The sequence below is a fragment of the Gobio gobio genome (assembly GCF_949357685.1).
Source record: "Gobio gobio genome assembly, chromosome: 4".
Taxonomy (NCBI): Eukaryota; Metazoa; Chordata; class Actinopteri; order Cypriniformes; family Gobionidae; genus Gobio; species Gobio gobio.
This window is the reverse complement of record NC_137100.1, coordinates 53,405,767-53,649,559: the sequence shown is the minus strand read 5'-3', so window position 1 is coordinate 53,649,559 and position 243,793 is coordinate 53,405,767. Positions and strand designations below refer to the sequence as shown.

Here is a 243,793-nt window from a genome sequence, read left to right as displayed (position 1 = left end):
TCCTGGTGAGACTGTCAGAGAAGCACGAGGGATTTGTTAGTCTGTGATCATCCTGACTCACTGACAAATCAGCGAGTGAATTGGTCAGAAATGCTCGAGGAAGTGCTGCTACTGTTGCAAGATCAGCACGGTTAGTTAGAAAAACCTCTAAAATGAAACAGGTAAAAAGCTGAACAAAATGTGGTTTAAGCTGAGTAGTTTTTATAGGAAATAACCAGCACCAAAACTTCGCTAACAAGCATAAACCATGCTGGGAATTCATTCTGGTCTAAGCTTTGGCCTTTCACAAGGAAGCAGGGGCTGAAGATGAACTGAACAAGCCGATCCCTCTGCGCATGCGCACATCCCCTCCAGCGCACCAATTTGCAAACAAATGGCAAAGAGATTATGCAAAAACTGTTTTCCATAGAAACGACCTGTGGAGATGGAAAATAGCTTTCGTAATATAAGAACTATGCTTCTGCAAAATAGCCATATACAACAAACATGAGAAAATGTAATTTTGACCTGACATTTCTGCCTCTTGGCTGAATCCTTCTCACGTATTATCAGCGAATACAAATCATGTTTAATAGTGTGAACGCAATGGGTTTATGAATAATGTGGTAATCAGTTTCTTGACAAATGACATTGAATGTTTTATTGTTAAAAATGACTGGGAAAATATGTAATTATGCATAAATGTATAGAAAATGTTCAGGAACTGTACCCTAAAGCAATCGTGCGATGTTATAATTATTTTGTCATAGACCAACAGCTACCCCTGCTGGAATATTTGTAGAACTACAGCTGCATCCAAGCGTTACAGTGTGGGGTGGTTGACAAAGAACAGATTTTAGGAGAAATGTATCAACATTTTCTTTATATTTGTTTCATTTAGTTTCGATGCTTTTGTGTCCCACATTTTTTATAAATGTGAACATTAAAACGTTCTTAATTGGTTTTATAAAGCCATCATTTATTCCTTGTTACTTTGTTTTGTTTTGTGTGTGTGTGTGTGTGTGTGTGTGTGTGTGTGTGTGTGTGTGTGTGTGTGTGTGTGTGTGTGTGTGTGTGTGTGTGTGTGTGTGTGTGTGTGTGTGTGTGTGTGTGTGTGTGTGTGTGTGTGTGTGTGTGTGTGTGTGTGTGTGTGTGTGTGTGTGTGTGTGTGTGTGTGTGTGTGTGTGTGTGTGTGTGTGTGTGTGTGTGTGTGTGTGTGTGAGAGAGAATTGTTTGCTTTACCTTGTCCCAGACTTTCAAACACAATATGATTTTTTTTACTCACTATAGAAATGTACTGTTTATTTATTTATTTTTAATCACATTTAAAAAAAATAAATAATTACAATTAATTTTTAATCAAAATGTTTATTTATCTATTTTACTCTATTTAAAACTTTAACATTTCAATCACATTTTTTATAAAAAAAAAATATTTAATCATTTATTTTAATCTTATTTATTATTGATTTTTTTTTTTTTTTTTACAGTTTTCCTCTAAACTTTTCCACGGACTGCCGTCACTCCTTTCTGGCCCCTTGGTGTAAAGGACAGAGATGAAAATATGAATCATCTTCAGAAAAAAGGAATCTGTAATGAATTTATGTCCACAAATTAAACTATAGAGAGAGTTAACGGTTTGTTTTAAGAAAGTGTGTGCTGTAACTGATCATTTTTAAACACTACCTTTTCAATTAATTTAACCAGCACATTTGAAAAATGCATTCTTAAAAATAAAGAAATTCTATATGATTTCATGAAACTTGCATACATGCATGGTAATTAAAGAAAATGGTTTAGATGAAGATAAACTATAAGCTGATAAAATAGGTTTAAAAAAGGTTTAAATGAAGTAGGACATTAGTGTCACAAAATGTGTTGGCAAATGATATCACGTCCACCAAATCACAACGATCATAATAAATGTGCATAAGAACTACTGAAGAAAGAATAAAGCAAGCAAACCCATAATCAGTCAATTTATTAACAGTTAATCTGTTAATAAACTATATAGAGCTGTGCTCTGCTTCAGTTAAGTGAACCTGTCAGGTTAAACTTCCCCATCCTGACAGACAGTGTAATAAACTGCAGGGCTTCATGAGTTGGCACGGACTGGATGTGAACAGACAGGCTCTGACATAAAACTGCCTGACCGCTTATCAGAAGCAGACTGCACAGACACCTTTAGAGCCCTCTGAGACACTCTATTCAATCTAAGAGAGGCTATGAAAAGCTAAGTGAAAGCTGGCCAAAGGACTACTGCCAAAGCAAATGACCACAGTCTTGCACCTTGCACACACTGTGACAGTTTCTCACAACCAGAGAGTGTGTTATCAGCAGCAATCTCTCTCTCTCTCTCTCTCTCTCTCTCTCTCTCTCTCTCTCTCTCTCTCTCTCTCTCTCTCTCTCTCTCTCTCTCTCTCTCTCTCTCTCTCTCTCTCTCTCTCTCTCTCTTCTACTCAAAGACCCCCTCCTTAATGTATCCCCCACATTCCAAATCCTTCTTCTGACCCTGTCTGGCAGGAGATCTGAATAAATCTGTTAGTGTTGATCCCACACTTTACTCATCTGAACCCAATTCATATCATTAAATAAATACACTGAGGTCATCTAAATGGCAGGATATTTGCTTAGACTTTTTTTGTATCATCATCTGTAGATAGAGTTTATACACTCGTTTATGATCCATTTAAGGACACTGTGGGTTCTAGATCAGTGTTTATCATCCGCCTGGTTGGTGTTAGTTGTGGCAGTGGTTTCATTCGAGGTGGCTTTTCTGATGCCACCAAATATAATAATCCTCTTGCAAAAGGGACTACTCATTTTTTTCTAGACAGTGACACTGCCGTTCAAAAGTTTTTGATCTGTCAAATTTTTTATGTTTTTAGAAGAAGTCTCTTATGCTCACCAAGGCTGCATTTATTTGATTAAAAATACAACAATAAAAACATTAATATTGTGAAATATTATTAGAATGTTAAATAATGTTTTCCATTTGAATATATTTTAAAATGTCATTTATTCCTGTGATGAGAAAGCTGAATTTTGAGCAGCTTTGAGTCTTCAGTGTCACATGATCCTTCAGAAATCATTCTAATATGCTGATTTGATGCTCAAGAAACATTTATGATTATTATCAATGTTGAAAACAGTTGTGTAAAACGTTTTTTTTAGGATTCTTTGATGAATAGTAAGTTCAAACTTACCATTCAAAAGCTTTTACAACATTGTACTACCGTTCATACATTTATTCAGCAAGGATGCATTAAATTGATCAAAAGTGACAATAAAGACATTTATAATGTTACAAAAGATTATATTTCAAATAAATACTGTTTGAACTTTCATCAAAGAATCCTGAAAAAAATGTTTTAACACAACTGTTTTCAGCATTGATAATAATCATAAATGTTTCTTGAGCATCAAATCATCATTAGAATGATTTCTGAAGGATCATGTGACACTGAAGACCTTTAACCTTAAACCACTGTAACTTTTTTTGTATTATCATACAGAGATCTATAAAAAGTAATGCAAAGGCTTGAATATTAAATATGTAAATTGAGGCCACTGACAAGTGAACCGTGGCCTATTCACAGATCTGTATAATCGGTGGGCCGATAGCATAATGCTTAGTCTTAAAAGTTAGTCATCTCATTTATTTTCTTCAAGACTGTGGTTGGTTGCATAAGATTAGTCTTACAAGTTAGTCATCAAATATTTTTCTTCAAGACTGGTCCTAACTTTTAAGGTACATAGAAAGGTTTGGTTATATAACTGCAAGTTGGTCAAACTAGTTCTTAAGACACAGTCATCATAGTAGCTAAGTTTATGCAACTGGCCCCAGAGAAGCATGTTAGTACAGTAATTCATCTGTTTTTGAACTTACTTCGTTAATCTGGAACAATGAATAGGCTACTGTAGCTACAGTCACAGAGAGCAGTAAATTAAAATGACTTTACAGACACTTTGATTTTACAAGGCAGCAACTAAACTGAAATAGGTGGAAATGCTGCTGCTGCTGCTGAATTTGACAGTAGCCTAATGCACACTTTGGTCAATTGTATTATTATAATATTATCATTAATTCTACGGACACATACCCCTCCTGTGCAGGCATCAAGGCACTATTTTTGTAATTCTGCCTTCAAACAATATGAATAGTCAGGTGCTATATGAATAAAACTTGACCGAATGTTTAATTCCAAATCATTATTAAATAAATTATGCAAAAATTCCTCATTCACAACAGTCCATATCTCCATCAGTGATGTCTAGCTCTGAAATGTGTATCAGTCTCTTGTCTAGACATCATTCCAGACAGGTTTTTGTTCAGGGCTTTCACATGGGCCAGACAGAAGCAGGGTGACCCCCTGCCAGCTTCATTCCCATAGCCTCCTCTCTCTCTCTCTCTCTCTCTCTCTCTCTCTCTCTCTCTCTCTCTCTCTCTCTCCTCTCTCTCTCTCTCTCTCTCTCTCTCTCTCTCTCTCTCTCTCTCTCTCTCTCTCTCTCTCTCTCTCTCTCTCTCTCTCTCACACACACACACACACACACACACACACACACTCCTCCTCCTCTCTTCTATCAGCTGATGCCTGAAAATACCACTGCTGGCCAGGAAGTGTTCCACAAAATAAAAACGAAAGCACTCAGAGGATTCAAGTCAACATGCGCTAATGCTCCGGATACTCTCGGACGCTGGTTAGGTTAGTACATTGAACACATTACAGGTTGATACAGTTTAGTTCTGTTATTTTGAACTGTTTCAGATGTGATTGTGGGCTAGCGACTCAGAGTTAGCCCTTGGCGTAAACATTGCGCCGTTCACGTTGTTGTTTAGCTTCCCGAAACAAAATTCAACTTGAAAACAGTTAAGTTACTTAAAGAAAGATTTTACACATTCAGCTCGTATCATTTAGTTTACTAGTTACTAGTGGCTTTCGCTTTACACCGAACTCGTTGGCAGCTTCAGTTAGCTGGTTAGCACACTGACTGACTTGTGATCGAATTAGCTGAAAATTATGTTTATCAAGTAATTTAGGTGAGTTCAGAGAGTGTGTAGCATATTTAGCTTGAAAGCGTCTTGTTATTGCGTGAACATTTTCATGTAATATCTAAATGCTTCAGTAGTTTAGATATACATAACTTACCTAAACTTTATAAAATTCATATCAAGTACAAACAGTGTTGTTACACCCTACTACTGTTACATGACATGAAGGTTTTACATTCTGTGTATGAATTTGTTGTAGTAATCAAATTTACAACCGCATCCCCATTTACTTTTAAACATATTAATTCAAAACAAATTCCGAATAAATGTGGAAATAAATGTAGTTCAAGAAGAAGGACATTATTAAAGCTTTTAAACATGAAGAAAAAATTGCTGGTTCAGATTATACCAGTTCTGTCCATTAATAACATAATCTCAAGTTTATGATCTAAAATTATGCAGATTGTTTATAACATATCTTGTCACCTGAGGAGGGTGATTTTCATGTACAGTATGACAGTGATTTCACCCCTATATTTCACCCCCATTTCTAATTGGTTAAACCGCTGGTTACAACTCTTTATTTGTTACAACACTTCCTGGTCTCTCCCTGTGAAGTTTATTTTAGTAAGCATACTATGTGTAGCCTTTCACACTAGTTTTTCAACTCCATATCATGATATAATCAGCATTGTGGGTGAATGCCTTTGCATTCATTTGCCTTTATGACGTGTATGTGTTTTATTCTTTGCCTTATGCTTCTGCAGGTGACGTGATCTGCTGTCTGGCAGGTAAAATAAGGGCGAGGAGAAGATGGCGCATCAGGGCAGTGGTCAGGCCTGGGGGAAACTTGTAAAAGTTGACGCTTCTCCGGGTTCAGAGATATTACTCATAAACAGAGAATGCACTGTGGGGAGAAAAAAAGGTGCGGTGAACATCATCACTAATAAAGTCTTTGATCATGTTAATTGCTCAATGCTCAGTCTTGAGAAATAATAGTTTAATTTTAAAAGGGCTTCTCCATTATTTGCTTTTATCCAAACTTCTTCATAGACTCTCCTATGACTTCAAGATTTACTTATTAACTTTTATTAGTTATTACTTTTTTTCCCCTCAAGATAATCAGTCTGAAGCAGTGTCTGCATGTATTCAGTGAGCCCATGCTTTTAACAATACTCTCTTTAGTTCAGCAAACGAACCCCCACCCCAATAATGACAAAGGCGTCTATTGAAGACATGCTCTTGGAATATTAAGTAGTTTTTTGTGTTGTGCTGGTGTGCAGGGAAAGGTTGTATCCCTTTGACTCGGTCTGTGTCTGTCTGGGTTTGAAGACTGTCTGTTTTCCCGCTTTAATTAATATCAATCCATGTGTCTGTGTGGTTCTGTGTGCTTCACAGTAACACTCGACACTGGTTATTAGCAGAACTGATACGCTTCATTACTATAATAGTCTAATTTTTAACCTCACATCACGCCACACTATACTTCATTTAAGACTTGCATGCCTAATGTGTCTGGGAGAGAAAAGTAATGGGCCAGGTCAGGAAGAGAAAAGACGAATGTGCTTTATTAAAGTCGACATGAAAGTGCTTTCGCAACCCGTTTTACTTTAGTTATGACATATTTTAGATTCAAGCAGGATAAAATCGTAAGGTGTCCCATTTGTCACCGTTATGCACCCTTGTAGACAAAGCTACTTGCATTGAATAGTATATTTATCATTTCATACTTTCCCTGTGAACTGATCCCATGACCTTGGTTTTGATAGAAACATGCACTACTGTAATGTGAAAATACGTAGGTGTTATGATTATTAATAATTACAGTAGTGAGAAATTTGTGAGGAAACTTCACAATGCAAATAATATTAATGATCCTAAAATTAAGCTTTATTTTCTTCATTGAATATATATATATATATATATATATATATATATATATATATATATATATATATATATATATATATATATATATATATATATATATATATATATTTTTTTTTTTTTTTTTTTATTATTTTTTTTTTTTTGTGATTTATTATTGACTTGTCACTATATCATAACCTATAACACACAGATATATTTTGTTTATAGATTGTGACCTCTCATTTCCGGCTAATAAACTGGTCTCAGGGAATCATTGCAAAATCACTCAAGATCAGAACTCAGGAAAGGTGTGGCTGGAGGACATGAGGTAAGACATATAGTTGATGGACATAGATTGTTGAATAATTTCATGCCAATATCATGTTCCAGCCTTTTTCTGTATGTGTATATACACCGATCAGGTCATAACATTATGACCACTGACAGGTGAAGTGAATAACACTGATTATCTCTTCGTCACGGAACATGTTAGTGGGCGGGACATATAAGGCAGCAAGTGAACATTTTGTCCTCAAAGTTGATGTGTTAGAAGCAGGAAAAATGGGCACTCTTAAGAATTTGAGCCAGTTTGACTAGGGCCAAATTGTGATGGCTAGACGACTGGGTCAGAGCATCTCCAAAACTGCAGCTCTTGTGGGTAGTTCCCGGTCTGCAGTGGTCAGTATCTATCAAAAGTGGTCAAAGGAAGGAACAGTGGTGAACCGGCGACAGGGTCATGGGTGGCCAAGGCTTATTGATGCACGCAGGGAACGAAGGCTGGCCCATGTGGTCCGATCAAACAGGTGAGCGACTGTAGCTCAAATTGCTCAAGAAGTTAATGCTGGTTCTGATAGAATGTTGTCAGAATACACAGTGTATCGCAGTTTGTTGCATATGGGGATGCATAGCTGCAGACCAGTCAGGATGCCCATGCTGACCCCTGTCCAAAAGCGCCAAGAGTGGGCATGTGAACAACAGAACTAGACCACAGAGCAATGGAATAAGTTGGCCTGGTCTGATGAATCACGTTTTCTTTTACATCATGTGGATGGCCGGGTGCGTGTGCGTCGCTTACCTGGGGAACACATGGCACCAGGATGCACTATGGGAAGAAGGCAAGTCGGCGGAGGCAGTGTGATGCTTTGGGCAATGTTCTGCTGGGAAACCTTGGGTCCTGCCATCCATCTGGATGTTACTTTTGACACGTACCACTTACCTAAGTGTTGTTGCAGACCATGTACACCCTTTCATGGAAACGGTATTCCCTGGTGGCTGTGGCCTCTTTCAGTAGAATAATGCACCCTGCCACAAAGCAAAAATGGTTCAGGAATTGTTTCAGGAGCACAGCAATGATTTTGAGGTGTTGACTTGGCCTCCAAATTCCCCAGATCTCAATCCAATCGAGCATCTGTGGGATGTGCTGAACAATCAAGTCCAATCCATGGAGACCCCACCTCGCAACTTACAGGACTTAAAGGATCTCCTGCTAACATCTTGGTGCCAGATACCACAGAACACCTTCAGGGGTCTAGTGGAGTCCATGCCTCGATGGGGCAGGGCTGTTTTGGCAGCAAAAGGGGGATCAACCCAATATTTACAATAAGTCATAATGTTATGCCTGATCGGTGTAGATAGTTTTCATTGTACAGTAGAAGCCAAAAGTGATATTTGTTTTTAATGACCCATCAAGTTTGATTAAACCATCAAAATATCAGAAAAATATTTGCGTTGTTAAAATATTTTCAACGTGAGGGAAGAACAAAATAATAAACTTGATTAAAGTATTTATCTGACAATTTATTTGGCCAAAAAAGGCATGTTCATAATTTCTTTGTATACTAAACTTGCCTGCACAATTTGCCATGTTTCATGGCGTTATCACAAATAAAACAGTTGCCTTAAATCACAATTACACAATATGCTTACAAAAACACATTTTCAATTAAATTTGAATAAAGGGTGAAGATTTTCGAATTTTTAACATAATTAACTTGATTTTTGGCCACTACTGTTCATTGATTTCAGCAAAAAAAAAGGGAAGGAGTGTTTTGTAAATGTATAGAACTGATATCATTTGAAAGAATAGTGTATAATGTTAGAGTTTAATGCCCATCCAATACAAATCTTCAATAGTGGCAGTTGGCATTAAGTCTTTTTAGTTCTATTAAGTTTTTGCAAATTATACTGAGTGACTTCTAATTACATTAGTAAGTGAATTCAATTAATGACATGCTTGGCCCTGCGGCAAATATATATCCAATTCCCTCATGACATTTAATCATTGCTTTGGTGAATAATTAATTGTAATTTGGTTAACAGTCAGTGAATGGTTGATACACTAGTTGATCGGTGTCTGTAGAAACCGTATGTCTCATGTATTTAAATGTTTTCTAGCTCACCGCTGCTGCTGTACATTTCCATCTAGCTAATTAAGTGAGTGTGTCTGCTAGACAGTCTATAGAATGTGTGTTTTACTCAATGCTTAGTCAGCGTGATGGGAACTGCAAGTCCTTGGACAGCTTTCTCTTTGCCATTTTTAACAAGAATTTTACTGTCAACTGTTCATTATCTTAAAAGAATGAATCAATATTTAGGTGGATCAGAGGCTATCAGGCATTTATTTTAAACCTATTATATGTATTATAGGTAAGTTCATAAATGGGTAATTTGTCATCTTTGAAGACACTTATCGAATATGTTCCATGTACACCAGAAGACATTGTGGGTATCAGAAATTTGGCCTTGCAGTTAAATGCACGTGCTTGGACATGTTGCTCAGGCATGTAGACTGAGTTTGAATCCAGCTTGTGACGTTTCACGATAACTTTATTTCCTGTTTTTTTGTCCATAGTCCTTAAAAATAAAATTCACAAAAAGGCCATTGGCCTACATCATTTAGCCTCTGAATAGCACTCTATGCTTTCAAAGGAATCCATCATTTGTTAACTTTCTGCTTGATGATGGTCTGTTTGTTTGTATCAGCACCAATGGGACAGTGATCAACATGTCCAAAGTGGTGAAGAAACAGATGCACTTACTCCAGAATGGTGATGTCATTTACTTTGTGTACAGGAAGAATGAGCCAGAACAAAGTACGTTTTCACATTAAAGCATTTTCTGTTTTGGTCAGTTGCTTCCAAACAGATGACACAGATTAGCCACATCACTCATCTATTTTCTGTTTTGCAGACATTGCTTATGTGTATCAGGCCACCAGGCCAGAAGAAAGTGCCTCTCAGGACGTTGAAGGTAAACAGATATTGATTATAACATTCATTCAGATGTTCCTGTTTGTTATACAGATGTCCGTTTTGCTATAGCCTGTCAGCAGAAAGGGAAAGTTGTTTCAGAGGAACAGAGTGTTAAAGCAAGCTGTGTGATGCTCACACTACACAACAAGGGATTTTGTCATGTCATCTTGTCGTAGCAGCGCTACACAACACAACCGACAAGGTGCACAAACTACAAGACCTTTGGTCAAAAGGCAGTCCCGACCAACAGCGAAAAAAATCTTTCCTACATATTTAAGATTAGAGAGATATATAAAAAAAAAAATTCTTTCCATTGGAAGATGATACACAGATTAATCACTCACAATTTGTCCGTTTTGATTTCATCTCCATGCAATTTTTGACAGAATTTTTATTTTTTGAGTGAACTATTTCTGTAAGTTAGTTTTCTCTTTTTGGTCCCCACAGATGCTGGGAGAGAAGAAGATTCTGATCTGACAGAAACCGAGAGTGAACCAGCACCAGTAGAGCCTGTTATTGTGAAGCCTCTACCTCAGTCTGGGCATGAGGACTCCCAGCCATCTACCTCCAGCTCGTCTTTCCACTTCTTCAACATGCCCTTATCTACTTGCTCTGGTAATTACTGGCCACACTGTATGTGCTCTTTCGTGGAAGTTGCTTTGATAAGAAAGTGATTATCATATAAATGTAATGGCTTTTTTGGCTGGTTTTCATTCATGCATTGAGCTTTTCAAATTGACAGTGTTTGACATAAAAATGCTATGCCTATGTGAAAAAATGCCTATTTGTACCATTTAGTAGATGTGTCTGCAAAGAAGAACCCGGTCAGCTCTTCGGTTGTTTGCAAAGGAGAATCAGAGATGATTGCACCAGCAGGCAGCCCTGGGGAGCCGGTCATGAATCACACCCGCCTGAAGTGGACCTACTGGACTGAGGGAGGACAACAGACAGAGCCAGAGGTGGAAATGCAAAGGAAAAGAAGAAAAACTGACAGAGGTGCTGTAACACTCAGTTTTGGAAAAACTAATATATGTGATGCATTTTAAATAATTTATGATTTCTGTCTATTTTGAGCGGTTTGAGCATCTGTATTTAATACTATCAGTTAAACGGGTTAAAGGTTTTTTTTTTTTTTTAGGTATTTTTTTTTTTTTGCTGCATGATTAAAGAAAAATATGCTATATTTGTTAACTCACAGGGCGCGTCGACATGTGCAACCACACGTGCCTACACAGAGATATTTTGCAAAATGAAGCAATAGGAAAGTAGTAGGCCTACTGTGTGGGACCATTTTGACAGAAAGGGCGACGAAGTTACTTGCAAAATATGCTAGCGAGGCGTTATCTCTGTATTCCCGGGGCATCAGTGCCATCTGAGAGGGTGTTTTCTGCTGCAGGTCTAACTGTCAACAGGCTACGCTTCAGACTAACCCCACATCACGTAGACATGTTACTTTAAAAAAAAAAAAAACAGTCAAATGCTATTTTTATTTGACGAAAGAAACATAGTCTGACAGAAAAAAAACTATTCCGGTTCTTCAAACAGATTCAGTGTATTTTCGTTTTATTATCTTAATTTAATTATTTAAGTGAAAAATATTTAGTGTAGGCCTATTTATTTTATGCTTTTTATTTATATAGTTTTTTTATTCAGTGTTTCTCTGTTGTCAAACTCTGCAGGTGCGTGAAAATTTGATAATGTGTGAACCCAGGTTCTGTTGTTGTTGAGCTGTTCTGTATGCTGCTGTTTGCATGGTAAAATAAACTCGTGAAAAGTATTTTTAACAGTTCACAGACACTTGTCAAATGTATTTTTATTTAATGCCAATTCAATATTATGATCTTATAAGTTAACGGTTAATATTTGGATAATGAGCGGCGGTTGTCAGTCTGGAAAATTAAGCGAAGTGAGCATCCCTAAGTGTCATGCATCATATTTTAGTGTAAGAAATACAGGAAGCAATAGAGTGACATGTTGGCAACAGGGTCTGACAGTGTCACAAGCAAGATATGAACCAGTGACACCCTCATAAACACATGCACTAACTGCTAGACTGCAGCTCTGATGGTTTAAGATTGCCATGTACGCTACCGTTCAGAAGTTTCGGGTTGGTTAGGATTTTTTTATTGTTTTTGAAAGAAGTCTCTCTTGCTCACCAAGGCTGCATTTATTTGATCAAACATAAAAGTCGTCACTTTTATTTATTTAGCGCTTTTTACAATACAGATCTGTTTCAAAGCAGCTTTACAGTGATAACAGGAAAATAATGCAACAAAGTTTGTTTTTCGGCTGGACAGCCGCTCTGGAGAAAACAGTGATGTCATTGTCCAGCTCAGTTCAATTCTCATGTGGTGTCAATGCAGGCAGATCCGTAATATTATTGAATATTTAGTGTCCCCAACTAAACAATTCAAAAGCCATAGGTGACAAAGGCGACAGTGGCAAGGAACCAAAACTCAATCAGGTGACAGAATGGAGAAAAAAACCTTGGGAGAAACCAGGCTCAGTCACGGGGCCAGTTCTCCTCTGGCCAATGATCGAACAGTAATACAGTAACACTGTGAAATATTTTTACAGTTTGAAATCACTTTTCTTTTTTAATATATCTTAATATATTCTTGTGATGGCAAAGCTGAATTTTCAGCAGCCATTACTCCAGTCTTCAGTGTCACGTGGTACTCGAGTTACATTTCTTGGAAACCATGATGCAATGCAGCATATTTTTCCAGATTCTTTGATGAATAGTTGAAAAGAACAGATTTTATTTGAAATAAAAACCTATTGTAATGTTATAAAAGTATTAATTTATTTTTTTTAAATCGTTCTGACTTTTGAACAGTAGTGTATATCTGGTATCAAAATGTGTTTCAGATCGGTTCTAGTATATGAACACTGTCAAATGTAACGTTTATGTATCTATCTGTCTTGCAGATGATCAGAAGGGGTTTGGATCTTCTCACAGTGACTCTGCTGTTTCTGCAGAAGCTCCTCAGGTCCCTATCAGAGGAGCAGCGGGTAAAGAGAAGACTGAGGGAGCCACAACAGACAAGATGGAAGAATCCCTCACATGCATCGTCTGCCAAGACCTGCTGCATGACTGTGTCAGGTCAGTCCAGTGTGCACAAATCAACACTCACACCTGAATGGACATGTTGGCAAACATAAATACCTTAGTTGTTTTCTTAAAGGGTTAGTTCACGCAAAAATTGTAATTATCTAATTGATTACTCACCCTCATGTCGTTCCAAACCCGTGAGATCTTCGTTCATCTTCAGAACACAATTTAAGATATTTTTGATGAAATCCGGGAGCTCTCTGACTAGGGCTGTGCCGGTAAACGTGACAACAGCACCACCGCGGTGGCTGAGTAGCACTTGCGGTGGTTGGCCAAAACACTTTTTTTTTTGAATGTGAATGCTGTTTTATGTGAATATTATACATGAGTGAAGAACAAAGCTTTAGTTACAAAATAAATAATAGGTTCGCAATTAAATGTTACATCGCAGCCATGGAAACATGGATTCATGCCGAACGAGAGAGGTAGGCTTTGTTTGTGAGGTGAGCCAAATTTAAGCTTTGCCTGAGAGAAGACATTGTTGAATAAAGTTGTTATTTTTGTTTGTTTTATTGTGCACTAAAAGTATTCTCTTCACTTCATAAAATTAAAGTTGAACGACTGTAGTCACACGGACTAGATGTCTTTACTACCTTTCTGGGCCTTGAAAGTGGTCATTGTGTTGCTTTCTATGGAGGGCTCAGAGATCTCTCAGATTTCATCAAAAATATCTTCATTTGTGTTCCGAAGATGAACAAAGGTCTTACTATACGGTTTTGGACCGACATGAGAGTAATTAATGACATAAATAAAAATTTCGGGTGAACTAACTCTTTAATGTAGACTTTTAAATAAATGATTTAAAGAAGGATTTTAATAAGGTGTGTGGAGGCTGAGTTTGAATGAATTTTCAATAGTTAATGTGTGTGCTTCCATTCAGTCTTCAGCCCTGCATGCATACATTTTGCGCTGCCTGTTATTCTGGCTGGATGGAACGTTCTTCCTTCTGCCCCACCTGTCGATGTCCTGTGGAGAGAATCCGTAAAAACCACATTCTCAACAACCTGGTGGAGGCTTACCTTCTCCAGCACCCAGGTACCTTATCACACAAAACCTAGCCAAAGAGTCAATGTCAAAGAGTTTACAGCGATGTGTTATTTTTTTTAAAGGGGTCATAGAATGACATTTTTGTACAAGTTAATATGATTCTTTAGTGTCTAAATGAAACGTTTGTAATATACTTTAATTAAAAATTCTCATTAGTATTGTAAGAAAACACTAATTTTACCTGGTCAAAACCAACTCAGTTTTCAGCAAGTCATTTCAGTGTATGTGACTTTAAATGATAATGAGCTTTGCTCACCCCGCCCCCTCTGCTCTGTGGGGCGTTCGGTTCGACCCGACACAACACCACAACACACGTGGAGTGTTGCCTTGACAACATTTGAGGGTATATTTTCGAGAAATAATGGCAACGGGAGTCTCTGAGGACACATCTAAGCAACCTTATCATTTTGAACCGGAGTCGGACCAGGAACAGATGACGAACCCATCGAAGTTCGAACAGTTTCTGACGTTCGACGTTTCTGAATGGTTGGTTAACGTCATGTCACTTTGATCTATCTTTGTACTGGCAGAGTAGCGTAGTTGCTATGTGTTTACTGATGTATAGCCTACGTTAGTTCATTGACAGATTGATGTTATGTTATAAGATTTTTTTTTTTACATTACTTCTTAATCAGTAACAGACACCGTTATAAACCATGTACAAAAGTAAGCTTAGTGTAGTGTTACCACGTTAACTTTATCACCCGAGTACACAGTTTGTAATAACAAACATAACGCGTTGTTCATTATAAACGTGGGATTATGAATTATATTGAGAACGTCATACACAGAAAGCATGCTGTAATGTAACTTACCCTGTAAACTTTAGCCTCATTCATCGTGAAGCGTGCAAGCGATTTGCAAAGATTAATATAAAGGTTAATAAAACACAACACCACAATCGCCTAGACGCCATTCTGCTCCAGAGTATCAACAATGGCGGACTGAGGACAGTTCGCTCAGGGCGGGTCTGTGTTGAAACGCTGCTGTCAATCAACAATCGTAGGGGGGGGCGTCCACCGTGTAACGTCACACGATCAGACGGCTCGATTTGAGACAGGGGAAAATATATAAGGATATTAAAAAAAAACACTGGATGTATTTTTATCATTATAGGATGGTTGTGTACAGGCACTGCCAACACACATTTCCGTATAATCAACTTGTAAAAGTGCATGTACCATTCTATGACCCCTTTAAGCATATTTAGTTAAGTTTGCACTTTAAATCCATTAAAACTACTTTGTACAAATAGGATGGTCAAAATTGTGAGGTTTTTTTTTTTTTAAAGCAGTCTAGTATTCTCATCCAGGCAGCAATTATTTTGTCAAAAATACAGTAAGAACAGTAATGTTGTGAAAAAGGATTACAATTTATTGTAATATATTGTAAAATGTAATTTATTCCTGTGATGCCAAAGCTGAATTTTCAGCAGGCATTGGTGTCACATGATCCTTTAGAATTAATTCTAATATGCTGATTTGGTGCTTAAACATTTATTATCAATGTTGAAAACAGTTGTGCTGCTTAATATTTTTGTAGAAACCATTGATGCCCCCCCCCCCCCCCCCCATTGATTCTTTGATGAATAGAAAGTTCAAAAGAACAGCTTTTATTTGAACATTATAAATGTCTTAACGGTCACTTTTATTGCATCCTTGCGGAATAAAAGGAGTAATTTCTTAAATTCACTGGCTCTAAACTTTTGAAAACATTTTAGAATTTCTGTGGCTTTATTTTTTCATTCATTTTTTTTGTTTTCAGAGAAGTGTCGGAGTGAAGATGACTTGTGCAGCATGGATGCCCGGAACAAGATCACGCAGGACATGCTGCAGCCGAAAGTCGAGCGCTCCTTCTCGGATGAGGAGGGCAGTTCAGACTATCTGTTTGAACTCTCAGACAATGACAGCGACATTTCTGACATGAGGTCAGCATCTTTACACTGTTACGCATTCAGAGCCTTGCCTTTTTGTTAAAAGGAGGTGCTTGTCATATATATGTGCAGTATATTTCACTTCAACTTCCAGGAAAATCCAGTTATCTAATTATTGTAGTGTTTTGTATTTGATCTTAAAATAGTAGATGTCCAGTAGGTTCTATATATAGAATCATCCTAATTAACTTTGTTTGTTCACAGTCAGCCCTACATGATGTGTCGGCAGTGTCCGGGTTATCGGAAAGAGCTTAGCTCCGCCCTGTGGATCTGTGAGCCTGCTCAATCAGAGGGGCCAGCTAAAGTGCCTGGAGAAGGCCCCTCCACATCCTCTGATACCTCCACAGGTTATTCATGCTCACACTCACGCCTAAACGATGCGCTCACACACACACCGACAGACAAATCCACGTAATTCTGCATGTGCTTAAATCCGCTGTATTCCCACCGCAGCTTCTCAGGAGTTCAGATGTCCCCCTCAGGGCAGTCACCTCATCTGCACCTGCTGTCTGCAGCCCATGCCTGACCGGCGCTTTGAGTACCTTCCCCCACAGATGTCCCCTCAGCACTGTGAGTGACCCTGACACCTGTCCATCAATGTTCTGGCCTGCTGGAGTCACCTGATGATTTGTTGTCTGCTCCATTGAACAGGTATGGTGTGCCAGAAACCTTTCTGTCATGTGTACTGGGGCTGCCAGCGGATCGGTTGTCACGGCTGCCTAGCGCATTTCAACGGTAGGTTTTTGAAAAATCAAGATTTTTCTGACTGCCTGTGTTATTTTATAATAATGATAATGGTCATTTCTCCTCACAGAACTTAACCTTAATGACAAATGTCTGGATGGAGTTTTTAATGGCAATCAATATGAGTCTGAAGTCCTTCAGGTATGTACGGTTTGTTTGCTCATACTTGACATCACTATTATTTATATCTTACTATAATATTTTTTGACTTTACTGACACTATTGTATAAGAAGTAAACTTGAACTGAATTGAGCTGGGTGATGATGATATCACTGTTTTCGGAAGAGCTACTTTATGGCTGAATTGAACTTTTCATAATTGTTATTGAACTGAACTGAACCAACAGCTATAATAATGACACTTGTCTTTTTTAGAGTTGCTTTACAGCAGGATTAAATTCTGTTTGCATCATTGATCGTTTAAATTTAAGCTGCTTTGAAACTGTATCTATATTGTATAAAGTGCTATATAAATAGAATTATAAATATATAAAGTTGACTTTATTAATGTTTTGAATTATATTTTATGGTTTCCATTTTAGTTTTAGTAAATGTGTTATATACTTTGTCATTAGTTAATTTCTAATTTGTTTCAATGTATTTTTATTTCAGTTTTTGCCATATTATTGATTTCAGATCATTTTTAATTTTCATTTAAGTTTTATATATTTATCTAATATTTATTTTATTTCAGCTTTATTTTTTTATTGTCTGATGAGTGATAAAATGGGCAAAAAAAAAAACATTGTCTGACTTTAAAAACAATGAAGTGTGATTAATATCAAGCTATGTTAAAGGGTTAGTTCAACCAAATATGTTCCCATAATTTACCCACCCTCAACAAGCCATCCTAGGTGTGTATGACTTTCTTCTTTCAGCCGAACACAAATTTTAAATATTAAAAAAATATCCTGGCTCTTCTAAGCTTTATAATTGGAGTGAATGGTACCTTGTTTTTTGAAGATCCACACGGCTCCAAGGGGTTATTTAAGGGCCCTCTGAAGCCAAGCGATGCGGTAAGAAAAATATCCATACTTATAACTTACTAAACAATAATCACTGGCTTCTGGTAACAGATGTACGCGAGTCTAGTTCCGGAAGAGTGATCCCTGACCTGACGCATGGCATATTGGTGGACGCGGAAGCACAGAGGATAGAGCTAAACAAAACACTGATCACGATTTAGAAGTCTAAAATAAGAATTTTTATAGAGAAATGTCGGAGGAGCTTGAGTTTGTTGCTCAGCCCTATTTGTTTGAACCCCAAGAGCTTATACCTAAGCTTACCCTACCATCCTACGTCATGCGTTGGGTCAGAGGTCACTCTTCCATTGGATTTCAACTTGCACACGGCCATAACTGGAAGCCTGTGATTATAGTTTATAAAGTTATAAATATGGATATGTTTCTTCCAAAGACACATCGCTTTGGTTCAGAAGGCCTTTATTAACCCACTGGAGCCGTGTGGATTACTTTTATAATGGATGCTTTTTTGGGGCTTCAAATTCGAAGGTACCATTCACAACCATTATAAAGCTTGGAAGAACTGAAGTCATAAACACCTAGAATGGCTTGAGGGTGAGCAAATTATGGGATTATTTTCATTTTTGGGTGAACTAACCCTTTAACGCAAGGGTCTCCAAACTGTCCTGCAGAGTCTAGCTCCAACCCCAATTAAACACACCTGAACCAGCTAATCAGTGTTTAGGGCCTTGTCAGGTGTGTTTATTTGGGGTTGGGGCTAAATTCTGCAGGACAGTGGCCCTCCAGGACCGAGTTTGGAGACCAATCAACTTGACGCATTTTAAAAAACTTGATTCAGCAGAAAATGCTGATTTGATTTTACTGTGGACTGTTTTCATAACTTAAACTAGCCTATAACTATAAGAACCTCAGTTACTTTTGCATGGAAAAAGCACCACTAACATTTTCTTTAGTTATTTATCAGCATTATCAGGAGGAGATTTTACCACCAGAAATATGAAGTGTTAAATTCAAGTGTTGTTTGAGTTATATACCTGTATAAGATCTGTGTTTATTGATCATTTCTGCTTTCTTTGCGGCAGAACTATTTGACTTCTCGAGGAATGAGCTGGAGGCACATGCTGCAGGAGGCGCTCCAGGCTGTACATCAGGGCCTGTACCATCTCTCTGGTAACTGCCCTTTGCTCATATTGAGAATTGTTGAGGATCAGGCACAGGTTCAAGTAAGGGTGGGTGATAAAAGGAAAACAACACTGCAATATTCTCAAACATTTTGTGGGGGATATATTATATTTATCACAATATGCACGTGATGGTGTAGGGGCGGTTTCACTCAAAGTCCCTTTAAGGCAAGTCAGTTCAATCTGCGGCCATCTTTGAAACGCCTCTCGGGCAGCTATTTCAGTCATGCAAGTACAGCCCCTATTACTTTGAACGGGGAAATATCTAGGGCTGTAATCAACCAAAGAAAATCTTGGTCGACTGAAGTCCTGAAATTTTCGACTAAAAATCGACTAAAATGACGTTAGAAAAAAAAAACGTTAAATGAATAAGCTGCGCACTGTGCGCAGTACTTGGTAGCCTTGTTGTCTGCCTAAATTAATTATAAATAAACATAAAAAACTAGTAGGCTATTTGCAGAATATTAAATAGTTTTTGAGCTGATTATTTTGCACTGAAATGAGTCTGACACACGAGTCTGTCGGCTCTGACAGCGTTGCATCACGTGCACCTGCGCAATATCATAGTACTATATTTTCGGAAGTCAGGCTATGTGTTGTCAACTAGATATCATCACAAGAACTTTTGAGGAATATGCAACATAATTTAGACAATTGTTTTTGTCATATGTATTATAATTGACAGGCAGTATCATTTCAGCCGCTCTGTGCAGCTCGAACAGGAGCTCAGCTTCGCGGCTGAGACACGAATAGACTATTAACTTAAAGCTTTTACTCTTAAACACAAAAGGCACATCCACTTTAATAAAAAAGGAATATTTATTAAACAAGCCAGATCAAGAGCAGAAAAAACGCTCACAATTAAATAAATAATATACAAGAAAACTAGCCTTCTTCAATCTGTCTCTCTTCTCCAGTGGGTTGGGCTAATCCAAAAGAAGTGGAAACAATGGGGGTGTTCTGAAGGCAGACTGTTACCTGTGAAACAGGGTTGCTCTGAAAACACCCCCATTAGCAATTAGTGCTTTCCACCTGATGAAAATGAACGCGGCGCGGCAAAAATGATGAAATGCACGCAGCAAAACTAATGAAATGAACGTGGCAAAACTGACAGTACAGATCCACTTAGCGCGGTGTTGTGACACTGCCCCTCATGTGTATGTTGATGGGCGTTCCTCAAGTTTACCGCTATGGGTGTGCGTTTGAGCCAGCGGGAATGAAAAACAAAGGACCCGCGAGAGACCTCTCTTCGCCAGTTGCCTGGGCTAATCCAAAAGAAGTGGAAACAATGGGGGTGTTCTGAAGGCAGACTGTTACCTGTGAAACAGGGGTGCTCTCAAAACACCGCCATTAGCAATTAGTGCTTTCCACCTGATGAAATGAACGCGGCGCGGCAAAACTGATTAAATGAACGCAGCAAAACTAATGAAATGAACGCGGCAAAAAATCGACCAATCAGAATTTTGGTCGAGCCAGAACGTATCGACTAATAATCGACTAATCGACTGGGAGATTACAGCCCTAGAAATATCAAATTCTCCAAAACTGTTCGCCAAGCTTACGATTCAATTTCATATTTTAAAGAAACAAAATTTATGAGACAGTTGTTGTCAGATTTCTTTGGGGGACCAGCCAATGCACATGTGCAGTCCAATTGGTGATTGTGCGTTACACTTTCTCCCATTCATAGCAATATGAGTCAACTGTCTTTGTATATCTTAAGTCTTTAGTTTTACATCACAAAGATCTTTTATTCTAACAAGTCCTTCATCTTTTTCTCTGAACATAGTGATTTGAATGCGTATTTCCCAACATTACACATTACTGAGTTTATTACACCGGCTGATAAATTTCAGCATATTTGTCATTTTGCTATATCACTCACCTCTACAAACAAGAAATGAAGTCAGTTCAGCTGCTACTATTTCATTGAAAGTGGCTTGAGTAAATGCCCTGTTGTAATTCACAGTTGCTTTTATTTTCATGTATTTCAGATTACCGAATCACTGGCAAGTCTTTCCTGTGCTACTGCTGTGGACTTCGCACTTTTAGAGAGCTCGCATACAAATACAGAGAGCGTATACCTCCATCAGAGCTGCCAGGTAAGACTCTGAAGTAACACAACGCTACACAATCATATTAGCGTCTCAATATTTATATCAAGCCAAATCTATTAAACTACATAATTAACTGGAAATGAGATGGAGGGGGGGAAAAAAGATGTTTTTGTATGCAGTATGTTTGCTTGTTTTTCCACAGATGCTGTGACCTCCAGACCAGACTGTTACTGGGGACGCAACTGTCGGACTCAAGTGAAAGCACACCACGCGTTGTAAGTGAGCGACATGTAAACCCACAGTTGATCATGTCTTATCCATCCTCTGAAGCGCTCCATACTTAAATCCACCAGTAGAGGGCAGCTAATGCACATCTGTGGAGTCTCAGTCTGCAGTGCAACCACATAGACCTGTTTTGTTTGTACATTTACATTTGCAAGAAAGTATGTGAACTGCTTGCAGAATCTGTGAAAATGTGTATAATTTTAACAAAATGCATGTTATTTTTTATTTAGTGTTGTCCTGAATAAGATATTTTACATACAAATGTTTACATGTACTCCACAAGACAAAAAAAGCTGAATTTATAAAAAAAATGACCCCGTTCGAAAGTTTATGAACCATTGATTATTAAGTATTAATTTTGGCCACATACCTATCCAAGTCATTCATCACAGACGGTATCAATGTCAGTAGGCTATATTGTATTTCGGCTAGGGCTGTAACGATTTGACCAACAATAAAAACCTTGATTAATTGAACATTTTACCTCGATTACGATTAATGAGCAATTATTAATTTTTTTTTTAATTTTTTTTTGGCCACATAAGGTTTTTGAGTAAGTTCCTGATAAGGATTCTGTAATTTTTTTTACTGTAAATATTTTCTACTATTAAAGGTGGAATTTTTTTTTCTAATGAAAGTGCATTTCTTTGTAATTTTAAAATACATGAAGGAAAAGTTTAACTTTCAACAGTTATTGTCTATGGGGCAGATTTCTGTTTGTTGTACATCAGATATACAGATACATAAGCACAGTAGGCCTACATTACATTTATTTGAATGCATTAATGAGAGAGTGATTGTGTGTGTGAATTACTCATACCGTCTCTATTCATTATAAAGCTGTGGTTTGTACTTACTTCAAAGGTGTTAAAATATATGCTATAACGGTTGAGTTTCTAAGCTACTTTAGTGACTTTACTTTAGTCACAGGACAGCGTTGACACTGCGTTTCTGCGCTGCTCTCTGCGCGCGATCTTCACGTGATGTGCGAGCTTCTGTCTGAGTGTTCGTTTGTCACAATATATCAGGCATTAGTTCAACATAATACACATTATGGGTCGAAACTCGCTTTAATGTTCAAACTGGCAGGGCTTAAACCACATACAAATGACAAGCTTTGTGAGGACGTAGGTGAAAGAGGTCTCCCTTCAGGGCGTGCGCGCGCGTTGTCAGAGACGCGACACGGCTCGGCTCACTGTGTCAGAAAAAAGTTGAGCACTGAACGGAGAAGTTTTCCGTATTGTTGTTTTTGAATAGTGCACAATCGCTTTAAATATTGGAACTGGCATGCCTTAAACGCATGTACTTGACAAACTTTATGAGCACAAAAGTGAACGCGATCTGGCTTCGAGGCTTGCGCGTGCCGTCTGTGTGTGTGTGTGTGTGTGTCAGTGCGTAGGCTATAAGAACAGCAATTAACTTACCTGTATAAACTGTGTAAAACATGCAGTTACTATAGTGATACTGGGCATCTATAAACACAGATATCTGCTCCTGCATCTGTGTGCCTGCAAACTGCACTTGATGTGACTGACGGGGCGGAGTCACGTGAAAAGTGTTTTTACATTTCTTTGTATATTACATTATTTTTAATTTTGTCAGACTTGGCATTCCATACCGTGTTGTTCCCTGGATGATCCACGGCTGTTTTTTGGTTTGTGATGGTTGTTCATGAGTCCCTAGCCCAATGTTCTTCAGAAAAATCCTTCAGGTCCTGCAAATTCTTCATTTTTCCAGCATCTTTTGGGATTCAAACACAACTATTTTAAAAAAATGTTTAAACGTTCACTGTTGCTTCAGTAGGAAACACGACGCATTAAGTGCTGGGGGATGAACACTTTTGAATAGGATGGGGATTTTGTCCTAATTTTTCTTATTTTAAATGCACTTTTTTTTTTTTCATTTAGTACTGCCCTTCAGAAGCAACAAAAGATATTTTACATATTTCCTGGAAGACAAATTAAGTACACTTTACCTTGATCTTCAAATTCAAGACGTTTTCACCCCCCGGCTCTTAATGTGTCACGTTTCCTTCTGGAGCATCAGTGAATGTTTGAGTCCCTCAATTGTCCTCTGTGTGAGAAGATGGATCTCAAAATCATACAGTCACTGCTAGAAAGGGTTCAAATATGCAAAAGATGCTGGAAAACTGAAGAATGTGCAGGACCTGGAGGATTTTTCTGAAGAACATTGGGCAGTTTAACTGCTCAGGACAAACAAGGGACTTGTGAACAACCATCACTAAACAAAAAAACAGCCGTGGATCATCCAGGGAACTACACACAGTATTAAGAATCAAGGGTTCATAAACTTTTGAACTGGGGGTCCTTTTAATAAATATATATTTTTTTTGTCTTGTGGTCTATATGTAAACATCTTTTATGTAAAATATCTTATTCAGGACAGTACTAAATCAAAAATAACAAGCATTTTGTGTGATCGCTCTTATTTAGTTAACATTTTTCACAGAATCTGCAAGCGTTTCATGTGCTTTTTCTTGCAACTGTATATACGAAGTCTGTTAACGTTCGTGATCCTACATCATGCTAACACACAATGATCAATCTTAATCAGTCATTTTATTTTGTCCTCTTTTAGGAAATTCAACCACGTGTGCGAGCAGACACGTTTTAAGAACTAAAGCTGGTGGAGCGACGCTTGATTTGACAGCAGTGGTTTGGGAGGTAGCTTCATCATTAGCACGCTTCTGGGTAACTGATCTGCTGCGGGCTGGTGTTACACCCGTTTTTCTCCTCTAGATGGCAACTTTACATATGCAAAGTCAATCAGATGATGATAAACCAATCATCCTTGAAGTATGGTGTGAACACATATGGAAACATTTGCTCTGGATCTGCGCTGTGTGTAGAGACAGACACTCATTTTCCATGATGGATAGACCGTCACACTTTCAGTATGCACACTTCATTCCACTATGGGTTCTTGTTGTCGCATCTCTGCTTGCAATTGTAAAACGAGACAACGTTGGCAATCACTTTTTCTTGCAAAAAAGCTTTTTAGCTTAAACATTATACAATATACAAATTATATAACTAACCTTTGGTGCCTAAGAGTTGACTTTAAGTGTTCTTTGTGCGCTTCTTTGCATATGTCACATAGCTCTTCCAAATGTCTGACGTCTCAATGTAATGCTATTATTGTGAACTGCTCAAGACATTTACGTGCTACTGAGAACATTGAAAATGATGTATTTGATAAAAAAAGGGATGATTGTGGTCTAGAGGCGACTATGGTCAAGTGCACTAAAATATTACATGTTAGGTATTCAGCATCGGTAGCTGCATTTTGTTCTTCGTTCTCTTTCTGAGGGCAATAAGCCATGTGAAGTCAGAGCGGACGGTGTGTATTTGTTCTCTCATTTGCAGAGCTGTTCTAAAGGCATATAAGAGATTTTTTTTATAACACAAGACTGAGGGTAATATCGCACTGCTGTGGATAATCAAGTCAAATCTGATTTATAATAAAGACTTCCGCACGTCTTATGATTATGAAGTTTTTGCTGTGGCCTCTGGGGAAATGTTTATGAAATTCATATGCAAACGAGGCCAGTTTTAGCTAGTCGATGATGCTTTTCGCAGTGTTTTCTTAGGTAACTAACATATTTTGGTTTCTCTTTCACTTGTAGGTTTGGTGGGGTTATGTAGGTCGATGGTATGGCCAAATAATTGCAGTTTAAATATTTTCTGACTAGGCTAGAGCTGTATTTCTGGACTAGAAAATAGTTTTTTGTTTTTGTTCCCTTCTGCCCCAAGAAGTTGTGTGTGTTTAACACTCAGCTCTAGTTGTTGTTTAATTCTGTAAACCACATTGGTTTTAGCTAGTTTTTTTTCACAAATATGTACCTTTTTTGAATTGATGAAAGTTTAGTGTACATGCATTCATTGTGATCCATTAAAAAGTAACCATAATCAGTGATTCAAATGTGGCATTAAGCATCAAGCCACATGAAAAAAGTCCCCCCCCAAAATGAGAATTCTGTCTTTAATTACTCACCCTCATGTTGTTCCAAACCCGTTAGACCTTCGTTCATCTTTGGAACACAAATGAAGATATTTTTGATGAAATGTGACTCCAGTGGTTCAACCTTAATTTTATGAAGCGACGAGAATACTTTTTGTGCAAAAAACAAACAAATGACTTTATTCAGCAATTTCTTCTCGTCTGTGCAGAATGAGGCCCTGTCCCAAATGGCACCCCAAACCCTCACGGTCTTCCTCTGAGTAACGACGTAATGCCGCTTTGACTGCCGGGAAGAAATCCGCTGCGTAACCCGCACCAGTGCAGGCTCGGCCGAAGTGCGCATCAAGGGCGCATATCGACCTCAAAGGGGCGCTCGCGAGCACCCTTCTGAGACCTAAAATGACAAATGGGACACCCTACGGTCTCGTGGACGTAACGGACATGCACACGCAGCGGCCATTGTTAGTCCACAAGACCGAGAGTGCACATGAAGTGTGCCATTTGGGACAGGGCCTGACTCGCAATTTGCTTCGCGCATGCGTTGTGGTGCTCACGTGAACAGCGTTGGTCAATGGTAACCCGGCGTTCTGGAAGTGCACGGTTTACACTGCGTCAACAGCGTAACGGTCTGACAGAAATCGTTGAATAAAGTCGTTATTTTTGTTAGTTTTTTTGCACACTAAAGTATTCTTGTCACTTCCAGAATACTTTAAAGGATAAGTTCACTTCAAAATGTACTTCTAGTGTGACGTTTTTGACGTGATTTGCGCAATCACTGGTGAGCGCAGAGCAGCCCAAGATGAGCAATTTAGGTTAAAAAGTATATTCATTTAAAAAAAAAAAATGACAATGACAATTTTGCTAGATAAGACCCTTTTCGTAGTCTGGGATCGCGCAGAGCCTCTGCAGTTTCGAAAGACTTCATTGATTCGGACCTTCAACAGTTTGGTTGCAATGGCAGTCTATGATGGGGAGAAAAATCCTGGAATGTTTTCCTCAAAAAACATAATTACTTTTCGACTGAAGAAAGAAAGACGTGAACATCTTGGATGAGATGGGGGTGAGTAAAATATTAGGAAATTTTCATTTTGATGTGAACTAATCCTTTAAGGTTGAACCAGTCACATGGGCTATTAAAGATGTCTTTCTGGGCCTTGAAAGTGTTCATTAAATAGTGGTCTCCGGGGGGTCAGAGAGCTCTTGATTTCATCAAAAAAATTATGCTTTTTTTTATTTTTTAGGTGAACAAACCCTTTAAGAACATTTTTACCCTTCAACTTTAACTCAGATACTTTTCTTTATGTTCTAGGTTGTTCCTTCTGTTATATAACAGGAGCTATATATATAGTTGTATCTAAAAGTAGGTGCATCTTGTTTTTTTCCAAAAAAAAAGTTCCCTTCAAGGTTTTGCATTACTGTTATATGATATTGCAAAAAAAAAAAAAAAAAGTTGTAATGCCCCCTTTATTTTTTGGCTTGTGCCATGTTTTTCGGGTCTGTGGTCCCTCACACCATGACATTCTTCAGAGGCTCAGATTAGACTTCCTACAACCATATAGAGGTCAATTCTCTACAACCCTCAACTGCTCTTTAATGAAGGTGGACAGAAGGGCTCAGCGCTCTAAAGCCTCACACACTAAACTAATGGCACCTGACAAACAGCCACATTTGGTGAATGTCAAGTTGTGGTTTTATACAGGATAACGCCCCCTACCCTTACTTTGGAAGATTTTGGGAATGTTTGTACAATGAAGTTTAGCGCGTGTTGCAAATAATGCTTGCACCTATTTAATATTTTTTTCATGTATAATTTTGGTAGATGCTTTTTTTTTAAAGTAACTATATAATTGAATGATTTGGCATACCAGTTAATATACAGGGAGATAAAAATCAGATTACACCTTTCTATTTAAACATGAGTGACATTTTAATGTGTGTGTAGATATTAAGTTGTTTTGTTATTTTTTACCATATACAGGCTCTTGTATGCACCTAAAAGGTGGTTTTAGTTTAGTTAAATGGTGTTAAGATGTAAGCTCCAAAGCGGGTCTCATACTACGAACTCTTAAAATCGGCAGGAAGGGTTGAGGGATTTATTCGGGGTTGGTCCTGAGTGTTAGAGAAGCTTTGGAGGCTGCTTTGCATTTGCTGAAAGGGAAATGTACTCCACGGCAAATATTTACTTGCTTGGGTGGGACGTTTTTTTTTCCGTCTTTTATTTCTACCTCATCAAAGTTTAAACTGGGATTTCAAATGGGGAGGAAAAAAACTGTTTATCAGTAACTATAGAGAAGCACATAATAGCACTGTAAGGCCCATAGTTGAATTAGCGCTTGCCGTGCCTCATGTTTTTAATGCCTAGAAATAAAACTGTCTAATTTACTGCACTAATAATAAAAGACTTCATTAAATCACATGACTCTGTCCTTTCTATGCATATTATGAAATGATTGCACAAAAGCCACACAACTTCACTATACAATTTTATTGCATTAAATGTTAGTTACTGCATTTTAAATGTCTGTGATCAGTTCCCTTTATAATCCATCAAAATCAGTACAGTTGACAATATTACTGCATTCAGGAAAACACCATATAACCAAAACAGTTGCATCATATATACACATTACATTTCAGTTATTGCATCAGAGCATATTTAGCAGCATAGATGATTGCCAAAAGGCACACAGGAAGTGAAATCGGTGGAAAAAAAGAATTAACTCAATTGAAATTATGCAGTGGTTATGTCCCTTGAGAATTAAGAATATATGCCAAATGCTTTAATAACTCGGATATTTTTTAACAGTAAAATACGTGTATTGGACCCATTGTGAATTACAAAAACGCCGAAGTCAAGAGAGATTCAAAGCAGCTTTCTACTAGATCTGCTAATTGGTCTTCTACGTGTTGCAAAGGGATTAGGAACAAGCCGTATTGTTCATAGAGCAGATATATGGAATTTCATAACAATGCACCCAGTCTACAAGTCGAACTCTCAGTAGTGAGTGGAATTACGTGATCATGGTTAACAGTTTCTCTTATACACACACATGAGTATTTTCAAAACAATTGCAGGTTATAAAATATACTGTTAGATGGTTTTATACTTAGCAAATTAACTGTGCTGATACAATAACAGGAAGAACAAGTGCTTTCTTTTTTTTTCCATTCATGCCAATATTCATAACAATACCCCATTGAAATTCCAAGGTATATTGTCACACACTAAATACGTGCTTCGTGCCACGTGAAGACACCAGGAGAAGCTCATAAGATGTGAGTTTTCATTCCATCCATTGGCTCAAAACTCCTGCCGCTGGCAAACTGTTTCTGGAGTCACTTAACAAGAGAGCGCTGAAGGATTCTGCGTCTCCAACGCCCCGCCATGGCCTGCCCTCGCTAAAGAGGTCGGGTGGATGCTGGCGACGTGGCTTTTGGATAGCAGTGGCATCTTTGTGCCTTCGAACATCTGTCCATTCATCCTCGAGGGCTTCTCGGGAGGTTCTGCTGACACGAGAGGCTGTCGGTCTTCCTCTTCTGAGATGGCAAACACTGGTATCGTGACGTGGTCCTCCTCCACGCTTGATACTTCACCTCGGTCCTGCGTCTGGCTGGAAGGGGCGCCGCTGGTGTCAGAGAGCGTGTTTGAGGTTGTAATTCCGTTCGCTTGTGGTTTGGAAGACTCGGACGTGCCGGAGAGCAGGCCGAAGCATGGAGTGTTGAAACGGGCACGTCGGAGGTTGCTGGTGGAGTTGAGGCGTCGCTGGCGCTGGCCAGGTTGAGTCAGGGGGTACGAGGCGTTGCTCATGAAGGAGTCGGAGTGGCAGCTGTTGGCAGGACTATGAAGAGGGGCATCAGAAAGGACCTTTCCCCTTCCAGTGTCTGCAGCTGTGCTCGGGAGTCCCTGAGTGCACATTGTCACAGTAAAAAAAGACAAACTTTTAAAAACTTGACTAACATTTTTTTCATTACTATATTCTACAAAAGCGACAAATGGTTTGATGAGCACAATTTTCTTTCCTGCGTTGATATTTCGGTAACACTTTACAATAAGGTTCATTAGTCAACATTAGTTAACATGAACTACTAATGAACAGCACTTATAAAGCATTTATTTATCTTTGTTAAAGGTGTCATGAACTGGCTTTTTTTATTTAGTTATACTGTTGTCTGAGGTCAACTTATGTAGGGCCCTATAAAATCCGTTTTATTTTTTCCCAAATTCCGTTTTTTCCGTTGCCAATTCCTTTTTTTCCGTTTTAATTTTTGGGAATTCATTTTTTTTTTTACCCTTAACTGTTATTTTAGTCGTAAAAAGAGTGTGCTTTTAATGTTAATATAATAGAACATAAAATCTTTAATTTATTGAGGTAACAAACATCATATTTACTCAGTACTTTTCAGGACAAATACGGCACTCTAAATACTTCAAGTTACAACAAAATAGTGCTGTGAACTGATTAAAAACAACTTCATTAATCAATGAAGCATCATGATTAATTGCAATTAAAAAAATTGGAGTTTTTCATATTTTGATATTGTAATAATTTCAGTTACTCTCCAAATTAATTTAGAAACAACTTAAAGACAATGTAATGGCATCTTTTTATGAATGAAGGCCAGTATCACTGATACTAATGTCTCTATGAAACATTAATGACGTATACATTACAGTATTCAACATTTATTAGGCTTTAAAAAATAATTTTTAATTTAATTGAACTTAAAACAATCTTTACATAAACTCATTATAATAAATGTTATATTTACCTGTGGCCTTCCCTGTTAGACATAGCCTACACAGAAATGTAATGAAGTTATCAACACCTTTCTTAACTGCATAAATGATAAGTGAAATATAGATGAATCATCATTAAAGCTACACTTTTCTCTGTTCCCGTTGTTCTTTAATGAACATTAATGACAGACATTATCAGTGCTCCTGTCACTTTAAGATCGGCCGCTTCCAAACATGACGCGGATCAGACGCGCATCTCATTTCCTCTCAAGTTCATTTAAGACATTATTTTCCATACAGTACATTAAAGTGCATTAAAAACAAGGGAAAATACAGCAAGCACTCCCCGTGAGGGAGCTGCTCGGCTCGGTACTGAGGGCTTAGCGTTGAGTTTCTTAACGTTTCCGCCGATGAAAGCAGAGCCGTGGAGAGCCGCTTCGCCATGAAGGGGGAGCTGAAATGACGCAAGGGGTTGTGTCGCCCAGATTTGCTTCCCCCAGTCTGCATTTTCTCCAGACATACGTTCCTCTCCCACACAAAACTGCATTTCATTCCAAATATGTAAAATTCTGGGTTAACACTAGATTCCGCGTTAATATGCCAATTCCGCGATTCCGTGAAAGCAGAAATTATAGGGCCCTACTTATGACGTTTGTGTGGTTTTTACATTGAAAAACATCATAATGAATAAGTAATAGGCTATTTTCTGCCTTGGTTTTGAGGCTCTCTGAAAAACACTCGGATTTGATGGGCGTGCCACATTGAAGACTTGGAAGTAAACGCCCACGGCTAGGATTGGATAAGATTTGCATATTTAATGAGCTTCAGTCCATATCGGAATCGTCTGGAGAAATGCTCAGAGGACTCGCAAAATATCAAACAAACACAATGATTAAATCACACTCACACACACACACACTCTCTCGGACACACACTCACTCGCACGGACACACACACACACACACACACACACACACACACACACACACACACACACACACACGCAGACGTGGAGACACACACACACTCGCGCCTGGCCCATAACGTTAAAGTCAATAACACCTTATCCACCCTGTGACAGCGTGCTAAGGTATGAAATCAATAGATTTCAAACGATCTCTAAGGTTATGCAAAACTAACACAAATAAAAAAAACATGTTTTAGCCTGCTCACATAAGTGTGTGTTCAGATTGAGAAGGAAGCTTATGCAGGGACTGCAACGCCATGTTTATAGCTTGGTAGCGCGATCCTTAGCTCACGGGTCGGTGGGCGGGGCTACAGAAGCATATTTATCTGTAGAGACATATTTATCTTTATCTAGGTCCTGTTACGTAAGAGGTCCGCATATTCTGAGATCTCTCGTTTTCTGGGCCTGGTGTCTATAAAAGCTTTTCTTTGACTAACAAGGAAGTTTTCAGCTCTGAAACTTACAGGATATTCTTATATTACCATGAGCTTTTATATATCAAAAGCTCAAGGGGAAGTTGATTTCTCAGTTCATCACCCCTTTAATGTTAATTTCAACATTTACTAATGCATTATTAAAATCTTGTTAACATTAGTTAATACACTGTGAACTAACATGAACAGCTGGATTTGTATTATGTTCCAAGCTAGTGGTTGCTAGGCTTTGTTAATGATAGATACATAGTGGATGAAGCTGAATACTCTATTATAGTTAGTGCATTAAAGTTTGATAACATGGATTACTATGTTGCTGACATGAATTGGCATGTTGCTAACATGATTTAGCATGTTTTGATAACATGGATTACTATGTTGCTAATATGAATTGGCCTGTTGCTAGCATGATTTAGCATGTTTTGATAACATGGATTACTATTTTGCTAACATGAATTGGCATGTTGCTAGCATGATTTAGCATGTTTTGATAACATGGATTACTATGTTGCTAATATGATTTAGCTTGTTGCAAACATGATTTAACATTTTGATAGCATGTTTTAAAATGAATTAGCATGTTGCTGGCACGTTTTAGCAACACTGCTAGCATGTTCCAAGCTAGTGGTTGCTAGGCTTTGTTAATGATAGATACATAGTGGATGAAGCTGAATACTCTATTATAGTTAGTGCATTAAAGTTTTAACCCCCTCAATGAAGGCGTATGGGACATTTATGGTTTTAATATTCATCTTTAGGAAAACCATAAGTCGGATCAGTTTGAAAAGATATGGCAACCCGAGCCAGAACACTCTGAAGGTCTGACCCGAGTTTGGTGGTTGTAGCTTTAAAGCTCTAAGAGGAGATACAAGTTTATATAGTAGATCAGTAAGTAGGCTTTTTCATGCCAAATTAATAATATTTCTGTATCTTACAGTAGCCTACTTTTGATGATGAACATAAAGAGACTTTAGTATACCTTACTGCATGAAAAAAAACACACACTTGTACCATGAATAACTGAAATAAATAGATTTTTTGCTACCACCTATGCTTGCATACATCAATGAAACAAAAAGTTATAATTTTTTTATACAAATTTTACTAATTTGTACAGTCGATTGATTTGACTAAAAACTAAATTTCTATAAATATATCACTAATTAAATTTTTATAATATTTTTTTTTTAATGTGATAAAAAGGCCTTGTGTGTCATTACTCACAGTGTCCACCAGCTTGGTGAAAGGGCTGTTTGCATTCCAGCTGCACCATTTCTTATGGAGTTGAGGAAGAGGAGGAAGGAGATCCTGGAAGGTTCGGACACTCCACGCTCGTGGTCGTGCGCTGTTTGTCGATCCGGTTTGGCTGCTCTTTGTAACAGTAGGCAGTGCTGGATCTGGAGTCGGCCAGTCGAGGGGGGGGCTGGGTCCTGTGTCACTGTGTCTCAGGAAACGCTCGCGTTGCTACAAAAGAGAGAACAAATTTAGGAGATGAAGATTCTTTGTAATTGACGAACCCAACAAAAAACCCTCTATGGTTGAATGAATACTTGATATGGTAGCACTACTAATTCCTTAGATTACTATTTGCCAGATAGTGTACTAAATGCAAAAAATATATGTACAAATGGTCAGAACCACATGATCTTGGAAATATTATGCATTTGTATTGTTCACTTGTGTAATGATAACTTTCCCATGTCGTGGATGTTCAACTTAACTACACAGAATAATAAGTGTAAATGTAAGCCACTTTCCTGACTATTTAATTGTATTATCAAGATAATTATAGTAGCATTATAGATTATGCTGTATAATCTTAATGGATTTCCGTTTCCTCAAATATTTGGTAATACTGCTTTTGAGAATTCCTTTTTGATGAAAGTGGTAAACACATTTTAACAAGCGTTTTATATTATATTATAATAGATTATTATATTCATTATATCAAAACACAAATATTTTACATTATAACATTTCAAAAGTTTGGGGTCAGTAAGATTTAAAAAAAAAAAGAAAGTTTTTACTTTTATTCAGCAAGGGCAGGTTAAATTTCTATTTTCATTTAAAATAAATAAACTTATAAAAAAAATCACAGTTTTCACAGAAATATTAAGCAGAACAACTTATTATATTATAATATAATAATTATATAATATAATATAAAACACGTGTTAAAATGTTTACCACTTTCCTCAAAAAGGAATTCTCAAAAGCAGTATTACCAAATATTTGAGGAAACGGAAATACATTAAGATTATACAGCATAATCTATAATACTACTATAATTATCTTGATAATACAATTAAATAGTCAGGAAAGTGGCTTACAAAGTTCACACTTCACAATTCTGATACAAGTAATTTGGGCTTCATAAATAGTCAAAATCACTGACTCCAAGTTACTTGAAATTCTATTTTATAATGAATAAACTTTCATTAGTGTAAAGGAACTAATAAACGTGAGACTTTGGCTTTCAGTGGAGTACGAACCTGCTGAAGTCAGTGAAGCTATATCCAACTGTTGCTTTAGGAGTTGCTTTAGTAGGATTACAAAGGATTTCTCCCGTTCTCTTGAACAGTTTCAGATGCCGTGGCAGAGACTGTAATCTAAATAAGGTCCACGACCAGCAAATGCCTCCAAATGTGTCAGTCAGCTGTTAACTGGACATGTGTGTCGCGTGGGTGAGTATTAGAAGGGGTTCTCTCATCAATAAGAGTTTGACAGTCCTCACACATGATCTCTTACAGCTCCCCATGTCTAGACGAGTATTATGCAGGGTTTAATCTTGAGCTGTTCTGGCATTGTTCCATAAATGAACCAAGACAATACCAAATTGTCCGTCTTTGGGGAAAGGCAAAACCAAATAAGGATAAAAAAAACAACAACAACTACAGTGCCAAACATTTAGCAGGAACCCAGCCGGACACCACAGAGACGCAGGTTTCTGATTCTTCTCAAACCTCCTTGGATGAACACACAGCTTGGCAAATTTTGCATGGCACATTTCAGAGCCAAAGCAGCATGGACCACACACTTGCACAGAAACACACAGAGCTGGAGCTGGGAAATTGGCTACAGACGTATAGCATTCATTAGTCAGAGCTATTAGCGGGCCAGCTCCCCCTCCGGCTGCCAGAGCCTCTGCTTCCCAGCAGCCTCTAGTGAAGAGCTACTTCTCTGCCCCTCATCCAGCACATCATCACACACCATGAAGCTTGGCCTCCATCAGCGTACTACAATGAATTGTTTTCAGCATGAATAGCTGGTGCAGTATCATGAAGAATGCTTGAAACTACCAAGCAAAAGTAAACAGAGTATCAAACAATTCCAGTAATAAGAGAGCAATGAAAGCACCATTTCAAAAAATATAAAAGACATCAGAGTGAGCGACCTTCAAAAGTATTCGGACACTTTGCATTAGACAACAAACTATCAAACCAGGTGGCATCTGAAAAAACAATAGCGCAGGTTATTTATTTAAAACATTTTTTTTTTTAACTCACTTTCAATTCAATTTCTATCTTTCAATCAATTCAATTTTTTTGTGTGATTTCAGTGGATATAGAAGGACATTTTCCCTGAAGTTTTTTTGTTGTTTATTGCATTAAGGACAACAAAATGATCTAGGTCATCCGTGGTTTACTGCATTACATTTAAATACAAATGAGAATTTAAATACAAATAAATAAATAAAAATAAGACATACATAAAGTTTAAAATAAAATATTTGTAAACGCAGAAATGTGTTAAAGGGGTGGTAAAACACATTCTTTTGAAGGCTTGACTGTGTTTGTGGGGTGCACTGTAACATGTGTTCATGCTTCGTTTTAAAAAAAATTGCCTTATTTTTCATATATTTGACCTTTATTCTACACTGCTCTGTCCCTCCTTGTAAAACGGTCTGATGCTTTCCGGGTTGTATGAAGCCAGTCCCTCAAAAATACGCGATGGGCTCAGATTGGTTAGCTGGCCCAGTGTGTTGTGATTCGCTAACCGCAGTGCACGTTTGTCGGAAACGTCACACCCCTTACCTTTACCGGAGGCTGTGCTTTGGTCAGTATTAGAAACAACGGCGTCAATAAAACCACATGAGCCCGAATCAGACCCAGAACATTTGAGTGAAGATGATCGAGCAGAACCTGTTCAGTCCTCAAGAGTAAAGACTGCGGATCTATAATGATCGCTACTGAATGGCACTTTAACTTTTGTATTTTTAGAACGATTATAGCCAAATATCTGTCGCAAGAACTAACCCAAAACGAACACTAAGCACTGGCTTTAACTAGTAAGTTAGCCAAATCACACACAGAACCATGTTTAGCATGCCTGTAGATAAACAATACATAAAAGCTCTAATCAAAGAATCATTTACACTAATGCCAGGTTCGCTGTTGAGATTTTAACGTTAGTGTTTGTAATGTTAGGGGTTCGTCGGATAACGTTAAGTATGAATGAGCATTTAACAGACTGGTTTGCAGAACAGCGCTGTCATCTGTTTACTTCCTTGCTACAACCTATTACAGGAAAACACATCGATGAAATATAAATCAGACTTAAAGGTTGTGGCCCGTAAACAGCTTCTGTTTGTAAATCCAGCTTTCAGGACAAGCCGTTGTGCATATCCTGTATTGAACTCGCGAAGTTTGTGGAAGTTGTCCTCCGTGAAATGTGCAGCGCGCGCGTCGTGCATCCACGCACCGGCAGTGCTTTTTTCACGCAGCTGACGTTGTGCAAATCCGGCATTGAAATCGCGAAGACGGTGGATGTTTTCCTCCGTGAGATGTGCTGCAGGGAGCCCCGCGCGCGCCTGTTCCCCGTCTCAAACACACGTGCATATAACATGCTGTATGTTAAACGCTCTGCAACGCACCCCCGTCCCAAGGAAGGCTGAACAGAGCAAGTACCCCAGACCTGCAATCCGGATGAAAATAACAGCGTTTCCTCGGCATCGCGGCAACAACACTCCAGCCTAACTATACCACAACAGCGCTGCGATACAAAATGGCCCCACCCCCCCTTATTTAATATTCTCGGAGGAGGGGTTTATGTAAATATTGAGCCTGTTGATGTCACCAACCCTGGAGGAATGTGTGTAGTCGCCTACTGGCCGTTTGCTGTAGTTCTTAGAAACTGATTTCTTTAAAATCAAATATCTCCCTTTGCTTTAAACTTTGAACGTTGTAACTTTGCAGATGTTGTTTATGCTCAAGCAGCAACATTACACGCTAGCTAAAGTTAGAATAGTGAAATCGTGGTTTACCACCCCTTTAAAATTATAACACATTTTGAATATCGATTGTGCTTTCTTTCATTCAAATAAATGCAATTTGGTTTAATATTTTGTTATCCTACACAATGACATTCATACATTAAGAGGGGACGTGTGAAAAATAAATATATATACACTATCATACAAAAGTAAGATTTCATTTTGTTAAGAAATGTTTCTTGAGCACCCAATCAGCATATTAGAATGATTTCTGAAGGATCATGTGCCACTGAAGACTGGAGTAATGATGCTGAAAATTCACCTTTGCCATCACAGGAAAAAATTACATTTTAAAATATATTAAAACAGAAAACAGTTATTTTAAATGGCAAAAATATTTCACAATATTGCACTTTTTACTGTATTTTTGATCAAATAAATGCAGCTTTGGTGAGCATAAGAGACTTCTTGCAACGACATGAAGGAACTTATCAACCCCAAACTTCTCAACGGTAGTTTATATACAAAATACATCAGAGTTTCTCATGCATTTATGGATGTAGAAACATAGAAGAAGAATCAGATACTCACAGTGTGTGGAGAGAAGGGCAATTGGGCTGAGCTGGGTGCAGAGGCGATGACAAAAACCTCATCTGTCCCCATTTCTAATTCGGTAAGACCACTGGAGAACAGCTGCAGATCACTCTTCTCAGACATGTCACAAGCTTCAGAGCACAACACAGTGAAATGACTGTAAATACTTTAGTTTAACACACACACACACACACATTATATATATATATATTAGGCTTGCTACGATAGTCGGTGTTGCCGGTGTTACCGGTGTCCAGACTCAACACCGGTTACATCACTTGCCCACCGTGGCACCGCCCACCGTCTTTTTGATTTTTTTATAGTAATAAAATAATTTAGTTCAGTTAGAGAACAGACAATACAAATAAAAACTGAACGTATCTGCTTAATAAAGCAGGATCTGACCGTGAGTCTCGGTAGCGGCAGGAGTCATTCATCAGATTTAAGAGTGAGGAGCTGACTGAGATGATCGCGGAAGATTTGGTTTCAAAGCGAAACGTAAAAGCGCCTATTTAAGGGAGTTTGTCATTTGTTTTGTTGTGTTTTTCATTAAAAATAATAGGCTAATGAACCCACAATTCAAGCAACCCGCAGCCGAATTGCCGCTAACTGAAAACCGAAAGTAAAATGTGTACGGCCGCACAGAGCGCGCATTGTTTACTTTCGCCTGGGTCCGCAGTGCGAGCCTCCGCGCTACCCTGACTGCGCGCATTTATTTTTGTCGCGCGCACCCTCGCGCTCGTGCGGGCGCGTCGAGTAGGCTATAAAGGCTTTACGGACGAACTGTTATTCATTCATGGCGTGCATCTCAATCATAGACTGATCAATGCTTGATCAGTGCCCTGACTACTGAACTAGGGAACTGATTGAGACGCACCCATGGTCTCACAGAGCGCGCATTTACAGACGAGCTGTCATTCACGGTGTGTGCGCACTGGCGCGTTTTCAGTTCAGAGCGGTCGTGTGCATGTTACTTTCGGTTTGATAGAATTAGTGATTTAAAAGCCTCCGCCGGTGATACCGGTATTACCGGTGTTGTCACACATCAATTAGCCGGTGGGAAAATGTCCTCACCGTCACATCCCTAATATATATATATATATATATATATATATATATATATATATATATATATATATATATATATATATATATATATATATATATATATATGTAACAGAGTTTAAATAATGTTTGTCAAATTCATGCACAAATTGGGAAAACTCGCCATTGGTTATTACTTCATTTGCGTACGTTGTATTGAGGGGCGGTGCTACGTAATCACCAGCAGTTTCACGATGCTTCGCTGCTGGTAAGCTGCTTTGATGATCGCTCTGTCTTAACTCGAGTTTGGATTGTTTTCAAGTGCATAGCTGAACTTTTATACTACACACAAGTTTACTGTGTTTGTCTGTCAACTCCTAGTTTTGTCATTAGAGTCATGTGTTATTTGTGACGATAAAATGAGTGTGTGTGTGTGTGTGTGTGTGTGTATTAACATGCTTGTGAACTCCGAACTCTGTTTATTTTAAGATCTTACATGCAACGTGGATGCAGTGCTTTAACCAGGCTTTTTGCCGTGTGTTTTTCCCAGGTATGTGTTTTTGTCATGTTCTGTGGATTAATTGTTAGCCGAATTGAGTGTTAGCGATAACCGCACGTGCTGTATGCTCTCGCACGTGCGGAACGTGTAACTGCGCCATTTTAGATATGTGCGTTCTTCCCTTCTGTATATAATTTATACAAAAATATGTAAAATATTGGTCACTTGAGTTTATAGTTTCTTTGCATCAATGTGATGAGAATTGAGAAGAAAAGATACTGTTTTATATTCTATTTTCTTCAATGTATGTCTTATTCAGAATTCTGTCCACTATATGTTTACGATCACCTTGAGAAAATGTAATCACCAGCAGTTTCACGATGCTTCGCTGCTGATCTTACATGCAACGTGGATGCAGTGCTTTAACCAGGCTTTTTGCCGTGTGTTTTTCCCAGGCCAATAAAAGAAGCCTTGAGTGACCAGCCACCTGATTCTCTGCTGATTTATTACATCAACACAGTCACATTGGTGCCGTGACCCGTTGTTTCTTCAATCAAGATGGCTCCTGAAGCGGCCGAGGGTTCATCTTAAAGCTTTCGCTGGAGTCAGGTGGACAGAATTTTGCTCAGAAACAGTTTTTCACAGAAAAAAGACACTATTTCTTTTTCCCTCTTTCTGAGACTGCATTTGAGGAATTTGCTATATTTGCAAAGGACAATTTACATTATAGTCAACAGCACATTTTAGATGTTCTTCTGTCTTTTATATTCATTGCGTACTGATATTCAATATGAGTGGTTTTGAAAACTTTCTCACTCCAGTCTGTGGTGGTAAAGGTAGAGGATGGGGTTTATTGAAAGTGCCAAAGTCATTACAGTTCAGTGGGCCTGATGTACGGAGTGATTCTCATATAGACAGTCATTCTCCAAATTCGAATTCATTAGTTTGTGAGGGCCCGTCCACAAATTATGAATCAGGTGCTTCAAGAGAGCAACAGGGTGTGTTTTCATCTACTCCATGCCCTAACACACAGCCCCCAGATGTTATCACTGCGATGACTGACATAATCAGCCAAGTCGGGCAGCAAATTGCTGATAGTATAGTCACCAGACTAAGCCCAACACATTCAGTTGACGCACAGTCGGTATGTAGTCCCTCCAAAAATATGACAGCAGAGGGAACAACTTCTCAAATGCTGGACTTAATACAAAGCCAGTTGTCAATTTCCAGAAATGTGAAAGCTCCTCCTAGCTTCAGAGGTGAAGTTTCGGATTCTGTCGATTTAAATGAGTGGATAGATGTCATGAGAGACTACATAAAACGGAATAATCTGAGAAAAGAGCAGCAAGCGGAGGAGATTTTAATTCATCTAAGAGGCAAAGCGAGGGATGTGGTCAAGTTTGGCATAAGAAACTGTGGCATTGATATTGTGCATAACCCTGATGCTATCTTTAGTATTCTCAGGAAACACTTTGTAGATGCTCCTTGCTCTCCTCTTCCACTGGCCGACTTTTATACCACCTTACCCAGACCAGACGAGGACGCCTACGAGTACTGGCTCAGGCTAAACCGTGCAGTTGACATCGCTGCAGAGCGCTTGAGGGAACAGGGTAAAGTACTGGATTGTCCAGGAACAGAGGTAACCCGTATGTTCATCAGACACTGCCCTTGTAGAGAGCTTGCCATCACCTTTCGGTCTAAAACAATCGATGCATGGTCTGTGCGGGAAGTTCAAGATATTTTGAATGAATATCACTCTGAGACCAGTCTTGTATCTGCAGTAAGACATGCTGCACCCACTAAAATTCCTGTGAACAGAACTGAAGTGGAACTGTCGACTGCAGCACTACCAACTTCTTCTGATGTCCAGCAGTCCAGGTCTCTGGAAGCTTCTGCATTAGAGCGAGTCATGAGCCTGCTGGAAAAAGTCCTGCTAAAAGAGTCTACCAGCAAAGAGCCAAGTCCACGTGCAAAGCCCAAAGTAAGTCTACCTCGAGTGAAAGGCCTCAATGACCTGCCATGCACTGTCTGTTCGAGCCCTGATCATTCTGGTCTCACGCACTGTCTTGACAAAAAGTTGTGCTTCCAGTGTCACTCTCCTGACCATTCTCGCATTGTCTGTCCTGAAAGAGTGAAATCCCTGTCTTCTCATGGGCTGGGAAACTAGAAGATCTGCGCTCAAGGGAGGACAGTGTAGATCATGAGCATATTCCTCCCAACCAGTGTTGTATGAACGACCCTGCCTCAGTTTATAGTTTTTCTAGTTCTGTAGAGCCAGCAGGGAATACAGTCATTTTTCAGAACACACACAGAGTACAGAGAATTGATAGTCTCTTTTACACACCAGCAACAGTATGGGGCGATCTTCAACTGAAAGCTATGGTTGACAGCGGTTCTATGGCATGCACATTGAGTGAAGCTGCTGAACATCGCTTGTTGCAGCACAAGCCCAATTTACAAAAGTTCCCTGCTAGTGATGTTGTAATTATTGGTTGTGGCGGACAGCGTGTTACCCCAAAAGTGATGTATGAACTTGAGCTCTCAGTTTACGCCTGCAGGATGGTTGTTCCAGTTTTAGTCGTCCCAGGCCAAACCGATGATTTGATCCTGGGCAGCAACGCTATCAAGTGGCTGATTCAGAAAATGAAAGAGACCGATGGATACTGGAGACTTGTGTCCAACCCAGTTAATTCTGATGATATTGACTGTCACCAATTCCTGTCTCTTCTGTCGAATGTGGAGCGATGGACGGGAGGAGACATGCCTGACAAGGTGGGCACAGCTAAGTTGAAGGAGAAGATTACTTTAGAACCGCACCATGAACATCTTGCTTGGGCTCAGCTTCCTGAGTCAACAGCTGTTTCTGTGGGGAGCACAGTCATTGTTGAACCAACCCTCTGTAAATGCCGTCCAAGGAACGTGATCATAGGGAGAGTCATCACACCGATGTGGGGCAGTAGATGGGTGCCGTTCAAGATTATGAACCCTACAGACAAGGTAATCGTTCTTAAGAAGAACTCGAAAATCGTAGATGTTTTCACTTGTATAGCTGTAGAGGAGTTGTCTACACCCGAGTCTCTGAAGAGTAATGTTCAGTCTGCTGCGAGTCCCTTGAGTTATGTGCGGACCAGTGTTGAAAGAAGAAACAGGCTGGACACATTAGAACTGGAGGATCTGGAGCTGGATGCCTGTGAAGTGTCAGAGGAGTGGAAGGATAGACTTTTGGATCTCATTGAGAAATATGAGTCAATCTTTTCTCATGGAAAAATGGATTGTGGAGAAGCCACCGACTTTGTTCACAAAATTCACTTGGTGGACGAGAAACCATTCAGACTGCCTTACCGACGTGTAGCCCCCTGTCACTATGATAAGCTGCGCACTACCTTGGATGAGATGGAAGTTAAAGGTATTATAAGGAAATCTCAGAGTGAATATGCATCCCCGCTAGTTTTGGTGTGGAAAAAGAATGGTGATATTCGTATTTGTACCGATTTTAGATGGCTGAATGCGAAGACGGTGAAGGATGCCCATCCACTCCCGCACCAAGCAGATGCACTCGCAGCTTTAGGAGGCAACGTTTTCTTTTCTACCATGGACTTGACTTCTGGCTTTTATAATGTTCCCTTGTTCGAAGAGCACAAGAAATACACCGCTTTTTCCTCTCCTTTCGGCCTCCATGAGTACAATCGCTTACCTCAGGGATTGACCAACAGCCCAGCAACATTTATGAGGATGATGATGTCCATTTTTGGTGATGAAAATTTCACAAGCCTTCTCTGCTACTTGGACGATCTGATGGTTTTTGCTCCAAGTGAGCAGGTAGCTCTTGACCGACTAGAACTGGTTTTCTCACGCCTGTCTAAGCACAACTTAAAGCTGGCGCCAAAGAAATGCAAGTTCCTCAGGAGATCTGTTAAGTTCTTAGGACACGTCGTCACTGGGAATGGTGTTCAGACTGACCCAGAAAAGGTGAGGGTGATCAGTGACATCCAGACTGCTGACCTCATGGAAGCAGATAGTATAACCCCTTCTCAAAAGAAGATCAGATCTTTCGTGGGTATGATTTTATACTATCAGCATTTCATTAAGGACTGTTCTGCTAAGGCAAAACCTCTTTTCAGTCTCCTTTCAGATCGGTTGCAGAATAAAGCTAAGAGGAAGTGTAGTCGTATGAGGAAGCCACTCAGTGTTGTAAAACTTTCACCTGAGGATTGGACTAGTGAGTGTCGAACAGCTTTTGAAACTTTAAAGCAAGACCTTCTGCACAGTGTGACCCTAGCTCACCCAGATTTCAGCCATGCCTTCATTCTCTCTGTTGATGCTTCATTTGATGGCATAGGAGCCGTGTTATCTCAGGTGCCCCCTGGTGAGAAAATTGCACGCCCGGTTGCTTTTGCAAGCAAAACACTCTCCAAGTCTCAGATGAACTACCCAGCTCATAGACTCGAATTTCTGGCTTTAAAGTGGGCCATTTGTGACAAGTTTAGCCATTGGCTAAAAGGGAGACATTTCACTGCATGGTCGGATAATAATCCCTTGACCTATATTCTGACCAAACCCAAATTAGATGCGTGTGAACAGCGATGGGTGGCGAAACTCGCTGCATATGACTTTGACCTGAAGTATGTGCCAGGCACGAAGAACATTGTTGCAGACGCCTTGAGCAGAGAGCCCTTTGTAAAGTCTTGTGTCAGCCATCGTCTGTTGAAAGAGCCGTATGTGTCTCTTTTGGATGAGGTCAATGGTGTTGTTACCGGTACTGTGCAAGATGCCTTTCGTGTCACTAACAACTGTCAGAATGTGCAGGATACCAGTGACGGTGATACTGAGAACGAACTGCAAGATGTCGTGAATGACTCGTGTCCTGGATCCTTTGATGCTTCTGAAGTTTCTGCTGTCCTGGGTGTTCACTGCAATGGTGGAGTTAGTCCAGTAACTGTGGCCAGTCCGACGTCACTCCAGCTCCCGGCTGAAGATCCATCTGTTGCAATCCCACTTTCCAGACTCTCTAATCTCCAAGAGCAGGACAACATAGTCACTAGAGTCATCAACTATGTTCTGAGACATAAACGTCCTTCAAAGAGTGAGCGAGCAAAGGAACCTAGCTCTGTGAAAAACCTTTTGAAGCACTGGAAAAAACTAAAGATTCGCAATCATGTGCTGTACAGAGTAAAGAAGGACCGTCTGATGAATAAGAAACTCTTTCAATATGTTGTACCTGATTCCCTGAAGCATGAAGTTCTCCGTGGTGTTCATGACGCAGCTGGACATCAGGGTAGTGCAAGAACTCTCTCCCTTGCTGCTGAAAGATTCTTTTGGCCAGGGATGAGTAAGGACATCAAGCTTTATGTGACGAACTGCCAGAGATGTGTTGTCGGGAAAACTCCAGAGCCAGATGCTCGTGCACCCCTTGAGCACATTCGGACATCTGAACCTATGGAACTAATATGCATCGACTTTTGGAGTGCTGAACAGACTTCAGGGAAGGTCGTTGATGTCCTAGTAGTGACAGATCATTTTTCTAAGATGGCACATGCCTTTCCCTGTCAAAACCAGTCCGCTAAACAAGTTGCCCGTCGCCTTTGGAATGACTTCTTTTGCATTTACGGATTTCCAAAGAGAATACATTCGGACCAGGGTGCGAATTTTGAAAGTAAAATCATAAAGAACTTGCTTGAGATGGCTGGTGTTAAAAAATCTCACACTACACCATACCACCCTATGGGTAACGGTTTAGCGGAACGTTTCAATAGGACTCTGGGAAATATGATAAGAGCTCTCCCAGTGAAATCCAAGGCAAGGTGGCCACAGCTTCTACGGACGCTAACCTTCAGTTACAACTGTACAGTGCATGAGACGACCGGGTTTGCTCCCTTTTATCTTATGTTTGGGCGTATCCCGAGGCTGCCGATCGACATCATGTTTCAGCATGTCCTTTGTGATGATAGGGTGGTCAGCCACCATGAGTTTGTCACTGCACTGAGAAGAGACCTTAGCACAGCTGCAGAAATTGCCCGAAAACACAGTCTCAAAGAGCAGAACCGCCATGCCATTCTTTACAATCGGAAGGTCAGAGGTTCACCCTTAGCACTGGGAGATAGAGTTTTGCTGGCTAACCGTGGAGAGAAAGGCATGAGGAAAGTCGCAGATAAGTGGGACTCTGTTCTGTATGAGGTACAATCAGTGAGACCAGAAATCAATGTGTACAGGATTAAGGATGTTCAGACTGGCAAAGAAAAAGTGGTGCACAGAAATCTGTTGCTTCCAGTGAATTTCTTATCCTGGGATGATGATGGTGAGGAGTCAGTTCGATCAGATTCCACTGGTGCTACCCGTGGCAGTGCCTTTGATTCCGCTCTAATGGATGATCCTGATCCTGTTTCAAAGACATCAGAATGGTTACTTCATATGGATGGAACACATGATAGTGATGTTATGCAGGATGCCACTTGTGGTGGAGCTTCAGACATCCCTGATGAGATGAATCCTTCAGAGTGTTTGGATAATGATCAGCACAGTCCAGAAATTGAGCATGTTCCTGAACCTGTTGAGAGTACGGAGAGTTTACCCGCATCTAAGCCAGATGATTCCTCCAGTTGTTTGCAAGAACCTGATAACAGACTTGCCCCTGTCATTTGCGAACAGCCCACAAGCACACAAACAGGCCACATCACTACACGATTAGGGAGATCAGTTAAGCCCCCTGACAGACTTATTTGTGAAATTGATAATCAGAAAATTGTGAAAAGTGACTCACACAGTGATGCCCAGGTTATTTTTCAGGGAACTAACTTTGTTGAGTTGTTAAGGAACATTTTTGCTTAATATGTCTGAGTGATGATTTATATGTATGAGTGAACTGTGATTGTTAGGAGTTTGACTTTAAAGTGAGAATTTTTCTTCTCTGAGAGTCTGAGGAGTTGTTTGCATCAAAAAGAAATTTGAAGAGCAGAGATACATTTGTAACCACTAGGAGTGTGTAGACTGCACCTCCTATAGTCTGTATTGAGTATGGGACCTGGTACCATTCCATTCTTATACACTTCCTGGGAAGAGACTGATTATCTGACGTATTGTATTGTAAAGCTCTTGTACTCACACTTAATTTTTTTTTTTTTTTCTCTCTTTCTGACATCTATGTTCTGTTTGTTACATATGCTGGTTCTTGCCCAATTTAGCAGAATTTAAGGGGGGTGTATGTAACAGAGTTTAAATAATGTTTGTCAAATTCATGCACAAATTGGGAAAACTCGCCATTGGTTATTACTTCATTTGCGTACGTTGTATTGAGGGGCGGTGCTACGTAATCACCAGCAGTTTCACGATGCTTCGCTGCTGGTAAGCTGCTTTGATGATCGCTCTGTCTTAACTCGAGTTTGGATTGTTTTCAAGTGCATAGCTGAACTTTTATACTACACACAAGTTTACTGTGTTTGTCTGTCAACTCCTAGTTTTGTCATTAGAGTCATGTGTTATTTGTGACGATAAAATGAGTGTGTGTGTGTGTGTGTGTGTATTAACATGCTTGTGAACTCCGAACTCTGTTTATTTTAAGATCTTACATGCAACGTGGATGCAGTGCTTTAACCAGGCTTTTTGCCGTGTGTTTTTCCCAGGTATGTGTTTTTGTCATGTTCTGTGGATTAATTGTTAGCCGAATTGAGTGTTAGCGATAACCGCACGTGCTGTATGCTCTCGCACGTGCGGAACGTGTAACTGCGCCATTTTAGATATGTGCGTTCTTCCCTTCTGTATATAATTTATACAAAAATATGTAAAATATTGGTCACTTGAGTTTATAGTTTCTTTGCATCAATGTGATGAGAATTGAGAAGAAAAGATACTGTTTTATATTCTATTTTCTTCAATGTATGTCTTATTCAGAATTCTGTCCACTATATGTTTACGATCACCTTGAGAAAATGTAATCACCAGCAGTTTCACGATGCTTCGCTGCTGATCTTACATGCAACGTGGATGCAGTGCTTTAACCAGGCTTTTTGCCGTGTGTTTTTCCCAGGCCAATAAAAGAAGCCTTGAGTGACCAGCCACCTGATTCTCTGCTGATTTATTACATCAACACAGTCACATATATATATATATATATATATATATATATATATATATATATATATATATATATATATATATATATATATATATATAAATAAACTAAATAACTGTTTGCATTTGTCATGGTGCCAGAAAAAAAAAAAAAGCCTGCAGCTCAGTGACCCAATGCTTATTTGAAGGTTAAATGGAAACAGTTAAGTTCTCTAGCTGGTACGATTGGACCAAACTAAAGAGAGGGGGATTTTCTGATTTAGAGCTTAGTATAAAGCCAATGTAAGTACTGCATTATATATTCTCGACCTCCCATTAAGATAAAGTGACTTCATACATTTGTGTTAAGGAAATATACATGGCTCAGCCTAAAAAAAGAAGAGTTTTTTTCTCATCATCGTTTCATTTGAAAAGGTTACTTCTGAACTTCCACTAAATCATACTGTCCCACCTTAAGTCACACCAGTCATCAACTTCATCATCATTAATACTAATGATACTTATTGCAATTACATTTTTTTTTATATATATATAATTGAATCAAACAGATCAAAATTTATGATCTTTTTCTGATTATATCATGAAAAAGAATGAAATTCACCTTGCTTTTTCTATAGAAACATATAAAACAAATGGCATTGTGTTGCTTCAAATGCAGTTGTTTCCAGGTGGTTTGAATACAGAAGGAAACTCACTTTTCAGCAAGCTACACCCTAATGGGGCTCTGGTAGTCTTGCAGTATTGTTCTTGAATTTCAGTAATTTAGCCTTTTATCTGTTCCTAGAAGATCCAAATTATTCTCAAATGTATAGGGTCAGATAGGGGACAAATGAACTCGGCAGCTTTACCGAAAGGAACCCAGTGACCCTAAAGTTCGCTTCATCTGACAACATCAATGAAGAAAACAATACATCTGGGGGAGAGAGGAGGGGAGGGAGAGAGGGAAAGTGATATCGATTCATGGATTGAGGGAGTGATCTGGAAGGGAAAATAAAATAAGATGGATGTAGAACCATAAAGACATACTAAGCACCTGTATGGGACAGACTGCGGTTGAGGGAAAGGTTGTTGTTGTCATTCACTGTGCCCAGCTGCTGCTCCAAGTGATTAGGAGAAACCATCTGCAGTTCACTCACATCTGCCGCTGAATTTAGCACTCCTTCTGGAACCTACAACACAATACCTCACATTATTTCTACATGAACAGACAGGTTCCAAAATTAACACTCACCGAGCACCAAATGACAGTACAAACTGAATACTTGCCACCAGAAAGGGAACAAAATCCCTGTGTGTATTCATGTTTTTGTGACAGAGATAAAAAATCTAATACTTAAGGAGTAAAAATTGACCTAATTGAAGTGTCACATGTATGCATGCATGTATATATGTATATATTGTATATGTATTTACACCGACAGGTGTAGTGAATAACACAGTGACCTCTTCATCACGCCATCAGTTAGTGGGTGGAATATATTAGGCAGCACGTGAACCAACACAATATTAGGTCATAATGTTGTGCCTGATAGGTGTATATATTATACACACACACACACACACACACACACACACACACACAAGTCTAATATTTTGACTTTACCTCTGAGCTGATGGAAGAGGAAGCATTGGCTCCTTTCGCACATAGTTTCGGTCTGGGAAAACAACAGAATACAAATAACATTATCCTGTTTGTTTTTAATTACTGTTATTGGTCATCAAGCATTCTATTAAATGACTGTTTACTTCTCTCAGCTGAACCACATTCAAATATCTGTATAAATTCTGGCAGGACACATGGGGAGAACTCATTTCTGGAATGTTCACAGTTACCACTGCGATTTGGTAGAAGCAGGGGGAACCAGAAATTTCGAATAACATTTTTGAATGTAATTGCATGATCAGGTCATCAGTAAAGACATTTTATTTGCTGATGAAATTCATAATCAGACCAGTAACCACCAGTAATATTAGCACAATAGAACAGAGGGAACAGTTGAAAATAATTGTTTGTTCATTAGTAAAAATAAAATGTCATTATAAAATGAAATGAATAATAAAAGAGACAAAATAAAAGTAATAAAAGTTCAGTATACATTATACTTATATACTTTTTTATACTGTATACTTGTATACTTTATACTTGTGCATTTACGCTGGGATATATTGGATTATTACAATATACCCATAGGCAATTCTGGTTCGATTGGGCAGAATGAATGGGATATATCTATTCCTTATAATGATCCATAGCAATGGACTGTGGGATGTCAATAGTATTTGGTGTTGCCTTGCACTACACAGTCACAGTGTGAAGTTCATAAAAAGCAAATCCCACTAAATGGCAAATGTGCTTTAAGTCTCTAAACAAACAAGTGATTTTAAAATATCACAATACATTTGTGCATTATTAAAAGCCAAACATTTGTTGGAAAGACTAGATTCTGTAAACAATCAAGCAAACAAATAAATTCTGTTCGTAACAATACAATTTAGAAGTGGCCCTGTTTACACCTGTTGTTCAATGTGACTGGATCACCCAAGAATAGATGCATGTTAATACCAGGTGTAAACAGCATTTGAAAAGATCACTACAGCACAGACAAAAACGCTTTATTCAAGTTTCATAAATCAGTTCTGTGGGTGTCAAAAGTCACGCTGTTATTCCTACTGGGACCTACAAAGAATGAATCTTACATGACGGATTCTTTGAAACATCATGCTTGTGTTTTAACTAACAATTGCAACATCTTTGTAGACAACTGGTCTCTCGTTTTTCTCTATTCTACCTTTTCTTTTGGCTTCTTATATTTCTTCTGCTTGCTTCACTCTATTGTATGACTGCACCTCGCTTTTGTGCATTTAGTTTAATGCCAGGTGCGGCACCATGAACATGCTCAGGTAGCATGTCAATAGTGTTTTACCATCAAAGTGTTTCCGAAAAAGAAGAAGAAAGACTTGATTTAAGCTGCCAACAATGGTGAAAAATACTTCCAGCTGTGTCAACACCAACTCACCTGATTGTCCGTGAAGTTGTCACGGACATGGCACTGTGAAAATAATTGTGATACAGACAGCTAGTTGTTATGGACTGAGAATGAGAATGCGAAAACTTAAATGTAATTTATATTATAAATGTCACATTATTATATATATTATATTATATATATTTCACAAGGCACAGTGAAAACAGTAATATTGTGAAATATTATTACAATTTATATAAATAACAGTTTTTATTTTAATATTTGTTATAAGACGTAATTTATTTATTTATACGTTGAATTTCTTCAGTGTCACATGATCTTTCAGAAATCAGTCTAATATCCTGATTTGGTGTTTAAGAAATATTTCTTATTATCATCAATGTTAAAAACAGTTGCTTAATATTTTTTTTCTGGATTCTGAAGTTCAAAAGAACAGACATAGACATTTTTTGTAAGATTACAAAATGTCTGTGTCACTTTTTTGATAAATGTAATCAGGGCTTGACATTAACTTTTTTTCCCACCAGCCACTGTGGCTAGTGGTTTTCCAAAGTTGCAAGCCACTCAACATTTTCACTGGCCACAATTTTGACATACACACCATGGGGGGGGGGACTGCCATATAGATATTTTTAATATCTATTTGGCAGCAGGTATATTAATATGCTGTCACTTTAAGACCTGACGCACGGATCCATTATACTGTTACACGTTTTCTTTCTAAACTGTTTACGTTCACTTAAAACATAGCTCACTGTGTTAACGTGAATACACGCCAAGACAAGATTATTTTGTGTGTATTTGTCTGTTTGAGCGCAATAAGCAGCGAAAAAAAACTACATTTAGAGAGGCGGCTTTATGTGCGTGCACTTTAGGTGTGTGAGCACAAAACTATGTAAAATGATGCGCACTACAACGTCGAAATTCAAGTCCTGTAACACCAACAATATTCAACTGGAGCAAATGAAAGGAGTGAGCGAGGCGAGGCGGGTTTGTGTGTCAACTCGCAACTCGAGATGAGACAGAGAAAGCACAGCTGGTATCGTGTATCTATTCTGCAGGAAAATTTGTATGGGAAGCTTTTCTATTTATATGTATTTATATATATGTATAAAAAAAATCTATATTTTTGACAACACTATATTGCACATAGTTTATTATTTCCGATGCCTTTTCAAAAGACTACAATTGAAAAATGTATACATTATATATACACAATTCAACCAGACCAAAGTGGCTAGTAGGAGGGACTGTGTTGCACGCCATTGCTAAAATCCACCCGCATTTGGCGGGTGTAAATGTCAAGCCCTGAATGTAATGCATCCTTGCTGAATAAAAAGTGTTAATTTCTTTAAAATAAAATTCTTATCAACACCAAACATTTGAATAGTAGTCTATATAATTATATCTATATAGACATGTCTCTCAATTCATCCAGCAACTCTTAAGTCAGATATGTTTGCATGGCTGCATGGGGATCTCATACAATCGGGATCACATACAAATAAATCTCTCCACCTGTAAAAGCAACCTCCTTACCTGAAAATCACGCAGAGGATGCCAGCAAGGGCCACAGCAAACGCGACTGTTCCACTCACTGCACCAAGCAGTGCACCAATTCTGCTGTCCGAGGTCAATACCGATCTCTGCTGTTCGGCTGTGGATGCCTGTGTTTGATTCTGATAATGGAAGAGGAGAGCGAAACCACGGCCCCAGTGGGTAGTGGTTATCAACTCCATGATGACCTCCACCATGTCATCGTCAGACCCAAACACCAACTGGCTGCTAGAAGGGCGTCTAGAGCCACAGAATCGGGAGGAGAAGGTGATTAGATCAGATATGTAGAGGACATCGTGTGGACAGGCATCAATCAAAGGTGGCTGGGTCTCAGGGCTCACAGCTTCATCCGTTTCTGTGGCTGTACGTGGACTTGAGGAGATCAAGTCACCGGCTGATCTTGATGCCTGAGGTGAAACAGAATTTCTGTCTTCAACTGGCTGCTCTCTGGATAATGGAAGAGACGGTTGTGGAGCCGAGGGGGAATCGGACAGCATTTTGGCAGAATTGGAAACTTTGGTCATCTCCATTTTGGTGGACTGCTCTTGGATAACCACTTGCTTGATCTCCTCTCTGTGTGTGGACTGGGGTTCCTTTGGACTCCCAAGGTTTTTTGATACTAGCACGCCGACATCATTCGGTACCTCATCCACAACAGTGGTGGTGTATCTTGCAGGACTGCTATGGCTCTCAAAGACATCAAAATCAAACATCTCCATGATTAGTTGGTGACCAACAGGCACAAAGAACTGCCACACACAGTGAGTTCCAGATGAATAGTTATATGGAAAGCCAGGTGACAGAATGAGGCCCTGCACATCCACAACATCCACTTTGGCTCCGCAATCAAAGTAAACCTAATGACCAAAGACAAAAAGCATCAGATGCATTTACTGTCACAGCCTGGAATTAAACAGCATTGATACCAAATTAATTATGATTACGAACAGGACCACAAGGCCATGTTTTTAATATAGCTTTCATGTTAAAGGTGATGTAATTGTTTTCAATGATAGAATATTTTCTCCAATCTAACTATAGGGTAGATAACACACACATTTTCTGCATCTCATGTTAATTTTGAGTACCTATAGTATTGCCTCCTTCATATCTCCGAAGAGTCTTTAGTTTCATCATATTTATAAAAGACAGTTACGCTGTGCCGATTCTTTTCGAAAACAGTTGAGCTTGTGCAGTGTGCGGAGCGAGCACATGAGCGCAAACACACAATACATTATCGCATTATCCCTGGATAACTTTCGATTCACTATCCGTTCGTGTTGTTTACATTAAAACAGACATTTGATGCGGTTTCACTCACCGCCCGCGGTTTCGACTCATGAACGGGAACAAACAAACACCCTTGCAGAACTCCGTTGCTGCTCCGGAAAAACAAACTGCATCCAATGCTTCCTTAACACTGGGTTATTTGGGAATCTGAACATGGTTATCTTTCCCTCACAACCAAAAACACACTTCTTTAGTGACATTGTCATTTTGTTTTTAGACCACGAAATCAACAGTGCAGCTGACAGCTTCCGTAACCCGAACGAAGCTCGTTGATGGACGCGGTTTTGCTCTTGCTCTGGTTGATGTGCGCACGCGCTCAGCCAGGAAAAGTGTCCATACAAGCAATTCCGCCCTTTATGAAGTCATACAGGGCAACCATACTAGAAAAAAAACTTTCAGAAACTTGTTTGAATCCTGAAGGAGTGTTTAGCATGAGAATCCAACTTTTAAGTCGGGTGCACACTGTGCGATTTATAATAGTCCTTCACGATTGTTCCTTGTCAGACTGTACGAACCCCGCTGTAAGCCATGTCACAATGTAAGATCCAAGTTGTCATTAATGTCAGACTGTACGCACTGGACTGGACGTGTTTGGTGACAGTGAGCTGCAATACGCGCGGGATTGAAATGGTGGCTACAAAGAAATCTCTAGGCCTCATTTTCGTCATAGTTTGTCTTGAAGTCACACTGCAGGATTGTGCGCCAAATCTTCTGACACTGCCAGAATTTCTTCTGAGGTAAAATTTGATCGCAGCAGTCATTAATCGGCTGCCGGTGAACATGTCAACTAACGATCAAAGACTTCACAAAATGAAAAAAAAAAAAAATTTCGCACAAAATCCACAGTGTGCACCCGGCTTTAGTCAGAATGCATTACATAGCATTAGACACCCCCTTTAAAGATCACATCAAATCAAAATCATACATTCTTCATTTTTGCAGAAAATTCTTGAATTTTTTTACTAAATTGCCCGTTTTTAGTGAGAATAGAGGAGGCCTCTTAAGATGACTTAAAATGATTTAAAAAGACAAAACAAGCTTTAAAATAAGAAAGTAACTAAAAATCTAAAATGTCAAATGTACCACATCAACAACTTTTTGTTCCCACAATCTTAAACGATCTACATATACAGTACTGTATGAGGTAGCCTAATTTGAAAAGTGGGATTAGTATAGCTGGAAAAGTAATGTCAAATAATAAAGTGTTAAAGCGGCGTGAGCATTTTTAAAATGAATTTACATTTCACTAGTTATGCCAAGGTGTAAAACATTTTATTGGGTAGAAATTGAGGTTGAAATATATATTTTTTTAAAGTCCTTATCCAGTAAATCAGGAATGACTGAAAGTGTCCTGTAAATTCATTATCGTGGTTACTTTGTTTATGTATAGAAAGTAGAAGTGCTTATAGATTAAAATATGTTTTGAAAATAGAATTAGGGCTAGAGGGGCTTTGAATATTGTTGGGGGTCCTTGAAGTCAAAAAGGTTGAGAAGCATCAAGCTGTACCTACAACAGTGAAAGAATATGACATTTAGAGACTCATCATCATATTGTACAAATTAGACATTCTTGCACATTAACAAATGGTAAAATCTCCCTTGCGTGACACTATCTGCAATGCTTTTCATGTGGAGGTCAAAGAGTTGCATGCACATTTAAAGATAGCTTTGCATGGTAGCAAAAGAAAGATATGAGAAATGGAAATTTCTGCACCACTTGAATTTAGATTAAGATAAACATGTTTAACATGTAAGAAAATTATAATACACTTAATAGCAGAATCAACAGACTGTTCAAGATAATTTTTCCCAGAACCTGCGCTCCAGGGGTTAACGCTACGGTCCTAAAACATCTTAATAGGCCAGTGGTAGTTCTAGCATCAAAAGTTCAAGAGGATGGCACGAGTTCAACACACCAACGGGAAAGTCTTTGGCACTGCTCCGGTTAGTTCGATGCAACATTAAACATCGGTAAACAATTTTGGCAGCCGTCGTTGTTCTGATGGTTAGTCGTTAGATGCTATAAAACGACATAAAGCATTACCCTATTTTGATCGTTCCAGTGCAATAACAACAGACAGCTGTAGAAGAAACCCACCGAGAAACAAAACTAAATGTCCTGTTCAGAAAATTAGCTTCGGTCTGCCTCTCCCAAACCTGAACTATTCAACCCTCCCTCCTTCATCGGGTATCAAAGCTGGATATGCTGGCTGCTTTGCTAACCCCAGGGAGGTATTCCTTCAGACATGCTGTTTGTAATATCGCACAGGTGTGCAGGATGAGGGGACCTCGGTATAATTAAAGGCAGATGGGAATCAGGGCTAGACCACTCCAAACCAGACCTTGGCAGGGGCCTGTTTGTTTATTGGGCTTCCTGTTGGCACTGGTTCTGGACTGTGGGACGGAATAAAAGAACTGCAAGACCTCAACAACGCCAGACAGGTAACAAGCCTAGCCCCAAGTGACGGCATTGTCCAGGACAAAAAGTTAAATTAAAGTCGAGATGAAAAAAAACAACAAAAGTACTAAAAGTTACTAATACTTTCTAAAAAGACACATTCCTAGTTTTACTGTGCTTAATATATATTATAATCTACCATATATACCATAATCTTTCATCGAAATGTTAAAATGTACTGCCTCTCTGAAACTACTTTCCTTTTCGGCTGATATTGCCAGGCAAAAAAAAAATATGTTAACCAGTAACCAAATATTACCTATTTAGACAATGTTTTAGACTGCTGTTGATTTTTAAAATCTTGCCTAAAATGTATGCAGCATTTTAATGTTGGTTAATATAATAAAAGTTGTAATAATTCTAATGAAAAAGGATAGATTTAAAGGGATAGTTCACCCAAAAACAAAAATTTGATGTTTTTCTGCTTACCCCTAAGTCCAAGATGTAGGTGTCTTCGTTTCTTCAGTAGAACACAAATGAAGATTTTTAACTCCAACCGTTGCTGTGTGTCACTCATATAATGCTTGTCGATGGGGTCTAATTCTATTAGAGTAAAAAAAACATGGATAGACAACTTCAAATTAAACCCCGCGGCTCGTGACGACACATTGATGTCTTAAGACACGAAACGATCGGTTTCTGAGAGAAACCGAGCAGTATTTATGCAAATATATCACCTCATATCAGACGAACAAAATTCTGTCCGGGTCATAGATATATACATAGATACCTCATTAGTGCCTGCGTGGATCATGGCGTGGATCGCTCGAATGAGGTATCTATGTATATATCTATGACCCGGCCAGAATTTTGACCTCACACACGGGAAGTGATGGCAGTCTGCAGAGCTGAAGCGTTCGTCTGATATGAGGTGATATATTTGCATAAATACCATTCGGTTTCTCTCAGAAGACATCAATGTGTCGTCACGAGCCGCGGGGTTTAATTTGAAGTTGTCTGTCCATGTTTTTTTTTACTCTAATAGAATTCGACTCCATTGACAAGCATTATCTGAGTGACACACAGCAACGGTTGGAGTTAAAAATCTTCATTTGTGTTCTACTGAAGAAATGAAGACACCTACATCTTGGATGCCTTAGGGGTAAGAAGAAAAACATCACATTTTCGTTTTTGGGTGAACTATCCCTTTAAAAAAAAATTTAGGAAACATTATCTTTGGGGCATCCAAATTGTAAAACACAGAGAAAAAAAGGGGGACAACAGCTTGTCACTTGTGCAGTACCCTTAAAATTACATCTTTGTACCTTTTTTTTGTACTCCTAAAAGGTGCATATTTGTACCTTAGAGCAGTGGTTGGGAGGATTAGTACCTTAGAAAAGGGGGGATCCCCAGGACAGGGTTGAGAACCACTGCCTTAGAGTACAAATACTAGTGTTGTAGTACTCAAGACCGGTCTTGGTCTTTTTTTGAAGGTCTTGTCTCGGTCTCGACTGCATTTCTCCTCGGTCTTGTCTTGGTCTCAGACTTAGAGGACTCTGGATTTTATCTCAAGACTGGTCAAGACCACAACTGCAAGGATTTCACTAAATTGCCGGTGCATTGTCTGATTTAACATCATTAATGTGATTTGATGTAAAACTTACTGCTTAAAATGCAATCAATAACTTCTTTGTAATGTGATTTCTTGTGTTACTGTGGTGCCGGGTTCAAAATCAATGCAGCATTGTTTCAAAAATGCCCACAATTAATATAAATGGTCAAAAAATTCTTTTTTAACAGAATATAATTAAACAGTATCACAAGAGCAAGAGAGCTGTTTTCATGAATAGAAGCGTGATTGCAAATTATATTGGTTTATACAAATGTTCAATAAACAAGAAGTTAATATAACATTTTAGACTGTGTCTTTGCTAATTTGGCAACGTTTCGTTATTAAATGAATCAGATGCTTTGAACAAATCAGTTGAATAAATTATTCCGTGAATGTTAATGTTTTAATGTTAAATGAATCTGAACATTATTTATGCAGGTGTAATTTTCCCAATTCAGATGCTACTTCTGTGCCATTCATTTTATTGTTAGTGATTTGATTGGTAACAGCGCTATAGTGTCTAAATATTCTAATCGTATTTATTTATTAAATATAAGACATTTCTCAGACAGTAGATATGGATCTTTTAGATGAATTGAAGGAGTGCTGGTCTGGTCTTGGTCTTGACTCTGTCTCGCCCTGCCTTGGTCTCAACCCCTCAAAGTCTTGGTCTTGTCTTGGTCTCGGCACACGCTGGTCTTGGTCTCGACTTGGTCTTTGTTCAGGTGGTCTTGACTACAACACTAACAAATACGTACCTCAAGGTACTACATTGAACCTTTTTGTGGTAAAAAAAAAAGTACAAATATAACCTTTTAAGGGTACCACCCCAGTGACAAGCTGTTGTACCTCTAAAAGGTACAATTTTGACACATTTTTTCTCTGTATTTATCCCAGAAGTTATTGTATCGCCTCCATTGATTGCAAGCTCCAAACTTTTGATTTGTAGTGTATAATCAAAACAAAGTAGGCTGAGGAAACGTTGGCATTTACTTCTTCAAGATTTATTTTAAGATGCAACAGGCTATGAGTTTGAGACCCCACCCAGCCCCACAAAACATGTCTTTTTGGAGAATAAAGCAAAATCATTCAAATGGGTCATTTTAAATGGACAAGGCCACAATAATCAATCTCCGCTTAACAATATCAGTCGTTTTCACCTTCATGCTGCTTTGATTCTTCCGTGTACACTTCTACCCTTGATCCTCAGCCCATGCTTTTCTCCATTCAGGCTGTGTATCAAACTCAGCTAACAGAGATCAGTTGGTCAAAGCCTCATGCTGTCCAGACTCAGAGTTTACCTCAGGTTCATGTACTACTACACTAATAATTGCATGCCTGACATTTGAGCCGGTCAAATGCCACTCGCTGCTGGGATGTAAAGTAAGCCGATTTCAGGTTAGCACAACAGTAAAGCTGAGCAATGCACATGAATATGGGAGGCAGAGAACAAACTAAACTGGAACAAGAGGTGAAAAAAGTTCACGACAAGCATGTAGGGTTATACCAAACAGAAATAGGGGAAATGCAATTGGTTAAGGCCCATGTTTCACTGAAGTGTGCTGAAGAGGTTTGTGATTCAACCAAACCACCCAGCTGCCCTTAGAAAATCATTTGATTCAACTAGTCCAACATGATCGTGTCTAATTCCGAAAGACAACAAAAAAGAAAACATTGGCAGTGATTTGCGAGATTTTTGTAAGTACCTCCCTCTCTATTCGAACAAATAGAATTGGGTCATTACCGTGGCACCACCATAATACTGGACTATCTGCTGGTTAGGGCAGTGTACCATGCATGGTAGACTTCACATGAATGCCGTCCAAAGTACCACAGTGTGGAATAGGAAATAGGACATTCTTATAATGCCAAACATCCCAGCTCTGTTACATCATCATCATCCCGCATTGGCATGGCGTAATTAGTAAAGTTGTCTTTTCTCCCACAGGGGACATTGGAAGGCTTCGCTGTTTGGTTAGATAGCATTTTAATGAAACGAGGGTAATAAGTAGAGGCATTTACATAAGGTCCCGCTGGTTATCGTGGCCCAGTTGTGCTACATCAAAAGTAAAACCAACTATTCATTGCAATTTCAAACTGCACAGCCTGAACTAGGCAAGAAAAATATGAAACACAAATGTAACAATGGAAAAAGAAAATGGCATGGAACCAGTCCACAAGAAATTAGGGCGCCATGAACCCTGGAGCCAGGATTACAGAAACACTATAAAGAGGAAGGTATAAAATAAGACTGTGATATGAGCAATTCTTTACATGTAGCCTTCGCACATGTACGGAAATGACAATACATGATAGCCATGGGGATTTCCCATAGAATCTATTCTAGACACAGATGTTAATGCAATGTAGTAATCAAAATGTACTACTGAGCATGTTTACATGCACACCAGTACTCTGATAAAAATCAGCTTATTGAAATAACCTGTTGTGCAGCTTTGCATGCAAACCGCTAACCCGACAACGCAAGTAATCCGTGTTTATTGATAAACCAGGTTGTTTTTTGGTAGTGATGTCAAATTGTGCTAATTTGCGAATCTGACTCAGAGTATTTCATGTGTTACTGTTGGTTGTGATGTTAAAAAAGCATTAAAAACCAAAGAAGAGTATTGCAACATGTCAGTGGGAAACCTATGGTTAATATATTATCCTCTCATGCATTTACAGATACTGCATTTTGACTGTACCACAATTTGACTGAGAGCACGGCTTTTTTTTGGTTCAAGAAAGAGTCGGAGTTTGCGATATATTTCCTCCTCCCTAACTGCTTAAATCCACAGTAAGGACGCGTTCCATATCACACATGCGCACTTCAATAAGCCGACAGAAAACAGGTTAATGCGTTTACATGCTGGACAAAATCAGTGTAAGGGGCAAAAATCTATTGGTTTATGCTTAAGGCGTTTATGACCTTAAGGCGATAAAGGAAAACGGGTTAACACATTTACCTAACCACATGCATTGTCGGCTTATTACACATGATTGGGTTAAGAATGTGCATGTAAATGTAAGCAACATCTCTTATGCTCACCAAAAATTGTGATATTGTGAAATGTTATTACAATTTAAAATAACTTTTCTATTTAAATATATTTATAAAATATCTATTTTAAAGTGTAATTAATTCTTGTGGTGATAAAGCTGAATTTTATCAGCCATTACTCCAGTCTTCAGTGTAACATGATCCTTCAGAAATCATTTTAATATGCTGATTTGGTGCTTTAAGAAACATTTCTTAATATTATCAATGTTGAAAATAATTGTGTTTCTGAATATTTTTGTGGAAACCTCAATAAATAGTTTTCTTTGATGACAATATTTCAAATAAACATATTTTGTCACATTACTGTCACATTTGATCAATTTAATGCATCTTTTCTGAATAAAAGTATTTATTTCTTTAAACAAAAACCTTACCCTAAACTTTTGAACAGTAGTGTATATATATTTATTATTATCCAACTATATAACCCCTTCGGTGTAGTTTTATTTGAATTACAGAATGTGTTCCTTCTGTAAACTGCTGATGCAATAGCAACTCTTGAACTGAAAAACAAGCCTCCTACACTTTTAACAACAACAAACTGTAGCTGACTCACTGAATGAGTGTGAGTAAAACAGTGCCAGATAAACTCACAGCTGTCGTAGGGAACGGCAGATTTCGCAGTAAGCGCTGCAATGTGAAAAACACCACGCAAAAGCTTCCTCTTGTTTTTGATAGGTTACACACATCTGTCCCTTTACTCCCCCGTACAGTAAACATGTCAGTTCATAACCTCCGTTCTTATTGTCGTTTTTACAATAATTGTCTCACTCACATTTTCTGTACTTAAAGACTCTGAAGAGAATAATGTGACTCAATATGAGACGTTAGAAGTCAAATAAGCTGGTAATCTAAAGGTTTACATATATCTTTTCCTGGTCTCTTTTGTACTGTAGAGTGTTTTCACAACAGAAGTTTCAGAGATAATATGAGCTGACAATATGACTACTGAGAGCTTAAGTAAGCCCCTTTTGCCACACACACACACACACACACACACATTCAAATGCACAAACACCCCTGTGAGTCCCCCATAAACATGCTATGGGCCCCTGTAAGGGGGCTGGGAGAGGAGTACAGCTATTTATTGGTTGTGAAAAGTGAGACTGTTCCAGGCACTATCGAGCCCAGAGCACAGAAAGCCTGTGATGATGTGTTACAACCGGTTACATCAGTCATAGCCTGCCACTGGACACTGAGGCCAGCAGGACAGGAAGACGACAATATTTCACCATAATATTTTGATGAAAACAACAGTGATAGCTGCTGCACATCACTTTACACTGCACACAGAAACAGATTCTTATTAAACACAGAGAAATTCATTAAGTAATAATGTAATTATAACAACACCGATTTGAACACTAACAGTCAATACAATTAATCATGAAAAGAATATAAAAAGTTGGTACAAGTTAACAGTAGTTCACTAAAAGCAAATGGAACCTGCAACCTGTGAAACTGTAATGTACTCAGTGCTCAATATTTATACTTTACATTTTATACTATATTTATACTCTGCTAAACAATTGTATACATGACACAAATATATACCTTCAAAAATAAAAAACCTACAATTAAATTTTCAAACCAAAAATCAATGATTAAATGAGATTTAATTTGAAAACCAAATTAATTATTAGTGTAATTGTATTTCATTTAAATTTTTTATTCTAGGTTATTTTGCTCTTTTTTCTTCTGGAAGGTACGAATGTATAATTATTCATTATATATTTATAGTTCATTAACCACCTTTGTTAATTTTCCAGTTGACTTATTTTGCACATAATGGGATAAAGTTTGCATGCATTATAATCATAAAAAGTCAGTTTAAAATAGTTAAATAAGGAGTACATAATTTCAGGATACTTCTGTGGCATTTTATGCCGATTGCACAAATGTGCCAAATCAGGGGAGGACAAATAAACAGATTTTTTTTATATATAATAGTTGTTTGCTCCCAGGCCATAGCTGTCACTGGAATAATTCCATTGTATTTCTGGTAGTCACTCTCGTCTCCGCAAATCCTTCAGAACAGTTACTCTGAAATTTCCAAATTCACACAGAATGCATCTTGCTGGCCAGGAAATGATCATTAGTGGTTAGCTCCCATTAAAACTGGTGAAAATGTCAGAATTGTGTGGGTGTGATACAGCATTATTGGTGGGGTGAGGTTGAATAATTGAGAGAAATCACTCACAGAGTTGCAAGTGCTTTGCATAGATATGTGAACACAAATACATGCATGCATGCAGGCATTTCTGACCTACACAGTGCTAGTAACCACACTAACTCAGGAAGCAATTAATTTTCCAAAATATTGATGACTACTAGAGCTGCACGAACACTCTCTGTCATTGCTGAGATCAAAACCTATATCTTAGATGACATAATATAATGATGTTTTTTAAATTTATATTTTCATCCGATTGTGAGGGTCATGCAGCAAATTCCAAACTTGATTTGCACAGTTCCGAAAATCAAGTTCAAGAGGACAAAGGAAGCATTTAGAGGGGCCAGATAATTGCAGAGACGTTGAGGTGCACACACTCTGTAACTGAAGCTATGCACATCAACAATGCAATAAAGCCTTTGTTAGCAGCTCAGGAATCTCAGAATTCACAGAGGAAAAGAGTCATGACTGATTCTGACAGGTCGCCACCTCGTCCTTATGTGGCACGGTCGAGATGATGCTGCTCTTTCCCACAAAAAAAAAAAAGTTGTGCTTCTTGTATGGAATATACTGTGTTCATCCCACCTTTATAAGGATCATTCAGATATTTCTAATAAATGATAATTCTGACATAATTTACTCACCCTCATGTTGAAACCTGTATGACTTTCTTGCTTCTGTGGAACATATTTAAGAATGTTGACCTTGCCTGTGTCCGAAATTGCATACTCTCTTGAGTAGGAACTTCTTTTGAATAAGTAATTACTTCTATATAGTATGAATGTGAATTCATGTAATTTGGACGTACAACAGTTGCCATGTTGTCATTATCATGTGACCTACCAGCTTCAGTTGCGTCACTTCACTTCCATTCACAAATCCTCTCCCGTGGCCTCATGGGATAGTGAAGCGTCCTTAATATGCACACTTCAGAATCTCGCCGGAAGAAGTAGGTCATCCGGGTACTTTTTGCCTACTCTTTTATGAGTACTGTGAATTCGGACATACTTGTTTTGTCGAATACTGTTTTGTTTTTTTTAGCCTACTCTATAGTAGGGAAGTATGCGATTTCAGATGCAGCCACTGACTTTCATTATGGACAACAACAAAAAAACACTGAGGGAAAATAATGTTCTTTTGTGTGCCACAGAAAAAATAAATAAAAAGTTTTTTTTTGTTTTAAAGGGGTGTTTACACTGCACAGTTACTAAACTAAAAACGAGAAACTTTTTACGCATAAACAACATTGTTTGGGGGGCCTGAAAACGTAAACTTTTGAAAACGGATCTTAAAATGCACGTTTTTGAAAACGATGCCATTATTGTGTCAATTTGAGAAAATGGTGACATCATGCGTCATTACAGTAGACTTGTAGTATTTCTTTACAAAGTGATATCGCCACCTACTGGCCTGGCAGCATAAAGCGTTTAGCCGTTTTCGTGGATCCACGTGAACAAGGATCGTTTTGACAACGTTGTCGTCTGTATGCAAAACCTTTCAAAAACGCGAAGGAAAAACGTTTCTGTTATAGTACATCTTTGTCTTATAAACATACCCTAAATGAGGGAAAATTACAAGTCGCAAAGATTTAAATAGTCTCATAAAGGGTCTCTCTATTTATCTCACTCAGCACTACAAGAATTAATAAATCATATCCATGCCTGGGAAAGGAATAAGTATTGGTGAAAGACAGCATGTGGAATTGACCCCAGAGCAATGTGTTTAATTGCATGAGTGGAGCACGTTTTCCACAGGAATCTGATAATCACCTCAAAAACACACTAAGCTTCTCCTCAACACATATTTCCCAAACTCACTATTTCCTAGCATTGAGAAGCTACATAAAGAGCGTACAGCCTCTGTGATGAGAGCTGATAGAGTATGCAAAGGAGCTGAAGTGAAGGGAATATGAATGGCACAATATCAAAGGTCCTGCTATACAGTTCTGATCTGTGGCTGTGCATATAGGCAGGTCTAAGAAACCAGTCAAGAATAAACTTCTAGTGACGGCAAGTGCTGTAACACACAACTCAATTCTTTCCTAAACAAAATGGGTATATTATGACAATGAGAGGATGCAACTATATAGCCTGCTATGTATGATGCAGACATGTCACCAAAACTTTAATTTTGTACAAACATTTTGATCTGAGTTTCACATGGTAAGTTTCATGTTGAGCATGCAACGCTGATTTTGATTTGACAGGCAAAGGGTTTCAAATATTGATAATATTGTAAAGTAAAACTCAAATAATAATAATATGAGCTACTTATGCAAATACTAATGTCAACATTTCCAACAAGAATTTCAGCCTTGTAGCACTTTCTTTTTTTGCAATCTCTGTATTTAGGCATCACCTATAAATGTTTCACTTACTTTTTACAAAAAGAGTGAAAGTGTAAAGAACTGAACACATTTTGATCATAGATCTAATTATGTCATTATATTGCATTTTTGATAACTTAATAGATCTGTACAAAAAAAAACTTTGTTCATTTAATTGTCTATTTTTTCATTTATTTATTTATTATTTGAGCTGACGGAACCATCTGAAGCGGAACCGCTGGCCCGTGCTGAACTGACCCCGCACAGCCCAACTCTCTGAACCGACCCGGACCACACAACAAGCTGCTCCACGTTTCATCACAATACCTTTCCCAAACTTCCGAATTAAATTCCTTTCAAACCAAGAGACGTGATCATTTGAAGTTGTTTTGACTGCTACATATAGCCTACTCCATATTAGTGTACTATAGTGCATACTATAATCATTGCTGTAAACATTTTGACAAGCCGAAACAAACCGCAGACAAAAGGGAAAGTGGGCTACTGCCACACACTTGTACTTACTTTTTGCGTAAAGCATCCAGTCACCCACAGAAGGTAGACTGTCATGTACACCCCCGTCCTTGTCAGTCCACGAAGCCCCATTTTAGTCACTTCAGCTCGGCCAGAGACACACACAGGACTCGTCCTCTCCCTCTCTCCATTCACCTGAGGGAACGCGCCTTCATAAAGCGTGGACACGCACGCAGCAACAGCGGAGGTCTGGCGGTGCGCGTTCACGACTACTGCACAGATCAAATAGACATCAGCGGGGAGAGTGAGAGAGAGAATGGGAACACTTAATGCCATTGCACAATGCTTTAGGGAGTGGAATTACCTTTAATCTACGTCCTAAAATGCAAGAGATTTTGTTTTCATTTAGGCTACTTTATTTTTGTGCGGCCAGCTCGAACAGAAAGATGTTTTTCCACCTGACTCCTCTCTGATATGAAACTATGAAGTCTTAGCAGGCAATGGCTCTTTGCATATTTGTTTAAATGTATTTATTGTATGGCAAATGCTATCTATCTATCTATCTATCTATCTATCTATCTATCTATCTATCTATCTATCTATCTATCTATCTATCTATCTATCTATCTATCTATCTATCTATCTATCTATCTATCTATCTATCTATCTATCTATCTATCTATCTATCTATCTATCTATCTATCTATCTATCTATCATTTCCAAGACAATATATGACAAATAAAAGAGACAAAAATGAATGTTCAAGTTACATTTATTCAGCCCCCCCCCCTTTATGAACAAAAATAATAATGTACCTTGATATGAAACTATAATGTCTTCATTTCATCTGAACGAAACACTTCATCACGAAAAAAAGTCCCATAGTTGTTCTTTTTCTTTAACTGTACAACTTGTTTCAATTAAGCAGAAGGTGACACTGTGCCAGACAGTGCCAATGAAGGACAGAGATGACGACACGACCGAGCACAGTGAGACATTCACAGAAATGGAGCCAAGCAAACTGTAAAGACCTTTCCATGACCATATGAGTTATTTACAATTTCAAGGAGCTGTTTGACTGGGAAAAGTATGATTATGACTTTTCACATGCACCAAAATGATGTTTGTTGTACTGTATCGGTGCTTGAGTATCTGTAGTCTGTTAGACCCCTAAGGCAGATCTGTGAGGAAATCACTATGAATTCCTTGGAAAGTCATCTGATAAGAACTGCATTTTCAGTCAGAAAGACATCTGTAAGATCACCCTGTCAGAGATGTCGATATACATAAATCAGCACTTCACTACAAAATGATCCTTATAAAAGTGTTAGGTCTTTGATCGTGAAACAGGCCACAGTGAAGTTTTCAACAGGTAGGTATGAATTTGCCACTTTCACCTGTGGTGTCCATTTAATTTCTTAAATGGAAAATCATTACGTTTAAAACAGATTTATTTTCTATTGTTACTTTTTATTATTTAACATTTTCAATCACCATGTCTTGCACTATACCAGCGACAAATTCGAAGATCTGTTTCTTTCACTCTCAAGCTCTCTTTCTCAAAAAAATAAAATAAAAAATAAATCAATTTATTGGTCTCCCCTTCATTCAAATGTAATTTATAATTTCATAATATATGAGGAGGACATAAACCAAGCAGGGTAAACATTCGAAGTTGGGACATACCATATATGATATAATTGCTTCAAAATTTGTTAATAACCCTTATTGTAACTTTATTTACAAGAACAACCCTTAATAAATTGCCTCATTTTAAATTTGAGCACTTGTCTGTGCAACAACTATACAGATGCCTGCACAATACACACACCTGTGTTTGGACTGTTTTTTGTTTGTTTGTTTTTTTGTACTTGATGTAGAATCAAGAGACTACAACTACTCTTGAAAATGAGAAGGGGGAGGTGAGGCTGAGGTTTTCTGAATTAAACTTCCTAACCAAAATTGATCACAAAGGCAAGTTGGGTATTCTAGAACTGAATGATATGAAAGGGACATACCAAGAAATGTACTTTTAATACTCTACCATTCAACAGTTTGGGGTCAGTAAGATTTTTATGTTTTTGGAAAAAGTATCGCTAACCATTTATTTGATCAAAAATACAGGAAAAACAGTAATATTGTAAAATATTATGCCAGAGCTGAATTTTCAGCAGTCATTTGCTGCGTTCACACCATGTCGTAATTACTGTAAGATGACAACTCATAACGTCACGTTCACGTCCTCTGACTTATGAGTTTTATGGCAAAACTATCAACGGCAATATGAATCTGCAGCAGTCAGGTGGTACAGTGGTTATGCGGTACAAGTCAGAGTTCTCAAAGAATTCCCAGTTTACAAGTTGTAATTCTACGAGGACGTGAATGCTTTTTACAAGTGGTAATCTCCTAATTACAATAATTCCGACATGGCTAAACACATTTATTACTCCAGTCTTCAGTGTCACATGATCCTTCAAAAATCATTCTATGTTGATTTGGAGCTCAAGAAACATTTCTTATTATTATCAATGCTGTCAGTTGTGCTGCTTTCTTTGACCAACAGAAAATAAAAGTATTATTTTGAAATAGATTGCTGTCTGTAACAACATAAAAGTCTTTACTGTCACTTTTGTTCAATTTAATGTCATTGATTAAATGTTTTTTAAATTAAAATTAAAAAAACGTACTGACCCTAAACTTTTGTACGGCAGGGTATAAAGACCATGTGTCATTATGACAGTAAAAAAAAGCCAAAAAAAGAACTCTTTCAAATGGATCCAGCATTCAGAAACAAGCATCTTACCTACATGTGTAACTTTCTTGAACATTTCCTAAGACATCCTATAATAGCATTTTAATTCTCTTTCAACGTTTGTTCATTGAAAGAAAGAAAAAAATCTTAACAGAAAGTGCTACTTTCAACTAATAAAAATGGCAATGCATACTATACAAATAAATTATAAAATATGCAGAAAAAGAAGAAAAATCCACTCAAAAAAATACAAACACCCATTTGAATATCTGTATAAAAAGTAAAATATACCAAACCACTGAAAGTCGGGTTTTAAAAAACACAAAAGTTATAAAAATAAAAGAAATGAAAAATATTTGGGATGTAGCCATGAATTATCATCATGTTTTTCTAATCTATTACAGGTAAAGGGAAATGGTAAAGCAATAAAAAAATTAATAATAAAAAAAAACGTGGCTATTGCGGATCTTAATTTCAGTACAACGGGTTAATTCATTTACAACTCCATAAGTCCTTTATGCAATAAAGGAAAGAGCATTTTTCATATGCACGTTGAAAGATGAAGATCATTACTGTAAAACATGTTAGAATATGGCTTTAACATATGGCCTGGACTGCTTATACACAGTGGTGTTTCTGTTTATATATTCATACATCTTCCACTACAAAATACTTTTGATAAAGAAAAACAAAGTTTGAAAGAAAGTTTTAACACTGGCGCTAATGCCCAGTATCCAACATATGAAACTTTTTTTTTTCTTTCATTTTTTTAAATATTACATATACAAGTGTATGTTTATTTATATGGCAGCTTATAGTTTAACATTAGAAAAAGTGTAAATGACCACCATTTTCGAAAAATAAAACTTCTGTGTAGGCTTTTAAAGTACCCCAGTGCTGTTATGGTTTGTTTGAACCTGATAGCTTAAAGGGATAGTTCACCCAAAAATGAAAATTCAGTCATCATTTACTCACCCTCATGTTGTTTTAAACATGTATTAGTTTCTTTGCTCGGTTGAACGCAAAAGATATTTTAAAGAATGTAGGTAACCAAAACAGTTGCTGGGCCCCATTGACTTCCATTGTATGGGGAAAAAAAATTCCTATGGAAGGCAATAGGGACCAGAACATTCTTCAAAATATCTTTTTTGAAAGAAACTCATACAGGTTTAAAACAACTTGAGGAGGAGTAAATGACAGATTTTTCATTTCTGGGTGAACTTTCCCTTTAACAGAGAAATATATTTGAGATGAAACCCTGATTATTAGATCAGTATAATGACAAAAATATAGTAGTAATTGAGTTACTGGCATGTACATATACACTCACATTCAAGTGTGTGAAAGATCAGCATACTGAGTGAGCATATTTGCATTCAGTAAGTGACCTTTGACCTTTTTTATACAAACAACTGAACTGACACTGTACATATTCAGCCCTTAATGGTATATATTTTAAGCAATTAAACCATTTTTTTTTTATTGTGTGTGATGTATATCCTCTGACGGCTGACACTTTAAAAAAACATCCAACGCTCTTTTGATTAAGCGGCTCCTGTTATATTTTACACTGAGTCACATGGAAAGTCTCTTTAACAAAGAAAAGGCCAACGCAAAATCTCCTCCCAAAAGACCTGCCCCAGGTACTGCGAGTCTCCTTATCGGTTAGTATTATTTCATAAAACTGTGAAAAGAAAGAGAAGCGTGTTCTCTTGAGCACAAGTGGAGGTGGTGTCGCCATGGCAGTGCTTTTCCTCACAGGCAGTGGCTCTTCAAGCTGTCCGTCAAACAGAAATCTCATATGTAGTTCCACCCACTCCTGTGACCTTTTTGACATTGGTGTGTCTGATGGGAGTTCCAGAAGGAGTCCCAAGATGGCAGTCACGTGCTTGGCCCTTTAGTTGCCCGTTGACTTTACCTGGACCGAGGTCCTCTCTAAGTGGAGAAAATATCAAAAATCAGGAAGACATATTTGAGGTGGCTCTTTTCCAACTGTATCCTCAACTGTTATCCACTTTTGAGAGTCAAACATGTACTAAATGGATTGAAATGTTACAAATGAAGATGAGTTAATGAAGAGGAGGACAGTATTGAAGAGTGGTAAAAGGGAATATATATTATTAGCATATTAATACAGGATTCAAAAGTATGAAGTCAGTGCAAAACAGTTTAGGGTCAGATGATAAAACAGCTACATGTCCATAAATTATGCATTGAAAACTTTTTATGTTTTGTTCAAAAGTTAAATGATGAGTCAATACATAATCAATCCTTCTTCCAAAATGTGTTTTTGTCTTACCCTGATTCACAAATCAATTGCGTAAAAAGGAAATTGCGTAAATGTAACTCGCCCGCGCATGTCTCGTCATGTGCATAAACAGAGAAAAGTTGGTCCGGCTACGTGTGCATGGTGTAGGAGTGCCATATAGGTTATCTAAACTGGTTATTATCTCTTAAGCCTTGTAGTGAATGTTTTATGAGCAGTAGGATAACCATATTCATCTTGAAGCACAACCACAACAATGTTCTTCCGCAAATTGCACGCAGTTTTGTATTTTACCCGCTAGAGGGTCAAAAGGTGCATAGTGTACCTTTAAATATTTTTGTTATGCTTTCTTTACCATTTCTTTTCTTCACAATGTGTTAAAAAAATAAATTTGTGAAGAGAATATATGGTGGGGGGGTTGGGGTGGGGTGTAGAGGAAGAATAAAAAAAAATCTAAAATACATTGCTGAAAAAATGGATCATCCTTTTTTGGTGGGGTCTATAAAAATGTTGTCAGGGAAAGTTTAAATTCCTTACTGTTGAGCCCTGTAATAAATCAATATAAAAATGCAATGGCTTAATGGTATGATAGATCAAATCATGCGGTCTGATGTTATCACTTGTCAGTTGGTAAAAATAAGAACAAAAGTCAGTCAAAGAAAAAAGAAAAAAAAAAATTATACACAGAAAATGATAGTGATTAAAAAGCACTACATATGCACAAAAAAGCAACTCAAACAGAACAAAAACACATGAACATATCAAATCATGATTTTTGTATAATACATTGATTTCTGTTTATGAGATTACCATAATGCAATGAAATTTACAGTATGCCAGAAGTAGATACCATGCAAAATGAGTCATGAATATGAATAAACAGACATGCAGAAATGGAAACTGATGATAATGAGGGGGGAGGGGGGAGGCAAAAATAAGACATTTATTTGGCTACCAGATACATAATCATTTCTATCTTTTCTTCTCTGCAGAAAGGTAAAAAAAAATATTCTCAATAACAATAATGACAGAAATAAAAAATGTTAAGTACAAAAACCAGTACTCAAAAATCAACAAATAAACATAGCACAAATGAAATCTCTTTTCAGACCCTTCCGGATCAGTGTACATTTCTCATGAACATCTAGCCTGTGTAGTCTATACATCATGCACCTATCCTCACCCTCTTTACTGATTGGTTAATATGCTATGTGTCATACCTTGTACCCAGACGTGGTGAGTCCGCCCTCTCCAGGGCGCTAATGAAAGCGACCTTCTGATGCGCGTATGATGGAGAACGGGGCACAGCTGTCGGGGAGAAATGTGATTGGTGCACCGGAGAGCGATATTGGTGTTCGGATGTCCTGCTTGCACTGCCTCCGTCTGTGTGGAGGGATGTAGTAGAAGTCCTCGGTGCTCTGGTGAGCGAGGATGCAGAGGAACGCAGAACAGGGGTTCGGGGACCGTATCCCATCAAGTTATCCCGAGAGCTGCACACAGGAGGGGTGGGCTCTCGGGATCCAGGGCCTCTAGGGCCGTCAGGGTAGCACGTCCCAGGTGGGAGTCCATAGGCGGCTCCACTGCAGGTCTCAAACACACCCGAATCGTTGGCGTAGGCCACCGGTGCTTGAGCGTGCCGAAGCATGAGTTTCTCCCTCTCCTCAAGCTCCTTCCTCTCCTGGATGGAGGCCATAATGGTTTTGGAAAGGTTGTCGTAGCGGACGGGTGAGGGATCTCGCTCTCGATCTCTTGAGTGTGGTGACTGCCGCCCGTACATTGCTCCAACGTGCACAGGGCTGTAGGACGGCGGACCGGCGTGTCGTTGAAGCTCAGGCCCTCGTACGTGGCACATTTTAGTGGGCAAGTAGGGTGAATGAAAACCCATAGAGGGCACTCCCGGGTGGGCAGCACATTCGCCCAGAGATGGTGTTATGTTGGAGGTTAGCAAGCTATCGTAGGACAGGCTGCCATTGCGGCCAGATAACGTCCCAGGAGAGAAGACTCCTTTGTGAGAGGTGGAAGTGACCGTTTCTGGTTTGCTGCCACCCAGTGGCACACGGTCAGCTCTGTTCACTCCCTGTTTGAGGCTGAAGGAGCGAGACGTCGTGCTGAAAGAGTCCAGCTGGAAAGGGGAGGACTGGAACGTTCGGTGGAGAGGAGTGCTGCGGTAGTCTGGCAGATCCAGATTCGGCTCTGAGCGGTAATCGTGACCTCGCTCCTCCAAAACTGCAGAGGGCTTCCCATTCTCGGACATTACAATCTGAGGACAGATTAATATATTTGAGAGAATTTATTTTTTAATAATAACATTTTTAGACAGACTTTACAAATATTATATTATTTCAAAAGTATATTATTACATTTATTTATATTCAAGTATAATATATTTATATTATATTATATTTCAAAAGTTTGGAGTCGGTAAGAGTTTTTTTTTTAAATTAATTTGAAAATGAATTCTTTGACTATAATTCCACAAGGATGAATTTAACTGATCGAGTGACAGTAAAGACTTTTACATTGTTACAAAATATTTCTATTTGAAATAAAAGCAGTTCTTTTTAACTTTATTCATTAAAGAATCCCGAGAGATATAAACACGGTATCAACAAAAATATTAAGCCAAACAACCATTTTCAAAAGTGAGTAATAAGAAATATTACTTGAGCACCAAATCAGACACTGAAGACTAGAATAATGGCAGCTAAAAATTCAGCTTTGCCATCACAGAAATAAATTATATATTAAAATATATTAAAAATAAAAAATCGTTATAAATTGTATACATTTTTCACAAAATTATTGTTTTTGTTATATTTTCAAGTAAATGCAGCATTGTGACTATAAGAAGTTTTTTCAGAAACATTTAAAAAAAAAATCTTACAAACCCCAAACGTTTGAACATTACAGTAGTGTGTATTAAACTGCCAGGCCAAAAAAGAAGAAAGAAAAGAAAAATGGATTTAAAATGCTTAAGAGTCTATGACTGGATCATTATTGCAGTGATTATTATGTTTCTAGCATGTTATATGTTTGGCAACAGTTCTTCTAACCCTAACAGATGGAGTGTGTAGCTTTTTACAACCATGTAGGAAGACACATCATGGCCATATACCTGGATGTAAAGATTCATCAGGCTCAAATTGAATGATAAAGAAATAAATGGTGTGATGTTATTTACATCAAGAGGTGCATCAATTTTTGGTCCAGCACTCTGAAAAGTCTCAGCACATCCCAAAGACTTTCAATGAATTTGAGGTCTGGACTCAATGATTCTTCATGCTCCCTCCCAACCATTCTTTCACAACTTGAGCCTGATGAATCTTGACATTGTCATCCTGGTGTGTCTTCCTACAAGGTTGTTTAAGAAATGAAAAGCTACACACTCCATCAGTTAGGGTTAGAAGAACTGTTGCCAAACACATAACATGCTAGAAATATAATAATTACTGCCATAACGCTCCAATCATTTGCCTTTTCAAATCCAAAGAGTGACTTTTTAGGCCAGGCAGTGTGTATTATATTTCTGAAAACATTGTTTTAGTTTGTCTCTCTCACCTTCTCTCCAGTTGCGTGATAGTGCACTTTAGGCATGGTGCCGAAGGAAGGTCGGTATTTGTACATGGCTGGGGTGGATGGATTTGTGGGCTTGCTGGACAAGGAACTCTCTAGAAAATGTGGCACACATTAAATGAATGACTCAACACAGTGCTGCAATATGATGCAACACCAGATGGCAGTAGAAGTGCAGCTTAGAAAAAGAGGATTTGCTAAAAGTGCCCACTGAAGACAAGCAGATTTCAGGCTTTGAATCATTAAGTGAATACACTATTTTTTATGATCACATGGTTTTTAAAAAAATAAAGCCAAATCTCATAAGCCAAATATATGTTGATCACAGTTAAATGTTGGTGCTGACTGCTTTAAAAAACTAGTAAACTACAAACCATTTGACTAAGAGTGACTGTAGTGCTACTTGCCTTCGCTGGAGGTGAGTTGACTCTTGAGCTGGTTGTAGCGATCTGCTTTTGGTGGCAAAGGTGGCTGTTTATCTATACTTTTTTCATCCACACCATCCAGACTGGTCTTAGACTAAAGCACAAAAAATGTATTTATTTCGGGAAGCATGATTTAGGCACAGGCACCACATTCCTAAAACGGTTCCTTTAAAAATGAGGACACCATGCATTTTAATAATTCCAGAAATCTAAATTATGAGCCTGTTTTGAAGCTATTATGAACTGCTGGTGTAGAGGTACTTATTACAATAACAGAAATGATTAAACACCATTGAAATTCCAGGTTGTAGGCAGACAGAATTAAAAGCTTTTGTGGACTCACTTTGCTTCGTAGGACGTTACTATGGATACCATTATCACTGACTTTTACAGTGATGTGTCGGTTAGAGAGGTCAGGGCGGAGGAATGGTGGATTCAAAGCGATGGGAATTTTCTTCCTGGGATCAGCGATATACCTGTAGAACAGATATACATCAGATGACATGATGTGTGTTGAAATGCTTTGCTTCCAAAACCTCACAGATTAGATCTTTTTTGATAAAGCGTGTAAATTCATCATGGGTCTTATATCAGTGTATACCACAATCAGACATCCACATGAAGCTTCTCCAATGCTTAAACGAATAGTTGATAAAAATGACAACTGTTTCATCATTTACTCATGTTCATTCAAGTTATTTCACACCCAAAGCATGACTTACTTTCTTCTTTAGAACATAAAAAGGGTAAATTCTGAGGTTTTGATTCCGTTTAAAAGTCGAAAGTTTTATTTTATTTTATTTTTGTAAAGAAATTAATACTTTTATTCAGTCACAAATTGATCAACAATGTATATTTATGAATAAATACTGCTCTTTTGAACTTTCCATTCATCAAAGAATCCTGAAAAAAATATCTATTATGGTTTCCACAAAAATATGAAGCAGTTTTCAACATTGATAATAACAAGAAATGTTTCTTGAGCACCAAATCAGCATATTAAAATGATTTCTGAAGGACCATGTGACTGGAGTAATGATACACAAAAGAAGATATTATGAAGAATGTTGGTAACCATTGACTTCAATACTAGGGGAAAATAAACATTGAAGTCAATGGTCAACTGTCTGGTTACCAACATTCTTCTAAATATCTTCTTTTGTGTTCAACGTATGAAAGAAAGAAACATAAGGGTGAGTAAATGATGACACTTTTAATATTTGGGTGAACTATCCCTTTAAGAGTCTGATTCATTCACAAAACAGACTGATCTGGTTCTCTAGTTCTTGAGTCAAAATTAATGATTCACTCATGAATCAGATGTTGTTACTTCTCTCATGACTGTGCCAAGGAGAGCTAGAAGAAGTCAAGATTTTCAGTTCATAGCAATTTAAAATTTGGTCCTTTCCTCATGAAAAACTATTCTATGGCATCAGCTGCCTTGTAATAAAGTGCAAGTATAATAGTGCAAAGTATACACAGTGCAGCATATAGGGAGTGCAGAATTATTAGGCACGTTGATTTTCTGATCATATTTTTTTTCCAGGCACATTTGACCAATTCCAAACCACAGTAATCCTAATAACTACTATTAATTTAGTATTTAATAATGTATAAGTGATATATAATTGTTCATGAAGGCTGGAAATGAAAATCACCTTATATTCAGGTGTGCAGAATTATTAGGCATGTTTTCATTTCCAGCCTTCATGAACAATTATATATCACTTATACATTATTAAATACTAAATCAATAGTAGTTATTAGGATTACTGTGGTTTGGAATTGGTCAAATGTGCCTGGAAAAAAAATATGATCAGAAAATCAACGTGCCTAATAATTCTGCACTCCCTGTATAATAAAGGTCACTTTTATGGTGCTTTTGTGTCCTTTTTTTAAACTGGAAAACATCAAACAGTGTTCAGAAGAAATTAAGTCACACTTAAGTGAGTAAATTATGACTAAGTTGATGACTAAGTTTTTCATTTTTGGGTGAACTACTTCTATAATTTCTATTTATGATTAGAGGAACTATTCAAATTTGTCCTGTGGAAAAAAGTAGTAAGTTTATAGCAATATCCCTTTGTTCTGCTTTAACCTCACAAAGGGTGTCCTCTATTGTTTCTGAAGATGCCTTTGCGAGTATTAAGAAGTCATTAACCTTGGCTCTGATCTGTGTTTATACGGCAATCACTTTCTCTCTCCCCATTGTTACATGACCTGCTTCAAGTCTTCAGTGTTATACTCTCATCCTGCTCAGAGTGTCATAATACCAGCAAGAAAAACAGGACACAATCTACCTTCCTATGGACCTCTATTCTTCTGAAACCCCCTCTAGACTGTCTACTATGATAAACAAGCTTTTTTTTCCCATCCCTGTCTTCTGTTTATGTTTATTACACTAATTATTAATGGTGTCACACATATTATAAAGCATATTTCCTTCTTGATGAAGTGTTTTAAATTATACAACATAGTGCCAACACGGTCTTCATTATAGTTATAGCATTGCAATTTTTTTTTAATGGTGTCATTTTCTATTTAATTTTAAAATGTTTTATTTAATTATTTAATTTAATTTATGAACGTGATTCAAGGCCTCGATATACTCAAGGTTCTTTTCCATTCTTCACTTAGAAGTAAAAAGTTGGGGTAACACTTTAGTTTAGGGTCTAATTTTCACTATGAACTAGTTGCTCATTAGCATGCATAATGGCTTTTAATTAGTACTTATAAGGCACATATTAATGCATTATTCTGCATGACCATATTCTACATCCTTAATCATACCCAATTCCTAAACTGAACAACTACCTTACTAACTATTAATAAGCAGTAATTATGAGTTTATTGAGGCAAAAGTCATAGTTAATAGTTAGTTCATGGTGAGAATTGGACCCTAATTTAATTAATGTAATTTAGATGAATATGTAAATATGTGCTGCATGCTTTCCTCTCAATAACAAAATAAACACTCAACAAAAGTGACAGTGGTGAGAAAGCAGTAGTTGAGATAGCCTGTGATCATAGCGACGTGAATACGTTTACACAAGCTCTGCAATTCCCCTGGCATTATGTGGACAGATGAGATAATTAAAATTACAATGTTATGATAGTTTGATTATAAAGTATATTTGAGACGATAGATTATATAGATCTGGCTATGTGAGACTATAGTTTGAATCCCTGTTCTTTACATGGCATGTCATTACAATACAGAATAGATCTTTCGGCATTATCCTGAACATTGCATAATCATTCAATTTCAAATGTCACATCCTTTTGATTTTCCTGGCCAAAAAGGAATTTTTTCTACAGGTTTTCATAGACTACCTAAGATGTCAGAGAAGGTCTCGTTTTTAAGTTTCGATTCATAGATGGAAATTCTTTTTTACATTTTGAGTACACAGTGTACACAGTGAAGTTGATATCTTTTGTAGCATTTGCCAAAAGTGAAATGTTCATTGAATCCTGTCTGTTTTGTAAAATGGAAAATAACAGAACCTAATGTAAATTCACTTAATGTGAAATGAAACACCCTTCTGTCTGTTCCAAATGGCCGTGGAAGCACACTGTGGTCAGTGTCTTTCACACACTTCCGGTATGTGTACGCATGCTTGCGACTCTCACTGATTACGAACATGAATATATGTGTGTGTGGAAGCCAGTTTCTTTTTTACCTAGGAGCAAGCGGACTGCATAAGACGTGTTTCACGTTGCCACAGCAACCCCGAGTGAATGGATTCACTCCTCCTCTGAACTTTCCTGTCACCTGAGAACAGAGAGAGAGAGAGAGAGAGAGAGAGAGAGAGAGGAATTTTACTTTCAGCATACTGTGGAAAGTGGAAAACAACTGTCCTTTGACCCAAAGGACCGTAATGTGCAATAATAACAGGTTTTGTAACAGATGTCATGCACAAATAACAGAAGGCAATCAAGTTGGAAAGACATCAAGGTGATTCTGAGTGGGTATGCAACATGTGACCACGATTCTGCCTCTACATGTGCGTATACTATTACACAGAACAGATAAACATATTTTGTAGAGTGTATTTTGGTTCACCTGTTCGTTTGTGGTCCGTCCTCTGGCTACAAGAACCATGTGAAACCCAGTGAGGCCCATAACAGGGATGAAGAACAGGCCAGTCACACACATAACCACAAGACTAGACAGCAGGAGAGTCAAGGAAAATCACAGACAATTAAGACCTTTTTGATTTTTTACACATAGCTAAATGGAGCAGGATTGTGAGCCAATGAGATCTCACTGTGGGCATGGCCACCCTGTCAGACGAACAGTGTTGTTATTGTTAAATAAAACTAAAACTATCAAAAATCTTTAATAACATTTTAATATTAGGCAAAAAAAAGTAAACTTAATAAACAAAAAATAGTAATGTTGCTTTGGCAACAAACTGAAATAAAATAAGTTTCAGTTGAAGTACTAAAACTAAAACACTGAAAAATAAACTATATAAAAATATTTATAAACCAAACATATTATTATATATTATATATAATATATAAATATTTGTATATATTTTGAAAGAATATATATTGATATAGTTTAATAATTTAGTGTTATTTTGTGTGTGTATGTGTGTACGACGTATATATATATATATATATATATATATATACACACGTCTGGTGCGCTATCCTTCTGGGGACTTTCCATAGGCGTAATGGTTTTTATACTGTATAAACCGTATATTCTATCCCTCTACACTGCCCCTGCCCCTAAACCTACCCATCACAGGAGACATTCTGCATTTTTTACATTTTGTCCCCATAACGTAGGGATTACCAGTCCACACACACACACACACACACTCTCTCTAAAACTAAAACCAAATTATTAAACTAAATACATGACAAACATAAACTTCAAAATGTAACACTAACACTATCCCAAAATATTTTTGGATAAATAGAACATTCAAAAGAACAGCATTTATTTGATATAGATTTATTTTGGAACACTATAATGCCTTTTTTGTCATTCTTAATTAAAAATGTTTTGATTGGTTCACTTTAAAAAAAAAGGTTCTATATGGCACCAAAAATGGTTCTTGGCTCGTAATCATAGGGGAACCTTTTTAAGTGCTATATAGCACCAGTTTTGGTGCTTCAGTGGTTCTTCACCGGCTCTTTGACTATGGTGCTATATAGCACCGCTACCATATACAGAACATGTTAAGATATGGTGCTATATAGCACCAAAAGGGGTTCCTCTATGATTATGACGAAGAACCATTTTTGGTGCCATATAGAACCTTTTTTTTAGAGTGTAGGTAAATTAATTTATTAAATACAACATAATGAGCTTTCATCATAGTTGCTCTTCGTGGAAGGATACGTCACAGTTGTGTGGAGTGCACTCAGCTTCTCAAGGTGGTGTAACACAAACAGCAGGCCAAAGGAAAATACGCCCACCATGTGAACACTTAGAGACAGCAGGAACAAGAAGAAATAACGATAATTCCTCCGACCAATGCAGTTGTTCACCCATGGGCAGTGGTGGTCAAACTCCTACAGTGAGAAGGAAAGTGTGTGAGCGCTAGCATTGTGATCATTTTATATTACGCAGGAATGTTAGTATGCGTGTTCCTATGCGTCTCACCTCCACACAGTTGTCACACACGCTGCAGTGTGAGCAGCGCGGAGGTCTATAGAAGTGGCATGTGGCACACCACTTCATCCGCACCTGAATTCCCTTTATCTCCACGTTTTTATACAGTGGAGCTCGGAAATCATCTTCTTTGTCCTCGTCCTCATCCGCTTGGATTGAGAGAGAACATTCACATCAACATGTGTGTGTCTTGCAGTATTCTAGACATCCTAATTGTGGACCTACTGTTGTATCTAATCTCTGGATATTTGAAACTGAGAATGAATTGGGAAACCTAAATTATGACCGGACACATACATACCTCTGGGAAAGACTCCAGGGTCCATGAAGGTGGCCATGCTGAAGTTGGCCAACACAAAGAGGAAGACGATGCCATTGTAAAGAGGCACGACAGGGGAGATGGCCTTGGTTAACCACGGACACCTGAGAGGGTAAAAGAGAGAGAACAATCCTAAAGATCAAAGTTGGAAGAAGAATGTCTTTAATGATCATTTAATATAGCCTGTGGTTTTTACTTTTTTTATTTGAATTGAATCCCTAGATGATTCATGCAAACCTCAGAAAACGTATTGACAGAATATTATGAAAAAGTAAAATCATAACTGTAAAATCATACAGTTATGTTGACTCTAGTGACAGATTAAATGCTAAGCTGATATTAGGACATATTTTGGCTGATAACTATAACTCATTAATTCCCCCTTGGGTCAGTTAAAAAAGTGAAAATTTTTAATATTATTATTAGATTAATATTGTAATCATTATCATTGTAATAATTCAAACAATAAAACATTGTTTAAAAAATAAAACAACAACAACAATTATTACAATATAATAATACTTGTTTTGAACAAATGAAATGACAACAACAATAATTTAATATTAATAATAATGGTAACACTTTAGTTTAGGGTCCAATTCTCACATATTGGTAGTAAAATAATAATAATAATTATAATATAAAAAAAAAATGACCATAATATTATTTTTATTATTACAATGTATCAATTGAAATTGTTCAATATAAATAAAAATCACCATTATTATTATTAATAACAATAAATAAAATATTTAAATAGCGTATACATATTTACAAATATTAAATAATGCCCAGCATTAATTCAATTATATCAACCATAAACATACAGACATCGTTACTGGCTATTAAAGCTGCACTATGAAACTTTCTTGTGCTCAAAATTGACTAAATTTATATAATGAGCGAGTACATCATGAATCAATTTTCCAAACCGTGTTTTTGTCTTATCCTGAATCACTACTGTACAAATATAATAAGTGTTTATATTCTGACCGGATTTCAGTCCGGTTCGGGTCGCACCGCTGCGGAGTAGCACAGTACCTGCGTGACTCGTCATAGACATAAACAGAGAGAAGTAGATCCGGCTACAATGTTCTTCCGCAAGACGCATGCAGTTTTGTTTATTAAAGCTACACTATGTAACTTTTCCGTCCACTAGAGGTCGCCTGTTCAAAACAAAGGCGTAGTTTGATGACGCCACGTTTGAGCGCAGAATCTTGGGACATGTGGTCTTCACCTCACAGCCGGTGGAAAAGAGTCAGGATAGGACTCGGGTAGGGTTGGGCTATGTCCCCTAAATTGGCAGTTGACGATGTTTACAGTGAAACATTGTGATGGTCGATGATATCGTCGTTTGGGGGGTGGGGGTGGGGGGGAGTTAATTAAATATTAATTAACTAATATTTAATTTTCTTATATTCTTGAGGTAACGATTATTTACTGAAAATCGTTTAAATGTTTTATAGGCTGTGTTGTTTCACTGACGGAAGTGCTAAAATAAACACGCATGCATATGGATGTTTCAGCCTCAAATGATTTAAAAATGTAGGCTATATATATCTGGCATAGACTACAGTATTTAAAATAGCATATATGCAGTAGTTACATTCTCAATTTAATTTACAGAGCAATTCCTGCTAAGTTTTTAGTTTAACTAATACTATAGAAGAGGATTAGTGTGTGTCGCACTCGCAACGGGGGCGTGGCATCACGATGGTCGCGCTCCATCGTGATGTCGGTCAGCCATCACGATGGATGATGATATCGTCCATCGGCACAACCCTAGACTCGGGCAGAAATCATGTTCATGGATGCGATTATTAACATTACTGTAGTCTGAAGCAGAGCAGGGCCGAGTGTTGTGGAGCTGAGCAAGGCCGCAGGAGCGATTGAAGAGCGGGACTGTTATTATGGCATAGCCGCCGGCGGGACTTTTATTTTGACACTGTCGCCGGCGCCACTTCCTCTTTTCCAGTCATGAGTATGAGGTAACGCAACTCTGTTTATCGTATTAGATATATCGGAGTGTGTTGAAAAGGAAGTTATGACGTTCGCTCGGCGGCTGCTATGACACTTGTTCACACTGCAGTGAGAGTACAGCGTTTTTGCTAAATAAAACCGGGTAACGCAGATATGACGCAATCGACAGGCGACTCCCTCAAACGCATAGCTCACACGTCCCGGTTCCAAAGCGTGGAAATGTCTTATGGGTAAACTGAAAAGCAACTACTGGTGCCCAACACATACTATGTAGGACATTTAACAAGATGAAATGTAGTCCACAACTAGCTGTCCTACTATAGCACCTTTCATAATACACCCTCTAACTGGGCTCTACTCAGGTCTCATTTAAGATGGGTTAACAGGCAGAACATATATATTTGAGCACTTCTAAACTTGGACCTGAGTCTATTACATTTCGTTTTCTGGCCAAGAACCGCCCATTCAGACAGGAAGACGCCATTGGATCGACATGTAAAGTGACCAACCACATTTATTTTAGACTGAGGTAGCCTACACAAATCTACAATATATTCATAGTATAACCTCAATGTGAATAAAATCATCCAAAGAAAGATACAGCAGTCTTTGAGATTACATTTATTGCCCATGCTAAGGTTGTGTATGTGTGAGTAATACAGCAGATTAATAATAATGCAACAAGCCACTCAAGGACATTCTTTACAGAGATTTTACCGGATTTATTTGATAAAAACAGCATTGTTCAACACAATTACAGCAATAATTATACTGAACAATATTTCCATTAAGTAATATGGTCCATTAGCCTAACTGCAGACCGTTTATAGTTGCCAAGCAACTGTTACTGTATATTTGCTATTCCACAGCAGCTTCGAACACACCTCATCCAATCAGATATCAAAGCCTGGAACGACCTATAACTCTCTAAAACCTCCTGCTACGTCTATTCTCTCTTTGTAGGCAGTAGATCACAGTGCTTTCCCCTCGGGTTAGAGAGAATAGTACTAACTCGTACTCCGTCTGCACTGGAGGAATGCCAGGCTCTTCACCTTTATCTCACTGATGTGATACGATACACTCATTCCATTCCGTTTTCTATTCAATTCATTTTTTAATCAGAGACCTAACAATGCAGTCCTGAGAATACAAAGCAGTAATGAAGTGTAAGGTAAGAATGATAAAGAGACCAGATTCACCACCCTCAGACACAACAGAGCAAAACAGATGGAATAACAACTCTTTCATGCATAATCTAATCACAAACAGACGACCTCAGAATCAATCCATGCTGTGGGCAAAGAAATAAAACCCTTTTTATCGGCCGCACGAACAGCTCCTTGGGGGTAAACAAGAAAGTCAGGGAAATTATGGAATAAATACACTGCCTGTGAAATGCAATAACCCGTGATCCGCAAGCGTCTTTCTCTATGCAAGACAGAAGGCAGGCTGCGTTCATGAAGTAGTTTACAACAAGGCTTAAAGTGCCCTTCATCTGAAAGACAAGGCAGAGTTTTTTTTTTTAAAGGTGGTCACATTATCTTTTAGTTTACAAATCAAAAACAGGCTTGTGGGCCACATAAACACACATACACTGTAAAAAAAAAGTTGCTGCCTTAAATTTTTTAGTACAATCAACTTTGTTTAAAGCCACAATATGTCATTTTTCGCCGCTAGAGGTTGCTTATTCAAAACAAAGGCGTGGCTTGATGACGCCTTGATTTTGCGGAGCTGTTATGCCGCAGACAACCACTTCCGCTTCTTCTGCTCATGCATATGTGGGGTAACGCAGCGCTGTTTTATCATATTAGAAAGTTGAAAAGTTATATTATAATGGTACTATAATGCTATACCGGAAATCGAGGGTAAAGAGGGTATTGATAGGCGATGCACGACACGGTCCATGTCAAAATTGCTTATTTCTCTGGATTTAAACATTCTAGAAAACATAAGGGATAATGTAAGTACTCAAGTCAACAAAATATATAACATTGTTCTAGTGGTTTTTGGATATTTTAATCCAAAAATCATACATACGTACCTTTTCAAGAGTTAAATCTTAAATAAAAAAAGTTGAAAACTTATTTTGATATTAAAGCAATGTAAAAACATATGTTGTCCTAACTTATAGATCATATTAATAATAATAATAATAATAATATAAATAATAACTTTAGCTTGAGCACCAAATCATAATTTTAGAAGTAATAAATAACATTTGAAAAATGTATTAAAATAAAAAACAGCTATTTAAATTGTAAAAATATTTCACAATATTAATAATAAGAGATCAGTAAAAAAAATCTTATTGACCCCAAAGTTTTGAATGGTATTGAGGTATTGTGTGTCTATATATAATCATTTCATTCAACATTTTCAAGATTACACAGATTACATCTCTAAATTCATCTCCTTTGAATCACCACCACATCACTTTTATAAAAAATATTCACCACTCTCAACAATACCTTTTATAAATTGTTGAACTTAAAATCGTCCCCTGTGAACCATGTTTCCATTACTATGTTAACTACAAAAAAAAAGTTTTTTTTAATATACACTACTCAAGCTAAAGCAACTTGACACCCAATCACCATACACATATCTAGTTGCTACATATTTAATTTAAAAAGTATGGCCTTGAATGCCACCGTTTGCAGCTATAACATCTTAAACTCACATGAACTGTTAAATGTATAGCTTGAATGCACAGTAAATCGCATTGGATTTTCAGTCAGCCAAATGCATAAAGTAAATGTAAACTCTTCTGTGGAAGGCTTTCAGATTTGGCAAATCCTTTCTATTGATCTCGCTTTGTGGAAAAGGAGCATTGTCACATGAAGCCCTCCACAAAGTGTTGCACAGAATGTTGGAAACACAACACAAAATTCTCATATATTGCCAAGACTCTCTCTGGACAAATTAATCAATTCCTCCTATGTATACAGAATTGTAAGTAGTCAAATTGTATATGTATAGTACGCATTTAAACAACATGACTACAAGTGCATTAATTACCTATTGTTAATAATCTATAGTTAATCTCTTTAGCCAGGGCTACAATGGAAACTGACATTTACCATTTCATTGGCCGCCCCTACCAAGGATTAAACCAGCGAACTTTGTGTTAGCAGCCCGGATCCTAAACCTAGGTTTACCTGCAAGCCTCTTGTATACAAGATCCCCCTATTTTAGCATAAATTACAATGGCATTTTAACAACCCAAGGGCTGAGCTGGAAGGGTGTATAAGGTTTAATTTAGGACATTCCCTGCAGTGTGTCGAACGCCTAGCTGCTACAAACATTAGCATATATCTGTGCCATCTATCCGCGAGGATTATAATTTGCAAACAAGATCAATATAGACTAAATGAACAACCCTGTCAACAACAGCTTTAGGGAGCACAAATCTTTTAAACTGGTGCTAGGTAATTCATAACTATAAGAGATAAAAAGAAAAAAAAAACATGAAATATGCTAGAAACTAAAAGAGAGAGAGAGACAGCACAGCCCCAACAAATCTGGTAATTTACTAGATGGAGAAATTATAAATATAACACATGAATGAATGAATGAATGAATGAATGATCCAGCAGAGAAACTATTTATTAGTGGTGCTTGATAAGATAGTTATCACAATTACTATGTTCATACTTACCATGGTAAAAAAAAAAAAAAAAAAATTAAATGATATAAAAACTGACAGAGTGTTGCAGGTGGTATCCAAGGCATTATACAGTTTAGGAATAGGATTTGAATTGTTCAAATCCCTGATCTTAAGTATGAAATATAATAATTGTTATACATGTCTTAACAACCACCAGTAATAAATATCTATAAATATCTGCTTAGATCTGACAGCAAATCATCAAACAGTTTTTCCCCCCTGTATAGGCGTGTGGCATCATTGATATGCAGCATACACACCTCTATGATGCACTGGGATGATAGATGTATTTCAGTGATGTAGATCCCATCTGACTACATAAATAACATATCTAAGTGCCAGAATAGAGGCAAAAGCTTTTGAAGTTCCACCCATCATATCTGCCAGAGTGTTTCTGTGCTGAAAATGCAACATCAATGCTTGGTATGTGTTTGTTTTACGCATTATCTGTATCTTATGCCTGCAGAGATAAGAATTCACAACTGAATTCACACCTCTATTCTCTGTCTTTTTTCTTCTTCACTTCAATCCTCGAGTTATTCCAAAGCACCATGGGCCAATTAGTGAGCCCTAGGAGTCCTGTATCTACAATAAACATTGTTTCATTAATCAACGTGTGAAATCTACATGGTTTATAATGGAGCAGAGGAGCCTAGAAAAAGAGGAAGATGGTGATGGGCTTGAATGCAGGAGATCATTAATCAGTGAGACAGGTGCTTACTGAAGGAATGTTGAGGCGCTAACGTTGTGTGGTGAATAGATCCACCCTGGAGCTTCTGACAACAGAGAAATGAAACACGTTATTCATTAAAAGGACTTCCTGTAGAGTCGCCCTAAAAGAAAAATGTTTGCCCTACATTTCCCTCATTAGAATTTTATGAAAGTAAATGGCCACTCCAGAGAGTAAGGTAGTGTGTGTTTGCATGTAAGAGTACACACACTAGGCTCAAAATTAGCATGGCCATGCTTCAAATACAAGTAAAATGGGCATTTTAATGGTGTTTTTGTAGGATTTGCAATTTAGTAAATTGTTGGTCACCATGAAATCAAAATGGACAATCTTGGTTTTTTGTTTTGTTAATGGAATATTTCAGTATTAAGTATAAATGATTTATCTGTGGACATCAATTTCATGTCCCTCTTGCAACGACATCTCTTCTCTGATGACATGTTTATTGGTGTGACAACCTGTCACAATGGAAAAAATCAAGTCCTGACCTACATTTTTTCTTGTTTGAGAAGCAGTTTCCCTCATTTATGTTACAATAGGGAAGAGAAAACTATCGCAACTTCTGTTTCGTGCCAACTTTACAACGATGCATCGTTCTTCTATTCCGCATTACTTTCTTATGCAAAACTTGACTATAGTGCAAATTGTCTCTCCAGTTACATTTATGTCTTTATCATATATTTAAAAAACAGTTCCAAAATCAAATTGGTTCATAATCAAATTAGTTCATAAATCCCAGGGCGCCGCAGCAATATGGCTGCCCACTGATCTGGGTGTGTGTTCACGGTGTGTGTGTTCACTACTGTGTGTGTGCACTTGGATGGGTTAAATGCAGAGCACAAATTCCAAGTATGGGTCACCACACGTCACTTCACTTCACTTCATAATGCATTTAATAATCGCAACTGAATCAAATCAGTGTCAGATATTGACACCAATAGTGTTGTCATTGTCAGGTGCATAGACTGTAAAAAAAGATGGACTATGCACATTCACCCTCTTCAATTGTAGAAAAGTGAATGGCACTGACATCTTGCGCCGATTCGGGACCCGAGTCTGCGCAGTCCTGAACGCGGGACCAGAGTCTGCGCATTAGTGAGCGTGAAGTGGAGCCGCGGTCTCAAGGCCCCGCTCACACTTCCGCAGAATCGGTTAATATAGACTGCAGAACAACTAATTATGTCGGTGTGAAATAAACAGTTATGGAAATGTAGAAATGAAAGTTAAAGCTCCAATCTCCCCCCAAAAATCCAGAAAAAGTCTATTGCTGCCTCAGTGACTACTTTGCTCAGAGAAGCTGTCAATCTCAGCTGTCAATCATGACTTCACACCCCTTTTTACAGCATCGAATAACTAACTAAAACCAAATTCCTTAAAACCAAACTCTTGAACTTACATCAGCGTGATAAAAAATACCTAAAATGTCCAAAACCATCTTTGGAAAAAATGTATTTGAAGGGTAATTTGACTGTTTAGTTTGTCTCACGTCCCATTAGATTACATGGTGATGGTGGGGGTTATGACCTATACTGGGTCTAGTTACCTGGGGGCGATAGAAGTGTTTTGGCTTCACTTTTTTTCAGGACTTGTGTGGAACACTTGGTCAGGTGTAACACTTTGTCAAGTTAACTTTGGACCCTGCAAACACGCAGAGACTATACGCTCAATTCTAATCTCAGTTGGGGGGTGTTTGTGGTGCGGCACTAACCAGTTTTCACTAATCCTTCCTGGGATGCCAAAGCTTGGTTCCCCCTTATCAGCTTCAGCATGTTTGCCAACTCATTCCCACAGGATCTCACAATATTGCCCCAGACCTCAAGAAGAACACACAGACCAATAAACCAATTAACCTATAATGGAGCTTAAAATTAGCTTAATCAGGTATTTGCTGTATCCCAGTGCTGGCTGACTTACTGTAGCTATGAAAAATCCTCAACAGGTTCTATTGGGTCTCTAAAATCAAGCATAAAAGACATCAAAACATTAAAGGAAATGGTCAGATTTGTGGTGAAGTGGACTGTGCACATGCTCAGGAAATTTAAGAGCTATTGGCTCACAGGGACTCGAAAATGAGTCACGTTTGGGGTCAGTAAGAGTTTTGAATGTTTTTGAAAGAAGTCTCTTATACTTGCGCTGCATTTATTTGATCAAAAATATAACTTCTAAAAACTGTTTTCTATTTTAATATATTTTAAAATGTAATGTATTCCTGTGATGGCAAAGCTGAATGAGAGGGAAAAAAAGACAGAATTGCGAGAAATAAACTTGCAATAGCGAGAACTAAAGTCAGAATTGTGATATATAGTAAACTCACAATTGTGAGAAAAAAATTCTGAATTGTGAGATATAGTAAACTCACAATTGTGAGAAAAAATAGAATTGTGAGATATAAACTCACAATAGCGAGAAAAATATCAGAATTGTAAGATATAGAACTCACAATTGTGAGGAAAAAAATGTCAGAATTGCGAGATATAAACTCATAATTAAGAAAAATAAAATCAGAATTGTAAGATATAGTACACTCACAATTACAAGAAAAAAATGTCAGAATTGCGAGATATAAACTCACAATTAAGAGTAATAAAGTCAGAATTGTAAGATAGAGTAAACTTACAATTGCGAGAGAAAAAATGCCAGAATTGCGAGATATAAACTCACAATTACGAGAAATAAAATCAGAATTGTAAGATATAGTAAACTCACAATTGCAAAAAAAGTCTGAATTGCGAGACATAAACTCACAATTACGAGTAATAAAGTCAGAATTGTAAGATATAGTAAACTCACAATTACAAGAAAAATTTTTCAGAATTGCGAGATATAAACTCACAATTACGAGTAATGAAGTCAGAATTGTAAGATAGAGTAAAACTCACAATTGCAAGACAAAAATGCCAGAATTGCGAAATATAAACTCACATATAAGAGAAATAAAATCAGAATTGTAAGATATAGTAAACTCACAATTACAAGAAATTTTTTTCAGAATTGCGAGATATAAACTCACAATTACGAGTAATGAAGTCAGAATTGTAAGATAGAGTAAACTCACAATTGCGAGTAAAAAAATGCCAGAATTGCAAGATATAAACTAACAATTACGAGAAATAAAATCAGAATTGTAAGATATAGTAAACTCACAATTGCAAAAAAAAGTCAGAATTGCGAGATATAAACTCACCATTACGAGTAATAAAGTCAGAATTGTAAGATAGAGTAAACTCACAATTGCGAGAAAAAAAATGCCAGAATTGCGAGATATAAACTAACAATTACGAGAAATAAAATCAGAATTGTAAGGTATAGTAAACTCACAATTGCAAAAAGAAGTCAGAATTGCGAGATATAAACTCACAATTACGAGTAATAAAGTCAGAATTTTAAGATAGAGTAAACTCACAATTGCAAGAAAAAAATGCCAGAATTGTGATATAAACTCACATTTACGAGAAATAAAATCAGAATTGTAAGATATAGTAAACTCACAATTGCAAGAAAAAAATGGCAGAATTTTTATCTCACAACTGCGAGTTTATATATTGTTCAACTTTGTTTCTCACAATTGCGAAACAAGCTTTCATACAAATCCTCACCTCATGCCTTGATTTTGAAACTTCTCAACAACTAATTTTTAACAGTGCATCTTCTCTGAGAACAAACTTACAAACAAGATGCAGTGAGAAACACAAACACAGATCAATCCCATATTAACCCACCGGCAATCCCGTCTCCCACACACTACGAGATTAAAGCATCAGTCAAAACACAGCCAGAGGGAGTAACGCTCCCACAGATACTGAATAAACAGCAAGTCAAAACCTACAGGAGAACTATTACCAGCATAATCTCACCAGTTTAAAAACAAAGAGCACACTACCACATGGAACACAATGGGCATTATGGGATATGAGCCACATCAAAAGAGATTATCTTCACAGCTAGCCCTTTAAACAATTTAATAATGAGAGGGAAAAGCACCATAATAAGGTCACAAAGCCCCGCCGGTCTATTAATCACGCTCTGAAAGGACAATAGAAAAGATGACATCTGCTCTTTCCTCATATAGATCTGTTTAAAACAGTAGAATACCCCCAACAACAGCAGCTTAAACGGATCTGAGCTAAACAGAGGGCTGAACTTGAACACTAAGCAATCTAGAGCTGGATAAATGTGACCGGGTCAGATTTAGATCTAAGAGAATCTGTCCCCAAACATCTTCACCACTGTTCGCAGAAGCCTCTGTAAATATCTCAACACTGTCATATCCTCGTAGACTCAAAGTAAGTTTATACATACATCCACAGGTGTGCCTCTCTCTCTCACACACTCACACACACACACACACACACATGTTGGGTTTTCATGTTTTATGGGGACTTTCTATAGGCGCAATGGTTTTTATACCGTACATACCATATATTCTATCCCCCTACACTGCCCCTGCCCCTAAATCTACCCATCACAGGAGACATTCTGCATTTTCAAAAAACATCACTTAGTCGGATTTATAAGATGTTTTCCTCATTGGGACCTAAAAATGTCCGGGTGGAAAAATGGATTTCGGATATTGCCATCTTTGTGGGGACATTTTGTCCCCATAACGTAGGGATTACCAGTCCACCCACACACACACACACACACACACACACACACACACACACACACACACACACACACACACACACACACACACACACACACACACACACACACACACACACAGAGCTACATTTAAGTTCTGTCCTGACGGTGCATATCTGAGTGGCAGTTGTTGGCCAATTCCACATCACATTCTTTACCAAGCGTATTTTAAGGCCAGACTGCAGCTGCTGTGGTTAACATGCGTGGCAAATATCGGACAGCCAAAACCAGGCCGAGCATCAAGAGCAGGGCAGATTCATGCAGAAAATGGGAACTAGACATTCTCTCAAATTAATTTATGAGCTGGTGTTTGATCACACTTTCTCCACTGTCTGAGTCTTACACATTTATTTAATGTTAGTTTTGGTTTAAGCATCCCCTTTAAAAACAACATTCAAATGAAAATAGACTTTCCCTTTAATAAATATCTTGGGTCTTAATGTGCACAATTCAAATGGTAACACTTTATTTTAGGGTTCAATTCTCACTATTAATTAGTTGCTTAATAGCATGCATATTACTAGGATATTGGCTGTTTATTAGTACTTATAAAGCACATATTAATGCCTTATTCTACATCCCTTAATCTTAAAGAAGAACTCCGGTGAATTTTTAAGTTAATCTTGATCGTTATACCTTTGTGAGTACTGTCTATAGAACAGTGAACACCCACCTGGACTATTTGCCATTTTCCAGCTACAACTGAGTTTCCACGGGACTTCAGCGCGAGACTACTGCTAGCCGTCTAAAGCACTATTTAGGTGAGTTTAAACAATGGCTAAATGGCTAAAAGCATCTCGTTGTCATGTAAGGGCCCTGTTCATGTTGGACAGACATTTTAATTGCATTTTGTGTCTGTTAAGAGGCACAAAGACACTCTTTATGTATATTATAGCTGCCGTTTTAGCAGAGTGGGAGCTCTGGGCAATAACTGTAACAGCTCCATGTTGCAAGCACCAATCCGGTTTTTTTTTTCTTTTTCTATAGAGTATAGACAGTACTCACAAAGGTATAACGATCAAGATTAACTTAAAAATTCACCGGAGTTCTCCTGTAACCAATACCTAAACTTAATAACTACCTTAAACTTAACAACTTACCTACTAACTATTAATAAGTTTTAAATTAGGCGTTTATTGAGGCTAAAGTCGTATTTAATAGTGAATATGTGTTCCCCATACTAAAGTTATAGATTTGTTTTGATGACAATCTTTGTTGATCACTTCCGTGCACTGACTCATGCCTTTTGTGTACTTTTGCTTGTTTTTCATGTTTGAAGCATGTGATGACTTTGGTAATCTTTATTGCCATTATAGACTCACATCTCATCTGTAAATGAATTTTGTATTAAATTAAATTGATCAGAATTGACACAGTAAAGAGAAATTATTTCTATTACAAAAGAGAAATGCCGGTTTCGATACATCAAAGAATCCTGAAAAAAAATGGTTTCCACCAAAATATTAAGGAGCACCAATTCAGCATAGTATGATTTCTGAATGATCATGTGACACTAAAATAATGATGCTGAAATTTCAGCTTTGAAATCATAGGAATAAAATATATTTTAAAATACATTCAAATAGAAAATGGTTATTTTGAATTGCAATAATAGAATTGTTTCTATATTTATGATCAAATAAAAACAGTTTAATTATAGTTTGATTTAGACTTGTCTTTATTCTAAAACTTGACTAAAGTCAGGTTAGAGTGAGTAGAGCCAACTCAAATTAAACAAATGAGTTAAATCAAGTTAAATAAACTTTTATGAGTATACAGTATGTTAAATGTTCTATATTGCTGTACTCATTCAATAAGTGCTATGCTAATACTATCAAAGCAATGTGTTACCAATTAGCAAGGTAGCATTTATTTAATTAGTTAGTTTAGCCAAGTTTGCACTGCTAAAAATATTTAAGTTGATCATTTTAAATGTTTGAATTAGCTCACTCATATTTGAAGTTAAGAGCAATTAAAATGTATAAGTACAAAATACAAATCTGCAAGTTCTGCTTACTTAAACTTGTTGTAACAATACTGTATAACTGATTGCCAACATTTTTTGGAGTTTTGCCAATGTATTCAGGTTTACAGTGCAGTTGACAAAACCAAAGAAAAAAATATATAGATCTGCTGTTGCAGCCACACATTTTTAATAGTAACAACCTAAAATAACAATTGTTTCCATCATGAACTGCTTTACAGCAAATCATTGGAGTGAACGATTCAGTCACCCACAAAAGATACTCACACTCACACTCACACCAATGGCGTACCTGCCAAAAAAGGTCTCTGAACAAATCAGAACAAATCCCTTTGGTGTACTGATTTTAAAGATTTGAGACACTGGGGTGAATAAAAATCCTTTAGCAGTATATGATGCAGCAGTGATAAGAATAAAACCCCATCCATTCTTCTGACACCTAGGCATTTAGATAGGCTTGGAGAATGACCCAGATGGAGTGGCTGCCAAGTACTGGGACTTAATATCTTCTTTCTCCTTGACCTTAAGAGACACTATTTATTTTGTGTGTCCTCTGCTAAAACTACACACATTTGCACAAATGTGTAGACGCACACATATCCTCAAGCATATCGCTGAACGAATCCAAGTAGCCGGAAAATAGACCTCAACCATTTTCTAGCCGCTTCCTGAACGGAAGTCCAGACAGAATGAGTCTAAATGAGAGAAGGGAAAAAATCTGCACGGTCAACCAATGTTTACTCAACTGCTGCTTAGGTGTCAGACTCCATTCAGCCGAGTGTTTGTTAAGAGAAGATAAGGTCCATGAGACAAATGCTAGCATTTCTATAAACCCGTCCAACAGAATGAGGTCAAAAGTCACTGATCTGAAACCTGCTGTGTGTTCACTGCACCTCGAGAAACATACAGAGTGTGTGAACATATAAGCTATAGCGCTCATGTGGTATGCAGATGCCAGTTCGAATGTGATTTTCATCACATTTCTATTTATTTTCAGATATAATAGGCTACACAAAAAAACTGAGATGTTTGTATACAACTAAATGGCACATATATGGTATTTTTTTTTCATAAGCACTTTATGAAAAATTTATTCAAGCATACTTATATAATTAACAGTACGCTCCTCTCTAGTGTTTCTTTAGTGCTAACTAACAAACTGTGAACATCGGATGACTTTCCTGAGGTAGGCTAAATACAATGTTAAAGGGTTAGTTCACCCAAAAATGAAAATTCTGTCATTAATTACTTACCCTCATGTCGTTCGACACCCGTAAGACCTCCGTTCATCTTCGGAACAGAAATTAAGATATTTTAGTTGAAATCTGATGCCTCTGAAAGTCCTCCATTGGCTCAATGGTACTCTACACTCTCAAGACCCTTAAAAGGTACTAAAGACGTCGTTACAAAGTCCATCTCACTACAGTGGTTCTAAAATAACTTTATGAATCGGCGACAATAGTTTTTAGTTAGTTTAGATGACGATTTCAAAACAAAGCATCATGAAGCTTCGAAGTGTTATGAATCGATTCAGCGGTTTGAATCGCCAAATTTCAGCAGTTTGGCGGTTTGACACGCGATCCGAATCATCATTCGGCTCAGTGATTCATAACGCTTCGAAGCTTCATGATGCTTTGTTTTGAAATCGTCATCACTATGTAAGTCGTTATTTAGGGTTTTTTTGCGCACAAAAACTATTGTCGCCGATTCATAAAGTTATTTTAGAACCACTGTAGTGAGATGGACTTTGTAACGACGTCTTTAGTACCTTTTAAGGGTCTTGAGAGTGTAGAGTACCATTGAGCCAATGGAGGACTTTCAGAGGCATCAGATTTCAACTAAAATATCTTAATTTCTGTTCCGAAGATGAACGGAGGTCTGACGGGTGTCGAACGACATGAGGGTAAGTAATTAATGACAGAATTTTCATTTTTGGGTGAACTAACCCTTTAAGTATATTGTTTACAAGCTGTTTTATTGACGTCTTTCCGGGGAAACACTGATTGAGTGATTACATGAGTCATGATACGCATTTCTGTAAGTTGTAGTGTATCTTTCAACATACTTTTTGATATTCATGCATGATTTTCGAGATATAACTTGTATTAAAGTGGAAGAGATGACGCTTGAACTGAGGCACTACAGCGATCTGTCACGGGACATTTAGGAGCATCAAAACGGCATTTATTGTTTGAATTTCATGATAAAATGGACAGAATTTGGAAGATGACCGACCCTTTGTTTCTTTTTAGAAGTAACAAAGCACAGTGCAATTTTTCAACTGCTAATGAGCTATTGTCGCATTAACATTAACATTTTCAGTTGCAGTGGGACACGTTTTTCCACTCCCTTTTGATTGACAGGATCCCATTAGCCATGATCATCGCCTGTTTTAAAACAAGAATGTCGATAAACAAACAGTTTTGTGTGTGTGTGTGTTAAACCTAGAGATGCACCGATGTATCGGCCAATAATCGGCATCTCTAGATTTAAAGGGGTCATGAATTGAACTTTTCATTCAGCCGTTGATATATAAAAGATAATCGTGATATAAGAATATTCTGTACGTTTCGGAGCTGAAAACTTCCTTGTTAGTCAAAGAAAAGCTTTTATTGACACCAGGCCCAGCAAACGCTCGATCAATGTGATGTGATCTGTGATGTCAGATCAAGCCCGCCCTCAGACTAGTGGAGCTAAACTGATCACGTTACCGACAATAAACATGCTGAAGATGGCAAGATATTGCGCTGTGCCTAAGCTTCCTTCAGATTCTAATATTAGGAATGTGCGGTTGAACTTTATTTTTAATGAAGTTCCAGCTCACGTGCGTAAGACATTGCACGTTTGTTCGCTTCATTTCATCGCGGAATTGTTTGTAAACAACAAGATACAAGTCGAGACTGGATTTGCAGACAGATTGAGATTAAAACACAATGCTGTGCCTTCTATATTGGATCCGACAGGAATGGTGCAACACACTTATGTCAGTAAAACATGTTTTTTATATGTGAAAGTATTGCATTGTTACAGATCGTTTGATTTTGTCTACTGATTATGTTGCGGAAGTTTTGAACATGCTGATTTGTCTGCAGTGAAGTTTTGCTGATGCACGTGCTTGGCTTGTGTGTGTGTGTGTGTTAGTGATGCACGGTTCGCGGATATATCCACCGATCGGGCGGGCCAAGTAATAAAAAATAACATTCATATTAATTGCGGGTGGATGAAAGATTAATAATTGTGTTTGTTTGATTGTTTGATAAAGACATTTTGCGAGCCCTGTGGGTGGATTACGGTTGCTGTTTCTCCACATTGGAAGTTTTCAAAACAATTCCCCACATGTTCTGACGGGGGAGCCGTAACTCATTATTATGCAAAACTGTTATCCAATCATAGCAGTGGCCGTTTGCTTCCAAGTCTTCAGTGCGGCACGTCCATAAAAAACCGAGCGTTCCAGGAGAGAGGCTCAAAACCAGGGTAGAAAATAGTCTATTAGTTATTCATTATGATGTTTTTGAATGTAAAAACCATGTGAATGTAATAAGTTGACCTCAGACAACAATATAAATTTGTTTAAAAAGCCAGTTCATGACACCTTTAACACGCACACAAAAAACTGTTTGGTTACCGACATTCTTCAAATTATCTTCTTTTGTGTTCAGCTGAAGAAGAAAATGTTCACTTTATTTTACAGTACATGTACTTAACAGTGTACTTACCTAAGAAAGTACTGGGTAATACAAGGCAACTACATGGGTTAAGGTTAGGTTTAGTGGTAGGGGTAGGTTAGGTTCAGGGTTAGTACTAGTTATTGTAATTACTATAATAAGTACACAGTATGTATATGGGGCACATGACAGTAAAATAAAGTGCTACCAGAAATTCATACAGGTTTGGAACAACTTGAGGCGAGTAAACGACAGAATTACAATTTTTGGCTGAACTATCCATTTAATGTGTCTAGATTGTGCATACCACTACGCCACAGCTGATGTTAAATGCAGATTGTTCGGCTCTGTTCTCATCGAGTTTTTAGTGCATGAGTAGGTCTGTTCCTGGATCAGTTCCTGCCGAGTTACACAATCAAGTTTTGGTCTAGCAGAACTTCTCGTTTTCCTCTGATTTACTGCTTTCTCTACATAGCTTCACGCATATTAAAAGCACATTAGGCCTGATCGACACACATGCACACACAATGCAAGCACACATAGTGGGGACAGAATCATTGTGAGCATGTAGAACGCAGAGGCCTGATTTACTGTCATGTTTGACGTGGGTCGTTTCGCTGTGGTGGAAAACAGCAAGATATGGCGACACTGACTGAGGTACACTGCATCTGGAACACAAATGTGGCAGAACAGTATATAGTTTGATAAATATAGCTGTAATGTTGACTATACTACCGGTATGTTCATATATTAAAAATGTGCACGAACAGATTATGAATTAAAAAGACGGCAAGGTTAAAACAAACTCATGATGACAGCTCTGCAATATTACCTTCCTTCCTGTCTGTCTGCTCAGATTGATCACAAGCAAACAAAGCCCCTAAATTAAAAAAGACAATCCAGCTGGGTGTGTCTGTATGTAATAAAAACAACTGTAGAAAGATATCGCCTGTCATGACTCACATTATCAAAGTAGAGGGGGCTGAGGGAGGGGAGAGAGAGACCCTCAGAACAATGGGGAGCTTTCACATGCTGAGGGCCGCATAGAGACACAATAACTCGCTTTAGCAATCAGAACTCACAACAGACAATCTATCTATCATGAACTACAGAGGGAGGGAGGGAGGGAGGGAGGGAGAGAGATTGTCGGTGTCTGTAAATATGCCAATGAACAGAGTATCCAACAGATCAAATCACTTTCTTAAAAACGAGGAATACCAAATAAAAAATAAATTAAATTTCATGAATTCACACTGATTTAACATATGCATTTAAAACAATGTTGTGATTTTTAAACCATTGCTTTATTGTAGAAAGGAAAAACTGGGATAATTGATGTAAAGAACGACAGACAGACAGACAGACAGACAGACAGACAGACAGACAGATAGACAGATAGACAGATAGACAGATAGACAGATAGACAGATAGACAGATAGATAGATAGATAGATAGATAGATAGATAGATAGATAGATAGATAGATAGATAGATAGATAGATAGATAGACAGATAGATAGATAGATAGATAGACAGAAAGATAGAGGAGATAGACAGACAGACAGACAGACGGATAAAAAAACACTTGCTTAAATGAAAAAAAAGAAAAACTTAAAATGAAACTTGATCTTATGAGTTCTAAATCATTGGTTTGTTGTTGAAGAAAGGAAACAATGAACAATTTTAATACTCTATTAATACCTAGGAAATTAATCTGGATATATTGAAATAAACAGACATAAAATGTGATAATAGTGACTGAAATACACTATGCCGCAGAGACAGTGAGAGAATGCCATAAAGATGACATCCTTATTAATAAAAAACATTGACCAGAGAGAACAGCTGGATAATATATTTTCTTGTAAAGGGAGAAATAATAAAATATACTTTTGTCAAACAATCAGACAATACAAAGGCAATGTGCTGGCCATGTGCTTGGATAGCTCAACAAAGCTTATGTAAAGTTTTTTTTTTTCTAGGAACATTACTGAAATGACAACCATCTGAAGTTCAAAACTCAATGTCAAATGTAACATATAGTGTAAATAGTATTTTAAGAGCCTGTTGACTGCGTTCCTTATTAAACTGATTACTAAATCCTTGTCCTTGTGGGGACATTTTTTGGTCCCCATGAGGAAAACAGAAACTTATAAATCATACTAAGTGATTTTGATTTTTGAAAATGTAAAAATGCAGAACGTTTTCTGTGATGGCTAGGTTTAGGTGTAGGGTTAGTGCAGTAGGGGGATAGAATATACAGTTTGTACAGTATAAAAATCATTATGTCTATGGAAAGTACCTATAAAACAAGGTGTGTGTGTGTGTGTGTGTGTGTGTGTGTGTGTGTGTGTGTGTGTGTGTGTGTGTGTGTGTGTGTGTGTGTGTGTGTGTGTCTGTGTGTGTGTGTGTGTGTGTGTGTGTGTGTGTGTGTGTGTGTGTGTGTGCACGCGCATGTCTGTACCAGTGTGTGTCTAGGCCAAAACCCACACTAAGCCATCTGGATAGAGACAGAGAGATGGAGTGAGTGGTTAGAAAGAGGGCAAACAGTCTTGTGTGTGTGTGTGTGTGTGTGTGTGTGTGTGTGTGTTCAACCAATCTGATATTCTTAAAGGTGCATACACAATTTTTTTGATTATGTTGTAAATAGTGTCCGGCTGTACATTTAATCTCAATATGCCAGCCTCAATATAATGACTTGCAAGCCTGATTTTATCAAAAGTAGTAATTTTTGTGTGTACAAAACTTTTCTGAGAGAAAAATTACTAAGTGCACCTTTAATGAAACTCTGAGGTGTTGTAAGTGTTGCATCAACTGTCTAGCAATGCATCTAAAAATGCTCAAATAACCATATATTGCAAAACTAAGCAAGGCTGAAGGAAAATGAACCCTGAGTAGGCGTTCCAACTTACTATACAAACGTGTGGCACAACTTAAGCTAGCAAAAAACAGCTAGATGGTTATAAATAGCTCACCACACGTGCCCGTTCAGACACACGCAGTTTTCAAGTCAAGTGTGCCAAACGTAAAGCCAAATAACTTGGCATTTCAGTGCACTACAACAAATGTGTAAATCTCAGAACATCCAAAATAGAAGATAGCATTACCCAAACTGGCATTAGATTTCAAGAATGAATCATTTTTCCATATTCAGGACTGTATCAATGGCATACCCAAACATTTAAACACATGCCCATCATCTGGAGTGAGTAATTGGCCACACTTTATGAAGCTCTTTTAACGTTCAAAAATACCTCCCCATATGTGCGCTCTCGTGTTACTACGAGGACATGCAGTCTCTCTTTCTCTTTCAGCCAATCTGATCTTCTAACCTCCATACTGTTCCAGCACTAGGCAGAACCTACAGCACGCACACACACACACAGGACACCTCCTTATGCCCAGAATAACCCTTTGCTTCCTGTTAATCTCTGCTGAACAGGTGTTGCTATTTACAGCACACAAATCCATCCACTCCAACAGAGGAATGAAGCATAGAGAGACAGAGGCGGTGAGTAAGAGATGAACAATCTGAGAAACAGATGAGAAATCTCTTCATCCAGAATTCTCGTCTCTCCTTGGCATTAACATGTGCACTGCAAACAGAACAGAATCAAGCAGTTTGGCTTACTTTAGCTGAGAATCATGGGTAAAACTGCCTAACCACAGCAGTGAATTTTACACAGGAGATCTTGCCGTGTTTCTAAGCACTAAAGGCTATTATATTCAACAATTCAGAAACCCTTGACCTGAATGACTCATAGAGAGTGTGAATATTATGCAAGATGGATCATCTAAATGCGGGGTCACTCATACAGACTGATGAGGGCAGCTATTTGTAATGTGAACCGTGAAAAACTAAATTATACATTTTATGAAGGAAAAAAAAAGAATGGTGCTCACCCGTTTCAACCCTCTACGCACACCTTGGCAATGGAATCGCCATAGGCTAGTAATATTTTCAGTTTACTCGCCAGACTAACATACAGCATATACATATACACACACATACATATACATATATATATATATATATATATATATATATATATATATATATATATATATATATATATATATATATATATATATATATATATATATATATATATATATATATAAAAAAATGCTTGCTTGACTGATGTAAATATGTACTTTCCGATCGTATCAGAAATTAATGTATCTTAATGTAGAAGATGCTCCATAAGCTGTTTTGGTGGAATCATTCATATATATATATGTATATTTAACTTTTTTTTTTCTGAAATCAGAAAAGGGACGACTATATGTGAGCGCTAGCCAATGAGATTGCCGTTTGCAGATTAGTTCCGCCCACTACAAGAGAAATTGGCAGTGGCTTCTGCTAGTTCTTAAAGGCTGAAAAAAATTCCGAAATAATAATTAGGAAAATACAACAGAGAATATCATTTACATGTAATGCGTCATATCTATGTGGTACGTAATACCAAGACAGTGCACTCATATTACTATGAACGGGAGAAAGTGCAACGCGCATTATGGCGGAATAAGTCCCGTCTTCTAAATAAAAGCCAATCACCGATTGGTAAAGTCATTGCATCACTGCAGCTGCCATTAGATGCTCCGGTTCCTATAGAAACAGTCAGTCAGTGCTCTGGGACGTGCGCTTAATACTGTGCTTGAGCTTTAGCTTGGTCCAGCCCGAAAAATATTATTTTTTGTCATGAATCGAGCATTTAGAAACAAAATGTATAAGACAGTTGTAGTCAGATTTCATTAGTTTGGAGAACAGTTTTGATGAATTTGATGTTTCCCCATTCAAATAGATAGGAGCTGCTCTTGCATGCCAGAGAAGTGTTTCAAAGATGGCCGCCGAGTGAAATGACTTGTCTTAAAGGGACTTTGGTAATACTCTCTTGTGCACGTGTGTGTGTGTGAGAGAAACACTGAAAAACTCAGCTAAGCAACAGCGAGTCAGGCACCTTCACACTAGAGTTTACAGAATGTCAAATACTCTGCGTAGCAATAGAGTTGAATTGAAATAATGCACTTGACAGAGAGCGAAACTCAAAGGCGAGTGAAAATATATCTGTGCTAAACTTATACCGTACTTAGTGTCTAACTCAAACACTGACCAGTGAAATCTAACAATTTATTAGCCAATGGCTAATGATAGACATTATTTGGTCGCCTAGCATGAAACTTTATTTGCATATGCGAGTGATTTACTCACATTGTAGAGGGTTACATTTGCTGGCTTGCTGCTAAATTCTGACTTGAGTGCTAGGTTACAGTCAAAAAGCCTAATACATAACCCCAAGTATGAGCAATTATAAGAGTATGCTCCGCTAATATTATACTGTATATAGGCCATATAAATATGTAAATATCTGCCAGAACATGCTCAGAAATATTTTGTGCAAACATATTAATAATCATATTTAATTAGAAGAACATCTAAGACACAGGAAGTTTCCTTTGAAGATTTTTTTTTGGTTTTAATTTGCATCTAAATCAATGCTGCCAGGATATGATTTTGCATAATAATCCCATATACTCATTAAACAAAGCACAAATGTGTGAGGCGTCCTAACAATGTATAACAAAAGCATAAATAGCACAAAAACGCCCACTGCAATTAGTGCGATAATCGCAGGGCTCTTGAAAGGACAGTGAATAAAACGGAGAGAAGGAACAGATGAGGAATGAACCTAACCGCAGTCTCTCTCTCTCTGTCCAAATTTTCCTCTCCATCTATCTAATCTACTCATTAAGAAGTGTCTGAGACATTTCCCCGCATAAGAATGGAAGGAAATCAGCTTGGCTGCAGCAGTAATGACCGCTCAGTGGAAATCTCTCAAAACTTCAGTCTCAAAGAGGAACTGCCTTTGTTCCAGCAGGAGTTGCTGATTGACGAGAGAGAGAGAAAGGCAGATTGTGTACTTTGGCACTTCTGAAATCACCTCCTCTCTCTCCAGATGAGGATGACTGACATCTCCCAGAGAGCAATGACGACAGCTCAAAAAATGAGTCAAGGAGAACTGAGCACAATAAATTCAATGTGATTGTCTGACACATATAGATACATACATACATACATATATATATATATATATATATATATATATATATATATATATATATATACAGTGAGGAAAATACGTATAATTAAGTAACACCCTGCTATTTTGCAAGTTCTCCCACTTAGAAATCATGGAGGGGTCTGAAATTGTCATCGTAGGTGCATGTCCACTGTTACCCCTTTTCCACCAAGGCAGAGCTAGAGCTAGATCGGAGCCAGAGCCTAGTTTCAAATCGGTTCTTTGTGTTTCCACACCCATAGCCCCAGCTCCGAGCCAGGAAAAGTGGATCTTAAGTAGCACCAAAACATTGCTGGGCTAGAACAGGGCTAGAAGTAGAACCGATTACGTCAGGCGCTGGGGGCGGGATCAAAAAGACCAACACAAACTTGAGATCCGCCATTTTTGAAATCGCAGCTAATGGAGCTAACAGCTGCTGCTCGTTTGTAATCTCCGTCTATACAAATGACGGCGAACTGCATGAATGCGTTGGATCCGCTGTGTTTTCGTTGTGTTTTAATGCCGATGTAGGATCGTAAAGCCATGTGAATCAAAACGCAACGTATGCATTGTTGATGGAAGGCTTGTTCCCAGCGGTGCTGTGCAGAGACCGATCGCCGTATGATAACGAGTCCAGCGAGAGCATATGACTCCTTATGCTTTTGATTAACTCATGCGTTTTTTATCATACGTGGATCGGTGTGCGCAGCGCCGATGCGTCTCGAACAAGCCTGGTGTGTTTATGTTTCCCGCTGCCCAGGGTTGCCAGGTTTTCACAACTAAACCCACCCAATTGCTACTCAAAACAAGCCCGATCACGTTTTAGGGGGGCTTCCCCTGTAAAAATCACATTTAGAGGTAAAATATGTGTTTTTTTGGCATGGTTGCCTACTAAAATTCGCATTCCCGGGGCTAAATATTACATAATTGGGGTCGCTTCAAGCCGCGGACATGAAAAAAAGCCCGCGGCATAACCGCAGACTTGGCAACACTGCCGCTGCCTTGCTAGCGTTGCTGAGAGAGATGAGACGTACAGTGACGTAAGACATGGCTCTGTTGTGGCTCTGAGCCCGTGGAAAAGCAAACGGTTCTTAGAAGGCTCCTCAGTCAAACCAACTATGAACTGGGACTAGCTCTGGCTCTGGACTAGCTCTAGCACTGCCTTGGTGGAAAAGGGGTATGTGAGAGACATAATCTAAAAAAAAGAAAATCCAGAAATCACAATCTATGCTTTTTTAACTATTTATTTGTATGATACAGCTGCAAATACGTATTTGAACACCTGTCTATCAGCTAGAATTCTGACCCTCAAAGACCTGTTAGTCTGCCTTTAAAATGTTCACCTCCACTCCATTTATTATCCTAGATTAGATGCACCTGTTTGAGGTCGTTAGCTGCATAAAGACACCTGTCCACCCCATACAATCAGTAAGAATCCAACTACTAACATGGCCAAGACCAAAGAGCTGTCCAAAGACACTAGAGACAAAATTGTACACCTCCACAAGGCTGGAAAGGGCTACGGGGAAATTGCCAAGCAGCTTGGTGAAAAAATGTCCACTGTTGGAGCAATCATTAGAAAATGGAAGAAGCTAAACATGACTGTCAATCTCCCTCGGACTAGGGCTCCATGCAAGATCTCACCTCGAGGGGTCTCAATGATCCTAAGAAGGGTGAGAAATCAGCCCAGAACTACACGGGAGGAGCTGGTCAATGACCTGAAAAGAGCTGGGACCACCGTTTCCAAGGTTACTGTTGGTAATACACTAAGACGTCATGGTTTGAAATCATGCATGGCACGGAAGGCTCCTCTGCTTAAACCAGCACGTCCAGGCCCTTCTTAAGTTTGCCAATGACCATTTGGATGATCCAGAGGAGTCGGGAGAAAGTCATGTGGTCAGATGAGACCAAAATAGAACTTTTTGGTCATAATTCCACTAGACGTGTTTGGAGGAAGAAGAATGATGAGTACCATCCCAAGAACACCATCCCTACTGTGAAGCATGGGGGTGGTAGCATCATGCTTTGGGGGTGTTTTTCTGCACATGGGACAGGGCGACTGCACTGTATTAAGGAGAGGATGACCGGGGCCATGTATTGCGAGATTTTGGGGAACAACCTCCTTCCCTCAGTTAAAGCATTGAAGATGGGTCGAGGCTGGGTCTTCCAACATGACAATGACCTGAAGCACACAGCCAGGATAACCAAGGAGTGGCTCTGTAAGAAGCATATCAAGGTTCTGGCGTCGCCTAGCCAGTCTCCAGACCTAAACCCAATAGAGAATCTTTGGAGGGAGCTCAAGCTCCGTGTTTCTCAGCGACAGGCCAGAAACCTGACTGATCTAGAGAAGATCTGTGTGGAGGAGTGGGCCAAAATCCCTCCTGCAGTGTGTGCAAACCTGGTGAAAAACTACAGGAAACGTTTGACCTCTGTAATTGCAAACAAAGGCTACTGTACCAAATATTAACATTGATTTTCTCAGGTGTTCAAATACTTATTTGCAGCTGTATCATACAAATAAATAGTTAAAAAATCATACATTGTGATTTCTGGATTTTTTTTTTAGATTATGTCTCTCACAGTGGACATGCACCTACGATGACAATATCAGACCCCTCCATGATTTCTAAGTGGGAGAACTTGCAAAATAGCAGGGTGTTCAAATACTTATTTTCCTCACTGTATATCAGAAACTGTACATTCATAATGAAATGTCATGTGAATATTGCTTCCGGTGCTACAGTAGGCACTGCGAAATCTCCCATAATTGCTCCTTTCCCGTGGCCTCCATCCAATTTGTCTCTATTCTGACATTCTGTAATGTTCGCTGCTGCACAAAGATCAGCCTCAGAGCTGCTCAATAAGACATGATGAAAATGAATACATGCTCTCTGTGAGAGATGAAATAACTGCAGGAAAAATATGCAAAGCTTAAGTTTCCTAGTGACAGTTTTTGGGTCAGAAGTCAAATGGCAATAAAACACATTTCTGAGTGCCACAAGGGAGACATTCTGACACTGTAGTTAAAGGTCTGGCACTTTATTCTGGAGCCCTAGACACACAAAGAGCACATTTTAAATCACAATTTCAGTCCATTCATCTTTCTTTCAAGAGCAGCATATTATCAAATGAGCAACATGAGAGAAACTACTTGAGCAGTATTGAAAATCACTAATCACTGCTGTGCTTTCCCTTAACAAATGAAAATATATTAGCATAATTAAGAGACAGATTTAGCGAAGCTTTTTACCAAGGGATGAGATACAATCTCAGGAATAGAATCACTCTTTTGATGTATTAATACCTCAGACACGTTCTCCTCATGGGTTTGTTTTAGTTCGACAGCTCTGACGGTGCTTTAGTTACAAGTCTCTTAGACACGAGTGAGCAATTTTCCCTGCACACATAAAAGTACGCAAAGACCAACCTATTAAAGTGGCTGTATTTGTAGCATCTAACTTTTGTCCCCTCAAGGACATTTATCTCCTCTTTGGCCAGAGGAGAACTGGCACCCCGACTGAACCTGGTTTCTCCCAAGGTTTATTTTTCTCCATTAGGCCACCTGATGGAGTTTTGGTTTCCTTGCCACTGTAGCCTTTGGCTTGGCTTGCTCAGTTGGGGACACTACATTTTCAACTAAATATTCAAATACAGTAAATCTAATTAGTACACTAAATTAACCATATAAACTAAATTACTGATCTGCCCACATTGTCACTGTATGATAGTTGAAATGAGCTAGATGACATCACCGTTTTCTCCGGAGCGGCTGTACAGCCGAATAAAATTCTGTTGCATTATTTTCCTGTCTAACACTGTGAAGCTGCTTTGAAACAATCTTCATTGTAAAAAGCGCTATATAAATAAAGTTGACTTGACTTGACTATCACCCTGTAGCCCAAGACTGGTTGCCCACTTTAGCTAAGCAGGGTGGAGCCAAGTCAGTAACTGGATGGGAGAACTCCTGGGAAAACTTGGTTGCTGCTGGAAGAAGTGTTAGTGAGGCCAGCAGGCAGTTTTCACCCTGTGGTCTGTGTGGCAAGGCTGTAACCACCATAGACATTGAGGGGGACAAGTCCCCCCGAATAATTAGAAATGGCCAAATTGCCCCCCCAATATTTGATATTCTTAATGCTGCTCTGCTGTAGGGGAGTGCGGGGCACAACCTAACGCTGGGTTAGATGTAACACGCATGGTTTAACACTTTCCACACGTGCCAGAATGACGAAACTCAGTGTATTTACTAGTTGCCATATCAACATTATTTTGAGAAAAAATTGCGCCAAAATTAAAAAATCGTTGGAAGATATTACTGAATGTTTATTTAACCATAGCGAAAGTTTTTATCTTACCTAAGTTAATTTTTCATCTCTATTTTTTGTGTTTATTTAAAATAAGATATATCTGATATTATTATAATCTTATATCTGTTATTTAACAGTTGAGATCGTTCTTTAATGCTGATCTAACCAGCAGAAGACACGAGCAGCGGTTTAAATCCCAGTTGTGCAGGTGGGGTGTGTTATAACACTGCGTTACAATGTGCCCCTATTAGAAATATGCCATTATATTCTATACTTTTATGAATTCTTTTGAGAAACCATGAAAAAAGGGTGAATAATGACTGAGAGTTAACGTTCAAAAATTATTTGTTATTATTATGTTTTAAAATATGCTGTTTAGCTGTATTTAGCGATGTGTTTGTTGTCAAACTCAAAAATGAGTATATTTTTAATTATTTAAAAAAATGCCATTATTTTATTTTAAAAAGTTAATAGTTCTATTTTATGGACAAAATATTTTATTTTGTTTTGGATATTTTTTTGATTATGTCAGGTAACATTTTAAGCTGTCATTTGCTCATGTTACAATGTGCCCCCTAACATGTTACAATGTACCCCACCTATGGGGCATGTTGTCACATTTCACTTCCACTCTTTCAGGGTAAACCAAGAAAAAAGTATACACTGTATTAACGAAACAAAACCACATAATTGTACTAGACATGTGTGACATTAATGTGGGATAAAATAAATACTCTCAACCCCAGTCAAAAAGCGTTCCCGCTCTCCCCTATTCCATTACACACCTCTCTGTTTGTTGCTAGGAAGACAAAAGTAAAAGGTTACATTTTTAGGCTGGTCTGCCTCATCGGCCTATCAGCGCTTGTCACTGTCAGAATGAGTGAGATGGCCGATCAAAGAAGGCAGGGCTTATTGTCCGAATTCCAATGCAACGCTTTAGTTAAAGCAGTGAAAGAGTGTGTTGTAAGATGCAAGTAGCTAAACATGTAATATCTGACAACTGTTTTATGATAAAAACGTTCAGCGACCAACAGTAATATCAAGTCATGCAACCTACTTGACATTTTTTATGAAATTTCCCCATTTTGAATTGAAAATATGACATTATTTATGTAAATCATAACTTAATTTGACGTGACAAGAAACGTTTTGCATTTTTACATATTAGGAAATAAGATTTGAATGTGAGCATGTTTAAAAATATATTTATTTCATCATATTACATAACTACAATAGAACTGGAACTTTTACTGTTCTTCTTTCTTTTTCTTTATTTCCTTAAATCCCTTTTAACTTTGATGGCAAAGCTGAATTTTCAGCATCATTACTCCAGTCTTCAGTGTCACATGATCCTTCAGAAATCATTCTATGCTGATTTGGTGGTCAATAATCATGTACTACTATATTACCAATGTGAAATTGCATTTTTTGTGGGAAGAGTGATATTTTTTTCAGGATTCTTAGAATATAATGTTCAAAAGAACAGCATATATAGATATAAATATTTTAAACATTATGTTTTTTCTGTCATTTTTGATTGATTTAATGCATCCTTGCTGAATAAAATAATATATAAAAAAAAAAATATATATTTTTTTTTTCTTATGTTACTACGTTAATCTAATCAGGGTTGTGACATCACACCCCTGACGATTTGCAGCTTGGTTGCAGTAAGAACAGTCAGTCTTCAATTCTTGACTACATCAAAAACAAAAACTGACCAATCTTGATAAAACTGATGTATTCACAAAAACAAACAAACATAAATGCTTATAAGTTTATCTGATTTTCTAAGAATGCACTTTTAAGCATGTATATCTCACAGAGAGAGAGAGAGAGAGAGAGAGAGAGAGCTTTCAAAGCTAATGCAGAGAGGAAAAACGGATACTCGAGACCCACGACATAATGCAATGAAGCTTAAAACGTGTGCAAAAAGAGGAATGGAGACGCTGAAATAATCCTATGCTGTGAGAGAAAAACGGTAATAAAAGCAGCATGATGGAATGGCAGACGTACTCCTCTGAGAGAAACAGACAGGAGAGAGCGTAATGTCTTCCCATGAGACGAGTTAAAGGGAGTCAAGGAATCATGAGGTGTGTGTCAAAGAGACGCTGTGCTTTCTCTCCCCACAGACGCACACAAAAATAGGCCACCAAATCTGAGCACATTCTCTCCGTTTGGTCGACAGAAATGCTGAGCTCCAGAGACAGAAGAACAGTAGAGTTACTGTACGCGGCAAAATCAGCACAAAATCTGAGGCAGATCGACAGACTGCACTTTCTGTAGCACATTTCAAGAAAGTTTCAGGAGTTAAAAGTTCACTATTCACCTGCAGTAAAACTTGAACAGCCCTCTGATGGAAATTAAATTCTTCCAGTATATTTCTGCAACAATCAATTGCACAATGAGAGAAAATGGGAGGAAATATAAAAATCAGGCAAAGTAGGCTCACGCAGATCCCCATCCCAGCAAAAAAGTGCCACAGCATGACTTCACTGTAGGGATGGTATTGGCCAGGTGATGAGCGATGCCTGGTTTCCTCCAGACATGACGCTTCAAAGAGTTCAATCTTTGTTTCATCAGACCAGATAATTTTGTTTCTCATGGTCTGAGTGTCCTTCAGGTGCTCTTTTGGCAAACTCCAGGCGGGCTGTCATGTGCCTTTTACTAAGGAGTAGTCCGTCTGCCCACTCTACCATACAGGCCTGATTGGTGGAGTGCTGCAGAGATGGTTGTTCTTCTTGAAGGTTCACCTCTCTCCACAGAGAAACGCTGGAGCTCGGTCAGAGTGACATTCGGGTTCTTGGTCACCTCCCTGACTAAGGCCCTTCTCCCCGATCGCTCAGTTTGGCTGGGCGGCCAGCTCTAGGAAGAGTCCTGGTGGTTCCAAACTTCTTCCATTTACAGATGATGGATTTATTATGGGCCTGTTGTGTTTATCTGACTTGCACAGCACTTTGGTCAGTCCTCTGTTTTTGAATGTGCTTTATAAATAAAAGAACTTGAACTATGGAAGACCTTCAATGCTGCAGAAATGTTTCTGTACCCTTCCCCAGAACTGTGCATCGATACAATCCTGTCTCGGAGGTCTAAAGACAATTCCTTGGACTTCATGGCTAGGTTTGTGCTCTGTTAACTGTGGGACCTTATGTAGACAGGTGTGTGCCTTTCCAAATCATGTCCAATCAACTGAATTTACCACAGGTGGACTGGACTCCAATCAAGTTGTAGAAACATCTCAAGGATGATCAGTGGAATCAGGATGCACCTGAGATCAATTTTGAGTGTCATGGCAAAGGCTGTGAATACTTATGGTATGTACGTGTGATTTTTGCTCACTGCGGAAAAGCCCCATCCCCCACGTTGACGAGACTGGTTGCATGTTTGTGACGTTGGGAAACAAGTGCGGTTTCAAACCATGTTTTTGAGACGGTCTTTAGTACACTGCAGTTAAGGAAAAAATACTCAGCAATGGTGTTGACTGTCGAATTTGCATATGATTTGTCAAAGCATATTAAAAACACCCCATAGACATATAAACAAAATTAAAAACTTGATTTTCACCACAGGGGGTCTTTAAGTAGCCTACAAAACAGATGCAAAATAACATGCCCCTATCCTTATTTTAATTTCATACACAGTGAACACACTTTAATATGCAGCACTGGTAATAATCCTCATAGTCATCATCTGAAAATTCTTCCCAGATAACTACACTACTCATGTTGTGAGAACGGGCATAAGGGTCTCATTCTTTTCGGGGAACTCTTACGTTGCAGCTGGAGGACATGATGAAGGGATTTGCGTGAATTGTGGGACTACAGCTCTGAGAACAATCCGTTCTTCTGCATGGACACAATGGGAGGCACAGATTACTGATGCACAATAGAGCTATAACATGCATTGTTTACTGCCAGCACGATTCCCACACTACATGTGGCCTGATCCAACTTCACTTTGTGAAACACATCCCAAACTGCTGATCATCTTATTTTCTCATCAGATAAACAAAAAGAGGCATCTCACATGTGTGCCGTTTATTATGACCTCGTTTTAAGTGTTTAATATAAATTAAAATTTCCCACAGCAGCTCATTCATTCCATTATTTTTAAATGCATTTTTTTCAACGTTCAAGGTTATGCATAATGAACACTAACCTCAACATGTCAGAACTCTGAACTCTCATTATCTCAGCAGAAATGTTTAGTATACACTCAGATGCAGGGACTCCACCCAGAGTCATATAAACAGTACTGTACGAACAGTATCTGTGGGCAAAGCTGGGATACTTGAGACTGTGCAGCAAACAATCAGACATGGGTTCAAATCTTGCTCAGTCATTATGCCCTTGAACAAGACACTTAACTGAACGTACAGAGCAGCTGTTTCTGTGTTGTGACTGCTCTCTGTCTCTGCATGAATGAAGACATGGAGGCTATGCTTTGTTTGGCTATGTGCTCATCCAATGAAATGAGTCAAACTTGCAGCAAGGGCTGAACATGAATGAATAGAGCTGTCTTTGTACTGCCACTGGTATGTTGTGATTATGACTTGAGATGTTTTGGAGGCCGACAGAAATCACCATGTTAGTGAACCTATATTAAAAGAGGAAGAAACACAGCATGTGGATGAGTACAGTGATCAGGGTTTAATTAGGGTTTCAAACGGTTTAATTATCATGTCCAAAAAAGATCCAACGCCAATGGGAGCAATACACTGGCGTATCGATGAACACAAGCACACAATCCAAAGATTGACCAAATTATAATTTAGGCTTTTAGAAATGGAAATACTCCAGTGCACCTGTGAACATAAAACCCAATGAGTGCCTAACATCCGCTCCTTCCCTTCCTTTAGCATCTCTTCTTTCAGCAGGGCTAAATGATTGACCGGGGGCCGGGCACTTAGCGAATTACTCTACTTATTTAGTAAAGATCAGCAGATGTTCTGATGAGTGACAGAAAATAAATCTGTGAGGAGAAGACAGAATGATAGGCAGATATAGATAGACTGAATGACCGGCAGAAAGAATGAAAGACAGACGGTCAGACAGACAGAATAAGACAGAGTAAAACAGACAGACTGAAACAGACAGACAGACACACAGACGACACAGACAGACAGAATGAAAGACAGACAGACCAAATGAAAGACAGACAGACAGACAGACAGACAGACAGACTGACAGATGAAAGACAGACTGACAGATGAAAGACAGACAGACAGACAGACAGACGACAGATAGACAGAATGAGAGACAGACAGAACGAATGAAAGACCTGACAGACAGGCCGAATGAAAGACAGACAGACAGACAGACAGATGAAAGACAGACAGAATAAGAGACAGACAGACAGACCAAATGAAAGACCTGACAGACAGACTGAATGAAAGACAGATGAAAGACAGACAGACCAAATGAAAGACAGACAGACAAAATGAAAGACAGACAGACAGACAGATGAAAGACAGACAGACAGATGAAAGACAGACATACAGACCAAATGAAAGACAGACAGAGCAAATTAAAGACAGACAGACAGACAGACAGATAGACAGATGACAGACAGACAGACCAAATGAAAGACAGACAGAGCAAATAAAAGACCTGACAGACAGGCTGAATGAAAGACAGACAGACAGACAGACAGATGAAAGACAGACAGACCAAATGAAAGACAGAGAAAATGAAAGACAGACAGACAGATGAAAGACAGACAGACAGAGCAAATGAAAGACAGACAGACAGACAGACAGACAGATAGACAGATGACAGACAGACAGACCAAATGAAAGACAGACAGAGCAAATGAAAGACCTGACAGACAGGCTGAATGAAAGACAAACAGACAGACAGATGAAAGACAGACAGACAGACCAAATGAAAGACAGAGAAAATGAAAGACAGACAGACCAAATGAAAGACAGACAAAGCAAATGAAAGACAGACATGAGAGACAGACAGAATGAGAGACAGACTGAGAATGAGAATGAGAGACAGACAGACAGACAGACCGAAAGAAAGACAGACAGACAGACAGGCGACATACAGACAGGATGAAAGACAGACAGACCGAATGAGAGACAGACAGACAGACAGACAGACCGAATGAAAGACAGACAGACAGAATGAATGAAAGACAGACGACAGACAGACAGAATGAGAGACAGACAGACAGACCGAAAGAAAGACAGACAGACAGGCGACATACAGACAGGATGAAAGACAGACAGACCGAATGAGAGACAGACAGACAGACAGACCGAATGAAAGACAGACAGAAAAACAGACAGACAGACAGACAGAATGAAAGACAGAATGAGAGACAGACAGACCGAATGAAAGACAGACAGACAGACAGACAGAATGAAAGACAGAATGAGAGACAGACAGACCGAATGAAAGACAGACAGACAGACAGAATGAAAGACAGACGACAGACAGACAGAATGAGAGACAGACAGACAGACAGACAGACAGACCGAAAGAAAGACAGACAGACAGGCGACATACAGACAGGATGAAAGACAGACAGACCGAATGAGAGACAGACAGACAGACAGACCGAATGAAAGACAGACAGAAAAACAGACAGACAGACAGACAGAATGAAAGACAGAATGAGAGACAGACAGACCGAATGAAAGACAGACAGACAGACAGAATGAAAGACAGAAAAGACAGAGAAAATAAAAGACAGACAGACAGACAGAACAAATGAAAGACAGACAGATGACAGACAGAGAAAATAAAAGTCAGAAAGACAGACAGAACAAATGAAAGACAGACAGACAGACAGACAGAAAGACAGATAGATTGAAAGACAGACAGACAGAATGAGAGACAGACAGACCGAATGAAAGACAGTCAGACAGAATGAGAGACAGACAGACCGAATGAAAGACAGACAGACAGAATGAGAGACAGACAGACCGAATGAAAGACAGACAGACAGACAGAATGAGAGACAGACAGACAGACCGAATGAAAGACAGACAGACAGAATGAGAGACAGACAGACCGAATGAAAGACAGACAGACAGAATGAAAGACAGACAGACAACAGACAGAGCAAATGAAAGACAGACAGACTGAAAGACAGACAGACGACAGACAGAGAAAATGAAAGACAGACAGACAGAACAAATGAAAGACAGACAGACGGAAAGAATGAATGACGGAATGAAATACAGAGATTAGATAGATAGATAGATAGATAGATAGATAGATAGACAGACAGACAGACAGACAGACAGACAGACAGACAGACAGACAGACAGACAGACAGACAGAACGAACAAACCATAGACAAAGAGGTAAAGCAAACGAACGATAGAGAGATCCAGTACATAGAAATACAGATACGATAGACAGATAGAACGAACAAACAATAGACAGGTCAGACGAATGACCAACCGTTCTATCTGTCTAGATGGAAAGATGCTTCACAGACCATTTGCAGCTGAAATACAATGCTGTCTATAATAGAACCTGAAAACATAACTGTTGCTGCTGACCAGATACGTACACCTCTAACTCTAAAATACAACTGTTGAACCCTAAAGGAAATGTATGACCTCTTCATGAAACAATTGCAACAGTTCTTTAGAACTCAGATTTCAATGGGAAAAATGCCCCTTCCCATGAGCATTCAATCGTCCATTTCATCCCACAAAGGGGCCCAAAACTGAGTTTCAACACTCTTCTTATCTACAGGCTTCCTCATCCCTCAAAGTAAAGCCTGAATGGCTAACACAAACTCTCTCTCTATCTCCTTCTCAAAAGGTTTAGCATGAATGGGGCTCTTTTGAGTGAAGCAGCGTTCCTCCCACAGTGGAAACTATGACAGGCAACAGCCAGCAGCAAGGTAGGAGGCTAGAAGCCGTTTAGCCTCGTCCTCTGTGAAAAAAAATAGCCCTAAATAAGACCTGCAGTTTGAACCAACTAGATTTGTGATTAGGACCATATTGGTCAAGATTTATGGCTGCGAGACGCCAGAGGTTATACATTTTGTGTGGTGGGAAATGAGTGCAGAAAAAAATAAACATCATCTAGAATATCTGATGCCATTATAGCGAAAGCAGCAGGGTTGTGAGTAGGTACTTGTTTAAAGCAAGTTTAATTTTTTTTTTTTTTTAAAATATACATCCTGCCTCATCACAGTACACTGTAGAGGCCTGTTTGAAAGGATCGAACAGGAACGGGAGTTAATACCTGAGATTAAGCTTCTCTGAATGCTCACCTATAAAAAATATGACCAGTAATACAGTCATAAGCATGGATTATTATGTTAGCATCATTGAACTGCTGAATTAAATATCCTCTCAAAATCATCACATCTGAAGTCCAGAAAACCTTCAAGATTTGAGGAACAGACTTAAAATTGAACTGGTTACTAACTAATCATGTTCATCTCCACTGTAGCTCTAAAATCATATTAAATCTCATAATAAATATAATTAATATAATATTATATTAGCTATTTATTCGTTAATATTCAAAGGGTCATTAAAACATATTTGAGTAAACGATAACTTCATGATTTGCCAAATCAATAATAAAAAATAAAAAATTAATAAAAAAATAAAATAAATAATAATAAAAACTTCCAATGGAACTCAATGGGGAAAGCACACAATGGCCGAATTACATGTATTTATTTGTACATTCGTGCCACAACGGAGCTCAACTTATTTTTTAAAACATATATTCCTGTCTCTGACATTCTCAAGGGGAAGAAAAGCATCCATAAAAAATTATAAAAATTCTCCCTCGCCTCCATTAAAGTCTGATTTGTGTGGTTCTCAGAGCAGAGCAATATTAAGGCACTACACCCAGTTTTATATTTAAGTTTTGAGTCATGCCTTCCCTCTGCGAACAAAACCGGCCCAATTTTGGGAATGACAAGCACTGAGTACAGAAAAAGCTGAACACCATTCAAGTATATAAAAAGCCTTCATAATACATCACATAGTATATATAATTACACACAATACATGGTCTATTCATACGGACAGTGATGCATTGCTGGAGAATATAACACGTGAAGTTTTCACATCTGCATTTTGTCACCCAAATAGATTGTACATAAACTGTAACTTTCCATAACAAATGTTATGACAGATTACATCCAGACAATTTATCACGCTTCATATTTCATGCTGGTCTCGCTTCTATTTTCATTCCTTGCTTTCTGTCTTTACTCACACACAGATTACTTATCGTCTCACGCACTGTGGTTTGCTTCCAAGGCGGTAAAAGACACTGGTCCTTAACATAATTAATCATCAGCTGAATAAATGAATTGACTTTGGAATGCTCTTAGATTTAGTTTCTTAAAGCTACACTGTGTGATATTTTCCCCCATCTAGCGGTGAAAAGGTATATGACCATCCAGTGAATATTAGTTTCTCTTCCTCTCAATTCCGATTTCGTTTTAACTCCTACGGTGGCCGATTTAGTCCAAGATTAATATGGCTTCCAGTAGGGCTGTGCAATTAATCGAATTTCGATTTCGATTTCGATTTTGCCTCCCAACGATCACCAAAATAGTACAATCGAGAAAAAACGATTATTTTGCCTTGCGTTCTGAATGAAACGCGCACGCGCTCATCCGCCCCTCCCGAAGCCACAATCTCTCTCAGATCGGGAGTCTCGTGTGCATATCATCCGCTGGAATTTAAAAACTCTGCGCGAGTAAAGATGGCAGAAGGAGGGCAGTTACAGCAGCGTTTGGTGAGCAAAATAGGCAAAACCAACTCCGTTGTCTGGGAACAGTTCGGCTTCGAGGAATCAGACGACGAGCAGAAACATGCTACGTGCAAGATTTGCTACAAGTAGTGTCTGCAACGCAAGAGAACACCACGAATTTGTTTAACCACTTGAAAATTAAACAGAGTGACCTATGACAATCTAATAAAGAAACAAAAACTGACGAGAGCAGGGGTGCCGTGTAAACGTCCTTTTTCCCCCTCATATTTTTCAAATAATTCTCTCTTTGTAAACTTTGTGCAATGCATGCGAGTGCTGCCATATGTTAGAATATGACCAGTCGTTTTCACCGTCGTCACCCGGGTTTAGTGCCAGAAGACGCGAATGAGAAGCCGCGCGCTGTGAGAAAATGTATCTATCTGATAATGTATCATCCGAGAGCGCGCACACATCTCTCAGCGCGCAAATATTGAGTTCTCTTTCAAGTCTTGCTCTTGAACGGACAAACTCACACAAAACGTATGTCAACATGTCCATCTTGATGAGTATCCTAGCAGACATAGTCTGTATATGCCTTAAGTGAACTTTATACAGTCGAGAAAGACGACGCATATCCGATCCGGATTGAATAGCTTTTGTAAGTTTAATAGGATTAATCTTTTATTTATGCTCTCAAATATGCAATGTTATTTTACATTTGAGACATTTCTGTACCTGAAAACTAATGTTAGACGTACCTGAAAAGCATATCTAGCCGAACCATATTGTTGATCTTATTTATTTGTGATTATCATTTTTACGTGAATACTTTTATACTTTGATTTGAATATATGTTATATTATTTATTTTAATAGTTCAAAAAGTACAACAAATGTTACAATTTCAATTGAATTGTTGAAAGGTGTATTTTTAATAAATACAACACATTCCCAAAGTCATGTGAAATAATCGTGTTACATAATCGTGATTTCAATATTGACCAAAATAATCGTGATTATGATTTTTTCCATAATCGAGCAGCCCTAGCTTCCAGTTCGACCTCGTCCACATTCGCCACGGTGCCATCGAGTGTTAAAACGCGAAAGGCGAAGCTTGAATTTACGGGTATGTCCCTCTTTGGCTGATGTACTTTCAAGATGGAGGGGCAACATGGCGACCCGCATTCGAACCCATTACCGTATGTATTTTCAATGGCATATTATAAACTTACGAGAATACTTTACTACTTGAAAGAAGTAAATATACATTAATGAGCACATATATTTTTGAAAGAACTAAGTGTTTTTAGCTAAGAATAAACTAAAAAAGTTACACAGTGTAGCTTTAAATGCTCTAGTTACACCGCGAGTTCTCTGCAAAGGTTGAGTCAGCATGTACTGGGCACTTGGCTTTGTTTACACAGAGTGCTTGTGTTTTGTTAACACGCATGATAAGGGTCACAAATGCCCAGAGGTATTTTACATGACTGCTCAGCTGAAACACAAGGACCAATGATGTCAAAAACATTAGGCTGCGTTCGTAATAGAATACTAGCATATTTATTTACTACATGATCTGCAGTACAGAAAAATAATATGTAATATGCAATGATAAACATTTCAAATCTTAATAATTATTTTTTTATTTATTTAAATAATCATGGCATGTTGGCATGCTTGATTTATTTAAATATTTATAAAAGTAAATAAATAACTAAAACATTTTCCCAGTAGATTTTAAAGTCAAGAATAAATTGTATAAATAGTTATAATATTTTTTACTTGTTTGTTTATTATTAAACAATCCCAGTATGTGATTATTTTTATCAAACAATTAATCGCGATTAATCGCATCCAAAATAAAAGTTTGTGTTTACATAATATATGTGTGTAGTGTGTACTATATTAGAATACACACACATCCATTTATATATTTAATAAATATTTGCATATATATATATATATATATATATATATATATATATATATATATATATATATATATATATATATATATATATATATATATATATATATATATATATATATATATATATATATATATATATTTATATATATTAGGGCTGTCAAAAGATTAATCGCGATTAATCACATCCAAATTAAAAGTTTGTGTTTACATAATATATTTGTGTGTACTCTGTATAATTATTATGTATATATAAATACAAACACATTCATGTATATATTTAAGAAATATTTGCATGTATATACTGTATATACATTTATATAATTTATATTATATATAAATATAAATATTTTATATATAAATATAATATTTTTTTCTTAAATATATACATGCTTGTATGCGTTTTTTATATATAAATAATAATTATACACAGTACACACACATATATTATGTAAACACAAACTTTTATTTTGGATGAGATTAATCGCGATTAATCGTTTGACAGCCCTAATATATACATATATATATATATATACACACACACATACATTTTATATATAATTATAAAAAATCTTTAATATATACATGCATCTGTGTGTATTTATAAATACATAATAATTATGCACAGTACACACACATATATTATGTAAACACAAACTTTTATTTTGGATGATTAATCGTTTGACAGCACTACTTTAAACAAACAAACATATAAATAAATATAAGGTTTATTTGTCGAAATGATTACCTACACAGTGTGATGGGCAAATGTACTTTAGGTCATCCGAGTATTTCCTGCATATACAAGAAACTTAGATTCTGTGCACACTGCACAGTATAAGTACTGCATACTATAGTAAATAATAAGCCATAGCCATAGTTCAATGTGTGAGAAGAGTCATGGAGATAAACTGAACCAGTTCTCATGTACAACTCAAATGGCCAATCAAAAGGCCCGAATGTTTTTTTCCTGCGAGATCGGCAGCAAACTCCAGCCAGCTGTTTTCTTTGGAATCCTGTCACCAAGCAACCTCTCTATTTGTGGAAACATGTCATATTCAGTTTCATTCTAACTTCTCGTGTCATTCATTAAACTTCAAAATCATTCATCCAGCTGAAATGAATAATCCAGAGATTTGGCATAATCATTGCTAAACATATAGGCTTCTAAAAACATTCATTAGTGTCTTTGTTACACAGATAAGAACCCTGTCTGCTCATATGTTTTGATGTAGGACTTCTAATAGATCTACTTTTGAACACAGGTCACATTTAAAACCTAGTAGGTAATGGAAAAAGAAGACAGAGAGAGGGTGGAGAAAACATGTCTGATAAACTGCATCTGTTTTTCATTATAGACAAAAAAAAAAAAATTAAAAGACCCCCCCTGCACTCACACACACAAAGTGAGATTTCATGAGATTTCATCCGAGACCATTCATTATCATTTGTAGGAGTTTTGACACCATGATGGATGTCAAGTGTAAGAGTTCCAATGGGCTTTCTGGAGATTTTAATTAGTGACCCAAAGGCCTTGCACTACACTTCCGCTCAGAACCCATCCATCTTCACAAGAGACGAAGAGAGAGAGAGAGAGAGAGAGAGAGAGAGAGAGAGAGAGAGAGAGAGAGAGAGAGAGAGAGAGAGAGAGAGAGAGAGAGAGAGAGAGAGAGAGAGAGAGAGAGAGAGAGAGAGAGAGAGAGAGAGAGAGAGAGAGAGAGGATCTGTATTCACACCAGCTGCACGAGAAGTCAGAAAAAAGGAGACGGGACTTAACTACATGAAAAAGAGAGGACAGAAAAAGAAGGAAATCATTATGGAGTGTCAAGATGCACTCCTGCCTAACATCAATTTATGATTACAGGGTCCAAACTGAGATAATGTGGTCTCTGTTTATTCTCAGTTCCATGTCGAAGTAACCCAGTTCCGTCTAAGCAAACATGATTTAACGACATGACATTGTCTGAATAGAACAGATTGGCTATGAACTAACTACGGGCCAAATCCGCCTGGGGTTAAGTGCTTTACTCAAGGGGAAAATAAGGAGAGCTCACGGCACACTCTTTGAGAAGTGAACCAGCCACCTTCCAGTTACTAGAACTTTAACCACCCAATACTGGGGCTGGGCGATAAAACGATAACGATATGTATCGCGATAGACACGTAATCAATTCCAACAGAAAATGCGTTCGATAAAACGTTCGATTTTTTTTTCTTCGTCGGAAGAAACCAGAGGTTGCGGAGCAAGTTTGGTTGCTTAAACAAAGGCACTCACTCTATGGTAACCAAGCAACGTAGGGAGTGACACGCTAACAGCCAATCATGTAACTGTATCTCCTTTTGGTTGCGCCATCTCGTTGTCTCGTGTTGGATTAATTCTTCAGTAAACAGAATCGGCGTGGAGTGACAAGTGGAAAATGAGTGCCGCAGTGAGCGAGGAAATTGTTGATAAAACAGGAAAACAAGTCAGCTCGCCAGTATGGCAGTTTTTTGGGATTTTATAAGTCTGACCGAAGTCAGTCCAATGTCGTCTGCAAATTATGCAAGACTGTCGTCCCTACCAAGACTGGTAATACCACAAACTTGTTTTACCAGCCTTGTTTATACTTTCGTCTGGCTCCGCAGCGCGAGCCTCCGCTGACAGCGGGCGCACGCCTCGTTCGTTTGGGGATGTGTTTATACTCGACGCGTTCGCCGTTGTGCTATTCTTGACTTTGACTGAATTCGAAATCGCCCCCTAAACCCTCAATCACTATTCCCTACTTTAGTCCACTAATACAGTTAACTTGAAGGAGTGAATGAAAGCAATGAGCGAATTCGGACAGCCGCAGTGTGTACATCAGCTGTACACTCGTTATAGCGGTGCATTGTGGGATTGAATGAGTGCACTCAATAACGTCCCTTATCGTTTTGGACACCACTACAAATGGCTGTGCCCTCAAATTTCAGGGTATAGGGGGCGATTTCAGATTCAGCCTTTGAAACTACTCTGCATCAGTGCCTTATGACAAAGCATCTAAGAAAGAAATAACGGAGGCACTGCACCTTAATGTTAAGAGATAATTGTTAAGTGTTCATTGTGATTTTAGACTTATGTTTATATTTGAATTATTTGAGTGTTTTCCATGGTTGTGTTGACATTTCTGCCTTTATAACTGAGGGGATTATCATCAGAGGAAGGTTACGTTTAAAATAAAAATGTTTAAATGTAAAATATTTTTCTCCTGGTCCTTATTTTAAATAGGTCATAAAAATATCAATAATTCTCGATATCGACCGATATGAAACACATATATTGTGATACAGTTTTCATCCATATCGCCCAGCCCAATACCTTTTATTGATTAAAAATTATGTAGGGAGGCAAGACATCAGCCAATTCTTACTCAGAAATTGCTAATAAATTTCACAATTACAAAAAAAAACGGCAACTAACATATTGAATTAAATGTGACATTTTGAAGTAGAAAAACTGAAATTTCTTGTATTACTTATCTGCTTTACTTACAACTTACAAAAAAAATATGCATTGTAGCAAACAACAAAGTAGAGAATGAAGTGAGATAACGAAAGAGAGAAAAATAAATTATGATAATTAGAAATACTCAACATAGAAACATTAAAATAATCCGTCATACTTCACTCTAAACCCTAACTTTCAAAATTATTAATTGGTTTAAGTACAGCCAACTCAAATTAAACAAATTAGTTCAATCAAATGAACTTTTATGAGTATTTAGAACTTTCTTTTTTTGAGTTAACAAAACATTTTAAGTAATCTGAATTGATTCATTGATTTTATTTTTATGAACTTGTTTCTTTTAATATAGAAACTGGGCTGGGATTTATATTTCCCAGCATACTTTGTTATGAGGAGTAAATGCTAAAATTATGTATTATTTAATGTATTTGTGTAAGATTAATGTTAAGTAGGAGATTTAGTAATGTTTTGCTATTTTAGTTTTGGTTACCATCATGGTGACAAGTGGAGCATGAGCTTAGTTTGAGAACAGATATAAAGTATGCTAAATGTTCTATATTGCTGTACTCGTGTAAGCAAATATTAAATAAAGTAGATCATTTTAATTTAAATGTATGAATTTGCTTACTCAAATATATGAAATTAAGAGTAATTAAAGTACAATAGTGTTAATTTCGTCAGACGAGACGAGACTAAATATGTTCGTTAACGACCTTTTTTTCCGTGACGAAGACGAGACGATGACGAGACTGCACCATTGTCCAAAAACACTGACTAAGACTAAATTAACATGCATTATTGTTGACGAAAAAGGACGAGACTAAAATGTTTTGCATAAAATAAAAACTAAGATAAAATCTCTCTTCATTTTCGTCTACAATCGTGTCTACTTTTTCATTATGAGATGAATATTCAGCTGTTCAAAATATTCCGAAAGAGTTCCCGCTGTTGCTGGAGTACAGGACTCCGTCTGTCATCTCGCGGCCGCGCGCGTGTGGTCACGTGGTTCCCGGAGCGCTCAATACCTCTAGCGCTGTGTCCGTATATTTGAATGGCTTAAGCCGCGTAAGTTACACAACAGCTTCACTTTACAGGTGTTTGCAGCAATTTTTGGTAAACAGTACAGCATAGTGTGCGTCAGCCACATTTACAGTATCATTTTATTATGGAGAGTGGTAGAGATCAACATTGTTAACATTAATATTAATGTTTTTCTTGTATTTAGCCCTCAGGTATTCCTTACTAATTAAGTCACACTTGTACTCATTGATGGTCAAATGTGATCATACACCTTAACTATTTTAAAAATAAATAGCCTATATTTTAATTCAATAATATTTATTGAATATTTTGAGGAGATCTTTTGGTACTAAATACTATTTGTGCAATGCTTATGGTCCATTAATGACCACTTAAAATATTTTTCTTCTAATATTTGTATTATTTATATTACAATTAGTGTATTAATTAAGGTTAAAATAGAGAATTCCACTGCAAAGAGGCAAATTAGAGCCATTTTGTGGCTGGAAAAATAAAAAAATTCACTTGTAATGCCATTCCCCACTGGTGCCCATATGGCTCTTTAATAAATATACATGAAGTCTAGTTGCTCAAAAGATCATAACTGATCATAACTGCTTACTTATTTGGGAAATTTTGAAATGTTAATAATAGTGAATAGTAAAGAATGCAAGCAAATATAATATAACCCCAAAAAAGTGTAAAAAACTTATTTTTCCTTATATGTACAGTAGGCAATATACATATGAATTCATACTGAATCAAGATCAAAATCAATATTTGTGCCCATCGTCTCATAAGCTAATGCTGATTTTAGGCATCTATGGCAGCTGTAAATCAACCAGTTAGCTATGGTGTTGTTGCACATTATGCAGGTTATATGTACTTTATGTAACTTATTTTTCCACAAAATATATTGAGTTTTCCTTTGACTAAAGCTAGACTAAAATGACAAGACTTTTGGTCGACTAAAACTTGACTAAGATACCTTGAGTTGTCGTTTGACTAAAACTAGACTAAAATGACGAGACTTTTAGTCGACTAAAACTTGACTAACAAAAAAAGATATGTGAATGACTAAATATGACTAAAACTAACAAGGAGATTTGGCAGACTAAGACTAAATTAAAAATGGGTGACAAAATTAACACTAAAGTACAAAATAAAATTCTGCAAGTTCTACTTGCTAAAACTTTAAATTTCTTAACTTCTTAAATTTCAACCGATTGCTTCAATGTTTTTTTTTTTTTGTTTTGCCGACTTATTTGGGTTTACAGTGTTTTTTTTGATACAGTCAAGACATTTATAATGCTGAAAATTCAGCTTTGCCATCACAGGAATAAAATGCATTATCAAAGATATTTTAAAAGGTAATACTATTTCAGAATATTACGTTTTTATTTCTATAAACATTTAAAAAATCTTACTAACCCCAAACTTTTGAGCGGTAGTGTAGGCTAAATAGGGACTAATAAAAGCTTGATAACTTGATTGAAAATTCCAGAGGTGGATGAAGTACACAACTCTATTACTTGAATAAAAGTAAAAGTACTACTAGTCAAATATTACTCCGTTACAAGTGAAAGTTCTAAAAACAGATTTTTACTGAAGTAAAAGTACAGAAGTATTTGTTTAAAAGTACTTAAGTATCAAATGTAATTTTTTATGTCAATGCATTATTTTATTATTGTTGCATTGTTGTATAAATGCACATTATGCCATCATGGTGGTTTAAGCCAGTCAGTAATGCTCCATCCGACATAGCATACGACTACCTTAAACTAATTTAAATACTTGTATGAAAGTTACAAAGCTCTTTACAAAGCTTCTGTCACTGTAAGGACAAATGCACGGATCCAATACACTGATACACATCCGATGTTCTCCCAACTGTTCACTCTTCTCTTTCTCCCAGACATTTACATTTTTGAACATATTATGAGACATGCATCAAGTGTATGCCAACTAAACTAATCTTTAATCTTTTGAGAAAACTGAAACATACTTTTTAAGCATGGCCATGGGTGCACACACTGCGCAGAGGAACCGCCTTCTTCCATTTTGCTATAAACTGATCAGTGTTCAAAAAATGTTGGGAAAATTCACAAGACCCATGATTTCACATGATTTTATATAAAAAATAATACTCAAGTAAAGTACAGATAAGTAAAGTGTACTTAAGTAAAGTACTCAAGTAAATGTACTTAGATACTGTCCACCTCTGGAAAATTCTAGACAGCATGAAATCGACCATTAGGCCGGTTTCACACTGCACGCGTTAGCAGATTAGACACCGCACGCAGAGGCGGCCGTTTCGGCGCCGAGTCTATTTTTGCCGCGCTGCACACGCTGAATTAAAGCCACAGTGGATTGTTCTTGATCAAAACTGATTAACATGGAAAATAACAAATTTCACCCTGAAATCATGAAGTGAAGTGTCCCGTGTGTTTCACGATCACCATATGACATCCAGCGCTGTGAAAAAATAAAATAAAATACACAAAAACACATCACTGCCAGAAGTTTTTGCCCAAACTTCAAAGGCCTGTTTAAATGATTAAAACTAGAAGCATATGTTCACTTTAATGTTACATTTATCATGTGAACTACTTATATACAACATGTTATATGCATGTGTGTATGAGACAGAGGGGAACACGGTCGCATTTGCAGCAGATATATGCTGCCCGTCATAAATCAAAGCACGAGACAGACAGGGGTCGGAGGAGAAGACCGGAAAATGTGACCTAATGGACAATATTTGTCTGTATTTGCAATACACGAGCCGCGGTTCACCTGCGCGAGACAAACGCTGTCAGTGTGAATGCACAACGGGCGCGCGCAGCTCCCGCTCTCCATACGCACTGCGCCTGCCCTGCCAACGCACAGCTTGCGCATGCGGTGTGAAACCGGCGTTATTTTGGGTACATAGTGCTTCATAAAAGTCAACTTGAGTTTTAAATGATATCCAACACTGAGAGAGAGGGCATTTTCCTGACCTGAGGAGTATTATCTTACCATAGACAACCAAAACACATTCTCAGAGGTGAATTTTCACAAGTACTGGCCTTTGACCCTGTGAATGGAGGTCAAACACTGTGGCACAAACATTGTAGAACATAAGAATATAAACAATAAAAAACAGGAGAAAGCACTTTCCACTTTCTGCCTGCCATTATTCATAGCTGTGAACTCGAGTCACCTGAGGGCAGAGTCAGTGGCTTGACAGATGCAAGATAAGTCACTCTATGGAAAGTGCTGACACGGATGGTAAATTAAAAAAGGGCAGGAGGCAAAACACATTAAAAACATCCATCATATAAAAAGAAATCTCTAAAATTAAGTACCAATAACACGATGACAACATGGATGAGGTGTCGTCATACTCTGACCGCTGATGTGAAAGGTTTTGAAAGATAAGGAAAGGTTATAAAATCCTCTCATCTAAAATGCCTGCTTAAAAAAAAAAGACTGTAAAAAGGAGATGTTGGTAATTTGTGGGCACCTCATTCAGCTAAAGCTAAGCTTCCCCTTCATTCAGTTGTATAAAAAGAACAACACTCTTTTTTGGGAAGAGAGAGACTTTTGCTGCTGAACTGAAAGCAAATACTTCATATTTACAAGGGGTTTGCCATTTTGAAATGGTGTATTTTTTGAAGTTTCTCAATGCTAAGGGATAGCCACGTCAACACAAGCCTTCATGTTTTCTCTAGGAAGCAGAAATGCTTCACATACAACAACAGGTGTGTTTCTGATGGAGCTGCTAAAAAACCATTCCCATCTGCTTCATTCATTATGCTCATCAGACACATCGAGACGTTTTCAAATGCAGTGTTGCCAGCAGGTGCTGTGACATATGCACCGGGCTGGAAAAATCTGCTGCCATCTCAGTAGGGGGAAGCTGAAGGGGTGTGGCAGCTGCTTCAGAAACACATCCACTTCAAGACACTGTGTGTGAGAGTCATTTCAGTTGATGCAAAGTTTGTATTATGCTTGTGATTTCAAAATGGGCTTTAGTCATCAAATCAGAAATCTTCACATTTCTGATTTGGTGCTCAAGAAACATCTCTTATTATTATCAATATTGAAAACAGTTGTGCTGCTTAAAGGTAGAGCAGGCAATGTTTTTGATAAACAGTCTCTTCACATCCCGATAGCAATTAATAATAATTGCATTTGGCAAACGCTTTTATCCAAAGCGACTTACAGTGTACTTATTACAGATACAATCCCCCTCGAGCAAAAGGTTTACCCTGGAGTAAAGCTCAAGGACACAAATATATATACAGTATATATACAGGCATAAATATATATATATAAATATATATATATATATATATATATATATATATATTATATATATATATATATATATTTATATATTAGGGATGCAACAATACAGTTAGTCCACGGTTCAATAAATACCTTGGTTTTTAAACACGGTTTTCGGTTCGGTTCGATTCGGTTCTGATGGCTTGTCACATCAGTTTTTTGCTATTCCATTCTTAAGCAACAGGAACAGCAAGAGGTTAAGGAGAAAAAATACTATTTTTTAATTGCAATACTCTTTCTTTATTTTACTTAAAAGAATTGAAAAACCTTACTTAAACTTAAAACTTTACTTTAAAAAAAACCTTGTACACATTCCTTGTGTATTGTATAATATATATATATATATAAAGATTTACAGTGGCAGCTCAGAGCTGTACAGCAGCATTTAAGTATGAAATTGAATGAATAAATGTCAAAATAAAACACTACATAGACTTCACTATAAAATATACACTGATTCTTATTAAAGCTACTGTATTAAAGTTTTTCAGTCAAGAGCAGTGAGTGATTTTCTCTTTGTCTTTTGTTGTTGTATTAACATTAAATGGATAGTTCAAAAATAGTTAAATGGATAGTTCAAAAACTCAAAAATGAGAAATGATTGTAAATAGTAAATAATGACATCATTTTAGAGGTGAACTGTCCCTTTAAGGACGGCGTGTTCACTATAGGCTGCCTGCTGTCAATGTAAGACCTGCATGCATCAGACACGCGCCGACTTTACTTTCACTTTAGACATAACCGACTGTGTTTATGTAAACCTTGTGTGTATTTGACAGTATTAGCGCAGTAAGACTACTGAGTCCAGTAATCACGTGTTTGACAGGCGTTTAGTGTGCGCGCTCGTAAAAGCGCATGTTAAAACCGCGCACACGCCGGCAAGGCTTTAAAACGCATGCAAATAATGAACTTTCGTGATTGTGAATTACTATAGTGTTCCGTGAGTATAACTCTACCACTAACGTGTGATGTGAATGTATGTCACGTTGTTCAGTATATTGGGATGGAGGAAATTATAGAATTTGTAGAAAAACACTTAATTAAATGCAAAACCGAAAAACCGCAATTCACTGGCGCGTATTGAACCGTGAATGCCGTACCGAACGGTTCAATATTATATTGAGAATTGTGGCATCCCTAATATATAATATATATATATATAATATATATATATATATATATATATATATTATATATATATATATATATATATATATATATATATATATATATATACACACACATATACATACACACAGTATATATTTTTTTTTTTGTATAAATGTCTTCTGTGGAAGCTTCAGGACCCCAAAAAATTGCACAACCTATTCGATATTCTATAATTAAATCAACTAATCGAATATTCAAAAATCATGACTCATCCCTAATAAGCAGATCATTTCACACCAAACAGGATGTTCACTGCCAAATGGCACTTTCAGAAAATAAGCAACTCAATATGTAAAATACAGATAACTTTGCATAAAAGCCATTCACATGAGTTTGCCAGACCATAAAGTGCACAGCGTCACTGTGATTGACTGAGAGAGAGAGAGAGAGAGAGAGAGAGAGAGAGAGAGAGAGAGAGAGAGAGAGAGAGAGAGAGAGAGAGAAGATCTCTGCCAGGCATGGGTAGGGAGATAAGGTTTGGCACGCTGCTGTCTAGAAAGTAGCTATTACAATCTCCTTTGTACAGAGTCATCTTCACACCACACACACAAACAGAGCATGTGAATGCTAGTGGAAAGCTCTGATAAACTCTACTTTTCAATCAGTATTACTCTCTCATCTAAGACTTCCTTCACACATTTATTAATTTCATACTCTTTCAGTGACAACTGGCTGACGAGATTCCTTCCAAATACACACACACACACACACACACACACACACACACACACACACACACACACACACACACACACACACACACACACACACACACACACACACACACACACACACACACACACACACACACACACACACACACACACACACACACACACACACACACACACACACACACACACACACACACACACACACACACACACACACACACACACACACACACACACACACACACACACACACAGTAATTGTTTAGATTTAGAATGCACATACTGAGGTAAAACGAAAAGTTAATGCCATCTGAACACATGGTATTTCAATATGGCTTAATGTATTGATAAAACGTCAAAAGTGTATGCATGGCCTATTTCAATGTCAGAAATTAAAAATTTCGCAAAGAGCCGATGAATTTGAAGGTATGATATAAACACCATAAAGTAAACACTGTCGTAGTGCATCAACAGTAGATCATAAGCAATCGCTTGGCATAAATTCAACAGCGCCATGTTTATTCTTTGGAATGTGCAGGACTCACATTTCTTTAATTCAGTCATCGCCTTTTGAAGTTGAATCCATATATAAAGCCATATTGTGATTCCTGTTTTTTCATGCCCACATTTAAGACCTCTTTAAATAATAATTAAGGCTTGTCTTTACCATGTAACATATTAAAGACTTTTCATGTTTTGTCAATTTGATCAAAATGACTTAAGACTTATTAAGGGCCCGCAGGGAGCCTGGAAAGAAAGAGACAATGAGAAAAAGAGAGAAGTAAGATTTAGAATTAAAAGTAATTGTTATATTTTATTATACACACTAGTTGATAAAGAAGAGACCTTGCAGACTAAGTGAAGGCAGTTTAACGTGTCCCATGGTTGACTGCCGCCTGAGGGCCTAGCTGCTGCTTTATTTTAAAATGAAACGGTGCCTTGCTCCTGTTCTGAGAGACTTAAAAATAGTGTGAGCTCAACCAGACACCACAGAGAGTTACCGTGCTGTTCCAAAACGAAACTCCTGAATGGCCTCTAAGGGTATGACTGTCCTTGTCAAGCATCCAAAAGAACACTTACATCCAACGCCTCAGTTAGTCCTTGGGTTAAACTCTCGCATGGCATCATGGGAGGCTGCAGTGATGTTTAATCAGGTTTTTTGAGTTAAAACAAGGACACTGTAGGCAGTAAGTGTAAAGAATCATTAGCCGTGTTATTCAGTACCTAGCAAGAACCTCTGAGAATAGGATTTCTTCCTCACTGCAAGAATAAGAATGTCAGAGGTGGGATGTCAAAACCAGAAACTATGTTGTAAATAGACCACAAAATAATAGTGTCTTATATTCTATTGGCTGTGGCTATAGCAGGAAATGACAGATAGTACCTTGGAGAGTATTACCTTAAAAGACCACCGCTGGTGAAAATCAAGTTTGTAATGTTGTGTCTATGTTTTTAAGTCAACACCATCGCTGAGTATTGTCTCCTTAAAACTGCAGTGAACCAAAGACAGTATCAAAAAACGTGGTTTGAAATCGCCGGTTTATAAGAAATAATATATTAGGATGTTATAATGAACTATATGCCTTTCTCCACTGACATTCTAAGTTGTTCAAAGCATTTCTAGGGATTCTGATTTTTACAAGGCAGACTGAGATGGCGAACGGGAACATGCTTTTGTGTAACATTAGCAACACATTATTAGCGTTTTGATAACCTATTCAAGCAAATGGCTAATAATATTAATTACCATTATGTGTCCCACGTTATAAAGAGCGAAACATAAAACGCATTACCATTGACTTTGTAGACGACCCTGTATAATTCATTCTTCCACTACAAATATATATGGCTGAATTAAACCAGTATTTCCACTTGCCATTGTGTGGCGTTTACTACAGTAAAGTTGACTAAGTGGGTCTCCGAGCTAGTGTGAGTGAGTGGAGACGGGGATAATTTGCATATTCATGGTTCTGTGTATACTAAATGAAGCAAGGGTGTAGAGTTACATTCAAGCTATTTTAATGCATGAAGAATTTTTTTCTCAGGAATTTTTTTTTAAATATGTCATTTTGGTGATCAAAGATGAGTTAAGGGACTACAGGGAGAACATATACTCTTAAATACCTCACTGTAGTCAGAAACTATAGGGGAACATATACAACATTTTTAGCACATTTATACGCTAAAGTTTTACATTTAGGGTCAGTATTTTTTCTCTTTTTTAAAGAAAATAATACTTCAGTAAGGATGCATTAAATTATTCAAAAGGGATAGCCTATTAAAAACCTTGATAATGTTGCAAACATTTTTTAATTATACACAAAATTATACAGCAGCACAACTGTTTTCAACATTGATAATAATAATGAATGTTTCTTGAGCAGAATGAGCAGATGAGCATATTAGATTGATTTCTGAAGGATCATGTGGCACTGAAGACTGGAGTAATGATGCTGAAAATTCAGCTTTGCCAACATTTTATAATATAAAATTACATTTTACATTATTTTTATTTACATTTTTATTTATTTTTGTAAAAATCTTTAAAAAGAAAACAATTATTGTAAATTGTAATAACAATAAGAAAACACACACACACACACACACACACACACACACACGCACGCACGCACGCACGCACGCACGCACGCACGCACGCACGCACGCACGCACGCACGCACGCACGCACGCACGCACGCACGCACGCACGCACGCACGCACGCACGCACGCACGCACGCACGCACGCACGCACACCGTTTTTTTTACCAACCCCTAACTTTTGAACAGTAGTGTGTGTCTAAATAAATAAATAAAATATTATATATAAATGTTACGATTTTCTCACAAAAAAAAATACTATCTTGGATACAGCCTGATTGTAGCGCCATTCTGCACCCTTTCTGAAACAATCCTTTATAAAATGATCAAACAACAACAACGTAAACCATTACTGACAAGTTTAAATCAGCAGAATTTTCAACAACATCAAAAACATGTAACTTGTAAATTTTCAAGGTATAAAAAGAAAATGGCCCAAAGCTCTCAACCTAGCCTTTTAATACTCCACTAAGTGTATATATCTCTCCTGGAGTCACTTCCTAAATTAATGTTGGCATTAAAATCTCCAGAGCTATACAGGATCGTGTTTGATTGACGCAATGATGGGTGGCAGTAAAGAGGCCATAAGTTCTCTCTCACTGCCCTGGCAGGCTTGACATTCGCGAGTGGATGTGTTCTTCACGGATCAGAGGAATGTCTCATACACCTGCATACACAACTTGACAGTGTCAAAACTACAGCTGTCTGAAAAGCACAGGGTTTTCATCCAACCATTTTGCTGTCACACATACTTGTGAGCACAGAGGTGCAGAGCAAGAACAACTACTGATATATGCAGATAAACGAGTTATATGTTGTTTCGTTCAAGGGTGAGCCTCATGGTTTATCAGTAATTTGACAAATGTAATAGAAGCAACAAGTAAATAAATAAAACATGCCTAAATGTCAAGGGTCAGGACCTAAACAAAAGCCTTCAAGATTACGCAGTGTGTTAAACAGACTCACAATTAACGCATTTCTGCAAAAATGACACCAACTATTGCATCATAAATCGTTTTGAAAGAATAAAAGCCATTAATTATTTTCAGAAGATTTAAACAGGGTTGTGGTTTTGAGTTTTGTTTGTTTGACTTTGATTCAAGTTCGGCTCTCATGCGATGAGGAAAACTTTCCAAGTCTCTGTCTCCCTCTCACATATCTGAGTTTAATTAGCAAGAGCTTTACACTCCATCCATATCCATAACCTCATTCATAATGATGATTTAAACACTGGTTATGTGCGCGCACAAACACACACGCACAGACAATGCACATACTCCAGCTTTTCCACTCAGAAGAACATAAAACGCTTGGCTTCCACTTTTTATCCTGAGGCTGCCCTCCCACTAAACCTCATTATGACACCAGCATTTGAGCATGAACACTGCAAAGGGCTTTTTCTACATTTACTGACCATAAATGGACAGTAATTGTGCTGAAAAGGCCACTAGAAGATTGCACTTGTGTTAATAAGAAACGGTGTAGCAGCGGACAACGGAAACTCGCCTCACCTTATCATCAAATCTTTGGTCAATCTTCCAAAACATTTTCAAGGCAAGGCTTTGATTACATCAATACCCTCTCGATTAACAATCAAAAGTGTGCACTTTAAAAATCCCTAAATTGTCATTGCTCAAGTGTTGGTGCCAATGTTTCATAGTGGGGCCAATGTAGGCACAATATGAACTTAATGCGCCCTCCATGGGTTCGGGTTCATGTCGGCCATAGTGACATGAACCCCAGTATGGGCCCTAAATGGGTTTGTCCAATGGTTTCATATTGGCTCTATCTGAATTGACTCAATATCTCATAACTTGAGCCCATATTGTGATTGATGACTGGCTGCACCATGAAACGTGTCTGGGTTCACGTCAGAGAGGCAAAGTGAGAGCAGGACGCTTCAATATATCGGAATTGTGAATATATTTTTACTGTTCTGTCAGCAACACTCTAAACGCTTTGCTGATTCAAGTGACAAAACAACAGGACAAGACTGTTGACCCAGTCTATTTCTTTAGCTGTTGTTTCTTGTCCTCCTAACACATTTAGCTAGACACACACAGTCGAGTGGGGTCAGCTGTTCACACTATCCAGATCAGGCCTTTGACCCCCATCTGCCCCCACCTACACACACAGACACTGACACTTTCGAACCACTTTACCTAATAGGGGTGTAATAATATACTGCGTCACAATATAAAAATGCAACAATATGTATCGTGGATAGTGACAATCTATATTGTGTATAGTAAAATTACTGTGTGAGAAAAAAATATCAAGTTTATAGAGTTTTAGTGTCAGTAAAACATTAAACTACTATATATAATGTTGAATATAATGTATTATGCAATGGGGGGATCTTTGTGGGTCCTGATAATGCCAAATGTCTTATGTTACCAGTTAAAGCGGCCTACATTATATTAAATATATCTAGTCAGTGACAGTGCAAGCATATTCGTCTTCAATAATTCTGCATTTTCAGCTTCAGAATCATGAATATTTTTACTTCGGTGTCACTATTGTCCTCCTGTCCTTCCCCATCCCCATTCCCTCCCGCCGTCCCATAAGAAATCTGGTCACCCTAGGAATTGTTGATGAAAGGAAATTAGAGAGAAACATGTGTCACTTAATGACAATGACAGGGATAAGCTCTAAATGTGAGTGCGTGAATGCTAATGTCATGTAAACACTTCATACTAAATATAACAGGAGTGGAACTATATGATCAATTTATGATCGAATTTGTCAAACACACAATAATACTCTAGATTTACCTGATATTAACACAGTCATATAAACACAAACATGCAGATGGAAGATCAATAAAATCAATCAACCCCTCAAGTCATGTATACATACACCCACACAGTATAATATCACTTACAGTGTGCAAAATACTTTTGAACAAATGGGTTTTCTTGTAATATGATCAAAATCATTTTTAGACCATTAAAAAAAACTACAGCAACAATACAGGCTGGAGGTGTCTTAAATGTCAAATGTTCTTCATTCTTTTATCCTGAATTGATCAGAAAAACATCACTGAATGTGTAGTTCAGCTTGGTTCCCCACTGAGATGCCAATGAAAGATCATGGATGTCAGACACAGTGATATCTTCTTCAGCTTATTTTGGCCACAGTAGTGGAACATAAATGAACATGCGTGATCTTGAGAACGAAACGGAGTAAAGGACACGTCCCAACAGGCTGTTTAAAACTGCAGGAGACGGCAAGAAACAAAAGGCCAACAGTGAAGGGATCTGAAAGGGGGGAAAAAAAAGGTCTCCCAGCCATACTCTCTGACAATTATGTCCCGGAGAAGAGGAAAACAAACAAGCCAGCACAGATAAGACAAGATCCTCCTTTTATCTGGTCCTTTCCACCTATACAACCCAATCGAGGCTTACTGTAAAAGCAGAGACAAGCTCTTGAAAACAATAGTCTTTTATATCAAAGCTGCTCTGGAGCAGATAGTAAGATGTTGCCCGAGACCTTTCCTAGAATGTAAATGTATGCCTCTTTCAAATATCTGGATTTTCTGGAACAGAAAACATAATATGCTTGTGGAAAGATGTACACCCTAAAAAATAATGGTTCCTTAGTCCGTGTGTCCAACAAAGTGTTTTTAGCGAGCTGAAAACACTAGGCACTCCGCTGAAAATGCCTTGCTGTGAGCGCTTTAGAGAGAGGGGTTTTTTTTTCAGTTGAGACACTTTGCTTGCTATGATACTGAATATCCGCGGAAGTGTTACTACCATCTCATTTCACAGATAGTCGGTTTCTGTATTATTTCTATATAAAAATGTTGATGCAAAATATGTAAAATTTTTGTCCTTAAATGATTTTGTTCTTTTTTAATGCTTTTTGTTGTCATTTGTTGACATTGTACAAGCAGAATGTGGTGGTTGGTCGGTGTTTTATTTGTCCCACCCCATATCCACTGTGATTGGATGACTAGATAAAAACTGACAGTGATGACCGCTGTGTTTCACTCAAAGCTGAACATTCTTCAACTCTCCGCGAACAGTAAAAAACGCAGGGTGCTCAGCGCTTGAGCGTAAAAAAAAAGACGCTCAGCACCTCATTAAGCCAAAAGTATACTTTATGTGTACACAAGTGTACTGTATGTGCACAGTCAAACGTATACACAGCCTTGCAAAGTATACTTCTTTTGATTCGTACGCGTACACAGGCGTTTGACGCATGCAGTTTTGAGCAATCTCTCGCCACAAGTTACAACCCATGTAAATACTGCAAAAAAAAAAAAGAAATGCGCATGTATAACCTGGCCCGGTTACAAAAATCCAGTAGTGCGCGTTTAGTAAGCGCATAGTCTTCTGATGACGAAATTTGCGTCACGTGCACTGAAAAAGAGAAAACGCAGTGCTCCCATTGAAAACAATTTGAAAAATACCCCAGCCGTGTGAAAAAAATGCTTTGGTGGACACAGCGTTATTGGCATTTGGTTCCATGAAGAACCTTAACATCCATGGAATCTTTCCATTAGATAAAAGGTTCTTTATAGTTGAAAAAATTAAATATTCTTCACACTAAGAAAAAAAATAGTTCTGTTACGAAATGTTCACTGAAAAGTTCCTTTGGGATCCAAAAATGGTTCTTCTATGGAATCGCTGCAAAACAACTTTTTTTGGTGGAAACTTTAGAGCGTAGTATGTAAAAAAATCAGATTTTAGTATGCTAGTATGGATAGAGTGAACCTCAAGATCAACTAAAGGAGGATAAATCTGTCTATGTAAACAACGTTTGCGTTCCTATTTTAGCGAGGACGCTGCGCTTCTTCGCTGCTCTATGAAAACAAAAAAGGTGGCTACCATAAATATAGCCTATTTTAAATATTTCTTAAAAGCATTATACATTTCAGTTCTCAAGTGAAAATGACTTTTGCTTCAAATTGAACCTGAGGCAGCATGCCTCATCTTCTGTCTTGCCTGAAATGCAATCAAAATCTTTCAAAGACTGTTAGAGGATTGTATAATCTTGTTGTGAAAGTAAAGACCAAAGTCTGACTCACAAAGGCATTCAGCACTCTGTTGGTCAGGATAAATCTATAATTGTGGGTGCCTTCCAGAATTTTACAGTCAAATTGAATGGATTTGCATTGGCGATTTCATTCTGTCAGGCTGACAGACGACAGAGCGCTCTACTCTAGGGCTCTAGGGTCACTTCTCATTTTGGTTTTTTTTTGAGTTTCCTTTATTCCTTTGCCTCAAACTGGCTTGATTGAAAATGACATAACCGTGTAAGGTGATGAATACAAATGAGCCGATCACGCCCTCATACTCTCTGTCACAGACAAGACAGTTCTCCAACTAGTGATGAAAGTCAAATTCAATTAAATTCATTCTGCATTATTATAATCTATGCACAAAATCAAGAAGTGAACTCATTTCTGAGCATTGCATAATCAACACCAATTTATTATGACAGCATCTGTTTACTAAATGCATTCACGTCTCTTTTTGGCCACTACAGTACTTCCCATTTGCGTTAGAGTTCAGATGACACACACATTAACTGTCAAAACGTTCAAAAGCTTGAGGTCAGTAAGATTTTCTTGTTAAATTAATACTTTTTTTTTTTTCAGAAAAGATGCATTAAAATGCACAACATGTGCAGTATTTCAGTTAACAATCGACACTACAATTATAAACTGAAAGGAGCTGCATCGTTCCTTGATCTCTAGATAACGGATTCAGTCAGTCAATGAAAAATTCCATAGTGGCCCACCACTGATATAACGCATTTATATATAAATAAAATAACAAACCCAAAGTGGCCATGCTGTCCTTTACATCTCTTACATCAAAGCACCAGAGACCAGTGGCACCTCGGCGATGCTTTTAACAGTTTGAGTGACAGCACCTTCTCTCTGATGTGACAGTCTTCATGTGGATCCATGCGTTTATAATAATAGGATTCGACTGAAAAGACTTTATCCGAAAAAATGCATTAGCATTTAAATTAAAAGTTACGCTTTGAAAACACCAAAAAACCTAAGAGCTCATTACTAATTTTTCATATTTATTGGTTTATTTTATTCTGTTTTGCCCTTTGCAAAATACAGCAAAGGGCAAAAACTATGACATACTTCTCTTTTTAATCAAACACAAGAATGCAATACTGCAAATAGTAGGCGTAAACGGCAGACCGTGCAGAATGGGTGGAAAAGAGTAAGAGAAAGGAGGGTGGAGACAGTTCGGGTGGGCGCAGCTGAGGTGGTTAAATGTGTTCCACATGTTCGTAAAAGAGTCAGAGGCTTTTCCAGCCAGTGGGCAGATGAATGGTTGGAAAGGGGGATGGAGAAAAAGGGAGTAGCCCTACTCACTCAGCTCACTCCCTGCCTGCCACCTCTCTCTCTCTCTCTTTCTCCTGCTCCACTTCCTCCCCTCCTGCTCTGCCCTTTTCACCTCCGAGGTAACATACATCCTCACACACACACACACACACACGGGCGCACACACACACACGCACTGAGAGCTCCAGTTACCCCAGCCGGTCTGCACAGGCAGCCTCTGTGTTTTGGGGAAGATTTCCAAGCAGGCTATGATTACGAAAGCCAACAGAGGCGCGGCAAAAAAGCTGTATTTTTAGCTCTAGTGTGGGGTCAGGAGCCTTTTGTGTACAACCTGGTTTCAATTGAATGAAGCGTCTAAATTCTGAATGTAAATCCCTGCACCCCACCTATAAATTAATTTATGCTGGAGAACGAATGGAAAGTCCTGGCCAAAAAACAGACAGATCTACTGGGGCAGATGAAGCAAACCAAAGCCCAGCAGGACAATTAAGTTCATTATGAGTCTCAGAAGCGTGTACAGCAGGGATTCTCCATCTTTTAATGAGAGGGAAAGAGGGATTTAGTTGCCTGAGATATTCTATGTCTTGTTACCTTCAAATTATCCACACAATAACACAGAAAATTACAGACGTCAAATGCATTATTATTCAATATAATACCAGTATACTTAAGAATAGGGCCGGATTCACAAAAATCTGTTTTAAGTAAGAAGTTAAGACATTTCTTAAACTAAATTAGGAGGTTCGTAAGAATGTTCCTAGGTTGAATTCTTGAAACATTGTTAAGTTCTCAAATCTTTCTTAAGAACATCTTTTTTTAAAGTAGAAAATGACAGGCCATGGCTATCCGATTGTTTAGCGGTTCTTGCAGAAGACTCACTGATCATTTTCAGAGTACTTGTAATGTGCACATCCCTAGAAATAGTAATATGTATTATATGTGGCTACTGTTATGTTGTAATGCTTCATATTGAAACAATTCAAAAAATGTATTAAACCTCTTTCTTTTCAAAATATTCTTAAATGCATTCTTAAGCTAGAAAATCAGAGAAAACAGCAGTTAAGAAAAAACTATTCTCAAGTTGGACGTATGACGGAGTATTTCTGTGCCAAATACCCTCCTTCAGGATTCAATGTATGTATGACGTCATAAATGGCGGAATTCTTTGTATGGGCACTTCTCCCAGATGAGCGTGTGTGCACACCAACCAGAGCGAGATCAAGAGCACGGCCATCCACGAGCTTCATTCGGGTTACGGAAGCCGTCGGCAGTGCTGTAATTTTAGACCTCAAAAACAATGTCACTAAAGAAGTGTGTTTTTGGTTGTGAGGGAAATATAACCTTGTTCAGCTTCCCAAATAACCCAGTGTTAAGGAAACAGTGGATGCAGTTTGTTTTTCCGGAACAGCAACAGAGTTCTGCAAGTGTGTTTGTTTGTCCAGGGATAGTGCCATGATGAGGTGTGTTTGTGTGTGTGTGTGTGTGACTCTTTAGCTCCGCCCACTGCACGCATCCACAAATCCGGCTGTTTGCGAAAAGTACCAAAAGTTGGTACAGTGTACTTGTCTTTTATAAATGTGATAAAACTAAAGACTCTTCGGGGATATGAAGGATGCAATACTACTCTATAGGTATTCAAGATTAACATGAGATTGGCCGAAACTAAGTGTATCTTTTAAGAACTTTATGAATCCGGTCCCTGTTTACCCTAAAATAATCTAAATAAGTATGGTCCTTTTATTTTTAAACAACATATTTAAAAGTAAGCAGGTGATTTTTGACATAAGAATCTGAAACAAATGATTGCATGTCGGCAGGACACACACTTTCATCCTCCTTACAATCTGACTAGAATCCAGGTTATGACACACTTAGCTACTCAGAAATTGGAAGCAGTGTTTTCTGTACTTTGCAACTGCTAAGCTTCCTGGCAAAATAAATTATATTAAACCCAAGAGTTGAATAAGAATTAAATGTGATAAAAAGTTTATCACAAAATAATTCAACAAATCTTTCTACTGGTGTCATTTTTTAAGACAAAAACAGTGCGAACCGGTGAAGTCAGATTCAAATTGACTCATGAGTTTTTTTAAATAAATCATTCCAAAAAAAATCAATTTAGGTCTTAGTTTGAGTCATTCGGCTAAATCCTCCACTGAACGAACTCACTGAATCCATCAGAGCAGTTCCTCAACATCTGACTCACCCAATCATTGCATTCAGTATCTGTCTCGAAATTAAGTGGTGTGCCTAAGGTTAATGAAAAATCAAAAGTTCACATCTCCTTCACAGTATGCCTGTGTTTCAGCTAGCAATAGTTGTAGCTTCATCTCTTGTCACTTCTGCCGTGGCACATTGCAGATGTCAACACCCTGCTGTGCTGTTTTCAGGGGAAACGGTGTCAGAAAATTGTCTTTCACTGAGAAAAGCATCAGAACACAATTCTATTAGAAGAGAACTAGCTGTGCAATAGCCGTAGGGTGCACTGATTTGTCATGCTGGATGAAGAACCATGTGCACACAGATCTCTTTTCAGCACTACATTCTCAGACACACTTGAAAGTCATCACAGTTTTACTAACTGACCAACTGTAAGGAAAAAGCTTCAGTTTTTGCCTGACTCTTTTAAGTCTTTTTTCGCTTCCAGCTATAGATATTTAACAAATGGAGTTTTAACAAAATGGAAATTTCTTAATTTGCAGCACCGATTTGCTCTGTTAAATGTAAGAATCAAATATAATGGTTACATGGCTCTCTGGAATACTGAATCTGATTGGTTAATCACTGCAATCTGCACTCAAATATTACAAATTGTATAATGAAAAAACACCAATAGATCCACTCAAAATGCCTTACATGGATGGCACACTGATCCGTCTGCATTATTTGAACCCGGCAGTGGCATGGTAATGGGGAAATCTGTCTGGAATTAGATTAAATGACCTAGTATTTATTCGTCTGACTCATTCTCAAAGAATATACAGACAGATAATGTTTCTGAGCAATATACAATGGGGCAAAAAAGTATTTAGTCAGCCACCAATTGTGCAAGTTCTCCCACTTAAAAAGATGAGAGAGGCCTGTAATTTTCATCATAGGTACACTTCAACTATGAGAGACAGAATGAGAAAAAAAAAAATCCAGAAAATCATTTTTAAAGAATTTATTTGCAAATTATGGTGGAAAATAAGTATTTGGTCAATAACAAAAGTGAAATCTCAATACTTTGTTATATACCCTTTGTTGGCAATGACAGAGGTCAAACGTTTTCTGTAAGTCTCCACAAGGTTTTTACACACTGTTGCTGGTAGTTTGGCCCTTTCCTCCATGCAGATCTCCTCTAGAGCAGTGATGTTTTGGGGCTGTCGCTGAGCAACACGGATTTTCAACTCCCTCCAAAGATTTGCCCAAGGTAATTTGGGTCCAATGGTTCAGCAATGCTTGCAAAATCAACAGTTTGTGATTGCCAGCCTTATCAGAAAAACAATTAAACTAAATAATAAGCATCACTCAATTGTTGATCATATATTAAGTGCTCTTCCGTGAGCACTTAACCTCATCTTAACAACATTCAAAAGACAGCTGAAAACTCATCTCTTCTGTGATCACTTAAAAAATATATATTCCTTCTATTCCCTCCCTATTCTAGTTTATGCTACTCTAAGCAGTGTCCAAAACTTTGTATTTCAGGAACTTTTGTGAATATTTGCCTTAATGTTTACACAGCGTAAACAACGCATTTGCACCTACTACCGATTTCTCTCAACATGGAGACAGATAGGCTGTCAGTCATGTGGGAAAACAAAGTGCATTACTTATTTGAAAAAGTATTTTTTTTATTTCTTATTTTGTTGTAAATTTTAAAAGTAATAAGTTAATTTTCTAGTTACTTGAAAAAAGTAATCTAATTACATAACTCACGTTACTAATGCATTACCCCCAATGCTGATTATGACTCTGCATGTCTTTCTTGATGGAGCTATACACTGATCCCAAACTTTTTTAATGGTAGTGCAAGTTTTTTTTCTTTTAAAGAAATGAATTATTTTATCCAGCAAGGATGCATTAAATTGATCGAATGGTACAAGACTTTTAAATTGTTACAAAGAAATTATATTTCAAATAAATACCTCTGTTCATCAAAGAAAAAACATTTTCACTGTTTCATGACCTTCAAATCAGCATATCAGAATGATTTCTGAAGGATCATGTGACACTGAAGACTGGAGTAATGATGCTGAAAATTCACCTTTGCCATCACAGGAATAAATTACAATTTAAAAACTATTAAAATAGAATTTGTACATTGTACAAATTATAATATTTCACAATATTACTGTTTTTACTGTATTTTGATCAAATAAATGCAGCCTTGGTGAGAAATAATAGACTACTTCTAAGGGGCTGTTCACACAGAATGCATTTTTCCATCCATTACACAACGCTTCTTTTCCATTGTTTTTCAATGGAAACATGCACAAGACCAGACGGATGTCTTGAACCATTGTGCTTGTGTCTCGCGCATGATAGCATTCTAAAAATACTGTGCTTAAGTTAAAAGAAGTTTTATAAGACTCGTCTCTATTTTTTCCGTGTCTCGCATTTTTAACAAACCAAAATGCGATGAACCAGCTCTTACCATTTCAAAAACATTTAAAAGTCTTGCCAACCTTCTGAATGTTAGGGTATAGGGAAGCAAAAAAGGCCCATGCACATACATTCATCTATCATTTATCTCTCGACTGAGAGCTAACAGCTGCAGGGGTCAAAATGTTACGTTAGAAATGTATGGTCATGCATTGGTGTAACTGATAATATGGTATAATTGTGTTTCTCAGAGGGTGGACAGACAAGCGACAGCAATCTATACCAAATTAACACCATCAACTGGATCAGTCTTCATGAGAACCAGCTTTACTTAATGTCAACTAACTAGGGGAAACAGATTTGATCTCATTACTGTCATATAGCCTCTAGCTAAGAATACATGAGCTATGACGTCCAAAATTAGATTCGCACATCCATTCTAATGTGAGTCCCACATAGGGTGAGAGTGAGTCATAGTTGTCTCTATTGTTTTAAACAGACTTGCAGGACTCTGAAAGGAACAAATATGATTAAATGTTTGTTTTGGAGTGGATGAAAACTGAACAAATACATAAGACACAGATATAAAGGCTAAATAACTTCATAACCAAAAGTATTATCAATAGTCATGGAGAATTAATTCTCATTTTCATTAACTTACACATGAAGAGATATTTGCTTATTTAGCTAATTAAATGCAGTTTTTGCATTCATTACACAGATAATTCCACCATATGATGCATTTAACAGAAACTGCACAGATAACAGCAATGAAAGCATTTCAAACTTTTATCTTCCATAGTTTCCTCTAGGGAATGCAAAAGAAATACAAATCATTTTAAATGAATGAGACTAAGAAAACTGTAGCCAAATCCACAAACTGTTCATGGTTATAATTAAAGTTTATGGCCTGTATTCACAGAGCTTTTATGAACAGTTACAGATCTGAGGTTAAGCTTTTACTTTCTCCATCTTTCTGTGCATATGAAGAGAAACACAATACAGATCAATAACTATCTCTGCCTATCTCTGGCAGTCCTATTGAAAAAAAAATCACACGGAATTATGGGAGCTATACTTCCGAATTCTCTCAGTCCCAGTCTCTTCCTGAATTTAATAAGTTATAATAACAGATTCATGGATATTCACCAACACTGACAGAAGCACAGCACTGTTCAACAGAGAACAAAAATGACCTAGATTGAAATCAAAATTGCTTATCCATATCCAAGCTACTCATATGAATAATGCTGTAGATTTTAGAGAAGATGTGATGTTGAAAGAGTTAGGGATTTGGGACTATGGATTGTTAGTTATATTTGAACGCAATCCTTCTGCGAGACAAAAATGACAAAAAATGTCTAGTCTGACTTTTCAGTTAGAATTTTGTCTTTCAACGAAACATAAAAATGTCATAATTTACTCACCCAATAATTGCAGAACAAAAAAAGAAGACATTTTAAAAGAACAGTTTTTTTTCCATACAATGGAATGAATGAATAAGTGAGTGAGTGAGTGAGTGAGTGAGTGATTCAGCGAGTGAGTGAAAGAATGAATGAGTGATTGAGCGAGTGAGTGAATGAGTGAGTGAGTGAATAAGTGAGTGATTGAGCGAGTGAAAGAATGAATGAGTGAGTGATTGAGCGAGTGATTGAGCGAGTGAATGAAAGTGATTGAGCGAAAGAACGAATGAGTGAGTGATTGAGCAAGTGATTGAGTGAGTGATTGAGTAAAAGAATGAACGAGTAAGTGATTGAGTGTGTGAGTGATTGAGCGAGTGAAAGAATGAATGAGTGATTGAACGGGCGAGCGAGCGAGAGTGAATGAATGAGTGATTGAGTGTGTGAGTAATTGAGCGAGTGATTGAGTGAAAGAACGAATGAATGAGTGATTGAGCAAGTGACTGAGTGAGTGATTGAGTAAAAGAATGAACGATTAAGTGATTGAATGAGTGTGTGAGTGTTTGAGCGAGTGAAAGAATGAATGAGTGATTGAGCGAGCAAGCGAGAGTTAATGAATGAGTGATTGAGTGTGTGAGTAATTGAGCGAAAGAACGAATGAGTGAGTGATTTAGCAAGTGACTGAGTGAGTGATTGAGTAAAAGAATCAATGAGTAAGTGATTGAGTGTGTGAGTGATTGAGCGAGTGAACGAATGAATGAGTGATTGAGCGAGCGAGCGTGAATGAATGAGTGATTGAGTGTGTGAGTAATTGAGTGAGTGATTGAGTAAAATAATCAATGAGTAAGTGATTGAGTGTGTGAGTGATTGAGCGAGTGAAAGAATGAATGAGTAAGTGATTGAGTGTGTGAGTGATTGAGCGAGTGATTGAGTGTGTGAGTAATTGAGCGAGTGATTGAGTGAAAGAATGAATGAGTGAGTGATTGAGCAAGTGACTGAGTGAGTGATTGAGTAGAAGAATCAATGAGTAAGTGATTGAGTGTGTGAGTGTTTGAGCAAGCGAAAGAATGAGTGAGTGAGTGAGTGAGTGAGTATTCTGAAGAATGTCAGGGTCCAAACAGGGACCTCAGGGTTTGTTGCCAACCCTTTTCTGTGACTGTGGGCAATATTTTCATCTCTACCCCTAAAACCACGTTCGTCATTATTTCTGTTTTTCTTATCACACCGTCTCTCTGCAGGTTCTGAATAGCACACTAATAATCGCCACTGTTCTGCTCTGTTTGAGTCCGACCTAACAGATTAATTATCAACAGAATTATGTGCAATTCATCAGCCAAATATTGATCTCTCCCAAACATTTTGCTAAACAAAAGCAGTATCTATGTGTGTTATCACAACTGAAGTCTCTCATTCACATTTTCTAAACCCTGCATCAGAACATTAAAACACTGAATTAACAAGAGTTTGTATTGTATTTGTGTGCGCACACATACTTACAAGGCGCAAGTGTTTATCATGAAATCTAACAGAAGAGCATAAAAATATTACAGGCCCATTAACGAGAAAGCACAGCAGGGAATGAAGATTAATCTAAATGGCGATAAGCGCTTCATTAAAGGCCCTAAATTGAAACTATAGCCCATTGTGTCACCATAATGTTTAGAAATACTACAGACCACAGGACATCTGCACACAGACCGCTGCTAATCTAATCGGTCCCCCATAAGGGAACAAGGGAAAGAGGTTAGATACAAATTAAAAGGGGGTCACTATCTGACAGCTCACACTGACATGCTTTCTTTTCATTGGTTGGAAGGAGAAACTGCTATGTTGAATCCTTTTTTTTTTTTTCAAAGTGCACTAGAAGCAAATTATTATAAAGCAAAAATACCAAACATGCTCACAATGGTGGAATCCTTTTTTTTTTTAATTACTGCTAAAAGCAGTTCTGGTCATATTTACCAAGAGATTGATTCAACAATTTCATTTCCTTTCAACACTTATGTGCTGTTTCTTTATGACACTTCAGCAGTTCATTCTCTTTGAAAATGAGGGACTACAATTGTTTCCTTAGCTCGTTCACCAAGCAAATTTTCAAAACATGATAAAATGTGTTAGAAAGTGGTGAAGCCACTTCAAGAACACGTCTTAAACAGGGGGATAAATGATATGTGGGAAGATCACAAGGTCTACATCACAAGTCTCCTCACTCCACAGTTCACACCAATGCCCTTGACATAAATGCAGTGATGTAGTGAGGCCATATGGGAAAACCAACTGAGAACAACCTTGTTAAGATATGTGTACATGCCAGACAACACCCAGATCCCCCATTACTTCTCACATTCAAGAGAAAGTCACCACACAGCCTTTGATCCCTTGAAGGTCTATCAGATGCTCTCTAGTGAGCAGTCAGCGAACAAGTGTGGCCTTAGGTACTGACATTAGCTTTAATGCTGCACCTGAGTGCCGTTTTAAATACAGATGGCATTGAGGTTTTGAGGTCTGAGGTTGGACACATATCTACCTTCTCAATGGCTACCAGAGGAAACTGAAAAACCAGTCTGTTTCCTAATATTTGCATATGGAATTTAGCATGTAAAGGTCTAACCCCATTTCCAAAACAGTATATTAATCCAGAATAACAAAGAGCAATGGGACGAGCACTTAATCCAGAGATCATCCATCTGCTCAGGGCTCATGCTCCCAAACCAGAACACAACTTTATAGATTTTATAAAAGTTTAAGGGTGGGACAATTTGAAGCAGTAAAACATAAAAGTAACTTATTTTAGACATTACATACAGCGAAATTATTCTCTAAGGCTACGTTCACACTGCAAGTCTCAGTGCTCAATTCCGATTTATTGCTCAGGTCCGATTTTTTTGTATAGTTGTTCACCTTGTTTTAAATGTGGCCAATATCACATTCCAGTGTGAACAGATCATGGTTCTGAACTGACCCGCATGCGCAAAACAACGTTAAAAAGACGTCAAGGCAGCACGCTGTCATGCGGAAGTAAACATGGGGAACATTAAAGGCGCAGAATTGTGACAAATGTTGATCTAGAGTGACGTAAAAATCACATGAATTCCGATATGACTGTTCAGACTGAGGTTGCATTGTGAAACATCTGACCTGTATCAGATTTAGGACCACATATGGAAGTGGCACAATTCGGAATTGAAAAGATCAGATTCCATGTGGTTTGTGCAGATAACACTGTCATAACAAAAACAGATCTGAGTCACATCTGAGCAATGAGGATTTGGATTCAAGCCACATTTACCTTCAGTCTGAACCTAGCCTAGGTGTCTGCATAATCATTTCCAAAATCAAATTCAGCTGGGTATTTGCAGCAGGCATAAAATACTTCTGGGATGTTGACATGTCCAGCAGTCCATGCTAGTCCATACTTTAAACAATAGTTTATGATTATTATTATGCAAGGCAAGTTTATTTATATAGTACATTTCAAACACAATGGGAATTCAAAATGCTTTACATTAACAGGAATTAAAATAATCATATAAAATAACCACAGTTTATGCATAAGTAATATAAAAAGAAAATAAATTAAGATTAAGAAAAAGTCTAAGAGTTTCAGTTTGTGGTTTTACACTCGTAGCAACAAAAGCTCTTCCTAGTGTCTCTTCTTCACCCCTAATGAAGTGTGACACTTGCATGAAGCTTTTTAACCTTTTATTTGTACTTTTAAAAATGCATTCTTGTCACACTGCAGTACTATTCAAAATGATCTAGCTTAGACAAAAAAGGTGTTTAAAACGGTAAAAACCTTAGTGATCTACTGACATAAACCACGATTAATAAAAATGATGACAGTGATCTGCGGGATGTTTACAAAATGTACCAAAAGCAAGTGAGTTTGTGCATGCAAGATGATAAAAAAACAGTGTACTCTGAACTGTAATCTGAATGAGAATAAGTGTAATCGTGTTCTAATTCGATTCTTCAAACAACTGCTAGAGTAAATCAAAGCATGTCACAATCTTCTCTATCACACTCACTGCTGGATGAATGGATTCAACCTAGCAACTTCCTGGCCATCAATACACTTACAAAGATCACTTCATGGTGATCTTTTGTAATGACTTTAGCCTTGCGTTGTAAGAGAAAGCTTTGGAAGTAAAGATCAATGCACCGTACACTGAAGCGCACGCATTTAAGCAATAGCCACAAACATATATTTCTATGATGTTACAGTGTGGATGTCAAAACCTATCACAGTGAAAGCACATCCCTCTTACATTACTACATTCAGAAATCATTGCAATGAATGAACAAGAACAAAAATGTCCACTAAAACAGGCAGTAGCTATATGTTGCAGATCAGCTTAGTCTCTAACTTAGTCAATCATCAATGAGTAACGTTATTTTACAGTATAAATAGACTTTTCATTCATTCACATGTGATGTCTCAACAGAGATGAACGATAGCATTTAAGACCCCCCCAAAATGCACAACTTCGAAATGCACGTTAACTGTCTATGTCTAAATTAAGCAATCTGAGAAATAGTTTGGGTTCACAGTCAAGCCACAGGCCTTGTGGCCATTTAACAGTCATAAAACTTATTCCAGTGAACAGCTTACGAAATGTTTAACGAAATAGTACCCCGTGGGGGGAGAAACACATCCCCGTGAACTTACGTGAAAACGAAGAATAAAGTAGTGGATCCCACCAGAAGAGTGGCGGCAGTGGACACCGGGATGTATTTGGTGGGTTTAAATCTTTTTCCAACGCTGTTGGGCATTCTGTAAATCCCACATTCCTCGTTTATTTGATCCCTATCGTTAGACGCACGCAAACACAAACACAAATCCTGCACCGTTCAGCGCGAGCCGGCTAAACGCTTATTCGCTCCGTCACATACACCGTTAAATCGTGATCCTTGAATACGCGATGAGGAATACGAGCCTGAAAATCCCACCCAGCTCAATTCAGCCACTGCTGAGGTCACTGCAATGCTTGAAAGGTGGAGCCTCCGCTACGCAAATAGAGGAGGCGACACACGCGCGTCGCTCGCGCTCCATCACTGGGGCCTGTCGTGTCTTGAGGTTTGTAAGCGGCGTAAAAAGAGACTTGGGCTTTTAGTAATGATGGAGAAATCACACACTGGGTGGAGTTGACACACAGCAGTTCCAAAGGGAAATCATCCATGTGAAGCCCTTGTTGTTTAAAATCATATTAATGAAACATCAAAACATATGGCAGTTAACTGAAATTTGAAAGATTGAGTTTGGATACAGCAGTGCAGTGCCCAGTGCCCACTGAAAAACCAAACTTTCGACGTGTTTGTGGTTCCCGTCTGACCTCTGGTGGCAAATTTGAAGAATGATCTGGTTGCCCCCTGTAAACATTGTTGCATGGGTGCTGCAAACAGCCAGAATGTGATTGTACACTATTGCTGTTTTATATTTTTTATCTGATCTTTTATAATTATTTTGTATCCAATGATTGTTGTTACTTCATCCTATAATGCATTTAATCAATTAATCAAATAATACATTTATATCATAAAACGTATTCCAGTGAACAGCTTAAAATCACAGAAATAGTCTGCATGAAATATCTAAGATGTTAAAGGGATAGTTCACCCAAAAGTGAAAATGTTGTCATTATTTACTCATTCTCAAGTTGCTCCAATCCTTTGTGAGTTTTGTTCTTCTGTTGAACACAAAAGAAGATATTTTAAAAGAATTTTGGAAACCAGACAGTTGACGACACCCGTTGACTTCCATAGGAGGAACAAAATAGTCAATGGGTGCCGTCAACTGTCTGGTTACCAACATTCTTCAAAATATCTTCTTTTGTGTTCAACAGGTTTGGAACAACATGAGGGTGAGTACATTTTCATTTTGGGGTGAACTATCCCTTTCAGAGCACCAGTAATGGTTAAACATTTTAGTGTGAAATTACAGTATATTCCAGGTTAATAATTGCATTACAATTATTAACCTTTTTAAGCCAATCCAGAGGTTGGCTTAAAAAAAAACATCCATCCTTCATCTATTTATCTATCTGTATATCATTATCTATCTGTGTCTATGGGTTCACTTCCAACCCCATTCGACTCGCAGGGTCCGTCTCAGTCAGCTCCCTGGTTCAGTAGTCAGGGCACTGACCAAGGAATAAGTCAATGGGTTGACACCCTGATCAGTGCCCTGACTACTGAAATATGGAGCTTATTGAGACGCACCCTCAGTCAACTCAGGGACCCCAAAGAGCTGGATTTTCTTGGGAACACAATAACTTTCATTAAGAATATTAACTAATTTTACTACATCATAGGCTACATTACTAGATTTTAATTAATAAAAATGTCATGAAATTTAAGCTCTATGGGGTTACTATATCTGCCCCATTATTTTAAAGACTTTTATTTTGAAATATTGTCCGCAAGAGTACAGTAGACCGGATATCCACGCTGATAGATCTGATGCCTTGAGCTGGAGCTGTTAAACATCTGTTGAAAGATTCAGTCAAGAGGTGACTTTATACAAATTATTTTCATACTGTGCTGTTTAAATGAACAAATCTATTTGTTATATCAGCGCAAGTAAGCTAACTTTCTCTTACTTTCGTTCTTATTTGGGGTTATCTGGCTAATTTTTAGCAAGTCAACAAAATTGTGCCGGTTTTTTATTATTATTAATGTCCATCCACCTTTTACTAAAATCATTAGCATATAATGAAAACTGCTGTTGTTTGGTCGTGTTGTCTTTATTAAAGTTGCTGAGCTCACTATCACGGGCAGCATTAGCCAGCTCGCTAATACTGTAGCCAGCCAGTCATCTCAGTTAGACAGCTGCATGTCTAAAATGAAATAACAAAAACTACAATTAAATGTGTCTGTTGTTTAGACAATCTCTACAGTGACAAAATATGTTTATGGTGTTGATCTCTGGCACATTAGCCTGCCAACGAGGCCGTCTATAGACAGTAAACCTGTCAATCAATATAATAACAACTCTCAATATCTCAATATACAACTCAATATAATAACAAGACTCATCTGGTCTTAGACCAGATGATTAAGGCCTATCTATGAGTATATAACATCTTTTAAACCACCATTTAACTCTTGGCGAATCATTTACACACAATTCAGACTAAGTAAATGAGTATGTGTCTTTATACTGTGTTTAATCAGGAGGTACCTCCATTGGTTATTTTCTTCAGGGCAGGTCTGTTTCTTCCTGGGCAGGTGAAATGGCCTGTGCAAAAGTTCCTTTAGATGAACTGCATGTGACTGAGCCCCTTGGACCACAAGGCAAAGAACGCACTCTACCAGCACTGGTGAGTGAATGTTTCGCTTTACATTTACATCCCGCATAATTAACTAGAGTAGACCTGATCCACCACTATAGTCCGGTTCTTCTATGAACATTTTGAATGATGATGCCACCTGAATCTCTCCCACAAGCACCCTGATCGTAAAGAAGAGAGATGTTTCTTAACCTTTAAGCCCCCACCTGAGGATGGCACACCTGCATTAGTGGAGGAGTTCCTGGAACATGCTCAGTTCATCTCAGAGGATCTGGAGTGGCTGCTGGCTTTACCTCACGACAAGTTCTGGTGTCAGGTTGGAATCTCTTAAATACAAGTTACTTGTCCTGACAAAAATAAAAAGTTAGTAATGAAGGTTCTGGTACAGCCGAATAGAAGACTAATATTGTTGTTTTTGGACACTTACATTATTTAGCCAGGCAGCTTTCATAGTGTTTCTTTTTTATTCTTTCTCCCTTTAGGTGGTATTTGATGAGTCATTACAGAGGTGCTTGGACTCTTATTTGAGGCATGCTCCCCGCAGTTTGGACCCGTCTGGTATCTCGTCCAGTCCAGCTGTAGCCGACATGCAGAGGAACATTCACCGCTCTGTGTTCATGGTCTTCCTCAGGATGGCTACGCACAAAGAGTCTAAGGTAAATAATGTTTTATTACATAAATTATAGTGTGTAACTAACTATATTATTTGTTTAAGATTTATAATTGTTGTACAGTGTGGTTTTGGACAGGCAACACATCCTAGATACACACAAATAGAACTGTAATAATATGAAATATTACAGTATTTAAAAATTCCTGTTTTCTACAATATATTTTAAAATGCGATTCATTCCTGTACTCCAGTCTTCAGTGTCACATGATCCTTCAGAAATCATTCTAATACGCTGGTTTGGCACTCAACTTTCTGCTTTCTTACTATTATTAATGATAAAAACAGTTGTGTAAAAAAAGTGCCATTTAATATTTTTGTGGAAATTTCAGAAATGTGAAAAGTCTCCATTAAATAGTTGTAACTATGATTCTAAATTCAAAATTGCTTCATGTGGCTTTGGATGAAAGATAAATCACCTGTTCATATCAGTAAGCAAGAGTTGTTGTGTAAGTTATCATTCTTTGTCAGTTTTGAGCGGTTAATATATTTTCCATTAAAGTCAGTATAAAAGGGTTTCAGCACTTTACCCCGTTGAACGGTTGCAGTTACAGTTACAGTACACAGCATGAATGATCATACCCCTCTGAAACCCAATTTAGAAATGTTTTAATAATATGTTCAGATGTGGTCAGGTGTACAGTATGAGTACATATTATTATTATTATTATTATTATTATTATTATTATATTTAAAAAAGTTATGTTTCTGAAGTTCTCAGAACTGATATAATTGTGGCTGGGTAAACATAGATACTGTTTAGCGGAAGTTTAGTGGTAATGTAGTAGTGAACTACAGCAAATATAACTCTATTCTCATTTTTACCCAGTAGCTCTAGCTCCATAAAAATAATAAAGTTAATATAGTATCTGGTAAGGACATATTATATTGTTTTGTTTTCTTCCCCAGGAGAACTTCATTACCCCTGCAGTCTTTGGAGAAATTATCTACAACAACTACCTATTTGACATTCCCAAAATTCTGGATCTGTGTGTGCTGTTTGGGAAAGGAAATTCCCAATTGCTACATAAAATGATCGGTACTAGTAACCTTATAGTACATATTTATAATTTGAAAAAGGCATGAACTCACCTGTTTTTTTTAATCACTCATGTTTGTTTGTGTTTCCATGTGTAAAACTAAAATTTCCCAATTCCTCCCTTGTCCAGAGAACATTTTTACTCAACAGCCCAGTTATTATGGAGATCTAGATGAGACTATACCTTCAATTATCCAGGTATTTCATGTGATCATGTGACACAATCAACATTTCTAAATTTGCTCTGATTTGTCTGCTGAACTTCCTAAAATCTGTGCGTGTACCTTCTAGGTGTTTGACTCAATATTACAGAAGTGTGGTATTCAGTCAGAGGACACAGAAGACGGTCAACCCCTCAAACTGAATGCAAACAGATGCCTAACTGCCTTGACCATGTCAGAGGAGGTAACCAAAACACATCTTAACCGTTTTCACAAATACTAACTCTACTTTTAATTCAAAGTGTCCTCAAGGCCAGAAATAATATGCTTATATTTAAATATGTATTATGTTTATGTCTCATAGGAGCTTGCAGACTTGATGTTGTACATGTGTGATACCTGCACTACCATCCACTCTTTCCTGGATATCTTCCCTGAGGCTTGTTCTGCCTTCAAACAACACAACTTTCTTAACAGGTGTCACAAGTACATCCACACAATGAACTATAATTCACACAGGGTCCTCAAAAGCAGAAATTCATACCTGATATTACTGATACAAAAATAATAAACAAAGCATCTCTCAATGCAGATTATCATCATTCTATGAGATGGTGGTTCCAGACCTGGAAAAGGCAGTGAAGAAGAGAAATTTCAATAAAAGGTTAGAATGGCAAACTTGACATGTTCTCTTACAAACCTACAGACACTCTTTTGCAAATTGTATTTATATAACTCTTTTGTATATTGTAACTCAGCTCTTGCCATAAAAATAGCCTCAGCTGCTGGCATGGCATGAAAATCTCTATTACTACTACTCTTTTGCGAATTTTTAAAGATAAAGTTAAAGAAGCTGCAATCTGTCTCAGTTTACAGGAGGACATGTGGAGACAAGTATCTCATTCCAGAAAGAAAATGGTGGAGATTGCTCACCTGCTGCTCCAACATTCGTGTTTACAGCCCATACTGGAGGGGTGAGAAAAAAAAGAAGACGACATGCTTTTAAACCTCCTTATATTAGGCAAACACAAGAATGAGCACTAAATGTCCTTGATCCTGAGCATCAATCATTTTCACAGCTCTGAAAACGTGGCATCCTTTGTAGAAGATCTTCTACAGAACTTCACAGTTTTCCTTCAAGAGAAAAGGTAAATTATGCAGAAAAAGTGTAACAGTTCAAACTACTCACAGTTCGGGTTGTATCACAGTTTTAGGGTCACGGTTTTGGTATGTGCTAAGTTCAGGGAAAAAATGACTACTGTCTAAAAAAAAAAAAAAAAAAAGAGAGAGAGAACAAAATCAAACTACAAGCAACAGCACAAATAAATACAACAGAGCAAAGACACAAATAAAATGAACAGTGCTTTTCAGTTTTTTTGGTAGACCCAACAGTAGATTCCAGGTATAGAAATTTAATAAAGTAATCAAATGTAAAATAACTGCATATTTCAGTGTATAAATTAAAGATTAATCTGTATAGTTACAAAAGCTATTCATTCAAGAGCAGTGAGTGATTTCCTTGTCTTTTGTTGTTTGATTAATATTAAAGCTGCAGTCCGTAACTTTTTGTGTTATAGCGGTTAATAAACAGAACTGCATGCGTCTTGCGGAAGAACATTGCAGCCGGAGCTACTTCTCTCTGTTTATGTCTATGGAGAGTAACGCAGGGACTGTGCTCCTCCGCAGCGGTTCCTACCAGACCGGTCTGAAATAGTCCCAATATAAACAATTATTATAAGTGTACCATAATGATTCAGGGTAAGACAAAAACACGGTTTGGAAAATGGATTCATGTTGTACATTCTCATTATATAAATTTTGTAAATCTTGAACACACAAAAAAAGTTACGGACAGCAGCTTTAAAAACACAGACAGCAGGAAGATTAGGCTGCTGTCACTTTAAGACATAATGCACAGATCAAAAATACACTGAAAATCTACACGTTTTGTCTTTCTCGACTGTTTACATTAACTTAAGACATAAGCTACTATGTTTGCTAGGATACTCGCCAAGACGGGCATGTCAACATATTTTTGTGTGAATCACAAAATTCCGTTCAAGCGCAAGACTTGAAAGAGAACTCAATATTCGTGCGCTGTCTGAGCCGCGGTTTTCCATGTGCGCGCTTCGGATGAGTGCGCACACAAGTTCTCATTTGCATCTTCTTGCTCATGAATGTTTATATTGGCAAGGCTAAAAGCTCGCAAATGAATTTAGTTTAAACACACAATGTGCTATTCAGGTCTCATCTGCTCTCACACGCTGTCAACACCTGGGTAATGGTGGCATGAATGACTGGTCATGTTCGAACATACGGCACTTGCATTGAACAAACTTTACAAAGAGTGACTGTTTTGTCTTCATTTTTTTGATAATCGCTGTTGTAGCGTATTGGGAAGCCAGAATGCGTATCTATCGACAGAAACTATCAATCAACTCTGTTTTACGCTTTGTTAATTTCAACAAACCATAATAAATATGCATCGTCAGATTTGAGATTAACCGCGGGGCAAGTGGGTGGAGAAAGGAATGGTACGGTTCGATTTCTTTCTTTTTTTTCGAGAACCGTTACACACCTATGGGTGTAAATGTAATCTATCACAGCTGACAACTAATTTCAATTGCATTCTCATTGCTGTGTCTCTTTATCTCTCAGATTTCTGGCAGATTACGATGAACAGTTCCCTATAGTGGATGACATCAGTCTCCTTCAGCAGGCCTTCCCTCTTTTGTATCCTTTACTATGGTCGCTGTATAGAACACAGTAAGCTGTGTAATAAAAGGGGAAGCATTCTGTCATCTTTCAGGCTTCTTCTTAAGAGAAGATGACCTCAATGATTCCAGAAATAACCTGTCAATTTCTAATTGTTTTCCTACATGCTTGATAATTATTGATCCTCTGATACCATAGCTAGTGCTCATTTCCTCCAATACCTACCATGTATGTACAAAGTTCACTTCAATAATGTTGCCATGCAAAGAAAAGCTGGCAACATATGCAATAATGACAGTGAGATTATTGCAGCATCAACAATGTCTATGCCATCAACATCGTGCCAGTTTAGCCTGTTGTGCAAGTTGAGAACCACAAATCTCATTCTGTCAGACCTGCCTTTAAATCTTGACTTGACTTTTTTCTGTCACGGTGAATCAGAATAATGCATCTTTCCCTAATTGTTTTATCTCCTTTCCACTATTTTCTGGTATTCTCCTTGATCCACCCATTCAGAGACGAAACCAGGACATCTTACCTGTTGCAGGGTGTAGATTCTGCCTATGAGTCTGTGGGGAAAAAGAGAAGCTTCCCCTCTGCAATCTCGTCAGTCAATCACAGTGCAGGAGCCAAGAGCAAGACCGGCAGAGATTTAGAAGCTTCCCAGATGGAAGGAGCTGGAGTGTTGGGAGTCAGAGAGGAGTTGAGAGGAGCGGAAGCTATGACTGACACTCCTTGTAAGGGCGACAACGTGAGTTCATTGGCTGCTAAAAAATTCTACAGCATTGTTGAAAATACATTTTTAGCACCTGCTGGTGAAATAATACAAAAAAATTATTCCTAAAATTTTTTTTCCTTCTGGGGCCTATAGGGAGCAGTGTGCACAATCAGTGCTGGAGAACTGGAGTCTCTGCTGACCCATATCCGAGAGCTGCTTCCGGACTTGGGAGAGGGATTCATAATGGCATGTTTGGAGGAGTACGGCTACAATTCAGAACTTGTTGTAAACAACATCCTGGAAGATAAACTGTCACCTTCTCTTGACAAACTGGACAGGGCAATGGCAAGGTAAAGTCCAACTGAAGTGTCTTGCATACAAAGATTGGTAACACTTACAATAAGGTCCCATTAGTTAATGCATTAAACTAACAATGAGCAATATATTTGTTGCAGTATTTATTCATCTCTGCTAACGTACAACTGTTAATTAATTCGGTACCACTTTATATTAGGTGGCCTTAACTCCTATGTACTTACATTGAAATTAATCAATTTATACAATGCAATTATTGTGTACATACATGTTTTTACATTGTGCTAAAAAAAAATCTTAATTTCTGTAATTACATTTATAATTACACCTTTGACCCGTCCCTTACCCTTTAAACCATCCTTAAACTTACCCATACCACCAAACCTGACCCTAACTGTACCCTTATCCCACCTCAAAAGCAGCAAAAGTGTTTTTCAATACAATATCAACACAATAAGTACATTGTACTTTTTTTTGATGTAAGTACATAGTAGTTAAGGCCACCTAATATAAAGTGAGACCATTATTTCACATCAGCTCAGGTCCATTAAATAACAGATTACTTGATTTTAAAGAATGTATTAGTAAATGTTGAAATTAGCATTAACTAAGCTCAACGAAGAAAGTGCTTTAAAAGAGTTTTTCATTGTTGGTTCATGTTAACTAATGGAACCTCATTGTAAAGTGTTACCCAAGGATTTATGGTTCAATTCAGATCCACTTCATTGTCGCTAATTGGCTCTGTAATGTTGCCCTGTAGGCCTGTGAAAAAGGAGCTTCCCGCAGTTTTGAGCACAAGATCAAACGTGTTTAACGATGACGAGTTTGACGTGTTCAACCGTGACCGATTGGACATGAGTCGCATATGGAAAGGCCGGAGGTAGGTTCTGTGAACCTATGTTAAAATTCAGTAACAGTTCTTCCCACTTAAAACATTACCCCATCCTGCCCTTCAATACCTTACTCTGTGATTTCAGTCGGTTTAGTCAAACAAGCCACTGAATATTTATGAAAATCCAGTTGGTCAAGAGAAAATAGTTTTGACAAGTACATCGTAAACTGAAAGAGTTTGGCATAAAGTGAACTTATGAAATATTCAGCTCAAGCTGTAAAGGACGGTTTGTGTCAGGTAGAAATTAAAATCTCTGTGTATTTCAGACAGGGGGAGAGTGTACGTGCCACTCTCGATGACAAGCAGCACATAGAAGAGCAGAGAGAGAGATATCAAGCCTACCAGACAGTGGTGGATGAGATTCCTATAGGGAATGAGCCCTCTGGAGAACGTGATGATGCTTTCAGCTTGGATGATTATGAAGACGAATATGACGACACGTATGATGACAACCAAATAGGAGCAAATGATCTGGATGAAGAAGATGAACTGTTGAACCGCAGGTATGAGCTGTGACCAATGTACATATGTACATCAATGTACATGTGCTCTGAGATTGGAGTGCTTATGTGCATTTGGGAACACAGCATGCCAGCCATCTTGCTTGTAATGAGAGGCTGTTGTCAACAAAAGAGAAGCTTTAATGGCTGTGGTTTTTAGCCAAAATAAAAATGTATGGTTTATAGGGCTGTAATCAACCAAAGAAAATCTTGGTCGACTGAAGTCCTGAAATTTTCGACTAAAAATCGACTAAAATAACGAGAGAAAAAAATGAATAAGCTGCACACTGTGCGCAGTACTTGGTAGCCTTGTTGTCTCCCTAAATTAATTATAAATAAACATAAAAAACTAGTAGGCTATTTGCTGTATATTAAATAGTTTTTGAGCTGATTATTTTGCACTGAAATGAGTCTGACACACGAGTCTGTCGGCTCTGACAGCGTCGCATCGCATGCACCTGCGCAATATCATAGCCTATGACTTCCGAAAATATGTTGTCAACTAGATATCATCACAAGAACTTTTGAGGAATATGCAACATAATTTAGACAATTGTTTTTGTCATATGTATTATAATAACTGACAGACACTCATTTCAGCCACTCTGTGCAGCTCAAACATATGAGCTCAGCTGAGCTCAGCTTCGCGGCTGAGACACGAATAGACTTAAAGCTTTTACTCTTAAACACAAAAGGCACGTCCTCTTTAATAAAAAAGGAATATTTATTAAACAAGCCAGATCAAGAGCAGAAAAAACGCTCTCACAATTAAATAAATAATATACAAGAAAACTAGCCTTCTTCAATCTGTCTCTCTCGCCAGCGGGTTGGGCTAATCCAAAATAAGTGAAACAATGGGGGTGTTCTGAAGACAGACTGTTTCCTATGAAACAGGGGTGCTCTGAAAACACCCCCATTAGCAATTAGTGCTTTCCACCTGATGAAATGAACGCGGCGCGGCAAAACTAATGAAATGAACGTGGCTCGGCAAAACTGATGAAATGAACGCGGCAAAATTGACAGTACAGATCCACTAATAGCGCGGTGTTGTGACGCTTCCCCTCATGTGTATGTTGATGGGCGTTCCTCAAGTTTACCACTTTGGGTGTACGTTTGAGCCAGCGGCCCAGCGGGGAATGAAACACAAAGGACCAGTGAGAGACTTCTCTTCCCCAGTGGGTTGGGCTAATCCAAAAGAAGTGAAAACAATGGGGGTGTTCTGAAGACAGACTGTTACCTGTGAAACAGGGGTGCTCTCAAAACACCCCCATTAGCAATTAGTGCTATCCACCTGACGAAATGAACGCGGCGCGGCAAAACTGATGAAATGAACGCGGCAAAAAATCGACCAATCAGAATTTTGGTCGAGCCAGAACGTATCGACCAATTATCGACTAATCGACTGGGAGATTACAGCCCTAATGGTTTAATGTTTGAAAATAAATTAAGACTAAGAATTTATAGTTGTACTTTACAATAAAATATTTTATTATAATATTAGTTTTATTAAATACATTTTTTTTTTGTATTAAATACAATACAATAAATACAAAATACATTATTATTAGTCAGCATTTTCTTCTTTTATATCACAATCACAAGTTACCAGGAAGAAGAAAAAAATCCCAAATTGTGCAGCCCTAATTTATATTGGTATTATTATTTTTTTAATTTACATTTAAGTTAACATCTAAATATTCGCCCTTTAGGCCATTCACTATCCCACTAGTTCTAAGAACAACCAAAAAGACTCAGGAGGAAGAAGACGAGGGGGAAGAAGAGGACAAGGTTGGAATGAATCTTTCTCTTTTATTTTAAATTCATTGTCTCTAAATTCATAAATTCAGGTGTTGATGCGGGTGATAGACCATATGGTGCTTTCAGTACTTGCCTTTTTTCCTTTTTCTCTTTTCATGTTAATAGGAAATAGTCTGATTGGTCATACTTTAAAATTCCTGGCACTCACATAATGCACATATCCATTTTACAATGATCATGTCCTATGTCATTTTGATCAGAATGAGGCCGTGAAGAAGGATTACTTCGTCCAGGACCCAGCAGTCCTCAGAGAGAGAGCTGAGGCCAGGAGAGCTGCTATGCAGAGCAGGAAAGGGTAAGTTTGACAGCAGATTAGAGTGGATAAGTTACATTCATACAGCAACCGATTATGGTTGTCAGACCTGTATTTGAGTCCTTATTTACGTTCACACACAGTTTGTTTGTTTATTTACGGGAGTGACAACTGCATTCTATAATCGAATTTGATTGGGACAATCCAACGCTCTCCATTGACTTTGTATTGCGTGAAGCGGCCTCCTTGTCATTTATGACTTATAACAAAAAACAGAACAATGTCCAAAAGCTGATATGTGACCCAGTGTACAGCAAACAGCTAAACAAAACCCAGAACTAAAAACCAAAAAAGTTTTTATAAGCTGTTGACTCAAAAAAACGAGCTTTTAAGGACAAAAAAGTGGATACAGGCAATTGAGACAGAGCGCGACACTGAGAACTACACCCATTAGAGGGGAACGTAATCAGCGACAGGAAATATAATATATAAAACTGACATTTGGATATTTGACTTAACAGTGACAAAATGTTTACTGCACACATAGGCATATTTGTCAGGATCCCAAAATGTACCCATTCTTCCTGCTGATGCTTCACGTCTTATTGCCTGTATCCACTTTTATCTCCTTAAACGCTTGTTTTTTTGGGTCGACAGCTTATAAAAACTTATTTCTGTGTGTTTTAGCTTGTTTGCTGTACACCCTGTCACATAGCAGCTTTAAGACATTGTTCTGTTTTTTTGTTATAAGACCGAAATGACAAGGAGGCCGCCTCACGCAATGCAAAGTCAATGGAGAGTGTTGGATTGTCTCGTAACTTAAAAAAAAACATTTGTAATACCATACTGTAGCCATTGGATGTCTGTATAGCCTTTTAAATAAATATACAGGGCTGTGCAACCTCTAGTTGGTGAACAAGACACGATTGCTTAGTTTTAATAGTTTTTATTAGTGTTTATTTTAAATTCATAGTTACATAAAAATACTTTGATATTGTTTTTTTATCTGACCTTAAAGAATCCAAAAGTAATCAGATTACATTACTTTCATATTGTGGTGCTTGGATTACGTTACTGATTAAGTAATTTGTAACTGTAATGGAATACATTTTTAAACAGGGTTCCCACTCTTTTCTTGAAATGATTTTCCAGGACATTTTCAAGTCTTTTTCCAGCTGCTACAGTGCGAGTCAAGTTATCACAACTAAGACCGGGGCGATATACCGATATTATCACATCGAGACATATTTTGAAACCGATGTGATATTGTACCTATACCGTTATATCTGTATTATAGTTGTGCAAAGATTGTTGTCTTTCACAATGCCACCTGCTTTCCTCTACTTGCTTACTTACATGTGTTTTTGTTTCTGCTGTCGGACAATAGAATAAGTATGAAATACTGAGTGGAACATGGCCCGGTAAGACTACATGTTACCCGTCGCTATCTCGAAGCTGTCGTCGTGCTCGCTACGGCTCCACTAAAACCAAAAATATATTTCATGCAAAGGTATGAGTGACGACACGCCCACAGCTCTCCACTGCTCCTCTGTCACTCAACAGAGAGAGGGAGAAAAACCTCTCACTCGATATACTACGATACAGCAACACTCTTTAACAGAAAGTCGCTAGCTTTGGCCCTTCTTTGGATAAATAAATCCTTACTTGGGTATGAAAAACCGATAAATCTAGCAACAAAGACAGATGAAAACATCTGGGGAAGCAGAACTGTTCTAAGGAAATGTGCAATTTGATTGGTTGGTAGCGTCACCAGACCTGCCAACTTCGTCAAAATATTTTGAGTACCACTTGTGTTGTGCAGCTTTTTTTTTGCAGACTTTTGCAACTCCATTACTTGGCACGCAGTAATTTCCCCATTCACCGGCTAGAAAATGGTTATAAAAAACAAAACAATAAAACCTATATTTTTGATTACAAAATATAGACATTTTGTACTATACTGGCCACAATCTTTAAATGTTTTTTGCCCTCCACATGGCGTCGACAGTCCGCAAAACACACACACACACACACACACACACACACACACACACACACACACACACACACACACACTTGTTCACTTGTTGTTGTATTAAATTAAAATTGCCAGTAGGTGGTGGTAAGTCACTGTCTTTATGAGTGAGTGAGTGAGTGAGTGAGTCAGTCAACGAGTCTTTCATTCATTCAGTAACGAAGCAAGTGGCTGTATTTATGAACGGATCATTAAATCTCATGATTTGTTCATACTAAGCCACAGATTCGTTCACGAATCACCACTGTGTGCTGCAGTTCTGCTGTGGCTTTCGTTGCAAAATAGAGCGTTTTAAATGTAGTAACGTTACGTCATCACTTAACAAAAGTTACCCTTAGCTTGTTGAACTGTTGTATAAAATCAATGTCACTAGGGCTGTCGCGGTAACCGCAATATTGTAAAACCGCGCTTTTTACAAGCCAACCGCAGAGGAAGGAAAGCAAACGCAGAAACCGCGGCAACCACAGTGTTCAGTTTTTTTGTTTTTGTGGCCTTGTTTTACAATTCGTCATGTGCATTTGATGTTAAATAAATTAATAATGATACAAGAGTACCCAACCCGCGGCTGAGTTTATGGATCTGCTGTCTGGCGAAAGCTATGTTACAGTGTCTTCTGTCAAACCCGTCCTGAAACTCCTAACAGAAGATATGCTTAAACCATCAAGTGAGGATACCACCTTAACATTGGACATAAAGCACAAAATGTGTAGTGTTCTACAGGGGAAGTATGAACCAGCTGCCTTACAAAAACTTTTGGCAAAGGCCAGTTTTTTAGATCCTCGATATAGGGACAATTATATCAATGATACGTTAAAATTATTTGATTTCTTTTATTTTTTTAATGGGAAAAGGCATGTTCTTGTTGCTGTTTTGCATTTAACAATAAACAAAAATGTTTTAAAACGTGTATCTTTGTCAGTTAAAAAGCAACAATTTATGCTACATAATAACTCAACAAAAGAGCTTTTTATGCAGTAAAATCAGGATAAATTAGGTTTGTAAAAACAAAACAAAACGCGGTAATACCGCAGACACCCATAATAACCGCAAGGTAAATTTCATAACCGCGACAGCCCTAAATGTCACGTTTGAAATCGTGGATATTCGGGAAACATTGCATTCTTGCTTGTTTAATATGATCAACATTAAAAACACTGCTGTATCAGCCTGCATTTTGATCGCAGATTTAATTGCACAAACAGCGCAAGCGGCTCGTGACAGAACACAGACCGGCTGAATGACACTTTAATTTAAGTAGAAAATCTCAAATGAAGATCGCTGAACTCCAGCTTACTTGTCTGTGTTTTCTGATCACCCGCGCTTCTTCAACAGTGTAGAGAGGATTCATTATTTAAATCTGGTAAAAACAGAATGTAATGTGTTGTCTCATTTATTCAGCAAAACAAGTGGTTTTGGTCAAGTTTAAAAATTTTTTTATACACATTTCAGTCTCGTCTTATTTTGTCAACGATATTGCATGTGTTATTAGTCACAGTTATCGTTTAATGACGTGGGTGTCGTCTCTCATCGTCTTGTCTTAGTCAGGGAAAAAAAGGTCGTCAATGAACATTTTTCATCATAGTTTTCGTTAACGAAATTAACACTGGTTGTCAGACAGGAGTACCGCACGTGCACATTTGCCACAGAACTCACAATGTCCGTAGTTTAGAGGGGCAAGTCATACCAGCTTACTGAGATGTCAAATTGCGTACTTGCTTGAAAACAGACATTCATGCGTAAAATGTTTAACCCGTTTGTGTTCATCCACAAGGAGAGACAATTAATTTCCAGGACAACGCAAACGTTTCCAGGACATTTTTACTTTTTTTCCCATTTTCCATGTGTTTTCCAGGACTGGAAAATTGGTCTTTCATTTTCCAGGTTTTCCAGGACGCGTGGGAACCCTGTTAAAGTAGCCTTCCCAACCCTGTCTATGCATGACTCAAATGAACTTGCGGCTCTCATAGTGTCATGATATTGCCATCTTTGATATTACTTTGGTCGCTATGGTTAAGAGAATACGGGCTTGTTTCCCGTTGCACGTTCATACACAGACATTGAGACTCCTGTAAGTAAATGCGGTTATCAATCCCAAAATCATAGCCATGGTTACACTGCACATTTGCAATGGTCATTATCTAACTAACCTAGAAAACATAGATCAGTCAGTCATTAATTGATTTTATTTGGTTTTTCCTGATAGCTACAGACCGCCACCGGCAAATCATGTGGTAGGTGGTCCAAAGGGGCGGGGACAAGCGCAGGAGACCGTTTTGGATCGTCGTAGAAAGGAGGCAAACAAGAGCAGAGGAGCCAATCACAGTCGCAGAACGATGGCTGACAGGAAGAGGAACAAAGGCATGATCCCGTCTTAAAACTTTTAAATCAAGAACAGCGCATTACACAGTTCTCAGCGAGCTGAAAAAGTGGAATGAAGTACCCGAGGTGAATTGTAGCTCTTCATTTATATCGAGACTCATCGAGATGACACTCTGGTCTATTACATAGGCCTGTTATTTCTTTCAGATTGAAAATTAGTTCTTGGTGAATTTATTTTATGAAGTATAAATCAATTTAAAAACTGACTGTTTGATTGGAGTGCTTAGTAAAATGCACTGGGATATGTGTCTATAAAGGGATCAAGATAATCTTTTTTTTATTTTATGTTTTTGATAGTGACAGTCAACATACTGTATGACAAGGAAACAAAGTGTTGTAAGGGAAAGGAGCCATGTCTTCTGCCCTGTAACACATGAGTTTATTGAACAGAGGAGAGGTACAAACAGTTATTGCACTGTCGAGTAAAATTCAATAAATAAATAAAGGAACATCAGGTTTGAGAATGTAGCATCTAAAATAAATTGCTACAAAAGATGCAGTACATTACACTATTAAAACAAAAGTGGAGCTCAAAAGATCCTGTTCCAGTTGTCTAAGGGTTCAGAAAGCGATTAAGACTTGACATAAGACCAGTCTTTTGGAAAAACCTTCCCATTTGAGGTTGTACAGACAGGCTGCAAAGTCTGATTTCAAACACATTAATCATACTGTGCCAAAGGCTGTGAGCATTCGTCGCTCTGGAGGAGAGTGATGTCATTTTTCTCACATAGACTTTGAACAGGCAATGTTCTCTTGCCATGTACAGCAGCATATTTCTACTTGCTAAGATAAATTCAAAGCATTTTGTAACAGAAAGCATATTTAAGAATGCTTTTGAAATAAAACATAAACTTTAGGAAGATAAAACATGAATAAATACTGTTCTTAAGACTGTGTCTTTGTTGTTTCTATGTGCAAGTGTGAATTACATTTCTTTTTTGTAATGGTTGTTTACCTGTCTAGCAGAGGCCCTCCTGAGATAGTGTGATAGCTGGGTTGGGGGAAATTCCTCAGATTTTGTCATTGAATGATTGGCTGTCTTGAGATTCCTTATTCCTATATCCTAAAGTACATGCGCAGATATAATTGGGCTACAGTGGGGTTTTTTTGCGTAGTCTAACTACAGTAGTCATCTGTCTGTCCCAAGTATACGTGACACAATGCATACTCCAATATTAAAAGGAATGAATACACGTCTTTTGAGGGATGCGCAAACTGTCAAAGCCAACTGTAGTCCTTTTACCCTGTAAACATACTGGATGAAGCCAAGATAAAATTGCTTTTTTATTATAAGATGGTTTTAATGTTTTTGAAAGACGTTTCCTATCTTCATCAAGGCCATTTATGTGATCAAAAATGCAATAAAACCATAATATTGTGAAGAAATATTACAATATTAATTAATGTTGAAAACAGCTGTGCTGCTAAATATTTTTTTTCAGAAAACAGATTCTTTTTTTTCAGGATTCTTTGATGAATACAATTTTAAAAAAAAAATTGGAACATTCTAAATGTTTAAAGGAGTAGTTCACTTTTAAATGAAAAGAACGTGTAACGGCTCTCACAGTTGTCCACACTATGTCCTAGTGAAATGTCACGCCAGTTGCGCTTTTTCCGTAAGTTGAATACGGAAAGTGGTCTGCTGGAGTCTAGATATTTTATTTAAGTTTTAAATATGAATATTTTTCTTACAAAACCCCATCGATTCGCTTTAGAAGGCCTTCTGAAAGGTACTGTAGGTTTGTTGGTCCAACAAAGCAAAAACCTGACTGGCATTTCAGTCAGACTAAAGCATTTCCTTGAAATTTAAAAAGACAATTTGAAAGTCCAAAATTAATGAATGAAACTGAACTTCTAAAATGCACGAAAATGTACTTATAGTCCCTAATAAATCATCTTTAAAAGTGACTAACATGGTGAAAGTCGCTCTGTGCAGCAACAAGGCACAGGGCATCTCTTTGTATGGAATACAGATAATCCTTTCATGTATCTTTCACTTTACTGGGTAGTTTAGAGTAACATGATTGATGTCAAATTTTTCCACTGAATTGGTGCTAGTGATGGAACAGGGGGTTTAGCCATCAAAGCCAAACAATGGCACAGCTGCATACTTGACATGCATAGAAAAAAAGATTAAATGTATTAAATATTTGTTCACACAAAAAAAATTTCTCTTTGTTTAAGGTAATTATTAGGCAAATCATAAAATATTAGGCTAATTGATAGAGGGTAAATCATAGCCACATTGTACTAAATTTATTCCCTCATTTTAATTTAGTTAAATTATGGCCACAATTGAATTAGAACATAGGAACGAATGAATAAAACTTGGCTGTGATATCTTTTTTCCCTGTGTGTAATGTGTGGGCCTCTGACCTGCATTATGTCTCTGCTTACAATTCTTAACAAAAATATTTTATATGGTCTCATAAGATGTCAAGATGTCAACTTCAAGGTTAGGACCAGCTCCAGACAAGAACCACATCATTTTTTGGTGGAACAGGGCCTGCCCTGATATCATGTCAGAGGAAAAGGTTGAGTGATAATCTACTGATGCATGAATGCTATTTTTTACCTTTTCTTTTTTACTTTATGCCAACCCTTGTTTGAACAAAGATGTGGGGTGTGTATGATTCCTTCTTGATTTGAAGAGATCTGAATCATTACTTCTGTTTTTTGCTGTGCATATTACTTCACAATCTGTGCATCTGTAAACTGGTTCAAATGTAACTAAAGTACTCAGCTGTGCGTAAAAGAACTGATCCCGTGTACAAGGACCTACCTTCAAGGAACTTCTCAAGTGGTCTGACCAAAGATCAGGAACTTGCCCTGACTCTTGGGGTCTATTGAAAGAACTCAAGGTATACAGTTTTTGGAAAGGTCAAAGATCATTACCATGGAGGTATCCTGACCTTCAGTACAAATGAGGGATTTAGTTGCTATGAAAATTCTGAATCAGAAGAGTCAATCCAATTCCACTATTTCCTAGTCCAGAATCCATCCGTCCAATTCAATAAAAATTACCTAGGAGGAATAGAATGAGAGCAGGAAGAGTTTAGTTCAAATACAGTTTGCATGGAGCAAAAATATATAGATAGATGAGCAAGTAATAATGGTTGGTAATATTTGTGTCTTTCTCACCAAACACGCTACGTTTGCAGAGAGGGCATGTCTGCTGGAGGAGTAGCCAGGGATCCACACAATCTCTGTGGAACTCATGGAGGCACGGTAACACCCTCAAACACTAAAACACACGCAAACAGAGCAGTGATGAACTTCTGATAGACTGTCTCTCTTTATTAAAGAATAATAACTCTACAGAGCAAAAGCATAAGACTATGTAGAATATCTGTCACCTGGTTGTTGTTGTATTGCTCCAGACAAACTGCACAACTGTCCGTCTCAACCGTCTGTGTTTGGTCACACCTCACTTTGGGCTGCCGGTATGTCCTCGTCTTCAATGCTGATAATCGCTTTAAAATGTCTTGCTTTAAGTTTGACTGTAAGACAAATAGTATATTTTATTTATATTATAAACTAGGTTCAAAAGTTTGGGGTTGGTAAGATTTTTTTTTTTAATGATTTCCAAAGAAGTCTCAAAAATATAGTAATAGAGTCATATTTTAAAATATTATTACAACTTAAAATAACTTCATATATTTGAGGAAATATAAGGAGGAAATACAGTTCCTTGAATATATCTGAAAGCAGAGTTTGCAGTGTTGTCAGTCCTGTTAAATAGTATTGGGAGCGTTATAAAATAATATGAGATAAAATAAAAATGAATTATTCAAAATGTTATTTGTATGACTTCTGTTTTGGAATAAATAAAGCAGTACTGGTAGTTGGTAACTCTGGAAATGGAAAGAAAAAATAGCCCAGCATTTTTGCTCAGAATGAACCATTTTGTTTTGAATTCCTGATTTGAGAATAAGTCTACATTATTGCTTGATTATAGGTAATAAAAAAAAAAAATAGCACTAAACATCTTTTAATTAACGCAATGAATCAGGAAATGCATAATGAAATGTGTCTACTCAGGCGATAACAGCATAAAGAAAACATGAAAGACAATAATTGTTTAATGTTTCATAAATAAAACTGTTGTCTGTCCACTCAGTGTTGAGTTAGGTTTGTGCTCCTCTCTGACTGTTCTTTTACAGTCTTCAAGTGTGTTGAGCTCTGCCTTAGAATGTTTCAGCTAGTTGTTAAGTGTGTCCCCGGCTTTAGAAAGATTTTGATTTAAAACACTACTGTTACTAACTCTAAAGATGAAGAAATGTTAAGTAGAGGCTGGGAGGAAATCCAGTCATAAATGTATTCTACCATTCAAAAGTTTGGGGTCAGTTTTATTCAGCAAGGATGCATTAATTTGGTCAAAAGTTACAGTAAAAACATTTATAATGTTACAATAGATTTCGGTCTCAAATAAATGCTGTTATTTTGTACTTTCTATTCATCAAAGAACCCTGAAAAAAAAATGCATTATGGTTTCCACAAAAAATAATTAGCACCACATGTGTTTTCAACATTAATAATAAGAAATGTTTCTTGAGTTTGAGCATGGTCAACCAAATGACATTCATAATTGGGCTGACAGTCGTCAAGTCAAGTCAACTTTATATAGCGCTTTTAACAATGCAGATTGTTTCAAAGCAGCTTCACAGTGTTAAACAGGAAAATAATGCAACAGAATTGTATTCAGCCGTATAGCCGTTCTGGAGAAAACGGTGATGTCATCAGTTAATTTCAATTATCATACAGTGACAATGTGGGCTTTAGATCAGTAATTAGATCAGTAATTTAGTTTATATAGTTAATTTAGTTTACAAATTAGATTTATTTGGATATTTAGTTGAAAAATGTAGTGTCCCCAACTGAGCAAGCCAGTCGTGTAGTGTGTTCCCAGATTAACTGTGACAAAAACAGCATTCACCTCTAAATCATCATTAAACTGGTTGTCCTGGTACTGCCAGCGTGCTTGAACTATGACCCCTGTGGAGAGGACAAGGGCCACCAGAACGACAGTGTTCCAGAGCTGCTGGAGATATTTCTGGGCAGATGGATAAAAAAGAAAGATAAAAGAATGATCTTTGCTCACCAATAAAGTGATGTAGTATTAAAGGTTTATTTCACCCAAAAATGAAAATAATGGCATTTATTACTCACCTTCATGCCGTTCCACACCCGTAAGAACTCCGTTCATCTTCGGAACAAAAAAATTAAGATATTGTTGTTGAAATCCGATGGCTCAGTGAGGCCTGTATAGTCAGCAATGACATTTCCTCTCTCAAGATCCATTAATTTACACAAAAAAAAACATATTTAAATCAGTTCATGTAAGTACAGTGGTTCAATATTAATATTATAAAGCGACAAGAATACTTTTGGTGCACCAAAAAAAACTAAATAACGACTTATATAGTAATAACCGATTTCAAAACACTGCTTCATGAAGCTTCGGAGCGTTATGAATCACTGTATCGAATCAGCAGCTCTGAGCGCCAAAGTCACGTGATTTCAGCAGTTTGGCGGTTTGAGACGCGATCCGAATCATGATTCAACACGCTGATTCATAACGCTCCGAACCGTTGATTCGATACAGTGATTCAAAACGCTCCAAAGCTTCATGAAACAGTGTTTTGAAATCAGCCATCACTATATAAGTCGTTATTTCGTTTTCTTTGGCGCACAAAAATATTCTCGTCGCTTTATAATATTAATAATGAACCACTTTACTCACATGAACTGATTTAAATAGATTTTTAGTAAGTTAATGGATATTGAGAGAGGAAATTTCATTGCTGGCTATGCAGGCCTCACTGAGCCATCGGATATCTACAAAAATATCTTCATTTGTGTTTTTTGTGAAGTCTTACGAGTGTGGAACGGCATGAGGGTGAGTAATATATTTTTGGGTGTACTAACCCTTTAAGAAACATAAGATGATTACATGAATAACAGTGCTGAAATATGTTGAGCTGTAAGTAGAGCTGCACGATTCTGGATAAATTGAGAATCACGATTTTGGTAACACTTTATTTTACACTGTCCTTGTCACGTTACATGTAGTTTCTATAGTAATTACTAATTGATGCATAATTACATACAACTAACCCTAATCCTATAGTAAGTACATGTAGTTAATTAATATTACTCAGCACTTAAATGTATAATGACACTGTAACAAGGACACCTTAAAAATAAAGTGTAACCACGATTTTTTTTGTTTAAAATGGAGATCACGATTCTGAATAGAACTAAACAAAATAACATGTAATTTACTAGAGGTTCTGAAAAAATGTCAATTGCTGCAGTCTATTTAAAAATGTTGAATTGATTTGAATGAAGAATAATACAAATTGGTTTGAATGAATGATTCAATGACTCACTCATAAAGACTTCACTTGTTTCATTGCTGGATGAATCAGCGTTTTTGAACAAATCTCTTGAATTAACGATTCAATGACAAAAAAATTATAACACCCACTGGCGTAAAGGTGTAATTGATACAATCTTTATACAAAGGGTAATTTATTATATTTTGATTGCTATCATAGACATCAATATCCGGACTATAAACTTTTATCCCGGTGCTTCTGTGATGATTTGAATTATTGTAAAATTAGAAATAATGATTCATTGTGGTTGAGAATACTGTTTGTGAAGGTGTTTCGTACTTCTACATGACAACTCCTCTCTCTGAGTCAGCGGCAGCACAAACACAGATACTTGTCAAAGGTTGAATAGACATAGCTGAATCGTTGACATTTAGGAAACAGATAGCATGGGTGTATGAATTGAAATCGCAATCTTTTAATGATTAATCATGCAGCTCTAGCTGTAAGGCTGTGTGACAGTACCCTGGATTATATGAATGTCTTTATAACGCTCATACCTGGACCTGAGAGTTGGTCTCTCCGGTGCAGATGACCCCCTGCCATTCCCCGTATAACCCTCCTCTTGAACGGCCACAGCTGGACCACAGGGTCAAGGTGGCCCCCTTTAACACCGCATATAGAAATATCACACTCCTACACTAATGAACCATAACAAGCATGAAACTATGCTGCACAGAAGATCAGTAAAATCTTACCAGGCTATCCTGTAGAAAACTCTTATAAGTGATTTTGGCTGTTGCATGAAGGCCCCTAATTGAATAATAAAAATGGAAAAAAAATTTTTTTTTTTGAAAAAAGACATTTCTAAATCCAATATATTGTTTATTGAGAAGAATACTGATAATTGAATGACTGAAGATTACCTGAGGAGTGCTCCAATGAGCTTAGTGACATTTTCTGATGTCTGAATGACAATGATTGGCTTTGAGAGAACCTGAGAGAGATCCATCTGTAGAAGAAGAGTTTTCATACTTATCTAATAACCATTATCCCATAAAATAAAAGTGTATGGAGCAGAACAGCAAAGCCCTCACCTCTCTGACAGTATTCTGGTTTAAAGCCAGTATGATCAAAGCAGATGCACCAAAAACAAGAGCACGCTTCATCTATAAAGGAGAGAGCTGTCAGTTTGATCAGTACTACCTTGTCATCATCACAATGGCAGTTTTGAATACCTTATTGACCACAGAGGCAGCAAATGACTCCTGGTTGCTGTTGCTGGAAACTGTGCCTTCCTCCATCTGGACAGGAACCACTCCAATCCACGGGTTCTGATCCTTCCCATCACTGCTTTCACTGTTGCTTTCAAGAGCTTCATCTTTTATCTACATAGACAAAAAGAAGCATGTCTCTGATGTTTAAGACATTGGACAAAGCATGCCCCACATCTTAACTTATCATCTGTTTTTTAAATTATCAACATTTACACTTTAATTAAAAAATCATCCTGAAGATGATCATTAAAATGTCCTGTCATTTCGTTTTTTTCTCTCTAAATTTGGTTTGATTTTTTATATTTGGAAAAATGTATATAATTTTAAGCAGTTGTGCCTTAATTTATTCAAAGAACTGAATGCTTTATTGTCAATATTTGTAAAATGTAACACAATATTAATAAAATGACACTCAGACATTCAGATTATATATTTAAAAATTCTGTTTGTCTTTTTAAGTATATACTGACACCATATTGGTTATATTATCTGTATGTTTAATTTATGTATCACTATATTTAATATACCAATGTGCTGACACAGGAAGAGAAAAGTGTTAACATGCAAATACAGTGAGTACTGCATGTTCTATTTTAAAGACAGAAAGCAAGAAACACACATTCAAAACAGTGAAATTAAATTAAATGGTAGTGTATATCATTTGAACAGTTTAGCAAAATAAAAACCAGTTGTTCTTGCATGCTCTCAATTAATCAATGCATCGAACGTCATGCTATATTGCCAATTTTGTCATATTTAATATAACATTTATGTCAATATTTATAATATTTGAGATATAATTGTATATATCACAGTACTGACTCAGCACACACGAGAAAGTGTTCAAATGCAAATATAGTAGATAATGCATGTTCTATTTTACAGCCATTGCAAGAAACAGACATTCAGAAATAACTTGCAATATCCAGTATTTGTTTGCAAGCATTGATAACTTACCAATATGAGGTCTCCTTTGAGGTCATGTTTCTTTTTGCTGTGGTTTTCCATGCCGTCGTTCTCCAGACTCCCCTTGAGCACCTCACCCTGAAAAACATCCTGATGGTCTTCCAGAAGCACCTCTACAAATGCTACCTGTTCACTGGAAACTAGCGGGCAAACCCACAACGAGCACAGGACAGAAAGATAAGCTAATGCGCCCATGGCTTCCTGTCAGTTTATGTTATAAGACATAGCAAGTCATAGACTGAAAGTTTGAGCCATACTGTCAGGACAGGCTCCGTTTTGTCACCTCCTCCTGATGTAAACAAATTGAGTGGAGTTCTTCTTCTGCGGTTCGCTTTTTCCTGCCTGCACTTGTGAATGAGAAACTAGCTAGAATGGCATCGGTTGGTGGTAAACATATTACGTCCTCGAGCGGGCGCTGTGTGGTCCAATCACTCGTCATGACGCAACAAGCTCCGCCTACTTCATATTTTCTTGATTTGGATCCGCATTCTTTGTATTTCGATTTCTATTTCTGTACTTCCTATCTCGCCACCATCTGCCGTTATGAAAAGAAGTGCTCTCGCCACCCAGTGGTAAACTGTAAAGTAGTTTTTTAAAAGATAATTTTGTTGAGCTTTATCATGAGCTATAATGTGGTAATTTCCACTGTCAATAGTTACATTTTGGAGGTTTCTGTAATCGTTAAAGAAGTCTAACGTTATATCTGTTGCGTATTTTGACATGAAATGTAATTTTCCCTTCCTCAAAGAAAATGGCAATCCTTATATATATATATATATATATATATATATATATATATATATATATATATATATATATATATATATATATATATATATATATATATATATATATATATAATTTGGCTGGACAACAAAAACTATGTTTTATTTTTAAGCAATTTCTAATTAAACGTGCCAAATTACGAACTGCATAAACATGTCAGATAGATAGATAGATAGATAGATAGATAGATAGATAGATAGATAGATAGATAGATAGATAGATAGATAGATAGATAGATAGATAGATAGATAGACAGACAGACAATTGGGGTCTAATAAAAAAGTCTATACAAATTTGAATTTTGGCACTAATTATAACATTTTGTCAAGTAACAAAATGTGACATAGCATCGCATTCTTTGAAATAACATTGTGGTCAGATTTTGTGTTCAAAAGAGTTTTTTATAAAACCGCCACAATGTTATTTCAAAGAATGCGATGCTATGTCACATGTCCAAAAAATGGTATCATGGTCCTTTATGGACCTCAGTCTCTGGTTATATTTAAAAAATGTGACGCTGTTGATATTACTAGCTTCTCTAGACGCTTATGTTTGTGTTTTTCCTACTTTATAAATCATATTTTATGACGCTTCTGCGAAATGAATGAATGTAAATAAGGAACAAACACGTCCATTCTTTGTTTCCAAGGGAACTTCGAGGAAGACGGCGAACTTCCGGCGTGACTTCAGTTGCTGCAGCTTCACGCTCAGAGTGATGTGAGAGAGAGAGAGAGACAGACATGGAGTTTAACTGAGCAACAAAGTAACGGATGAGCCGCAGCACTTAAACGGCAGGACGGGCGGGCGGACGCTGGAAACGATTCTCCTCGGAAGCGCAGAGGGAGATCGCGGGTTGCAAACGGTGGTTTTATAATTAATCAGCGTGAAGATGAAGCTCTTGAAGCCGAGTTGGGTCAATCACAATGGTGAGAGCAGCAGCCCGACTGTGTGTATGTGTTTGTGCAAGAATCCGGGGCTTCAACTTGCGCTTTTGTTATGTAGAGAGACGGATCGGGTCTCTTCTGCAGTGCTGTGCTTGCGCTCGGGTTCTTTTCTGCATATTTTAGAGCAATAAGTATCATAGTAATCGGCTGGGTTTTTTTTTTTTAGCTTGGCTGGATTTTAAGAAGCCACCCATGAATATATGATGTGCACACCACCCATTTTGAAGTTGCAAAAGACAGGCAGGCTCTGGCAGACCTATGACATGGGTCGATCAAGCTGGAGCTGATGGCTGTGTTATTGCACTGTTAAAAATTATGTAATTTAAGAGATGATCTGGTCATAATTCTGGTCGTGTTATATGCTAATGTGGCTATATTTGCATTTTAACCTGCTTTGAACTGCATGTATTGTATATAGTACATGTTGTGTTCTATCATTGCATATGTTTGGACTCTTTGGCCATGTTAGACATTTGTGTTGTAAGAGTGTTTTTGTTTTCAGGTAAACCGATATTCTCAGTGGATATCCATCCAGATGGAACTAAGTTTGCTACAGGTGGCCAAGGTGAAAAATCAAACCATCTTACATATATTTTCCTGATATTCTTTGGCTAACTATAGTATAGCATTCAGATTCATTTTTAGTTTAATGTCAGTCCTAATTTAGTAGTTTGTCATCACTAACCAATATTTTATATGTACACTGACAGGTGAGGACTCTGGGAAAGTGGTCATCTGGAATATGGCCCCTGTTCTTCGAGATGAGGATGAGAAGAATGAGAATATTCCCAAATTGCTTTGTCAGATGGACAATCACTTGGGTATTACCTGTTTATCTCTATATTTAAGATTAAAATGTATGAAACACCAGTTAAAAACAAACATTTGTGGAGTGTTGTTCTCTTAATACTTCATTTTTTTGCATTTAGACCACATGTTTTGCTCCCTGCATTCAAAAGAAAAATTCAGAGACTGTCTTGATTATATCTTCTCTTAAATGTATTGTGAACTGCTTAAGATATGAACTGCACTGGCAGAATGTGAGACAGAATGTGTGACACTGATGAAAATTCAGTATCTAATTAAATGTTTTATGTAACTTTGTGCATTTCAGCATGTGTGAATTGTGTGCGCTGGTCAAATAATGGCTTATACCTGGCGTCAGGAGGAGACGACAAACTGGTCATGGTGTGGAAGAGAGCGGCGTGAGTAAAACCGAAATTTTTTCCAACTTTAAAACACTTTACATTGATTGCAGTTATATCACAATTAAAGGTGCCGTAAATTATTTCTAAGAGAAACTTGATATTTGAAATCATCCCAAACACGTCCTTCCCTTCATTGCTCCGCCCCCAAAATGCACAAAAATGCAATGCAAGAGTGGATGTCTCTTTATCATATCTGAAGCGAAGCAAAATAATGTTTTTGCGAAGATGACGAATTAACAAGGAAGAACAAAAAATTAACATACAGTACCGAAGAGTATATACAAGCAAGAGTTGGTTGTTAGTCACCAGCAGCACATCAGCTCCAGGCAAACAAGGACACTCAAAACTGTCCTGTTACTATAGGTACCATTATAACAACAGCATATCTTGATTCTGTGAAACATTGCAAAACCAATGTTTCTCAGGTAGGGCTGTAATCAACCAAAGAAAATCTTGGTCGACTGAAGTCCTGACATTTTCGACTAAAAATCGACTAAAATGACGTTAGAAAAAAAAAACGTTAAATGAATAAGCTGCACACTGTGCGCAGTACTTGGTAGCCTTGTTGTCTGCCTAAATTAATTATAAATAAACATAAAAAACTAGTAGGCTATTTGCAGTATATTAAATAGTTTTTGAGCTGATTATTTTGCACTGAAATGAGTCTGACACACGAGTCTGCCGGCTCTGACAGCGTCGCATCAAGTGCACCTGCGCAATATCATAGCCTATGACTTCCGAGAATATAGTACTATGTGTTGTCAACTAGATATCATCACAAGAACTTTTGAGGAATATGCAACATAATTTAGACAATTGTTTTTGTCATATGTATTATAATAACTGACAGACACTCATTTCAGCCACACTGTGCAGCTCGAACAGGAGCTCAGCTTCGCGGCTGAGACACGAATAGACTATTAACTTAAAGCTTTTACTCTTAAACACAAAAGGCACGTCCACTTTAATAAAAAGGGAATATTTATTAAACAAGCCAGATCAAGAGCAGAAAAAACGCTCTCACAATTAAATAAATAATATACAAGAAAACTAGCCTTCTTCTATCTGTCTCTCTTCTCCAGTGGGTTGGACTAATCCAAAAGAAGTGAAAACAATGGGGGTGTTCTGAAGACAGACTGTTACTTGTGAAACAGTGTTGCTCTGAAAACACCCCCATTAGCAATTAGTGCTTTCCACCTGATGAAAATGAACGCGGCGCGGCAAAACTGATGAAATGAACGCAGCAAAAGTAATGAAATGAACGTGGCTCGGCAAAACTGATTAAATGAACGCGGCAAAACTGACAGTACAGATCCACTTATAGCGCGGTGTTGTGACGCTTCCCCTCATGTGTATGTTGATGGGCGTTCCTCAAGTTTACCGCTATGGGTGTGCGTTTGAGCCAGCGGGAATGAACAAAGGACCCGCGAGAGACTTCTCTTCTCCAGTGGGTTGGGCTAATCCAAAAGAAGTAAAAAGAATGGGGGTGTTCTGAAGGCAGACTGTTACCTGTGAAACAAGGGTGCTCTCAAAACACCCCCATTAGCAATTAGTGCTTTCCACCTGATGAAATGAACACGGCGCGGCAAAACTGATTAAATGAACGCAGCAAAACTAATGAAATGAACTCGGCAAAAAAACGACCAATCAGAATTTTGGTCGAGCCAGAACGTATCGACTAATAATCGACTAATCGACTGGGAGATTACAGCCCTATTCTCAGGTATAGAGCAGAAACCATGCAACCTTAGCATCCATTTTCAGGCCTTCCCGCTTCGGTCTCTTCAGCGCTGGAAAGCTTTCTAATATTAACGTGGGCCCTAAAGCTCTTGCCTGTTCATAACCCTTTTTCCAGTGATATTCCTCTGACCTTTTCTCTTTTGTAATGTCTCTCAGGCATCTCCCTTTCTACACTTGCTAGCTCTCTCTCCCCTCCCCCATCATGAGTGAATACGCCCCCTACTTCTGATTGGCTACAAGTGTGTTGTGGTGCTCAGTCCGATCCACTTTCTATATATATATATTTATTACATTACATTACATTAATATATAAAAAGTTCTTTTAAAAATAAGGTGATTCTAAAAATAATTTTTTATATGTATTCCAGTAGACAGAATGACCAAGATGCCCTACCACTTGCGCAAATGCACTGTTTATTTCCCCACTTTTGAGCGCAGATTGTTGTCTTTCTTTTGTTTATAAAACACAAACAGATGCCACAAATGCCTCCACGCACAGACCTTTGAGGCATTTTGTGCTATTTCTTTTGTTAAACAGTTTCATAGGTCCAAGCACGGTGTTTGGATCCAGCAGTAAACTGGCTAATGTGGAACAGTGGAGGTGCGTCATGATTCTGAGGAACCACACGGGAGGTGAGGAGAAAAACGCTGCTCATGTGATTGCTGGATATTGTTCTCAGGTTTGGCATTGTGTGAAGCACATGTGGTGTTTTCTCTCAATCTGATTCAGATGTAATGGATGTCGCCTGGTCACCTCATGATGTCTGGCTCGCGTCCTGCAGTGTGGATAATACCATTGTTATATGGAACGCTCGAAAATTTCCAGGTGAAAAGTGAATTTAGATCTAAGATAAAAGTCTAGCGTCAGATGACGCTTGGTTTGATATGTTTCTAATGTAATGACATTTAAGGGTTAGTTTACCCAAAAATAAAAATTCTGTCATCAATTACTCACCCTCATGTTGTTCCAAACCCATAAGACTTTTATTCACCTTCGAAACAAATGAAGATATTTGACCCTCTGTTGAAAGTCAATTAATCCAAAACTCTGATGCTTCAAAACATTCGTAAAATAAATCCTAAAATCTAAGTTTTCTAAAGAGATAAACAGATTTAATTTAGATACATGGGGCAGTTAAATATAGTAAAAAGAAGCTCAACTTTTTTGACGTGCAGAAACAAACCTCATTGGTTCTTTCGGAAGCTCAAATGGGCTGACGTGACAACCAAACATGATTGAGCTTCTTTTTACCAAATTTGAGTGCTCTATGTATGTTTGCTGATCAATGTTTATTGTTTACACGTGAATAAAAGCGTAAATTATATCTGTTCATCATATAAAATGATTGTGTCTCTTCATAAGACTTGGATTAAACTGCTCAGTTCATATGGGTTTATTTTACAATCTCTTTATGAACGTTCTGAAGTGTCAGAGTTTTGGGGGAATAGTCTTTCAATGAAGGGACAGAAATCTCTCAGATTCATTAAAAATATCTTCATTTGTGTTTCGAAGATGATTCAACGTCTAATAAGCAGTGTTGCCACAGTTACTTTGAAAAAGTAATCTGATTACTGATTACTCCTTTAAAAAGTAACTTAGTTACTTTACAGATTACTTGATTTTAAAAGTAACTAAATTAGATTACAAGTTACTTTATTAGTTACATTCAGCAGTTGCCGACAACACCCCTGCCGCCTCAACATAAAAATTACAAACATTTTTGCCAACACTCCTTTTATTGGAAGTGCTTTTTTAACAGTAACGTTCAAAACTGTATCTCCTGACATTTTAAGTTGAAATTAAAAAATTTCCTGAAAAAAAAAAAACTTTTTTTTTTTTTATAAAGACAGTCTTTCTTGACTTCACTTAAAATAACTACTCTCCCCGAGATGCAAGAAGAAAGCAAAAATATATATTTTTACTAAGGAAAATGACTAAAATAGTAACTCACAGTTACTTGGATAAATTACTTTAATCTGATTACTGGTTTGGAAATAGTAACGCGTTAGATAACTCGTTACTGGAAAAAAGTAGTCAGATTAGAGTAACTGGCATCTGGCATCACTGCTAATAAGTAAGGTGAGTAATTGATGAAACAATTTGTAGGTGAACTAACCCTTTAAGTGTGGCTTAAGTACCTGGATACTGTTATATGTCAGGGAATTTTATAGAGGTTTTGCTTTTGTATCAAATTCAGTTCTGATTTAAAGCATCAAAGACTGCATTTTTAAACCTGCTTTTGTATGTGTATGCCACAGAGATTGTGATGACTTTAAAGGGACACACAGGGCTGGTGAAAGGCCTGACGTGGGACCCCGTTGGAAAATACATCGCCTCCCAGGCAGATGACCATAGCCTGAAGGTCTGGAGGACCATGGACTGGCAGCTGGAGACAAACATCACCAAACCGTTTAGTGAAGTAAGACTTCAAACTGCTGGCCAGAAATGCCAGTTTGGGATTGTTTTTACTTTTTTGTTTATCCTATTTTCGCTTTGCTTATTTTTTTTTAACTAGTCCCTGCACTCTCTCTTTTTTCCTTGCTTTGAATCAGTGTGGTGGCACCACACACGTCCTGAGGCTGAGCTGGTCTCCAGATGGTCAGTACCTGGTTTCAGCTCACGCCATGAATAATTCTGGGCCCACAGCTCAGATCATTGAACGTGACGGCTGGAAAACCAACATGGATTTTGTGGGTCATCGAAAAGCTGTTACTGTGGTGGTTAGTGTTGGCTCAAATCATTCATATTCCACAGAAAAGCAAGCATTGAAATCTCCATCATGGTTTTTATTGCAGTATATGCTTTTGTTTGGATGAAATCATAAGCTGGCTAAGCTCTATAATTCGATTTTTCTCTCATTGAATGGTTTATGAATTCCTCTCCCTCTCTCTGCAGAAGTTCAATCCTAAGATATTTAAGAAAAAACAGAAGAATGGCAGCACGCCCAAACCCAGTTGCCCATACTGCTGCTGTGCTGTGGGTAGTAAGGACCGCTCACTCTCTGTATGGGTATGCAACTTCTCACTATCACCCCTTATTTTTACCCTTCATCAGCCACATTCTCTGTTTGGTTTTTTGTGATTTATGTGGAGGGCTTTTTTGTACTTGTTATTATGCTAATTAAATTTCACTGTCCCTACTGCAAATATTTTTTTATTTCCTTGTTCCTACGTTCATGGAACATATCAGAGAATGTTAAATTTGTGCAAAATTAAGGGAAACTAATAAAATCCAAAAAGACATGGAAGAGTCATCAACATTTCAGTATAGAATACACTACAGTTCAAAAGATTGTAGTCCGCGTCAGGTGGTTCTTTGCCTCCACGTCATGCATTAAAATGGTTTAATCAACCCTCTACGCACACCTTGGCTATAGAATCGCCTTTGGCTAATACATTTTTTTGTTTAGTCGCCAGACTGATATACTTTATTATATTATACTACAAATGTTATATATATATACCACCAAATGTATCAATATTTTTGTAAAATGGCACAACTTTTTAAATATCTGAATGTACACGCTTAACATCAGTCAGCATTAGACTATGTTATTATATTATGATAATCAAGCACTATTTAATGATAGAACTTTACCAATTAGAACTAAAACTGTTCGAAAGCATGTATTAATGCATATTTGTCATTAAACTGAACTTTGGACTGGTGGTGGTGCTTAAGATATTGTTGGTGTTTCTGTAAAAAAAATAGATAATAGTAATAATATTATATTATTAAAAGATAATAATACTACTACTAATTCTACAACTAATAACAATATACAACGCACTAAGGATTGATGAGCTGCTGGGTTCATGAATATTAATCACGTTGACAGCATTCGCTCAAACTGATTTGCTGAAATCAAAATAGGGACAGGAAAAGATGAGTGCCAGCCAATGAGATTGCCGTTTGCACATTAGTTCCGCCCACTACCGGAAAAAAACTGCATATCTTCTGCTTGTTATTAAAAGCTGAACAATTCCAAATGAACTCCGTTATTTTGACAGGAAAATACAACAAAGAATATGGTTTACATGTAGCGTGTCGATTTTGCTTGGTTTTTAAGACTCTCGTGTGTGTGTGTGAGAAACGTGCTCAGCAAAGCGACAGAGTTCTTCACACTAGAGTTCACGGTACGTTGAGTGTTCAGCGAAATAAAAATATATTTATGCTAAACTTATTCTTAGCATCTAACACACACACACACACACACACTGGCGAGTAAAATCTGAGAATGTATTAGCCAATGGCTAATGATGGATATTATTTAATCGGCCAGAGTGACGTTTTACTCGCATTTTAGAGGGTTGTTTAATGCACAGCTAGCTGTGGATTATCCTGCTTGTACCATGATCATTTGTTAGCACTGACAACTTAAAGCTTTTATTGATGTTTTGCAGCAGAATATTTGAACGTAAGGGTAAGATTGACTGTTATTTTTGTCAGTTACGGCTAGTTAGATCTAGCATTCTGCCTGCTTTGAATCAGTCACAGAGATGAAGTAGTGCATAAGATTACATTTATCTAAATAAATGAACTATATAACTTATTTGAATTAATTGTAGAGAGAGAGTGAGAGAAATTCGTTCCTGTGTCTGTTCAGCGCCTCCCTCAATAACAACGAAGCTGTGTCGAGTTTAATGGTTTAATTATTTCAACAGCGATGGAACGCCCTTGTTGCTGAGAAATATAATGTTGTGAATCAGTAGCGGATACATTTTAGAACTAAAAGTTGCGGGGCAGTGCTGATAACAAGGCTCTGTGCTCCTGAATGTTTCTGTGTGTGCACAGCGCGATCTCCACTCTCTGTTTCTGAGTGACAGGCGTGTGTGTGTGCGCTTCAATGAAAACAGCACATTAATATAGAACGGTGATTAAAATGTCTAGGAACTACCTGTGCATTAAACGTATTGCACACCATCCAGCCAATCAGAATCGAGTATTCAGACATGCCATGGTATAGACAAAATTGTAGTTATGCTGTGCTCAAAAATATTGTTTAATGTTCAATATAAAACAGACAACTGACATGATAAAGCAATAAATCACATCTCATCCATGTTAATGAGTTTGTGTCCTACCCAGCTGCAACCATGACAATACATTTAGTCAGTCCCGCTGGACTGTAGAGTGGCTCCAGCAGTGAAACCTCACTGGTCCAAAGCTCCACATAATATATTATTGTGATTTAATTTAGTTTTTCTTGTTTCAAACAGCATTTTGGTTTCAGTAAGGACAGAAAATGTCACATCTTCCGGCAGCACAAATGTAGGATTTCTGAATGTTAAGAGAACACACCTTGAATCAGTTGTCCTGCTCTTTTTTTTTTTTTTCAGCTCACCTCACTCAAGCGTCCCCTGGTTGTCATCCATGACCTCTTTGATAAATCTATAATGGATATTACTTGGTAAGAAAGCAGCTTTTCCATTTTCCAAGCTTTGTAAAGCATCATAGACATTGTTGTGGGGTAAATATGATCTTGTATGAGACTGAGAGTGTTGTGAACTGATTGTATCTCTCAGGACACTGAATGGGCTGGGACTCCTGGTGTGCTCCATGGATGGGACTGTGGCCTTCCTGGACTTCTCGCAGGATGAACTGGGAGATCCCTTGAATGAAGAGGAAAAGGTAGAGAAAACACACAAACACACCAGTGTTGGAGAAACTACCAATTTAACTAACAAAAGTAGCTAACATTGCAGTTTTTAAGGCAACAACAACTTTTAAATTATATAATTAAGTAAGATTATATTATTGAGGAGAAGAAAAATTTATTTGGCACAAAAAAGTTATATTTATATTGCACACATTTAGTCTCCCAAAGCCAGACCTTCAGACTAACAAACTGGACTTCATAGCTGCTTTCATTGGCAAAGGACCGCCCAGAGGCCGTCTGACTGACGGTAAAGCAACCAATCACAGCTTGCCTTGTTCTGCGTCATGTTTAAGGCTGTGAAAATGTAACGTCGATGTTTCTACAAGAACAGACCTCTGTGTAAAACTCTTTGGTGGACTGCTAAAGAACACGACATGCACGTCTGCTGGAAATCCTGTAGAATTCAAGATGACTACTTTGAAATTTTCCAATTTTGTGTGGCATATGCATCAGATGTTCAGCCAACAGTCCGTGGGCACGTATCACGTATTTAGTTAATTTATTCCTTATTTACTTATTTAAATTAATCGTGTTTTGAACCATTTGTTGAAATAAACAGTCTGATTGAACAAATTTGCTTAAGTGAAGTAAATCTCTACATAAAGAGATACACAAGACATTCTAGGAGAGTGTTTGCTAATTGCCTCGGTTCGCTCAATTCAGTGTGACAAAAACAGCAATGCAGGGTTTTGCTGCGCTACACCGCTCCTAGTTGGGGAAAAAATGGCTTGTTATAGGAAAAGCCACACTTTTTTTTAAATCAGCTGAGCTACTGTCATGTTACTGAAGAATGTAAATGGCCTAATAGCTTCCAAACTTTTAATTAGTTACTCTTTAACACGTCACACATGCACCAACACAAACTAGCAAGGTGTTGGAAAAGACTTGAGTCTCTAAAGTAAGATTTCTGTATATCTTTCTGTAGAATACTATTCATCAGAACATCTATGGAAAGAGTCTGGCCATCACGATGGAGTCGCAGCTTGCCAGCACAATCATTGAGAACCCAGAAATGCTCAAGTATCAGCAGGAACGGCAGGGGAACCCGAACCCTAATGGAGCCCAGGGAACCGGTCCTGAGAACCAGACACCCAAACTCACCAATGTGCTCAATGGAGAGTCCCTGGAGGACATCAGGAAGGTCAGAAGAAAGAATATGCAACAATACACATAGCAAATTATTAAAATGGGTCATATACTAAAAGAATATTTGGTAAATTATTTGGTTACTCATTTTTCCAACTACAGCAATGACTGAAGTGTAGGTTTCTGCTCTCCTTCAGATTTTTAAAAGCATAATTTCTTTGCAGATGCCAATAAGTTTGATATTTATGCTGTCCCCCCCAAAGCCAGCATGTTTTTCCTAAGGCCAGCATATTTTTTCAATTGTTTTCAATGGTAGTGCCACCTATTTAAAAATGCCAGCAGCGTGACGAGGTGCTGAGCATCTTTTTCACACACTTGCTGTTTTTTCAAGACTTTGTGTAAAAAAACACAGCGCTCATCACTGTCACTGTACCCAGCCGTTCAATCACAGTGGAGGAGGGATGGGACAAAATCACACCGACCAACTGTCCTCTTTTTTTTTTATATGTGGTTCAGCCATCTCTTCATCCCTAACAAGGGCCAGAGCAAGAAACAAACTATCTGCGAAATCCGATATTAGTAATACTTCCACGGATATTCCATATCATTGCAGCCAAAGCGTTTTAACTGGGGAAAAAAACAAACAAACAAAAAAATGCAGCACTAACCGCTGTCAAGCACCCGCAGCTAGCCATTTTCACAAGAGCGCCTGGTGTTTTCGGCTGACTAAAACACTTTTGTGGACACGTGGCCTTGGGTATCTAAATATATGAAATTCATATATTTTATATGTGTCTTAAGAGTCCAAAAGTGTGCTTACCTTTTGGGACTACTGTAGGTGTAAATGAAATGGGAGAATCATACTGCCAAGTCTTAATACCTATAATGAGTGGTTTAGAGGGCTTGAATATTTCTCCAAAATAACGTGTTTGCAGGACTTTAGCTTTCAAGTCAAGTAAATGGTTACAGTGACAGGATTGTATATTTCACTTTGTCTGCTTTAACAAATGGCATGTTTGTTTATATTGGGCAGAACCTCTTAAAGAAGCAGGTGGAGACCAGAACCGCAGACGGGAGAAGAAGAATCACACCTCTCTGCATCGCACAGCTTGACACGGGGTAACGAACATGCTCAACAACACTTCTAAAATTATCATTCACCTATACCACTGCATGCGTTCAGTGACTGAATCTCTCTTTTACCCAGGGACTTCTCACCAGCATTGTTTAACAGCACGCCGATCTTGCCGGGGTCGTCCGCATCTACTCAGCTCACCCCTCAGATCTCTTCAGATTCCAGCACGGCCAACTCACTCGGCCTGCGACCCTCCCACGACCCCACCACCACCTCTCCCAACAAAACTGCGGAAGAAAACAAGGACGGGTAAGTGTAGTGTATGTAATGAAGCAGTCACGTCCAGTTTCTGCTCTCTCTAGCCCCATACTTTGTATTAATCTAATTTCTTTTATTGTCTTTTTTTTTTTTTAGTGGAGCTGCACCTGTAAACTCAATCGCTATGAAATCGAATCTGCTGTTGACGTCTGCCTCCAAAATCGAGCCCATGAAAGCACTGGATTCGCGATTTACTGAAAGGTCAAAGGCCACACCAGGGGTCACTAGCATACCCATCACTATTGGCATCACCCCACTTGACAGGTAATGATGTCTCCACGATAACTGGTGTGTTCTTTTAAACTGAACTTAAAAACTGAAGCTGTTTTGTGTTCTTAGGGTTAAAGACAGCAGCTCTGTGAAGGAGCCGAAAGTAAAGGATGAAACCAGCAGTGACAGCGAGGACAAAAACATGGTGAAATCGCTCTCTATGGCCAAGAGGAAGGTAGAGATGGAGGGAGGAGAGGTGGTAGAGAAGAGGAAGAAGGGAAGGCCAAGGAAAGATGCCAAAATGATGGCGCCCATATCACAGCCCATCCCACAGGTGACATTTCCTCTTTCGAGAGATGTTTGTAAAACACATGTTTTGAAATCTACTGATTCAGGGGTCCGTTCTTCGTACATCCCTAACTCAGTCAGCAGGATTTGATTGTTGACGATTTGGCATGATTTTGGATTGTTTGGTTCTTCAAAGCTCATCCTGGACTTGCTCTCATAGCAACAGGTCGATAAGCTGAAACCTGCTCGGGTGCAGGCTTATTTCATCTAAACATCTTTTTAAGCGGCGTTGAAACTTAAAATCTGTCCCAACCGCTGATACTTTATTACAAGAGTTCCTTACTGAACCTGGGGCAATAATAATTTTAAATAATAATATAAAAATTTTATTTGAAAATAATATTTATTTAGATCAGTGGTGGTGACCGATATTATTGGAGTGGCTTGATGCAGTGCATGACATGCAGGTAACTTGATCTTGACCCTTAAGAAACTTTAGTAGATAGATTTATATGTTTTTAGTATATTAATGCTGTCACATAACAAATCTGCTTCAAAAGTAAAATTAAATTAATTGCTAATTACAACATTGAAATAAAAATGTAACGCCTATACAAATACTTTAAAATCGTTAATATAAATGATTGGGAAATGTAAAAAAAAAAGACAGTGAACTTTTATCTATTATAACTTTTATGTCTTTTTAGTTGCTTGGCTGTTATAAAGGTCCAGAAATTCGCCAAGTTTGTTGTCAGGTGTCTTTTTTAATTATATGATGTCATAACTTTGCTGTCTTGCTGATCGTGGTTTCGAGTATTGATGAATCTGCCCTCTACAGGGAACACGAGAACGCGCAGTAATCTCAGACAAATTAATCCAGATATTTTAATATAATCCGCAAATTTGTTTGAAGAACCAAATTAGCAGATCATCTCGGATGTATTAAAGGGTAACTAAACCCTAAGCCAACTTTTTTTAGTTAATGATCTGTAATACTGGGGCTTTATTAATGCTGTTCATTGATTCGAGTAAATGTTTTGACATTTGAGTATAAAGTGTTTTAATTCTATAAAATATGGTGTAAAACCGCCAAAGTGCTGTCCTCTTAAGGTTGAACGGTGGCTACTGCAGTTGAATTTTCCTATTGGACGTTGTGGTACATCGTGACGTAGGATGGTACCTCCAACGGCTCACTATCCGCGCCCCTAGCACGAGCTCACCACGCCCTCAGAAATGTCTCAGAAATGTATTTTATTTGAATAATATTCTTATGCTTTTAATGCTTCTAATATAATTATGCTTATTTATCATAAAAACAGTAACAAGTTATATTTTGAAATCTTATTACAGTTTAAAATTTTCTACCACTCTGGAAAAAATTAAGAGACCACTTAACATTGATTTCTCAATGTTAAGTGGTCTCTTAATTTTTTCCAGAGCTTTATTTAAAAATATTTTAAAATAAAATGTATTCCTCTCATGGCAAAGCTGAATTTTCAGCAGCCATTAGTCCAGTCTCCAGTGTCACATCTTCAGAAATCATTCTAATATGCTGATTTGGTGCTCAACAAATACTGCTTATCAATTATTATTAATAATGAATCAATAATGATCTTTTATGAATCAAGTTCAAAAGAGTAGCATTTATTTGAAATATAAATGTAATCCTTGCTGAATATTACTTAAAAAAATCATCTTACTGACCAGTGCAGTAGTGTACAAATGTATTTGCTTATTTGTATATTTGTTTTGTTCATATTACATATAAAATAAGAAAAAAATCTACACTAGTCACGGCTATAATCTATAATCTCTGTAGTATAGAGAAGAGACCTGAGGGGCTCTTATGTGAGTGGGCATCAATTATTAATTTTGTTTACTGTTTTCTAATTGGTCTCTTCTCTTGTAGACTCCAGCCGCAGTGGAAAAGGAGCCATCTCGATTAGCAACACCTGTAGTGGTGTTAAAACTTCCCACCCCATCCATACAGAAATCATTCAGCACTCAGGTATGGCACAAGCACACACTCGAGATATCAGTCCTGCGTTTACAATTAATGCTCTCGATAGATCCTATTGTGTAAACAGGAAGCTAAAGTACTGTCTATAAGAGTGCTAATGAAATGCAAATGAAGACTCCATGCCAATGCTGGATGAAAAATAACTATCAAAGGATTCCTTAAAGGTGCTGTGTGTACATTTTAGCGGCATCTAGTGGTGAGGTTGCGAATTGCAATCGCCCACATCTCACCCCTAACTTTCGAAGCACATAGAGAAGCTACAGTGGCCGACACCGGACAAAGATGTCGTCGTCTGAGACCGCAGAGAGTAGCTAGTGCTAGAGAAGTTTGTCCGTTTAGGGCTACTGTAGAAACATGGCTGACTTCACTATAAGGGGACCCGCGGTGTATGTAGATAGAAATGGCTCATTCTAAGGTAATAAAAACATAACGGTTCATTATGAAAGGTCTTTATACACCACTGAAAACAGCTTTGCATATTATTACTGCATTTCTGTCAATAGATCCTCATAAATATTACACACTGCACCTTTAAGAGTTAAGAATAAGAATCCTTTTATACTTGCTGCGATTATGTTTTTAAATGACTTATTATAAAATGTGTGTTTATTTGGTATGTGTTGTGTTGCTCTATGTATACATATACAACTGTCTACATAAACAATTGCCTTCAAGGACAATAAAGTTGAAGTCAAATCAGCTAATAATAAAAGCAAAATTTACATGGACTAAAATCCACAATACATAAAAAAATGTAACCTGCATGTTTAGGTGGGCACAGACTCCATCACATATCTAGAGGTGGAGAACGAGGTCTCTGTGGTGTCTGGAGCTCGTCTCAGTCAGCTCAAATGGAGCAGAGAGGGCAGAGAGTGGGACACGCTGCTGCCCAGCCGCATCATCATAGCCACAGGGAGCAGGTGAGCATGTAGCACGTATTATAGCACACTGGCTTACACCCTATTTTGAAATTTCAACTAAAATTACCTTCTCTTTCTATTTTCATAGCGATGTTGTTGCTGTAGCATGCGAGGATCGCACACTTTCTGTCTTCACTGCATGTGGACGGAGACTTATTCCATCCATCATGCTGCCCGCCCCCATGTCAGCACTTCATTGCTCAGGCCACTTCGTCATGGCGCTGACTGCATCAGCCACCCTGTCTGTCTGGTATTGACCCATCATCTCCGTTTCTCAATAGAAAAGTCAAGTCATTTGTTTGTTAAAACATGGCTGTATTTATAACGGCAGTCAGGTTGATTTGTGACTTATTTTTTTAAAGGTCAGTGATTAAAGGGATAGTTCACCCAAAAATGAAAATTATCATAATTTACTCACCCTCAAGTTGTTCCAAACCTGTATGAATTTCTTTCTTCTGCTAAACACCAAAGAAAATATTTTGAAGATTATGGTTAACCAAAAATGTGATGGTCCCCATTGACATTTTTATTCCTACTATGGAAGTCACTGGCTTCAAAAAATCTTCTTTTGTGTTTAGCAGAAGAAAGAAATTCATACAGGTTTGGAATATGTTTTCATTTTTGGCTGAACTATCCCTTTAACTAAAATCTGAAAGATATACACATAATGTTAAATGGCTGGTATTGTCTTTTTTTTCTCTGCAGGGATGTTCAGAAACAGACAGCTTTGGTCAAAAATGAATCTCTGAATCCAATCTTATCAGGTGTGATTTTGTTTTCTTTCTTGAATAAGTTAATGAATTCTTCCTTTTAATCTCTCTATGTCGAGCTTATTAATTGACCATTTGCTAAGCTCTACCCTCTCATTTACTGTAGCAAACTCTTTGCACAACATGCCATAGCAATGAACAGACTCCACCAGTTTTTTTTTTTTTTTACTATTCATAAATGTTCAAAAATCGATTAGATATTATTGTTACATAGGCTGAAAAAAACCCATTATCTACCATTAGTCAAGGCAAACACTTTCCACGGTCAACTGAAAAGAAAGTTATCACAGGTGGTACAGATGAACAGATCTATTCTAAAAAAGTTTCTGAACATTTTCACTATGATGCTGAGAACTCTTCATTTAGGCATTACCTTAGAGCAAATGTAGGTGTTCCTACTCATGTTCTACTGCAGCGTTTTACCATATTTTAGATCATTTCTGTAAAATTGCATTTAGAACCATCAAAATATACTACTTTTTTTTGTAAAGAATGTAATACTTTTATTCAGTAAGACCACATTAAATTGATAAAAAATTACAGTGAAGACATTTTATTTATAAAAATGTTGCATTGCATTGATAAAGCTTTTCATTTCAAACAAATGCTGTTCTTTTGGACTTTCAATTAATCAAATTCTGATCAAAAAAGTGTATCACATGTTCCACAAAAATATTTAGCAAATGTTTCTTGAGCACCAAATCATCATATTAGAATGATTTTTGAAGGATCATGTGACACTGCAATATAATATTTCACAATATTAGTGTTTTTTTATCAAATAAATGCAGCCTTTGCAAGCATAAGATACTTTTTTTTTCTAAAACATTTAAAAAATCTTACCTACCACAAACTTTTGAATGGTAGTGTAGCACAGAAGTGCTGAATTGCATGAGAAAAGAGAAAACGTTTGCCTGTGAAAATGACAGGCATCAACAATTTGACAAATTAATTCTTTATCTTAAATCAATTGAAATATTATACCTTATCTCTCTCTCTCTCTCTCTCCAGGCACAGACGCCACAGTAAGTCAGTCTCTTTTGACCCTGCAAGGTGTAGCTGTGGTGGCGTTGTCAAATGGGAAAACGTACTGCTTCAACTCATCGCTGGAGACCTGGTGAGTGATACACAAACCATGTATTAAGTCAAGTTTAACTAACATGTAACAACCAGAATGTTGTTCATGAGTGAATTGTTTTGTGGTCTACTGTCTAAATATTTTTTGGGCCACTATGATTGTTCTGTCTCTGATATTTTGTGTCTTTTCTCTTCATATCTAACAGGAATTTGATAGCAGATAAGCAGGACTCGCTGGTACAGTGTGCAGACTTCCGCAATTGCTTGTCCTCTCAGGATGCTCTGGGCTCCATGGGGCCACTGGCCCTCACACAGGGCCGTAATCTGAGGTAATAGTGATCACTGTGCTCTGCTCATGCTTCTTTCTGATTGGATGACAATTAGCCTTGTAGAGTAACCGTCTCACTTTTGTCTCTCTCAGTGCCGGGCGGTTGGCATCTCGCTTGTCATCGACTCCTCACCACTTCCAGCTGGGAATAACTCTGGCCTTCTTGGAGAACCAGCTCTCCTCCGCCCTTATCCTCCTCTCAGCAAGCGAGTACAGACACTGGCTTCTCATCTACGCACGTTTCCTCGTAAACGAGGGTGAGTGAGAAGGTGGTCAGGGTCCATTAGGAATTAAAATGCTGCCCACGTTCTGTCTTTGACATTGAGAAATAAATCTGTGTGTTTCTTTGCAGGTTATGAGCAGAGGTTAAGGGAACTATGTCAGGATTTACTAGGACCAGTTCACAAATCCAGTAGCAGCTCCTGGGAGCCGACAGTCCTGGTATTGTTTTTTTCTTGTACTTCATGCTTTTTTTTCTTTTGTGTATAATATTGCTGTTTGAGCAAGTAAGGAAGTCCAAAGGGAGTTATTCTCTATATCAGTAAGCATTGTTTCTGAACTTTCTGAAACACCTCGATTATAATCTTGAGTTTTCTTCTGGGAACGTACACTGTCCTAATTTAAATAATTCCAAATCAAGGTATACGCAAAAAAATGCTTGGTTGAGTTGCGTTAGTAGTGTGTTGAACTTGTGTTTATGGTAAAGGGGCATGACATGTACAAAACACGTTCGAAGTGGTTGACCAATCACAACACACTGGTCCAGCTGACCAATCAGAGCACATTGTGCTTTTCAGAAGGAGGGGCTGGATATAGAGACTGGAAATTAACAGAGCATTACTGACAGACTGGTAGAGAGGTGCTGCAACAATGTAGTGATGGGAAGTTCGGTTCTTTTCCGCGAACTGGTTCTTTCGGACCGTTTGTTTCAATGATCTGGTTAAAAAAAAAAAACGGTTCACCGGTTCTTTTACGTCATCACGTAATGACGTAATTTCTATCATCGCGGCGGATGAAAATACATTAAAACACATGCATATAAAGTAATTTGTAATCATAACTTAGTATAGTAATAATAATAATAATAAGTATCGTCATCATCATCTTTGATAAGGTCTTACATTTACGTTTTGCAAAAGCAATCAATACAGCCACTGTCGTGCAAACGCGGATGTTTACACGGATTGAATAAACTTACAATGACATAACATAAACTTATACAAGTCCTTGGTTCACCCGTGCTCATATTATCAGCACAGCATCAGTTGTCTGAGAGAAACAGTTGGGTTCAGACGGTGCTATGCATGCTCACTTTGCTCAGTCTCTCAGCTCATCGGTTCTCAGGACCGAACATGTCCGATAGAAACGGGTCTCCATTCTGTACTGATGATCCGAGAACCGCTGCAACACGTTCCTGACTCGAGAACCTCTGTATCAGTGTATAAGTGTGCTGGGCTGAGAACTGCTGCAAGCTGAATATGTAGTCTATATCATAATACATTGATTGACATAAGATTTGACATAAGATTTATATCAACTTATTTAGAAATTAAATATGCTGTTCCTGAAAATATCATGCATTATTGATAAAATTACAATCCATGCATTGCGTTTCCAAACCCTAAAATAATACAGCAATTATGCGATGAACATGTTTCAAAAAATTTTCATTTTATACACTTGAAACCTGCATATTGTTCCTCTGAACAAATGACATGCATTATCAGCTCATCGGTTCTCAGTATCGAACGTGTCCAAAAGAAACGGTTCCTGATTCTGTACTGATGATCCTGTAGTACACGCATGCTCAGCTCATCGGATTATCGGTTCTCATTATCGAACGTGTCCAAAAGAAACGGTTCTCGATTCTGTACTGATGATCCGGTAGTACACACATTATCAGCTCATCGGTTCTCAGTATCAAACGTGTCCGAAAGAAACGGTTCCTGATTCTGTACTGATGATCCGGTAGTACACGCATGCTCAGCTCATCGGATCATCGGTTCTCAATATCGAACGTGTCCGAAAGAAACGGTTCTAGATTCTGTACTGATGATCCGGTAGTACACGCATGCTCAGCTCATCGGATCATCGGTTCTCAGTATCGAACGTGTCCGAAAGAAACGGTTCTCGATTCTGTACTGATGATCCGGTAGTACACGCATTATCAGCTCATCGGTTCTCAGTATCAAACGTGTCCGAAAGAAATGGTTCTCGATTCTGTACTGATGATCCGGTAGTACACGCATTATCTGCTCATCGGTTCTCAGTATCAAACGTGTCCGAAAGAAACGGTTCTCGATTCTGTACTGATGATCCGGTAGTACACGCATTATCAGCTCATCGGTTCTCAGTATCGAACGTGTCCGAAAGAAATGGTTCCTGATTCTGTACTGATGATCCGGTAGTACACGCATGCTCAGCTCATCGGATCATTGGTTCTCAGTATCGAACGTGTCCGAAAGAAACGGTTCTCGATTCTTTACTGATGATCTGGTAGTACATGCATGCTCAGCTCATCAGATCATCGGTTCTCAGTATCGAACGTGTCCGAAAGAAACGGTTCTCGATTCTGTACTGATGATCCGGTAGTACACGTATTATCAGCTCATCGGTTCTCAGTATCGAACGTGTCTGAAAAAAACGGTTCCTGATTCTGTACTGGTGATCCGGTAGTACACTCATGCTCAGCTCATCGGTTCTCAGTATCGAACGTGTCCGAAAGAAATGGTTCCTGATTCTGTACTGATGATCCGGTAGTACTCGCATGCTCAGCTCATCGGATCATCAGTTCTCAGTATCGAACGTGTCCGAAAAAAACGGTTCTCGGTTCTGTACTGGTGATCCGGTAGTACACGCATGCTCAGCTCATCGGATCATCGGTTCTCAGTATCGAACGTGTCCGAAAAAAACGGTTCTCGATTCTGTACTGGTGATCCGGTAGTACATGCATGCTCAGCTCATCGGATCATCGGTTCTCAGTATCGAACGTGTCCGAAAGAAACGGTTCGTTCAGATTCGAGAACTGTTTTAACTCGAGAACCGCTGTACGTTCGGTAGTACACACGCATGCTCAGTATCAGCTGCTCGAGCGTTCTCATCAGTTCTCTCAGCACTCGTCTCAGTTCAGTGAACTGTTGTAGTTACTAGTAACATATATACTTCAGGATATTTGTTTATTTCTAGTCGGAGGGACTGTCATTCATGTAAGAAAGTTAGTAACTTTAGTAATTTGTGGATCAGTGCTGACGCGAACCGTTTAGAACGATTCAGTCCGATTTGGTGAACTGGTTCGACCGGTTCACTAAAAAGAACTGGTTCAAAAGAACGATTTGTTCGCGAACCGGACATCACTACAACAATGTAAAATATGTGGGGAAAAAATGCTTTTTGAACATTCAAGCATGTTTACAGAATTAACAAACCTTCACTATCTTCTATTTCAGGGTCTGAGAAAGAGGGATCTGCTGACAGAGGTGCTGCCCGTGATTGGTCAAAATTTGCGGTTCCAGAGACTCTTCACAGAGTACCAGGATCAGCTCGAATTGCTGCGCATCAAATAGCACTTCACTTTTGACCTTTTGATGTTTCACCCCGATCCCCTTCTTGGCCTGTACATGTGCTAACAATCTGCCTTAGCTTTCACTGACAGCACTGTCTATAACGCAGACATGGACACTAATAAAAATGGACAAAAATAATGATGCTTTTTTTAAAGAATTAATTTGTTAAATACATTTATTAATTATGTTTGTAAACTTTGTGCCTGTGGTAAGAAAGAGGAAAGGATGGGATAGCTCGCATTTTGGGAACATTTTGATCAAGCACAAAGTTTGCATGGCAGTCATCTTAAAACTGGACGTTTTTACTTCTCAACTAAAAGTTGATAGTGGTGAACCAACTCTCCCTCCCTCCTTTCTTTTTGTCTTTCTCCTTCAGTTCCTATTTGTACAGCCACTTGTCATTTATTTGTAAATGTTTGTAAAAGGCAATTTTTTTTCCTCCGTTTTCTATAAAATTTAAGAAAATGGTAAACCTTCAATTACTAAGGAATAAACAATTTACCAGTTCTAAAATCGGTTGCTCTGTTATTTTTCTTTCTCATGTGTAATTTAAGCTTATTTGCTGGTGGTACAAAATGATTCAATCAACACATTTTTTACTGGTTCTTATTTAGTACCTTGTTTTGGGCAGGTGGTGGTAGTAGAGATCTGATTGTTCCAAAATTAACAGTCTAAAAGTAGAAATGGGCTTTAGTCTGGGAAAAGAAAAGAAAATAACTGGGTTGGAAAAATTTTCTAGAATCTGCAACATGTTTAAATCGATAGAATTATAATCTGAATATAAGTGACTGCTACTGTTCAAAAGTTATGGGCATGGCAACATTTTATTTGCGTTTAGTTTCAAAATGTTGAAAAAACTAATATTGTGAAATTACAATTTAAGTTAACATTTCTATTTTAAGCCATCTTCTGGACAAATGAGGGCAAAATCTTTTCTTTTTTTTTTTATAAAGTTGAGCGGTACAAGACTTGGCTACTTTTCCTAAGTTTGCCACCTGAACACACACAAAAAAATTGACTCGATTCTACAATGTTAAGGGCTTGAAATAAAAAGAGTCCTTAATCCTGTCTTTAATCTTCGTGGACAAAAGTGGGCACCCATAGGAATGAATGAAAAAAGCTAATTCCGAGCATATTTGTTTTATTTGTCCAATAAAAATAAATAAATCCAACACAATGTAGATCATACATACACACAAATGAAGGAGTGAGCCTATACAACATTCTCAATGTGGCAAACACTCACACGCGCACACACAAACACACATCCACAAAAGCATTGCATTAAAAGCCATTGAATGAGCCTATAACAGAGTGAATTTTATTTTTGTCAAATAAAAAACAGTCACTCACACATTCACAAACAAAGGAAGTAAATGAGCCAATAACTGGGCAATAAAAAGGGGGAAAAAAGAAAAGTTGTTAAAACATTGGTTTACAGAGTTCAGCCCATATGCAGCCGTTGAGTTCTATTGCCATCTAGTGGCTGTTGATATTGTAGCGTTAAAGAAAATTGAAATCACACTTGTGACCTTCGTGCCCAAATGTGTCAAAAAAGAAGGGATTAAGAGCTGTTATGTGAGGCTGGCTTGAGGGTTAATATGTTTGAATAATTTCTGTGAAGGCAAAGCTGAATTGTCAGTAGCCTTCCAGTGTGCTTCAGAAAAGATGATTTGGTGATCAAGAAAAATTCTTAAATCAATGTTGCAAACAGTTACGGTACACTGTCATTTTTTTTAAATGAGTCAATACATTATCAGTCCTTCCAAAATGTGTTTTTGTCTTGATTCATTAGGGTAAGCCTTTTATATTATTTTCACGTGGAATTGCATGTCTCATAAGTAAAAAGTTGCTACTGTATGGTTTAGGAGTGCGATTAGTAACGAGAAAAATAGGTTGACTTATGCTGTGTTCCAGTTTGTTTTTATTATGCCCTTCACTCGCTAACTTCCCTCCATCTCGTTCACTCGGATGTGCGTCTTGCTTACTTTGCATGAGCGCCCACTACTGGGGGAACTCTTTGTAGCCTAGGAGTAGCCTAATTAAACCGAATTAAACGCGATCTGCGGTGATGTCGCAATTGTGTTGCATTGTGGTATATGAAGCTGCCTGAAGTGTACATATGAAGTAGACTCGCTCCCTCAGTCAAAATCTGTCCATATAATTCCCTCATCCACTTCATGAAGGAAGTTCAAAGTGGCGGCAGGGATTTCCCCGAGGGGAAGTGCTTAGGGAAGTTAGCAAGTGCTTGTCTAAAAGTGGAGTAGAGCACAGCCATGGAGCACTATAAAAGTCTCAAACCTCTGTGGAATCACCCATTTTAAAAACGGCCAACAGAGGAGTGTCTGCTGGCAAAAAAGGAATGAGACAGAGCTCATAATAAAACGAGAATCAACATTGGCTTGGCTTTTCGGAGATGGCAAGACTAAGGGATTTGAAATGCTGTAAAAGCAACATGGAGTTTTTATTACTCAAAAGGTGAGTAAGGTATTCTAGAACGGATAAATTGCCACATGTAAGTTAGCTAACAGAGTTGTAACGCATTATCTAGTGTGAAAGACCATTTCATAGTTGCTGTAAAAGTACCATACTATTAATTGTTATAGCTACAGTAATGAGATCTTTTCCATCTAAATTGATTATTATCTCTGAAGAGTTGTAGTGAATGTTTTAAAAGAGGACAAATATTCATCGGCACAGTCATGCAGAGCCGAAGCACAACCAAAACAATGTTCTTCCGTTCTTACATAGTCTGTAGGCTACCTTTAACATTTTTGTGGAAACTATGATCATTTTATTTAGGATTCTGTCATGAACATAAAGTTCAAAATAACAGCATTTATTTCAAATAGAATTGTTTTGTAACAATGTCATTTTTCAATGAATTTAATGCATCCATAATTGGTGAAAAGTACTATTTTCTTTAGAAAACAAATCATACTGAACCTGAACTTTTGAACTGTACAGTACTGTACAAATCTAAAGGAAACATCTCTCTGACAACTTGGTGTATGGCAGCTGGATCCATTAGCCTGCAATTTTTCCTCACATAAATGACTCGCCTAATAATATGTCCTTTTTGTTATATTCATTAAAATGATTGTGAACCAATTATTCTGACTAATGGAATACTGCAGCATCTTAAGGACACATCAAAATCCTACTGAATCGTCCTTCTCTTTTGAACTAGAATAATAAACATGAACTTAAGTTAACTGCCTTGTTTCAAAGTTTGTTTGCTTGTTTGTATATCAAACCCATTTGTGACCTTCATAAATGCCACAGTATCCACAGCATGTGCATACAGAATATTCACATTAATGCAAACGCTTTCAATTCTCTAAATGAGCATAAACATAAATGTAACTCTCATCAAGCATAAACAACTTTCTTTTCAAGTGGCCAAGAGGTATGACCCTACTGGATGGCTTAGCATTTAATGGATGGCTTAGCATTGTGCGAGCGATGGAAATGTCTGTTGAAAGCAGGAACAGCTGCATTTGAACACTGAAGGATAAACACCTGAGATCCACATTAACACACACAAAGTAATTCATAAGGAGACCTCCAGCATGGACAATTTACCTCTTATATAAATCAGACGTGTCTGTGTTCACTTTTCAAAAGCCTTAATTTCTAATTCGCATTTCTCTGCTTACCATATCAGCCCAGAGGCCTTGCCTAAGGGCTGTAAGTGTCAGCTCTCTGGGGCTGTAATGCTTTTTCAGTGCTGTAGTTCGGAGCGATACCATTTTATTTCTGAAATAAACACAGCTGGGATGTCTCCAATCCTGTTGATCTGAACATTTATATAAATGTTAGAAAATGCCATTTTAGTGTGTTGCACAACTTTTTGTTGGGTATTTACTATTTAGAGATTTTTAGATGGAGAAGTAGCTCACACACAAGTACAAATACATATAGGCTACCATTCAAAAGATTGATTGCTTTTTTGTTTTTGTTTTTCAAATTAATGCTTTTTATTTAGCAAGGATGCATTCAATTGATAGAAAGTGACAATAAAGACATTTATAATGTCACAAATATGTCTATTTCAAATAAATGCTGTTTTTCTATTAATCAATCACAGTTTTCTCAAAAATATGAAGCAAACTACTTTTTTTCAATATTGATAATACTAAGAAATGTTACGTGAACACCAAATTGGCATATTAGAATGATTTCTGAAGGATCATGTGACTGAAGACTAGAGTAATGATGCAAAAAGTTTAGCCTTGCCATCACAGGAATAAATTGCATTTTAAAATGTACAAAAAATATTATTTTAAATTGTAAAAATATTTCAAAATATGACTGTTTTCCCTTTATTTTGATGAAATAAATGCAGCCATGGTGAGCATAAAGGCCTGTTCACACCGGGACAATTTTCGCGCGCGTTTATCACCGATGTTTAACGGCCCGTGACTAAACTAAGGGCGCCAATGTGAGTGTGCACACCGACGCGTAAAACGCCAGGCGTAAACCGCCTCGGGTTCGTTTTTTTATTTTGCGCGTTAAAAACATGCCGACCAATGAGATAAGCGCTTTAGTTCACGTGCCTGGAGCTGCTGAAGTGACAGTAAAACACGACTTGGTGGCGCTCAAGCACAAAACGGTCTTGCCGAGCACACATTGATACGACGAAGAAGAAGTAAGTAGACAAAGAAGAAAATGAGCTGATAATGCTGCCTGCCAGTTAGCAAAAAGTGTGTGAATGGTTTTGGCCATAGACATAATATATCTGTGGTTTTGGCAAGCACGTAAATACTGTCTCTCTTCTTCTTCTGTGTGACAAGCGAGTGTCAGAAGCGTAAAGCGCCGCAGCACCACCTTGTGTACCGGGAGCGCTATCTACTGAATGTGCACGTTCACTCGGCGCATCGCCAGTGAAATTCGCTTGGGTGTGAACACTCAAGACGCGCCGAAAAACGTCATGAAAAACGCTGCCGATTAGCGAGCGCGATATTCGTCCCGGTGTGTACAGGCCTTAAGAGACTTAAAAAACCTTGCGCAGGCAAAAATCTTGCTGACCCAAAAACATTTGAACGATAGTGTAGAATGGCCCCAAAAATGCAAGCGTCACTTAAAGGGAAATTTCAATTTTTTTCAGCGTTAGGTTTCTGTCTATTCTTTTCTGCTCAGAAATGCTGAAAATAATACACGGAGCCAGTTTGTTATGGGGTGCCTGAGCCTGAAACTTTTTTTCAATTTGCAGCCGGTTTCTACGTAGGTAGCTAGTTATTTGAATAAGACCACCCACAACTGCTGACGTGTTAGCATAGAACCTGCCCTGAATGAGTTGTACACTGTCCGCCATTTTCTCCAGGTCGGAACAGCTGTAGCGAGTAGCGACATGAATGTCTTGAAAGGAAGTTTTGTTGTTGGATGTAAGAGTGAACATAACATCAGGGCCGCTGAAGACGCAGTGGACTTAGTTTTGTTTTTGAAGGGAATGCGCCCCCTTATACATAAATTTGTTAATGTCTGCGCAAATCATTTTACACCATTTTGACACTGAAGTTGAAAGACTGGATATAGAGCCATAAATATTACTATACTTTTGTATTTTTGCTTTTATGGCCAGTCCTTGTGTACTTCTCCTCGTGAAAAAAGTACACTTTATCATCAAAATACTTAATAATATACTTTAAAAGTGTGTTTTCTGATACTTAATTGCATTGAAATTAAATGAACATGTATCAAGTTTCTTTGTGAACAAGGGTCAATACAAAAGCACTGTACAAAACAAGTTATTACTTGATAGATAAGTAAACTGTTCGTGATCCAGCTTATTAAGCGATACATGGCAGTAATAAATGGACGCACTTTATTACAGTTTATCAGAGTTGTTTTATGGATATTAAGTTTATCAGATTATTAAACACCCCTGAAAAGGCATTAGGTCCATATTTGTTTACTGTTAGTTGTAACAAGTGTTTTTGTGTAATTTGCTATGTATGTTAATGATAATGTAAGAGCGAGAGAGAGAGTTTATGGATAAGACTTTAATGCGCACTTCTTGTACTGTTTTATTCAGCTCTTACGTTGATTTTCTGGAGTGAAAACGAACACTTCATCTTTTGTGTGATGTACAATAAACTTCATAAAACTCATCAGTAAAGTTTTGGCCATCATTTGGACGAGATCCGCTACAACAGGCTTGTAATAATAGTGAATAAAAGCTAAATTTATAACCGTAATTAAACTAAACTGTACCTGTTCTATCTCCATGCAGCATTTAATCTGGTATTGACAGTTTCTAACATTTTAGAGCGTGAGATTGTTAAGTTTTGTTGCCGGAGCATGACAGAGATTGTAGGGGCTTTGAGCATGAGCTCTTGAAGCTCCACCCTCTGTGCCGGGAGCATCAGCTCATTTGCATTTAATGGGACACACAAAAACAACATGTTTTTGCTCACCCCCTTAAAGTGGCAAATTTAGCATGCTATAAAAATTATCTGTGGGGTATTTTGAACTAAAACTCACACACATACACACTCTGGGGACATCAGAGACTTAGATGTAGATGTTGTAAAATGGGCATTCAATGTCATTGCATCAGATAACAAAATGTAATCAAAAGCAGTTTATCAGTAAACAAGATGTTGTTTGAAAATATGAAATCTAAAAAGAAAGCAATTCAGCTCTGAAAGCCATAATCTAACAGTACATAATGAAAAGAATATATAGGCTACTGTGCATTTAGATTGAGGGAGACAGGACAAAAACAGGAGAGGAGAGAGAGAGAGAGAGAGAGAGAGAGAGAGAGAGAGAGAGAGAGAGAGAGGACAGGAGGATGAGTGGAAGTGACACATGTGCTGCCTTCATCTCACAAGGTCTGGCTCTAAGCTAGACACAATTTAAAAGCAGTCCCCCCAAAAACCGCACAGCCTGAAACCTCACACACAGCACATTTCATGATTTACACACTCTCAAACGTTCACCTCTCCGAACAGTGTAAAGACTAATAGCTCACTAGTGTGGCTGACTCTGTGTGTGAAGAGGGGAAATGAGGCTGACAGGGAAAGAAACATGTATTTGATGCCTATTGTTCATTTCTGATATGTTTGTTTTACTCACCCTCATGTCTTTCTTTACTTTCATGTGTGAACACGAAAGATGTTTGGCAGAATTTCTGTTTTTGGGGAACTGGAGCCGTTGACCTCTAAAAATGACAAAACATGTACCATAAAACTAGTATGACTCCTGGTTATATGGTTCAATGTGGTTCTATATAGAACCCTAGCATTCTTGATTAATTTTTAAAGAACCCTTTATGGCAAAAAGGTTCTATATGAGGAGAAATGTCTTAAATGATTGCATAAATCTTTAATTTTCAACAGGTTATTTTTTGCGTGAATTGCGAGCTGTTTAATTCATAAAATGTCATTAAAATTAAAGGTAAATTCAAACAAAAATGTATTAATTAAAACTAAAGCTAAAAGGTTCTATAAATGAAGCACCTGACAGAAGGTTGAGGTTCTATAGAACTTTGGTCACACTTTAGATTAGGGACCAATTCTCACTTTTAAATATCTATTTAGTATGACTTGCCTCAATACATTTATATTTTTTGCTTATTAATAGTTAGTAAGGTGATTAAGTTTAGCTATTAGGATTAAGGAATGTAGAATATGGTCCTGCAGAATAAGGCATAACATGTGCTTTATAAGTACTAATAAACAGGCAATATCCTAGTAATATGCATGCTAATAAGCAACTAGTTCATAGTGATAATTGGAGTTGGCAGAACTTTTTCTTATTAGATTGTTGTCTTTTGGAGTTAGCTTGTAAGGAACAAATCAATATTTATAAGAAAATCTTCTGCCAAATCTTTTTTTCAGTTGCACATTCAAACCTGACACATCAAGGTGTGTCGCTTTTCTCGGCTATGACAGTCTGTTGAGCACAAGGTGACAATATTTAAATTTGGCATGAGAGAAGTTGCGATAGTATTTTCTCCGATATCATGATGTATATCTGAGTGAAACGGCTTCTCGAACAAGAAAAAATGTAGGGCAAGTCTTGATTTTGTCCACTGGGAATTGATTGGATCATTGTGGTTTGCTATTGCTGTGATCTCATGTTTCAAAACTTTGAAAAACTAAGGGTATGTTTATACTAAAACGATATGCTTAAAATGGAGAAGTTGTCCGCGTACAGACGACACCATTGTCAAAATGATCCCCATTCACATGGATCCAAGAAAACGACTAAAAACGCTGTATTCTGCTGCTAGGCCATTAGATGGCGAAGAAACACTTTAGACTGAACATGTGCATGACGTCATCGTTTACACAGATTTTTGTTGTTCACACGGAGACCGTTTTCAAAAACTTGCACTTTGGCAAGATACATTTGAAAACAGCTTTTTCCAAAATTTTCTCGTCCACACTGAGATGTTGGAAAACGCTAAATTTACCTCACATACTCACAAAATCACTTGATACAGACGGAACAAGACATACTAAAGTTATCATGCAATTCTTCTAGCAGGATTATTATATTTGGCAAAATATCTCACCATACACTGATGCATCCAGTTCGCACTCACTTACCATTATACGCTATATTGCCAAAACGTTTTGGGATGCCTGCCTTAACATGCACATGGACTTTAATGACATCCCATTCTTAATCCGTAGGTTTTAATATGGAGTTGGCCCACCCTTTACAGCTATAACAGCTTCAACTCTCCTGGGAAGGCTTTCCACAAGGTTTAGGAGTGTGTTTATGGAAATTTTTGACCATTCTTCTAGAACCGCATTTGTGAGGTCAGGCACTGATGTTGGGCGAGAAGGCCTGGCTCGCAGTCTCCACTCTAATTCATCCCAAATGTGTTCTATCGGGTTGAGGTCAGGACTCTGTGCAGGCCACAGTTCCTCCACACCAAACTTGCTCATCCATGTCTTTATGGACCTTGCTTTGTGCACTGGTGCGCAGTCATGTTGGCACAGGAAGGGGAAGCTTTCAAAAAATCCTAAAAATATTGTACACAACTGTTTTTAACACTGATAATCATACATTTTTGTTGATCATCAAATCATCATATGAGAATGATTAGTGAAGGGTCTTGTGACACTGAAGACTGGAGTAATGATGATAAATTCAGCTTTGATCACAGGAATAAATTACACTTTACTATACTGTATATTCACATAGAAAACAGCTGTTTTACATTATAATATTATTTCACAATATTACTGTTTTTACTGTATTTTTAATCAAATAAACACAGCCTTGCTGAGCAGAAGAGACTTCTTTTAAAAGCAAAAAAAATGTGATTTATTTCAAACATTAAACAGAGCTTTTATTTTGGCAAAAATAAAATGTTATTTTTTGCATTCCATTCGACTGTGTAAAGAACCTTTTAATTTTCTAAATAAAACTTCCAAAATGTAGGCTACACAACTTATAATTCCAAGGGGACGATATAGCACTCGCAGAAAAACATTTACTGAGAAACTGGAAGCTATGCTGTACTCCGTCCAAAACATGCAGCACGTCAGACAAGATATTCGCACCAAACCACAGCGCATTCTCAAATCCATCCATTCATAAAAAGGTTACCGGGCAACTGACGAGCACGTTTTATTTTCGCTTATTTTATAGAGCGCTTATTTTCTCGCACTTTGGACTTTGAACCCTGGCTAACAAGAGAATAGTGTCCGTCCGATGGCGCCGCGAGCTTGTGCAGCGCTGTCAGAATCAATCTGTGCATGTATTAGAAAACTTAACTTTTTGATGTTTATTTAGTAATTGTTTAAAGGGACTATATGCAACTTTTTCCCCAAAATAAACGTAACAATAGCCTTTTTATTTTACCATTTATGACTCAAACATGATGAGCATAGCCTACTGACACCTTGTCCACTCACAGTGGGTGCACCTATAAGCCTGTATCCTATTTTTCCTATCTTCTGTCGGGTCGGATTTTTCCCGCGCTGTCTGCGGATGTGACGTCACCACCGCTGCGAGAGCGAGCAGAAAGGAAGAGCAGTTCTATTTTTTGGCCACAGGTGTCAGTCGCGAGTTTAAATTTCAGAAAAACGCATATAGCCCCTTTAAGGCCATTTCGCGATTTCAATCATCATAAAATAACATATAGGCTACAGCAATAAGTCATTTAATGTGCTCTCGGGGGCCCCCTGGTGGCCAAGGGGGCCCTAAGCAGCCGCTTAGTTCGCTTATGCCTTGGGCCGGCTCTGGGAGGGCCTCCCAATACTTTTAGCAATATAGTGAATGTTTGGTCTTAAACGCAACTCCCCAATGTTTTACAGGACAGCAAATGCGAGTACATTTTCTGTCATCTTTACAGGACTGTGATAGATGAAGAGTGTGCAAAGTAACATATTTTAGCAACTGAGTGAAAATGAATAGTACATAACAGGCGCTGGTATGAATATCTATTGTTTCAATATGCGTCACATGACTAAACATGCTTCATCGTTTTCAATTACCTCCGTTTTCACAGTCCATACTACAACGTGAAAACACATTTTTAAATGTATCCACTTTGTAGAGCTGTTTCAAAAAGCTTTGTTTTCGTTCATAAAAATGCTATCTATGTGTGGACGGAAGGCCAAAACAGAGAGGACATTTTTCAAACGAAAACGTATTAGTCTAGACAAGGCCTTTGGAACCCGTTTTCTAAAGTTTGTGTTTTCAGGCACCCAAAACAGCGTTTTGGTTTTACATTTTTAGTTGAAAACGGTGTCATGTAAACAGCCCCTAATACTTCCTTTATGATAAAAGCCTACCAAAAAGTGAGTTAAAAAGTTTATTTGGGTTTGTATAAATTATGAATGGACAGGTGACATTTGGGCCATGCTGCCTTTAGCAGAAACAGACAGTGGAGGTCAATGAGTGGTCCATCTGTCAGAGAAGAAACCTCACGGGGAATCTCACCACAGAGAGGCTGTCGAGGGGCTGAGTTTTTTACCATCTCAACCAGTCGACAGCTTTGATGGATATGACAGCTGCGCACTGTAGTGAAGCTGGACAGGGTTTCACTGAAATCTATTTGAACACTCACAGGAAAATGAGTTTTGAAGTTATGAATTCCACACTCATTCTTCATCATTTAGACTGCAACTGTAAAACTAGTTCATCTTCATGTGAGGAACAGAAAACAGTATAGTTTTTTTTTTTTAAACAAAGTAATCATACTTTACCCTGGGATGAAGTTGTTTCACACTGATGAATCTACAGAGTTTGCAGTTAGTATACTGAATGTGTTGAGACAAAAAGGCTGTGCATTGAGAAATAACAGTAATGTCCTGTCCTCACAAGCTACACACAACATGACTCCTTTGAATAAGTTCATTTGAATCAAAACATACCGCGCAATCAGCATAGTCCAATTTATAAACATATGATATGACTCTTTAAAATCAGTTCTTTTTAGTGAAAGAAAATATATAGTGAAACCACCCATTCACAATCAAATGACTTTTATTACCGTTTGAATTAGTCTGATGAAACCTTCACCAAATGAACTCAGTAATTCCGTCTGAGCGGTTATTGAATCAACACCACATTATTGCTCAGTGATAAAATATATTGAATGAAATACATAAAAAGGATGTATAGGCCTGTATATAGTAGGCTATACAGTATATTGGTGTTACTATTAACTAAAACGTTTGAAAATCATTTTCGGTAATCTACATAAAGTTGAAATGCTAACCTGGATAGATAGACAGACAGACAGTGTAGACCAGTGTAAGGTGAACCGTCTCTGGGTCAGTTTCTCATTTCTCTGAAGAAGCAGTGGGCAGCAGAGCCACATGATGGCAGTCCATCTACACGTCTCACTCCTCTTATTACGTCCTCTTTTTTTCTGTCCCTCGAGAGAGCTCTGGGAGAGGGACAATGCCGTTGCTCTCAAGGTTGAAGCTTGGAGAGAAGCAACCTCAGTGTCAGGACTGGCTTTAATACAATATAAATCCTGGTGTTGAAAAGGCTTAGAGTAAAATATATTAACGTCGTCCCTCAGACTGGCACACAATGACACTGTGGCCTTTGGCCCCGCTGTCCTCCTTGACTTACTGACAAGAACTACAACTTCCTAGAATTAGGACTTCACACATTCAATGTTGCTTCACGAGTTCACACTTACAAATAAGTCAGATAGATTAAGTTGGTAAACGTATTTGGCGTGCTGTCCGGGGAGAGGGCTCTGAGCTTGGTAACTGGCCCAAATGCAGAGTATTCACCAAACTTTACACATGGCACAATGCAGTCAGGCAAGTACCGTTCTCCTGGCAAAAACCGAGACTCGTCCATTGGATTGCCAGACAGAGAAGCGTGATTCGTCACTCCAGAGAACACATCTCCACTGCTCTAGAGTCCATTGCACTTGGTGATGTAAGGCTTTGATGAGCTGCTCGGCCATGGAAACCCATTCCATGAAGCTCTCTACGCACTGTTCTAATCTTGAGCTAATCTTCTTGAGCTAATCTGAAGGCCACACAAAGTTTGGAGGTCTATAGCTATTGACTCTGCAGAAAGTTGTGCGCATTATGCGCCTCATTATGCCCCGACCCTACTCTGTGATTTGACGTGGCCTACCACTTCGTGGCTGAGTTGCTGTTGTTCCCAATTGCTTCCATTTTGTTATAATACCACAACAGTTGACCGTAGAATATTTAGTAGTGAGGAAATTTCACGAATGGACTTATTACACAACCTCACGGTACCATGCGTGAATTCATTGAGCTCATGAGAGCGACCCATTCTTTCAGAAATGTTTGTAGAAGCAGTCTGCATTCTCAGGTGCTTGATTTTATACACCTTTGGCCATGGAAGTGATTGGAACATCGGAATTCAATGATTTGGAGGGTGTCTATTGATTCGGCTGTACAGTGTATATTAATTTATGGAAAAGTAATTTATTCTGATTATCAACAAAGTCTATACAAAGACGGTGCAGTACTCTTACTTATTAATGGGAGAAACTGCAATAAGCAATATGGCGGAATATGTCCTGCCTTCTAAATAAAAGAGCCAATCACTGTTTGGTAAAGTCATAAGCTGAACCCGAAATCGCCCCCCTGAACCCTCAATCACTATTCCCTATGTTAGTCCACTAATATAGTTCACTTGAAGGAGTGAATGAAAACAAGTGAGCGAATTCGGACAGCCGTTGAGTGTATATTGGCTGTACACCATTATTGCGGTGCAATGTAGTATAGAATGAGTTTACTCGATAACGTCAACTATGGTTTCGGGGACCACTACAAATGGCTGTCCCCTCAAATAATGGCCTATTTGAGGGTATAGGGGTCATTTTGGATTCAGCCCATGTGTCACTGCATGCTGCCGTTAGAACACTGCATGAAAAAAGGTGTATCCGGACCAGGATACTCCTGTATACACTGCTGAAATTCGGAAGAATCCAGGAGTATACTGGCCGGATAGGTCAAATTCCATGGATCCGTATATGTCCGTATTCATCCGAAATGGTACCAAATCGGATGTATGTTGTGGCCGTATACTCCCATGCTACAGCCATTTGTTGCCATGGCAAATAATCCCATCAAGTTTTTCCCAGGAGACATTTTCACACCTCTAAACAGCTTTGCCTTCCACCCCCTATTGGTCCTTCATCTCAAACTGGATTGGTTGTTTTTTTTAAAACCACTCCCAAAACCCAGACTGCTATTGGAGGACAGGACGCATTGAAAACCCAGTCAAGTGACTTTATTGGTTACTTCTAAGGCTAAGGGTGGGCTAGGTTTTGTAGCATAGGGACTTGATTGGTTATAGGCCAGCTATGCAGATTTTGCTAATTAATATATAATATATATATATATATATATAAAAAAAATAATCCCCTCTCCCTCCCAAAAGAAAAATACACAAAAAACAATTTGAGAAAGTCTGAAATATTTATTAAAAAGGTATATATATATAAAAAAAAAAAACACATTCTTAACAGCATTATAAACGAACATTAAAACAATGGTGAAACAAAAACAAGTGAACTAAATGTATTTAAAAGGGATGAAAATGTAAAGGAACAAATGTAAAAATATAAACAGTCCAAAGAACATAAATATACGTTAAATTGAATTGGTAAAGAAACAAAAAGGGAAAAAAAATTTACAAAATGCATTTAAAAGACAGATGTAAAGGAATAAAATACACAGTGAACATAAAAAGGAAAAGAATAAATATACAAATTAAACAATATAAAATGAGAACAATAAATTTATAAGACAAAAAAAAGTGTATATAAAATACACATAAATATTCCAAGTAAACAATATAACCAAATAAAAAGAACAAAGAGCATTATAAACATACATTCAAATGAATGGGGGAAAAGATAAGTGAACAAAATGTTTCTAAAGGAAGGCGACGTAAGAGGAACAACAATACAAAACGTGGAGATCAAAAGCAACATGGACATCTAAAAAGGAACAAACATACAAAGTATACATTATAAAACGAGACAAAGAAATCTATAAATTAAAAAGTGTATATAAAATATATGTAAATGTTCTATATATGGGAACCAATAAAAGTATAAGTATATAAACATAGGAATAAAGAAAATATAAAATGGAACAATTGAATATTAAAATTATAATTATAAAATAATTGTGACCAACTCTAACACAATGTTGTTTGAGCTAGCCAAACCATCCACACTGGCCTTCCATCAACAACAGCATCATCTTCATCTTCATCAGGTCTATAGTTGCAGTCTTCCACAGGTTCTGTTTAGTTTGTGCAACCCTGGACCTGGTCTCCAGCAACTGCAAAACATGACAGTAAATTAACCACTAAAACTCAGAGAGGAGTATAGTAACATTCTGGAGGGAAAAAGCTTAACCGGTTTCTTAACTTACCCCTCTCTTTCTCTGACGGTTCTGTGTGATGTTCTTCATAGTGTTTCTTTTCTGGGCCTTTTCAGACTGAGCCAAAGAATACTTCCTCAGCAAAGTCTCACAAAATAAAATACATCTTGCGACCTGCCAAATAATACATTAATAATATATAGTTAATGCCAATAAAAGTAAGTAAAACAATTCAATTAAAATGTATTTGTATAGCGCTTTTCACAATACATATTCAGGGTTTTTCCTGGGTCAAAAATGGTCTTCGGTGGTGGCTGACAGACATGGTCTCACACACACACACACACACACACACACACACACACACACACACACACACACACACACACACACACACACACACACACACACACACACACACACACACACACACACACACACACACACACACACACACACACACACACACACACACACACACACACACACACACACACACACACACAGTAAAAAAAAAATACCCTACCCACTTGATCTGCAAGCACAAAACTGACAATAAATTTGAAATAAATTCAAAGAAAGTTTGTAACTTTTGCTTATCTTATTTTGATACCTTGATGTTTGTTTTTTTCCCTCATTTTTACACTATTTACTGATAATTGTTTGTTTTGGTAATCATATCAATATTAAAAAAATGAACAAATAGCCTAATTTTCTGCCATATACAATCAGCTAGCTAACAACAACTTTGTTCTGGGTTCACCTCACTCCAGTCTAAACTAAATGATTTTAGGCGATTTATTTTACTACACATTATGAACATAAATAAGCTGAAAGACTGTTGATAATTAAAACTAATTCTTACTATCCACTCTTGCTAAAGTGGGTAAGCACACTTGTGTTCTCATTTCAGGTGTTGCTCTGAGTAAATTAATAAACTGATTCGTGAGTTCAGTGTTGGACAGATCAGTTGTTCTAACCAGTTGTTAAAATGATTCAGTTCAAAGGAGTCATTAGGTGGCGAATCGGACATTAGCAGACGCGTTGTGTGTGAATCCCGTCTTTAGACCATCGCGAAAGATTTGTCAACACACAGAAAACACTTCATAACCGGATAGGATTTGTTTCCTGTTTATTTAAAGTATGCTTTATGTCAGCTGGTCAGAGAATCAGTCAATGTTTTTTGAGCGCATTTCACACCCAGCAGTAATTAAAGGAAGACGTCTGATAGCGCCACGTGCAACATGGATTCGGTCTTCCGACCTTTTGATTTTGATTAACGTAAAATGTGAAACATTAGAAAGCTAAGAATGCTTATTTTGAAGACAGAGAGAGTGCGAGCGAGGGAGGAGCTCACTGGTCGTTCTCTCTGTCACTCAGTTAACGCAAGCGCAGCAGTTATCTAGTACATCACTCATAAATCACAATAACTCAACAAATAAGGCTTTGGCGGTCGGCAAAAAATTTTCAATGTAGGAAAAACAATGATATTGTTTCAAAGCAACGTCACAGAAAATGCATGCGTCTACATTACAGAAAAAAGCAGAGAACATTAAAATAATTTTTAAGATTACCTTTTACACATTCAGGGTCAACATCTGTAAAAGTTCTTCAGGATCATGGATCCAAAACTTCTGGATCATGAGGGGGGAAGAAACATGCACACACAAATGAATATTAATTTGTTTGATAAAACATTAATATTAATTATCAACTTACGGACAAGGACTTGCAAAACATACTCACCAGGCCCATACAAAAACTTCACAGTAGATCCAAAATCCTGGTTTGCCTATAATTTTTCAGAGTCCAAGTATGGTGGATTCCTGTCCTCTCTGTTGAACAAGTGTACATGACAGTGTTCTCTGATTACTCATTCCAAAGCTCTGTTACATTTATGACAAGCTTGATCTTAAAACTAGCTGACAGTAGGGATGGGCATTATGACCATATAATTATACATACATGAGAAATTTTATTTTACAATAACGATATCACAATATATTTATTTTGATGGATATTTTATTAAAATGCTACAGAATAATACTGCTTTAAAAGTCTTCACTGTATGATATTCAATTAATTAATATCACTTGATTCTAAAAGAAGCAGAAGGTCTTCTCTATTCTTTTGTTTTATTAAAATTATGACAAAGCTGCAGCCCCTTTAAGAACGGATGCACAGAATGACACGCATCCGGGTTTCCCCACGTTAACTTGAACTGTTTGACTTTACTTAAGACATAACTGACTGTTTAAATCAAGTGAATACCTCACATGACAGGCTTACTGAGATAACTGTGTGCATTTTACAGAAAGATAATTGATTTCGGGATCGCATGCTGTCTGAGAGAGGCTTATTTAAACACATGCATGTCCCACTCATATTCCACATTCATGCATGTTTCCTTGTCAAAATGTCAAAAAGTTTTAGTACAGTCAGTGCTGCGTTATATACGCTATATTCCCATTCCGCAATATAAAAAGGTAATGTTAACGTTTAACGTTACAGCAAAATCACTAACAATAGTCAGTATCATCAGATCGCCATAACACCCAGCCCTATCTTAACAATATTACAACACAACAAAACACAGAAACAGAATATGTAAGTGAATCACGATTAGCATATGACTTTAATGCACTAACGTTATATCTTGATGAGCAGTAGAAACAATATAAAGGGGTTTACGTTACCTTCTGCCGTCTGCTGTCCGCCATTGAAACCTTAGTCTGTTCGTATTCATGTTTTTTCGTTCTCAGTCGACATCCCACCATCAAAATTCGTCCAAAATAAGATTTTAACAGGTTTAAATGGTCCATGCAATGCCATTAATAGACCGACGTGAAGATTAAAAGCCGCGATCGCGTCGCGTCCCCGCGAGCAACTCCAACGGCAACGGGTGTATAATTCAAACTGAAGGCGCGCACTGTCATTGGCCAGATTTCTGGATGACGTTCAGATTGACCAATCACGCTCAAAAGAACACGGAAAGACAGCAAATAGCCTTGCAAATATAGAAAAAACTTGTTTTAAACAACAGTTAGAAAATGTGTATATTTATTTTTATTTGCTGTTATATTTAATTAATTGGTCAAATGGTGTTTTGTGGTGTGGGCAGAAGTTTCAACCTGGAGAGCAGTGCAGATTTGTACTCTTTAAAAACAATTATTGTTTGATATTTAGTTTGCTATATATTTTGTTATATTTGTATCCAGAATTGAATGTAAAAATACACCTTCACTGTAAAACAGAAAATTAAATTAAAATATCTTAATTTAAATAAGGAAAAATCTGTAAACTAATAGTGTTTTCTCTAAAACGTTTAATGTAAATTTCTGTGAAGTTTTTTAACTTTATTTGACTTAAGATATTTGACTTTAATTTTACGGTTTTTGTTTTGCAGCTGTAGCTGCTGTTTTTTTAGGTTTTTATTTTTACAGTGTAAATATAAAACTAATAAGATTTACTTCAAAATGACAAAGAATAATGTTAAATTGTTAGTATGGACATAAACATAAATCTTTAATATAATGAGCTAAATATTGTATTACAGTTGTTAATTTACAGATATTGTTTGTAATTTTGCATGAATTTGTTATTTATGAAAACAGAAAAATAATACAGTTATGTTCCTGTATAAAAAAATGAGAATTACTGTAGTTTGTCATTAATGATATAATCCTTAAAATAACAGTCAAGTTGTTTATTTAGATATTGTTTGTAATTTTACATCGTTTTAAACATAATTCAAAATGACAAGAAAATACTGTAAATAAACTGACGTTTTTTTCTGTAAAATTAGGATTATTTTTATTGGTTGCCTTATTTTTATTGGTAACCTTATTGGTTGCACCTACATCTATTGTGAGTGGTGGATTTCAAACCTCAAAACGCCCCTCTTTTGCAGCGTGCTAAAGTTAAGAATCTTGGAGTGACACTTTTTGTTAATAGTTGCAGAGCTGAAAGATCTGCTTGTGTTTCTGTGTTTCTTGAGCAAGTGAATCCCTGCTCTTTTTTATTCCATATTTTTATTTTGAGCATATCAGTTTTTGTTGTTTTTAAAACAAACTTTTTCATTTTCCACATTTCATCTCCTCTTTATTTAATTCTATTATTGCCTACAATTTGTAAAACTTTGCAAAAATTGTTTGGGGATAGTCTAAAATGTTTGGTTAATTATCCTTTGTTAATTCCATTACATTTCTTTGTTTTTTTCATTACATATTCTGATTTTTTTGTGAACGTATATGTTCAGACAGGGTTTTTATTTTGTACTGTTTTTATAAAAAATATTTGATTAAGAGACTCTTTTCATGCAGTGGTTTTAAGGCCCTGACACACCATTCTGATGGTTTGGCCCAGACCCAGGCAATGTGAACCAACCCCACAGTCGGCTTTAGTCATTGCTAGTTCAGTTTAGTGTTTCAGGGCCTTAAGAATTATTTTTTTCTGTGCAAAAAGCTTGTTTGCTGTAGCCTACAGTAGACCAGAGATAATTCTCAATCCTGAAGTGCTCCCCTGCCCCCCCTCCTTCTGAGAACAGCCAGCACAAGTGTCAGTCATTAACATATGAAAGGTCTTCTTCACACCTAACAGTCTTCAGTCCTAGCACACCCAGCTGTGTTTCAGCTGTATATGTCCGTGAAATTTCACGGATTCCTGTATACGTCCGCATACGTGAGGTTTCCAGGTTTTTCTGGAAATATACTGTTCCGTGTTAATCTGATCCGCTTTTTCCCACATACATCCGGTAAACATCAAATTACACAGGAGTATACCATGCCCGGATTGTGCCGGATTTCAGTGTTTTCATGCAGTGGAAGCTATGGTTCCAACCTGAGACTCGCATATAGGAAAGCACATGCGCATTGGCTGGTCTAGCATGAAAAAAACTAAACATTTATGGGACAGTTTGTGTCAGATTTTGTTGCTGATTTGAAATATGTTATTTAATTGTGAATTTGGCAAGCAGTTTTGAGATTTCAGTATTCCCCCATTCAAGTAGGACTTGGTCTTGGATGCCAGTAATAGCTGCACAGAGGCATTGCAAATATGTCTGCCAAGTGAACAGATTTTCTTTGAAAGGGACTGTGTTATTGATCATATTTTTAAAAATATCTGTTTTATAAAAAATAAGTCATTCAAGATCATATTTTATAGTGTTTTTATCTCAGTTAAGGGTCAAACCTGTGGTAAACTTTGATGTTATTTCTGACAATAATTAGCTTTATACTTCATTTATTTACATGTTTTGCTTTGTAAGAAATGTTTTTTTTTTAAATTATAAATAGGCTATTTATTTTTTAATTTCTCATCTGAGAGTCAAAGAATTTTTGACCTTTTTAATGACACATTTAATAACTTTCATCATACCACTGTTATAATAAATGCTAGGCTTGGAAAATTCTGACATATCTACATATGATACGATACAGAATGGATTGCTGTCTTATTTAGGCATCAAGGTGTGGCCATACCAATTGGTACGTGTCCAAATCATTCACTTGAAAAAGAACAGCAAAAATCCCCCTGTATTCAACACTATACTGATCTGACGCCAATCTCGCTTATATCCATAATGCTTGCCACAATTAATTTCTTTCATACACAAAATGTTTGTATTGTAATCATATGTAAGAAGTTATCCCTGTGGTGCAAGAGTTTTGGTACTTTTACTCATTCACTTGCTGATTGTAATTAATACCCAAATAAATTATTTTCCAGCCGTTCTGTTCATGTTGTGGCTTTCTTTGAAATGGAACATGATTTGCCGTCTGAGAACTCCAGGAGGTCTTAGAGCCAAACTCTTAAAGTCATCATGAAATCAAAATTGAAGTTCTTTGGCTTTTAGTGGGAATAGGGGGATCATATGCGCGAACCAGAAAACATATCAAACCCATTTGAATTCTGCACAGAATTCTATATTTTAAAGCGATATGGAGGACATTAGGAATAGAAACGGTTAGAAATTAGGAGAAACCGTCTTGGTTAAGTATGTAACCCTCGTTCCCTGAGAGTGGGAATGGAGATGTACATAGGACGTGACAACGAATTGGGATCACTTCTGGGAGCCCTATCAGCTTCGAGTGTATACAGAACGGGTCTGCAGCACGGGTATAAATACTGAAGCGGATGCGGCACACATTTGTTTTTCACTGAGGAGCCGAACTAGTGACTCGGCCGTGCAGTGATGGGACAGCAACCGTAGCGACAGGACGTACGTCTCAGTTTCCTCCTTCAGGAAACGAGGGTTACATAGGTAACCGGGACATTCCCTTTCAGTTGGTCACGTACGTCGGACGTCACCGACGAATTGGGATCCCTGTGGAAAATGCCATGGCTGTTGCCACTTCCAGCACACCCTGCATAAGCCCCTCAGACCCTCGTCTGTTAGGGCGGGAACTTGCGCAAGGAGAGTCACTGGTGCTGTTCCGCAAGACCCACTCAGCAGAGTATTGGATAACGCTTGGAAAGCGTGCCCGTAGGGAGGTATCATGTAGAAGATACACATATGGACTGGCCATCCGGACAGTCCAACATAAGATATGTCTCTGGGGTGGCCCCTGCACACGGAGGCTATAGAATCTAGCAAACATGTTAGGTGTCGCCCAGCCCGCAGCTCTACATATATCTGTCAGCAAGGCGCCATGCGCCAGCGCCCAGGAAGAGGAAACACTCCTAGTGGAGTGGCTTCTCGACCCTGTGGTATGGTACACCAAGGCGATGGCATCCGCTATCCAGTGGGCCATCCTCTGCTTAGCCTTTCCCTTCTGCTGGCCTCTGTAAGAGATGAAGAGCTGTTCTGAGGTCCTGAAGCTTTGCGTTCTGTCCACATATAACCGCTCAAGGGCAGCGCTTGCAGGTTCACCACCTGGTCCCGGAAGGAAGTGGTGGGAACCATGGGCACATATTCGGGCACGATTCGTCGACCGAAAATGCCTGCAGGTCCCCTACCCTCTTAAAGTAAGCCAATGCAGTCAGGAACACTGTCTTCCAAGACAAGATTTTCAACTCTGCTGACAGCAATGGTTCAAAGGGTGCTCTCTGCAGTGCTGTTAGCACCAGAGACAAGTTCCAAGAGGGTATAGAGTGAGAGCGAGGCAGATTTAGTCTCCTCGTTCCCCTCAGGAACCTGACGATCAGATCATGCTTCCCCAAGGACTTACCATCAACTACATCATGATGTGCGGTGATAGCGGCAACATACACTTTGAGGGTGGAGGGAGACAGCCTTCGCTCCAACCCATCTTGCTGGAAGGAAAGCACAGAACTGATCGAACATCTTCAGGGGTTTTGTCGTGGAGAAGAGCACCACTCAACGAACAGGTTCCACTTAAAAGCATAGAGGCGCCTCGTAGAGGGGGCTCTAGCAGCAATGATGGTTTCTACCACTGTTTGTGGCAGATTTCCTAGAACCTCCGTGTCCCATCCAGGGACCAGACATGGAGATTCCAGAGGGTAACTCAGAGGAATGGGCCAAGGAGGTGCTGGTGCAAGGAGCACTAGTTCTGGGAACTAGGTCCGGTTGGGCCAATCCTCATCCTCCCTGCTATTCTGTGTTAGAAGGCTCACTGGGGGAAACGCATACTTGGGTAGGCCCCAGGGCCAGCTGTGTGCCAGTGCATCCGTGCCGAGGGTCCCCTCGGGAGGCCCATGAGAGGGGGGTGCGCATTCTCTCTTTGACTCAATCGGCTGTGGCGCATCAGAGGGCCCACAGAGATTGCCTCGGCAATCTCTAGCTCTATTCTGCTGTCCAGCAGGAATAGCTCTAGACCGGGGTATAGGTAAGGGGACTCCGCCTATGTAGGTGAGTCTCGACCTCAACGGCGAGATATTCATGTTCCCGCAGTGGGTACATGAACTATCCACAAACGCTGCTTAGCAGGCTGAATGCCCAGACATGCAAGACAATGATTGTGACTGTCAGTTGGTGACAGGGAAAAAGACGCAGTGTCACAGGTGTACTCTTTTAGGGGAAAAGTTATTTAACGTGCTGAAGCACACCGGGAGATAGCCGCGGCAAAAACACAGGGAATAGAGCAGCATGTGTTTTGCACTGACTGTAATGGAACGCCCCACCGAACCGACAGAGTTGCTGTAACAACAGCAGTTTTGCTCTCAGTGAGCTTGCGGTCCTCGCTGTTGTGCCTTCACACCAACACTCAAAACTTCTCCTCTCTTTCTTTCTCTTTTTCTCTCTGTACAATAACAGGAACACTCTTCAGCAGCATACAATCGGTTCCGAATGGAATGTCAAATTTGCACTGCTTCCGTATTTATACCCACGCCAATAGCCATTGGCCCGTTCTGTATACACTCGAAGCTGATTTGTCGAACTTGACAGACTGAATGGGAACTGTGGCTTTACTGAGCCCAACGGCTCTGGCCGAGCTGTGGTATAAATGAAATGGTATATGTCCCACCCTGTCCACGGCTAAATTCAATACGAATATCCCACATTTCTGCCACAATCCCATGGTTTCAATTAGTGTTACTACAATAAATCACGGTAAATGTTGGCGACTTTATTAAAAAGCCTTCTTACTGTGTCGCTGTGGCTCTCCTCTGTTTCTCCTGTTTTCTGTGTCAGTGTTGTTGAGGATATCAGTGCTGTTTCATATCGCTTTAATCTAGTTTGAATCACAAGGCATTTGTGGTCTGCACAGCATTATTTGCATAGCACATATACATCATATCAAGCACTTATCGAACATTTGTTATAATTTTATAGAGGAAAATTATATTGCGATATTTATCGTTATCGTTTTATCGCCTAGCCCTACTCACAGTTAGCTAGAAGCACTTGACTTTTGTTATGCTTCAGCGTGTTGAACGCTGCACTAATCTGAAATGTCTATATCTCTTATCTGGACTTAAAGGTGTGTGTATGTCTGTGTGGGCACCGGTCCAACACTTCAGTTTCAGCTGATAAGATCTTGGATCTGAGAGAAGGACAGGGGGAAGGTGGGTGGATGCAGTTCTCGAATCACCCTTATATAAACAGCAGGGAAGTCTGTGAGGACTGAAGGTTTTGCCTAGCACCTGTTTGGCTCCCTTGCAGCTTTCAGTCATGGTTTCCTCCCTGCAGATTCTCCAGGACAAGACTAACACTTGTATTTTGAGAATATTGACGTGGTGTCACTGCCAGAAGACAAAACAAGGAGCAGTCAATCAAATGACTGTTGGACAATTAATCAAAAACACAGTCATCTGGCTGTTAGAAGAGCCAGACTGATCACATTCAAACATACACAAATAAAGTTCTCAATGTAAATCAATCAAACTTGGATTTGTATTATTTAAATAGCTTTAGAATATCCAACCCACATAAGAGCACAAACTGCACTGACAGACAACAAACATTTTACCTCCATCTGGAGTCTTTGTTTAAAAGGAGAAGAAGAAAAAAATGACTTGGATATTTTTACATGAATATAGAGAAGAAAAAAAATATATATATATATATATAGAAAAAACAGAGCAGTAAACTTCATGAAATCAAATAAATTGAGTAAATCGTACTCACCTGTAACATTCCAGGAGATGAGAGTAGCCTACTTGTATAGATTTGTATAGTTGTTAATTAATAATTGCTTTTCTATTGGTCTTACACAGGAGGCCAACAAAATAATGTGACAAAATAACCTTGTCCCTGGAACACAGTTCAACTTTTTATTTAAAATCTACCTGACAACTATTCCCAGTCAGCCCTATTTATTATATATTTTTATTTAAATAAATAAACATGTTATGTTAAGGAATAATTTTATTAGAAAAATAATGCACACCCAAAGCATTACACCTCAGGTATAGCCTACATTATTTTTCTAATAGGCCTAATTGAATGGCCCGGAGTCAATTATTCTGCTTATACTATTGTTATTAATAATAATAATAACTTTATTTTATATAGCGCCTTTAAAGGCAACTTCTCAAAGCGCTGTACATAAGAACATAAAATCACAACAGAATATAACAATATGTGCATATATACATATATATATATATATATACATATATACACATACATATATATATATATATATATACATATATATATATATATATATATATATATATATATATATATATATACATACATACATACATACATATACACACATGCACACATACACATACATGTACATACACATACATACATAAACACACACACATATATATGAAAAATAAATAGTACAAAAAGAAAATATAATACAACTAAAAACAACTTAAAATAAAATTACACAAACGCTTCCCTAAACAAGAATGTTTTTAAGCTGGATTTAAAAATGTGCAAGGAATTTGCATTTCGTAACTCTACAGGCAAGGAATTCCAGAGTTTAGGCGCAAGATTCGAAAAAGCCCTATCTCCCATAGATTTTAGGCGAGTTACAGGGACCGATAAAAGACCTGCATTGATGGATCTAAGATTTCGAACTGGGGTGTATGGTGTCAAAAGGTCAGTCAAATATTGTGGTGCCAAATTGTTTAGTGCTTTGTAGGTCAGAAGTAATACTTTAAAATCAATACGGAATTTAACTGGCAGCCAGTGCAGTGATTTAAGAATAGGTGTAATATGCTCTCTTACACTAGCTCCAGTTAAGATGCGTGCAGCGGAATTTTGTACCAACTGTAATTTGTTGAGATTTGTCTTTGAAATTCCAGCCAGCAAGGAGTTACAATAGTCAATGCGCGAAAAGACAAATGTGTTAATTAGCTTTTCTGCCACAGTAAAAGTTAACATTGGGCGCAATCTGGCGATATTTCTGAGGTGAAAGAAAGATACTTTAATAGTGTTTCTAACCTGTAAGTCGAACGTTAGGTTGGGATCAAGTATCACCCCCAGATTTTTTAATTTGTCTTTAAACTGTACAATGGAGTCATCCACCTGTAAGGATGGCAGCTCCATTCTACGTAACTGATGTGGTGAACCAATCAGCATGACTTCGGTCTTATCACTGTTTAGGCAAAGAAAGTTCTCAGACATCCACTTCTTTACCTCAGAGATACTTTGAGACAGAGTTGAAATCTCAACATTTACATCAGATTTTGAGTGTACATATATCTGCGTATCATCAGCATAAAAATGAAAGTTAAGACCAAGCGACCTTAAAAGCTGACCTAGGGGAAATATATACAGACTAAAGAGTAATGGACCAAGTATTGATCCTTGAGGAACACCCGATTTCACAACCCCGACTTCAGATCTTGAACCCCCCAATACAACAAATTGTTTACGGTCGGAGAGATAAGACTTGAACCAATTCAAAGCAATCTCAGAGACACCAAAAACATGCTCAAGACGTGAGAGTAAAGTACAATGATCAATGGTGTCGAATGCCGCACTGAGATCAAGTAGAATCAATATAGATGTATGACCAGAATCTGAGGCAATTAACAAATCATTTAAAACCCTTACCAGTGCTGTTTCAGCACTGTGCAACTTACGGAAACCAGACTGAAGGGGCTCAAATAGTCCGTTAACAGTCATGTGAGCTCTTAATTGAGAAGCCACAACTTGTTCTAAGATTTTAGAAAGAAAAGGAAGGTTAGAGATGGGTCGAAAATTTGTAAGGTTCTCAAAATCAGCATTATTTGTCTTTGGTACTGGGGTAACAGCAGCAATTTTAAGTGCAGCTGGTACCACACCAGTAGTCAGAGAATCATTGACTATACTCAGTACAGCAGGACAGAGAGATTCAAAACATGACTTAAACAAACTAGTTGGTATGGGGTCAACAACAGAAGTGCTTGCTTTCATACTTGAGACAATGTTGCACAAAGACTGTGAGTCCAAAGTAGGAAAGTTGGAAAGTGGAACACCAGTAAATACATAACCATTTGATGCGTTGACTGATGGCACCTGTACAGTGACAATATGATTACGTATGTCCTCAATCTTGCTGTTGAAAAACTGTAAAAACCTGTTACATAGATGAGCTGAAGCGGGCACATCGAACATATTATTCCTATTTAGGAGATTGTTTATCGATAGAAAAAGTTGCTTTGGGTTGTTTTGCTGACTTGTAATCATTTGTGAGAAATAATCTGACCTAGCAGATACAATTTGTCCCTTATACTCAACCAGACTGTCTTTCCAGGCCTGGTGGTGGACAGTTAAGCCAGACATACGCCATCTGCGCTCAATTTTTCGGCAATGAGCCTTGTAGGATTGCAGTTCATCAGTAAACCACGGTGCATTTCGTACAAATGAGACAGATCGAGACTTTAAGGGAGCAAATCTGTCCAACCCAGTAGATAAAATCGAGTATAAGTCCGTTACTTTGTCATTCAACTCCTCAGATAGTAGACCACAATGAGATGAAGAATTTATATAATCAGAAAACTTGAGAGGCTCAATGGATCTCCATTTACGATAGCTTATAGTGCGTGGAAAGTTTTTGTTTGTAACAGGACAGTCAATATTGAAGAAGATCGCCCGATGGTCAGACAGACCTAACTCTGTGGTACATAGGTGAGAAACAAACGATCCATTTAAGATTACAAGATCTAAAATGTGGCCCTTATTGTGAGTGGGAGAATCCACAAGTTGATGTAGCTCGAAGCACTCCAATAAAGATGCAAAGTCTCTTGTGGTTGAACAGTCTATATTGTCCATGTGAATGTTAAAATCCCCCACAATCAGAACTCGCTCAAATTTAAGGACCAACACAGATAGCATATCAGCAAAATCTGTTATAAAATCCTTATTTCTCTTTGGAGGCCTGTAGATAGTTGCTATAACAGTAGATATCGGTGCACAAATACTCAAAACAAGACTTTCAAAAGACTGAAACTGAGGAACAGCCTCAAGACATTATTACACCTCAAGACATTGTTCAGATGTTTTATTTTAAAACATTTGTCAGGTTGTTGTCCTTAAAACGTCAAAAATGTTGTTAAAACGACCCTAACCCCTAATTTATCTGTTTCTATGTCAACACTATCAACGCCGAAATAAATTTGCAGCAGTCAAGGGGTACAACTAGAGCTCTGTAATTTGTTTACATTTTTATTTTAATGTTATGTACTTTGACATGAGGTAATTTAACGCCGTCTCTTGTCTAGTGAGGCTTTGCAGACGCTACTGTGTGCATTGTGTTCATGTGTTTTGAAGGAGGCGTGGCTTTGGAGATGCTCTGAAGAGAGGGTGGGATCTTAAGCTTTTAAAGCTAGCTTGCTATTGCTAACCTCTACGAAATTGCCTACCATTTATTTAACAAGCGGATTGATCAATGTGTATGAGTATTACCTCTGTTTGCGCTCTCAATGGTGTTGACAGCAGCAGCATATCTACTAATAGTGAAGCTTTATGTTTAATTGCTTCAAGAACAGTGACGTTACTACCTCGCTACTGTGAAATGTTTTTTGAATTTTTTTATTGTGTGTGTGTGTGAATGTTTGCGAGTGTGTGTCTGTACTGTATATCTGTGCGTTTGTATGGGAGAGAGAGCGGAAGAGAGTATGCTTTGAGAGTTAGAAAACATAAATAATCTGTAATTGTTCTCCTATTGTTTGTTATTTTTTTTGATTGGTAAGTGTATGTGTGGCATTTGGTTCATTTGCTGTTGTGAGCTGTAATGACCTTGGAAATAACTAAAATCATTTGGTGACGTGATATGACACTAGACTGGGTAAACCCAGCCTGATCTGCTTGCGATTTGATTTCGCCCTGCAACTCAGTCTGGAAACCTGTACATTCATTTCTACTGCTTCTGTTACACTTTTGTGGGAACCAATCACAGACTGGCTTATCCACCTGGCACGCTATTGGCGGGTTTAACACGATGGGTGCGTTCCATTCGATCGTAAGTGGATTGCGAAGTGGACTTCAGAGGGTATTCAGCCATCTTAAGTGAGATTCCAATCCAAAGGGAGCGAACATGTTCAGTCCGAAGGGTACTGCGAACGGCGTAGGGAAGAAGGGAACATCGATACATCACTTCACAGGATGTGGAGAGTGAAAATCACCCAACTGTCTTTGCGCGTCGCATGCATCACCTGTCTGAACTAATGATGGTGCAGAGCCGTTGATTGGAAGAGTTATTAAACAGCTCTGCGATGGAGGAGTTTACATATGCATTTGAATATTCATAGTTATTATACAAACTAGAGTATTTATGAATGGTTATGGCAATAACTGTTACATTTCTATATTATATTTTATGATTATGTAAACAAATTAAAAGTGTTGAGAAGCACCTGAGGGCTGTCATTTTTTATATTTTACTTTATTTACCTCATGAATGTTATATGCAGATGCGCTTGGGAAAGAATTAAGCGCACAAGATAAGACCGCTACAAAGACCATTGATTAAGAATAGCCTACATTTATAACCAAATCAAAATGTATTTTCATATTGAATGACAGGTGCAGCTTCAAATCTGTTCATAGTCAATACAGGTAACTTATAAGTAAACTAATAAAACTAATGGACAATGTTTTGATTATATTTTACAAACTGTGTGTTTTGTAAATGTATATGCTTATTATATGGTTTTAAATTTGAAAGTAAAGTCAATTACAATATTCATTTATGTTATATCATAATCTGCACACGTCGTTGCCTTTCTTTGATGACGTTGCAGGGCATTCCAAATGAGTGATTATTGTCAGCGAAGTCCACTTCAACTGATATACCGTGCTCAGGGAGCAGGGAGTTGGGAGCAGTGAACAGTGCGTAGGGACCCTGTCGAATGGAATGCACCTGATGACAGATAGAGAAGCGATGGGTCGTTGCCCGTTGATCACGCCTCTTGTGATCTGATTGGTTGAAGGACTATCCAATTGCATACAGAGTCATTTGAATTATGCTCGTTTATCACACCTCTTGTGGTCTGATTGGTTGAAGGACTATCCAATTGCATACAGAGTCATTTGAATTATGCTCGTTTATCACACCTCTTGTGGTCTGATTGGTTGAAGGACTATCCAATTGCGTACGGAGTCATTTAATTTATGCTCATTTATCACGCCTCTTGTGCAGTAGAAAATACATAGCAGACTCCCCAGACCAATGTTCAATCTTAAATTGAGCTTGGTCTGGTGATAGCCAGACAAATAGGAAACTGTAATGCATTCGAAACCTGCCTGGAACTACTTTAGCCATCTGTTTCCTGGAAATGAATTAGACACCTTAGAACTTTCGTCATCCAATCCGAATCAAGCATTTAACAGCCCCTTAGTATAATGTTAGATAAACAATTACACCTAAAAACATTTTTAGGTGCACAAACCAATAAGTTCAATCAACTGTACCCTTTTTACAGCACAGTTAACAAAAATGTTCTTAACTTTATGTATATTTTTGTGCTAATTTGCATCTGTTAACCCTGTTTTTTTAATTTGTAAGAAAACAAATTATCGGGGGGAATTTACTTCACTGTTCTCGAAATTAGTTTGACAATCAACATTTTCTAAAGTTAAGCACCTCCTTTCATTGACCATTTGTTGAAAAAGGTCATATAAAATATAATGTTTTCTGTCTCATAGATGGTGCCATGTAATCTAACAGTTGCATTCCTGTAATAATATTTAAAATGATGGTCCCATTTCACCCACATAATGCATCCTGTTCTTTTGACTTTTTGTCTGCCGATATACTCTTATATCACAAGCTAGTTAAACTATAATTTATAAACCGCTTTCCAACTAATCAGACATGCAATACCCCCAGCACTCCCCACACTTTCTTTTCTCTGCCTGATTCCCATCATGCCCAATTCCCTCCTCTCCTGCTATTTGCATTCTGGAATGTTGAGAAATCATTCACACACTCACATGGACGGAATCATAATTAAATCCATCAGTCTCTGCTCTGCTGAATGTTAAGCGAGTGTCAAAACAGAGCAACAGACAAACAAACCGTCTGCTTTTTGTGCTTGTTTTGTTCTTGTTTTGTTTGATAAAGATCTTCAGCCTTGAAAATAGAAAACTGACCACAAAAAGATGTTCATAAGAGAAACACAATTACATGCACAATTTTACATCAGTTATGCTGCTAGATCATGTAATGTTTGAGGTCTAAGATAGGGCCTTTTCAGCAGGAACGCCATATTGCTATTAGTGTTGTTTTATTATTATTTATATACTATTTTATAATGTGTATTGATATTTTGAATAAGAATTTTTAGCTGAAAGGTCCCGTTTTTCCTGTGTTTTTGAAGCTTTGATTGTGTTTACAGTGTGCAATATAATTGATACCATTGTTTTTTTTTATATAATTTAAATTTGGCACACATTTAAAAACACATTTTTCTGTGGTGTGACAAACTCAGAACAAATATTTAATTTTGACTTGAAATATAAATTAATGTTAAAATAATACATTTTAATTTCATCTTTATTTGAGTTAAGTTTTTTTTTTACATTTAAGTACATTACAGTTTTAATTTAACTTTTAGATACCACACATTTTAATTTAATCATTATTTAATTATTGTATTTACCTGTATGCAAGCACAGTGCAGTGTTAATGTACAAACAGTGTATTTACAATGTTAAAGTGGCTGACAACAATAAATATTCCTATTAGGAATAAACTTCCTCGTTTTTGAACTGTGCAGAGCTGTAGCTGAATAGTTAGGCCTACTACGCTACTGTATTTTAATGTTGGTCATTATGGTGGTACTTGGAGGGCCAAATATTTTCTGAGGTGGTACTTGGTATAAAAAGTTTGAGAACCACTGCTATAGAGCATAAGAAAAAAAACTGAAAATAACTTTTTTGAAAAAGTATATTTTATTCATACGTTATGCCGTGTCCACTGTAGTGGACACCAGAAAAAAACAAAAAAACATGAATAGACATAAAAAGGCAAAAATAGGCATTCTTTTTAAAATCACCAATCAATTCTAAGGTTTCAGGATTTCTTATACCAAACTTTGTATAAAGTTGATTCTCAACTATGAAAGTTATAACAGAATGATTTGATATAGCATTTTGCAGTATGCGATATGTGTGTAAAATGGCCATAAGAAGGTTTTCCCATTATATACATATCTATACATTTGATCTAATTTGCATATTAATGTTCTTGGGGAAACATGTAATGAAATAATGTAATAGTAATATGGTAGTAATTGGCAGGATTTTTATAATAATATCTACTATTTCTATACTATTGAAATATAATTTCTTTCCCTATCCACTTGTGTCCCCCAAAATGCTTTCGCACTGGGTAGTTATAGGAACTCCCATTTTCCTGGTTCTTGGGAGGATGGAGGACGCCATGATTGGTTGAGAAGTGCCGGGGATTCATATGGAACGCTTTCGGCCAATCAACGTACACTTACGTCACTGGTCCTATTGTGTTAAGATATACCCTACTCTGAAGTAGGAGCTAATTTAGGCCCTGTTTACACTAGTGCGCTGTCGTTTTAAAATGTGTAACTTTTGCTACGGTTACACTTGTAGTCTATACTCCAGCATTTTCCAGCAAACGCAGTGGAAAGACCAGTTTAGGCAATTATCGTTTTCATTTTACAACGCCGTCTTAACCCTTAATCGTCCCTTGGGGTCCAGCTGACCCCACTGGACTTTTCCTCCATTTTTTAAAAGTGTTCCCTTCATCTCAGGGCCATGAGACTCTGTGACTTTTCCTAAATAATCTATCTAAACATGCACAAAAAATCTGGGCTTGATTTGGTTGTTCTAAGGGTGTGTAAAAAAAAAGTTACCGTTTAAGTCCCTCGGGGTCAGATTGACCCAACATTGAAAATGAATGGGAAAGTGTAAAAAATGAAAAAATTTCACTTTTTTTGTCAATTTTTTTTTACTAAATCCAGTATAAATCTGAAAATTTCCACATTTATATCAAGGTCTGGTCCTAGAGCATAAACACAAAGTGGAACGAACTTTCTATCTCATACACACACACGTACACACACACACAAACACACACATGTGTGTGACTGCAACAGAGAGTATTTTTATTGAAATTGGCAAATAAAATCAACAAAACTGGCATAAATCTGAAAGATTTTCATACATAAATGAAGTACTAATACTAGAGCACAAATGCAATATGGAACAAGCATGTTCACTCACACGCACACACACACAAACACAAACACAGGTGTCTGGAGCATTTTTTTGGGTTTTGGCAATGAATGGGAAAATGTAAAAAATGCTTTTTTTTCACTTTGTTTGTAAAAAAAAATCAACTAAATCCAGTATAAATCTGAAAATGTCTACATTTATATCAAGATCTGGTCCTAGAGCATAAACACAAAGTGGAACGAACTTTCTGTCTCATACACACACGCACACACACACACACACAAACACACACATGTGTGTGACTGCAACAGAGAGCATTTTTATAGAAACTGGCAAATAAAATCAACAAAACTGGCATAAATCTGAAAAAATTCCATACATAAATGAAGGACAAATACTAGAGCACAAATGCAACATGGAACAATCATGAGAAAGACAGGGAAAAGGGCAAATAAAAGAAAGATGAAAGGCAGCTTAACTCTTGCATAACTTCCCTATGGACCTCTATTGGATAATGTGGTCATTGCACTCTCTTTCTCTTTAACTATAATTCCTAAAGTTTTTCCACAAACCTACAGATGGCGGTATTCTATCCCTAACACATAGAGCAATGTCCAAAAACTATTTATATTTATTTAAGATCATCATTCAAGTGATTTTTTCATAAAAAAATAATTTTTAATGAGCTAATTTATGACATAGTTAGGTATTTGTGCAGCAAATAGGTAAAAAACTACCAAATACCCACAAAAACACAGCATAAATGTATAGTTGAGAAGTAAATAAAAAAATGATATATAGTTTTCCATGTAAAAAAATTATATTTCCTTATGCAATCGCTCTGTAAAAGTTTGGGGTCTATCTGACCCCAAGGGACTCAAACGTAAACCCTACTTGAGGGGCGATTAAGGGTTAAAATGAAAACTCATTTGCATAAACATGGCCTAAGATACTAATATGCACAGTTTAGGTAAATATAGTACAAAGGTGTACCTTTTAAAAGGTTAGCGCCCCAGTGACAGCTTTTTTTTTTTTAGAGTAGGAATGGAAGAAGGTATGGACCCTATCAGCTAACTTACCTAGCAAATGCCCAAACCCCAGGGTAGTAACCAATCTGCCGACACACTTGCCCCAACCTGCTCAGTGAAAAACAGTGAAACAGAAAGCAATTGTGGAAGAATGAAGGGCATAAAGAAAGGAAGGAGAATTGTCAAGGCGTGTGTCAGAGTATTCAAATGCAATCATTGTAAATTATACCCTCTGCTGGGTTGTTGCGGATTTCTGATGAACACTCAGTCTTTGCAGCCCACAACAAACAAACAGACCCATGCGCGCACACAAGTAATCAGAGTGTGAGAGAAATGTCATGTTCTACAACCTGTTCATTCCGCACTGTCTTGTCTGTTAAAAACATTGGCTTCAGGGCCCGTAATCTGACAGCAGTCAGACTGGATCAGTGCTATTATCACATACAGATGGCCAGATGAACCACACTAAAGCTCTCAGGTTTTTTAAAACAGCTGTGTTTGATTCCTTCTCAAGGTTTATATTTATGTACAACCATGATCTCAGAAACAGCGGCAGCAGACTGATGATTGAACACTGCTGTTTGAACACTACAGTCTCAGTCACCTCTTTATTATTTGAGCAATTCGTATTGTTTTGTGAATATAGTCACAGCTGAAGAGTTGTTCATCCCTCTCATTCAGTACCCCATGAACTCAAAAACTACGTTTTTGGCCTTGTAGTGGACTGTGCACAAGAAAAGGACAAAAATACAAAACATAAAGCAAAATGTAAAATGTCTCTTAACTGAATGGATTTGCAGTATATCCTAAAATATATATATTTTACCTAAATTTAACAACTACCTTACTAAATATTAATAAGCTGTAATTCTTTATTTTATTATAAATAAAGGTTATTGAGGCAAAAGTCGTAGTTTATAGTTAGTTAATAGTGAGAACTGGCTATCACCAGACCAAGCTCAATTTAAGACTGAACATTCTGAATACATCTGCTATGTATTTTCTACTGCACAAGAGGCGTGATAAACGAGCATAAATTAAATGACTCTGTACGCAATTGGATAGTCCTTCAACCAATCAGACCACAAGAGGCGTGATCAACGGGCAACGACCCATCGCTATCCGTCATCGTGTAAAACCCGCCAATAGCGCGCCAGGTGGATAAGCCAGTCTGTGATTGGTTCCCGCAAAAGTGTAACAGAAGCAGTAGAAATTAAAGGTCCCGTTTTTCGTGTTTTTTGAAGCTTTGATTGTGTTTACAGTGTGCAATATAACATGTGTTCATGTTTCATGTGTAAAAAAACACAGTATTTTTCACACAATTTACTTATCTGTATACTGCTGTTTTCACTGTCCTCAAAACGGCCTGAGAATTTCCTCGTTCTATGAAGTCCCTCCTTCAGAAATACGTAACGAGTTCTGATTGTGCCAGCGGTTCCGGTGTTGTGATTCGACAGCAGCTTAGGGCACGCAGAGCGCACGTTACCGGAAAGGTCACGCCTCTTACCATAACGGGGAGATGAACGCGCTCAAACTACAGCCCCTGAAGGCCAAACAAAGGTGATTTGACTCCGGGATGAAAATAACAGCGTCTGAACGACATGGCGACAAACGCAACCGAACCGAACCGAACCGAACGCAACACTTCCTCTTCTCCACGAGGGAGCAACAAGACCACGCCCCATTTTTCGCGTTTTCTTGTGGGCGGAGGTTAGTCGACAAACTGTTCTACTGACGTAATTAAAGCAGGATGTACCAGGATGTAGTTCAAACCGGCCGTTCGCTGTAGGCTTTAAAAGGGAACTTCTGTTAAATACAATATCTCGCTTGGCATTGAACTTTGAGCTTTATAATTTTACAGCTATTATTTATGCTCTAACAGCAACATTACACACTAACTAAAGTATGAAAAAGGGGATCACGAAGAACAGGACCTTTAATGTACAGGTTTCCAGACTTCCAGAGTTGCAGGGCGAAATCAAATCGCTGGCAGATCAGGCTGGATTTACCTAGTCTAAGTGAGAACTGGACCCTAATCTAAAGTGTGACCTGATAAATTGTACTTAAAAAGTCTTAATCTTCAAAATTATGACTTGATGAATTAATGTTGCCATAATAGAAAACATGCACGTCTCTTTTATATGAAATTCCTTTCAAATAAAAGTACAATGCTAATCGCGGCACACAAATATCTCTGACTTTTGTGAACAAGGTGAAGCCTATAATGAAGTTTGTGAAGAAATAAGTAGTGGTCAAAAACTTGAAGATGAAAAAAAACAAAAACATATCACTGACTGTGCAGTGGTATGGTGGTCATAGCTGTACTATGGATTGTAACACAACCAGGGCACCAACTCTCCTTTTTATAATCCATGGACACAAATGCAGATTAAAAGAGAATCGGTCTTCCTTCTCTTTCTCTCTGTCTCGCTCCAAGGTAGAGTGATGAGGTGACCCAAGTCGGTCAGTAGACGTGTTGAATAATCAGGCTGTTAGCTTGCTAATATGAGCGGGCGGGATTCTTCTCCGTACGCCCCCCTGTGACTCCTCTCTCATTACACAATCCCCACAGGAGATCTTCAGCCCTCACTCGCACACCTTGCAATGAAAACGTCCTGCCTTTGCCACTTTAATCCCTGATCTGAGACCAGTGCTTAGAAATTACACAAAAGTGTGTCCCAGTGGGGGTTTTCAGGCTTGCGTTCTGAGACCAGCTTTCTCTCCCACACCACTTAATGCCCTTGGGAAATGCTTATATGCTGTTACGCTGAAATGTTGTTAATGCTGATTTGTATTTAATAGGATACATAATATTGCTATTTTAACAATTTTTTCAAATGTTTGACAAACCATGAAAATAAAATACAAACTAGAGTGCACAAAACGTCAATTGTTAATTGAAAAGTTGTCGTACAGACACAATACTTTTATACCCATGTGTGTTGTTTTAGCACTAATTGCCATTAGCATCTGCGATTGACAGTCCGAACACATTTTGCACTAGCAATATTAAAAATGATTTATTTTAGATGAATCTGTATACCAGAATAGCTCGGGCCATATGTTATAATAAGAAAGCCATAGTTGAGCAAGTGAAGAACAAGCAGTTTTGGCCAACAGATAAGGAGTTTATGGGTAAGAGCATATGCTAGTGAGGGAACAGTATAATTCATCTCATACTAATGAGTTGTTAAGCTGTAGTTTCTGCATTGTATAAATAATTAGTGCCTTGTTTTAAATCCATTGCCACACCATGAATAATGTATGAGAGGGGTGGGTAAGGGCGGTGCTACTATAGAAGATCAATTGATTGACAGTGGGAGACAGTGTGGCCAATGTGACCTCTGTCTGATGGATCATTTATCTCTCTCCCTGCTCATGCTCCTTATCAAGAACAGCCAAGCTTTTTAACCTGAGGTATCACTGAATGCCTGCAGGCAAGAAAAACTCTGTTTTCCTTTATTTAAGTCATTATTCTTTTAACAGTCAAACCATGAATCAAAGCTGAACCTTTTTTAATCTGTCTGTCTGTCTGTCTGTCTTTTAAGACAACTATCATGTACTATTATGTATGCAGTGTTGGGGGTAACACATTGCAAGTAACTGAGTTATGTAATCAGATTACTCTTTCAAGTAACTAGTAAAGTAACGCATTACTTTTAAAATTTACAACAAAATATCTGAGTTACTTTTTCACTTTTATTTGACTGACAGCTCTCCTGTCCCAATGTTGAGAAAAAAATCGAGAGTAAGTGCAGAGGCGTAAACATGTTGTAGTTCTAGAACAAATGTGAGCATTTATTCATCTCACTTGCACAATAAAGATTCAGTATTCCTCAAAATAAAGAAAATCAGTCCAAAAGCAAAATCAGAATACTATGCAAGCCTCCAATTAATTATTAAATGAAACAAATATCGATCAATGTCTTGCTGCTAACCTTCGATGATTCAGTTAAACCATGAGAAAAATGTATTTTTTTTTTTTTTTTTATTGGTGAAGTGTTTAACTGCTCCCTATTCTTCCGTTATCCAGAATGGCAGCACAGCTGAAAGGTTTGTTTGAGCGGCGTCCTCTACTGTACCACGCGTATATTGGAATTTTTACCTCAGCCTAAGGCTTTTTATTTCAATTTTGGCGTGAAGAGGTCTTTATATTTGCACAAAAATATAACTTTTTTGTTCCAAAAAAACAAAACAAGCCCAGCCGTGAGAAAAAGTAACGCAAAAGTAACGTAACGCATTACTTTTCTTAAAAAGTAACTAAGTAACTCATTTAGTTACTTTTTAAGGGAGTAACGCAATATTGTAATGCATTACTTTTCAAAGAAACTTTCCCTAACACTGTGCATATGTATACATATGTATAATATGTATAATTTGTTTTGTAGAAACGTGATACATTTAAACTGAACATTCACCGTTGCTTGTTAATTTTACATATTTTATTATGCATTCCCATAACACCATACATTCTTACATATCTTCCTATTGCTCTATTGCACATTTCTACAAAAAATAAACTGCTGCTACTGTTTACTGTTTAGGGTTGTGACTTGATTGGTGGAATGGTAAGATTATGATTCCTTTTTCATTGCAATGGCAGGCCATTTGCAATGGCAGGCCAGTTTAGCAGACATTACAAACGTGTCAGATATTTATGGAATATACATGCATGTCTGACAGATTTTGATAACCGAATGGATCATTTTGTATGTGATGTCTCACACGATGAAAGCATGTTTAGAAGCTGTGAAGAGTTTGACAATTTCAATGAGAATCAACTATGAATCAAGCCATGTGCATTTAGTTATTGTGCAAATTGTAGACAATTGTACTCACTCTTTTGCACACGTGTTGCACGAGTTTATGTCTCACAATTGTGACTTTATGTCATGCAATTCTGACCTTATAAATAATGAGAAAAAAAGTCAGAATTGCAAGATGTAAACTCACAATTGTGAGATAAAAAGTCACAATTATCTTTTAAAATGTTTTATATTATGGCGGAAGCAAGCTTCCATAGTTGAGATCTGAACTTATTGTTTTGAGAAAAAAACATTGAGCCAAAGTGATTGAGAAAAACTGTAATCCTATAACAGACTGCAACATGTTCACAATTAATTTTTTCACAATAAACATATCTTTTCAGAAACCACTGTGATCAGTTAGCAGCGATGAAGGCCAATAAGGCCACAGATTGCATGAGAGTGTCTCAAAACTCAACAACACCAACAAAGCCCTCAACGCCATAAGAGGGCAGCTAACGTTGGTCCGAACAAATAGAGGCTTTGACTGGAATCGAACTTGTGAACTGAATGAACACTGCATGCTATCAGTCAAACCAAGTGTTTACATAACAAATGTGTTTCCAAATCCAATTGCTCTTCCATCATAATCCCAGATAAATGATTCCAACTTTTTCTTGAACTTGTTAATACGCCCTCAACTCTTGAGCTTTCGAGACATGCTGGATTTAGAATGTGCCATTTTTCAGTGTTTGTTTATCGCTAATTTGTCATATCTCTGCTTGAATGGATATCTGTCCACATCCTGAGGGACAAACGGAGAGACCAGATGTGGGGGAAAAGTCTCTCCCTTGTTTTTGACCTCCTTTATCCATCTCTGTCATTCTTTCCCTTCACTTCGCTTGAGTGTTGTTCATGCTCTGCAGAGTAGCTGTAACCTCTGGTGAAACACAAGCGACGGGAGGTAAATCATTCAGACTGCATCTGGGCTCAAACTCACCCTGCAGTATTTCAGCACGGGTCTGACCTGAAGACTAATAGCAATGTTTTAAAACCATACAGCCACAGAGCACTTTCCGATTACCTTTGCTGATTGCTCCAGCGCTTTACTTCCTGAGCCATGTAACTTCACTGATTTCTCTTTGGATGAATAGAGGCCGTTGTTTACCTGTGTAGACGTATGCTGTAAGTCAAAAATTCAATCAAAACCACGTTAGCATACCACTATCAAACTCCTATAGCAAGGGAATTCATTTCTTTGAGATTATATTTCATCCTTATACCGCCGTGCAAGGTTTTTCTGTATTTGTATGCTAATACAATGTGCCCAAAGTAGATTTTGTATTTGTTGCAGAGAAGTTTTTAAATTCTATGGAAATATCTGTGGCCAGCTGTTGATAGCCATCAGCCTGTGTGTCATCACGGAGCTTGATAATATTGTATCATTATTCAAATGTCTTTATCTCATGACGGGGAAATCAAAACGGTTTCAATGTGGAACAGAATGAGGCCATTCTTTCATGGATCAGTAGGCTACATAGAAATGGCAAAGAATCAAAATTGCGCTCAACTGAGAGCAGTATATGTAACTTTAAGAGGCGATTTGCAGCAACAAAGTGACCAAAAATTTAAATTTTCTCCTAATATACATTGCATCATCACCTCTTTTCTCAGTGGATTCGGTCTCCATAAACCCCTCCTTTCCGAGAGCCTACAAGTAACGCGAGTTATGTAATCACTTTTTTTCAAGTAACTAGTAAAGTAACCCATTACTTTTAGATTAACATCAAAATATCTGAATTACCTCTTCAAATAAATAACGCAAGTTACTTTGTTTTCCCATTTATTGACTGACACCTCTCCTGTCCCCATGTTGAGAGAAATCGGGAGTATGCAGAGGCATTGTGTGCGCTGTGAACATGATGGATATTGTAGTTGTAGACTAAATGTGCATCTCACTTGCACCAAAACAGATTCAGTATTCCTCAAAATGAATAAAAACAGTGAAATGCAAACTCAGAATATTACACACACCTGCAAAAATTACATGTGTTAAATTACACAAATACACTTTTTGTATTTAATCTCACTTTATTAACTTTATTGTCAGCATTATTTATGCTGACCTTCGATGATCCAATTCATCTACCAATTTGCAAAAATGGCTTTAGATAAATTTGTATTTGTATTTCAGTTTTTGTTTTTATTGCTGAAGTAAGAGAACTGAACTTTCTTCTCCTAAAACTATTCTTCTGCAATCCAGCATCACAGCTGAAAGATTTGTTTGAGCTGCACCCTCTACTGTACAGGCGTGAATTTGCATTTCCTTCAGCCTGAGGTAAGCTTGCATTATGCAAATTTGTTACAAGACTACATAGGTTCATGCAGGAAGGACTGGAATTACTGATGACTCGTTTCAGGCAGAATCGTTTTTTTCTTTTTCATTTTGGGAGACAATTACTCCCTTTATTGTGCACTTTGATCTTTGAAACTTTGCAGACCTTTTACAACAGCTATATTACAGACTAAATATGTGATTGGTGAAATATCCCCCAAATACCCCAAAAAGGGGTAGTTCAGCCAAAAAATTAAATTATGTCATAATTTACTCACCCTCAAGTTGTTCCAAACTGCTGATCACGAAAGAAGATATTTTGAAGAATATGGGGAACTAAACAGTTGATGGACCCCATTGACTTCCATAGTAGGTGAAAAATACTATGGAAGTCAAGAGTTTGGTTACCAACATTCTTCAAAATATCTTCTTCATATATTCATACAAGTTTACCAGTCCTTTAAGTGTGTGCAAATGAGCAGCGATGTCATGCGACAAGGCACCTGCCAATGGGAGTGCAGACAGTGATTGGACTCCTGATACAGTTAGTTAGTTAGTTTGGTTGTTTGTTTTGGTCTTTTTGGCGATTTTTTTTTTTTAATTATTAAAGCTACACTGTGTGATATTTTCCCCCATCTAGCGGTGAAAAGGTATATGACCATCCAGTGAATATTAGTTTCTGTTCCTCTCAATTCCGATTTCGTTTTAACTCCTACGGTGGCCGATTTAGTCCAAGATTAACATGGCTTCCAGTTCGACCTCGTCCACACTCGACACGGTGCCATCGAGTGTTAAAACGCGAAAGGCGAGCTTGAATTTACAGGTATGTCCCTCTTTGGCTAATGTACTTTCAAGATGGAGGGGCAACATGGCAACCGGCATTCGAACCCCTCACCCGTATGTATTTTCAATGGCATATTATAAACTTACGAGAATACTTTATTACTTGAAATAAGTAAATATACATTAATGAGCACATATTTTTGAAAGAACTAAGTGTTTTTAGCTAAGAATAAACTAAAAAAGTTACACAGTGTAGCTTTAAACAAAATGTGAGTTTACAGTCTAAATGAACAATGATGAAATGATAAAAGAGTGCTAAAGACAATGAAGAAAAAAGACATCAAACTATTAATTGTCTGGTTGCACACAAAAACAATAACAGCATGACCAGTGTAGTCAGTTAGAAAAACGTCTCAAGAGTTTGAATCCATCTAATGATTTACTTGCTGAAACATTCACTGATTCTGACTCACTGACTGGATTTTTAATGTGTAGATAAATATTCACAACCCTCATCCTATTATTTAACCCTCATCCTTCCCTAGGGCCATTTTGACCCAAAACTCGTTTTTAAAAAAGTGTTCATCGGAGTGAACAAAACTACAAAAGTCACTACAAAAGTGACTTTTGTTTCACTTGAACCATGAATACACAAAAATATTGACTGGATTCAAGGAGTTTTGTGCTTAAAATTTAAAATAAAAAACAAACAAACAAATCCTTCCCTTTCACGTTTGACCCCCTTATGCGAATGCGATAAGCGATAATGCTAGGAATGCTTCGGTACACAGAAAAAAAGAGCTCAAAATTCAAACTTAAAATGCTAAAACCTTACCAAAACGCACATTCACAAAGAAAAATAAAGAGGGAAATATAGATTTATCATAATTTTATTCACAGAAATGAACTGCAAGACTTCTCTATCATGCATAGAAAGAATCAGACTACAATGCCATTCAAAAACCTGATATCCACTGTCTGAATGAACACATGGAGTCATGGCTATATAATATCTACTACTTGACTGAGCACTGGGGAGAGATGAACTGATGAACGGGAGGCAACTGCAGTGTCCATATCTTCAGCCGCTCAATACTCATTGAGTAGATTACCCAGAGCGCATTTCACAGGTGAACACGAGAACGGCCTATTTCAGATCCACTGTTTGTTAATGGCAGAACTGAAGCTTTTCAGGGTCTCAAGGACAGTGAGGGACACTTCAGCGGACATTCACTAACATACGCGTTTGCACTCTTAACTCGCAGCTGTGAGCACCAAACGAAAAATCAATGAAACAAGTTTTCTGTAATTGAATGTGAGATTCTCCTCTGGCCGAGAAGCTCTAGAGGAAATATGGCTGTAATCAATGTAAGTGCCGTTATACAAAACCATTTAGGTGTCAATTTGAGGCATGAAGCCAACAGGTTCGGCGCTGGGCATGGGAAGGAAAGGTCAGAATCTGACCCTTGTGTGATTGGCGAGCTCCCTCCGAGTCGACTCACTGTTTTTAACTGGATTTTAACCTGACTGTCAGTTGAGACTGCAGACATGCAGGGAGGAATTCCAGCAACTCTGATGTATTGGCATCCGCGATGACTTTGCCAAGTATGTTGTGTTCTTGGGTCAACATCTTTTGTTGGTCCTGGAACAACATGATCAAGGGCATAAGTATAGTATTAACAATGCTAATGACATTTCAAAATATTTTTTAAATATTTTATTCAGCATAAGAATACAATTTAACATGTTTAAATTAAAATGCTTATCTTGAGGCTTTCAAGACATATCAAGAATGGTTACATAATCTCAATGTTTCGTCAGATGTTATTTGTTGGCATGACACTTGTCTCAACTTACGTGTACAATAAATGGTTAATTTGTAATCATTAATTTTATGCTTAAACTTTTCCATACCTTAAATGAATAAATAGGTGTAGGTATATACACTTTATTGACAAAAGTTTTGGGACGCCTCACCCTTTGCAGCTATAACAGCTTCAGCTCTTCTGGGAAGGCTTTCCACAAGGTTTAGGAGTGTGTTTATGGGAATTTTTGACCATTCTTCTAGAATCACATTTGTGAGGTCAGGCACTGATGTTGGACGAGAAGGCCTGGCTTGCAGTCTCCACTCTAATTCATCCCAAAGGGGTTCTATCGGGTTGAGGTCAGGACTTTGTGCAGGCCATTCAAGTTTTGGGCAAAATTGGAAAATGGGGAGACTTTATATTGTTTATTAGTGTTTAATGTTTAATTATGTTGAAATGATTAGAAACATTTAAATTAAACTGGGTTACCATAGTGGAGAAGAGCGGAGAAATTGCTTAGGCTGTGGACTGATTCAGCACTTGGCATGTTCATTATGTGATACTGCTGGCTACTAGAATGAAAGCTAGTTAATACAGCATTATAGATCAGTCAAGTGACAACAAAAATAAATAAAAAATACAAAAAAAACAGTTTTGTGATTTGATTAAAGAGGCAGGGTCTCAAGCCCCCCTCTGCACATCACTGTTGTTAGGGAGCCTTTTTAAAATCAATGTGGGACTACTCAATTCGGTTACTTAAATATTACTTGATTCTATGATGTTGAAATTATGTGAACAAATTATGTTTGATTAACTTAATTGATTCATGTGGAACCGATGTACATGATGAAATCATGTAAATCCTACACACCTTTTTTTTCAGTGTGTTCACACAAAGTTGGGAGCATGGAATTGTCCAAAATGTATTGGTATGCTAAAGCATTAAGAGTTCCTTTCACTGGAACTAAGGGGCCAATCCCTGAAAAACATCCCCACACCATAATCCCCCCACCACCAAACTTTACACTTGGCACAATGCAGTCAGGCAAGTACCGTTCTCCTGGCAACTGCCAAACCCAGTCCATCGGATTGCCAGACAGAGAAGCGTGATTTGTCACTCCAGAGAACACGCCTCCACTGCTCCACTGAGTCCAGTGGCGGCGTGCTTTTGAAGCTCTCTACTCACTCTTCTTGAGCTAATCTGAAGGCCACACAAAGTTTGGAGGTCTGTAGAGGACTGACGAAAAAGTTGGCGACTTCTGTGCACTGTGCGCCTCAGCATGCGCTGACCCCGCTCTGTGATTTTACGTGGCCTACCACTTCGTGGCTGAGTTGCTGTTGTTTCCAATTGCTTCCAATTTATTAAAATACCACTAACAGATGACCGTGGAATATTTAGTAGTGAGGAACTTTCACAAATGGACTTATTGCACAGGTGGCAATGTTTTATGCTCATCAATAAAATACAGAAACGCTCATTCAAAAATACAGAAAAAAAGAGCAATATTGTGAAATATTATTTCAATTTAAAATAATGGTTTTCTATTTTTTAATATACTTTAAAATATAATGTATTTCTGTGATGGCAGAATTTACATCATAACTCACATCCTTCAGAAATCATTTTACTACACTACCATTTAAAAGTTTGGGGGCAGTTATTTTTTGGGGAAAGAAATTTACTTTTATACAGCAAGGATGTGTTAAATAGATAAAAAGTGTTGACCAAGACCAAGATATCCAAGTCGGCCTACAAATTGTCGTCATGAATGAAAAGCTCTCCAAACAAGTCTTATTATAAGTGCATATCTGTGTGCAAGTCAGTGTCCCTGCTAAAGCAATTTCATTTTACAGAAGAAAACATGGGACATTATTCAGTCACATCTATGACCACAAGAAATATTGGTTGTTGGGACTACCTGATGTGAATCCAAGAACTGCTTGACAAAATCAGTCATGTGACCCACATACACACATTACGTTTCTCTTTGGCTGCCTCATTCTCATTCTGTGGCTCATTTTCATTTCTGTTAAGTGGCTGCACTGTGAAACAAGAAGGTATTAGGTGAGAGATTATCTGTTTTGGTGCAAAATTAATGATTCTGTGAAAGGATCCAATCAATGAGCATTTAGGCATGTTTTGGTGATAGATGTCTGTGTTTTGTATCAAATGTCTGCGCGTGTCATAATATAGCAGAGCATGAAAGGTCGCAGAAGAGAATGAGCAAAGATGAGTCGGAGATTAGGGTGAAATCAGATGCGCTTCACTGGCGTGCATCTGTGTTTGCTGGTTTCCACTGGTGTATGACTGTTTGAACACAGCTCTTTCCAATAATCCTGTGATTAAATGCGAGGTGCCTGCAAAAATTAAATTCACCACAGCCAAATATTAGAATTCAATGAGAATGGCAGAAACGTATAACGTCTACAAAACAAGGTACCTTTAAAAATAAAACTAGTCTGGATTGAACTTTAAAACTAGGCCACAAGAGGGAGCAAGAGAGCCACAGAATGCACAGTAGAATAAATGGAAAAGAAATTTACTCACAGCTTGTCACGGCAAGGCTTTTAACAGGAAAGTTTGTCCACATAAATATGTCCACAAGTTTACACAGTCAGAGGCTTTTAAAGGTGTTTTCTGTCACTTTTATATGTTCTGCTCAAACAAACTCGGTCCAATCAATCAAAATGATGAAAGAGAAGCCAATATATATATATATATATATATATATATATATATATATATATATATATATATATATATATATATATATATATATATATATATATATATATATATATATATATATATATATATATATATATATATATATATATATTAAAAAGTAAAACTGAGCTGGTCTGCTCCATCTAAACAACAACAGACCTCATATGTGACCCTGGACCACAAAACCAGTCATAAGGGTCAGTTTTTTGGAAATGTATACATCATGAAATAATAAATAAGCTTTTAATTGACGTATGATGTATAGTTTGTTAGGATAGGACAATATTTGGCCGAGATACAACTTTTTTTACAACAAAAAAAAATCTAAATATTGAGAAAACTGCCTTTAAAGTTGAAGTTCTTAGCAATGCATGTTACTACTAATAATACATTTTTGATTTACGGTAGGAAATTTACAAAATATCTTCATAGAACATAATATTTACTTAATATCCTAATGATTTTTGGCATAAATATTTTTTTTTAATTGTTGACCAATACAATGTATTGTTGGCTATTGCCACAAATATTCCCATGTGACTGGTTTTGTGGTCCAGGGTCACATATCAGGTGATCATGACCTGATTAAACCTGAAAAAAAAGAGAAAACTATTTTTGAGAGTTCAAATTCCAGATTTTATCATTATTATCACTTTTGATTGATTTGCCATATTGCCTCCCAGAAACATTTGTCCTGCCTGTAAACTTTTATTCATGACAAGAATGAACTGTGGCAATGTTTGTGGCAGAGTATCATCATAAAATAAAATGATAAATAAATCAACTCTATGCACTTTTAAGCCAGCATTTCTATGCAAGGGAAGTTGTTAATGTTTCAAACTCACAAACGCTTTGATTTCAATGCATCTATCTCAGTCGGTTTACATTCTATACATAACGTTTCAAGGCTCTACTGTACAGAAACTTGACTGAAAGCATTGCAAACAAGAATAGATTCCCACATACACAAGCGTCAATGTTCAAGATCATACATGGATGACTAGACACTCAAGATGATTGCATAACATTTAGTGTTAATGATTTCGATCAATATTTCATTCTAGTTGAATAATGATCAAATCACACTTAAAAAAAGCCCATAGATAACTCTGCATATTCCATTTTATATCTAGCAAAATCCATGCTGTCTGCGTATGTTGAGTGGCAGCCTGGCAGCGTACATGTGGCATGCTCTGTCCTGTTGGACAGCTCTAGACGAGAAGAGTTGTTGTTCTGTCTTTGTTAAGCGGAATGGCTCTTGTGTGCTGTGGGCGTCATCCGTGGATCAGCTCACTGGCACAGATATCAAAACGCAATTCAGATTCTCTTTTCCAGCATGATTTCATAGAGGGAGAGAAAGAGCCCCTCAGAATTGAATCGGAAATATGAGCTACTTTAGCAGTCATCACGTCTTGGTTTTTGGTAATTGTGTGGGAAAATGCTCTGGAAAGTGAATCCGGCATCTGCGTTGTTCTGATTTAGACTCTGAATTGCCATTGGGTTTGCGGGTGGACCATCAGAAGTTAAAAATGGAGAGACAGACACTTCAGTGGTTTGATTATATCCACTACATTAAAATTATGCTTTTCATCATGTGATTTCACAAGCAAGATCATACCGAATGCAGTCATAAAGGCTTTCGATCTATTAGCCCCCTGCTGGTGTCATCTCTCTGCTAAAAACAGGCTAAACGTTTCCCATTACATGTTCTAACCGGGTGTTTGATACTAATCATTTGTTTAAGGACCATTGAGAATGTGCTTGATGAATGGATGTAATAAAATGAGTCTTTGGCCCTGCTTACAACAGGAATTAACATCTCGAGTCCGATCACAAACAGTGCTAAATACAGGTGTAAACAGGGTCATATTTGGAGATGCTTATGACTAAAAACGCATTAAGAAAGCAGGCAAAAAATATGTGAATATATGATGAACAGGAATTTAGGCTTTTAAGGCTTTTGAGTCAGTTAAAAAAATTTGGACTAAACTGGTCAATTCATATGGATTCGTTTTACGATCTCTTTATGAACTTTTCAAAAGAAGTGGTAGTTGCGTAGCTGTCAACTGAGGGACAAGAAAGTGCTCATATTTAATCAAAAAGATCTTCATTTGTGTTCAGAAGATGAACAAAGGAACAAACGGTTGTCTTTCAA

General features: G+C 37.7%; 6 protein-coding genes across 8 annotated transcripts; 3 read left to right on the top strand and 3 right to left on the bottom strand.

The window, feature by feature from the left end:
* Window positions 1–4,521: 4,521 nt before the first annotated feature.
* chfr (checkpoint with forkhead and ring finger domains, E3 ubiquitin protein ligase) lies at window positions 4,522–26,850 on the top strand. Of its 2 annotated transcripts, none has more exons than XM_079815655.1 (18): window positions 4,522–4,685; window positions 5,740–5,897; window positions 7,070–7,169; window positions 9,824–9,933; window positions 10,031–10,090; window positions 10,540–10,707; window positions 10,894–11,088; window positions 13,024–13,198; window positions 14,088–14,242; window positions 16,019–16,181; window positions 16,392–16,534; window positions 16,641–16,757; window positions 16,839–16,922; window positions 17,002–17,072; window positions 18,997–19,084; window positions 21,090–21,197; window positions 21,355–21,427; window positions 24,036–26,850. In XM_079815655.1, the coding sequence occupies exons 2-18, from the start codon at window positions 5,786–5,788 to the stop codon at window positions 24,076–24,078; spliced, it is 1,965 nt and encodes a 654-aa protein (XP_079671781.1). In that variant the 5' UTR covers window positions 4,522–4,685; window positions 5,740–5,785; the 3' UTR covers window positions 24,079–26,850. The 2 variants fall into 2 exon arrangements, with proteins under 2 accessions (XP_079671781.1, XP_079671780.1); XM_079815654.1 differs by having other exon boundaries at window positions 10,891–11,088.
* A 1,034-nt stretch (window positions 26,851–27,884) lies between these two features.
* On the bottom strand, window positions 27,885–65,113 carry LOC307124713 (uncharacterized protein). The gene is made up of 7 exons (XM_079814136.1): window positions 64,900–65,113; window positions 51,497–52,371; window positions 48,574–48,625; window positions 48,004–48,139; window positions 37,361–37,494; window positions 32,782–33,021; window positions 27,885–29,322 (listed from the first exon to the last, which is right to left on the bottom strand). The coding sequence occupies exons 1-7, from the start codon at window positions 64,978–64,980 to the stop codon at window positions 28,759–28,761; spliced, it is 2,082 nt and encodes a 693-aa protein (XP_079670262.1). The 5' UTR covers window positions 64,981–65,113; the 3' UTR covers window positions 27,885–28,758.
* Window positions 65,114–65,604: 491 nt separating this feature from the next.
* Window positions 65,605–149,023, bottom strand: zdhhc8b (zDHHC palmitoyltransferase 8b). The gene is made up of 11 exons (XM_079815802.1): window positions 148,715–149,023; window positions 79,799–79,920; window positions 79,489–79,646; window positions 79,225–79,397; window positions 77,929–78,031; window positions 77,546–77,637; window positions 74,209–74,341; window positions 73,848–73,959; window positions 73,426–73,535; window positions 71,088–72,127; window positions 65,605–69,536 (listed from the first exon to the last, which is right to left on the bottom strand). The coding sequence occupies exons 1-11, from the start codon at window positions 148,816–148,818 to the stop codon at window positions 69,386–69,388; spliced, it is 2,298 nt and encodes a 765-aa protein (XP_079671928.1). The 5' UTR covers window positions 148,819–149,023; the 3' UTR covers window positions 65,605–69,385.
* Window positions 149,024–150,466: 1,443 nt separating this feature from the next.
* ascc2 (activating signal cointegrator 1 complex subunit 2) lies at window positions 150,467–165,723 on the top strand. Of its 2 annotated transcripts, none has more exons than XM_079814966.1 (19): window positions 150,467–150,554; window positions 151,273–151,364; window positions 151,492–151,650; window positions 151,817–151,990; window positions 152,914–153,043; window positions 153,174–153,241; window positions 153,335–153,448; window positions 153,569–153,681; window positions 153,797–153,868; window positions 154,074–154,178; window positions 154,284–154,352; window positions 155,863–155,937; window positions 156,436–156,670; window positions 156,791–156,987; window positions 157,713–157,832; window positions 158,111–158,347; window positions 160,054–160,132; window positions 160,363–160,457; window positions 164,654–165,723. In XM_079814966.1, exons 2-19 carry the CDS (start codon window positions 151,278–151,280, stop codon window positions 164,823–164,825), a joined length of 2,301 nt encoding a protein of 766 aa, XP_079671092.1. In that variant the 5' UTR covers window positions 150,467–150,554; window positions 151,273–151,277; the 3' UTR covers window positions 164,826–165,723. The 2 variants fall into 2 exon arrangements, with proteins under 2 accessions (XP_079671092.1, XP_079671091.1); XM_079814965.1 differs by having other exon boundaries at window positions 150,472–150,554; window positions 151,248–151,364.
* rnf215 (ring finger protein 215) lies at window positions 165,191–173,762 on the bottom strand. The gene is made up of 10 exons (XM_079814967.1): window positions 173,402–173,762; window positions 172,406–172,555; window positions 172,265–172,336; window positions 172,094–172,179; window positions 171,926–171,980; window positions 171,728–171,832; window positions 169,766–169,882; window positions 168,186–168,329; window positions 167,971–168,073; window positions 165,191–167,853 (listed from the first exon to the last, which is right to left on the bottom strand). Exons 1-10 carry the CDS (start codon window positions 173,603–173,605, stop codon window positions 167,840–167,842), a joined length of 1,050 nt encoding a protein of 349 aa, XP_079671093.1. The 5' UTR covers window positions 173,606–173,762; the 3' UTR covers window positions 165,191–167,839.
* Window positions 173,763–174,865: 1,103 nt separating this feature from the next.
* On the top strand, window positions 174,866–195,913 carry hira (histone cell cycle regulator a). Its single transcript, XM_079815695.1, has 25 exons — window positions 174,866–175,122; window positions 175,643–175,705; window positions 175,851–175,961; window positions 176,255–176,345; window positions 178,627–178,721; window positions 178,819–178,914; window positions 180,348–180,508; window positions 180,642–180,809; window positions 180,985–181,098; window positions 183,429–183,499; window positions 183,615–183,720; window positions 184,674–184,889; window positions 185,868–185,953; window positions 186,042–186,218; window positions 186,324–186,491; window positions 186,567–186,771; window positions 188,635–188,733; window positions 189,517–189,665; window positions 189,754–189,915; window positions 190,371–190,429; window positions 191,447–191,552; window positions 191,719–191,841; window positions 191,934–192,097; window positions 192,193–192,281; window positions 195,287–195,913. The coding sequence occupies exons 1-25, from the start codon at window positions 175,086–175,088 to the stop codon at window positions 195,401–195,403; spliced, it is 3,033 nt and encodes a 1,010-aa protein (XP_079671821.1). The 5' UTR covers window positions 174,866–175,085; the 3' UTR covers window positions 195,404–195,913.
* The last annotated feature ends 47,880 nt before the right edge of the window (window positions 195,914–243,793 follow it).

Excerpts from the sequence above, each read along its gene's own strand:
- ascc2 (XM_079814966.1), top strand. The coding sequence starts at position 151,278 with ATGGCCTGTGCAAAAGTTCCTTTAGATGAACTGCATGTGACTGAGCCC. Across the intron at positions 153,044-153,173 it reads ATTGCTACATAAAATGATCG|AGAACATTTTTACTCAACAG; the intron begins GTACTAGTAACC and ends TCCCTTGTCCAG. Across the intron at positions 154,179-154,283 it reads TTACAGCCCATACTGGAGGG|CTCTGAAAACGTGGCATCCT; the intron begins GTGAGAAAAAAA and ends TCATTTTCACAG.
- LOC307124713 (XM_079814136.1), bottom strand. The coding sequence starts at position 64,980 with ATGGGGCTTCGTGGACTGACAAGGACGGGGGTGTACATGACAGTCTAC. Across the intron at positions 48,626-51,496 it reads ATCCTCTGCGTGATTTTCAG|ACCGAAACTATGTGCGAAAG; the intron begins GTAAGGAGGTTG and ends TTGTTTTCCCAG. Across the intron at positions 29,323-32,781 it reads TCACCAAGCTGGTGGACACT|GGACTCCCGAGCACAGCTGC; the intron begins GTGAGTAATGAC and ends ATGTGCACTCAG.
- zdhhc8b (XM_079815802.1), bottom strand. The coding sequence starts at position 148,818 with ATGCCCAACAGCGTTGGAAAAAGATTTAAACCCACCAAATACATCCCG. Across the intron at positions 73,960-74,208 it reads GTAACGTCCTACGAAGCAAA|TCTAAGACCAGTCTGGATGG; the intron begins GTGAGTCCACAA and ends TTTGTGCTTTAG. Across the intron at positions 73,536-73,847 it reads TCAACTCACCTCCAGCGAAG|AGAGTTCCTTGTCCAGCAAG; the intron begins GCAAGTAGCACT and ends CACATTTTCTAG.
- rnf215 (XM_079814967.1), bottom strand. The coding sequence starts at position 173,605 with ATGGGCGCATTAGCTTATCTTTCTGTCCTGTGCTCGTTGTGGGTTTGC. Across the intron at positions 171,981-172,093 it reads CTCATTGGAGCACTCCTCAG|GGGCCTTCATGCAACAGCCA; the intron begins GTAATCTTCAGT and ends TTATTCAATTAG. Across the intron at positions 169,883-171,727 it reads AGACCAACTCTCAGGTCCAG|AAATATCTCCAGCAGCTCTG; the intron begins GTATGAGCGTTA and ends CCATCTGCCCAG.
- chfr (XM_079815654.1), top strand. The coding sequence starts at position 5,786 with ATGGCGCATCAGGGCAGTGGTCAGGCCTGGGGGAAACTTGTAAAAGTT. Across the intron at positions 9,934-10,030 it reads GAAGAATGAGCCAGAACAAA|ACATTGCTTATGTGTATCAG; the intron begins GTACGTTTTCAC and ends TCTGTTTTGCAG. Across the intron at positions 13,199-14,087 it reads CTGCTGCATGACTGTGTCAG|TCTTCAGCCCTGCATGCATA; the intron begins GTCAGTCCAGTG and ends GCTTCCATTCAG.
- hira (XM_079815695.1), top strand. The coding sequence starts at position 175,086 with ATGAAGCTCTTGAAGCCGAGTTGGGTCAATCACAATG. Across the intron at positions 186,772-188,634 it reads TATCACAGCCCATCCCACAG|ACTCCAGCCGCAGTGGAAAA; the intron begins GTGACATTTCCT and ends CTTCTCTTGTAG. Across the intron at positions 192,098-192,192 it reads ACGTTTCCTCGTAAACGAGG|GTTATGAGCAGAGGTTAAGG; the intron begins GTGAGTGAGAAG and ends GTTTCTTTGCAG.